Consider the following 221437-nt stretch of genomic DNA (forward strand, 5'->3'; position numbering starts at 1 on the left):
ATTTCTTTGCATACAGAGACAGTAATCATTCATATATTCAGGTCTGTACGATTACTATCCACATATTTAGCTGAGGCGTCAGCAGAGCCCAAACGACTGCATGGGCCCCCTGATCTTCTTTAGACAGGCAGCTGTTACATGGTGGTCTTTCCCCACCGCGCCTTGGCGGCAGCTGCCCCAAGCTTCAGCGATTCCCTCAACACGTAGTCCTGGACCTTGGAATGTGCCAGTCTGCAACACTCAGTCGGGGTCAACTCCTTCAGCTGGAAGATCAACAGGTTTCAGACCACCCAGAGAGCGTCCTTCACCGAGTTGATGATCGTCAGGCACAGTTGATGTTTGTCTCAGTGTGCGTCCCGGGGAACAGGCCGTAGAGCACGGAGTCCCGCATCACGGCGCTGCTCGGGACGAACCTCGACAAATACCACTGCATTCCTCGCCAGACTTCTTCTGCGTAGGCACATTCCAGAAGGAGGTGTGTGACAGTCTCGTGCCCCCCGCAGCCGCTTCGAGGGCAGCGTGCGGTGCAGCTGAGAGTCCGGATGTGTATAAAGGATCTCACAGGTAGAGCCCTTCTAACCACCAGCCAAGCCATGTCTTGGTGCTTGTTGGAAAGTTCTGGCGATGAGGCATTCTGCCAAATGACTTTGATAGTCTGCTCAGGGAACCGCTCGATAGGATCCGCCCTCTCCTTTTCCCGAAGGGTCTCGAGAACACTACGTGCTGACCACTTCCTGATGGACTTGTGGTCAAAGGTGTTTTTCTTCATAAACTTCCCCACGAAGGACAGGTGGTATGGAACGGTCCAACTACTAGGACCTGCTTGGGACAGGGTTTCATAGTCCCAGGGATTTACAAGGATGGTTGTATTTTTACAAAGTAAGGAATTGGATCCCTTTTTCGAACCCTGTTTGTGTAGCTGTGGGTTCTGTCAACAGTGCAGACTAAACTTGAACTGAGGGGTTGTTTAATGTGATTCTGTTCGCCTAGCTGGGAGTTTTTGTTGCAAACGTTTCGTCCCCTTTCTAGGTGACATCTTCAATGCTTGGGAGCCTCCTGTGAAGCGCTTCTGTGCTGATTCCTCCGGCATTTATACTGGTTTGAATCTGCCACTTCCGGTTGTCAGTTTCTGTCCGCTGCAGTGGTCGGTATATAGGGTCTAGGTCGATGTGTCTGTTGATAGAATTTGTGGATGAGTGCCATGCCTCTAGGAATTCCCTGGCTGTTCTCTGTTTGGCCTGCCCTATAATAGTGGTGTTGTCCCAATCAAATTCGTGTTGTTTGTCATCTGAGTGTATGGCTACTAGGGATAGCTGGTCGTGTCATTTCATGGCTAGTTGGTGTTCATGGATGCAGGTTGTTAGCTGTCTTCCTGTTTGTCCTATGTAGTGTTTTGTGCAGTCCTTGCATGGGATTTTGTACACTACGTTGGTTTTGCTCATGCTGGGTATCGGGTCCTTTGTCCTGGTGAGTTGTTGTCTGAGGGTGGCTGTTGGTTTGTGTGCCGTTATGAGTCCTAGTGGTCGCAGCAGTCTGGCTGTCAGTTCAGAAATGCTCCTGATATATGGGAGTGTGGCCAGTCCTTTGGGTTGTGGCATGTCCTCATTTCGTTGTCTTTCCTTAAGGCATCTGTTGATGAAATTGCGCGGGTATCCGTTCTTGGTGAATAACTTGTATAGGTGCTCTTCTTCCTCTTTTTGTAGTTCAGGTGTGCTGCAGTGTGTTGTGGCCCTTCTGAATAATGTCCTGATGCAACTTCGTTTGTGTGTGTTGGGGTGGTTGCTTTCATAGTTCAGGACTTGGTCTGTGTGTGTGGCTTTTCTGTATACCTTCGTGGTGAATTCTCCGTTCGGTATTCTATGTACCATCACGTCTAGGAATGGGAGCTGGTTGTCCTTTTCTTCCTCTCTCGTGAATCGGATTCCTGTGAATGTGGCGTTGATGATCCGGTGTGTTCATGTGTATGTGTGTGTGTATGTGTGAGTGTGTGTGTGTCTGTGTGTGTGTGTCTGTGTGTGTGTGTGTGTCTGTGTGTGTGCAAGTGTGTGCATGTATGTACTGTTGCTATCTTAACATTGCATCAATGTCTATCTGCCTTTCGCTGTAATTCCTCCTTCTTCCTATCCACCCATTGGATCCCTCTGTCTGCCTGAAATGTGGGTCAAATACTCAGGTCACATTATGATCTGGAATCACCATCCCCTGAGCTACCTGACACTGCCAATGGAGACCAGGTGGTTAAACAAGATCCTGACACTGAAGTCCACCTAAAAGCTGAGCTACCAGCTATCGATGCTTTGATCATGAATCACGGTGACAATGTTCAGCTCATGTGGTTCCAGTGTCTGAGGATCCAATCCTGAAGATGGTCTTTTCTGTACATTTTGAGATAAGCAGTAAGATTATAAGGTTTGTTTTAAAGAGTCACTGGAGAGAGTTTCACAGAGACAGAGTGCAGCAATGACTGAGGACACTAACTGGGAGAAAACTCACCAAGATGAATAATAAAGACAACACAGCTAAAGCTGCAAAGACCTATGGGACATTTAATTTAAATGTTGCCTGTTTTCTGTTGAGATGTTGAACTGAGATCCTGTCTGTTCTCAGGAATTTGTGTAAAATATCAAGAGAAACTGTTTTGAAGAAGAGCTGGTGATTTCTCCCGCAATCATCGAGAACACTTGTCCTTCAAATCCCACTGAAAACAGGGTGAGTGAGTGGATCTTGAAGACTGTGGGTGAAGGCAAGGATGAGAAAGTGGAGAGTGAAGGATTGGAGGGAGAGGGACTGGAGAGTATGACGATGCTGCCTCTTTGACAAGGTTATTTTGTCCTCGGCTTTTTTCAAGACGGGTTGTAAAGGCAGAGGTGCCAATATGTCTGCAAATGGTTACTATAAACAATGACAGGGGAGTAGCCAGTTCTCCCAGCTCAGGTCATTTTCTAGTTTGGTTTGTTTTCAGCAGGCAGTCAGAACTTGCTGGTAGCAGAGAAGCTGCTACAATTAAAAAAAAGGTTCCATGCTTCAACAGATATTTCTTGCCTGACTCTTCTCTCTGCAATCTCTCCTGCCTGTAAGAACCTGGGTTTGAAATTCCTTTTTGCCAAGAGATATGTTTGTGGAGCATCACAGGGACTGGAACAGCTCCTTAGTTAAGTTGCTATCTCAGGTCAGATGGGTTTTCAAATCGCTGTTATTCCGAATTCTGTTTTATTTTGTTCATGTTTCAACTGTAGGGTGTAAATAAGTTGTGTTTTGCTTCAAGCTGAGTGGTTTGACCAGCTGCATCACTCCTGGAATATTCACTTCACATCTGCCTTTAAAACAGGAAAATGTTAGGGTCTGGGTGACCTTCTTAAAGTGTTTTGTGGGGCCTGGCCTGGTCCAGAACACTGATTGAAAGATTGTGCCATGAATTGCTGCCTGGCAATTGTCCTTTGAATATTACTGACATGATAATTAACTATAACTCCATTCACCATTGCAACCTTTGTTACAACAGAAAAATCTTCAGTGCCAGAAATTGCTGGAACAGTAACCGGGGGGCACCCAGTCTATCACTAACCTGGAACAGTAACCAGGGCACACCTGGTCTATCACTAACTTGGAATGGTAAACTGGGACACACCCGGTCTATCATTAACCTGTGGCAGTAACCTGGCAACACACAGTCTATCACGAAACTGGAACAGTAACCAGCGATACACCTGGTCTAACACTAACCTGGAACAGTAACCTGGGACACAATCAGTCTATCACTAACCTGGAGCAGTAACCGAGGATACACCTGGTCTATCACTAACCTGGAAGAGTAACCTGGGAACACACAGTCTATCACTAACCTGGAGCAGTAACCTAAGACACACCTATTTTATTACTAACCTGGAATAATAATCGGGGACAGATCTGGTCTATCACTAACCTAAATAGATCTCTTCATGCTGTTACTAATCAAGGACAATCTGCCACTTTTCACATGGACCTTACGTTATTAGAATACATCAATGAATTTTAACCCATTCACCGAATCCCTGTGATGTTTGACACACCCAGTCTATCACTAACCTGGAACAATAACCAGGGGGAACCCGGTCAATCACTAACCTGGAACAGTAATAAGGGACACACTCAATCTATCACCAACCTGAAATAGTAACCAGGGCACACCCAGTCTATCACTAACCTGGTACAGTAACCTGGGACACACCTGGTCTATCTCTAACCTAAATCGATCTCCCACAGAAGGCAGTTTAAGAAAAACAGTTGATTTAATCCAATGCATTCAGGCTGCTTGGCTCAGACATGCCAGCAGAACAAACAGGACACAAACAGAGGAGAAAAGCTTCAAACAAATGGGCATGTCCCAGAGGCAGAGAGAAAAATCAGTCAGGACAGTGAAACACTAACACTCTCCCGGGAATGATGCTCAGCCCAGAGAAAATGACTCCTTTCCCATGGGAAACCCAGTCCTGCCAGCCTAAGACCTTCCCCAGGGGCAGTAAAGAGATAGGATGTTCCAGTCCATGAGGTTAGATGCCCCATTAAAACAGGATTAAAGACAGAGGAGTTAGCCATCTGTTTACCTTTCCCCCAGCCCAGCCTATCCCACTTCCTGGGCAGTACCCTGGTGTTAACCTAGAACCTGGGTAAGTTGGTTTTTTTTTCCCCTATAAAGGCGTGCAGCTTCAAGGCCTCGGCCTCACTCTCTCAGCAGAGCAGGTAAGGGCTGTTTGGCAGTGCTGCTTGAAGGCTCGGTGACGTTTGTTTAACGGTTTAAATTTGAATTTTTTTTAAAAAAGCACGGAGTGGACCCGGAAGCTGGTGTAGCGCAAGCTTACCTGGGTAAGTTGTTTCCCTATAAAGGCGCGCAGGAGAGGAACCCGAGGTAGTGCCTCCCACCCGCTCTCCTCCTCTCACCTAATAATAAGCCCCGTTGTGGTAAGAAGGTAAGTGCTACATTTTGCTTTTTCTAGTGTTTAGACCGAGTTTTTTTTTAAAGGTTACTTTTAGAGGGATGGCAGTGAAGGCAGTGCAATGTTCCTCTTGCAACATGTTTGAGGTGAGGGATGCCATGGTCGTCCCTGCTGATTACACTTGCAGGAAGTGCACCCATCTCCAGCTCCTCCAAGACCGTGTTAGGGATCTGGAGCTGGAGTTGGATGAACTTAGGATCATTCGGGAGGCAGAAGGGGGTCATAGGTCAGAGCTTTAGGGAAGTAGTAACTCCAAAGATTGCAGACAGATGGGTGACAGTGAGGGGGACTGGGAGGAAGCAGCCAGTGCAGGGACCCCTTGCAGCCGTTCCCCTCAAGAACAAGTACCGTTTTGGATTCTTGTGGGGGGGGATGACTTACAAGGGGTAAGTTGTCTATTGGAACCATTTCCCATTTGCTCTGAGCTTCTCTGATCTCAGGGTTTCTGCATTTTGGAGAATGGGGTTAAGCCGCTGTCCCTGTTCCAATCAGAGACTGGGAGGAAGGGGAGTTGGCACCAACTGGTGTTGAGAGTCTGGAAGGACAAACCACCTTCTCCCCCACCAGTCCATGTCAATGCTGAGCTGCAGGTCATTTCCTGAGCTTCAAGCTGCAGAAGCAGAGAGTCAGTGATTGGTCCTAGTCTCAGTAAAATACCCAATAAAGAGATGAACAGATTTCTGTCACCAGTTCCCAGGAGGGTCACACTCAGACAGGTTGAGTTACTCACTTTAGTGCATGGATAAGCCGAGAGGGAAAAGGGAGAAAGAGAGAGATTTTGAACTTCAGAAGTTGGTACTGAAAAATGAAAGACAATTTAAAATGGTGGGTGTAGAGGTGAAAGGTGGGATTAGTGATGGGAATAGTGATGGCCAGTAAACCCAGTGTAGCCAAAGGCCTGGTGGGATCTGTTTATCTCTGTCCAAGCCTTGGCTAGGTTTGGCAAGAACTATGTGGAAGCCCTTTTTAATTCATTTGTGAAAGTGGCTAAACAAATGGAATCTGCGAGGAGAAAGTGAGGGCTGCAGATGCTGGAGATCAGCGCTGAAAATGTGTTGCTGGTAAAGCGCAGCAGGTCAGGCAGCATCCAAGGAGAAGGAGAATCGACGTTTCAGGCATGATCCCTTCTTCAGGAAGAAGGGCTCATGCCCGAAACCTCGATTTTCCTGCTCTTTGGATGCTGGCCTGACCTGCTGCGCTTTTCCAGCAACACATTTTTCAGCTCTAAACAAATGGAATGGCTAGTGATCATTGAGGGCATTATTAATGCAAACAGAGGTAGTAGATAAAGCTGGTGAAGTGTTTGAATCACTATCAGAGGAGGTACCTGAGGAATATGAGAAGGTAAACAAAACCAAATATGCAGATGAACTAGTGCCAGAGGTCAACAGCTAATGTTTTGAAATCTAAAGAAGGTACCTCATCAGGCTACTTTGAGTTTGAAAGAATCAAACAAGGTAACTTTAAGAGGTGAATAGGGGCATTAAAATAGATCAGACATATGACACTTCTAGGGGGAACTGTTATTTTGGAGGATTTGAAAATTAATTCCCTGATTTAGCGTGAACACATATGGAAGAGCTCAGAGATTAGCAGCAGAATTGGCTGATGATTATTTCAATCTGTGAGGGACAGAATTTGGGCAGAGCTATCCTCAGGTGGTAAAGGAAAGGGTTGAAGACAATAAAGACAGTTTACCACAAATTAAAAAGGAAACCCAAGAAGGGGGAAGAGAAATTTTCAAAACTCAGACATTTTCACTGTCATAAGGAAGGAGACATGAGTTGCAATGTTGGCAGTTGAGGAAAAGCACTGGGAAGAAGGATATGGTAAAACAGGAGAAGCCAGTGGGGTTTGTTAAAGCAGTGAAGGAGATTGATCACAGTAGAAGCTAAAAAGCTGCAGGAGGAATGTACAGCCTGGTCAGGGGTTGGTTGAGAAGAAAGAGCCAGATCTCTTTAAGGAACGTTCCTGTGCAGGAGGAAGCGCATGGAAACAGGAAACATCAATCTTTGATGCTGAGGAATGAGGGAATATGTCATTCAAAAGGAGGACAGGGGCGACCCCAGTATCCATGGAATTGTTTTCTGTGGTTTCAGTTACTGCCGCCCGAACACATGAAAGGGAATGTTCCGGAACCAGGGACCAGGAGGCTGCCGGGAAGGTACATTTCCCATGTAAATGAATGGGCTCGCTCCTATCCACCATTTCAAGTTTCCGCAGATAGGTCCTGGAACGTATCCCCCCTGGGTACGGGGGAGACTACTGTATTGACAGAAATTTGGGAATATGTTGCATTCAAATTCAAAGTGAGGTTGGAGAGTCCGGTGAAAAGTGGTGGAAGGTCAATAGGAATATGAGAGAAATTCCCTGTTCAGGAAATACAGTTTATCCTTGGAAAGGAGGCAGCTGGATTACGGGTGGGAGTGATACCTACTGTGTTTGGAAAACCAGTTGAAAACCCAACAATTGAGGTGTCACAGGAAATATATCCTGGGATTTTTCCTGATTGTGTGGGTAGATGCCAGTGTTGTAACTGTACTGGAACAGTTTGGATATAGCACAAGCCTGCACCACCTGCTGCAGACCCAGTCTAGCAGCTATATCCTTTAGTACAAGTCTGATGTTGGTCATCAAATCCATCTCACACACTCACATCCTCAGGGAATATCGATGAAATGGAAGCGATGTCCAGAATCTCCATCAGGTTCTGACACAATCTCCATTCCCTCACATTTGTGTGTTCCCATCTCTGGGAATGGACTTTCCCTGATTGTGTTGACAGGTACGGAATTATCATTTGGATTTTACAATAGAGGCAGATGGATATTGGTCAGTTTGTAAAGGTGATCATATTAAAGAGGTCAGAAAGTCATTTAAAACAGGTGATCATTGTGCATCAATTCTCATATAGCAAACAAACAGAATCCCTTGGGTGTGAATGAATTAAGACTTGTCACTGCTGAGTTCATGCCAAACTGGGAAAAGAGAGAAAGGTCAATAGTTTCGTTTTGACTTCAGGACAGAAGGTTAAAGGTCTCAGTTCAGGGGTGAGAACAGTTTTCTCCTTGTAAGAAAATGACATTTTCAGTTCAATCCAGGAAAACCAGAGACCCGAGCCAGAGGGCTGCAGTTTCTGGAACTTCTCAACTGGGAGAGTTTGGATCAAAGTCAGTTGTTGGAACTGGAAAGATTGAAACAATCCGAATTGTGAAAGGTTCATTCCAGCAGATTTGGGAAGGAGTCATGAATCTGTCTCAGCGTTCCAAGGATAAGGAACTAGGGAAAGCCAGTAAAATAAATACTGACAGAATTGACCTTTTAGTGAATATCTGTAACCGTGTTGTGGAACAGATTGAACCCGTTTTCTTATTTGCACAAAGATCTTTCTGACTGCGGATATATACTGTATATAAAATACACAGCTTTGGTTGTTTCTTTTCCTTTCTTGTGTCAACATAGACTCCCTTGTAAAAGAACATCAGCAGCTTCATGTGAATATGTTTCAGTGACTAACCTGCATGGTAACCCCATCTACAAATATTCCACCTCGAACCCAGGTTTCATTCCAGGATTGGACTGTCCCTGGTGACCGAATATCATTCAAACTGACGGGAATTTTGTTCCTGCAGATGGAACGAGTGTGACACAGACTTGCAGCAAGTGACTGAGGGAACAGAGAGTCAGGAATAAAATCCATTTTCATTTTATTCACATTTCTTACATTCTCATTATTCAAGCACTGTATCATTTTTCAAACCGGAATTACATTGTACCAAAAGATAGCTGACATCGTTTAAAAGATTCTGACAGGATTGATCAGGAGCAATGACTTTTTTTTTATCAAGAGTTATCACCTCAGTATAATCATTAACATGTCCAATTGGAGGATAGACTTGAAGCTGAAATCTTATTCCTGGAGAGTGGACAGGACAGGGGCCACTTTACAATTCTTTCCTGATAACGTCTCAAGGATTGTATGGGTCATTCAGCTGGTGAGCCTGCCCTTTCCTCCCTCCAATAGCTGCTGGGTCACCAGTCAGTGAAGTATTCCTGATTCTCAGCAGCTGCCTGGCCCTCTCTTCACACTCCCCTCCACACCCCCTCTCCCTCTGGGGAATGAACACTCCCAGACATGATCAACCATCCAGCTCTGAAACACACATATGAAATAAACCTCAGTCTGTGCTTCCTGGTTAGTTTGGGGAAGGCTTGTTGGGGAGTTGGATGGTCTTAACTCCCCCAGTTCACATTGAAGTGAAGCTCAACATCTGCTGATTCCAAGAGCCACAAGCTGCTGCTGTGTAAATGAATATAATCGTTCTTGTGGAATCATTAATAAAAACATCAAAATCAATAAGACAATAAATAACTTCTAGCGATTACAAATGACACATATTGGTGATTGTAGTTAAACAATGGTGATAAATAGTGACAGATTTAAGTATTCAACAATAAATCAGATTTAGAGTATTTATATAGACATTTATCTAAGAATTAGAATGTGTAAAACTGATATGTATGTACAGAGCTTACATAACATGTGAAGTTTGTTAATGTCAGATACAAAACCAATTTCCTTCAATATAAAAACTGTCCCTGAGTTCCCTCAGGACATTGCTTCATTTCAGGTCAATCAGTGACACATTGAAGACAGTGAGGATGAGAAAGTGTGAGGGAGGAACCATCCGTGAGGATCCCTCTGATGGTGACACTGCACACATTTCTGGGACGGGATGGAAACACGACTTGAGAAGGTCTCACTTGAAGAACCAGGATTCAAACTTGTGGATCTGGGATTCACTGCTCAATCTGTGGAAACACATTCTCTGAAAAATTGATCTCAGTCCTGAAGGAATTGAGTGTGAGCAATGAGCTGTAATTCTGTGTGTCTGCTGTGATATGGAAGGATGGACAATGGTGTCCATGTTCACACTGGAACTGGAGAATCCCGTTATTCCGCAATGAGGCTCCAGGAATGTCCTGTAGCGGGGCCCAGGAAACCCCAAGGTGAGGAATGGAGAGACACAAGGCAATCACTTCAGGGTGGGGAAGGGAGGGGAATTAGTCTGACAGGATTAACAGTGACTGGGAGGGTGGGACAGGGTCAGGAGGGGAGAGGAGTTAGTCTGACAGGGTTTATCAGTGTCTGAGAGGGTGGGACAGGGTCAGGAGGGGAGGGGAATTAGTCTGACAGGGTATAACAGTGTCTGAGAGGGTGGGACAGGGTCAGGAGGGGAGGGGAATTAGTCTGACAGGGTATAACAGTGTCTGGGAGGGTGGGACAGGGTCAGGAGGGGAGGGGAATTAGTCTGACAGGGTTTCACAGTGTCTGAGAGGGTGGGACAGGGTCAGGAGGGATGTGAAAATGTTACAAATAAATCTAGAGAATCTAAATCTAAATAAATTGAAGTCAGAGAAAAGTTGACATGTCACTTACTGAATCATGAAGAAGCTGCACCAGAGACTTCAAAAGCTGAGAAAATAAAAACAGAACATGAGAAATTATATCAAATATAAAATAAGACAGTGTGAGATATTCTCTATCACTCACTGGACCCAGGATTTAATCGCCCTCAGCATTAACTAACCAGACTCTCCGAGCCCCCCCCAGTGGGAATTAAGGGTGAGTGAGTGGAGGGAGGGGCTGTGGGGGAAGGGAATGGAGGGTGACAATTCGAAGGAGAGACACTGGGGACATGGAGTAGAGAAACAGGACGATAAGAGAGTGTTGGCTGAGAAACAGGATTGTGAGGAGACGGACCCGTCACCCTGAGCAACACCCTGGCAAATATAACTCTACACTCTAATAGGGGCAGCACAGTGGCTTAGTGGTTAGCACTGTTGCCTCACAGCACCAGGGACCCGGGTACAATTCCCACCTCGGGTATCTGTCTGTGTGGAGTTTGCACATTCTCCCCGTGTCTGTGTGGGTTTCCTCCGGGTGCTCCGGTTTTCCACAATCCAAAGATGTGCAGGTCAGGTGAATTGGCCATGTTACATTGCCCATGGTGTTAGGTGTGTTAGTCAGGGGTAAATATAGGGTAGGGGAACGGGTCTGGGTGGGTTACTCTTCAGAGAGTTGGACTGAAAGGCCTGTTTCCATTCTGCAGGTGATTTGATCTACACCTCCCATTACCTTATCCATCTTTCCCAACACTCTGTCCCCTCAGTCACTTACTGGGAGCTGTTGTGTAGGTCCCACTTGGGGAACCTGCAGAAACAAAATAACCATCCATTAGGATGGGGAATAACCCATTCTCAGAGAGTGAGAACAGATGTTCAAAATTTATCAAGGTGATGGCACACAGACAAGGCAGTAAGGAAGGTTTTACAGAGATTGTGTCAGAAATCCTCATTCCCATACTCCCCTCCCCTGCATCCCCACCAGATGCAGAAAACCCCTTCCATTCCATTAATATTCACTCAGTGAGGATCTGATTGGGTGCAGTGGGTTTAATGATAAATATTAGACCTGGTCTGGGCTGATCAGATAGTGAATGAGACGTGTTTATACGTGTGTATCTGTGTGTGGGGATTCAATCAGTTCCACTCCCCACAGTGCCCTGTACTCCCAGTACTGGAGATTCCCCCACACTCACTCTGTCCCCTCAGTTTCACATTCCCCTCTCTCTGATTCTTACCTCTCCGTGGCCATTTCCAGATGATTATTCCGACTATCCCGAAAATAACAGCCAATGGAATGACTATTTTAATGAGACTTCCAAGATGGGAATGCGGCCAATTGCTTTTCTGATTTTCTGAAACACATTGGAAATATATCAGGATTCTCTCTGTTCCTGGATTTATTTCTAGCTCTGTGTTGATTGGGAACAATTTTAACTGCTCCAGGCTGTTGGGAATTGTTGGGATTGGTTGAAATGCTGGTTTGACCCTCACCCGATTTCACTCTCCAGTGAAGTCACCAAGGATCCCATCGATAGGGGTATAAACATCGTGTTGTACCTGTCCTGGGGGTTACCTCCCCAGACAGTTCAGTTCCCATTCTCCCCGATATCTCTGTGTCCTGTCCTTACTCATGCTGGTGGGGTAGATCGGCCTTGGTTGAGGTGAAGGAGTGAGTGAATGGTTGGAGGGGTGTAGTTAGGTGTCCCAGAAAGGCACTTCCTCAGTGGTTGGGCAAGGGGCAGTTTTGGGAACTCACTGGTGAGTGTCAGGGATGTTGAGTACCAATGGAATGGTGTTTGGGTGCCACAGTGGGCTGGGTGATGGGGCCTTGTTAGGCGTCCAGTTGTGGAGTTCTGTGTTGTGTCCCAGTTGTCTGTCCAGGGTGACGCACTGCGAGTCTGACAGACGTCAGGAGGCGGTGAGCTGGTGTTGGTGCTGGGGAGAGGTCAATTGTTGGTTGCAGAATGTCCGGTCATGGGTTTGAGGGGATGGGGTCAAAGAGTTAAAGAGTCACACAACAAGTGTGCGTGTTCAGTCCAACTAGCCCACGTTGACCAGATATCCTCATCAGTGGGTGAATGGAGGGATCAGCAGTACGTTTGGCGATATTCGGTTTTCTAGTTCTCTGGTGTCAGGGACCAGACCAGGCCCCCTCAAAATATTTGAATAAGGTAGCCTCGATCTGAACTGCTTTTTATTTTAAAGCTAGATGGGAAATGCTGTGTTCCAGATACAATGCAAGTGGTCAAACAACTCGATGTTAAGCAAAACACAATTTACATAAATGCTGTAATTATAATACAAACAAAAGAAACAGAAATTTAGAATAACTTAATTGAAAAATGCAACCGAATACAGTACCTATTACTAATTAACTGCTGTAATATTGTAACATCCTATAAACACCTTGGCAAAAAGGTAAATTCAGACACAGATTCTTCCATGCAGTTCTCCAATCCATGAGGAAATAATATCAAGAAAAAAATGCAAACAGTAGTAGGCAGGTGACACTCACTGAAGCTGCCAACTTGTTTGAGACCCCAAAGGCTTCTGATGTAACTGAAAAAACCAAACTGAGAAATCTGGATCTGTGAGAGCTGGCCATGCCCATTCAGACTGCTTCTATTGTTCCAACTTAAAAAAACACCCAGAGGCCTCACAACTGGTTTAGCTCAGTCATCATCACCAGGGAGTTTGGTGCCTCTGCCTTACAACCTCTCTTCAAAACAAAAACTAAGACACAAACAACCTTTTAAAGTGACAGCATCATCACATTAGGAGTTAATGAAGCTTCCAATCCCTAACTTCAGAACTTGAGGTCTTTCCAGAGGATTCTAGATGCGAGGTAATTGTCCATCGGAAGTTGAAACTTCCCGGACAAATCCCATTCAGTGAGTCAGGAATTCTGAGGGGTCCAGACCCTCCTCTCTCAGGGTGTGGTGTCCAGTCTCTGACTGTCTGGCTACTGGACAATCTGGGCCCATGCCTGGTGCTGAAGCCTGGAATACAAGGGAATCTTCTTGTAATTCTGGTGAGATTATTCTGGAGTGAAATCGATGAGTACTTCACCAATAACAGGGCTTTGGGAATCTGCAATCCCCAGAAGGCTTTGGAAGCTTGGGATTCAGAGACTCTTTCAAACTTAGAATTGAAATCTTTAACTCAGTGAGACCAACATTGACAGATCAACACAGGGAACAAGGTGGGTAGTTGCAAACAAGGAAGTGAAAAAGTGTCCTCGAAATGGTTTCATCTGTCACATGTATATATACACGGAGACACATACACAGACTCTACACACACACACAGACACACAAACACACATACACACACACGTACAAACACACAGATACACACAGACACACAAACACAACACAAACACACACACACAGATACATACATACACACACAAACACACACACAGACACACACACATGTACAAACACACACACACACAGACACACAAACACACACACAGACACATACATACACACAAACACACAGACACACACACACAGACACACACAACACACAGACACACACACACACACACACTCTCTCTCCAGTCCCTTACCCCACTGATAGAGCTTGCCCTCTGCCAGGCTGCTGTGTTCAATTTGACAGGAGTATTGATCCTCATCCCCAGCATTGATCTCAATCTCTTTCTGGATCTGATGGGTCCCATCGTGGTTCGGTCGAACCCCCGAGGATTGGGTCTCAGACATGACCTCTCCATTCCTTAGCCAGGTCACCTCGATGTCTACAGGATAAAACCCAGTGACCAGGCAGGAGAGAGTGAGCGGCTTGTCCTGACCATTGGGCTCCCTCCTGGAGATGAACACTTCAGGCTGAACTGTGATGGGAAAGGGGGAAAACACAAACAACAGACAGACACTGAATGGAATGGGAGAACGGTTTCATAGATCAGTGAGGTTAGATCAGAACATGGAACAAAACTGAAATACACACCTTTCCTTGTGAAATATTCCTTTCCAGCTTTTAGATAGCTCTTTAAAGATTTAACATATCCTTTTTCCAGATGTATTTTCCAGTAGTTGTTCCAGGAATTATCAGAATCCCATTTCTCTTTAGTCATCACTGCAATAGGATTGGATGCGATCCATCTCATTCTGTCTTGTTCTAAACTGATAAAGTCCTTTCCATCAAATCAAAATCTCATCGATCTCTTAATGCTGCCGTCATCACTGACCTCAACAGCAATTATCTGTTGAAAAATGTGAACTCCTGTTGGTGATCAAACAGTCATAGATAATTAATAATAAATTTTACCAGAGGAACAATCTGATCAAAGGGGAATGGGGATCCTCTATCAGGCACCAGGGAGAGGGGGTTACACACGGTGCTAATCCCCAGGGCCTGTGCTCTCAGAGGGTCTCAGACTCAGGCAGTACTGCCCCTTTCTCCAGTGGCTGCCTCACACCTCAACCTGAAGCAGGTAAGGACGGGTTTTCTGATCCAGGTCAGAATTCCAGCGCTCACATCCCCACTGTCTGGGAATGACAGGCCCATTCCTTGTGGTCATGTGTTTTTATCACAGGCTGCATTCTGGGGGATATAGTCTGTGATTGTCCGTGACCACTCTGTCAGCCTCCCACAGGCACTGGCCCACGATCGGACTCGGTATCATATTTACAAGGACACTTTCCCTGTATGGGGCTGTGAAATCTAGGTGTGGTGGAACTGAGATGAAGGTAGAATATAGAATATAAATATTACTGCGCAGTACAGTCCCTTCAGCCCTCAATGTTATGCCAAGCTGTGAAACCAATCTGAAGCCCACCTAACCAACACAATTCCGTTCTCGTACATATGTCTCTCCCCTGACCATTTAAATGCGCTTAAAGTTGGCGAGTCTACTACTATTCCACGTCCCTACTACTCTCTGAGTAAAGAAACTACGTATGATATCCATCCTATATTTGTCACCCCTTCTGTTAGCCATCACCAACTGAGGAAAAAGGCTCTCATTGTCCAGTCTATTTAACTCTCTGATTACTTGGATATCTCAATTAAGTCGCCTGTCAATCCTCTTCTCTCCAATGAAAACAGCCTCAGTTCCCTCAGCCTTTCCTTGTAAGACCTTCCCTCCATAACAAGCAACATCCTCGTAAATTTCCTCTGAAACCTTTCCAAGTTTCCACATCCTTCCTATAATGCGGTGACCAGAACTGTACACAATCCTCCAACTGCAGCCACACCAGAGTTTTGTACAGCTGCAGCATGACTTCATGGTTCTAAAACTCAATCCCACTACTAATAAAAGCTAACACACCGTATGCTTTCTTAACAACCTTATCCAACCTGGGTGACAACTTTCAGGGACCTATGCACATGGATACCGAGATCTGGCTGCTCGTCTATATTACCAAGAAGCCTTCCATTTGCCCAGAACTCTGCATTCCTGCTGCTCCTTCCAAAGTGAATCACCTCACACTTTTCCGCATTAAACTCCATTTGCCACCTCTCAGCCCAGCCCTGCATCTTATCTATAGTCCCTCTGTAACCTGCAACATCCTTCTGCACTATCCACACCTCTACCGGTGAGCGTACTCCACATATTTACTAACCCATCCTTCTATTTATTAAAATGACAAACAGCAGTGGACCCAAAACAAATCCTTGCTGTATACCACTAGTAACTGAACTCTAGGGTGAACGTTTCCCATCAACCACCACCCTCTGTCTTCTTTAGCTAGCCAATTTCAGTTCCAAATTGCTAAATCACCCTCAATTCTATGCCACCAGATTTTGTGCAATACCATACTGTGGGGAACCGTATCAAACCCCTTACTGAAATCCATATACTCCACATCAACCACTTTACCCTCATCCACCTGTTTGGTCACTTTCTCAAAGAACCCAAAAAGGTTTGTGAGGCACGAACTACCCTTCACAAAACCGTGTTGAATATCCCTAATCAACTTATTCCTTTCAAGATAATTATCTCTTATAACACTTTCCAACACTTTACCCACAACAGAAGTAAGGCTCACTGGTCTATAATTACCAGGGCTGTCTCTGTTCCCCTTCTTGAATAAGGGGGACAACATTTGCAATTCTTCAGTCTTCTGGCACTATTCCTGTAGACAATGATGACATAAAGATCAAAGCCAAAGACTCGGCAATCTCCTCCCTGGCTTCCCAGAGAATCCTATGATAAATCCTATCTCACCCATGAAGCTTATAGAGTTTTACACTTCCCAGAATTACAACACCTCCTCCTTGTGAACCTCAATCCCATCTAGTCTAGTAGCCTTTATCTCAGTATTCTCCACGACAACATTGTCTTTTTCTTGTGTGAATACTGACAAAAAATATTCATTTAGCACTTTCCCTATCTCTTCTGACTCCACGCACAACTTCCCATTACTCTCCTTGACTGGTCCTGATCTTACTTGAGTGTCATTCTTTTATTCCTGATATACTGATTGAAAACTTTAGGGTTTCCGGGATCCTATCTGCCAATGACTTCTCATGTTCCCTCCTGGCTTTTCTTAACTCTTTCTGTATGTCTTTCCTGGCTAACTTGTAATTCTCAAGTGTCTTAACGGAGCCTTCAAGTCTCATCCTAACATAAGCCTTCTTCTTCCTCTTGCCAAGAGATTCAACTTCTTCTGTAAACCACAGCTCCTACGTTCAACAAGTTCCTCCCTGCCTGGCAGGTACATACTTACCAAGGACCTGCAGTAGCTGTTCCTTGAATATTTCAATTGTGCCCAACCCCTGCAGTTTCCTTCCTTATCTTTTGCATCCAAAATCTTGCCCAATTGCATTATAATTGCCCTTTCCCCAGCTATAACTCTTGCTCTTCGGTGTGTACCTATCTCGTTCCATCAATAAAGTAAACATAACTGAATTGTGGTCACTATCATCTGGTTGGGTTCATTACCCAGTACCAAATCTAATGTGGCCATGCCCCTTGTTGCCCTGTCGACATAATGTGTCAGGAAGCCCTCTTGCACACATTGGACACAAAATGACCCATTTAACGTGCTTATTGTTGTATTCCAAGCCAATATTTGGAAAGTTAAATGTCCCCATAACAACTACACTCGCTCCTATTGAGAATCATTATCCTTTCCTCTACATCTCTGGAACTATTCAGAGGCCTATAGAAAACAGCGTGACCACTCCTCAGTACTACCTCAGTAGACGGGTCTTCAAACATCCTTTCTGCTGCCACAATACTGTCCTTGACTAACAATGCCACACTTGCCCCTCTTTACCATCTTCACTGTTCTTACTGAAACATCAAAATCCCAGAACTGTAACACCCATTCCTCTCCCTGCTTTAGCCATGTCTCTGAAATGGCCACGACATCGAAGTTCCAGGTACCAACCCATGCTGCAAGGTCACCCACCATATTCCGTATGATGCTGGTGTTGAAGTAGTCACACTTCAAACCAACTTCTTGTTTGCTGATGCCCTCTTCAAACCTTAGTTCAGATCTCACGACTCTCAAACTCCTGTATACTCGAACTACAATTTGAGTTCACATCCCCCTCCTGAATTAGTTTAAACCCTCCCAAAGAGCATTAGCAAATTTTCACCCCCCCCCCCCCCACCATGATACTGGTACCCCTCTGGTTCAGGTGAAGAGAATCCTGTTTGTAGAGGTCGCACTACCCCAGAAAGAACCCCAATTATCCAGGTGTAGGAAACGCTCCCTCCTGTGCACCATCCCTATAGCCATGTGTTCAACCCCTGTCTCTCTCCCTATTTCTCACCTCGCTAGTACGTGGCACAGGCAACTAACCAGAGATAACAACTCTGTCCAATCTCTAAGCTTGCACCCTAACTCCCTGAATTTCTTCCTTAAATTCCCATCTCTCTTCCTACCTATGTCATTTGGTGCCTATGTGGACCACAACTTGGGGATGCTCCACCTCATCCTCAAGGATCCTGAAAACACAATCTGAGACGGCATGAACCCTGGCACCTGGGAGGCAATATACCAACTGCGAGTCTCTCTCACTCCCACAAAACCTCCTGTTTGTCCCCCTAACTACAGAGTGTCCAATGACTAATGGTCTGCTCCTTGTCCCCCTTCCCTTTCTGAGCAATAGGGACAGACTCTTTGCCAGAGATCTGTGCCCCATTGCTTACCCCTGGTATGATTTGGATGTGCAAATAGGTGGGAATGGTTAGTAATGTTTCGTTTGCAGATGACACCAAAACAGGAAATGTAGTGGGCAGTGAAGAAGGTTGTCTCAGAGTACAAGGACCTTGATCAGATGGGCTGAGGAGTGGCAGATGGAGATTAATTTAGATAAAAGTGAGGTGTTGCATTTTGGGTAAATCATAGCAGCATTTATACAGTTAATGGTAGGGTGCTGGGGAGTGTTACCAAACAAACAGACCTTGGAGTGTAGAGTCATAGTTCCTGAAGGTGGAGTTACAGATTGACAGGATAGTGAAGAAGGTGTTTGGTCTACTTGCCTTTATTGGTCAGTGGATTGAGAACAGGAGTTGGGCTATCATGTTGCAGCTGTACAGGACATTAATTCAGTCATTTTCCGAATGCTATGTTAAATTCTGAACTTACTGCTGTAGGAATCATGAAAGGGTTCAGAAAAGATTTACAAGGTTTGGAGCTATAGGGAGAGACTGAATAGGCTGGGGCTATTTTTCCTGAAGTGTTGAAGGCTGAGGGATGACCTTTTAGAAGTTTATAAAACCATCCTATCTGTTGTGAACCTTGAAAGGGTTCAGAAAAGATTTACATGGATGTTGCCAGGCTTGGAGGATCTGAGCTACAGGGAGAGGCTGAACAGGCTGGGGCTGTTTTCCCTGGAGCGTCGGAGGCTGAGAGGTAACCTTATAGATGTTTACAAAATTATGAGGGGCATGGATAGGATAAATAGGCAAAATCTGTTCCCTGGGGTAGGGGAGTCCAGAACTAGAGGGCATAGGTTGAGGGTGAGAGGGGAAAGATATAAAAGAGACCTAAGGGGCAACTTTTTCGTGCAGAGGATAGTGCACGTATGGAATGAGCTGCCAGAGGAAGTGACAGAGGCTGGTACAATTGCAACATTTAAGAGGCATTTGGATGGGTATATGAATAGGAAGGATTTGGAGGGATATGGGCCGGGTGCTGTCAAGTGGAACTAGACTGGGTTGGGATTAGTGGTCGGCATGGAACGATTGGACCGAAGGATCTGTTTCTGTGCTGTACCTCTCTATGACTCTATGAGGGGCATAGATAAAGTGAATAGCCAAGTTCTTTTTCCCAGAGTAGGGGAGTCTGAAACTAAAGGGCAGAGATTGAATGTGAGAGGGAAAAGATTTAAAAGGGAACTAAGAGGCAACTTTTTCGTGCAGAGGATAGTGCATGTATGGAATGAGCTGCCACAGGAAGTGACAGAGGCTGGTACAATTACAGCATTTAAAAGGCATCAGGATGGGCTTATAATAGGATGGGTTAAGAAGGATGTGGGCTCAATGCTGGCAAATGGGACTTCGATCAGTTTAGGGTTTCTGGTCTTCGTAGACAAGTTGGACTAAGGGTCTGTTTCTCCACTGTACAACTCTATGAATCTACCTTCTGTCCAATTTCCTCTAATTATTGTAATGTTTTTAACATTGATCTAATTGTTTAATTGATTCCTCACAAATTAAGCAGAATGAGTTGCCCTCTTTTGAGGCAGTTGTGGTTTTAATGACAACAAGTAATATATTCCAGTGCTACACTTGGTAAGCTGCTTTCAAACACATTCCCAGTTAATTCTAGTCACATGGGAGTTCAGAGGGAGAGTGGGCAAGTCAGCCCTTTGAGTCCACTCCACCATTTAACATGATCATGACTGATTTTATCCTGGTCTCACCTCCACCTTCCTGCCTGCTCCCATCCCCCTTTATCCTGCTTTCCATCAGAAACATAGCCATTTCTTTCCTGAATTTGTTGATTGGTTCTGCCCCACTCTGGGTCAGTGAGTTCCACAGATTCACAACCCTCTGAAAGAGGGAGTTTCTTCTCATCTCAGTATTGAACCGGCCTCCTCTCTCTACATCTATGACCTCTTGTTCGAGACTGTCCCACAAGGGGAATGTCCAATAAACATCAATCTTATCAATCCCCTTTAGCATTTTATATTCCTCAATTAGATCCTCCTTCATTCCTCTGATCTCCAGTGAGTCCAGGCCCAAGCTATTCAATTGTTTCTCGTACAATAACCCTTTCATCCCTGGAACCAGCCTGGTGAACCTCCTCTGAACTGCCTGCAATGTCACCACATCCTCCCTTAGGTAAGGAGACCACAACTGGACATCATTCTTCAGGTGTGGACTCACCAATGCCTTATATAACTGTAACAACACTTCTTTGCAATAAATGCCAGTATTCCATTTGCCTTTCTTATTATATGCTGCACTTGCTTATCCACTTTCTGCAATTCATGTCCCAAGACACCCAGATCCCTCTGCACTGAAACACTGTGAATCTGCTTCCCACTGAAATAACAATTTGTCTTTTCAGTATCCAGCCAAATGAACAACCCCACACTTATTCACATTAAACTCCACCTGTCAGAGTCTAGCCCATTCTCCTAGCCAATATCCATCTGGAAACTTATTATCTCCTCATCATAGCCTGGTTTCCCACCAATATTAGTATTATCCATGAGTTTGACTATGATACACTCTATCCCTGCTTGCTGATCATTTATACAGATTGTAATTAATTGAAGTCTGAGAACTGAACCATGCAGCACAAGATTAGTTACAGTTCATCACCCAGAGAAGGACCCATTTTTCCTGATCCCCTGTTTTCTGTAAGTTGGCCAATCCTTTATCTAAATCAATCCGCTCCCTTATAACTCCCATAGGACCTGACCATCAGGATTAGTCTTTTATTTGGCACCTTGTCAAATGTCTTCTGGAAGTCTAGATAAACCACATCCACTGGGCATCGGTGAATCGAGCTTCATTTATCTCAATGTTCAGTTATCTCCTCCCTTATGATTGGCTTCAGCAGCTTCCCCACGACAAAGTTCAAACTAACTGGTCTACAGTTTCCCACTTTGTGCCTATCTCCTATTTGAATAAGGGTATCACGTTAACATATTTCCAAGTCACTGGTATCTTTCCAGAATTCCAGGGATTTTTGGAATATCTCAACTAATGCATCCGTTATCTCTGTTGACAAATCCTTTTATACCTCTGGGTGCAGGCCATCAGACCCTGGGGAATTATCTGCCTTTAATCCCATCAGTTTATGTAATACCTTCTCCCCAGTTACAGCAATTGCACCAAGTTCCTTGATAGTAACTGCAGTTTTTGGGAGGACAGTGCTACCTTACACTGTGACAACAGAGACATTTCTGTTATTCCTGAATACCTGTCGCAAAGTTTTTACTACAGTTGTTATGGGGGATTTCAACATGCAGGTAGACTGGGAGAATCAGAATCATCCTGGACCCCAAGAAAGAGAGTTTGTGGAGTACCTCCGAGATGGATTCTTAGAACAGCTTGTACTGGAACCTACAAGGGAAAAGGCAATTCTGGATCTGGTTTTGTGAAATGAACCGGATTTGATCAGGGACCTCGAAGTGAAGGAATTATAAGGAAGTAGTGACCATAATATGATAAGTTTTAATCTGCAATTTGAGAGGGAGAAGGGAGAATTGGACGTTTCAGTATTACAGTTGAACAAAGGGAACTATGGAGCTCTGAGGGAGGAGCTGGCCAAAGTTCAATGGCTCAATACTCTAGCAGGGATAGCAGTGGAACAACAATGGCAGGTACTTCTTGCAGAAAGTGCAGGATCAGTTCATTCCAAAAAGGAAGGAAGATCCTAAGGGGAGGCAGAGAGGGCCATGGCTGACGAGGGAAGTTAAGGGAAGATAAAAGAGAAGAAGTATAACATAGCAAAGATGAACAGGAAGCTGGAGGACTGGGAAATGTTTAAAAAGCAACTGAGGATAACTAAAAACGCAATACGCGGAGAAAAAAATGAGGGATGAAGGCAAACTGGCCAAAAATATAAAGGAGGATAGTAAAAGCTTTTTTAGGTATGTGGAAGAAAAAAAATGGTTAAGATTAACATTTGGCCCTTAAAGACAGAAATGGGTGAATTCATTATGGGGAACAAGGAAATGGCAGAAGAGTTGAATGGTACTTTGGATCTGTCCTCACTGGGGAAGACACAAGCAATGTCCCAGATGTAATAGTGGCTGAAGGACCGAGGGTAATGGATGAACTGAAGGGAATTTATATTGGGCAGGAAATTGTGTTGGAGAGACTGTTAGGTCTGAAGGCTGATAAGTCCCCGGGACCTGATGGTCTGCATCCCAGGGTACTTAAGGAGGTGGCTCTAGAAATCATGGACGCATTGGTAATCATTTTCCAATGTTCTATAGATTTAGGATCAGTTCCTGCAGATTGGAGGGTGGCTAATGTCGTCCCACTTTTCAAGAAAGGAGGGAGAGAGAAAACAGGGAATTATAGACTGGTTAGCCTGATGTCAGTGGTAGGAAAGATGCTGGAGTCAATTATAAAAGATGAAATTATGACTCATTTGGATAGCAGTGACAGGATAGGTCAGAGACAGCATGGATTTACGAAGGGGAAATTGTGCTTGACTAATTTTCTGGAATTTTTTGAGGATGTAACCATGAAGATGGACAAGGGAGAGCCAGTGGATGTAGTGTACCTGAACTTTCAGAAAGCCTTTGATAAAGTCCCACATAGGAGATTAATGAGCAAAATTAGGGCACATGATACTGGGGGCAAAATACTGACTTGGATTGAAAATTGGCTGGCTGACAAGAAGCAAAGAGTAATGATAAACGGGTCCCTTTCGGAATGGCAGGCGATGACCAGTGGGGTACCACAAGGTTCAGTGCTGAGACTGCTGCTGTTTACGATATACATTAATAATATAGATGAAGGCACTAATATTAGCAATTTTGCTGATGACACAAAGCTGGGTGGCAGGGTGAAATGTGAGGAGGATGTTAGGAGAATACAGGGTGACTTGGACAGGCTAGGTGAGTGGACAGATGCATGGCAGATGCAGTTTAATGTGGATAAATGTGTGGTTATCCACCTTGGTGGCAAGAACAGGAAGGCAGATTACTATCTAAATGGAGTCAAGTTAGGTAAAGGGGCAGTACAATGAGATCTGGGAGTTCTTGTGTATCAGTCAATGAAATCAAGCATGCAGGTACAGCCGGCAACAATGAAGAAAGCTACTGGCATGCTGGCCTTCATAACAAGAGGAATTGAGTACAGGAGCAGAGAGGTCCTTCTGCAGCTGTACAAGGCCCTGGTGAGACTAAACCTGGAGAATTGCGTGCAGTTTTGGTCTCCAAATTTGAGCAAGAACATTCTGGCTATTGAGGGAGTGCAGCGTAGGTTCACGAGGTCAATTCCCAGAATGGCTGGACTATCTCATGTTGAAAGATTGGAGTGACTGGGCTTGTATACACTTGATGGTGAGAGAAGGTATACAAGAAGGATGAGAGGGGATCTGATTGAGATGTGTAAGATTATTAAAGGATTGGTCACTCTGGAGGCAGGAAGCATCTTTCAGCTGATAGGTGAGTCCAGAGCCAGAGGGCAAAGTTTAAAAATAAGGGGTAGGTCATTTAGAACAGAGTTGAGGAGAAACTTCTTCACCCAGAGAGTGGTGGGTGTATGGAATGCCCTCCCCCAGAGGGCAGTGGAGGCCAAGTCTCTGGATACTTTCAAGAAAGAGATGGATAGAGAGATAGACAGTGGAATCAAGGGATATGGGGATAAGGCAGGAACAGGATACTGATTGTGGATGATCAGCCATGATCACAATGAATGGTGGTGCTGGCCTGAAGAATAAAATGCCCTACTCCAGCACTCATGTCTATTGATTATTGTCTATTGTCTATTGATTATTGTCTATTGACCCTGCTTCAGAACGTGCAGATCTTGAACCTGAAGCATTAACTCTCTTAACCAGTCTCTTTGTGGTTATGGGTCTGCTCGCTGAGCTGGGAAGTTGATTTGCAGACGGTTTGTCCCCTGTCTAGGTGACATCTTCAATGGTCTGGAGACTCTTGTGAAGTGTTGCTGTACTGTGCCTTCTGGAATTTATTTGGTTCCTTTCCTGTTGCTTCTGGTTGCCAGTTCCGGTTGTTCATTATAGTGACCGGTATATTGGGTCTGGGTCAATGTCTAGTCTCTGGCTGTCCCCTGTTTAGCTTGTCCTATGATCTCAGTGTTAATTCAGTCGAATTTGTGGTCCCTGTCATCAGTGAGTGTGGTTATCATGGACAGTTGATCGTGGTGTTTAGTGGTTAGTTGGTGTTTATGGATGCTGATTGCTAGTTGTCTGCCTGTTTGTCCAATATAGTGTTTTGTACAGCCTTTGCATGGAATCCTGTAAATTACCTTAGTCTAGCACATGATGGGCGTGGGGTCTTTTGTCCTGATGAGTGATGTCTGAGTGTGCCTGTCAGTTTATGGACAGTAATGGATCCCAGTGGGTGGGGAAATCTGGCTGTCAGTCTGAGACGTTTTTTATATCAGGTAGGGCAGTTAGTGTGTTGGGTTGTGGCATGTCCTGGTCACATGGTTTGTCTGTTAGGCATCTGCGGATGAAGTTGCGGGGATATTCATTCTTGGTGAAGACTCTGCAGAGATGTTCTTCTTCTTCTTCCCTTCGTAGGCCGGGAGAGCTGCAGTGTCTTGTAGTTCTTTTGAACAGGGTCCTCATGCAACTTCTCTTGTGTGTGTTTGGGTGGTTGCTGTTGTAGTTCAGGACCTGGTCCATGTGTGAGGCTTTTCTGTACACTGTTGTGGTACATTCACCGCTCTGTATTCCTTCTACCGTCACATCCAGGAATGGGAGTTGGCTGTTGGTTTCCTCCTCTCCAGTACATTTGATCCCTATAACTCGGAGGTGCCGGTTTTGGACTGGGGTAGATAAAGTTAAAAAGCACACCACAACATGTTAGAGCCGAACAAATTCATTGGGAAGCACTAGCTTTCGAAAAGCTGCTTCTTCATCAGGTGGTTGAAGGAGCCCGATAAAGGAGCAGCGTTTCGAAAGCTCGTGCTTCCAAATAAACCTGTTGGACGATAACCTGGTGTTGTGTGATTTTTACCTTAATCCCTATGACCAGAGTCAATAATATAGTATGTGTTCTCTATATCTGTTCTCTTAATAACTACAAAAATGTTGTCAATGTATCTGATTCAGAGTTTGGGTTGAATTTATAGGAGAGCTGTTTGTTCCAGTTTTTGCATCACAGCTTGTGCTCTGAGCCCGGAGATGGGTGAGCCCATAGGTGTCCCATTGACCTGTTCATGTATTTGTTGTTGAATGGGAAGTGTGTCCTCAAGCACAGGTCTAGTAGTGTGACCCTGCAGTCCTTGTTGGGAGGTTCCCTGTCGTGTTGCCTGTTCTGTTTGTCCTGGAGGTTAGCTATTATCTCTCTGGCTAGGGTTTTGTCAATTACATTGAACCATGTTGTTCCATTGAATGAGACCATTGCTTCATCCTTATCCATGTTTATGTTCTTAATGTTGTCTAGGAATCCCTGTGATGATTGTATGGAGTGTTTGGATCTGCTGAGAAGATGTTTCTGTTTTTGTTGGAGTTCTTTGGTGACACACAGAAAGGGAAAGGCGCTCCAAAACAAAATGACTAACCAACAGCAGAGAAGACAACATGACAGTTACCTGGGTGAGATTCATACGAAGACTGTATGAAACACTATATCAGACAAACAGGCAGACAGCTAGCAATCCACATCCATGAACACCAACTAACCACTCAACACCACAACCAGCTGTCCCTGGTAGCCACACACACCAATGACAGGGACCACAAATTCAACTGGGACAACAACGATCATAGGACAAGCTAAACAGAGGACAGCCAGAGAAATTCTGGAAGCTTGGCACTCATTCACAGACTCAATCAACAAACACCTAGACCCTATACCGATCACGACAACGAACAACCGGAACCAGCAGGAATGGAATCAAAAAAATTCCAGAGGACACAGTACAGCAGCGCTTCACAGGAGGCTCCAAAACACTGAAGATGTCAATGAGACAGGGGACAAAACATCTGCACATCAACGTCCCAGCTCGGCGAACATACCCATAACCACAGCAACCTGCACCCGAGCTATAAATCTTTACACAACCCTTGATTGACTCTCTTTCTCTCTCTTGATGGATGCTTCCTGGCCAGCTTTGAATTTCCAGCATTTTCAGTTTAAATTTCAGATTTCCAGCATCTGCGATACTTTCCTACCCTGTGATATGCTGAAGTGACATGTCTACTTTCGGGGTGCCTTAAGATTTACAAGGATGTTGCCAGGGTTGGAGGATCTGAGCTACAGGGAGAGGCTGAACAGGCTGGGGCTGTTTTCCCTGGAGCGTCGGAGGCTGAGGGGTAACCTAATAGAGGTTTACAAAATTATGAGGGGCATGGATAGGATAAAGAGACAAAGTCTGGGGTCGGGGAGTCTAGAACTAGAGGGCATAGGTTGAGGGTGAGAGGGGAAAGATATAAAAGAGACTTAAGGGGCAACTTTTGCAACAGAGGGTGGTACAGGTATGGAGTGAGTTGCCAGAGGATGTGGTGGAGGCTGGTACAATTGCAACATTTAAGAGGCATTTGGATGGGTATTTGAATAGGAAGGGTTTGGAGGGATATGGGCCGGGTGCTGGCAGGTGGGACTAGATTGGATTGGGGTATCTGGTCGGCATGGACGGATTGGACCAAAGGGTCTGTTTCTGTGTTGTACATCTCTAAGACTCTATGACTCTATGTTACTGCATAGGGCCAGGTTTGAAGAAACAGCGATACTTAGATAATAGGAAGAACCAAGTTGCGTGACATTGTCTGGTGTTAGGGCTCCCATGACTGAGTGGCACAAAATGGCTGCTGGCTGCCCATGGTTAATACAGGAGAACATGGCTGACAGTAGTTACAGCACTTTGGACAATGTTTGCTTCACGTAGCCTTCACATGTAGGACAATAGTAACTCTGTATAATCAAGGTTACTGACTGAGAGAGAATGAGCAGCTGCAGTTGCTTTCTTAGATAAGAACATTTCACACTAATTAGTTGTCTCTCTTGAATCATTTAATCAATCTGTTACAACAGAAACATCAATCAGCCAGATCTTACCAGACGTCTGGTTTGACCTCTTCATTATTGTACTCAGAATTTCCTTCACCTTGTTTGCATGTATGTTCACCCGCTCTGTGATATAATCCCAGAAATTCACATCGAAGAATTCTGCCATGAACTGCTGCCTGGGGATGCACCGTTGGGTTTTACTGTCACATGAACCGATTATAACTCCATTGACTGTTGCACTGTTTGTAACCTCAGGAAAACCCTTCAATCCAGCAACAATTGTGTAAATCACAGTGAATGCGTTAGTCTCTATAAAACAAACAATAAAAGCAGGGAGTTACTCAACACCAACATAAACATCAAATTAATGTACCTGGGCTACAAAACTAGAGTCGCATCACAGACATCAGGGACATCACTAATGTGAGAGACTGCCCGCAAAATCACTTTCAACGTATTATATCTGTAAAGATCAGGCTGAAAACAATTGCACAGACTTCCAGCTGGTCAAAGTGAGGCCCATCCACACAGTGACAATCTCCAATAATCCACCAAATTATAACACTGTCAGAATCTTGTCTGATATAATCAACAGAATAAGATTCAACTGGGACAGAATTAGCTGCTGCACCCTCTCAGAACAGGGAGTAAACACAGAACAGACTCACTCAGATACTCGATGGTGTCAGTGTGGGACACAATCCAAGGATTGGAATATTAAACAGAAGATCACTAACCTGGAACAGTAACCTGGGACACACCCGGTCTATTACTAACCTGGTACAGTAACCTGGGACACACCGGGTCTATTACTAACCTGGAACACATGCAGTTTGTCAGCAGCCTGGAATAGTGATGTGGGATACACCTAGTGCATTCCTAAGGGAAGGTGATGGAAGTGGTAATATTGCTAATCCAGAAACTCAGCTAGTCTGAGAACCCTGTTTCAAATTCTGCAATGGCAGTTGATAAAACTTGAATTTAAAAAAACTGGAATTAACTGGAATCGACTGATGACCATGAAACCATTTTTGGTTGTTTGGAACAATCCATCTGGTTCATTAATGCCCTTCAAGAAAGGAACTCTGCCATCCTCACCTGGTCTAAAGTACACACACCTCCAGACTCCCTCTGAAATGTCCTAGCAAGCCATTTAGTCATTTCAATCACGACAAATTCTCAACAAAGAAATGAAACTGGACAGACCACAAGGCATTGTCCTCAGCACTATAAATGGCAATGGCAAACACAGCAATGATGACCCTACAAATTCCTCCTCACTAACATCTGGGAGCTACTGCCAAAATTGAGAGAGCTGTCTCAGAGACTAGTCAAACAACAGCCAGACAGAGTCATTCTTATGGAATCATACTTTAGAGACAATGTCCCAGACACTATCATTACCATCACTGGATATGTCGTGTCTCACTGACTGGAGAGATTCAACAGAGGTTTACAGTTGTAGAGTCATAGAGATGTACAGCACAGAAACAGACCATTCAGTCAACTCGTTCATGCTGACAAGATATCCTAAATTACATCAGTCCCATTTGCCAGCATTTAGCCATTATCCCTCTAAACCCTCCCTATTCCTATACCCAACCAGATGCCTTTAAATGTTGCCATTGTACAAACCTCCACCACTTCCTCTGGCAGCTCATTCCATACACGTACCACCCTCTGAGTGAAAAAGATACCTGTTAGGGGCCTTTTAAAATCTTTCTCCTCTCACCCTAAACTAATGTCCTCTAGCTCTTCACTCAATCACCCCAGGGAAAAGACCTTGCCTATCTACCCTATCAAGCCCCTCATGATTTTATAAACCTCCATAATGTCACGTCTCAGCCTCCAACACTCCAGGGATACAGCCCCAGCCTATTCAACCTCTCGCTATAGCCCAAATCCTCCAAACCTGGTAACATGCTTCTAAATTGTTTCTGAACCCTTTCAAATTTCATAACATCCTTCCTATTGGAGGGGCTAGGATTGCCCACAATATTCCAAGATTGGCCTAACCAATGTCCTATATAGCAGCAACGTGACCTCCCAACCCATATGCTCAATGTTCTGACCAATAAAGGAAAGCGTACGTGACAGGGAGTTGCATGGGAGTCCTCAATATTGACTCTGGATCCTATGAAGTTTCATGGTTTAAAGTTAAATACAGGAAAGGAAACCTCCTGCTGATTAACACCATCCCTACCTCCCTCATCTGATGAATCCATACTCCTTCACATTGAACAATGTAGAATAAACACTGAGATGTACATAATTTCTTCTGGGTGGGGGATTTCAATGACCATCACCAAGTGTAGCTGATTGAGCTGGTTAAGGTCCCAAAGGAGATAGCTAATAGGCAGGTGATAAGGAAACAAACAAGAGGGAAAAACATACTTGACCTTAATCTGCCAGCCGTACATGCACCTGTCCTTGAATGTATTGGTAAGGGTGACCACTGCAGAGTCCTTGTGGAGACGTCATGTTGAGAATAACCTCCATCATGTTGTGTGGCAATATCCCCACGCTAAATGGGACAGAGTTCAAACTGGGCATCCAGGGGACACTGAGCCATCAACAGCAGCAGAATCGTATTCCACACCTGCTCAGAATTTGCAGCCTCTTTGGTCTGTCACACCACCATCAAGCTAGGGCATCAACCCTAGTTCAATGGAGAGTGCAGTAGGGTATGCCAGGAGCAGCACCAGACATTTCTAAAAATAAAGGTGTCAACCTGGTGAAGCTACCAAACAGGTCTCCTTGCATGTCAAATAGCATGAGCAGCAAGTGATCAGCAGAGCTAAGTGATCCACAATGAACAGTCACAATGCATTCATGCCACATCCAGTTGTGAATGATGGTGGACAATTATACAACTCACCGGAGGAGGACGCTGCACAAATATCCCTATCCTCAATGATGGAAGAGCCCAGCACATCAGTGCGAAAGGTAAGGCTGAAGCTCTCACAGCAATCTTCAGCAATAAATACCAAGTGGATGTTCCATCTCGCCACCTCCAGTCGTCCCCAGCATTGCAGACTTTAACCAATTTGATTTACTTCATGTGATAATAAGAAATGATCGGAGGCACTGGATACTGCAAAGGCTATGACAACATGCCAGCAATAGTAATGAAGTCGTGTGCTCCCCTAGCCAAGTTGTTCCAGTACATCAACAATACAGGCACCTATCGACAATATGAAAAACTGCCAAGGTATGTCCGACACCCAAAAATCAGAGTGAACACAAATCCAACCTGGCCAATAACCGTTCCATCAGCCTACTCTCAATCATCAGTAAAGTGAAGGAAGGGGTCATCAACAGTGCTATCAAGCAGCACCTACTCAGCAATAACCTGCTCAGTGACACCCAGTTTGGGTTCCGTCAGGGTCACTCAGCTCCTGACATCTTTCAGCCTTGGATCAAACATGAACTAAAGAGCTGAATTCCAGAGGAGAGGTGAGAGTGACAAACCTGTCACTAAACTGAGTGTGGGATCAAGGAGCCCTAGCAAAACTGGAATCAATGTGTATCAGGCGGCATTGAGTGGGTTGGATCAGACCTGGCACACAGGAATATTGCTATGGTTGTTGATGGTCAGTCATCTCAGATCCAGGACATCTCTGCAGGAGTTCCTCAGGGTCGTGTCCCAGGGGCAACCATCTTCAGCTGCTTCATCAACGGCCTGCCCCCCATCATAAGGTCATAAGTGGGGATGTTCACAGCTAATTACGCTTTTGTTCATCAGTCAGTGTTCAAGTGCCACAAGATCTAGACAATATCCAGGCTTGAGCTGACAAGTGGCAAGTAACATTCACACCACACATATGCCAGGCAATGACCATCTCCAATAAGATACAAATCTAAACACGATTCTTTGAGATTCAATAATGTTAGCATCACCTGAATATTCCACATCAACATCCTGGGACTTTTCATTGACCAGAACCACATAAACACAGTGGCTACAAGTTCAGGTCAAAGGCAAGGTATACTTCAGTGACTCCCCTAAGCCGGTCCATCATCTATAGGGCACAAGCCAGGAATATGATGGAATACTCCCCACTTGTTTGGATGAGTGCAGTTCCAAGGACACTCAAGAAGCTTGATACCATTATGATGACACTATGGTTTTAAGAGGTTATTAGATTAGATTACTTACAGTGTGGAAACAGGCCCTTCGGCCCAACAAGTCCACACCGACCCGCTGAAGCGAAACCCACCCATACCCCTACATTTAGCATAGTCAATTCGCCTGACCCGCACATCTTTGGACTGTGGGAGGAAACCGGAGCTCCCGGAGGAAACCCACGCAGAAACGGGGAGAACGTGCAAACTCCACACAGTCAGTCGCCTGAGTCAGGAATTGAACCCAGGTCTCTGGCGCTGTGAGGCAGCAGTGCTAACCACTGTGCCACCGTGCCGCCCCAAATTTTGCCCTTTTATTTGAAGAGAGGCTTTAGGGCACAGGTACCAAGCTGGCTAGTGAAGATCCGTAAACTAAACAACTTGGGATGCCTTGGGGTTTTTAAAAGTTGGAACAATAGAAGCAGCCTGGCTGGGTGTGGCTAGCTGTCACAGACCAATATTGCTAGTTTTTTTTAGCTTTTAGATTTGACAGAGGCTGGTGGAGTTTTGAAGAAGTAGCAGATATCTTTTCTGTCTCTCAGTTACAGCTGAAATCTGGGGTTGCTCTCTGCTGCTGAGTTATCTGGGAGACAGGTAATTTGCCTTTTTGCCAAGGGGTATGTGTATGGGATGCTGCTACACTGCAACAGTTAATTAGTAATAGTTACTGTATCTATTATTCTGTGAAGTTTTCCAATAGAGTTGTTACTCTAAATTCATCTTTCTTTTGTCGTATTTTAACCAAAGCCTTTTGCTTAACATTGAGTTGTGTGATCAATGAAGTTTCATCTGGAACACAGCATGTCATATTTTCATTTAAAATAAGAAAAGGCTGGGGTCTAGGATACCTTCTTAAAATATTTTGAGGGGATTTGGTTTGGTCCATAACCCCATCCAAAGCAGCTGCTTGATTGGCACTACATCCACAACATTCTAAGCAAGATGGCGGCAGAGTAGGATACCTCAGCCGGAGCTTCCTCTGTCCCTTTTCTTTTTTTCACCTTTAGCCTTTTCTTTCCTCCTCTCCTCTTGTCTTGGCCTTGTACCTCACAGCGTCAGAACTCCAGACCACCATTTTTCCCTCTGGATGCACATGTCGGACAGGAAGTGGGAATGGGAATTGAAATGGGCAATGACCTGGAGGTCAGGCTGGTCCTTATGGGCCCAGCTGAGATGCTCGGTGAATTGTGCTGTTAGTTTACGTTTGGTCTTGCCAATGTATAGAAGATCACATCAGGAGCACTCCTTACAGTAAACTAGGTTGGAGGAGAGGTAGGTGAATCCCTGTCTCACGCCAAAGGACTGGATGAAGATGAGCGAAGTAGTGTACTGGCAGGTTTTGCTTCTTGTACGGTTGCAGGGGAAGGTATGGGGCGGTGAGGTTAGGGAGTTGGTAGGGAGAGAAGTCGTGGGAACCAAGGAGTGACAGAGGAAATGGTCCTTACGGAAGACAGAGAGGGGTGGGGAGAGGAAGATATTCTTGGTGGTTGGGTCTCTCAACCAGGCCTGTAAAGGCCGAACTGACTTCCCAGTCACTGCCCATTTCAGTTCCACCTCCCACTCCCTCTCCAACATGTCTACCCTTGGCCTCCTCCATTGCCACAGTGAATCAGACCACAAACTGGAGGAACAACACTTCCATTGGGACAGCCCACAGCCAAGGATGACTCAACAACCTTAGCCTTCCTTCCAGTTACGAACCGGATTCATCCCTCCCATTGACCAACCAGGTCATACCCACCATCTGTATTCACTTCACCATTCTGCCCCTCTCCCTACCCATAGCCCTCCCTCCTGTACCTGCAGCTCCCCTCGTCCCTATCTCCATTCCTGAAGAACGATTACCCCCGAAACGTCCACTTGTGTCCCTCCGGATGTTGCCTGGCTTGCTGGGTTCTTCCAGCCTCATGTAAGTAAAAAATGAGGTCTGCAGATGCTGGAGATCACAGCTGAAAATGTGTTGCTGGTTAAAGCACAGCAGGTCAGGCAGCATCTCAGGAATAGGAAATTCGACGTTTCGAGCATAAGCCCTTCTTCAGGAATGGGAGAGAGTTTGCCAAGCAGGCTAAGATAAAAGGTAGGGAGGAGGGACTTGGGGGAGGGGCGATGGAGGTGGGATAGGTGGAAGGAGGTCAAGGTGAGGGTGATAGGCCGGAGTGGGTTGGGGGCGGAGAGGTCAGGAAGGAGGTTGCAGGTTGGGAGGGCGGTGCTGAGTTGAGGGAACTGACTGAGACAAGGTGGGGGGAGGGGAAATGAGGAAACTGGAGAAATCTGAATTCATTCCTTGTGGTTGGAGGGTTCCCAGGCGGAAGATGAGGCGCTCCTCCTCCAGCCGTCGTGTTGTTATGTTCTGCCGGTGGAGGAGTCCACGGACCTGCATGTCCTCAGTGGAGTGGGAGGGAGAGTTAAAGTGTTGAGCCACGGGGTGGTTGGGTTGGTTGGTCCGGGCGGCCCGGAGGTGTTCTCTGAAGCGTTCTGCAAGTAAGCGGCCTGTCTCCCCAATGTAGAGGAGGCCACATCGGGTGCAGCGGATGCAATAGATGATGTGTGTGGAGGTACAGGTGAACTTGTGGCGGATATGGAAGGATCCCTTGGGGCCTTGGAGGGAAGTGAGTGTGGAGGTGTGGGCGCAAGTTTTACATTTCCTGCAGTTGCAGGGGAAGGTGCCGGGAGTGGAGGTTGGGTTGGTGGGGGGTGTGGATCTGACGAGGGAGGCACGGAGGGAGTGGTCCTTGCGGAACGCTGATAGGGGAGGGGAGGGAAATATGTCCTTGGTGGTGGGGTCATTTTGGAGGTGGCGGAAATGACTCCTTGGTGGTCCCACAGCTACCTGGACTACACTTCCTCCCACTCTACCCCCTGTAAAAACTCCATCCCATATTCCCAATTCCTTCGTCTCCGCCGCATCTGCTCCCAGGAGGACCAGTTCCAACACCGCACAGCCCAGATGGCCTCCTTCTTCAAGGACCGCAGATTCCCCCCAGACGTGATCGACGATGCCCTCCACCGCATCTCCTCCACTTCCCGGTCCTCCGCCCTTGAGCCCCGCTCCTCCAACCGCCACCAAGACAGAACCCCACTGGTTCTCACCTACCACCCCACCAACCTCCGCATACAACGTATCATCCGCCGTCATTTCCGCCACCTCCAAACGGACCCCACCACCAAGGATATATTTCCCTCCCCTCCCCTATCAGCGTTCCGCAAGGACCACTCCCTCCGTGCCTCCCTCGTCAGATCCACACCCCCCACCAACCCAACCTCCACTCCCGGCACCTTCCCCTGCAACTGCAGGAAATGTAAAACTTGCGCCCACACCTCCACACTCACTTCCCTCCAAGGCCCCAAGGGATCCTTCCATATCCGCCACAAGTTCACCTGTACCTCCACACACATCATCTTTTGCATCCGCTGCACCCGATGTGGCCTCCTCTACATTGGGGAGACAGGCCGCTTACTTGCAGAACGCTTCAGAGAACACCTCCGGGCCGCCTGGACCAACCAACCCAACCACCCCGTGGCTCAACACTTTAACTCTCCCTCCCACTCCACTGAGGACATGCAGGTCCGTGGACTCCTCCACCGGCAGAACATAACAACACGACGGCTGGAGGAGGAGCGCCTCATCTTCCGCCTGGGAACCCTCCAACCACAAGGAATGAATTCAGATTTCTCCAGTTTCCTCATTTCCCCTCCCCCCACCTTGTCTCAGTCAGTTCCCTCAACTCAGCACCGCCCTCCCAACCTGCAACCTCCTTCCTGACCTCTCCGCCCCCAACCCACTCCGGCCTATCACCCTCACCTTGACCTCCTTCCACCTATCCCACCTCCATCGCCCCTCCCCCAAGTCCCTCCTCCCTATCTTTTATCTTAGCCTGCTTGGCAAACTCTCTCCCATTCCTGAAGAAGGGCTTATGCTCGAAACGTCGAATTTCCTATTCCTGAGATGCTGCCTGACCTGCTGTGCTTTAACCAGCAACACATTTTCAGCTGTCTTCCAGCCTCCTGGTGGTCTGAAAGATCAGGCTGGCTGTGTAACAGGCGGCTGATCAAACATCCCCCATTTCAAACTCTCCCCAAGAGACTCACATTCACCCCAGACACACACACAGAGAGAGAGAGGGAGAATGGAAAGCTGAATTCTGTACTTACCGGGAGAAGCCCGGGAAAAACACAGGGAGATGGAGAGAAGGATCAGCAACATTCTGGGAATCTAGTGACCTTGTTTCCTAAACAGGGAATTGATTACTCCGAGGAGAAATAGCTCAACAAAATCATCAAAGACAACTTTCTCGAAGCAGCATTTCATGTTGATCCTCGATCATTTCCTGATTGCAGAAGCAGAGATCTGGTTAGTCTCAGAGGAACATCCAATTAAAGAGATAAGCAGTCACTCGTCACCAGTTTCTGGGAAAATGTCTCTCAGTCAGGTTACAGTCCGAAACAACTTCACACATCGATACTGTCCCCTTCAGGCAGTGCTAAACATCTCCTGTCTCTTCAAGGAGTATTTTACCGAACAGAGAATGTTACCAAGCCACATTTTCTCATTCCCCACCCTCCGTGTTGCTGAGGGGTAGCCACAGGATGGGCAGGGTCCCTGATTCCTCCCGGGGGAAAGGCTGCAGTGCTCTGACATTGCCTTCTGCAGGATGTCCTCACTGTGAAGGGTTCCCCTCTCTCACAGACTGCCATCAGGCGGATTGGGAAGATTGATGGGCTGAGAAACAACCGGTTTGGGCAGGTTACGAGAGTGGGATCAACAAAAGGTGAAATTGCTGGAGAAACTCGACAGGTCTGGCAACATCTTTGGAGAGAGAACAATGTTTAGGTTATGTGTGCAATGACCCTTTTTCAGAACGAGCTTATGAAAGACAGATGGAAAGGTGTAGGTAGGGAGTTGGTGAGAGCCCAGCTAACTGAAGGTACAGCACCCAATGTGGGCTGATGTTGATGTGGGTGGCTCAGTGGCGAGCACAGCTGCCTCATAGAGCCAGGGACCTGAGTTTAATCTCAGCCTCGGGTGACTGTCTGTGTGGAGTTTGCACATTCTCCCTGTGTCTGTGTGGGTTTCCTCCGATTTCCTCCCACAGTCCAAAGATGTGCAGGTTAGGTGAATTGGTCATGTAAAATTGACCCCTTGTGTTCAGGGATGTGTAGGTGTGTTAGTCAGTAACAGGATAGGGGCTGTGTAGGCTACTTTTTAGAGGGTAGGGATGGACTTGTTGGGCCCATTGGCCTTGTCTCCATTCAACAGGATGATGGATAATCTGCCATTTCCTCATAACATTTGACTCCTGAGCTAATCACAACACTATCTATCTCAGACTTGAACTTAAAAGGGAGAAGAACAGACAAAGGAAGCACATGGTGCAGACATTGCAGGAGAGAGAGAGAGAACCTGCACAGTTACTGCCTTTGATGTTTGAATTTGTGTATCGCTGGATATCAAAGTGCATCTGGGAAAATGATCAAACAGTGAAATTCACAACTAATCTTGGAGGAACTGTTGAGCGAAGTTTACAGCACAGAACCAGATAAGTTAATCGTTGTTTTAAGTGTGGCCGACAGAGAATCTGCAGTGGTGAGTAGAATGGGTTCTTTCTTGATTATTTGTTTTTGGAGATATGTCTCTTGATTAAACTTAAAATATAAGCCTTAGCTATTAATTTAACCCGGGCAGTGTTTGTAGGGGAATATGTCGGTGTTATTTTCTGTGTCTGTAGATTGTGAATGAGCAAAAATGGCCTTTAATAGAGTGATAAGTACTTCTTGTCAGATGTGGGAATATAAAGAGAGTTTAAGGGTTATTGCAGAGTATATCTGCCATAAATGCTGTTGGCTGTGAATCTTATCAGATCGAATGGATCAGTTGGAGAAACGGTTTGAAGCAATAAGGAATTTGGAACAGCAACAGTATGTGATGGATGGCAGTTATAGGAAGGAGGGAACGTTTCAGATGCAATCACATAGATAGGTTAACTCCAGGAAAGGTAAGAGAGGTAGGCACCTAGTGCAGGAGTCTTTTGTGGATATACCCATTTCAAACAGGTATGCTGTTTTGGAAAATGTAGGGGGTGATGGCTTCTCAGGGGAACGTAGCACGAACAGCCAAGTTTCTGGTATTGAGACTGGCTCTAATGCAACGAGGGGTATGTCGGCTTCCAAGAGATCAATTGTGTCAGGGGATTCTGTAGTCCGAGGTACAGACAGACGTTTCTGTGGCCAGCAGCAAAAAATCAAAATGGTGTGTTGTTTCCCTGGTGTCAGGATTAAGGATGTCCCAGAGAGGGTGCAGAATGTTCTCATGGGGGACAGGGGTCCAGCAAGAGATCATTGTCCACATTGGAACCAATGACATAGGAAGGGAATGGTTGCAATTCTGAAGGGAGATTACAGAGAATTAGGCAGAAATTTAAAAAGGAGGTCCTCGAGAGTAGTTATATCTGGAATACTCCGGGTGCTACGAGCTAGTGACGGCAGGAGTAGGAGGATACAGCAGATGAATGCATGGCTGAGGAGCTGGTGTATGCGAGAAGGATTCACATTTTTGGATCATTGGAATCTCTTTTGGGGTAGAAGTGACTTGTACAAGGACAGGTTGCATCTGAATTGGAAAAGGACTAATATACTGGCAGGGAAATTTGCTAGAGCTGCTCGAGAGAATTTAAACAAGTACAATTGGGGGAGGGGGGTGGTGGGGCCCAGAGAGATAGTGAGGAAAGAGATCAATCTGAGTCTGGTACAGTTGAGAACAGAAGTGAGTCAAACAGTCAGGGCTGACAAAGACAAGGTAGGACTAATAAATTAAACTGCATTTATTTCAATGCAAGGGGCCTAACAGGGAAGGCTGATGAACTCAGGGCATGATTAGGAACATGGGACTGGGATATCATAGTAATTACAGAAACATGGCTCAGGGATGGGCAGGACTGGCAGCTTAATGTTCCAGAATATAAATGCTACTGGAAGGATAGAAAGGGAGGCAAGAGAGGAGGGGGAGTGGCATTTTTGATAAAGGATAGCATTACAGCTGTGCTGAGTAAGAATATTCCGGGAAATACATCCAGAGAAGTTATTTGGGTGGAATTGAGAAATAAGAAAGGGATGATAACCTTTTTGGAATTGTATTACAGACCCCCTAATAGTCAGAGGGAAATTGAGAAACAAACTTGTAAGGAGATCTCAGCTATCTGTAAGAAATATAGGGTGGTTGTGGTAGGGGATTTTAACTTTCCAAACATCGACTGGGACTGCCATAGTGTTAAGGGTCCGTGAAGAGGACTTTATTCAGTGTGTACAAGACAATTTTCTGATTCAGTATGTGGATGTACCTACTAGAGAAGGTGCAAAACTTGACTTACTCTTGGGAAATAAGGCTGGGCAGGTGACTAGGGTGTCAGTGGGGAGCACTTTGGGGCCAGCGACCATAATTTTATTAGATTTAAAATCGTGATGGAAAAGGACAGACCAGATCTAAAAGTTGAAGTTCTAAATTGGAGAAAGACCAATTTTGACGGTATTAGGCAAGAACTTTCAAAAGCTGATTGGGGGCAGATGTTCGCAGGTAAAGGGACGGCTGGAAAATGGGAAGCCTTCAGAAATAAGATAATGAGAATCCAGAGAAAGTATATTCCTGTCAGGGTGAAAGGGAAGGCTGGTAGGTATAGGGAATGCTGGATGACTAAAGAAATTGAGGGTTTGGTTCAGAAAGAGAAAGAAACATGTGTCAGGTACAGACAGGATAGATTGGGTGAATCCTTAGAAGAGTATAAAGGCAGTAGGAGTATACTTAAGAGGGAAATCAGGAGGGCAAAAAGGGGACATGAGATAGCTTTCGCAAATAGAATTAAGGAGAATCCAATGGGTATTTTGAAATACATTAAGGACCAAAGGGTAACTAGGGAGAGAATAGTACCCCTCAAAGATCAGCAAGGCGGCCTTTGTGTGGAGCCACAGAAAATGGGGGAGATACTAAATGAGTATTTTTGCATCAGTATTTACTGTGGAAAAGGATATGGAAGATACAGACTACAGGGAAATAGATGGTGACATCTTGCAAAATGTCCAGATTACACAGGAGGAAGTGCTGGCTGTCTTGAAACGGTTAAAGGTGGATAAATCCCCAGGACCTGATCAGGTGTCCCCGAGAGCTCTGTGGGAAACTGGAGAAGCAATTGCTGGGCCTCTTACTGAGGTACTTGTATCATCGATAGTCACAGGTGATGTGCCGGAAGACTGGAGGTTGGCTAATGTGGTGCCACTGTTTAAGAAGGGTGGTAAGGACAAGCCAGAGAACTATAGACCGGTGAGCCTGACCTCGGTGGTGGGAAAGTTGTTGGAGGGAATCCTGAAGGACAGGATGTACATGCATTTGGAAAGGCAAGGACTGATTCGGGATAGTCAACATGACTTTGTGCGTGAGAAATCATATTTCACAAACTTGATTGAGTTTTTTGAGGAAGTATCAAAGAAGATTGATGAGGGCAAAGCGGTAGATGTAATCAGTAAGGCGTTCGACAAGGTTCCCTACAGGAGACTGGTGAGCAGGGTTAGATCTCACCGAATACAGGGAGAACTAGCATTTGGATACAGAACTGGCCCAAAGATTCTCTGTACCAGACTCTCACCATCAACTCCCATACTGGATCCTCTGGAACTAAACGTCCCACACCACTCTCTGTCATTAATCCACTCCATGAAGCCCCCACACCACACTCTTCATTTCTCTCTCTGCACTCCCCTCCCTCCCCCAGGGTCTGAGTGTCTCCCCTGTGACTGCGTCTTGAATTAGACTCAGTACCAGGAAGAACACCAGGGTCCGTGGGATTCCCAGCCAGCCCAGGGTTAGCAGTGACTGATACTGACCTGTGACCCATGAATGGCCTTAACTCTCCCAGGTCACATTGAACTGACCCTCAACAACTGCTGATACGAGGACCCACAAGCTGCTGAGGGAATGAATTCAACCTTTCTTGGGGAATCATGAAAAATGAACTCAGTCAACAACGGACAATTATTTATTGATGACCAATTACAATTAACAGGGTTTATAGTCAGTTTAATGATATATACAGGAAAAGATTATTTTCCCAATTCTATATTAGCTTTCTAAAAATTATGAAAAATTCCGTATTGGATCCAATTTACATGATGCATCCTTTCAGTGCAGTCTGCGGCTCTCTGAGCTGCCTCACTACATTTATAATTGTCGGTTATATTTTACAATATACACATCATGTTAATCAGACAGCCCCAACATGACCTCCCAACTCCTGTACTCTGACCAATAAAGGAAAGCGTACCAAACGCCTTCTTTACTTTCCTATCTACCTGCAACTCTACTTTCAAGAAGCTATGAACCTGCACTCCAAGGTCTCTTTGTTCAGCAACACTCCCTAGGACTTTACCATTCAGGTATAAGTCCTGCTAAGATTTGCTTTCCCAAAATGCAGTACCTCACATTTCTCTGAATTAAACTCCATCTGCTACTCCTCAGCCCTCTTTTTGTCAATTGTATGGAAAGCTCCCCATTACCCTTTCCTTTCACAGTTTATGGGGCCATCTGTCCAATGATCTGCCTGAAGAACATGACTTGGGTTTTTGTGATCTCACTGTTCACCAGGTTTAACACCAAGCACGCCTTCTGAAGTTGATTGAATAATTCTGAGAGATACTCCAAATGATCCTTCCACATGTGTCTGAAAATGACAAGATCATCCAGTACCTGATGAAGGAGCGGCACTCCGAAAACGAGTGTGCTTTACACACTGTCCAGCCAACTCGCCCACTCTATTTAATTTCTCCCTAATATTTATCACGTTGTCCAAATATTTCATCTTTGAACTCTTGACTCTTCAATATTTCCTGAATTAATTTAAATGGTCCTCCCACCTCATGTCCGAATATTAATTGAAATGGACTGAATTGAGCTGATTTATTAGGTACATTCCAAATTGTAAAAAAATGTACAAATAGAATTCTGTTCTCTCAGTTGTGATGACACTGTGGCATTAAGTGGTGGATTTTACCCTGGTTTTTATTGAAGAGAGATTTGAAGGCAGAGGTACTGAGCAGTCCAGCTGAGCCGTGAGAGTAAACAGCTTGTGAGGCCTTGGGGGTTTTATAAGTTGGAATAATAGACACAGCCTGAATGACCCTGTGGGGTCAGGCTCCCACAGACCCAGGATGTTTTATATACATTTCAATAGTTGCTGTTGCGGTTTGAAGACGTGGAACCTCTTTATCCCTCTCTCAGTTACAGCCAAAAGCTGGGGGTTCCCTTCCTGTTATTGGAGTTGGATGTGAGATAGTCTGTTCTCTAAATTTACATTTTGCCATGGGTGCATTTATGAGATATCACTCCATTGGAACAGTTAATTAGTAATAGTTATTGCTTTAATTATCCTATTATATTTTCCAGTAGAGTTGATATTTTGTTGTATTTTAATTACAGTGGGTGAATAAAGTGTGTTCTGCTTTAAATCCGGTAGATGGACTAATAAAACTGAATCTGGAATGCAGCATCTCATGCTGAGTTTTACAATAAGAAAAAGTTAGTATCCAGACGATCTTCTGAATATGTTGAGGGGGTTTGGCCAGGTTCTTAACACAATCCCCTGAGTGGTCTTGACTGTCTGCCCCCCAACATAGTTTTTAAATCTCAGTGTTCCCCAACAGGAAACCCTGGATAACTCAGGATATACAGAACCTGCTAAAAACTGGGTGTGAGGCCTTCACATCAGGAGACCCACTCAAATATAAGGAATCCAATTATGACCCTCACAGAGCCATGAAGACAGCCAAGGACCAATACTGATCCAAACTAGAGACCCAGACAGACACCCGACAACTATGGCAAGAACTGAATGACATCACAGTGCAAGATAGCAGATGGTGACACATCCCTCCCAGATTGTCTCAACACCTTCTGTGCTCGCTTTGGGCAGAATTTCGGTGGAGAGGAAACACCTATTCCAACAAGTCCTGATGACCCTCTCCCAACAGTCATTGCATCAGAGGTCAGATCAGTTTTCCTTTGTGTGAATCCAAGGAAAACGATGGGACCAGACGAAGTACCAGGCCGTGCACTCAGAGCATGCACAGAACAACTGACTGAGGTCTTCTCGGACATCTACAACCTCTCCCTGGAGCAGGCCACTGTCCCTGCCGGTTTCAAGACGGCCAACATCATCCCTGTGCCTAAGAATACTCATGCTGCATGTGTCAATGACAACCGCCCAGTGGCCCTAACTTTGGTGGACATGAAGTGCTTTGAAAGGCTGGTCATGGCATTAATCAACTCCAGCCTTCCCACAATTCCTGACCCACTCCAATTTGCCTATCAGACCAACAGATCCACATCAGATGCCATATCACTTGCCCTTCACTCCTCCCAAGAACATCTTGACACCAAGAACAGCTACGTAAGAATCCTACTCATTGACTACAGTTCAGGCTTCAACACTAGCATCCCCTGATGACTAAACTTAGTGATATCAGACTGAGCCCCACTCTCTGCAACTGGATCCTCACTTTCCTGACCCACAGGCCACAATCAGTGAAGATTGGGAACAATATTTCATCCTCACTAACACTCAACACTGGAGTCTGTACTCAGTCCCCTACTGTATACCCATGACTGCGCCACCAAATACCAGGCTAATTCCATTTACAAGTCCGCTGATGACACCACCATAGTCGGCCAAATCTCAGATGGCAATGAAACAGACTACAAATGGGAAAGTGAAGACCTGGAAAATGGTGCACTGAGAACAACCGAGATCTCAATGCTGGCAATTGCCCCGCCCCAGCACCACATGCACATACATTAACAGCACAGAGGTGGAACGAGTGGAGAGTGTCAAGCTCCTGGGAGTGACCATCAACAACAAATTTTCTTGGACTCTTCATGTGGACACACTGGTTACAAAGGCCCAACAATGTCTCTTCTTCCTCAGACAGCTGAGGAAATTCAGCGTGATGTCCATCTTTTATAAGTGTACTAATCAAGAGCATTCTGTCTGGATGTATCACTACCTGGAATGGCAACTGTACCATTCAAGATTGGAGATGGTTACAGAGAGTGGTGAACTCAGCCCAGACAATCACAAAGGCCAATCTCCCATCTATAAAATCCATCTACCAGGCCCACTGTCAAGGAAAGGCTGCCAGCATTCTCAAAGATCCATCCCACCCTGGCAATGTTTTTCTATAACCTCCTCTACACCCTCTACCATCGGGGGGAAGGTAGAGAAGCCTGCACACAGGGACCAGCTGGTTACAAAACCGTTTCTACTCTACTGTTGTTAGAATACTGAATGGACTTACAAACTCTTAACATTCGTCTGTCCCTGTTTTTTCTGTTTTTGCCGCGTAAATGCCTATTATTTACTTATCTATGCTACTTAACTCTGTGATCTGCCTGTATTGCTCACAAGACAAAGCTTTTCACTGTGCCTCAGTACACATGACAATAAATTCAATTCAATTTAAAGTTTGATGTCACTGTTCTAATGCTCCCCCATTTTTGGATGGTACACAATTGATTTAAATTATTTAGATGTCTGAGCTCTTTCTAATTTCCTTGAATAACTTTAATGGAAAATTTGATCCTTGTTCCAATTGCATTTCTACGGGTTGTCTGTAACAATGGAAAAAATATTGAGTAATTCTTCTACACTCCTATCAGCCATGCTATCTCATTCTGGAATGGCCTCTGGAAATCTCAGAGACACATCCATTATGGTCAACAAATACTGATCCCCACTTTTTGTTTTAGGGCTGGATCTGATGCAATAATTAAAACTTTTGTAAAAGATTCATCAAATGCTGGAATAGGTATGAAAGGTGTTGGTTTGATTAATAAATGAGTTTTCCAATTCTCTGACATGTCTGACATGTCTGGCAAAATGCAATGACATCTTTCTGCAGTCCAGGTCAAGAAAAATAGACTTCTATTTTTGCTTGAGTTTTCCTTATTCCCAAATGACCTCCTGCTGGTAACTCTCATGGTGCTACCCACAACCCCTCCTTTATATCACACACCAGTAATACAGCCTGATGAGCTCCTGCCCATTTTTCACCCACTTGGTCTCCATTTCCTCATCAACACTTCGTTTTTAAGATAGTGACTTGTGGGATATGTGCAGATTTGCCTTTTTGGTTCCACTGCTTTCTCTTTCCACCTTTCAATTGTAACTTAGTGAACTTCTCTGAAGTAGAAAATGCCCACTTTGTTCTTCAACTGTACTTGCTTTTTCAAAACAACTTGAACAAATATAGTTTCCGATAATTGAATTTTAACTTCCTTATTTTTTCTCTTTGATCTCTCCTTCTGTTCTACCTGTGGTTTTGTGACCTTGTTATCACACATTCAGGAAAGATCCCAGGATAAACTGTTCTGGAACCGAGAATTTCTGTTACTCCTCCCAGCACTTTCCATCAGACCCTCTAACTTAGCCTTACAAGTAAGAACACTACGTTTCACACCATGAACTCCATCTATTCTAGCAATACTCTTTCAAATTACCCACCTCCTTATCTCTCCCTAACAAAGATTGATGTGCTTTCGTATCTCTGAAAATCTTATTTTTTTCCCCCACTCCTCTTGGTAAACATGAGGAAACTTTCCTCACACAAATGTTGCAAAGTTGAGGAGAATACTTGTGGATTGGAAGGCAGGAAGTTAGAATTTGGAGTTTGTAAAATGCTAGGGGTGGATGGGTGAATGCATTGCATGGTCCCTTTAAAAGATCGTGTGCTTTATCTATGCTTAGAGATTTAAAATGTATGTCCATGAGCAGCAGCTTGAAAGTTTGCACATACACAGACAACACCCAAACTGACACATTACATTGAAAGGCCATGCAGATAGCAGGCTAAACACCAGTTTTTTTTTCAATACAACAGGCTTTTGAATTTAGCCAATTAATTTGAGCAGCAACTTAGATACCAAAAATCTATAAGGTTTAAGGCTGATGATTTTAACAACAGAGAACCAATCCTATTGTGTGAAATATTGATATGTAATTAAGGGGATAAAGGAAGGGGGCAGTTGAATAAAGACCTCAGAGCTAACTGCCCTCCAGCACAGCCAACAGCCCTCAGCTCTCAAGAGAGAATCACTGGCTCTCACAGCCTCATCTGTGTCTTAGAAAACCACCATCAAAATAAAAATGGTGCAGCTAGTTAATATTCCTGACTGAAGAATTGTCAGAGCAGGCACAGAACATTCCAGAAGACACGTAACATGGCCGGAATTTTGAGGGACTAAATTTTTTTATCTATAAGTTGGACTGGTCTTTATTGGAAAAACATGCAATTTGAATCTTGCTGTAATTGGGAATAGTTAGAAGTTAATCGGGATTAATTCTGCTTGATCAGTTTCGTTAGTTTGTTCCCTGTTAGAGTTCGATAAATAGATGGTGACGAGTTGATTTTAAAGTGAGTGTCAGGGATTTATTTTATTGAACCAATTGAAGTTGCTGAGAAGCAGGTTACACCACTCGGCACACCCACTTTTACAGATTATGAGGTGAGGGGCTCCTCTTTGGGCATTTCGGTTTAGTTCACAGGGCGGGGGTCTCAACCTCCACTTTATAACACAAGGAAATTCTTCGCAGTTTTAACTCTCTGCTCTTCATCATGAGTTACCAATACTTCACAAAGGGAATTCTTGAACTCCAACAAAGTCGTCTCTCCAAGAGTGTGATATGGGTCTGATTTATTTCCATGGCCTTATCCACTTTGCAATGTTACTTTGTTTGATCTTTTCAAACTTTGACCAAGTTCTTCCGTTAGATTTTGAAATTGTTTTCTTTCAGCTTCTGGTACAAGTTCATATGAACATGAGACGGCTGTTTTTAGAATCATCGATTCATAGACTCCCTACAGTATGGGAACAGGCCATTTGGCCCAACAAGTCCACCCTGACCCGCCGAAGGGTATCCCACAAAGACCCCACACCCTGTGTCCTGCCAACGGGAGAAATGTCAGTTTTCCCTGTGTCTGTTTCACAGCGAGTAACTCAACCTGTCTGTGTCTGATCTCCCTGGGTACTGGTGACAGAAATCTGTTCATCTCTTTATTGGGTTTTTTACTGAGACTGGGACTGAGACTGGTTCGGCAGCTTCAAGTTCAGGAAATGATCAAATTACTTTGTCGATCAGGAAATGGCATCATGGTAGAAACAAACGTTTATTTTGGTTATTTTTCAGTTTGTGAACAGCAGATATTTTCCAATCACTGTTTTCTTCCCAGATCCTGATTGGAATAGGGAGAGTGGATTCCCAGAATGTTGCTGATCCTTCTCTCCATCTCCCTGTGCTTTTCCCGGGTCTCTCCCGGTAAGTACAGAATTCAGCTTTCCATTCTCTCCCTCTCTCTCTCTCTGTGTCTGGGGTGAATGTGAGTCTCTTGGGGAGAGTTTGAAATGGGGGATGTTTGATCAGCCGCCTGTTATACAGCCAGCCTGATCTTTTACACATTGAAGGCAGCACAGTCTGGGAGACTCTGATGGGATTTGTGTCCAGGTCTCCTGACAGCAGGATGTAGAAACCCCGAGATCAGAGAAGCTCCGAGCAAATGGGAAATGGTTCCAATGGAGAATTTTAATTTTCACATCGATTGGGAGAAGCCAAACAGCTTCATCATTCCTGGTCTAAAGTCTTGTAAACACTGCGGGGAGGAGAAGGAGACTCCATGTTTAACCCAGCCCAGGCCCAGCTGTGATGCCCTCATGGTTGAATAGGCCGGGTTATCTCAGACACCAACATCCTACTGGCCGTGTATAAAGGGCTGATTAAAAAGCTCAGTGAAGGACAGTGGGGATCCTGCTCGGGATTGTCCATCCCCCTGTTTGACAGAGAGACTGTTCACACAGTGACTGTCCCCCATGGTCTCACACTTCATCCTCCCAAATATTCCTGTTTCTCTTCATTTCAATCTGGATTCACTCACCCCACACCTTTCTTAGTTATGGATAAACCTGCCCTCGGATTATCCTGAATTCCTCACTCTAGATGGACCATGGGCAGGAAAGTCCCTTCAATATTTTTCTTCCATTTATGCCAAGTTCCTGTTCCAGGTTAGTGACTTTCTGTTTAATATCCAATCACTGGATTGTGTCGCAGCCTCTCCCTGTGTCCACACTGATTCCATCGAGTGTCTGAGTGACTCTGACTCTGTGTTTACTCCCTGTTCTGAGAGGCTGCAGCAGCTAATTCTGACCCAGTTGAATCTGATTCTGTTGATTATATCAGACAGGATTCTGACAGTGTTATAATTTGGTGGGTTATTGGAGATTGTCACTGTGTGGATGGGCCTCACTTTGACCAGCTGGAAGTGTGTGTAATTATTTTCAACCTGACCTTTACAGATATAACATGTTGAAAGTGATTTTGAGGGCAATCTCTCACATTAGTGATGTCCCTGATGTCTGTGATGGGATTCTCGTTTTGTAGCCCAGGTATATTAATATGATGTTTATGTTGGTGTTGAGTAATTCCCTGCTTTTATTGTTTGTTTTACAGAGACTAATGTATACAGTGGAATGTATACAATTGTTTCTGGAATTAATGACTTTCCTGAGTTTATAAACAGTGCAACAGTCAATGGAGTTATAATAGCTTCTCGTGACAATAAATCCCAGCGGAACATCCCCAAGCAGCAGTTCATGGCAGAATTCTTCAATGAGAATTTCTGGGATTATGTCACAGAGATAGTGAACAGACATGCAAACATGGCAAGGGAAACAATGAGTGCAGTAATGAAGAGGACAAACCAGACATCTGGTAAGATGTGGCTGATTGAATTTCCCTGTTGGTTGTTCCCTTTCATCATAAAACCTCATTCATTTCCCAACACTGACATTTTGGTCCAGGATTGGGAGAGACATGATAGGCCTCAATGCTTCCCCTATTTCTGTGAGCCTTTTCTACTCCAGCATTCAGCCCATCTCTTCATACCTTTTGAGGGAAAATAGGGAAGTGTAAACACAATGTGGTCAAAATGTTTTACATAGGTTCAACAAAACATCTTAGATTTTATAGTCCATTCCTCTGTTTGCAAAGCCCATTGAAATCTCAGCTTTCAGTGTGACCCACCTTCCAACCATTGCTTTCTCAGATGTTAGACTTTATCTGTGAGAGTCTGAGTCACGGAGCAGAGTCAGGTAACCTTTAATGTGATCGACAGCTTCAGTTACAGCATTGCAAAAAGGCACACTAAAAGCTTCAGAATGTCTGAACTTATACAGTTTAAGCTTAGAGTATGCGCCCCCTCCAACTCATCAAATATCAATGACTCAAATCTGTTCTCTGAATGTAAAGACTGTATGTATCTGAATAGCATCATCACCTGTACATGTCCCAAAGATTTATTTGAATAAAGTAGATTTTTGAAATTAAAAAATAAATTAGCCATGGGCAGCCAGCAGCCATTTTGTGCCGCTCAGTCATGGGAGCCCTAACACCGGACAATGACACACAACTTGGTTCTTCCTATTATGTAAGTATCTCTGTTTCTTCAAACCTGGTACAATGCAGTAACATCTTACAGGCACCCCGAAAGTAGACATGTCACTGCAGCATATCACAGGATAGGAAAGTATCGCAGATGCTGGAAATCTGAAATTTAAACAGAAAATGCTGGAAATTCAAAGCTGACCAGGCAACATCCATAGAGAGAGAAAGAGAGTCGATCAAGGGTTGTGTAAAGATTTGTAGCTCGGGTACAGGTTGCTGTGGTTATGGGTATGTTCACTGAGCTGGGAAGTTGATGTGCAGATGTTTTGTCCCCTGCCTCGGTAACATCTTCTTCAGTGTTTCAGAGCCTCCTGTGAAACGCTGCTGTACTGTGTCCTCTGAAATTTATTTGGTTCCATTCCTGCTGCTTCCGGTTACTTGTTCCGGTTGTTCGTTGGAGTGGTCGGTATATTGGGTCTAGGTCAATGTGCTTGTTGATAGAGTCCCTGGATGAGTGCCAAGCTTCTAGAAATTCTCTGGCTGTCCTCTGATCAGTTTGTCCTACAATCGTTGTGCGAGTTTCCCTTCTTGAGATTCTTACACGCTTGATGCAACTGCAATCCGCCAACTTCTGTGAACAGCCACAACTTATTTAAGCAAGTACAAGCTTTTTGGAGAATTACTTAATACTGTTCACGATGCTTGCAGAGCATGTCAAGTGAGGGTCACTGAATAAGGGAACAGTCCTCTCTTTATACACAGTCAGTCATGCTTGTGAGACACAACCCCCTGTCACTCTGCCATAGTCACACACCTAGGAACAGGCATAGTATATGCCACCAAAAACATTTAAAGTGATTGCTTTCAGAAATAATCTAATGTGTGATTAGATTATTCCTTATTTTTCTACTGCCATCTGCAATAGTTTAGCATTTGTAGAGTCTGATTGATTAGATTATCACACTTTGCCTGCAAGACAGAAAAACAACACCCCCAACAACCTCCCAGAGTTGTTTAGCATTTAATTTCTAACATGTTAGTAGAACAAATTAACCATTTAACATCTTAGTTGTGTCAACAAGTTAAATTGGTCTTTGCCATCCCTACCAGGAACAGCTGGTCGTGGTGTTGAGTGGTTAGTTGGTGTTCATGGATGTCGATTGCTAGTTGTTTGCCTGTTTGTCCGATATAGTGTTTCGTACAGTCTTCGTATGAATCTCACCCAGGTAACTGTTGTGTTGTCTTCTCTGCTGTTGGTTAGTCATTTTGTTTTGGAGTGCCGTTCTCTTTCTGTGTGTCGCAAAAGAACTCTAACAAAAACTGAAACATCTTCTCAGCAGATCCAAACACTCCATACAATCATCACAGGAATTCCTAGACAACATTAAGAACATAAACATGGATAAGGATGAAGCAATGGTTTCATTCAATGTAATAACACTGTTCACTTCAATTGACAAAACTCTAGCCAGAGAGACAACAGCCAACCTCCAGGACAAACAGAACAGGTGACGTGACAGGGAACCTCCCAACAAGGTCTGCAGACTCACATTACTAGACCTGTGCTTGAGGACACACTTCCCATTCAACAACCAAATACATGAACAGATCAATGGGCCACCTATGGGCTCACCCATCTCCGGGCTCAGAGCACAAGCAGTGATGCAGAAACTGGAACAAACAGCCCTCCTATAAATCCAACCCAAACTCTGAATCAGATACTTGGTCAACATCTTTGTAGTTATTAAGAGAACAGATATAGAGAATACATATTATATTATTGATTCTGGTCATAGGGATCAGACTTACGAGAGGGGAGGAAACCAACAGTCAACTCCCATTCTGGATGTGACGGTAGAAAGAACACAGAGCGGTGAATGTACCACAACAGTGTACAGAAAAGCCACACACATGGACCAGGTCCTGAACTACAACAGCAACCACCCGAACACACACAAGAGAATCTGCATGAGGACCCTGTTCAAAAGGGCTACACCACACTGCAGCTCTCCCGACCTATGAAGGGAAGAAGAAGAACACCTCTACAGAGTCTTCACCAAGAAGGGATATCCCCACAACTTCATCCGCAGATGCCTAACAGACAAACCATGTGACCAAGAGATGCCACAACCCAACACACTAACTGCCCTCCCTGATATAAAAACGTCTCAGACTGACAGCCAGATTTCTCCACCCACTGGGATCCATGACAGTCCATAAACTGACAGGCACGCTCAGATATCACTCACCAGGACAAAAGACCCCACGCCCATCATGTGCTAGACTAACATAATTTACAGGATTCCATACGAAGACTGTATGAAACACTATATCGGACAAACAGGCAGACAACTGGCAATCTGTATCCATGAACACCAACTAACCACTCAACACCACGACCAGCTGTCCCTGATAGCCACACACAGCAACGACAAAGACCACAAATTCAACTGAGTCAACACAACGATCATAGTGTAAGCCAAACAGAGGACAACCAGACAATTTCTATGGCATGGCACTCATCCACAAACTCAATCAACAAGCACAATGACCTAGACCGACAAAGAACAATCGGAAGCAGCAGGAATGGAGCCAAATAAATTCCAGAGGATACAGTACCGCAGCACTTCACAGGAGGCTCCGAAACACTGAAGATGTCACAAGTCAGGGGACAAAACATCTGCACATCAACTTCCCAGCTCAGGGAACATACCCACAACTACAGCAAAGAGAGTCAATGCTTCAGGTTCAAGATCTGCCCATTCTGAAGCAGGGTCACTGGCCCTTGTTTCTGTCTGCACTGATACTGCCAGACATGCTGTGGATTGTGAACAAGTCTCATTTCTATTGGAAAAAAATAGCCTTTTTTGCCATCAATCCCACCCAAATCCCCCCCCCCCCCTCACCCAGCCTCCCCACAAGAAAGCAACCCGACGGCTTGTGAGCTCTCCTTCCCACACTAAGAAACCCAGAGGCAGCTGCTGGAGATCACACTTGGCACAACATTAAATATTAATTTCACCCCATATTGATGTATGAAGAAAACACGAGCAGCTTGCTCAGCAATCCAAACTGTCAAAGCAATAAACTAATAACTTTTTAAACAACATATAGCAAAAATAACAAAACATAAATTGCAAAGTGGAAAGATAATTAGGAAAATCTGTTTTCTGTTTTTAAGAAGCAGAGCGAGAAAGAGACGGGGAGGTCACAGTCTGGGTCATGGTGAAAGGGAGGGAATTGGGTTGGCTTTGGGAGTTGGGTTGAACTCCCACCAAGAGCTTCCATTCTCCTCTGGTGGTGCAGACGATGAGCTGGTCTTGATGGAATTCATACAAATGAGGGGCTGAAAGGGAATTTCCTTCCAGCCTGGGTTTCCCTCTTCTCCGGGTCCAGTGTGTCCACAGGTTATTCCACGGGATGAGATGGGGGACAAGAAAGAGAGTGAGTGAGTGAGTGTGTGTGTGTCACACTGTGTGGATCCAGTTAGATCAGAAGAACAAAATAATTCTGAGTATGAACCTTGCACAACGTAAGCCCTGATACCAGAAGCTTTTATAAACTGTATAAAAAGGAAGAGAATAGTGAAAGTAAATGTTGGTCCTTTACAGGACAGAGCTGAAAATGTGTTGCTGGAAAAGTGCAGCAGGTCAGGCAGCATCCAAGGAAGCTGACCTGCTGCCTGACCTGAGCTTTTCCAGCAACACATTTTCAGCTCTGATCTCCAGCATCTGCAGTCCTCACTTTCTCCTTTACAGGACAGAAACAGTGAGGTAATAATGGGGTATTCAGGGATAGCAGAAATGTCTCTGTTGTCACAGTGTAAGGTAGCACTGTCCTCCCAAAAACTGCAGTTACTATCAAGGAACTTGGTGCAATTGCTGTAACTGGGGAGAAGGTATTACATAAACTGATGGGATTAAAGGCAGATAATTCCCCCAGGGTCTGATGGCCTGCACCCAGAGGTATAAAAGGATTTGTCAACAGAGATAGCGGATGCATTAGTTGAGATATTCCAAAATTCCCTGGATTCTGGAAAGGTACCTGTGAATTGGAGCATGCTAATGTGATACCCTTATTCAAAAAGGAGTTAGGCACAAAGTGGGAAACTGTAGACCAGTTAGCTTGACCTTTGCCGTGGGGAAGCTGCTGAAGCCAATCATAAGGGAGGAGATAACTAAACATTTAGATAAATGAAGCTCAATTCATCAGTGCCCAGTGGATATGGTTGATCTAGACTTCCAGAAGGCATTTGACAAGATGCCACATAAAAGACTGATCCTGATGGTCAGATCCTTGGGGGTTAAAGGTAGAGTATTGGTTTGGATAAAGGATTGGCTAATTGACAGAAAACAGGAGATCAGGAAAAATGGGTCTTTCTCTGGGTGGTGAACTGTAAATAATCTTGTGCTGCATGGTTCAGTTCTCAGACTTCAATTAATTACAATCTGTATAAATGATCAGCTAGCAGGGTCAGAGTGTATCATAGTTAAACTCATGGATAATACTAATATTGGTGGGAAACCAGACTATGATGAGGAGATAATAAGTTTCCAGATGGATATTAGTGAGGAAAATGGGCCAGACTCTGATAGGTGGACTAGGGGAAAGTGAGGATTGCAGATGCTGGAGATTAGAGTTGAGAGTGTGGTGCTGGAAAAGCACAGCAGGTCAGGTAGCATCTGAGGAGCAGGAGAATCGACATTTCAGCATTCCTGATGAAGGGCATTTGCCCAAAACATCAATTTTCCTGCGACTGTGACAGGTGGAGTGAATAAGTGTGGCTTGTCCATATTGGCTAGAAAATAAGGAGGCAAATTTTAATTCACTGGCAAGTAGATTCACAGTGTGTCAGTGCAGAGGGATCTGGGTGTTTTTGAGCATGAATTGCAGAAAGTAGATATACAGGTGCAGCATCTCATAAGAAAGGCAAATGGAATACTGGTATTTATTGCAAAGAAGTGTTGTTACAGTTATATAAGGCATTGGTGAGTCCACACCTGAAGAATGATGTCCGGTTGTGGTCTCCTTACCTAAGGGAGGATGTGGTGGCATTGCAGGCAGTTCAGAGGAGGTTCACCAGGCTGGTTCCAGGGATGAAAGGGTTATTGTACGAGAATCAATTGAATAGCTTGGGCCTGGACTCACTGGAGATCAGAGGAATGAAGGAGGATCTGATTGAGGAATATATAATGCTAAAGGGGATTGATAAGATTGATGTGTAGCAGACGTTCCCCTTGTGGGACAGTCTCGAACAAGAGGTCATAGACATAGAGAGAGGAGGTCGGTTCAAAACTGAGATGAGAAGAAACTCCCTCTTTCAGAGGGTTGTGAATCTGTGGAACTCACTGACCCAGAGTGGGGCAGAACCAATCAACAAATTCAGGAAAGAAATGGCTATGTTCCTGATGGAAAGCAGGATAAAGGGGGATGGGAGCAGGCAGGAAGGTGGAGGTGAGACCAGGATAAGATCAGCCATGATCATGTTAAATGGTGGAGTGGACTCAAAGGGCTGACTTGCCCACTCTCCCTCTGAACTCCCATGTTACTAGAATTAACTGGGAATGTGTTTGAAAGCAGCATATCAAGTGTAACACTGGAATATATTACTTGTTGTCATTAAAACAGAGAAAAAAAAATTGTAAAGTAAATAAAGCTAGGGAGGAAGAAATATTTTTAACAAATAAAGAAATTGATGGAATGATCATTAACATTATTCATATTTAGTTATGAGCCAATCAGCAAACAGTGGGATAACGAATGAATTGAGAACCGGAGGGACATGAAAGAGAATATTTGACTGTCACGGTCCATTCAGGATCTGGAGATATTTTTGAATCACGTTGTGCAGATACATTGTGACCCCTTTGGGCCAGCTGGGACTTGGAACAGGGCATTCTGGGAAACTGCCTCAAAAGAGGCCAACTCATTCTGTTTAATTTGTGAGGAATGGATTAAACAACAAGAACAAAATTGAAAGAACTGCAATAATTAGAGGAAATTGGACATAGAGTTGTACAGCTCAGAACCACACCCTTTAGTCCAACTCATCCATGCAGACCAGAAATCCTAAACTGATCGAAGTCCCATTTGCCAGCATTTAACCCATATCCTTCTAAACACTTTTTATGCATAAACCCATATCGATGTTGATTAAATGTTGATACTGTACCAGCCTCTATCACTCCCCCTGGCATCTCATTCCATAATTACACCATCCTCTGCATGAAAAAGTTGCCACTTAGGTCCCTTTTACATCTTTTCCCTCTCACCTTATACCTATGCTCTTTAGTTTCGGACTCCCCTACCCTGGGAAAAATAACTTGGCTATTCACCTTATCCATGCCCCTCATGATTTTATAAACTTCTAAAGATGACCCCTAAGCCGCCAACACTGAAGGGAAAATAACTCCAGCCTATTCAATTTCTCACTCTATTTCAAACTTTGTAAATCTCTTCTGAACTCTTTCCTATCACAGGAAGTCCAAAAATTAGCATAGCACTCAAAACGTGGCTGAATCAGTGGACAGCGCACGGTGGCACAGTGGTTAGCACTGCTGCCTCACAGCGCCTGTAGACCCGGGTTCAATTCCCGACTCAGGCGACTGACTGTGTGGAGTTTGCACGTTCTCCCCGTGTCTGCGTGGGTTTCCTCCGGGTGCTCCGGTTTCCTCCCACAGTCCAAAGATGTGCGGGTCAGGTGAATTGGCCAAGCTAAATTGCCCGTAGTGTTAGGTAAGGGGTAAATGTAGGGGTATGGGTGGGTTGCGCTTCGGCGGGTCGGTGTGGACTTGTTGGGCCGAAGGGCCTGTTTCCACACTGTAAGTCTAATCTATGATAGTTCAACTCCTGTACTCAATCCACTGACCAATAAAGGCAAGTAGACCAAACACCTTCTTCACTATCCTGTCAATCTGTAACTCCACCTTCAGGAACTATGACTCTACACCCCAAGGTCTGTTTGTTTGGTAACACTCCCCAGCACCATATCATTAACTGTAGAAGTGCGACTATGATTTATCCAAAATTTACCTAAATTAATCTCCATCTGCTACTCCTCAGCCCATCTGATCAAGGTCCCATTGTAAAGATGATGAAGGGCTTATGCCCAAAACGTTGAATTTCCTGTTCCTTGGATGCTGCCTGACCTGCTGCGCTTTAACCAGCAACACATTTTCAGCAAGGTCCCATTGTACTCTGAGATAATCTTCTTCACTGCACGCTACATTTCCTATTTTGGTGTCATTTGCAAACGAACCATTACTAACCATTCCTCCTATTTGCACATCCAAATCATTTATAAAACTGACAGAAAGCAGTGGACACAGGGTCATGAGTAGCTTAAAGAGATTGATCCTCATCTCCATTCAGCCAGGCTCAGGGGAAGAGATTTCACAGCCCCACGCAGGGAGAGGGTCCTTGTAAATAACACACAGAGTCCGATCGTGGGTCAGTGCCTGTGGGAGGCTGACGGAGTGGTCACAGTCAGACATGGACTACATCCCCCAGAATGCAGCCTGTGATCGAAAGAAACGATCAGAAGGACTGGGCCTGTCATTCCAGGACAGTGGGAATGTGAGCGCTGGAATTCTGACCTGGATCGGAGAGCACATTGCTGATTTGCTCCAGGTTGAGGAGTGAGACAGCAGCTGGAGAAAGGGGCAGTGCTGCCTGAGTCTGGGACCCTCTGACAGCACAGGCCTTGGGGATTAGCCCCATGTGTAACCGCCTCTCCCTGGGCCTGATATAGGATCCCCATTCCCCTTAAATGAGATTGTTCCTCTGGTTATTAATTATTAATTATCGATGACTGATCGCTGGCAGGATTTCACATTTTTCAACGGATAGCTACTGTTGAGATCAGTGATGATGGCAGCATTAAGACATCGATGAGATTTGGCTTTGATGGAGAAGACTTTATCAGTTTAGACCCAAACAGAATGAAATGGATCGCATCCAATTCCATCGCAGTGATGACTAAAGAGAAATGGGATTCTGATGATTCCTGGAACAACTACTGGAAAAGACACCTGGAAGAAGAAGATGTTGAACATTTAAAGAGATATTTGGAAGCTGGAAAGGAATATTTCACAAGGAAAAGTATGTATTTCTGTTTTGCTCCATGTTCTGATCTAACCTCACTGATCTATGAAACCGTTCTCCCATTCCATTCAGTGTCTGTCTATTGTTTGTATTTTCACCCTTTCCCATCACAGTTCAGCCTGAAGTGTTCATCTCCAGGAGGGAGCCCAATGGTCAGGACAAGCCGCTCACTCTCTCCTGCCTGGTCACTGGGTTTTATCCTGTAGACATCGAGGTGACCTGGCTAAGGAATGGAAAGGTCATGTCTGGGATATATTCCTCGGGGGTTCGACCGAACCACGATGAGACCCATCAGATCCAGAAAGAGATTGAGATCAGTGCTGGGGATGAGGATCAATACTCCTGTCAAATTGAACACAGCAGCCTGGTAGAGGCCCAGCTCTATCAGTTGGGTAAGGGACTGCAGTATGTGTGAGTGTATGTGTGTGTGTGTGTGCGTCCTGTCTGTTCCACCATTCATTGAGGTTGCTCTGATCTGTCCCTCACTCCCTTTACCCATTCCTGCTCCATGTCTTTTGCTGCTCTTCCCCAACAAAACCCTCCTGATCTCAGGCTGGAAATATTCAATTGATCCTCAGTGCTCACAGCAATTTGGTTAGAAAACTCCAGATTTCCATCAGTGAATTTCCGAGGTATTGTTTCTTGATTTCTCTCCTAAATGGTTTCACTCTCATTTGAAGATGGTTCTCCCTTGTCCTGGATTCCTACACCAGATTATTCCTGTAGTGATTATACCAAGGTCAGCCAGCTGCACCCCGTCAATAGGAGGTCCCTGATTGGGCTGTTAACCTAATCCAATCAGGGAGTCCTGACTGACATTAAAAAAAGGGTGTGTCAGAGGTATTGAGGGTTTGGCAGCTGACTCTGAATGAGGTGCTTCTAAAGTCTAGGAATGTTCATGTGTAAATAACGAGTGGCTTGGTGAGTGAATACGAGCTTCTGTAGGGTTATTTCAGGGGCAATGAGGTAAAGCACGATCCTGAAGAAACTTGCTCACAACAGGCACCTTTCAGTCAGGGAAGCATTTGTTTGGGCAACTTGACTCATCAATCCTGCGATCAAGGACTGGGCCCAGTTTCTGAAAATAATGCGGCATATTGTCTGGGCAACATCATTGTGGCAGCTGAAAAGGAACAAGTAATTCTCCTGACAGCCTGTGGAGCCACAGCTTATTGTGTTATTGGGACCTTAGCTTTTTCTGAGGCACGAGATACTAAAACCTTTCAAGAATTAATGAAGATAATTCAGGAATATTATAAGCAAAAGCTTCCTCTAATTCTGAGACACAATTGTTTTTATTTGGTAATTCAAGAACCAGGGATATCCACATCAGGATTCCTGACGAGGTTAAGAAGACTGACAGAAGCATGTGAATTTGGCTTAACCTTTAATGAGATGCATAGAGAATTATATGTGGAATTACTGATGTAACTGTGATGTTATTAATGATGTCACTATGTTGCAATTAATTATGCAACTATGCAAAAACACCTACTGGCTGAATCCCAACTGCACTTCAGGCAGCTACTACAACTGGCTTTATCATTGGAAAATGCAGCAAGTGGAGCTCATGAATTACAGCGTATTCGAATGGAAGTGGACACCCTCGACAATCCGACTGAACTTGGGGAACACCACCTGAGTGCAGGCAATTACATAGCCTCAGTCAGGACATATCGATCAGAGGGACTCGAGGTTGGCTCACAGCAAACCCCCAAACCAAGCCCCGGCAAATGGTTAGAATTTTCTTCAAGATCCTGGCCATCAAGCCATTGTGTTTCTGTTGGGAACATGGAATTGAGACAGCAAAAGAGCCCCACTGGGCTTAAACTGAGTGAGATAACTTATAGGCTGGTATCCTGGAGGGTAACCTGAAAAATCAGTCCATATCTGGTTTGGAACAGTCAAATTGCTTCCTGACATCAAAATCAGAACCAACCAATTTAAACGTCTGGTTAACTGGTCATTCTGTTCTGATGGAGGTCGATCCGAGTGCAGCTGTATCAGTGATCACAGAACCAACCTTTAACAAGATTCACTCTGAACTCCAACCCTTAACTTTGCACAAGATCTTGGCCAGACTGAGAACCTCAACTGAGGAAGCTTCAGAGATCAGGGGTACAACTTCAGTTCCGCTCTTTCACGGAAGGCAGCAGGTTCAGTTACCAATGATTGTGCTAAAAGCTTCAAATCCGAGCTTATGGGGAGAAATCAGTTGTGAGAGATTCACCCCGAATGGCTCAATATATTTCAATTAGAAACTGGCTGCTTGAGTGAAATTCAATTTAATTACCTGTAGATCATCCAGGAAGATCTAGGGGTTATCAGAGGAGCCAAACTACCTTGCATGTTGACCAGGAATCAATCCCATGATGCTGTAAGGCCTGCCCAGTGCCATTGGCCTGACAGGCAAAAGTCAAGGCAGAAATTAGAAGGCTGGAAAGTGAAGGAATGATCAAACCAGTCCAGTTTGTGGAATAGGCAGCAGTGATTGGAATGGTACTGAAGCCCAGTGGGTCGGTTTGCCTTTGTGGGGATTTTAAACAAAGTGTAAACTGCTTTTGACAGCAGAATAGATCGCCAGACCCTCAGGATTTGTGCCCAACGTTGGTGCAGGATGGGAGTTCTCCTTCACACAGCTGGACATGAGCCACACTTCCTTGCAATTGTGATCAGACCAGGTTCCCAGATGTATGCTACAATTAATATCCATCAGGGATTGTACCAAGATACAAGACTGCCATTTGAGGTATTGTCAGCCTGTTCGATCTTTCAGTGGACAATAGAGAACATCTTGCATGGTCTACCCCAGGTCGCCATTTACTTAGATGGTAAATTAGTCAATAACAGGGAAAACTAATAAGGAGCAGTCAGAGAACTGGATATAGTCCGAAGGTGGTTTTCCAAGGCAGGCATTTGCCTAAGAAGGGGAAATGTGTATCCCAAATGGTCTACTTGGGATACAGATTCGACAACTCTGGGTTATACCTGTTGGAAGATAAAGTGAGGGAGATCAAAGGTGCTCTGGTTCCTACGTCTGTCCAGGAACTTACGTCATATCTTGGGCTGGTAAATTATTTTGGAACGTTTGTACATAACCTGGCCTCCGTCCTGGCACCATGACATCAACTCGTGACAGAAAGGATCAGCCTGGGAAATGGTTGCAAACATAAGACCGAGCTTTCAATGAAGGAACGATACAACTGTCATCCTCTAAGGATTGGCACTCTGTGATCCCAAGAAAGACCGAGTATTGACATGCAATGTCTCCCCGCACAGCATTGGAGTCGTATTAGCTCATGGTGGATCAGTGGAGAGGAACATCCAAGAGCATATACGTCTAGGACTTTGGCCAATGCAGCACGTAAATACACCCAGATACAGAAGGAAGGATTGATGGTCATATCTGGGGTCAGGACATTCCACCAATACCTTTATGAATTAAAATTTGTGATAATCATGGACTACTTGGTGTGCTTAAAGAGACAAGGCAGGGCCACCCTGTAATTTTGGGCCACCTTCAATGGTGGGTTCTAATACTAAGTGCTTACAATTGCAAGCCAGAACACTGCCTGGGAGGCTGAGTAGTGAATGTGGATGTATTGAGCTGCCTACCATTAGCAAATATACCACTGGTAGCGCCCCCCCAGTGGAAAGGTCTGTAATGGCATTAAACTTTCTGGACAAGCTCCTAATCAGAGCTGACTATCAGGCTTGGGACACAGAAAGATCCAATCCCTTCAAACCGGAAATAACTTGTATTTATGGGGGGAACCAAAAGGCACTTGAAATCCTTTGAATTGAAAAATGTTTGGACCCAGAGATACCAGCTCACGGCAGAGGATGGAATATTGTTAGAACTTGTTAGAGAAAGTGTGATTATCCTGAGTAAAGGCTGCTGCCAAACTCCAGCTGAACTCCACCAGGGATCTCTACAATGAAATGTGTGGGGAGACATCGCATGTCAACACTAGATCTTTCTTGGGATCACAGAGTGCCAATCCTTAGACAATGACAGTTGTTTCATTACTTCATTGAAATCTCGGGCTTATGTTTGCAAGCAAGTTAAAGCGTTCAGCCATCTCTGACACACACACCACCCTGTGGCTGAACACTTTAACTCCCCCTCTCACTCTAACAAGGACATGCACGTCCCTGGGCCTCCTCCACCGCCAAACCCTAACCACCCGATACCTGGAGGAAGAACGCCTCATCTTCCACCTTGGGACCATCCAACCACACGGGATCTTTGTGGATTTCACCAGTTTCCTCATTTTCCCTCCCCACACCTTAATCCCAGAAGAAACCTTCCAACTCAGCACCGCCCTCTTCAACTGTCCCACCTTTCCATCTTCCTTTCCACCTAACCACTTCACCCTCCTCTTCGACCTATCATCTTTACCCCCACCATCTACCTATTGCATTCCCAGCTGCCTTCCCCTCACGCAACCTCCCCCCAACCCCTCCCATTTATCTTGGGCCACAAGCCTCATTCCTGATGAAGAGCTTACGCTCGAAACATCGATTCTCCTGCACCTCAGATGCTGCCTGTCTGGCTGTGCTTTTCCAGTGCCACACTCTGACCCTGACCAATGAAGGCAAGATGCCATACGCCTTCTTTACCACCGTATCTACTTGGGTGATCACTTTCAGGGAGTTATAGATTTGAAACTGAAGATTCTTCTGTCTATCAATGCTGTTCAGAGTCCTGCCACTAACTGTATCCTTTTCCTTAACATGTGATATCCCAAAGCACAGCACCTCACAATTACCTGGATTAAACTCCATCGATCATTTTTCGGCCCATATCTGCAACTGAGTTATATAAATGATGAAAAGCAATGGAGCCAGCACCGATCCTTGTGGCACACCACTGGTCACAGGCTTCCACTCCAAAAAGCAACCCTCTTAGACCAACCTTTGTTTCCCACCTTGAAGCCAAGTTTTATATTCAGTTAGCTAGCTTCCTCTGGGTCCCATGTGATCTAACCTTACTAACCAGTCTACATGCAGAACTTGGTCAAACACTTTGCTGAAGTCCATATGGACAACATCTACCCCTCTGCCTTCACCAATCTTCATTGATACCTCTTCAAAAAACATTGTTAAGTTACAGAGACACAATTTCCCACACACAAAGCCATGTTGACTATCCCTAATCAGTCCTTGCTTTCCAAATGCATGTGAGTCCTATTCCTCAGAATCTCCTCCAACAATGTACCCACCACTGATGTATGGCTCATTGGTCTATAGTTCCCTAGCATTTCATTACAGCCTTTCTTAAATAGTGCCACCACATTAGCCAACCTCCAGCCTTCTGGCATCCCTCCCTTGGCTATTGGTGATCCAAACATCTGAGCTAGGTACGCAGCAACCTCTTCCCTAGCTTCCCACAGAATTCTGGGTAACACCTGATCAGGTCCTGGGGATTTATCTACCATTGTGCATTTTAATCTTCAGTACCTCCTCTTCTGTAATGTGCACTGTTTTCAAGCCATCACTATTTATTTTCCCAAGTTCCCGAGCTTCCATGTCCTTCTCCATGATACATACTGACACAAAATATGTGATTAGTATCTGACTGATCTCTTATGGTTCCACACATAGACAGCCACATTGATCTTTGAGGTGCCCTATTCTCTAACTATTTACTCTTTTGCCGAAATGTGCTTTTAGAGTCTCTTCGGATTCTCCTTAACTGCATTTGTGAAAGCTGTCTCATGTTCCCTTTTTGTCCTCCTGATTTCCCTCTTAAGGATACTCCAAATGCACTTATACATTTCTTGGGATTTACTCAATCCCTGCTGTCTATACCTGACAAATGCCTCTTTCTTTTTCTTTATCAGAACCTCAATTTCTCAAGTCTTCCAGCATTCCCTACATCTACCAGCCTTGTCCTTCTATTATCATGCAGTGGTCAAACCCCTCTGTTATGTAAAAAGAATAACTCTAATAGTGAACATGACACAACACAGAACACCACAACTGGATACCTAACAAGGCCCCATCATCCAGCCCACTGTGGCACCCAAACACCATTCCATTGGTACTCAGCATCCCCGACACTCACCAGTGAGATCCCAAACTGCTCCTTGCCCAACCACTGAGGAAGTGCCTTTCTGGGACACCTAACTACACCCCTCCAACCCTTCACTCACTCCTTCACCTCACCCAAGGCCGATCTACCCCACCAGCATGAGCAAGGACAGGACACAGAGATATTGGTGAGAATGGGAAGTGAAATGTCTGGGGAGGTCACCCCCAGGACAGGTACAACACGATGTTTATACCCCTATCAATGGGATCCTTGGTGACTTCACTGGAGAGTGAAATCGGGTGCGGGTCAAACCAGCATTTCAACCAATCCCAACAATTCCCAACAGCCCGGAGGGTTATAATTGTTCCCAATCAACACAGAGTTAGAAATAAATCCAGGGACAGAGAGAATCCTGATATATTTCCAATGTGTTTCAGAAAATCTGAAAAGCAATTGGCTGCATTCCCATCTTGGAAGTCTCATTGCATCAATGGTCATTCTATTGGCTGTTATTGTCGGGATATTCGGAATAATCATCTGGAAAATATCACGGAGAGGTAAGAATCAGAGAGAGGGGAATGTAGAACTGAGGGGACAGAGTGAGTGTGGGGGAATCTCCGATACTGAGAGTACAGGGCACTATGGGGAACGGAACTGATTGAATTCCCACACATGGATACACACGTATAAACACATCTCGTTCCCTGTCTGATCTTCCTTTATGTGATTGGCCCAGACCAGGTCTAATATTGATCATTAAACCCACTGCACCCAATCAGATCCTCACTGACTGAATATTAATGGAATGGAAGGGATTTTCTGCATCTGGTGGGGATGCAGCGGAGGGGAGTATGCGAATGAGGATTTCTGACACAATCTCTGTAAAACCTTGCTGACTGCCTTGTTTGTGTGCCATCACCTTGATAAAGTTTGAACATCTGTTTACAGTCTCTGAGAATGGATTATTCCCTATCCTAATGGATGTTTATTTTATTTCTGCAGGTTCACCAAGTGGGACCTACACAACAGCTCCCAGTAAGTGACTGAGGGGACAGAGTGTTGGGAATGATGGATAAGGTAATCGGAGAGGTAGAGTAGATTCTTACAGTGTGGAAACAGGCCCTTCAGCCCAACCCTCCGAAGAGTAACCTACTCCCCTATTCCCTATTCCCCTATCCTATATTTACCCCTGACTAACACACCTAACACCATGGGCAATGTAGCATGGCCAACTCACCTTTGGATTGTGGAAAACTGGACCACCCGGAGAAAACCCACACAGACACGGGGAGAATGTGCAAACTCCGCACAGTCACGCAAGATGGGAATTGTACCCGGGTCCCTGGTGCTGTGAGACAACAGTGCTAACCACTGAGCCACCGTGCTGCCCCTATTAGAGTGTAGAGTTATATTTGCCAGGGTGTTGCTCAGGGTGACGGGTCTGTCTCCTCACAGTGCTGTTTCTCAGCCAACACTCTCTTATCGTCCTGTTTCTCTACTCCATGTCCCCAGTGTCTCTCCTTCGAACTGTCACCCTCCATTCCCTTCCCCCACTGCCCCTCCCTCCACTCACTCACCCTTAATTCCCACTGGGGGGGGGGGGGCTCGGAGAGTCCGGTTAGTTAATGCTGAGGGGGATTAAATCCTGGGTCCAATGAGTGATAGAGAATATCTCACACTGTCTCATTTTATATTTGAGAGAACTTCACATGTTCGGTTTTTATTTTCTCAGCTTCTGATATCTCTGGTGCAGCTTCTTCATGATTCAGTAAGTGACATGGCAACTTAACATTTTTACATCCCTCCTGACCCTGTCCCACCCTCCCAGACACTGTTAAACCCTGTCAGACTGATTCCCCTCCCCTCCTGACCCTGTCCCACCCTCCCAGACACTGTTAAACCCTGTCAGACTAATTCCCCTCCCCTCCTGACCCTGTCCCACCCTCCCAGACACTGTTAAACCCTGTCAGACTAATTCCCCTCCCCTCCTGACCCTGTCCCACCCTCCCAGACACTGATAAACCCTGTCAGAGTAATTCCCCTCCCCTCCTGACCCTGTCCCACCCTCCCAGACACTGTTAAACCCTGTCATACTAATTCCTCTCCCCTCCTGACCCTGTCACACCCTCCCAGACAGTGTTAAACCCTGTCAGACTAATTCCCCTCCCCTCCTGACCCTGTCCCACCCTCCCAGACACTGATAAACCCTGTCAGAGTAATTCCCCTCCCCTCCTGACCCTGTCCCACCCTCCCAGACACTGTTAAACCCTGTCATACTAATTCCTCTCCCCTCCTGACCCTGTCACACCCTCCCAGACAGTGTTAAACCCTGACAGACTAATTCCCCTCCCCTCCTGACCCTGTCCCACCCTCCCAGTCACTGTTAAATCCTGTCAGACTAATTCCCCTCCCCTCCTGACCCTGTCCCACCTTCCCAGTCACTGTTAAACCCTGTCAGGCTAATTCCCCTCCCCTCCTGACCCTGTCCCACCCTCCCAGACACTGTTAAACCCTGTCATACTAATTCCTCTCCCCTCCTGACCCTGTCACACCCTCCCAGACACTGTTAAACCCTGACAGACTAATTCCCCTCCCCTCCTGACCCTGTCCCACCCTCCCAATCACTGTTAAACCCTGTCAAATTAATTCCTCTCCCCTTCTCACCCTGTCCAACCCTCCCAGTCACTGTTAAACCCTGTCAGACTAACTCCCCTCCCCTCCCCACCCTGAAGTGATTGCCTTGTGTCTGTCCATTCCTAACCTTGTGGGTTTCCTGGGCCCCACTGCAGGATATTCCTGGAGCCTCATTGTGGAATAACGGGACTCTCCTGTTCCAATGTGAACATGGACACCATTATCTATCCTTCCTTATCACAGCAGACACACAGCATTACGGCTCATTGCTCACACCCAATTCCTTCAGGACTGAGATCAATTTTTCTGGGAATGTATTTCCACAGATTGAACAGTGAATCCCAGATCCCCAGGTTTGGATCTTGGTTCTTCAAGTGAGATCTTCTCAAGTCATGTTTCCATCCCGTCTCAATGTGAGCAGTGTCACCGTCAGAGGGATCTTCACGGATGGTTCCTCCCTCACAGATTCTCATCCTCACTGTCTTCAGTGGGTCAGTGATTGACCTGAAATGAAGCAACGTCCTGAAGGAACTCAGAGACAGTTCTTATATTGAAAGAAATTGATTTTGCATCTGACGTTAACAAATTTCAAATGTTATGCAAATCTCTGTACATAAATATCAGTTTTACATATTCTAATTCTGAGATAAATATATAAATATTATAAATCTGAGTTATTGTTGAATACTAAGTTTGATCACTACTTATCGCCATTGTTTAAATACAATCACCAATATGTGTCATTTGTAATCATTAAAAGTTATTTATTGACTTATTGATTTTGATAATTTTTTAAATGATTTCACAAGAATGATTATATTCATTTACACAGCAGCAGCTTGTGGCAGTTGCTGTGTTCAATTTGGGCAGCACGGTGGCACAGTGGTTAGCACTGCTGCCTCACAGTGTCAGAGACCCGGGTTCAATTCCCGCCTCAGGCGACTGTCTGTGCAGAGATTGCACATTGTCCCTGTGTCTGCGTGGGTTTCCTCCCAAAGTCCAAAAATGTGCAGGTTAGGTGAATTGGCCATACTAAAGTGCCCGTAGTGTTCGGTGGAGGGGTAAATGTAGGGGAATGCGTGTGGATGGGTGGCGGGTCGGTGTGGACTTGTTGGGCCGAAGGGCCTGTTGCCACAGTGTGATTAGATTACATTAACATGACTTAATGTGAACTGGGGGAGTTAAGACCATATCCATCTGCCTCTATTGTAAAATCCAAATCCCAGATGATAACTCCATACCTGTCAACACAATCAGGGAAAGTCCATTCCCAGAGAGTGGGAACACACAAGTGTGAGGGAATGGAGATTGTGTCAGAACCTGATGGAGATTCTGGAGATCGCTTCCATTCCATCGATATTCCCTGAGGATGTGAGTGTGTGTCTGGTGGGTTTGATGATCAAAATCACACTTGTACTAAAGGACATAGCTGCTAGGCTGGGTCTGCAGCAGGTGGTGAGGGAACCAACCTGAGGGAAAAACATACTTGATTCCACCTTTCCAATCTGCCAGCTGCAGGTACAAATGTCCATGACAGTCTCAGTGAGAGGGACCTTCGCACTGTCCTTGTGGAGGCAAAGTCCCACTGTCACATTGGGAATAACCTCCATCGTATTGTGTGGCACTATCACTGTGTTAAATGGAACAGACTTGGATCAGATCCAGCAGCTCAAGCCTGGGTATCCATGAGGCACTGTGGGCCATCAACAGCAGCAGAACCGTACTCCAGCACAATCTGTAACCTCATGGCCTGGCATAGCCCCCACTGAACCATTAACACCGAGCCAGGGGATCAACCCTGGTTCAATGGGGAGTGCAGGAGGGCATGCCAGGAGCAGCACCAGACGTACCTGAAGATGAGGTGCCAACCTGGTGAAGCCACCAAACAGGCGACTTGCATGTCACATAACATAAGCAGCAAGTGATAGACAGAGCTTAGCAATCTCACAACCAATGGATCCGATCTAAGCTCTGCAGTCCTGCCACATCCAGCCAACTCACTGGAGGCTCCACAAATATTCCCACTCTCACTGATGGAAGAGCCTATTACTCCTGATAGGCCTGAAGGTTTCACAGCAATCTTCAGTCAGAAGTGTCGACTGAATGATTCATCTCAGCCTCCTCCAGTGGTCCCCAGCATTACAGATACCAGTCTTCAGCCAATTCAATTCACTCCACGTGATATCAAGGAACAGTTGAAGACACTGGGTACTGCAAAGGCTTCAGGCCCTGACAACATTCAGGCAATAGTACTGAAGGCATGTGCCTAGAACTTGCCACTCCCCTGTCCAAACTGTTCCAGTCCAGTTATAACACTGGCATCTACCCGACAATGTAGAAAGTTGCCCAGGTATATGATAGACACAAAAAGCAGGACAAACCCAATCTGCCCCATCAGCCGACCCTCGATCATCAGTAAAGGGATGGAAGGGGTCATTAACAGTGCGATCAAGCAGCACCTGCTCAGCAATAACCTGCTCAGTGACGCCCAGTTTGGGTTCTGTCAGGGTCACTCAGCTCCTGACCTCAATACAGCCTTGGTTAAATCATGGACAAAAGAGCTGAATTCCAGAGGGGAGGTGGGAGGGACAGCCCCTGACATCAAGGCTGCATTCGACCGAGTGTGGCATCATGGAACTCGAGCAGAACTAGAATCAATGGGTATTGGGGGAAATCTCTCCAGTGGATAGAGTCATACCTGACACATAGGAAGATGGTCTTGGTTGTTGGAGGTCAGTCATCTCAGCTCCAGGAAAGCTCTGCAGGAGTCCCTCAGCGTGGTGTCCTAGGCCCAACCATCTTCAGCTGCTTCATCAATGACCTTCCCTCCATCATAAGGTCAGAAATGGGGATGTTTGCCAGTGATTGCACAATGTTCAGCACTATTTGCATCTTCTCAGACACTGAAGGAGTCCATGTTCAAATGCAACAAGGTCTGGACAATATCCAGGCTTGGGCTGACAAGCGGCAAGTAACATTTGCGCCACACAAATGCCAAGATATAACCATCACCAACAAGAGACAATCTCACCACCACCCCTTGGCATTCAATGGTGTTACCATCACTGAATCCCCCCCACTGTCAACAGCCTGTGAGTTATCATTGATCAGAAACTCAGTTGGACTCACCACATAAATGCAGTGTCTACAAGAGCAGGTCAGAGGCTGGGGATACTGTAGTGAGTAACTCGTCTCCTGATTTCCCAAAGCCTGTCCACCAACGACAAGACACAAGTCAGGAATATGATGGAATACTCCCTGCTTGCCTGGATGAGTACAGCCATCTCAACACTGAAGAAGCCTGACACCATCCAGGACCTAGCAACCCAACTGATAGGCACTGCATCCACCAACATCCAGTCCCTCCATCACTGACACTCAGTTACAGCAGTGTTTGCCATCTACAGAAATTCATCAAAGATCCTTAAACAGAGCCTTCCAAACCCACAACCACCTCCATCTGGAAGGTCAAGGTCAGCAGATATATGGGAACACCACCACCTTCATGTTCCCCTCCAAGCCACTCACCATCCTGACTCGGAAATATATCACCATTCCTTCACTGTCGCTGGTCAAAATCCTGGATTTCCCTCCCTAATGGCATTGTGGGTCAACCCACAGGAGGTAGTCTGCAGCAATTCAAGAAGGCAGATCACCACCACCTTCTCAAGGGCAACTAGGGACGGGTAATAAATGCTGGCCAGTCAGAGACACCCACATCCCACAAAAACTGAATCAATACAAAAACTGGGGGAGGTGTGATACATGGTTATTGTCTCTGGAGCAGGAATCCAGTGAACAAAGTATCACTCCAGAATGAGAAGCCTCTTTCTCCTCCAGGGAGTTGTTCAATTTTCACACCTGGATGTGACAGGACAGCAGAGCTTCGATCTTATCTATCGATTGTGGAATCACTAAGTTCTGACTCTGCTCCCTCTGCTGTTTACTGCACGATCAGTACTGATCTGTCACTTCACTGACCAACACCATCACTTACAAGTTCCCTCCAAGCAACTCACCATCCTGACTTGGGAATATATTGCACTTTCTTCACTGTCACTGGGTCAAAATCCTGGAATTCCCTCCCTAATGACATTGTGGGTCTCCCACCACCACATGAACCTTACAGACTCTAACCTTCTCAAGGACAGCTCGGGATGGGAAATAAATTCCAGCAGCCAGTGATTCCCACGACTCTCCAGTGAATAAAAAAGACATCATTTTTCATCTCTGCCTGGTCCTGCTCCTGTGATCCCTCCCACATTCCTCATTGAACCGGGGTTGGTCCCCTGGCTTGGTGGTAATGAGAGACTGGGGGTTGGGTTGAGCCATGAGGTGACAGTTTGTATTGGATGGCAGTTCTGCTGGTGTTGATGACCCACAGGACCTCATGGACACACAGTCTTCATCTGCTCGACCTGTTCACATCCTACAGGAGGGGAGGGGGGTGGGGTGTGCCATGAGATTTAATGGGGAAATGTGTTCTCACAAGATGGTTATTGGTGGGAGCAGGGTGCATGTGAACAGGCTGTATCCCCCACACACTGGGTTCTCTGTACCTGACTCCCACCACCACCCCCCTCCCGCCCCCCCCCCCCCCCCCCCACACCCCCCCCCCCCCCCAACATACACACACACACACACTGGGATCTCTGTACCTGACTCTCATCATCAATCCCCCCCGCCGCCCGACCTCTCCCCCCTGGGTTCTCTGTACCTGTACCAACCGGACTCACTGTAATTAAAAGTTTGAATCAATTCTGAAATAATTCCTTTTCACAATAGCCCTCCGCCCAACCTGACTCTCTGTAATTAATCCACTCCATGTTCCCTCACATTAATCTCTCTGTCAGGTTTAGCTCATTGATCACTGACTGGGTGAAGAATCTCTCTCACTGTAACTGTATCCTCCTGTTCTGAATCTCTGGGTTTAGTTTAAAACCAATCTCAGGTTTCCCTTTTCCAGACTGTTTAATGTTTTATAAATCCCATCAGGTGCTTCCTTTCCTGGTAGAATAGCCCAATTCTCTTTGCCACATGACCCAGAACCTTGACCCTGGGGGTGAGCCTGGGTGTTTCTCTCTCTGCACTCTCCCCTTCCACACTCCCCTCCCCCAGGGTCGGAGTGTCTCCCCTGTGACTGTGTCCTCAATTAGACTAGTACCAGGAAGAACACCAGGGTCCATGGGATTCCCAGCCAGCCGAGGGTTAGCAGTGACTGATGCTGACCTGTGACCCATGACCCAGGGTGACACCATGCCTCAGTGCTTAGCACTGCTGCCTCGCAGCACCAAGGACCTGAGTTTGATTCCAGTCTTGGGTGACTGTCTGTGTGGAGTTTCCCTGAGTCTGCATGGGGTTCCTCCGGGTGCTCCAGTTTCCTGTCACAGTCGAACAGGTGCACCTTGGGTAGATTAGCCGTACTCAGTTGCCCAGTGTCCAGGGTTTATTTTTTGGCTGATGTGTCCAGGGATGTGTATGTTGGGTGGATTAGCTGTAGGGATTCTATGATTCATGAATGGCCTTTAATCTCCCAGTTCCCAGAGAGAGAATGGAAAGCTGAATTCTGTACTCATCGGGAGACACTCAGGAAAAACACAGGGAGGGAAAGGAAAGGATCACAACATTCTGGGAATACACTGTCTCTATTCCAATCAGGGACTGGGAATTAAACACACTGAGGGGAAACAGCTTCTGTTTACAAACTGGAAAAACCAGTAATACAACAATCTTTGGAGACTGCCCCCTATTCGTTGAGAAATTTGATCCATTGTTTGATGTGAAGCTGCAGAAGCAGGAAAATGGAACAAGTGTTAAGTGATCACCCGGTCAGGTAATCGCCAACCAGGTCAAGTCTGCTCTGGGGTCGGTGATTCACCCTGACCAAACCTGTGCTGTGCCGGGCAGGAAGTTTCGCTGACAGTCTCGCACTCCTCAGGGATACGATCGCCTACGTGCAGGACAGAGGGTTGGATGCCTGCCTGATCAGCCTGGACAGGAGAAAGCCTTTGACAGGATATCACACAGGTATATGAGAGATGTTCTCTCCAAAATTGGCTTTGGGGAGGGAATCTGCAATTGGATCAGACTGCTGTACACCAACATCATCAGTGCAGTCTCAATCAATGGGTGGGAATCAGATAGTTTCCCAGTCAGATCTGGAGTCAGGCAGGGCTGCCCTCTCGCTCCTGCCTTGTTTGTGTGCTGCATAGAGCCATTTGCCGAGTCCATCAGGAAGGATGCGAGCTTGAAAGGGGTGACTATTCCTGGCAGCGGGGGTCTGCAAGTTAAGGCCTCCCTGTACATGGATGACGTCGCCGTTTTCTGCTCGGATCTGCTGTCTGTGCACAGACTCAGGTGCATATGTGACCAGTTCGGGGGGGCTGGGGCGTGTGCCAAGTCTTGGGAGGAGCGTATCGGCAAAGTGAGGCAGAAACTGGGCAGATGGAAGCTACGGTCGCTCTCCATTGTGGTAAAAAACCTGGTCATCAGGTGTGAGGCACTGTCATTGCTGTTATATGTGGCACAGGTCTGGCCTATTCCCAGAACCTGTGTCGCTGCAGTCACCCGGGACATCTTCCAGTTTATATGGAGGTCAAAGATGGATCGGGTCCGTAGGGACTCGCTGTACAAAGATCTGGGCAACGGGGGAAAAAATACACCCAATGCCACCCTCACCCTGATGGCCACCTTTGTGTGTGGCTGCATCAAGCTGTGCGTGGATCCCCGGTACGCAAACACCAAGTGTCACTATGTACTGAGGTTCTACCTGTCCCCGGTGTTGTGAAGGATGGGCCTGCCCTCGCTGCTGCGGAATGCTCCGAGTAGTTGGACCGTTCCGTACCACCTGTCCTTCGTGGAGAAGTTTATGAAGAAAAACACCTTTGACCACAAGTCCATCAGGAAGTGGTCAGCACGTAGTGTCCTTGAGACCTTTGGGAAAAGGAGAGGGCGGATCTAATCGAGCGGTTTCCTGAGCAAACTGTCAAAGCTATTTGGCAGAATGCCTCATCACCAGAACTTTCCAACAAGCACCAAGACATGGCTTGGCTGGTGATGAGAAGGGCTCTGCCTGTGAGATCCTTTATGCACGCCTGGACTCTCGAAGCGGCTGCGGGGGGACGAGACTGTCACACACCTCCTTCTGGAATGTGCTTATGCAGAGGAAGTCTGGAGAGGAATGCAGTGGTGTTTGTTGAGGTTCGTCCCGAGCAGCACCGTGACGCGGGACTCCGTGCTCTACGGCCTGTTCCCCGGGATGCACACCGAGACGAACATCAACTGCGCCTGGAGGATCATCAACTCGGTGAAGGACGCTCTCTGGGTGGTCCGAAACCTGTTGATCTTCCAGCTGAAGGAGTTGACCCCGACTGAGTGTTGCAGACTGGCACATTCCAAGGTCCAGGACTGCGTGTTGAGGGACGCGCTGAAGCTTGGGACAGTGTCAGGAAGAGAATGAAAAGGTTACAAATACATCAAGGAAAGGAAAAGTCAAAATGTCACTTACTGACTCCTGAAGGAGCTGGAATAGAGATATCAGAGGTTGGGAAAATAAAAGCAGAATGTGAGAGTTGAGTTTGTATCACAGATTGAAACTGGCAGCTACGATATTGTGGGGATCAGAAAGAAGTAGCTGTGAGGGAATCAGGCCTGGGAGCTAAATATCCAAGATCCACATCCTGTCAAACGGACAGGCAGAGGGAGCGGGTTTGTCTTGTTTGTCAGAAATGAAATGGAATCAACAGCAGGAAGTGATGTCAAGTCAGAAGGCCGACAATCCGAGTGGATGGAGTTGAGGAACCGCAAAGGGGAGAAAAACCCAGAAGGGAGTTGTGTAAGGCCTCCTAGCGGAAGTCAGGATGTTGGGCAGAATGTTATGGACTAGACCCCCTCAAAATATATCAAGGAAAAAGCCGAGTCCTAACCTTTTGTTTTATTAAAGTCAAATCTGAGGTGCAGGGGGTCAAAAGTGATGTGATTGGTCCACCACAGGTCTTTAATCTAAACAGGAGAATGGGATAGAGAAATGTATCAGCCATTGAATGGGGGAGCAGACTCAATGGGCTGATTGGCCTAATTTCTGCTTTTTTTTTAAGGTCTGATGGTCTATTCTTACAACACAGTTAAAATACAAACAACAAAAATGAATTGGTATAACACAAACTCGATTGAAATATTTAACAATATTGTTTAAGTCCTAATCACCAACTCCTCATCATTCACTGTTCCAATATGGCGGCATCCCATAAACACAACCTTAGCAAAGACAGATCCAGCCAAACCGATGTGTTCCTCACGTGCTGGCTCCTCTCCAGTTTCAGTGAAAGGAACACCAAAAGCAGCAGAGAACCCGAGAATGTCTTCCAGCAGCGAGCTCACACCAACTCAACTAAACCTAAACTAAAACACAAACATGGCTCCACTCACTCATGGTTCTTTTGTCTTAAGTTTAAAAAAAACACCAAGCTACTTCCAAATCAGCTGCTGGAAACAGACAGCTCAGTATCAGAGTAACAATACCCCTCTACAAGAGAATTAGGACAGAATACATCTTTGAAAGGTACAGTATTGTTACATCTATCCCTTTTAAAAAATGTGCCATTATTATGAGAGATGGCTTTATTTTCAAAGCTTTTGGTCTCACTCTGTTAGCACTCTACATTGTACACGCACTGTATTAAATCTCAGCACGTAACCATTCCATGCTTCAATCCATTTCAGTCCGGTCCTTCCACCCCAGAACACCATCAGCTTCCTTCAGTGAAGCTGTTACAAAGTGTCAGCAATTACATTCTCTCACCCTGCCAGATGGTTAATTTTTAAATTGATGGTAGTAACAATAATCTCCATCTGAATAGTCTGGCATTTTTATCTTTCATTTTCCCCAAAACCTTTAAGGGGTTGTTATCAGTGTATACAATCTCCTCAGATACATTAGTGGCAACATTAATGTGAAATGGTTGCATCACCAACACCAAACTCGAGGTTTCTTTCACAATGATGGACTTGTTTTTGCTGAACTTTCAAAATTTGTGAAAAATATCCAATTGACCTTTGTATCCTCTCGAGGAATGTGAGGTGTGCAGATGCTGGAGATTAGAGTCGAGAGTGTGGTGCTGGTCAGGCAGCATCCGAGGAGCAGGAAAATCGATGTTTCGGGCTGGAACCCTTCATCAGGAATGAGGCTGGGAGCCTCGTGTGTGGAAAGAAAAATGGGAGGATTGAGGCAGGGAATAGGGGTGGAAGGTATCTGAGAGTGCAATAGGTGGATGGTGACAGGTCAGAGGAGAGGATGGAGTGGATAGGTGGGAAGGAAGATGGATGGGTGGGACAGGTCATGATGGCGGTGCAGAGCTGGAAGGTCAGAACTGGGGTAAGGTGGAGGCAAGGGAAATGAGGAAACTGGTGAAGTCCACATTGATGCCGTGGGGTTGGACGGTTCCAAGGCAGAGGATAAGGCATTCTTCTTCCAGGCATCAGGTGGTTAGGGAATGGCGCTGGAGGAGGCCCAGGACCTGCATGTCCTTGGCGGAGTGGGAGAGGGAGTTGAAGTGTTTGACAATGGGACAGTAGGGTTGGTTGGTGCGGGTGTCCCAGAGATATTCTCTGAAGTGTTCCTTTCCATCCTCTCGTTGCCTTATTGTAACAATACAATAATGACACCCACATCACTCACATCAATAACCACATCAAATGGCTTTGGGTAATTGGGTGTCGTTTCAGGCTGTTAAATGCCTTCCCATACATTTTTATCCACTGATATTTTCTGCATGTCTTCTATAGCTCAGTCAGTGGAGTAACCATACTGCTCAAAATTCAATCCAAATCTTTGATTAAAACTAGTCATGGAGTCACAGAGTGATAGAGATGTACAGCACAGAAACAGATTGTTTGGTCCAACACATCCATGTTGACCAGATATCACAACCTAATTCAGTCCCACCTGCCAGCATCCAGCCCATATCCCTCCAAACCCTTCCTGTTCATATACCCATCCAGATACCTTTCAAATGCAACTGTAGCAGCCCCCACCACTTCCTCTGGCAGCTCATTCCATACACGTAACACACTCCACATGAAAAGGTTGCCCTTGTGGCCCCTTTTATATCTTTCTTCTCTCACCTTAAACCTATCTCATCTAGCTCTGGACTCCCCAACTCCAGGGAAATGACTTTGTCTATTTATCCTATCCATGACCCTCATGATTTTGTAAACCTCTATAAGGTCACCCCCCAGCCTCCAACGCTCCAGGGAAAACAGCCCCAGCCTGTTCAGCCTCTCACCATAGCTCAAATCCTCCAAATCTGGTAACATCCTTGTAAATCTTTTCTAAACCCTTTCAAGTTTCACAACATCCTTCCGATAGAAAGGAGACCAGAATTGTACACAATATTCCAACAGTGGCCTAACCAATGCCCTGTACATCCGCAACATGACCTCCCAACTCCTGTACTCAATACTCTGACCGATAAAGGAAAGTATACCAAACACCTTCACTGTCCTATCTACCTGCGACTCCACTTTCAAGGAACTATGAACCTGCACTCCAAGGTCTCTTTGTTCAGCAACACTCCCTAGGACCTTACCACTCAGTGTTTAAGTCCTGCTAAGATTTGCTTTCCCAAAATGCAGGACCTCACATTTCTCTGAATTAAACTCCATCTGCTACTCCTCAGCCCTCTTTTTGTCGATTGTATGGAAAGCTCCCCATTACCCTTTCCTTTCACAGTTTATGGGGCCATCTGTCCAATGATATGCCTGAAGAACATGACATGGATTTTTGTGATCTCACTGTTCACCAGGTTTAACATCAAGCACGCCTTCTGAAGTTGATTGAATAATTCTGAGAGATACTCCAAATGATCCTTCCACATGTGTCTGAAAATGACAAGATCATCCACGTTCACCACACAACGGAACAATCCCAAAATGGCCTTCTTTGTTAGTCTTCGAAATATGGCATTTTTCGTACCAAAAGGCATAACTTTGAACTGGTAACGGCTGCTTGCTGTCATATAAGCCAAAATTTCCTTCACTCTTTTTTTGTGAAGAGAGATTTGAAGGCAGAGGGACTGAGCAGTCCAGCTGAGCCGTGAGAGTAAACAGCTTGTGAGGCCTTGGGGGTTTTATAAGTTGGAATAATAGACGCAGCCTGAATGACCCTGTGGGATCAGGCTCCCACAGAACCAGGATGTTTTATATACGTTTCAATAGTTGCTGTTGCGGTGTGAAGATGTGGAACCTATTTATCCCTCTCTCAGTTACAGCCAAAAGCTGGGGGTCCTCTTCCTGTTACTGGAGTTGGATGTGAGACAGTCTGTTTCCTGGCCTTCCATTTTGCCATGGGTGTATTAATGGGATATTACTCTATTGGAACAGTTAATTAGAAATAGTTACCACTTCAATTATTCTGTTATGTTTTCAATAGAGTTGTTATTTTGCTGTATTTTGACGACAGTGGATGAATAATGTGTGTTCTGCTTTAAACCCGGTAGACTGACCAATCAAATTGCATCTGGAATGCAGCATCTCATGTTTAACTTTAAAATTAGAAAAAGTTAGAGTCGAGACTATCTTCTGAATATTTTGAAGGGGTTTGGTCTGGTTCATAACACAATCCTCTGGATAGTTTTAACTGTAGTCCCTCAATGTAGTGTTTCAATCATAGTGTTCCCCAACAGGAAACCCTGGATGAATCAGGACAATCAAAATCTGCTAAAAACCAGGCGTGAGGCCTTCACATCAGGAGACCCACTCAAATATAAGGAACCCAGGTGTGACCTTTGCAGAGCCATGAAGACAGCCAAGGACCAATACGGATCCAAACCAGAGACCCAGACAGACACCCGACAACTATGGCAAAGACTGAATGACATCACAGGATCGAAAAAGAGACAGTGCAAGATAGCAGACGGTGACACATCCCTCCCAGATCGTCTCAATGCCTTCTCTGCTCGCTTTGAGCAGAATTTCAGCAGAGAGGTAACACCTGCCCTGACAAGTCCTGACCAACTAATCCCAACAGTCACTGCATCGCCAAATACCAGACTAATGCCATTTACAAGTTCGTTGATAACACCACCATAGTCAGTCAAATCCCAGATGGCAACAAAACAGAGTACAGACGGGAGGTGGGAGGCCTGGAAAATGGCGCACTGAGAACAACTGAGCTCTCAATGCTAGCAAAACCAAAGAACTCATTATTGACTTTCGGCGGAATGTTACTCATGCCCCCCTGCACATTAACAGCACAATAACAGGAACAAGTGGAGAGGGTCAAGCTCCTGGGAGTGGTGTCAGCAACAAGCTTCCTTGGACTCTTCATGCGGACACACTGGTTACAAAGGCCCAGCAACGTCTCTTCCTCCTCAGGCAGCTGAGGGAATTTGGCATGCCGCTCTGCCAACTTTTATAGGTACACCATCGAGAGCATTCTGTCTGGGTGTATCACTACCTGGTATGGCAACGGTACCATTCAAGATCGGAGACTGTTACAGAGAGTGGTGAACTCAGCCCAGACAATCACAAAGGCCAACCTCCCATCTATAGAATCCATCTACCAGGCCCACTGTCAAGGAAAGGTCACCAGCATTCTCAAAGCTCCATCCCACCCTGGCAATGTTTTTCTATACCCTCTACCATCAGGGAGAAGGTACAGAAGCCTGAACACATCCACCAGCTGGTTTTGGAGCCGTTTCTACCTGACTGTTGTTAGAATACTGAATGGACTCACAAACTCTTAATATTCGCCTGTACCTGTGTTTTTGTTTTTACCGCTATTCACCTATTATTTACTTACCGTGCTATTTAACTGTGTGATCTGCCTGTATTGCTCGCAAAACAAAACTTTTCACTGTGTCTCTGTATATGTGACAATAAATTCAATTAAATTGCTGTAATGCTCTCCACATTTCTGGGTGGTACACAATTGATTTAAATTATTTGGATTTCTAAGCTCTTTCTAATTTCCTTGAATAACTTTGATGAAAAATTTGATCCTTGTTCCAATTGCATTTCTACGGGTTGTCTGTAACGAGGGAAAAATATTGAGTAATTCTTCTACACTCCTTTCAGCCATGCTATATCATTCTGGAATGGCCTCTGGAAATCTCAGAGACACATCCATTATGGTCAACAAATACTGATCCCCACTTTTTGTTTTAGGTCTGGATCTGATGCAATAATTAAAACTTTTGCAAAAGATTCATCAAATGCTGGAATAGGTATGAAAGGTGTTGGTTTTATTAATAAATGAGTTTTCCAATTATCTGACATGTCTGGGAAAATGCAAGAACATCTTTCTGCAGTCCAGGCCAATAAAAATAAACTTCTATTTTCCTTATTCCCAAATGACCTCCTGCTGGTAACTCTCATGGTGCTACCCACAACCCCTCCTTTATATCACACACCAGTAATACAGCCTGATAAGCTCCTGCCCATTTTTCACCCACTTGAATATGTGATGGTCTCCATTTCTTCATCAACACTTCGTTTTTAAGATACTGACATTGTGGGATATGTGCAGATTCACCTTTTCAGTACGACTGCTTTATTTTTCCACCTTTCTGTTGTATTTTAGCTAATGTCTCTGAGCTAGAAAGCATCTGCTTTGTTCTTGAACTGTTTTTGCTTTTTCTCCAGAACTTGATCAAATATAGCTTATGATACCTGAATTTTAACTCCCTTATCTCGCCTGTTTGAGTTCTCTTTCTGTTCAACCTGTGGCTTTGTGACCTTGTTATCACACATTCAGGAAAGATCCCAGAGTGAACTGTTCTGGAACTGAGAATTTCTCTGTTACTCCATCCACCACGTTTCATCAGACCCTCTAACTTCGCCTTCCGTGAAAGAATACGACTTTTCTCACCATGGACTCCGTGTGTTCTAGTAATACTCTTTCTAATTACACATCTCCTTATCTCTCCCAAACAATGATTGACTTGCTCCTGTATCTCCGAAAATCATAATTTCTTTTCCTACTCCTCCTGGTAAACGTGGGGAAACTTTACTCGCTCAAGTGTTGCAAAGTTGAGGAGAGTACGTGTGGATTGGAAAGCATGAAGTTAGAATTTGGTGTTTGTAAAATACGTGTGGTAGGTGGAGGAAAGAATCGCATGGTCCCTTGAAAAGATCATGTGCTTTTTCCACACTTAGAGATTTACAATGGATGTCTGTGAACAGCAGCTTGCAAGTTTGCAAGTACACAGAGAGCACCCAAACTAACACATTATATTGAAAGGTCATGCAGTTAGCAGGCAAAATGCCAGCTGTTTTTTCAATCCAACAGGTTTTTGAATTTAGCCAATTAATTTGAACAGGTACTTAGCTACCAAAAATGTATTAAATTTAAATCTGATGATTTTAACAACATAGGACCAGCCCTATCATGTGAAATATTGATATGTCATCAAGGGGATAAAGGAAGGGGCCAGTTGGATGAAGACCCCAGAGCTAACTCCCCTCCAGCAGAGCCAACAGCCCTCAGCTCTCAAGAGAGAATCGCTGGCTCTCGAGTTGGATAAATAAATGGTGATGAGTTGATTTTAAAGTGAGTGTCAGGGATTTATTTTATTGAACCACTTGAAGTTGCTGAGAAACAGGTTACACCACTCGGCACTCCCCCTTTTACAGATTATGAGGTGAGGTGCCCCTATTTGCTATTTCTGTTTAGTTCTTGGAGATGGAGGGGTCAACCTCCACTTTATAACACAAGGAAATTCTTCACAGTTTTAACTCTCTGCTCCTCCACATGAGTTCTCATTACTTCACAAAGTGAATTCTTGAACTCAAACAAAGTTGTCTCTCCAAGAGTATGATAAGAGTCTGATTTATTTGCATCCACTTCACAATGTTACTTTGTTTGATCTTTTCTAACTTTGACCAAGTTCTTCCGTTAGATTTTGAAATTGTTTTCTTTCAGCTTCTGGTACAAGTTCATATGAACATGAGATGGCTGTTTTTAGAATCATAGATTCATTGACTCCCTACAGTATGGGGACAGGCCATTTGGCCCAACAAGTCCAACCCGACCCACCGAAAGGTATCCCACAAAGACCCCACATCCTGTGTCCAGCCAACGGGAGAAAGGTCAGTTTTCCCTGTGTCTGTTTCACAGCGAGTAACTCAACCTGTCTGTGTCTGATCTCCCTGGGAACTGGTGACTGAATCTGTTCATCTCTTTATTGGGTTTTTTACTGAGACTGGTTCGGCAGCTTCAAGTTCAGGAAATGATCAAATTACTTTGTCGATCGGGAAATGGCATCATGGTAGAAACAAACGTTTATCTTATTTATTTTTCAGTTTGTGAACAGCAGATATTTTCCAATCACTGTTTTATTCCCAGTCCCTGATTGGAATAGGGAGAGTGGATTCCCAGAATGCTGCTGATTCTTCTCTCCATCTCCCTGTGTTTTTCCCGGGTCTCTCCCGGTAAGTACAGAATTCAGCTTTCCATTCTCTCTTTCTCTCTCACTCTCTCTCTCTTTGTGTCTCTGGGGTGAATGTGAGTCTCTTGGGGAGAGTTTGAAATGGGGGATGTTTGATCAGCCGCCTGTTATACAGCCAGCCTGATCTTTTACACATTGAAGGCAGCACAGTCTGGGAGACTCTGATGGGATCTGTGCCCAGGTTCCTAATCTAAAACTTCCTTAACAGTGCAAGGTTTGTGAAGGTTTGTAGCTCAGGTTGAGGTTTAGGGTGTAGGTTTGCTCACTGAGCTGTAGGTTTGATATCCAGATGTCTCATTACCTGGCTCAGTAACATCATCAGTGGCAACCTCCAAGTGAAGGAAGCTGTTGTCTCCTGCTTTCTATTTATATCTTTCTCCTGGATGGGGTTCCTGGGGTTTGTGGTGATGTCATTTCCTGTCCGCTTTCTGAGGGATTGATAGGTGGTATCTAGATCTATGTGTTTGTTATGGCGTTGTGGTTGGAGTACCAGGCCTCCAGGAATTCTCTGTTATGTCTTTGCTTAGCCTATCCCAGGATAGATGTGTTGTCCAGTCGAATTGGTGGGGTTTTTCATCCGTGTGTAGGGCTATGAGGGAGAGAGGATCATGTCTTTTTGTGGCTAGCTGGTGTTCGTGTATCCTGGTGGCTAACTTTCTTCCTCTTTGTCAATGTAGTGTTTGTCGCAGTCCTTACATGGAATTTTGGAGATGACGTTGGTTTTGTCCATGGGTTGTACTGGGTCTTTTAAGTTTGTTAGTTTTTGTTTGAGAATGTTGGTGGGTTTGTGTGCTACTAGGATTCCAAGGGGTCTTAGTAGTCTGGCTGTCATTTCTGAAACTTCTTTGACGTATGGTAAGGTGGTTAGGGTTTCTGGCTGTATTTCCCGAAGCTCGTCTGTGCCGCAGTGTGTGGTGGCTCGTTGGAATAGTGTTCTGATACAGCTTTGTTTGTGTATGTTGGGATGGTTGCTGGTGTAGTTAAGTATTTGGGCAGTGTTTGTCGGTTTTCTGTATACGTAGATTGGTTTGTGGCCTCATGGCCAGTTGTAATGACAGAGGTCCTGTGCCCGCCAACAGCAAGGTGATTGGTTGTCAGGGAACTGAACAGCTCAGGGCTGACAGCAAAATTGAACTGAATTTATTGCCACGTACACCGATTCACAACCCTTTGGGAGAAGTAGCTTCTCCTCAACTCTGTTTGAAATTTGCTCCCTCTCATCCTACAACCTCTCGTCCGAGAATGCCCCACAAGGGGAAGCAGCCATTCCCCATCTATTTTATCCATAGCTTTTTATTAACTTGACAACCTCAATTTGATCTCCACACATTCTTCGAAATTCCAGACAGTATCGGCCTACACTGGTCAATCTCTCTTCATGTGACAAACCCCTTATCTCTGGGATCAATCTCATGAACCCTCCTGGGAACTGCCTCCAATGCCATTGCATCTTTCCTCAAATAAGGGGACCAGAACTGTGCACAATACTCCAGGTGCGGTCTCACCAATGCCTTGGATAGCTGCATCAATACGGCCTTCCCTTTATATTCTATTCCCTGAGCTAGGAAAGACAACATTCCATTCACTTGCTTTACTATCTGCTGGACCTGCATGCTAGCTTTCTGTACCTCATGAATGAGGACACCCACCTCCCTCTGTACCTCAGCATCACAAGTCTCTGCCCATGTAGATAAAAGGTCACCTTCCCATCGCTCGACCCCAAAGCATGACCTCACACGTATCTGTGTTAAACGCCATCTGCCACATTTTGGATGAGTCCCCACCCTATCTGTTGTAAGGTTCCTGTTTCCTCATTACAATTTACTCTCCTGCCTATTTTGGGCAACCGGGCCTTCTCTCCCTGTATCCAAGTTGTGAACGTAGATTGTCAATGACTGGGGCCCAAGGACCAAACCCTGTAACACCCCAATCATAACGATTTATCCCGACTCTCTGTCTTCTGTCCATTAGCCAGTCATCTGCACAAGATAATAAATTACTCATAATCCCATATGATCCAACTTTGTGTATTATCCTTTTGTGCGGCACCTGATCAAATACCTGCCAAAAGTCCCGATACATTACACCTAAAGGATCCCCATTACCCACTTTGCTTCTCACATCTTCAAAGCCATCCAGCAAATGAGTCAAACATGATTCGCCCTCCATCAACCCATGCTGACTCTGATGGACCACAGTCTGACTGGCCACCTGTCCTGATATTGCTTCCTTAATCATTGGTTCTAACACTTTCCCAACATCTGATATTCAAAAATTACAGACCAGTTAGTTTAATTAGATTAGTATTTTTCCGATGCACGGGAGCTTTTCCCACGTAGAGGGAATTTTGGAATATTGTAATGAATGGATCCGTTATCTCCACTGTCACTTCCTTTAATACCCTCGACTCTCGGCCATCCCAACAATCTCTCTCTCTTCCTTCCCACTGTTCTCTCTCTCTCTTTCCCCTCCCCAGTCTATCTCTCTCTCTCTCTCTCTCTTTCTGTTCCTCCTGAGTCTCTCCACCTCCTCCCAGCTCTTATCCCCTCCCTCACCATAAGCCTTTTCCCATCTCCTCCCCATTCTTTTATCCAACCTTCCCCAGAGTCTCATTTCCCTCCCTGGTCTCAACCCCTCCACCCCACTCCCCATCCCAGTTTCTTTCTGTCCTGTGTAATCTCTCTCTTCCCCCTCCTTCACAGTCTTTATCCCCTCATCAGTCCCTTTGCTCCTCCCAATCCCTTTCCTTCCCCTGCAATATCTTTACCTTCTGCGCCTGCCTCTCGCCCTTCTCGATCTGTAACCCCTCCCATTCTTTTCCTCCAGGTCCCAGTCTCTTTTGTCCTCATCCCAATGCTGTCTCTTCACCTCTAACCTTCCTTATCTCATTTCTAAACCCTCCACATTCTCTCCTCACTCCTCAGTGTCCCTCCTCCATGCTGTACAGTCTCTCTTCCCCATTTCCCAGTTCCTCCGCAGTGTGTCTCTCTCTCCCCCATCCCCAGTATTTATTTTCTAATGCAAGTCTCCATCCCACCCCAATTTCTGTCTCTCCCCAATCACTGTCCCTCCCCAATCTCTGTCCCTCCCCAGTCTCTGCCCCTCCCCAATATCTGTCCCTCCCCAGTCTTCCTCTCTTCATCCCCGAAGTCTCTCTTCCTCCCCACTACCAGTCACATTCTGTCTTGTTTGCTAGTTCCTCTCCCTCCCAGTTTCCCTTCCAGTGCTTGTTCTGCAGTTTGATAACCAGCTCCTCGAACTGTTTATATTACAGAAACTAACTCACCAACTTTGAAATATACAATTGTCTCAGGAGCACAAGATTTCCCTGAAGTCATTGTTGTTGCGATGGTCAATGGAATACAGACAGGTTACTTTGACAGTGATACCCATCGCTGTGTCCCCAGGCAGCAGTTCCTGACTGAATCACTCGGTGTGAAATTCTGGGACGATGCTACAGATCAGGCAATCACACACACCGGGCTGGCAAAGGAGAATCTGAAATCGATCATGAAAAGGACAAACCAGACTTCAGGTAAAATCTCACCGTCAATTGTCCACATTATCCCCAAGGCACTCCACTCAGTCCATCTCCCAGCACTGACCCCTGGGTCACTCCACTCAGTCCATCCCCCAGCACTGATCCCTGGGTCACTCCACTCAGTCCATCTCCCAGCACTGACCCCTGGGTCACTCCACTCAGTCCATCTCCCAGCACTGACCCCTGGGTCACTCCACTCAGTCCATCCACCAGCACTGACCCCTGGGTCACTCCACTCAGTCCATCTCCCAGCACTGACCCCTGGGTCACTCCACTCAGTCCATCCCCCGGCACTGACCCCTGGGTCACTTCACTCAGTCCATCCCCCAGCACTGACCCCTGGGTCACTTCACTCAGTCCATCCCCCAGCACTGACCCCTGGGTCACTCCACTCAGTCCACCCCCCAGCACTGACCCCTGGGTCACCCCACTCAGTCCATCCCCCAGCACTGACCCCTGGGTCACTCCACTCAGTCCATCCCCCAGCACTGACCCCTGGGTCACTTCACTCAGTCCATCCCCCAGCACTGACCCCTGGGTCACTCCACTCAGTCCATCCCCCAGCACTGACCTTGGAATGAAAAGTGAAATGAGGACTGTCAACTAATTCTGCAACTTTAACTTGAGATTGGAACCCTTTCCCCTCTGATCAGACTGTGACCCTCATCCCCGATTTCCATCTGATATTTGATCCCCTTTCCCTCTGATCAGACAGTGTGTGATTATCTATTGTTTATTGATGATTGATCCCTGTCTGGTCACTGACAGGAATTCACACTCTCCAATGGATACATTCTGTTGAGGTCAGTGAAGATGGTTCTGTGAAGAGATCAATGAGATTTGGATTTGATGGAAAGGACCACATTAGTTTAGAGCCAGACAGAATGAGATGGGTTGCCGCAAATCACTTTGCAGTGATCAATAAAGAGAAATGGAATTCGGATCAATCCTGGAACTACTATTGAGAATCTTATCTGCAAAAAACATCTGTTGAACATTTAAACAGATATCTGGAAGTTGGAAAGGATTATGTAGTTCAGTTTTGTTCCATGTTCTAATCTAACCTCACTGATCTATGAAACTGTTCTCCCATTCCATTCAGTGTCTGTCTATTGTTTGTGTTTTCCCCCTTTCCCATCACAGTTCAGCCTGAAGTGTTCATCTCCAGGAGGGAGCCCAATGGTCAGGACAAGCCGCTCACTCTCTCCTGCCTGGTCACTGGGTTTTATCCTGTAGACATCGAGGTGACCTGGCTAAGGAATGGAGAGGTCATGTCTGAGACCCAATCCTCGGGGGTTCGACCGAACCACGATGGGACCCATCAGATCCAGAAAGAGATTGAGATCAATGCTGGGGATGAGGATCAATACTCCTGTCAAATTGAACACAGCAGCCTGGCAGAGGGCAAGCTCTATCAGTGGGGTAAGGGACTGGAGTGTGTGTGTGTGTATGTGTGTGTGGAAATATTCAATTGATCCTCAGCGCTCACAGCAATTTGGTTAGAAAACTCCAGATTTCCATTTGCATCAATAGGAGGCCTCTGATTGGTCCGGTAACCTGATCCAATCAGGGAGTCCTGACTGACATTAAAAAAAGGGTGTGTCAGAGGTATTGAGGGTCTGGCAGCTGAATCTGAATGAGGTACCACTAAAGTCTAGGACTGTTCTTGTGTAAATGAAGGGTGACTTGGTGAGTGAATGCTAGCTTCTGTAGGGCTATTCCAGTGGCAATGGGAGTAAAGCATGATCGTGAAGAAACTTGCTCACAACAGGCACCTTTCAGCCAGGGGAGCATTTGGTACATCATGCCTTTGTTTGGGAAACTTGACTCGTTCGATCCTGCCATCGAGGACTGGGCCCAGTGTGTGAAAATAAGGTGGCATATTTTCTGGGCAAATGGCATTGTGGCAGGTGAAAAGCAACAAGTAATTCTCCTGACAGCTTGTGGAGCTGCAGCTTTTTCTGTTATTAGGATTCTAGCTTTCCCTGTGGCACCAGGTACTAAAACCTTTCAAGCATTGATAGGAATAATTAAGGAATATTATGAGCAAAAGCCTCCTCTAATTCTGAGATGCTCTCATTTTTATTTGGCAATTCAAGAACCAGGAAAATCCACACTGGGATATCTGACTAGGTTAAGAAGACTGGCAAAAGTATGTGAAATCGGTTTAACCCTTAATGAGATGCTTAGAGAATGGTAGGTGAAATTACTGCTGTAACTATGATGTAATACTGATATAACTGTGATGTAATGAATGATGTAACTATGCAAAAACACCTACTGGCTGAATCTCAACTGCACTTCAGGCAGCTACTACAACTGGCTTTATCATTGGAAAATGCAGCAAATGGAGCTCATGAATTACAGGGTATTCCAATGGAAGTGGACACCCTCGACAGTCCGACTGAGCTTGGAGGACACCATCTGGATGCATGCAATTGCATAGCCTCAGTCAGGACATATCGATCAGAGGGACTTGAGGTTGGCTCACCATAAAACACTAAACCAAGCCTCAACAAACAGTTAAAATGTTGATCAGGATCCTGGCCATTAAGGCATTGCAGTTTCTGTCGGTGGGTGGAATTGAGACAGCAAAAGTGTCCTAGTCGACTTAAATTGAGCGAGATAAATTATAGCCCCATATCCAGGTGGGTATCCTGAAAAATCCATCCATATCTGGTTTGGAACAGTTAAATTGCATCGCGACATCAAAATCAGAACCAACCAATTAAAACGTCTGGTTAACTGGTCATTCTGTTCTGATGGAGGTCGATCCGAGTGCAGCTGTATCAGTGATCACAGAACCAACCTTTAACAAGATTCACTCTGAACTCCAACCCTTAACTTTGCAGAAGATCTTGGCCAGACTGAGAACCTCAACTGAGGAAGCTTCAGAGAATAGGGGTACAACTTCAGTTCCGCTCTTTCATGGAAGGCAGCTGGTTCAGTTACCAGTGATTGTGCTAAAAGCTTCAAATCCGAGCTTAATGGGGAGAAATCAGTTGTGAGAGATTCACCCCAAATGGCTCAAGATGTTTCACTTAGAAAATGGCTGCTTGAGTGAAATTCAATTTAATTACCTGCAGATCTAGGGGTTATCAGAGGAGCCAAACCACCTTGCATGTTGACCAGGAATCAATCCCATGATGCTGTAAGGCCTGCCCAGTGCCATTGGCCTTATGGGCAAAAGTCAAGGCAGAAATTAGAAGGCTGGAAAGTGAAGGAATGATCAAACCAGTCCAGTTTGTGAAATAGGCAGCAGTGATTGGAATGGTACTGAAGCCCAGTGGGTCGGTTTGCCTTTGTGGGGATTTTAAACAAAGTGTAAACTGCTTTTGACAACAGAATAGATAGGCATCCCCTCAGGATTTGTGCCCAACGTTGGTGCAGGATGGGAGTTCTCCTTCACACAGCTGGACATGAGCCACACTTACTTGCAATTGTGATCAGACCAGGTTCCCAGACGTATGCTACAATTAATATCCATCAGGGATTGTACCAAGATACAAGACTGCCATTTGAGGTATTGTCAGCCTGTTCGATCTTTCAGTGGACAATAGAGAACATCTTGCATGGTCTACCCCAGGTCGCCATTTACTTAGATGGTAAATTAGCCAATAACAGGGAAAACGAATAAGGAGCAGAGAACTGGATATAGTCCAAAAGTGGTTTTCCAAGGCAGGCATTTGCCTAAGAAGGGAAAATGTGTATCCCAAATGATCTACTTGGGATACAGATTCGACAACTCTGGGTTACACCTGTTGGAAGATAAAGTGAGGGAGATCAAAGGTGCTCTGGTTCCTACGTCTGTCCAGGAACTTATGTCATATCTTGGGCTGGTAAATTATTTTGGAAAGTTTGTACATAACCTGGCCTCCGTCCTGGCACCATTACATCAACTCGTGACAGAAAGGATCAGCCTGGGAAATGGTTGCAAACATAAGACCGAGCTTTCAATGAAGGAACGATACAACTGTCATCCTCTAAGGATTGGCACTCTGTGATCCCAAGAAAGACCGAGTATTGACATGCAATGTCTCCCAGCACAGCATTGGGGTCGTATTAGCTGATGATGGCTCAGTGGAGAGGAACATCCAACAGCATATACGTCTAGGGCTTTGGCCAATGCAGCACGTAAATACACCCAGATACAGAAGGAAGGATTGATGGTCATATCTGGGGTCAGGACATTCCACCAATACCTTTATGAATTAAAATTTGTGATAATCATGGACTACTTGGTGTGTTTAAAGAGGACAAGGCAGGGCCACCCTGTAATTTTGGGCCACCTTCAATGGTGGGTTCTAATACTAAGTGCTTACAATTGCAAGCCAGAACACTGCCTGGGAGGCTGAGTAGTGAATGTGGATGTATTGAGCCGCCTACCATTAGCAAATACACCACTGGTAGCGCCCCCCAGTGGAACGGTCTGTAATGGCATTAAACTTTCTGGACAAGCTCCTAATCAGAGCTGGCTATCAGGCTTTGGACACAGAAAGATCCAATCCCTTCAAACTGGAAATAACTTGTATTTATGAGGGAAACCAAAAGGCACTTGAAATCCTTTGAATTGAAAATGTTTGGACCCAGAGATACCAGCTCACGGCAGAGGATGGAATATTGTTAGAAGCTGTTAGAGAAAGTGTGATTATCCTGAGTAAAGGCTGCAGCCAAACTCCAGCTGAACTCCGCCAGGGATCTCTACAATGAAATGTGTGGGGAGACATCGCATGTCAATACTAGATCTTTCTTGGGATCACAGAGTGCCAATCCTTAGACAATGACAGTTGTTTCATTACTTCATTGAAATCTCGGGCTTATGTTTGCAAGCAAGTTAAAGTGTTCAGCCATCTCTCTCACACACACACACACACAAACACACCTCAGATGCTGCCTGACTCGCTGTGCTTTTCCAGTGCCACACTCTTTGACCCTGACCAATGAAGGCAAGATGCCATACGCCTTCTTTGCCACCCGATCTACTTGGGTGATCACTTTCAGGGAGCTATAGACTTGAACCTGAAGGTCCTTCTGCCCATCAATGCTGTTCAGAGTCCTTCCATTAACTGTATCCTGTTCCTTAACATGTGATCTCCCAAAGCACAGCACCTCACAATTACCTGGATTAAACTCCATCGACCATTTTTCCGCCCATATCTGCAACTGATTTATATAAATGATGAAAAGCAATGGAGCCAGCACCGATCCTTGTGGCACACCACTGGTCACAGGCTTCCGCTCCAAAAAGCAACCCTCTTAGACCAACCTTTGTTTCCCACCTTGAAGCCAAGTTTTATATTCAGTTAGCTAGCTTCCTCTGGGTCCCATGTGATCTAACCTTACTAACCAGTCTACATGCAGAACTTGGTCAAACACTTTGCTGAAGTCCATATGGACAACATCTACCCCTCTACCTTCACCAATCTTCTTTGTTACCTTTTCAAAAAACTCAGTCAAGTTACAGAGACACAATTTCCCACGCACAAAGCCATGTTGACTATCCCTAATCAGTCCTTGCTTTCCAAATGCATGTGAGTCCTATTCCTCAGAATCTCCTCCAACTGTGTACCCACCACTGACGTATGGCTCATTGGTCTATAGTTCCCTAGCTTTTCATTACAGCCTTTCTAAAATAGTGCCACCACATTAGCCACCCTCCAGTCTTCTGGCACCTCTCCCTTGGCTATGGATGATCCAAACATCTGAGCTCGGAACGGAGCAACCTTTTCCCTAGCTTCCCACAGAATTCTGGGTAACACCTGATCAGGTCCTGAGGATTTATCTACCATTGTGCATTTTAATCTTCAGTACCTCCTCTTCTGTAATGTGTACTGTTTTCAAGACATCACTTTTTATTTTCCCAAGTTGCCGAGCTTCCATGCCCTTCCCCACGATACGTACTGACACAAAATATGTGATTCGTATCTGACTAATCTCTTATGGTTCCACACATAGACAGCCACATTGATCTTTAAGGTGCCCTATTCTCTAACTATTTACTCTTTTGCTGAAATGTACGTTTAGAGTCTCTTTGGATTCTACTTAACTGCATTTACTAAAGCTGTCTCATGTTCCCTTTTTGTCCTCCTGATTTCCCTCTTAAGGATACTCCAACTGCCCTTATACACTTCTTGGGAGTTACTCAATCCCTGCTGTCTATACCTGATAAATGCCTCTTTCTTTTTCTTTACCAGAACCTCAATTTCTCAAGTCTTCCAGCATTCCCTACATCTACCAGCCTTGTCCTTCTATTATCATGCAGAGGTCAAACCCATCTGTTATGTAAAAAGAATGACTCTAATAGTGAACATTAAACCAAAAACAAATCACATATCCAAACCCCTCCCCCCACCTCCCCCCCCACCCCCTGCGCATCGCTTAATTTCTTACGATCTGACCCCAACTCTACAAAAAAAAAGCTATTCCAATAACACATTTATTAAACATTACATTAACTTAATCTCAAGACCACATACCCTCTATCTTCTTCGGTGTCTTCAATCTTCCCCCTGCTAATCTCCCTGGGGGTTGTTTCCTTTCTTTGTTACTGCGAGGATGTTTCACATGCAAAGGTACCTTTGATAGAGACTGTTTCTAATTTCTTTGAGAGCAAGATGTCAGATGGGTAGTTGCTCAGTGGATCGATGGCAGTTGCTTTCTGACCAAATGTCAAAACTCCCATGTTTTATAGCCTCCATGACACAGTAAATTCTTATAATTTGATTGGTTTCCAGGTGTCAAAACAATAAACTCAAACTCAGTTGGGTTTTTAGTATCCTCGGCACAATTTAAACTGATCAGTTAAATTCGCGTTGGTATCAAAACAGCAGCAAAACTCAGGGTAGACAGGCAGGAGGCTGGAAGAACACAGCAGGCCAGGCAGCATCAGGAGGTGGAGAAGCCAACACTTCAGGTGTAACCCTTCTTCAGGTCTGGGGCTGGGTGTAAGGGAAGCTGCAGGTATCTATTTCACAGCCAGTTGCTTCATGTATCTATTTTGGAACAGCTCGTCTCCCAGTCTTTCCATTCAGGCAGCTGAGCCTGCACTTGAAGTTTACTTCAAACTTCAGAAAACACTTTCTACTTTAAAGTGAACAGACAGGCTTTTGACTTTGTAACACTTCACACGAACAGGAACATACTGACTCTGGACCCTCATTATCTTCTTCTTAAAGGCCTCCCACTTCCCATTCATCCCTTTACCTGCAAATAGCCTCCCTCCAATTATCTTTTGCAAGTTCCTGTCTGATACTGTCCAAATCAGCCTTACTCCAATTTAGAACTTTACCTTTTTGATCCGTTCTATCCTTTTCCATCACTATTTTAAAACTAATAGAGTTATGATCACTTGCACCACCATGCTCGCCCCCGGACACCTCATTCACTTGCCCTACAATTGTTCCCAACAGAAGTTAAAGTATTACTCCTTCTCCAGTCGGTCCATCCACATATTGAAGAAGAACGTTTTCTTGGACATACTTAACAATTTCCTCCCAATCCAAGCCCTTAACACAATGACAGCCCTAGTCTATGTTTGGAAATTAAAATCTACTGTTACCATCCGAATATTCTTACAGATATGAGATCTCCTTAAACATTTGGTTTTCAATTTCCTGCTGCCTACTGGGGGCTATAATACAATCTCAACCAGGTGATCATCTCCTCCTTATTTCTCAGTTCCACCAATATAACTTCACTGGTCACTCTCCCAATATATGCCTCCCTAAGTACAGCTGTAATGTTATCCTGAACGAAAATCTTGTCCTCCTCTCTTGCCCCCCCCGCCCCTTTCTATCCTTCCGATAGCATCTATACCTTGGAACATTGAGATACCAGTCCAGTCCATCCCTGAGCTATGTCTCTGTAATAGCGGTGACACCCTAGTCCCATGTTCCCAACCATACCCTAAGTTCATCTGCCTTCCCTGACATACCTCTTACATTGCAGTAAATGCAGTTTATCATTCTGACCTTGGTCACTGCCAAGCTCTTGCCTGTTTTGACGATTTGAGCTGTTCCCTTCAGAGCTGTACCAGCCTCAGCCCTTTCTCTTTACTCACTGTTACTTTGATTTGAGTCATCCCCTTACTAGTTTAAAGCCTCTGGAGTAGCACGATAAAGCCTCCCAGGTAGCACAAGGAACGGACCACAATTTACAAACCAGAAATTTTGTCATGTTTTTAAAATGGTTTGAGATTCTTCAGGTAAGGACAGCTTCATACCACCCAACATTGACTGGCCTGGCAGAAAAAGCAGTCCAAACTTTAAATTTGGCTTGAAAAACAGCCTACCCTCTTGATAGTTACCAAGGTATCATGGTTCTTATTTGATTATGGGATCACCCCACATGCAACAGCAGAGTTGGGACCAGCAGAATTGCTGATGAGTAGAAGACTCTGCACCAGGTTGAATCTGATCTTCCCAGACCTGTGGGGGTCGGGTGTAATGGCCTCAGGAACACCAATGCTGGACACAAGTCTCCACCAAACAAGAGAAACTGTTTAATACAGGGAATTAAGGATCAGACCAGACCCCTGCAAAATATTTTAAGAAGGCAGCCTGGGGCCTAACTTTATCTTATTTTAAAGGCAAATGTAAAGTGCTGTGTTCCAAATGCAATTTGATTGGTCACACTACTCAGCTTTAGGCAAAACACACTTTATCGAAACACTAGAGCTAAAATATAACTAAAGAAAGTGGAATTTAGAATACCATAAATCTATCAGAAAAATTAACAAATCAATAGACACAGTACTGCTTACTAACTAATGATTCAATTTAGTAACATCCCATAAACACACCCCTTGGCAAAGTTCAGAATATAGATTTGTCTCACAGGTAACTGCAGCAAGCCAGAAGGAAAAGCTTCAAGAGAAATCTCAGAGAGAGGAGCAGCAAGGAGACATTTACTGTAATTCCGAGCCTGTTGAGACTCCAACAGTAACTGATGCTGAATCGCAAAGCTAAAAAACTACAAATTAGAAATCTAGGTCCGAGAGCTGGCCCCACCCATCCAGGCTGCTTCTATTGTTCCTGCTTTAAAAAACCCAAGGCCTTGTAAGCCAGTTACTTCATTGGCTTTCCAACCAGACAGCTTGACACCTCTGCCTTACAACCTCTCTTTAAAAAGAAACAGGACAAAATAACCCTTTAAAGTTGCAGTATCATCACAGTAAGGGGAGGAGGTTTGGTGTAAGAATGATGGAAATGGCCCTGTATGGGAAAGAGGCATTCTCCATGTGAGATCGGGACCAGTGATGTGGAAAGGTCAGGCAGGTGCGATGCTCCTGAACCAGCACAAGGTCCGTTTGAAAGTTGTAAATTTGTAAACAATGCAGGAGCAAAACATACCCTGCCCCTCTGAGCAGTCAGAAAGGTTGCCAGAACCCAGGGGTTCACTATTTCTGTCAAGCATTGTTGAGAGTTTAGAATCTGAGATGGACATGACGGAAGGAGCCAAATCGATGCCTCTGCCACTAGAAGAAGAAAATAAAATCCTGCCAAGGCATTCCTGGCACAAGTGGCGAGCTCCTGTGCAGTCGATGCTGCCGTTATTACCTGCTGAACATGGAGGAAGCTGTCCCAGTGTTAAACCGCCCCAGGATGCTCTCCAAGGAAAATGGCTGGCCTATGTTCTCAGACTCAGGGGGAGGGAAGTTGTGATTGTAACGAGGCTAGCCAGCAGGACCTCAGGGAATATGAGTTCCCTGATTGATCCACCCCCAATCAGGGAGCCCTGGCTGACAAATAAAAAGGGAAGTGTCAGAGATGATGACACTCTGCTACCTGACTCTGAAAGAGTCAGTCCTAAAGTCAAGGACTGTTCATATGTAAATAAAGGGTGACTCGGTGATGGATACCATCCTCTGTGCAGTTATTACATCGATCCCATCAATGAGATCTGGAATGCAAAATTTATTGAACCAAGTCCATCAATTCCCAATGGGTGGGTTAAACTAAAACTGTCCCCAATCAACACAGACCGAGAGTGGATCCAGGAACAGAGATAATCCTGATATTATTCCAATGTGTTTCAGAAATCCCAGAAAACAGTATGGTACGTTCCCATCTTATACCTTTGATTGGATTAATCGCTGCAATGGCTGCAATATTTGGAATAATCACCTGGAAAAGGCCCTGGAGAGGTAAGATTCAGAGAGAGGGGAATGTGGAAGTGAGGGGACAGAGTGAGTGTGGGGGAATCTCCAGTACTGGGAGTACAGGGCACTGTGGGGAATGGAACTGATTGAATTCCAGCACAGATACACACGTATAAACCCGTCTCGTTCCCTGTCTGATCATCCTTTGGCCTAGATCAGGTCTAACATTGATCAATAAACCCATCACACACACTTACATCCTCACTGACTGAATATCAATGGGATGGGAGGGATCTCCAGAATCTCCATAAGGTGTAAGGATGGAGGGGAGTGTGGGAATGAGGATTTATAGAACATAGAACATAGAAGGATACAGCGCAGTACAGGCCCTTCGGCCCTCGATGTTGCGCCGACCGAATCCTACCTAACCTATACTAGCCCAATAACTTCCAAATGCCTATCCAATGCCCGCTTAAATGACCATAAAGAAGGAGAGTTCACCACTGATACGGGCAGGGCATTCCATGAACTCACAACCCGCTGTGTGAAGAATCTACCCCTAACATCTGTCCTATACCTACCACCCCTTAATTTAAAGCTATGTCCCCTAGTAACACCTGACTCCATTAGCGGTAAAAGGTTCTTAGTATCTACCCTATCTAAACCCCTAATCATCTTATACACTTCTATCAGATCTCCCCTAAACCTTCTCTTCTCCAATGAGAACAGCCCCAAGTGCCTCAGCCTTTCCTCATAAGATTTTCCTACCATTCCAGGCAACATCCTGGTAAACCTCCTCTGCACTCGTTCTAAAGCTTCCACATCCTTCCTATAGTATGGCGACCAAAACTGCACACAATACTCCAGATGAGGCCTCACCAGAGTCTTATACAACTGCAACATGACCTCAGGACTCCGGAACTCAATTCCTCTGCCAATAAAGCCCAGTACACCATATGCCTTCCTCACAGCACTATTTACCTGGGTGGCAACTTTCAGAGATCTGTGTACATAGACACCAAGATCCCTCTGCTCATCCACACTACCAAGTAGCCTACCATTAGCCCAGTAATCCATCATCTTGTTATTCCTACCAAAGTGAACGACTTCGCACTTAGCTACATTGAATTCCATTTGCCACATTTCCGCCCAGCTCTGCAACTTATCTATATCCCGCTGTAACCTACCACTTCCTTCCTCACTATCCACAACTCCACCGAATTTCTGACACAATCTCCATCCCCTCACAGTTGTTGTGTTCTCACTCTCTGAGAATGGATTATTCCCCATTCTAATGGACATTTATTTTGTTTCTGCAGGTTCACCAAGTGGGACCTACACAACAGCTCCCAGTAAGTGACTGAGGGGACAGAGTGTTGGGAATGATGGGAGAGGGATTGGAAGGTGTAGAGTTACATTCTCCTGGATGGGACATTCATCAGTTTCCTCATGGTTCAGTTCTTCGTGACTCTCTCATCCTTCTCTTCCTCAACTCCAACCCCCACAACCTCTCCATCGAATCCTCACCCCCTATTTTCCCATTCCGTACTCCCTCTCCCTTCGCTCCTTCACCCTTAATTCCTTCTGCACTGTGCTGTGTGAATGTGGTTAGTCAGTGCTGAGGGTGATTAAATCCGGGGTCCAGTGAGTGAGAGAGAATATTTCAGAGTATGTAACTTTATATTTCATTCCATTCCAAACATTCTCTTTTATTTTCTCAGCTTTGGACGTCTCTATTCCAGCTTCTTCATAACTTAGTCAATGAGATGTCAATTTCTGTCCGTAGACCTATTTGGAAATTTTTCACTCTCCTGAACCTGTCCCACCCTCCCAGAAACTGTTAAACCCTGTCAGACTCATTTCACTCCCATCGTGACCCTGTCCCACCCTCCCAGTCACTGTTAAACCCTGTCAGACTAATTCCCCTCCCCTCCTGACCCTGTCCCACCCTCCCAGACACTGTTAAACCCTGTCAGACTTATTCCCCTCCCCCCGACCCTGCCTCACCCTCCCAGACACTGTTAAACCGTCAGACTAATTCCCCTCCCCTCCTGACCCTGTCCCACCCTCTCAGACACTGTTAAACCCTGTCAAACTAATTCCCCTCCCCTCCTGACCCTGTCCCACCCTCTCAGACACTGTTAAACCCTGTCAGACTAATTCCCCTCCCCTCCTGACTCTGTCCCACCCTCCCAGACTCTGTTAAACCCTGTCAGATTAATTCCCCTCCCCTCCTGACTCACCCTCCCAGACACTGTTAAACCCTGTCAAACTAATTTCACTCCCCTCCCCATCCTGAAGAGATTGCCTTGTGTCTGTCCATTTCTGACCTTGTGGGTTTCCTGAGCTCCACTACAGGTCATTCCCGGAGCTTCATTGCGGAATAATGGGATCCTCCTGTTCCAGTGTAAACATGGACATCAATGTCCATCCTTCCATATCACAGCAGACACACAGAATTACAGCTCATTGCTCACACCCAGTCGATTCAGGATTGAGATTGACTTTTCCTGAAAATGTGTTTCCACAGGTTGAACAGTGGATCCCAGATCCGCACGTGGATCCTGATTCTGCAAGTGGGACCCTCTCAAGTCGTGTTTCCATCCCGTCTCAGAAATGTGAGCAGTGTCACCGTCAGAGGGATCTTCACGGATGGTTCCTCCCTCACACTTTCTCATCCTCACTGTCTTCAGTGTCTTGACCTGAAATGTAGCAATGTCCTGAACTCCCTCTGAGCGAGGTTTTGTACTGTAGGACGTGAATCATTTCTGCACTTTATGCAACAACATTTTAACTTTTATGTGAAAGTCTTTATGAATTTTGTTACGGTCTTATTGTTAGATTGATATCTCTCTCTCATTATTTAACTTCTACTCTTCTATTTTTATTCTCATCTGTTTTAAGCTGAACTGATCTGTTTTGCACTTTACGTAAACAGCGTGATCAAATGTGAACTTTTATGTAAACTTCCTTTATTTTATTTGTTCACAATCATGTATTTATTGCAGCAAACATCTGTCATTATTTATCATCAACAATTAACTGCAGATACTGATCATTGCAGTTGTTAATCAATAAATTATTGCTGATCATTGATTTGTCTGAATTCTTCATTAATGATTTCACAGGAAAGGGTTAATTCATTCACTCTGCAGATTGTGAATCTTGGAATCAGCAGTGTTTGAGCTTCAGTTCAGTATGAACTGGGAGGGGGTTATGACTATGTAACTCCCCAGGAAGCCTTTCCTAAACCAAGCAGGATGTACACAGTAAAAACCGACAGCACTGTACATGCTGTAAATCAGAAACAACAATGGAAATGGCTGGAAAAGCTCAGCAGGTCTGGCAGCATCTATGCAGAGAAATCAGAGTTACCGTTTCAGGTCGGGTGACCCTTCCTCAGAACTGGTCTGATTTCTTTGATTTCTCTTGACAGATGCTGCCAGACCTGCTGAGCTTTTCCAGCAAACTCTGTTTTTGTTCAGGATGCACAGTGTGATGTTTATTTAATGTGTGTGTTTCAGAGTTGGATGGTTGATAATGTCTGGGAGTGTTCATTCCCTGGGGTGGGGGAGCGGGGAATGTCCGTTCGGAAGGATCTGAATGAGTGTGAAGAGAGGGCCAGGCAGCTGCTGGGAATCAGGAATACTTCACTGACTGGTGACCCAGCAGCTATTGGAGGGAGGAAAGGGCAGGCTCACCAGCTGAATGTTTCACCCAGGGCTGAGCACACAAGCTTCTGGTCTGGGACAGATGGAGAGGAACCTTCATTGTCAATGTTTCTTTCTGACAGGTGCTGCCTTTGGACACACCGCCTGGATGGGGAGGGGGGGGGGAAGGGAGAGTCTGTGTCAGCAGCTGAGACTCTGTCTTACTCCCCTCTGTGACCCAGGGCTCGGTGCCCCTCCAGGTCCCCTGCCTACTCCCTTGGCTGCTGTCACACCCACCACACCCCACTAGACACACACACACACACACACACACACACACACACACACACACAATCACACACATAGAGGCACATATTCAGCGACACACACACATACACCGAGAGACCATATATCCAACGCTAATATCTGTCAGAAAAAACATTGACAACAAATACTCACACCTCAGTGAGTGATGTTTGTGTCATGCAGTGGGTTTTGAGTTTTATTGGCGAAACTCTTCAAAAAAAAAAGTGGTCCTGTGATGATGGAAAGTCAGTGTTTACAATATAAAATTTGCATTTCACAAATGATATCTCTTTTTGTTTAAAATACATTAAATGTGTCAACTATCATCTGCAGTTAACACTTAATTACTAGATACAGTTCACAAAAAATATTCCTCAACAAAACTCTTCCTTGCAGTCTGTCCCACTTTCCCCTGAAGCCGTCCCACCTGGTGTGGGCACAAGTTGGTGATCCTGGTTGTTTGAGTGAAAGCTGCTTCTTGTTCCTGCCCCAGTACCACTGGCCCTCCTCAGGACTGAGCTTGGACATTGGTTCACAGTCTCATGACAAATTAGACAAGAACTTTCCGGTGTGGTTTATGTGACCAACACAACACTGCACACTTCTCACATCTGTCCATCCCCATGTCTTTGTTACAGCTCTCACCTTGTCAGGATCAGGGTGAAGTCCTCTCACTATCGAACATTTCCTGTGCACTCGACTTCAGTTTCCTTCACCTTTTCCTTTTTCAGCTTCCGATTCATCTGTCAGGACCCCTCCGCAGTCACATTATATTTTAATCAGAAACTGTGCAATGGCTTCTTTCACTGTCTTTCACATCTATATATGAGCAGCTAATCCACAATAATATCCACTGTCAGAAGATCCCTGATGTTCTCATGCTGCCTGCTTTGATGCTGTTCTGGAACAATCATTGAAATCCTTTGGATCGATGCAGACTCTCAGATTTCCAGGTGTTTTTTTCCCCATGGCCGCGATGCTGCAAATGCATTCTGTGGGAGTTGTCCCTTTCTTGATAACTCCCTGTTTTTTCCCAGCTCGACTATCTTTCCTTTCAGGTTGGACAGGAGGGCAGCTGGATCTCTCCTCAGCAAATGCTGCACTGGTCTCACACTCTCATCCTCTTTGAGATGATATGTGTTGCCAATCTAAGCTTTAGACTTGCTTCAGCTGGGATGAATGGATTGTTACTCGATGTCTACGATCTGGATCTGCTGGTCTTTATTGTGACAATCACATTGGTTTCTCAGCTTCATTTGTCCTCTTGGGAAGAGTGAGGTTTCATTAGGTGGTCTCAAATTTACCTTTGATGGATTCATTTTCAAGTCATCAAATCGAGCCACTTCACACGTGTCTGTGAAGATTATGATGTTGCATGAATCACTGGCGCCTGTCTGACAGTTCACATTCACCTGATGCTCTCCTTCTGCAGTCATCATTCTAACAATAACAGACCATTTGTTACCTTGAGACCCAGTGATGCTGACAGGTTATATGGTTTAGAATGACCCGTTTAGAATCACCATCTGACACGTCTCCAGCAATAATCAGTTTGGGCCTGCTTTTCCTCTTTTCAGCTGAAGACTTGTGTTTAAAGTGAATCCGATTCTTGCAGGTTGACCATAAATTCCCCAACACTTGATGTCCTTCCTTTTCTTTGCTGTGTTGTCCTCTACAACATTTACATCCTGTACACTGGGGTTTGATGTTTCTGCTGGCCCTTCAGCAAATGTTTCTTCTTGTTTTTCCCATTATGCTGTTCTTGTTTACCGGGACAGAGTCTCAGCATTATGCAAAACCTTGTCTTTGTCCGTTAATCCTCTCCAGCTTTGATTGACAACCTCAGAGCTTCTGCACACGGCAATAGATTTCTCGAGCAAGTTTCTCCTCTCTCAGAAGCTGCGCTGTCATGGTGGGACCTCTCAAACGACATTCTTATCTCCAACAAGATTAGCTTCTATTATCCAGACTCTGAGATTCCAGCCAGATACCTCAATGCCATCACCGTACTGATCCATATTCTTTGTCTCCTTCAGGGATCTGATGTCCAGCACAGCTCCGTTCTGTGTAATCACTAATGGAGTGCTCAAAAAATAGCTTCAAGGCTTTCAAAATGTCTCCAGCCTGATGTTTCTGTCCCCAGTGAGGTCTAGAATGTAGACCAGCTTGTAGCTGTAGCTTGGGCCTGATGGGATGCATCCCAGCGTATTCAAGGAAGTAGCCACAGAGATAGTGGATGCATTGAATCTTCTGGAAATTATCCGATTCTGGAAAAATCCCAGAGGATTCGAAAACTGCCACTTTTACTTAAAAAAGAAAGGAAACAAAAAATGATAACTTTTGGCTAGTCAGCTCAATACCTATTGTTGGGATATAAAGAGGGTGACTGAATGGGCCAACACTTGGCAGATAGAATGTACTGTGGGAAAATGTAGGTTATGAACTTTGTCAGGACAAACACAGGGACTGAATATCATTCAAATGGAGAAAGCCACAGGAAAGAGGGATTTCAGGGTCTTCAGCCTTGAATCACAAAAAGCCAGTGTTCAGGTTCAGCCGGAAGGCAAATGGAACGTTGGCCTTGACTTCAAAAGGATGGAGTGTAAAAGTAAGGAGGTTTTGTAAAAACTATAGATGGCACTGGTCAGACCCAGTGGGAAGACGGTGACCAGGTTTGGGCCCTTTATCTAAGGAAGGATATCCTGGTAGCGAGGGCAGTCTGAAGAAGGTTCACTCGGCTGCTCCCAGATATGGAGGTTCAGTCTGATGGGGAGAGCTGGAGTAGATTAGCCTGCACTCATTGGAACATAGAAACATGAGAGGTGGCCTTTCCCCAGAGGAGGGGAATCCAAAACTAGAGGATAGTAGGATAAGAGGGGAAAGATTTAAAGGGAGCTGAGGGGCCAGTTTTTCACACAAGGAGTGGTGAGTATATGGAACCAGCTGCCAGAGGATGTGATAGAGGTGAGTACAATTACAATATTCAAAAGACATTTGGACAGGTATATGGACAGGAAAGGTCGAGGGGAATACAGGACAAACACAGACAAATGGGATTCATCTAGTTTAGGACCCCTGGTGCTGGGCATGGGCGAGTTGGGCTGAAGGGTCGGTTTCCATGCTATATGTTTCTACAACTCTCTCTGACTCTAGGCCTTTTTTTTATTTTTTTATTTCAAAAATATACTTTATTCATAAAATATTTTGATAATCTGTACAATTGGTTATGCCATACATACGTAAACTTTCCATTTCTTGGCATACAGAGACAGTAATCATTCGTACATACAGGACGGTACGACTACTATCCACATATTTAGGCGTGGGCCCCCTGTTCTTCTTTAGGCAGGCAGATGTTACACGGTGGTCTTTCCCCACCGCGCCTTGGCGGCAGCTGCCCCGAGCTTCAGCGCGTCCCTCAACACGTAGTCCTGGACCTTGGAATGTGCCAGTCTGCAACACTCAGTCGGGGTCAACTCCTTCAGCTGGAAGATCAACAGGTTTCGGACCGCCCAGAGAGCGTCCTTCACCGAGTTGATGATCGTCCAGGCACAGTTGATGTTCGTCTCGGTGTGCGTCCCGGGGAACAGGCCGTAGAGCATGGAGTCCTGCGTCACGGCACTGCTCGGGACGAACCTCGACAAACACCACTGCATTCCTCTCCAGACTTCTTCTGCATAGGCACATTCCAGAAGGAGGTGTGTGACAGTCTCGTCCCCCCCGCAGCCGCTTCGAGGGCAGCGTGCGGTGCGGCTGAGAGTCCGGACGTGCATGAAGGATCTCACAGGCAGAACCCTTCTCACCACCAGCCAAGCCATGTCTTGGTGCTTGTTGGAAAGTTCTGGCGATGAGGCATTCTGCCAAATGGCTTCAACAGTCTGCTCAGGGAACCGCTCGATAGGATCCGCCCTCTCCTTTTCCCGAAGGGTCACAAGGATACTACGTGCTGACCACTTCCTGATGGACTTATGGTCAAAGGTGTTTTTCTTCATACACTTCTCTACGAAGGACAGGTGATACGGAACAGTCCAACTACTCGGAGCATTCTGCGGCAGTGAGGCCAGGCCCATCCTTCACAACACCGGGGACAGGTAGAACCTCAGTACGTAGTGACACTTGGTGTTTGCGTACCGGGGATCCATGCACAGCTTGATGCAGCCACACACAAAGGTGGCCATCAGGGTGAGGGTGGCATTGGCTGTGTTTTTTCCCCCATTGCCCAGATCTTTGTACAGCGAGTCCCTTCAGACCCGGTCCATCTTTGATCTCCATCTAAGTTGGAAAATGGCCCGGGTGACTGCAGCGGCACAGGTTCTGGGAATAGGCCAGACCTGTGCCATGTATAATAGCAATGACAGTGCCTCACACCTGATGACCAGGACTTTTCCCGCGATGGAGAGCGACTGTAGCTTCCATCTGCCCAGTTTCTGCCTCACTTTGCTAATACACTCCTCCCATGACTTGGCGCACGCCCCAGACCCACACCGCCACCCGAACCAAATACCCAGCACCTTCAGGTGTTCGGGCCTGATGGTGAAGGGGATCGAGGATTGGTCGGCCCAGTTCCCGAAGAGCATGGCCTCGCTCTTGCCTCGGTTTACCTTGGCCCCTGAGGCCCGTTCGAACTGGTCACATATGCACATGAGTCTGCTGCCAGGAATAGTCACCCCTCTCAGGCTCGCATCCTTCCTGATGGACTCAGCAAATGGCAAGGCAGGAGAGAGAGGGCAGGCCTGCCTGACTCCAGATCTGACTGGGAAGCTATCTGATTCCCGCCCATTGACTGAGACTGCACTGACTCTAGGCCTGCACTAGAAGTAACTCTCAGACCATGGGCCCTTCAGGACCTCACTCTGGAGCTCAGGGACACCTGGTACTGCCTTACATCAGCCAGGTCACTGTGTGCAGGGATAAACAGTATCTTCCATACCCAGACAGACTGACCTTAATACATAACGCTGGATACAAGGGGAAATGTACAAGTTTAAACGGACGTAAAGAGGGATGTATCCACCCGGATAGAGATGAGAGTTCAGGGTCTCACATGGCCAGCTTTTATAATTGGATAGGGATCACTGTCCTTTCTAATGAAGAGTGGGAGCGGGGCTGTCGGATGGAGAATGAGGATTTCCCTCCCATTTCAGCTGCAGCACACGGTCTGTGCTTTCACCTCCTGGAGCGATCCCCGTTCCTGATGTGGGCAGCGTCTCAAACCTGCAGCTCTTGGTGTCAAACCCCTGTGTGTCTGCCTTTCAGTCTCCCGGTAACTGGTGACACTCTCACGGTTTCACATTTAATTGGGTGTTTTTTTCTGATACGAACCAATCATTCCCCTCTCTGTTTGAGTTGGAGGAAGTGATCAAATTTCCATCCAACTTGGAGAATGGACTCACTACAGACGTTTTTCTTTGTCATTTCCAGTCCGTTATCAGCAGCTTTTACCCCAATCCGTTTTTGATGGGAATAGGGAGAGTGGATTCCCAGAATGTTGCTGATCCTTCTCTCCATCTCCCTGTGTTTTTCCCGGGTCTCTCCCGGTAAGTACAGAATTCAGCTTTCCATTCTCTCTCTCTCTCTGTGTCTGGGGTGAATGTGAGTCTCTTGGGGAGAGTTTGAAATGGGGGATGTTTGATCAGCCGCCTGTTATACAGCCAGCCTGATCTTTTACACATTGAAGGCAGCACAGTCTGGGAGACTCTGATGGGATTTGTGTCCAGGTCTCCTGACAGCAGGGTGTAGAAACCCCGAGATCAGAGAAACTCCGAGCAAATGGGAAATGGTTCCAATGGAGAATTTTAATTTTCACATCGATTGGGAGAAGCCAAACAGCTTCATCATTCCTGGTCTAAAGTCTTGTAAATACTGCGGGGAGGAGAAGGAGACTCCATGTCTAACCCAGCCCAGGCCCAGCTGTGATGTCCTCATGTTAGGAGTGAGTGTTGTGGATGGGCTAACAATGAAGCAGGCCGTGAGTCAGCAGTTACTCACTGCAGAATTCCCAACACCTGACCTGCTCTTGCATACAGTATACATGTGGTGCATCCAATTCAGTTTCTGGACAATTCAGTGATTACAACACCATTGAATATCAAAGGGAGATAGTCACATTCTCACCGGTTTCAGTTGGTCAGGACAGGAGGCCTGTGTGTGCTGCCAGTATAACTTGCCACTTACCAGCCGAAGCCTGAATATTGTCACAAGTGTGGCACTGGAAAAGCACAGCAGGTCAGGCAGCATCCGAGAGGCAGAAAAGTTAACGTTTCAAGCATAATATTCTTCCTGAAAATTGCCCAGGTGTTGCTGCATTTGGAAATGGATGGTTTCAGTACCTGAGGAATCACAAACAATGCTGAACATGGTGCAATCATCAGTGACTATCCCTATTTCTGACCTTATACTGGAGAGAAAGTCCCTGAGGAGCTCTTGTACTGATGTCCTGGAGCTGAGATGCCTGACCTCCAACAACTACAACCATCTTCTCCTGTGCCAGGTATGACTCCAACCGGCAGAAAGTTTTCCCCCTTTTTCCCACTGATTCCAGGGCTCCTTGATGCCACACATGGTCAAACGTGGCCTTGATACCCGGCCTTGATACCCAGGGCTGCCACTCTTGCCTCCCCTCTGGAATCAGCTTTTGTCCATGTTTGAACCAAGTCTATAATGAGGTCAGGAACTCAGTGGCCCCAGGAGAAGCTAAACTGGGTGTCACTGAGCAGGTTATTGCTGCTTGATGACACTGTTAGTGACACTTTCCATCAGTTTACTGATGATCGAGAGTAGGCTGATGGGGCAGTTAATTCACTGGGTTGGATTTGTCCTGCTTTTTTGTGCACAGGTCATACCTGAGCAATTTTCCACATTGTCACGTTGAGGCTGGTGTTGGAGCTGTACTGGAACATCTTGGTTAGGTGTGTAGGAATTTCTGGGGCATATGTCTTCAGCAGTGTGTAAATGTTTATTAACCCCTTCTTTAACTGATATTTGCAGACACCCACTCACTGACTGTGATCTACACGGCAGTCTCTGGCATTAAGGATTTTCCGGAGGTGACTAACATTGCGATAGTCAATGGAGTTCAACTCAATTACCATGACACTAATGTTCGTCGGATGGTCCCCAGACAGCAGTTCATGGTGGACTATTTTGATGCAGAATACTGGCAATATCTCACAGGTCTCGGGAATACACGATCAGACATGGCAAAGGAGAATCTGAATACAATGATGCAAAGTACTAACCAGACATCTGGTAAGATCAGTGATGGGGTATTTCTGAAGGGTAATGTTGACTGTGGTAGAGGTGGTGTCCCTCTGGGTTCTGCATCAGAAGGTTGTAGGTACAAAGCCCCACCCCAGGGCATAAACACAGCAATTACACTGAACATGCCAGTTCAGGCTGTACAGAATGCTGTGCTGTTGAAGTTGCTGTCTGTCAGATGAGATGCTGAACAGACTCTCCGTTGGCTTTATGTTGATGAATCTTTGAGGAAGAGCAGGGAGGTTATCCTCAACACCCTGGTCAGTATCAAACTTCAACTTTCATCATTTGCAAGTTTGTAGGAGCCTTCCTGTGTGTAAATTATCTCCCACATTGCCTCCTTTTAAACCAATTACTAAAGGTAATGAATTACATCACACTTCAGCATTCCTAGAGATCAAAAAACTTGCTTTTTAAAAACAAGTTTAATTTTATTTGTTCTTTCCAATGAGTGACAGGCAGGTACAGAGCCTGAGTTATACTGTTCCCTGTAACACTTGTACATTCCACATGAGACACCGTGTGAGCCAGAGGTATGCAGAGTGAGACTCTGTTCCTTCTGCATTTATCAATTGTGTCATACTGATGAAGATCAGGAGATGGTTTACGATTGAGTGAGTGGGAATCTGGTAAGATGGGTGTGATCCTCCAGGAACAAGCAGATTGTTGGAGAATTCCTGTCATCTCACTGGGTCTCAATGTCTGTTCATACATAAGGTGGGCGAGGGGGCATTGATTTTCTCCCATATTACAGAATGGACAATGTGAATCCAGCAGGCAGTGTGAGAGGCCAATGAGAAGCTCTGTAGGAAATATCTGAGAGAGATAAGGCAGTGGAGATAATCAAGTCCATTCCCCAGCACTCACCTTTTTTCACTCCACTCAGTCCATCCCCCAGCACTGACCCCTGGGTCATCCCACTCAGTCCATCTTCCAGCAGTGACCTCTGGGTCACCCCACTCAGTCCATTCCCCAGCACTGACCCCTGGGTCACTCCACTCAGTCCATTCCCCAGCACTGACCCCTGGGTCACTCCACTCAGTCCGTCCCCCAGCACTGACCCCTGTTTCACTCCATTCAGTCCATCCCCCAGCACTGACCCCTGGGTCACTCCTCTCAGTCAATCCCCCAGCACTGACCCCTGGGTCACTCCTCTCAGTCCATCCCCCAGCACTGATCCATGGGTCACTCCACTCAGTCCATCCCCTAGTACTGACCCCTAGGTCATCCCACTCAGTCCGTCTCCCAGCACTAATCCCCTGATATCATTCATTACTAGACTATAATTTCCAATTCTATTTGATACTAGATTACCCTCCCCTCAGATCAGGCAGGTTGCCATGTATTTGCAAAAAATTAAATACTATTTCCTGTTTGATCACCGATAGGAATTCACACGTTTCAATGGATAACAATTGTTGAAATCACTGATGACGGCTCTATTAAGAGATCGATGCGAGTTGGATTTGATGGAAAGGATTACCTCAGCTTAGATTCAGATAGAATGAGATGGATCGCAACCAATCACAATGCAGTAAAGACTAAAGAGAAATGGAATGCTGATGAATCCTGGAACAAATATTGGGAAACACATCTTGAGCAAGGGTTTGTTCAGGATTTAAAGAGATATTTGCAAGCTGGAAAGCAGTATTTTGGAAGGAAAGGTATGTATTTCAGTTTTGCTCCATGTTCTGATCTATGAAACCGTTCTCCCATTCCATTCAGTGTCTGTCTGTTGTTTGTGTTTTCACCCTTTCCCATCACAGTTCAGCCTGAAGTGTTCATCTCCAGGAGGGAGCCCAATGGTCAAGACAAGCCGCTCACTCTCTCCTGCCTGGTCACTGGGTTTTATCCTGTAGACATCGAGGTGACCTGGCTAAGGAATGGAGAGGTCATGTCTGAGACCCAATCCTCAGGGGTTCGACCGAACCACGATGGGACCCATCAGATCCAGAAAGAGATTGAGATCAATGCTGGGGATGAGGATCAGTACTCCTGTCAAATTGAACACAGCAGCCTGGCAGTGGGCAAGCTCTATCAGTGGGGTAAGGGACTGGAGAGTGTGTGTGTGTGTCCATTTTTTTTATTATAACACCTAAACTTTTAAAACTATGAACATACTTTGATAGCTCTTTCTGAGATTGACCTTAGATTTTCTGAGACTCACACTTCCCCAGACTGGGTACAATGATGGTGGGTGGAATTCCCTCTTTTAGTGAGGAGGGGAGGTGATGACGAGGTGGTATTACCACAAGACTATTAATCCAAAGACCTGAATAACATTCTGGTGACCTGAGTTTGTATTCAATATGTTAGATGGTGGAAGTTGATTTGAATGAAAATCTGGAATTAAGAGTTTAATAATGACAATGAAACCATTGTTGTGTAAACCTGTTTGGTTCATGAATTCCCGTTTGGGTGGAAATCAGCCGTTCTCACCTCCATGTGACTCCAGACATACAGCAGTGTGGGTAACTCTCAACTGCCCTCTGACCAATTAGGATTGATTTATAAATGCTAGACCAGACAGTAACACTGCTGTTTATGATTTATAGAAATTACGTAAAGTTAAATGTTCGAGGGTTATTCAGTAAGTTCTCAGATGATATGAAATGAGTGGTGGGACATAGTGAAGAGGATAGCCTTCGATTACAGGAAGATATAGAAGTTCTGGTCAGGTGGGCTGATCAGTGCCAAATGGAATTCACTCTGAATAAGGCGAAGATGATGCACTGGGGCAAGACAACCAAGGCAAGGGAATACATGACGGATCCTGGGAAGCACCGAGAATCAGAGGGCCGTTGATGTGCCTGGTCACTGGTCCCTTAAGGTATTAGGACAGGGAGATGAAGTGGTTAAGAAGGCATGTGTTACACTTGCCTTTTATTAGCTGCGTCATAGATTTGAAGATAAAGGAAGTTACACCGGACATGGATCAAAACTTGGTTATATCACAGCGAGATTATTGTATACAGTTCTGGAATCCATATTACGGCACGGTGGCTCAGTGGTTAGCACTGCTGCCTCACAGTTCCAGGGACCCAAGTTCGATTCCCAAGTCGGTGGCCTGTCTGTGTGGAGTTTACACTTTCTCCCTATTTCTGTGTGGGTTTCCTCTGGGTGCTCCAGTTTCCTGCCACAGTCCAAAGATGTGCAGGTTAGGGTGAATTGGCCATGCTAAATTGCCCATAGTGTTAGGTGCATTAGTCAGAGGGAAATGTAGGGAAATGAACAAAGAACAAAGAAAATTTACATCACAGGAACCGGCCCTTCGGCCCCCCAAGTCTAAAACTGTTGCTCAATTCTTCAGCATCTGTATCCCTCTGCTCCCCACCTACCCATACATCTGTCCAGACACACCTTAAATAAATCTATCGTGCCTGCCTCTACCACCTCTCCTGGCAACGCATTCCAGGCACCTACCACCCTCTGTGTGAAGTATTTGCCGCATGTATCCCCCTTAAACTTTTCACCTCTCACCTTGAATGTGTGACCTCTCGTTATTGAATCCTTCACCCTGGGAAAAAGCTTATTCATATCCACCGTGTGTATACCCTTCATGATTTTGTAGACCTCAATCAGGTCCCCCCTCAATCTCCTTTTTTCTAATGAAAACAATTCTAACCTACTCAACCCCGCTTTATAGTTAGCACCCTCCATACCAGGTAACATCCTCATAAACCTTCTCTGCACCCTCTCCAAAGCTGAAAATGTGTTGTTGGAAAAGCGGAGCAGGTCAGGCAGCATCCAAGGAGCAGGAGAATCGACATTTCAGGCATGAGCCCTTCTTCAGCTCTGATCTCCAGCATCTGCAGTCCTCACTTTCACCCTCTCCAAAGCGTCCACATCCTTTTGGTAATGTGGCGACCAGAACTGTATACAGTATTCTAAATGCGACCGAATCAATGTCATGTACAATGTTAACATGACCTGCCAGCTCTTATACTCAATACCCCGTCCGATGAAGGCATGCCTTCTTGACCACTCTATCCACCTGTGCAGCAACCTTCAGGGTACACTGGACCTGCACTCCCAGATCTCTCTGCTCATCAACCTTTCCCAAGACTGTTCCGTTTACAGTATATTTCGCTCTAGAATTAGACTTCCCAAAATGCATCACCTCACCTTTGTCTGGATTGAACTCCATCTGCCACTTCTCCGCCCAACTCTCCAGTCTATCCATATCCTCCTGTATTCTTTGACAGTCCCCTATGCTTTCTGCTACCTCACCATTCTTTGTACCTTCTGCAAAATTACTGATCAGACCAACTATGTCCTCTTCCAGATCGTTTATGTATATCACAAACAACAGTGACCCCAGCACTAACCCCTGTGGAACACCACCGGTCACCTTTCTCCATTTGGAGCAACTCCCTTCAACTGCTACTCTCTGTCTCCTGTTGCTCAACCAGTTCTTTATCCACCAAGCTAGAACACCCTGCACACCATGTGACTTCACTTTCTCCATTGGTTTACTGCGGGGAACCCTATCAAATGCCTTACTAAAGTCCATGTATATGACATCTACAGCCCTTCCTTCATCTATCAACTTGGTCACTTCCTCAAAGAACTCTATTCAGTTCGTAAGGCACGATCTCCCCCACACAAAACCATGTGGCCCTATCACTGATAAGCCCATTCTTTACTAAATATAAGTAGATTTTATCCTTCAGTACCTTCTCCAGCAAGTTTTGCACCACTAACGTCAGGCTCACTGGTCTGTCATGACCTGGAATATCCCTACTACCCTCCTTGTACAGGGGAACAACATGAGCAACCCTCCAGTCCTCCAGCAGCTCACCTGTGTTTAAGGACGCTGCAAAGATATCTGTCAGGGCCCCAACTATTTCCTCTCTCGCCTCCCTCAGTAACCTGGGTTAGATCCTATCAAGTCCTGGAGATTTGTCCACCTTAATATCCTTTCGCCTATCCAACACATCTTGCCTCTTTATGTCAACGTGATCCAGAGTAAACAAACTTCTCTCTCTAATCTCATGTCCCTCTCCTCAGTGAACACTGATGCAAAGTAATCATTGAGAATCTCACCCACTTTCTCAGGTTCAACACACAACCTTCCTTCCTTATCCTTTAGTGGACCAACCCTTTCTCTAGTTATCTTCTTGCTTCTTCTATATGAATAAAAGGCTTTGGGATTCTCCTTATTTCATGACCCCTTTTAGCCGCTTGATTACTTGTTTAAGATTGGTCTGACTCTCCCTCCAAGGCCCATTCTGTTCTAAGCTGCCTGGACCTTATGTACGATTCCCTTTTCCTCTTGGCAAGTTGCATAATTTCTCCGATCGTCCACGGTTCATGAATCTTGCCTTTCCTATCCCTTGCCTTTAACGGGTCATGCCTATCTTCAACCTGTCTTTGAAAGTCTCCCACATCTCAAATGTGGACTTCCCTTCAAATATCTGTGTCCAATCCACATTTCCCAGCTCCTGCCTAATTTTGATATAATTGGCCTTGACCCAGTTTAGTACTCTTCCCTTAGGACCACTCTCACCTTTATCTACGAGTATTCTAAAACTTACAGAATTGTGGTCACTATTCCCAAAGAAAACCCCCCACTGCAATTTCTACCACCTGGCCTGGTTCATTCCCCAACACCAGATCCAATATGGCTGCTTCCCTCGTCAGACTATTGACATACTGCTCCAGAAAACTTTCCTGGATGCTCCTTACAAAATCTGCCCCATCCAGACCTCTGACACTAAATGTATTCCAGTCAATGTTGGGAAAATTAAAATCTCCCATCATCACCACCTTGTTGCCTTTATATCTTTGCATAATCTGTTCACCTATTTGTTCTTCTACCTCATGCTCACTGTTGGGAGGCCTGTAATACAGCCCCAACAATGTAACTGAGCCCTTCTTATTTCTCCAACCCACCAATAATGCCTCACTACCCAAACCCTCCATAGTGTCCTCCTTTAGCACAGCCATGATATCATCGCCGACCAGCAATGCAGCTCCTCCCCCGCTTTTACTTCCCTCCCTGTCCTGTCTGTAGCAGCTATATCCTGGAACATTTAGTTGCCAATCATGCCCTTCCTTCAACCAAGCCTCTGTGATCTCAATAATGCCATACTCCCAGGCACCAATCCAAGCCCTAAGTCCCTCTGCCTTACCCACAAAACGTCATGCATTAAAGTATATGCGCTTCAGGCTGCCAGTTCTTTTGTGTTCATCTGCTGTCTGCCTACTCTTCCCCTTGGTAATACTAACTTCATGATCCTTTCAGTCTCAGTTTCCAACTCACTGTCTACTAGTTGTCTCTTCTGGTTCCCAGCCCCCTGTCGCATTAGTTTAAACCTTCCCCAACAGCAGTAGCAAAACCTCCCCCAAGGACATTAGTTCCAGTCTGGTTCAGATGTAGACCGACAATTTGTAATAGTCCCACCTTCCCCAGAACTGGTCCCAATGTCCCACAAATCTACACCATCCCTCAAGCCCCATGTTCATCCTGCCTATTCTTTCATTTCTCCCCTGGCTAGCACGTGGCGCTGGGAGTAATCCGAGGTCACTACCTTTGAGCTCCTCCACTTTAACTTCATCTCAATCATTTACTGATATCGTTGGTGCCCATATGGGAGTCCCGTTTTCAGCCACAGAACCGCCGATCTAATCTCCTTACACTTGGAAGAAGTGTGTCCAGCTGCAGCTCTTGTTTGACCGTGTGGTGGCTCTGGAAGTGCGGTTGGACTCACTGTGGGGCATCCGAGACACTGAGGAGGTCGTGGGTAGCACGTTTAGTGAACTGGTCACACCGCAGGTTAGAACTGCTGAGGGAGACAGTGAATGGGTGACCAAAAGGCAGAAAAAGAGCAAGAAGGCAGTGCAGGTGTCCCCTGCGGTCATCTCCCTCCAAAACAGGTATACCGCTTTGGATACTGTTGGGGGAGATGGCTCACCAGGGGAGGGCAGCAGTTTCCAGTATCATGGCACCGTGGTGGGCACTGCTGTTCAGAAGGGCGGGAAAAAGACTCGCAGGGCCATAGTCAGAGGGGATTCTATTGTAAGGGGAATAGGTTCATGGGTTCATATTCCTCGGAGGATCAGTGTGAACATGTTGGGCATAGAACCTGTTTCTACACAGTTGGGATTCTATTTTTAAAAAACCAAAAAAACGAGAGTTAAAGTTTCAAGAGAGTCCATGAGTCCTGAGACAACTCATCATCGATGATGCTGCACCACTATCCCTCTCCCACTGCCTCGCCCACTCTCTACACTGGACCCAACCAACGTTGAAGCTGCCACTCTTCAGGCGCCATCTTGTATGTCTGGGCCAATTCTCCTCTGCCACCACCTTGCTGCCACCCGCACCGGATCCACCAACATCAGAGTCTCATCTCTCACCATTTAGCCAACCTCATCAATGTCACTGTGAGGCCCTCCCACCACTGTATCTCCATCACTAGAGCTGGGTCCAACCAATGATGAAGTTACTGATCCTCAGGTGCCACCTTTCGTTGCTGGGCCGACCCCACCAACATCGCCCCCGCTGGGTAGCAGCTGCCAATTCTGATGCCAGCTCCCCATGCTCGGCCCTGGTAAAGTAAGTAAGCAAGGCTCACTTACCACCATCACAAGGTCCACACTAGGCCCAGTCGAGTCCACACTGGGATACCTTGCTGCTGCTGATGCTGTCCAAACTCAGGAAAAGAGGTGAGTACAAACAGAAAGACCAAAAAAATGGAAAAGCATTCAGAGGAGACGTGGAGCTATACTCTACCGCCATCTTGATGAGACATCATGCCTGTAATTTCTTTTTGATTACATTAGATTCCCAATCGTGTGGAAACAGGCCCTTCAGCCCAACAGGTCCACACCAACCCTCCGAAGAGTATCCACCCAGACCCATTTTTTTGTCTTTATCTTCCTGTCCGGGAGCAGTGGGAGACAGAGTGGAGGTGATGTTGGAGACCATGAACCCATTCCCCATTACTCTACATTTACCCCTGACTAATGCACCTCACCCACATTCTCGAACACAATAGGCAATTTAACATGGCCACTTTACCTGACCTGCACATCTTTGAATTGGGGGAGGAAACCCATGCAGACAAGGGGAGAATGTGCAAACTCCACACAGACAGTCGCCTGAGGCTGGAATCGAACCTGGGTGCCTGGCACTGGGAGGCAGCAGTGCTAACCACTGAGTCACTGTGCCATCCCCTTGTTCTTAAAACTAATCAAAATGGCGTCAGATTGTGGTGACAGTGAAAAATCTTCTCACTGTATTTTACTGTTTTCTCACTGTAAAATACACATGACAATGAAATCATTAGTTCATTCACGTGATAGGACTGGAGAGGGTGTAGAGGAGATTTACCAGGATATGCCTGGTCTAGAGACCGGGGAATAGATATTATATAAGTCTGAGAACATCCACATTAATACTGAGAACGTTCCGAGGAGCTGTGAGGAAAAGTGGGTCATGGGAATCTGGAACTCACTATCTGTTAGGATGTTGGGGCAGAAACCCTCATTAGCATTTAAGGAGTATTTAGATGTGCCCTTGTGATTCCAAGGCTGACAAGGCTATGGCCAAATGCTTGAAAATGGGATGAGAACAGTTATTGGTTGTTGTTAACATGATGCGCTGAAGGGTCTCTCTCTGTGCTGCAGGCATCTCTGTCTCTGTGACCCCCACATCCCAGGAGCAGGTTAATGAGGTTAATGTGACCAGTGCTTATCGTTCACTCAACTGAATCTCCACTATACCCCCCTCCAAGAACAGTCTGTCTGATGTGAGGTTTGATGTTCAGGTCACAATGTCATTCTCTGGATAGAGTCTGACCGAAGGTGCACTTTGCCACTTTATATTGTAACCCCCTTGAGATAAAGGCCAACACTCTATTAACTTTCTGTGTTTTTTAATGAAACATGCATGAGATTTTTAATGATGTTTATACATGGCCTTGTTAAATGCATTATATTTAACCTCACAACATAATCTCACAACAGCAGGAAAGGGTTCAGATTTGTCTTCCTCAGATCTAAAGTGGCTGATTGCACACTTCCCCACATTGGATAAAACGGAAGCAGATGGAATTCACTCATTTACTCTGTTACTGTCCCTTGAGTCCGTCTCTTAACCTAGCGCCTTCTGTAAACATGGATATTATCCCCCTAGATTGGGACAACACGGTGTTTACACCCCCTTCAATAGGACCTTTAGGGACTTCACTGGAGAGTGAAACTGGGTGATGGTCAAACCAATGTTAAACCAATCCCATCAAGTCCCAACGGACACGTTCTTTTCAATTGTCTCGAATTAACACGAATTGGGGACGGATCCAGGAACAGAGATAATCCTGATGTTATTCAAATGTATTTCAGAAGTCCTGAAAAACAGTGCAGGATATGCTCATCTTGGAATTGTGATTGGATTAGTCGCTGCAATGGCTGCAATATTCGGAAAAATCATCTGGAAAAAACCCTGGAGAGGTAAGAATCAGAGGGAGGGGAATGTGGAACTGAGGGGACAGGGTGAGTGTGGGGGAATCTCCAGTACTGGGAGTACAGGGCACTGTGGGGAGTGGAACTGAATAAACCCCGACACACGCATACACACGTATACACACGTCCTGTCCCCTGTCTGACTTTCCTTCAGGTGATCAGCCCAGTCCAGGTCCAATATTGATCATTAAACCCTTCACTCACTCTCACCTCCTCACTGACTGAATATCAATGGGATGGGAGAGATCTCCAGCATCTCCATAAAAGGTTAGGATGGAAAGGAATGTGGGACCTAGGATTTCTTACAGAACCTCAATTCCCTCACACTGTGTTGTCATCCTTTGAGAATGGAGTATTCCCCATTCTAATGGGCATTTATTTTGTTTCTGCAGGTTCACCAGGTGGGACCTACACAACAGCTCCCAGTAAGTGACTGAGGGGACAGAATGTTGGGAATGATGGAGAGGGATTTGCAAGTACAGAGTTACATTGCACTGAGTGTTCCTCAGGCTGACACATCTGCCACCCTCCTCACTCTGAAGACCCTCAAACTCTCGTCTCTTATCCCACTTCTTCCTCATTCTCACACCTTCTTCCCCCCTCATTCGTCTCCATCCAATTCTTTGCTCTTTCATCCGTTATCCCCATCCATCACCAGTCAGTTCCTGTTCCCTCAGGCCCCAGTGTCCCACTGCCTCACCCTTCACTTCCCCATCCCCCACACTGCACTCCCTCAACCCCACCATCCACTCTCTCCCTCCAATCCCTCTTCCTCCACTCCCTTTGTGCTGTGCCCCCTGGGTCTGGTTTGTTCATGCTGAGGGGAATTGAATCCTGGGACCTGTGACTGAGCGACAATAACTCAAAATGGTCACGTTTATATTTTGTTCCATTTCTCACAGTCTGTTTTTATTTTCTCAGCTTCTGATATCTCTGTTCCAGCTCCTTCATGATTCGGTGAGTGACATTTTAACGTAGCTCCAGTGATATGTAACATTTTCACGCCCCACCTGACCCTGTCCCACCCTCCCTGTCCCACCCTCCCAGTCACTGTTAAACTCTGTAAGACTAATTCCCCTCCCCCCACACCCTGTCCCACCCTCCCAAACACTGTCAAACCCTGTCAGACTGATTCCCCTCTCCTCCTCACCCTGTCCCACCCTCCCAGACCCTGTTAAACCCTGTCAGAATAATTCCCCTCCCCTCCTGACCCTGTCCCACCCTCCCAGACACTGTTAAATCCTTTCAGACTAATACCCCTCCCCTCCTGACACTGTCCCACCCTCCCAGACACTGTTAAACCCTGTCAGACTAATTCCCCTCGCTCCCTGACCCTGTCTCACCCTCCCAGACACTGTTAAACCCTGTCAAACTAATTTGCTTCCCCTCCTGACACTGTCCCACCCTCCCAGACACTGTTAAACCCTGTCAGACTCATGCCTCTCCCCTCCTGACCCTGTCCCATCCTCCCAGACAGTGTTAAACCCTGTCAGATTGATGCCCCTCCCCTCCTGACCCTGTCCCACCCTCCCAGACCCTGTTAAACCCTGTCAGAATAATTCCCCTCCTGACCCTGTCCCGCCTTCCCAAACACTGTTAAGCCCTGTCAGACTAATTCTCCTCCCCTCCTGACCATGTCCCACCCTTCCAGTCAGTGTTAAACCCTACCAGACTAATTTCCCTGACCCTGACCCACCCTCCCAGACACTGTTAAACCCTGCCAGACTAATTCCCCATCCCTCCTCACCCTATCTCACCCTCCCAGACACTGTTGTCTCTCTCGGCGGACCAAGTAACGGCTGTGTGGTGGTGTTTTTGAAGTCGCGGGGTAAGTCCAGTTCGTGTTTTTTTTTAAACAGCTAAAAGTTTTAAAGTTTTTTTTTAAAGTGCCTGGCGGACCCGGAAGCTGGTGCCGCGCTAGGTTACCTGGGTAGGGTTTTTTTCTTATATAAGCGCGCAGGCGAGGAACCCGAGGCACTACAGGGGTAGAGCCTTCCACCCGCCCTCCTCCTCTAACCTAATAATAAGACCCGTTGTGGCAAGCAGGTAAGTGCTGCATTTTGCTTGTTTGTTTCTTTAGATTTAGTTTTAAAGCTTACTTTTTAGAGGGATGGCAGTGCAGGCAGTGCAATGTTCCTCTTGCAACATGTATGAGGTGAGGGAAGTCATTAGCATCCCTGCTGATTACACTTGCAAGAAGTGCATCCATCTCCAGCTCTTCCAAGACCGCGTTAGGGAACTGGAGCTGGAGTTGGATGAACTGCGGATCATTCGGGAGGCAGAAGGGGGTCATAGATCAGAGCTTTAGGGAAGTAGTTACACCGAAAGTTATAGACAGATGGGTGACAGTGAGGGGGAGTGGGAGGAACCAGCCAGTGCAGGGACCCCCTGCGGTCATTCCCCTCAAGAACAAGTATACCGTTTTGGATACTTGTGGGGGGGATGACTTATCAGGGGTAAGCAACGAGGTTCAGGCCTCTGGCACGGAGCCTGTCCCCGTTGCTCAGAAGGGAAGGGTGGAGAAAGGTAGAGCTATAGTTCTTGGGGACTCAATAGTGAGGGTACAGATAGGCGGTTTTGTGGGGGCGACAGAGACTCACGATTGGTATGTTGCCTCCCAGGTGCAAGGGTACGTGATGTCTCTGATCGTGTTTTCCGGGTCCTGAAGGGGGAGGGGGAGCAGTCCCAGATCGTAGTCCACGTTGGCACCAACGACATAGGTAGGAAGAGGGGTGAGGATGTCAGGCAGGCTTTCAGGGAGCTAGGTTGGAAGCTCAGAGCTAGAACAAACAGAGTTGTAGTCTCTGGTTTGTTACCCGTGCCACGTGATAGAGAGTCGAGGAATAGGGAGAGAGAGCAGTTAAATGCGTGGCTACAGGGATGGTGCAGGAGGGAGGGATTCCGGTTTCTGGACAACTGGGGTTCTTTCTGGGGAAGGTGGGACCTCTATAAACAGGATGGTCTACACCTGAACCTGAGGGGCACCAGTATCCTTGGGGGGAGGTTTGCTAGTGCTCTTTGGGAGGGTTTAAACTAACTCCGCAGGGGCATCGGAACCTGGACTGTAGCTTTAGGGTACAGGACCTTGAGTGTAGGGAGGTTAGGAACAAGGCATCGATCTCGAAGGAGGGTGCCTGTAAACAGGAAGGTGGCTTGAAGTGTGTATACTTCAATGCCAGAAGTATAAGAAATAAGGTAGGTGAACTTGCAGCGTGGGTTTGTACCTGGGACTTCGATGTTGTGGCCATTACAGAGACGTGGGTAGAACAGGGACAGGAATGGCTGTTGCAGGTTCCAGGGTTTAAATGTTTTAGGAGGGTCAGAGATGGGGGTAAAAGAGGGGGAGGTATGGCATTACTAGTCAAAGATAGTATTACAGCGGTGGAAAGGACGATGGAGGAAGACTTGCCATCTGAGGTAGTTTGGGCTGAGGTTAGAAATAGGAAAGGTGAGGTCACCCTGTTAGGTGTTTTCTACAGGCCTCCTAATAGTCCGAGAGAAGTAGAGGATAGTATTGCGAGGATGATTCAGGAGACGAGTGAAAGTAGCAGGGTGGTTGTTATGGGGGACTTTAACTTCCCAGATATTGACTGGGAAAGCTGTAGCTCGAGTTCGTTAGATGGGTCGGTGTTTGTCCAATGTGTGCAGGAGGGTTTCCTGACACAATATGTAGACAGGCCAACAAGAGGTGAGGCAACACTGGATTTGGTTCTAGGTAATGAACCAGTCCAGGTGTTAGACTTGGAGGTAGGTGAGCACTTCGGGGACAGTGACCACAACTCGGTGACTTTTACTTTAGTGATGGAGAGGGATAAGTGTGCACTGCAGGGCAAGAGTTATAGCTGGGGGCAGGGAAATTATGATGCGGTGAGGCATGACTTAGGATGCATGGATTGGAAAAACAGGCTTCAAGATAAGAACACTAATGATATGTGGAGATTGTTCAAGGAACAGCTATTGAGTGTCCTTGATAAGTATGTACCAGTCAGGCAGGGAGTAAAGGGTCTTATGAGGGAGCCGTGGTTTAATAAGGAATTGGAATCCCTTGTAAAAGGGAAGAGGGCAGCCTATGTAAGGATGAGGCGTGAAGGTTCAGTTGGGGCGATTGAGAGTTATAAGGTAGCCAGGAAGGATCTAAAGAGAGAGCTAAGAGCAGCGAGAAGGGGACATGAAAAGTCCTTAGTTGGTAGGATTAGGGAAAACCCAAAAGCTTTCTATAGGTATGTCAGGAATAAAAGGATGACTAGGGTAGGTATCAGTCCAGTCAAGGATAGTAGTGGGAAGTTGTGCGTGGAGGCGGAGGAGATTGGAGAGACACTAAATCAATACTTTTCGTCAGTATTCACTCAGGAACAGGACACTGTTGCTGGTGTGAATATTGAGTCACAAGTATTAGAATGGATGGCCTTGAAGTATGTAGGGAAGAGGTTTTGGGAATACTGGAAAGGATGAAAATAGATAAGTCTCCTGGGCCTGATGGCATTTACCCTAGGATCCTCTGGGAAGCTAGGGAGGAGATAGCAGAGCCATTGGTCTTGATTTTTATGTCGTCATTGTCAACGGGAATAGTACCAGAAGACTGGAGGATAGCGAATGTGGTCCCCTTGTTCAAGAAGGGGAGTAGGGATAGCCCGAGTAACTATAGGCCAGTGAGTCTCACTTCTGTGGTGGGCAAAGTCTTAGAGAGAATTGTAAGGGATAAGATTTATGAACATCTGGATAGGAATAATGTGATCAAGGATAGTCAGCATGGTTTTGTGACGGGCAGGTCGTGCCTCACAAACCTTATTGAGTTCTTTGAGAAGGTGACTAAGGAGGTGGACGAGGGTAAAGCAGTAGATGTGGTGTATATGGATTTTAGCAAGGCTTTCGATAAGGTACCCCATGGTAGGCTAATGCAAAAACTACGGAGGTATGGCATTGAGGGTGCATTAGAGGTTTGGATTAGGAATTGGCTGGCTGGAAGGAGACAGAGGGTAGTAGTTGATGGACTAGGTTCATCTTGGAGTGCAGTTACTAGCGGTGTACCACAAGGATCTGTTTTGGGACCATTGCTGTTTGTTATCTTTATAAATGATCTAGAGGAGGGGCTTGAAAGCTGGGTGAGCAAGTTTGCGGATGATACGAAAGTCGGTGGAGTTGTGGACAGTGAAGAAGGATGTGGCAGGTTACAGCGGGATATAGACAAGTTGCAGAGCTGGGCAGAAAGGTGGCAAATGGAATTCAATGTAGCTAAGTGTGAAGTCATTCACTTTGGTAGGAGTAACAAGAAGATGGATTACTGGGCTAATGGTAGGCTACTTGGTAGTGTGGATGAGCAGAGGGATCTTGGTGTCCATGTACACAGATCTCTGAAAGTTGCCACCCAGGTAAATAGTGCTGTGAGGAAGGCATATGGTGTACTGGGCTTTATTGGTAGAGGAATTGAGTTCCGGAGTCCTGAGGTCATGTTGCAGTTGTATAAGACTCTGGTGCGGCCTCATCTGGAGTATTGTGTGCAGTTTTGCTTGCCATACTATAGGAAGGATGTGGAGGCATTGGAACGAGTGCAGAGGAGGTTTACCAGGATGTTGCCTGGCATGGTAGGAAGATCGTATGAGGAAAGACTGAGGCACTTGGGGCTGTTCTCATTGGAGAAAAGAAGGTTTAGGAGAGATTTGATAGAGGTGTATAAGATGGTTAGGGGTTTAGATAGGGTAGACACTGAGAACCTTTTACCGCTAATGGAGTCAGCTGTTACTAGGGGACACAGCTTTAAATTAAGGGGTGGTAGGTATAGGACAGATGTTAGGGGTAGATTTTTTACTCAGCGGGTTGTGAGTTCATGGAATGCCCTGCCAGTAGCAGTGGTGAACTCTCCCTCTTTATGGTCATTTAAGCGGGCATTGGATAAGCACATAGAAGTTATTGGGCTAGTGTAGGTTAGGTAGGATTTGGTCGGTGCAACATCGAGGGCCGAAGGGCCTGTACTGCACTGTATTTTTCTATGTTCTAAAATGAACCTAGATTTCAGTGGGCTGAGTATTCTAACTAATCATTTCCTAGCTTTGATTTGATTTCATTTGATTTATTTGTTGTGATGTGTTTTTTGTTACAAAATACAGTAAAAAGTGTTGTATGGTGTTACCATTCACTGGCATCATCTTAAAACACACACAAAAACCCAAAGCATTGAATATACAGGCAGCAAAATAAAGGAAACCATGTTCAACTTGACAGTCCCTCTTGTTCACTGCCTCCCCCATGGACCTGGGGATGAGGTATGAGGCCCCCTTTGCCAAGCTGCTGCTGGCACGGAAGTGTCTACCCTTCAGCATGGTCTTGCCCACCCCCCCACTGAGACCCTCACCATGTTCTACTGGGTGGGGGCTGCTTCCAGATTCCCGAGATAAGTGATGACAAAGTGCAAGTGAATTCTATCATCACTGACCTTTCATCATCATCATCATCAACTGGAATGGCGGAGGGGATGGTCCATCTTGGTTTCATTTTGACAAACCCATTTTCAGAAATGTCTATTTTCAACTGTAAAATAAAAACATCAAACCCTGGAACAGCTCAATGACACAGTGGCTCAGGGGTTAGCACTGCTGCCTCACAGCACCAGAGACCGCGGTTCGATTCCAGTCCCAGACAACTGTTTTCGTGGCGTTGGCATGTCCTCCCAGTGTCTGCGTGGGTTTCCTCCCACAGCCCAATGATGTGCAGGTTCGGTTAATTGTCCATTCTGTTTAGGGATGTGAAGGTTAGGTTCATTCGTCAGGGCAAATGTACAGCAATTGATTGGAGGGGAGGTGGGTTACCCTTCAGAGGGTCGAAAGACCTGTTCTCACAGTGTCGGGGTTCGATAATCTGGCAGCATCAATGGAAACAGAGCAAACAGTTTGAGGCTGATTTGACTTTTCAGAACTGGTTCAGAAGAAGCCTCATATCAAACTTGAAACATTACCTCTGTTCCGCGTGCTGCCAGACTTGGAGTTTCTCCATCAATTTTTTGTTTTTATTTCAGATTTCCAGCATTGGTAACATTTTGCTTTTGGAATTTTCAGATAATCTGACTCCACATTATATCAATAAATGTCACTGTCCACAGTCAGGGTTGTATCTCAGCGACAGTCCTGGAGCGTCAAGTTCTGGATCTAACTCTCCTCCCTACCAAGCGAGAACACTGTTATCTAGCTGAGAATTACCCAGCTATGTCCTGCTGCACAAATGTTTCACCAACTCAAGCTGTCCAATAGCAATTTCCAGACAATTATGAAATTAATGATGTATTCAGTATTTAATATTTAAAATGCAAAATGCATACAGTTCCCAACTTTGAAATCCACTATAATCACCCAGTTTTAGTCCCTCAATTTAAATCCAAAATTAGTTTTCTTCAGTAGTCCTGACCAATCATTGCTCAATTACAATGTTATAGGTCGTGAAATAATCAGAGCTGCCTTAAAAGGATTTGTCTGTTCAAGTTAAAAAACTTCTACTGCATGAACAATGGCTGAATCCAAGGTCACCGATATTAACCAGAGGATTTTTTTATTACAATCTAATGTTGAACTGAAACTTCACCTGTCCTCCATGAATCGCTTTTATGTAAGGATAAAAGGGATTAGTTAGACACTGATAGTAAGGCAGTCATGACCTGTAAAAAGAACAGGAGTTAACATTTTATTTCATAATCACTGTAAAATCCTTAACCTTAAAAGAAATCATGTTAAATTTCCATAATAGAAATCAGATTCAAAACAGTCCCAGATCTCAAGCTCCTGGGAACAAAGTACAAACACTCCATTACCAACAAACAAATGTGCATTCAAACTGAATCACAAAGGGTTAAACTTTCTACCAGGTGTACAGCTCTTTTCTCTCTCTCTTTCTCACACACAGTCACACACACACACACACACACTATCTCACAGACATTTTCTGAGCTTCCCACAACAGCACCTCTAGGTGCTCCTCGCTTCCCCCCTCTATCTTTTGAATATCTTTCTGGATGTCTGGCCATGAGTTAGTTACAAGGTGTACCCTCAGTAGCCCTTCAGCTACTAGCCCTCCGACTTGAAGCAGAATCTGATCCCTCCTGACTGAAAGGCTGTTTTCCATTGACATATAGATTCAATCATTTACAACCCCAGTCTTTGTCAGACCCATCCTTTGGCCAGAAGACGGTGGGACATAGAATGGATTCCTTAGTCCACACAAAGCAACAATATTTCATCATCTTTTTCCTATCTTTTCCCCTTGTCCAATTTTTCAACATCCATCCCAAGTGTGGACTTTCTGGAGGGATGTCTTCTGGGAATTCTTCCCCCTTTATCCCAGGCGCCTCATTTTTACTTCCTTTGCCTCCCATCGTGGTCAACCCATCAGTCCCTTAGTTTGACAGGGATCACACTCCCAGTCCCCAAGGCAATTCTAACTCAAACCCCAATCAAACCCAGGGGACTCTAACCTCAATCAAACTTCGGGGACCATCCCTCCCAAAGGACTTTCTGGAGGTATGTTGTCAGGGACCCTGCCTCCATTCCCATTTCCTTTTTTATCCTCAGAGGCTCTGTCCTTACCCTCGGTGCAGCCTATATTGAGTTTCTTTGTTAGTCCCTGATTAACTACTAGAAATCAATCCCAGCCACCAAGGCAGTTCTTAAAAGTCAATGTTCCTGCCTTGGTCTGTGCACGGAGTTGCCTGGCCGTTCTCCGCATTCAGAGCTGGCTTTACTCTCCTCACTACGTGGTTCTGAAGTCTCCTTTCAAAGATTCTTACCACCAACCCAAGGCAAGAGACTGCTCCTCAACCGGGAACAGGACGCATCTTCTCAGTGTCCAGGGACAGCCTCTCCCTCCCAGCGATGGAAGATATCCCAGACCAGCCCCAATTGTGGGAAATAGAATCCACTCACTTCAATAATTTCAGTCTGAGACAAGATCTGAAGCAGCAGTATTTCACTCTCGTGGTCTATTTTTAGCGTATATCCTCCCTCACTGCCAGCTGCTTCCTTGCTTGCTAAAGCGATATTTCCTTTCAGTCTTTGCCCATCCTGAGCGTTATGACCTCCTGATTGTGGTCTGGTTTGTTTTTGCAGAAGCGGGAACCAGATGCTTGTACCTGTTTGGACAGACATATCGAGTTTAACCTACACCCCCTCCCCGCACAGCACATTATCTAATTGTCTATAACATCTACCAATGTTTACAGGCACATTTCATTCTTGTATGTACATTTTAGCTAATACAAAAACAATTATACATTTCCTTCACATAGTTTTCATTCTTGTTAACTCAGCCCTTGGCTGAAACAATTATACACCGGTGTGAGTTCATTGACCTTGCATAAGTAATTATGGTTGCATAAGTAACACTGCTTTACCTCTCTCCCATACATTCCTGGTTCAATGTTGCTTGGGGACAATTGTAACTGATCCCACTTGTTGGGAATTGATCCCTGCAGTACAGGGACAGGGACAAAACCTCCACACCATCTCTCCAACAAGCATCCCACCCAGACTGACTGTATAACCCTGCATTTCCCATGGCCAATCCACCTAACCTGCACACCTTTAGACTGTGGGAGGAAACTGGAGCACCCACAGGAAACCCACACAGACACAAGGATAACGTGCAAACTCCACACACACAGTTCCGAGAGGCTGGAATTGAGCCCGGATCCCTGGTACTGTGAGGCAGCAGAACTAACCACTGAGCCACTGCAACAACAGGTTGATGTCTGAAGGATTGTGTGGGTCTGGTGCACATTGTACAAGGTTCCCCTGCAGGAAGCACTGAGCCTTCAGCCCACAGACCAGATGGGGCCAGAAACCGATGAAATGGAGACTCCCAGCATGGATGTGACTGGAGCTAGGCCTTGTGGAGCAGCTGAGGAAACCCCGCCTGCAGCTGCCAGGGCAGCTCGAGAGCAGCTGGGGGCTGATGGATTTGGACATTGAGAAGGAGAACATCCCTCTCCCTCCCCCAGGAAATCAGAGAGAAGAGCATTGGAGATGGAGGGAAACAAGGGACATTTTAGTTCAGCAGCAAATAGACTTTGCAGGATGTTTGTGGGAGATATTGTTGAACAATGTCAATTTCATCTGCTCAGGTCAAAACCTTTCAGATCATTTATATTAACGAGCAGTTTCTCTACTTTGTAAACTGTTGCAATGACATGTCATTTAAAATTGTTTTGTACAATTTGAAATTATTCCAGGCCAATCTATAAATAAAAAAGGACTCCAACAGAACAGGTATATTTAGTAATATATCACTCCTTAAATAAAACATTTCTCCAAAGTGAAACAGTAAAAATTCACCTTCTCATCAGTGCCTGACAATGACTCTCACAGGGGCAGGAGGGGGGGCAGGTAAAGCCGACTTGCCCAGTTAGAGCTGCCACCCTCATGCCTCCTGTATCTCCCCCTGTGCCCATGTCCTGCCCCCCTCCTGTCCCAGAGACATGCCCAGCAGCTGAGAACTCCTCCCTGGGGAGCTGCTGGCCAGAAGCTGCATCCATGAGAGCTCCAGCTGCTGTCCCGTGGGCCTGCCCTGTTTCTGTACTCGGAGCTGGCAGGAGGCCTTCTATTGGGCTGCTTTGTATTCCTGCCCGAGCAGCTGTCTCCAACTGCTGGGTTTGTATTGGCCTCTGGTTAGGGGGCCTTGCAGCATCCTCCATGTGGCCAGAAGGATTGAGATGGGTCTGCTTTGGACCAGGCAATGCATCAGGAATGCTTTTTCTCCAAAGGCCCAGCTGCTGAGTAGCCCTTGTCTGAAGCCCTCCCCCATCTCCTGTGTGGAAATCATTTTGTCACCTACTAATTGTGTGGAAACCATGTTATCACATAACTCAGCGCCACAACCTGAAGAAGGCCTTTTTTACCTCTGTCAAGGAATCCTCAGCAGCAGGACACAGGGAGCAGCTGGGCTTTAACTCTGGGGCAAGTCACAGTGTGGGATTAGAATGGGAAAGCAGGATGGTCACACAGACCATTCACTTTGATGCAGTAAAAGGTTGGGTTGCTGCAGAATTCAGCAGCAGGGCAACCGAATGTGGAACAGATCCTGTGCATGGATACTCCAGCACATAACTGTGGAAGGAATCCCATGGAACGGGGATTGTCTTGGTATGGAAGGGACATGAATTCATCTGCCTTTTACATAGTGTGTGTGTGTGTGTGTGTGTGTGTGTCTGTCTGTGTGTGTGTCTGTCTGTGTGTGTGTGTGTGTCTGTGTGTGTGAGATGCAAGCTTGATTTGATTTATTATTGTCACATGTATCTAAGTTGGCTCGTGTAGACTCATACCGTTCCCCTGCTCTCTCTCCATGGGTGCTGTCTGACCTGGATTAGTTGTTTTCAGTCCAGGTCCCAGCATCTGCAGGAATTTGCTGACAGTGGAAAGTGTTGGTTTGTGTGCAGTCCAGGCAGATGATACCATACAAAGACCATGTGGTGATTGAACAGGTCTCATGTCCCCCTCCTTACAAAACATGTGATCACTCAGGCAACTTTCATCCATCACCAAGGTGAGTGTTTTCCAGGTTCCTGGGTGATCTGTGAGTGATCACAATTCTCACAATATCATAGAATCGCACAGAATAGGACAAGAGCCCAGTGGGGTCTCTCTCAGACGTTTTGGTGATAACTATCATCCCGGCTGCAGGTGGCTTACAGGGTTTACAGAAACTATTCTTCATGAACAAATCACACAAATCACACAACATCAGGTTATAGTCCAACAGGTATATTAGGAAGTACTAGCTTTCAGAGCGCTGCTCCTTCTGTGGTAGCTGTGGAACAGGATCATAAGACACAGAATTTACAGCAAATGATCTGAGTGTCATGCAACAGAAACGATATTTTGAACAAACTTAATTTGTTGTTGAGTCTTTCATCTTTTCAATTGGAACGGGCCACATCGTATTCCAGAATCTGGTTTCCAGCATCTGCAGTCATTGTTTTTACCTCATTGATTTTAACCCTACTCCGAATCCTCTTGCAAGGATGCCTGCCTTAGAACATAGAACATAGAACAATACAGCACAGAACAGGCCCTTTGGCCCACGATGTTGTGCCGAACATCTATCCTAGATTAAGCACCCATCCATGTACCTATCCAATTGCTGCTTAAAGGTCATCAATGATTCTGACTCTACCACTCCCACGGGCAGCGCATTCCATGCCCCCACCACTCTCTGGGTAAAGAACCCACCCCTGACATCTCCCCTATACCTTCCACCCTTCACCTTAAATTGATGGCCCTTGTAAGACTCTTGTATGCGGGGAAAAAGTTTCTGTCTACTCTATCTATTCCTCTGATCATCTTATAAACCTCTATCAAGTCACCCCTCATCCTTCGCCGTTCCAACGAGAAAAGGCCGAGAACTCTCAACCTGTCCTCGTACGTCCTATTCTCCATTCTAGGCAACATCCTGGTAAATCTTCTCTGCACCCTCTCCAAAGCTTCCACATCTTTCCTAAAGTGAGGCGACCAGAACTGCACACAGTACTCCAAATGTGGCCTAACCAGAGTCCTGTACAGCTGCAACATCACTTCACGACTCCTGAATTCAATCCCTCTGCTAATGAATGCTAATACACCATAGACCTTCTTACAAACTCTATCCACCTGAGTGGCAACTTTCAAAGATCTATGTAAATAGACCCCAAGATCTCTTTGTTCCTCCACCTGACTAAGAACCCTACCGTTAACCCTGTATTCCGCATTCTTATTTGTTCTTCCAAAATGTACAACCTCGAAGAGCCTTGAAGAAGTTTTCCTCTTCTCTCTACAAGAATCTCAGGGAGTCTCTCTCCCACTGCAACTCCCAGGTCATTTCCTCTGCCCTGAAGCTCTTCAACTATGTCCTGAAACAAACTCGCTACCACAGCCACATTTGCTTCCCTCACCACCAGACGCCTGGAGGAAGAACACATCATCTTCCGCCTCGGAACACTTCAACCCCAGGGCATCAATGTGGACTGCAACAGTTTCCTCATTTCCCCTTCCCCCACCTCACCCGAGTTCCTAACTTCCAGCTCAGCACTGTCCCCATGACTTGTCCGGACTTGTCCTAACTGCCTATCTTCTTTTCCACCTATCCACTCCACCCTCTCCTCCCTGACCTATCACTTTCATCCTCTTCCCCACTCACCCATTGTACTCTATACTACTTTCGCCCCACCCCACCCTCCTCTAGCTTATCTCTCCACCCTTCAGGCTCTCTGCCTTTATTCCTGATGAAGCGCTTTTGCCCAAAACGTTGATTTCGCTGCTCCTTGGATGCTGCCCGAACTGCTGTGCTCTTCCAGCACCACTGATCCAGAATCTGGTTTCCAGCATCTGCAGTCATTGTTTTTACCACATCGTATTCTTGATGGAGCAACACCACCACCTTGTGGCCGACGTCGGTACTCTACAAATTTGTTCTTTTCCTGCATTACCAGCTCTGGGCAGTTGGTGGTGCTATTGTCCGTCTTCCACATTCAAGCCACCGCATTGCCATCGTTTATTATGAAGTTATTTCTCGAAATACAATTTGTCAGATAAAGAACTTCCCTATTCTACAGGCATGACCCTGAACTTCTAGCCACATGGTTTTAATTGACTCAATCTCATTCCAACTTATATATTTTGTTCGTACACCTACACTCTTCCGATGAATAATTACAATAACTAGAGAGACAACAATATCTCATCTTTCTATTTGTAACCTTCCAGACTCAACATCAAATTCAACAATTTTACTTCCAAATTGCCGACACCATTGTTTTTGGGTGATGTGTTTTGGGTGATGTTGCTGTGATTCCTATCAACATGCCATTGAAATACACCTTTACATGTCCCACTGCTATTTCCTCCTGCCTTGCTCTCACCATCACTTCACCATTTCGCCTTCCGCTCTCTGCCCTGTCTTCTTTCTGCATTGCCTCCTGTTCTTATCGCACCACCGCATTTTTCCCTGCGTCTCCACAAACATAGAATCTGCAACATCTTTGGCCTTTTCCCAGTTCTGATCAAAGTTCACAGAACTGAAACGTTTTGATTTTGTGAAAGTGCGATCCATTGGATGTGATCAACACTGAATGAATGCCGCAGTTCCGTTTGTCGCCAGGAGGTGGCAGACCTCTACCATCAGCGGCAACTGCGGGATAATTTTTTGCTTGCAGTACCAGATACCACCAGCAGGTGGACATATTGCACCGACTGGGACAAAACTGTTCAGATCCATTCAATGTGACAGGAGGCACAGAGGGGAAAATTGTCTAGAAATACCTCCCCTTAAAATCCAATGGTGTTACCGTCCCTGAATCCACCAGGACCAACATCCTTGGGGTTACCATTGACCAGAAACACCACTGCACTCAGCACATACACACGGTGGCTACAAGAACAGTCAGAGACTCGGAATACTGCGGTGAGTAAGTCACCTCCTGACTCTCCAACACCTGTCCATTACCTACAAGGCACAAGCCAGGAGCCCTCTTACCTGGATAGGTGCAGCTCCAACAACACTCAAGGAGCTTGACACCTTCCAAACCCACAGCCACTTCCATCGGGAAGGAGATGGGCAGCAGATATACAGGAACACCACCACCCTCAAATTCCCCTCCAAGCCATTCACCATCCTGATTTGGAAATATATCACTGTTCCGTCACTGTCACTGGGAGAACATTCTGGAATTCCCACCCTCAGGGCACTCACCCCATTTGGATGATGTTTTGATCTCTGCCCTTGGTCTCCCTGCCCATAAATTCTGTTTCCTGTGCTTCCGTCTCACTCCACCTGACCAAGGGCTGATGCTCCAAACACCAGTGATTCCGAATGAACCAATTGGACTCTAACCTGGTGTCATGGGAATTCTGACAGTAACCTGGGACACACCCGGTCTATCACTAACCAGGGTCAGTAACCTGGGACACAACCGGTCTATCACTAACCAGGGTCAGTAACCTGGGACATACCCGGTCTATCATTAGCCTGGGTCAGTAACCTGGGACACAACCGGTCTATCACTAACCCGTATCATAACCTGGGATACACCCGGTCTATCATTAGCCTGGATCATAACCTGGGACACACCTGGTCTATCACTAACCAGGGTCAGTAACCTGGGACAGACCCAGTCTATCACTAACCAGGGTCAGTAACCTGGGACAGACCTGAGAGCTGGAGTGGAGCAGACTGAAGACTTGGAGCAGAGCGAAAGCAGTAATTGGACTGGAGGTGGTTGTGGAGCTGGGGGAAGCTTGCTGTGAAGGTGATAGGTACATGCAAGTGGGTGGGGGTTGGGGAGCATCGATGGGGATAGGTCAGTGTGGAGTGTGGAGTGGATAGGTGGGAATGAAAATGGACAGGTGGGACAAGTCAAGTGGAGGGTGGGGTCTGAGATGAGGTGAGGCGTGGAAGTTGAGGAAACGGGTGAAGTCAACATTGATGCTGTATGGTTGGAGGGTCCGAAGGCGGAAGATGAGGCATTGCTCCCCCCAGGCGTGAGGTGGGCTGGATTGTGCACTTTGTAGCTCAGGGTGTTGATGCCCTTGCTTGATAGGTTGGCGAAGAAGCAAATGGTGGTAAGACATGGAGCAGATGGTGACTGAGAGCAGTTAAGAGGGAAGGTGTTTAAGCAGCATGTTGAGAGATATAGTGAGGAAATAGAGGGAAATGGTCGCATATGCAGCAGAGATTTGGTGGGCTTAACGGTTTTAAAGTTAGGACTGCTCCTGCTTGGAGAGGGAAGAAAGGTATACCAAAGACTGCCCGAGCAAACTTGGGCGCTTACGTAGCAGCAAGAAGGCAAAGTTGCAGTATAACAGCACTGCCTACAGAGAACGTGCAACTCAGATTCTGTCATTGGCTTGTAAATCAGGGGAGAGCGCGAACGCAGTCCCCCACTACCACAAATTTTGCAGTCGAGTATCCCGCATGTGGGGACATCGCAGGCGTCAGCACACCCAAAGTGCAATGGGATAGCCTCATCCTGGGAGCGCCACCGCATTGATCATGGTATCTCCCCTGCCAGGTAAGTATGCTCAGCACTCACACTCGCTCACACCCCACAACAGCCGCTCCCTCTCACTCTCACACTCACTCACTTTTGCAACATCGAACATTCACTGACTCAACCTGCCCTGCCTGTCGATCAGCTTCATTCTTCAAATGGATCACCGAATCTCTCCAGGACTCCCGTTTTACTCAAATACCACCCACGGCTGCCCCTGCACTGCTTATCTGCATGGAGCCCTTCAAAGGACGCGCCCCGCCCCTGTTTCCTTCAGGCTGCCTCCTGATTCGCCGAAAAACAGGAGGGAAACTTCCAACTTTGTTTTCAAACACTCGTCCGAATTTGATGTCAACGCCAGTAAAAGCAACTTACAATCTTTGATTGTGAAACTAAAAGCATTTTTTAAAAACAATTTACCTCGACTTTCTACAATGTTTAGCTGCAGCTTTGCAAATCTCTCTTCAACCAGATTAGTGACTTCAGGTTGAAATCACATACAAGGTTAAGGGTGCCGGGGAAACATATTTCTCAACATTATGTTGGATGAGACACCAAACTGAGACCACCACCTCGTCTGGCTGCACATTCTGAGCACTCACCGCCCTCTGTCTAAAATAAACTGGCCTGTGAGTCGAATGTAATCGTCCTTTTCTTCCGTGTCTGATTTACCTGCTGCTTTCCCTGGGGTAAACGATTCCAAATTTCGAGGGCATATGTTTAGGGTGAGAAGAGAAAGACTTCAAAGGGATCTGGGGGCAACTATTTCACACAGAGGGTGCTGCGTGGACGCAATGAGCTGCCAGATGAAGTGATGGAGGTTGGTACAATTACAACATGCGAAAGGCATCTGAATGGCTATTTGGATAGGAAGGGGTCAGAGGGATAAGGGTCAAGTGTTGGCAAATGGGACAAAATTAAATTAGGATAAATGGATTAGTGCGGGGCAGCTGTGCTGCAGAACAAAGTGGGCTGAAGACCTGGATCAGTGCGGGGCAGCTGTGAGCTAGCACACAGTGGACTGGAGGCCAAGTGTGGTGTGGTGAGGCTGAGAGGCAGAACAGAGTGGGCTGGAGGCCTGGATTAGTGTGGAGCAGTTGTGAGAAAGAACAGAGGCCTGGATCAGTGCAGAGCAGCTGACAGCTGCAGAGGAGCCGATAGAGAGCTGCAACATTCTCGAATGTCTGAGAGCTGGATAGGGGCGGATTAGAGGCCTGTGTCAGTACAGAATTGCTGAGAGCTGGATGAGGCAGGATTAGAGGCCTGTGTCAGTACAGAATGGCTGAGAGCTGGATGGGGCAGGTTTGGGGCCTGTATCAGTACAGAATGACTGAGAGCTGGATGGAGCAGGATTAGAGGCCTGTATCAGTACAGAATGGCTGAGAGCTGGATGGGGGCGGATTAGAGGCCTGTGTCAGTACAGAAAGGCTGAGAGCTGGATGGGGCAGGATTAGAGGCCTGTATCAGTACAGAATGACTGAGAGCTGGATGTGGCAGGATTAGAGGCCTGTGTCAGTACAGAAAGGCTGAGAGCTGGATGGGGCAGGATTAGAGACCTGTATCAGTACAGAATGGCTGAGAGCTGGATGGGGGCATATTAGAGGCCTGTGTCAGTACAGAAAGGCTGAGAGCTGGATGGGGCAGGATTAGAGGCCTGTGTCAGTACAGAATGGCTGAGGCCTGGATGGGGGCGGATTAGAGGCCTGTGTCAGGACAAGATGGCTGAGGCCTGGATGGCAGCAGATTGTGGCCTGGATCCGTACAGAATGGCTGAGAGCTGGATTGGAGCAGACTGGAGACTTGGAGCAGAGCGAAAGCGGTAATTGGACTGGAGGTGGTTGTGGAGCTGGGGGAAGCTTGCTGTGAAGGTGATAGGTACATGCAAGTGGGTGGGGGTTGGGGAGCATCGATGGGGATAGGTCAGTGTGGAGTGTGGAGTGGATAGGTGGGAATGAAAATGGACAGGTGGGACAAGTCAAGTGGAGGGTGGGGTCTGAGATGAGGTGAGGCGTGGAAATTGAGGAAACGGGTGAAGTCAACGTTGATGCTGTATGGTTGGAAGGTCCGAAGGTGGAAGATGAGGCATTGCTCCCCCCAGGCGTGAGGTGGGCTGGATTGTGCACTTTGTAGCTCAGGGTGTTGATGCCCTTGCTTGATAGGTTGGCGGAGAAGCAAATGGTGGTAAGACATGGAGCAGATGGTGACTGAGAGCAGTTAAGAGGGAAGGTGTTTAAGCAGCATGTTGAGAGATATAGTGAGGAAATAGAGGGAAATGGTCGCATATGCAGCAGAGATTTGGTGGGCTTAACGGTTTTAAAGTTAGGACTGCTCCTGCTTGGAGAGGGAAGAAAGGTATACCAAAGACTGCCCGAGCAAACTTGGGCGCTTACGTAGCAGCAAGAAGGCAAAGTTGCAGTATAACAGCACTGCCTACAGAAAACGTGCAACTCAGATTCTGTCATTGGCTTGTAAATCAGGGGAGAGCGCGAACGCAGTCCCCCACTACCACAAATTTTGCAGTCGAGTATCCCGCATGTGGGGACATCGCAGGCGTCAGCACACCCAAAGTGCAATGGGATAGCCTCATCCTGGGAGCGCCACCGCATTGATCATGGTATCTCCCCTGCCAGGTAAGTATGCTCAGCACTCACACTCGCTCACACCCCACAACAGCCGCTCCCTCTCACTCTCACACTCACTCACTTTTGCAACATCGAACATTCACTTACTCAACCTGCCCTGCCTGTCGATCAGCTTCATTCTTCAAATGGATCACCGAATCTCTCCAGGACTCCCGTTTTACTCAAATACCACCCACGGCTGCCCCTGCACTGCTTATCTGCATGGAGCCCTTCAAAGGACGCGCCCCGCCCCTGTTTCCTTCAGGCTGCCTCCTGATTCGCCGAAAAACAGGAGGGAAACTTCCAACTTTGTTTTCAAACACTCGTCCGAATTTGATGTCAACGCCAGTAAAAGCAACTTACAATCTTTGATTGTGAAACTAAAAGCATTTTTTAAAAACAATTTACCTCGACTTTCTACAATGTTTAGCTGCAGCTTTGCAAATCTCTCTTCAACCAGATTAGTGACTTCAGGTTGAAATCACATACAAGGTTAAGGGTGCCGGGGAAACATATTTCTCAACATTATGTTGGATGAGACACCAAACTGAGACCACCACCTCGTCTGGCTGCACATTCTGAGCACTCACCACCCTCTGTCTAAAATAAACTGGCCTGTGAGTCGAATGTAATCGTCCTTTTCTTCCGTGTCTGATTTACCTGCTGCTTTCCCTGGGGTAAACGATTCCAAATTTCGAGGGCATATGTTTAGGGTGAGAAGAGAAAGACTTCAAAGGGATCTGGGGGCAACTATTTCACACAGAGGGTGCTGCGTGGACGCAATGAGCTGCCAGATGAAGTGATGGAGGTTGGTACAATTACAACATGCGAAAGGCATCTGAATGGCTATTTGGATAGGAAGGGGTCAGAGGGATAAGGGTCAAGTGTTGGCAAATGGGACAAAATTAAATTAGGATAAATGGATTAGTGCGGGGCAGCTGTGCTGCAGAACAAAGTGGGCTGAAGACCTGGATCAGTGCGGGGCAGCTGTGAGCTAGCACACAGTGGACTGGAGGCCAAGTGTGGTGTGGTGAGGCTGAGAGGCAGAACAGAGTGGGCTGGAGGCCTGGATTAGTGTGGAGCAGTTGTGAGAAAGAACAGAGGCCTGGATCAGTGCAGAGCAGCTGACAGCTGCAGAGGAGCCGATAGAGAGCTGCAACATTCTCGAATGTCTGAGAGCTGGATAGGGGCGGATTAGAGGCCTGTGTCAGTACAGAATTGCTGAGAGCTGGATGAGGCAGGATTAGAGGCCTGTGTCAGTACAGAATGGCTGAGAGCTGGATGGGGCAGGTTTGGGGCCTGTATCAGTACAGAATGACTGAGAGCTGGATGGAGCAGGATTAGAGGCCTGTATCAGTACAGAATGGCTGAGAGCTGGATGGGGGCGGATTAGAGGCCTGTGTCAGTACAGAAAGGCTGAGAGCTGGATGGGGCAGGATTAGAGGCCTGTATCAGTACAGAATGACTGAGAGCTGGATGTGGCAGGATTAGAGGCCTGTGTCAGTACAGAAAGGCTGAGAGCTGGATGGGGCAGGATTAGAGACCTGTATCAGTACAGAATGGCTGAGAGCTGGATGGGGGCATATTAGAGGCCTGTGTCAGTACAGAAAGGCTGAGAGCTGGATGGGGCAGGATTAGAGGCCTGTGTCAGTACAGAATGGCTGAGGCCTGGATGGGGGCGGATTAGAGGCCTGTGTCAGGACAAGATGGCTGAGGCCTGGATGGCAGCAGATTGTGGCCTGGATCCGTACAGAATGGCTGAGAGCTGGATTGGAGCAGACTGGAGACTTGGAGCAGAGCGAAAGCGGTAATTGGACTGGAGGTGGTTGTGGAGCTGGGGGAAGCTTGCTGTGAAGGTGATAGGTACATGCAAGTGGGTGGGGGTTGGGGAGCATCGATGGGGATAGGTCAGTGTGGAGTGTGGAGTGGATAGGTGGGAATGAAAATGGACAGGTGGGACAAGTCAAGTGGAGGGTGGGGTCTGAGATGAGGTGAGGCGTGGAAATTGAGGAAACGGGTGAAGTCAACGTTGATGCTGTATGGTTGGAAGGTCCGAAGGTGGAAGATGAGGCATTGCTCCCCCCAGGCGTGAGGTGGGCTGGATTGTGCACTTTGTAGCTCAGGGTGTTGATGCCCTTGCTTGATAGGTTGGCGGAGAAGCAAATGGTGGTAAGACATGGAGCAGATGGTGACTGAGAGCAGTTAAGAGGGAAGGTGTTTAAGCAGCATGTTGAGAGATATAGTGAGGAAATAGAGGGAAATGGTCGCATATGCAGCAGAGATTTGGTGGGCTTAACGGTTTTAAAGTTAGGACTGCTTCTGCTTGGAGAGGGAAGAAAGGTATACCAAAGACTGCCCGAGCAAACTTGGGCGCTTACGTAGCAGCAAGAAGGCAAAGTTGCAGTATAACAGCACTGCCTACAGCGAACGTGCAACTCAGATTCTGTCATTGGCTTGTAAATCAGGGGAGAGCGCGAACGCAGTCCCCCACTACCACAAATTTTGCAGTCGAGTATCCCGCATGTGGGGACATCACAGGCGTCAGCACACCCAAAGTGCAATGGGATAGCCTCATCCTGGGAGCGCCACCGCATTGATCATGGTATCTCCCCTGCCAGGTAAGTATGCTCAGCACTCACACTCGCTCACACCCCACAACAGCCGCTCCCTCTCACTCTCACACTCACTCACTTTTGCAACATCGAACATTCACTGACTCAACCTGCCCTGCCTGTCGATCAGCTTCATTCTTCAAATGGATCACCGAATCTCTCCAGGACTCCCGTTTTACTCAAATACCACCCACGGCTGCCCCTGCACTGCTTATCTGCATGGAGCCCTTCAAAGGACGCGCCCCGCCCCTGTTTCCTTCAGGCTGCCTCCTGATTCGCCGAAAAACAGGAGGGAAACTTCCAACTTTGTTTTCAAACACTCGTCCGAATTTGATGTCAACGCCAGTAAAAGCAACTTACAATCTTTGATTGTGAAACTAAAAGCATTTTTTAAAAACAATTTACCTCGACTTTCTACAATGTTTAGCTGCAGCTTTGCAAATCTCTCTTCAAGTAAAAAATGAGGTCTGCAGATGCTGGAGATCACAGCTGCAAATGTGTTGCTGGTCAAAGCACAGCAGGTTAGGCAGCATCTCAGGAATAGAGAATTCGACGTTTCGAGCATAAGCCCTTCATCAGGAATAAGAGAGAGAGAGCCAAGCCGGCTGAGATAAAAGGTAGGGAGGAGGGACTAGGGGGAGGGGCGATGGAGGTGGGATAGGTGGAAGGAGGTCAAGGTGAGGGTGATAGGCCGGAGTGGGGTGGGGGCGGAGAGGTCAGGAAGAGGATTGCAGGTTAGGAGGGCGGTGCTGAGTTGAGGGAACCGACTGAGACAAGGTGGGGGGAGGGGAAATGAGGAAGCTGGAGAAATCTGAATTAATACCTTGTGGTTGGAGGGTTCCCAGGCGGAAGATGAGGCGCTCCTCCTCCAGCCGTCGTGTAGTTGTGTTCTGCCGGTGGAGGAGTCCAAGGACCTGCATGTCCTCGGTGGAGTGGGAGGGGGAGTTAAAGTGTTGAGCCACGGGGTGATTGGGTTGGTTGGTTCGGGCGGCCCAGAGGTGTTCTCTGAAGCGTTCCGCAAGTAAGCGGCCTGTCTCACCAATATAGAGGAGGCCACATCGGGTGCAGCGGATGCAATAGATGATGTGTGTGGAGGTACAGGTGAACTTGTGGCGGATATGGAAGGATCCCTTGGGGCCTTGGAGGGAAGTGAGTGTGGAGGTGTGGGCGCAAGTTTTACATTTCCTGCGGTTGCAGGGGAAGGTGCCGGGGGTGGAGGTTGGGTTGGTGGGGGGTGTGGATCTGACAAGGGAGTCACGAAGGGAGTGGTCCTTGCGGAACGCTGATAGGGGAGGGGAGGGAAATATATCCTTGGTGGTGGGGTCCGTTTGGAGGTGGCGGAAATGGCGGCGGATAATACGTTGTATGCGCAGGTTGGTGGGGTGGTAGGTGAGAACCAGTGGGGTTCTGTCTTGGTGGCGGTTGGAGGAGCGGGGCTCAAGGGCGGAGGAGCGGGCCAGATTAGTGACTTCAGGTTGAAATCACATACAAGGTTAAGGGTGCCGGGGAAACATATTTCTCAACATTATGTTGGATGAGACACCAAACTGAGACCACCACCTCGTCTGGCTGCACATTCTGAGCACTCACCGCCCTCTGTCTAAAATAAACTGGCCTGTGATTCAAATGTAATCGTCCTTTTCTTCCGTGTCTGATTTACCTGCTGCTTTCCCTGGGGTAAACGATTCCAAATTTCGAGGGCATATGTTTAGGGTGAGAAGAGAAAGACTTCAAAGGGATCTGGGGGCAACTATTTCACACAGAGGGTGCTGCGTGGACGCAATGAGCTGCCAGATGAAGTGATGGAGGTTGGTACAATTACAACATGCGAAAGGCATCTGAATGGCTATTTGGATAGGAAGGGTTCAGAGGGATCAGGGCCAAGTGTTGGCAAATGGGACTAAATTAAATTAGGATAAATGGATTAGTGCGGGGCAGCTGTGCTGCAGAACAAAGTGGGCTGAAGACCTGGATCAGTGCGGGGCAGCTGTGAGCCAGCACACAGTGGACTGGAGGCCAAGTGTGGTGTGGTGAGGCTGAGAGGCAGAACAGAGTGGGCTGGAGGCCTGGATTAGTGTGGAGCAGTTGTGAGAAAGAACAGAGGCCTGGATCAGTGCAGAGCAGCTGACAGCTGCAGAGGAGCCGATAGAGAGCTGCAACATTCTCGAATGTCTGAGAGCTGGATAGGGGCGGATTAGAGGCCTGTGTCAGTACAGAATTGCTGAGAGCTGGATGAGGCAGGATTAGAGGCCTGTGTCAGTACAGAATGGCTGAGAGCTGGATGGGGCAGGTTTGGGGCCTGTATCAGTACAGAATGACTGAGAGCTGGATGGAGCAGGATTAGAGGCCTGTATCAGTACAGAATGGCTGAGAGCTGGATGGGGGCGGATTAGAGGCCTGTGTCAGTACAGAAAGGCTGAGAGCTGGATGGGGCAGGATTAGAGGCCTGTATCAGTACAGAATGACTGAGAGCTGGATGTGGCAGGATTAGAGGCCTGTGTCAGTACAGAAAGGCTGAGAGCTGGATGGGGCAGGATTAGAGACCTGTATCAGTACAGAATGGCTGAGAGCTGGATGGGGGCATATTAGAGGCCTGTGTCAGTACAGAAAGGCTGAGAGCTGGATGGGGCAGGATTAGAGGCCTGTGTCAGTACAGAATGGCTGAGTCCTGGATGCGGGCGTATTAGAGGCCTGTGTCAGTACAGAATGGCTGAGGCCTGGATGGGGGCGGATTAGAGGCCTGTGTCAGGACAAGATGGCTGAGGCCTGGATGGCAGCAGATTGTGGCCTGGATCCGTACAGAATGGCTGAGAGCTGGATTGGAGCAGACTGGAGACTTGGAGCAGAGCGAAAGCGGTAATTGGACTGGAGGTGTTTGTGGAGCTGGGGGAAGCTTGCTGTGAAGGTGATAGGTACATGCAAGTGGGTGGGGGTTGGGGAGCATCGATGGGGATAGGTCAGTGTGGAGTGTGGAGTGGATAGGTGGGAATGAAAATGGACAGGTGGGACAAGTCAAGTGGAGGGTGGGGTCTGAGATGAGGTGAGGCGTGGAAATTGAGGAAACGGGTGAAGTCAACATTGATGCTGTATGGTTGGAAGGTCCGAAGGTGGAAGATGAGGCATTGCTCCCCCCAGGCGTGAGGTGGGCTGGATTGTGCACTTTGTAGCTCAGGGTGTTGATGCCCTTGCTTGATAGGTTGGCGGAGAAGCAAATGGTGGTAAGACATGGAGCAGATGGTGACTGAGAGCAGTTAAGAGGGAAGGTGTTTAAGCAGCATGTTGAGAGATCTCGTGAGGAAATAGAGGGAAATGGTCGCATATGCAGCAGAGATTTGGTGGGCTTAACGGTTTTAAAGTTAGGGCTGCTCTTGCTTGGAGAGGGAAGAAAGGTATACCAAAGACTGCCCGAGCAAACTTGGGCGCTTACGTAGCAGCGAGAAGGCAAAGTTGCAGTATAACAGCACTGCCTACAGAAAACGTGCAACTCAGATTCTGTCATTGGCTTGTAAATCAGGGGAGAGCGCGAACGCAGTCCCCCACTACCACAAATTTTGCAGTCGAGTATCCCGCATGTGGGGACATCGCAGGCGTCAGCACACCCAAAGTGCAATGGGATAGCCTCATCCTGGGAGCGCCACCGCATTGATCATGGTATCTCCCCTGCCAGGTAAGTATGCTCAGCACTCACACTCGCTCACACCCCACAACAGCCGCTCCCTCTCACTCTCACACTCACTCACTTTTGCAACATCGAACATTCACTTACTCAACCTGCCCTGCCTGTCGATCAGCTTCATTCTTCAAATGGATCACCGAATCTCTCCAGGACTCCCGTTTTACTCAAATACCACCCACGGCTGCCCCTGCACTGCTTATCTGCATGGAGCCCTTCAAAGGACGCGCCCCGCCCCTGTTTCCTTCAGGCTGCCTCCTGATTCGCCGAAAAACAGGAGGGAAACTTCCAACTTTGTTTTCAAACACTCGTCCGAATTTGATGTCAACGCCAGTAAAAGCAACTTACAATCTTTGATTGTGAAACTAAAAGCATTTTTTAAAAACAATTTACCTCGACTTTCTACAATGTTTAGCTGCAGCTTTGCAAATCTCTCTTCAACCAGATTAGTGACTTCAGGTTGAAATCACATACAAGGTTAAGGGTGCCGGGGAAACATATTTCTCAACATTATGTTGGATGAGACACCAAACTGAGACCACCACCTCGTCTGGCTGCACATTCTGAGCACTCACCGCCCTCTGTCTAAAATAAACTGGCCTGTGAGTCGAATGTAATCGTCCTTTTCTTCCGTGTCTGATTTACCTGCTGCTTTCCCTGGGGTAAACGATTCCAAATTTCGAGGGCATATGTTTAGGGTGAGAAGAGAAAGACTTCAAAGGGATCTGGGGGCAACTATTTCACACAGAGGGTGCTGCGTGGACGCAATGAGCTGCCAGATGAAGTGATGGAGGTTGGTACAATTACAACATGCGAAAGGCATCTGAATGGCTATTTGGATAGGAAGGGGTCAGAGGGATAAGGGTCAAGTGTTGGCAAATGGGACAAAATTAAATTAGGATAAATGGATTAGTGCGGGGCAGCTGTGCTGCAGAACAAAGTGGGCTGAAGACCTGGATCAGTGCGGGGCAGCTGTGAGCTAGCACACAGTGGACTGGAGGCCAAGTGTGGTGTGGTGAGGCTGAGAGGCAGAACAGAGTGGGCTGGAGGCCTGGATTAGTGTGGAGCAGTTGTGAGAAAGAACAGAGGCCTGGATCAGTGCAGAGCAGCTGACAGCTGCAGAGGAGCCGATAGAGAGCTGCAACATTCTCGAATGTCTGAGAGCTGGATAGGGGCGGATTAGAGGCCTGTGTCAGTACAGAATTGCTGAGAGCTGGATGAGGCAGGATTAGAGGCCTGTGTCAGTACAGAATGGCTGAGAGCTGGATGGGGCAGGTTTGGGGCCTGTATCAGTACAGAATGACTGAGAGCTGGATGGAGCAGGATTAGAGGCCTGTATCAGTACAGAATGGCTGAGAGCTGGATGGGGGCGGATTAGAGGCCTGTGTCAGTACAGAAAGGCTGAGAGCTGGATGGGGCAGGATTAGAGGCCTGTATCAGTACAGAATGACTGAGAGCTGGATGTGGCAGGATTAGAGGCCTGTGTCAGTACAGAAAGGCTGAGAGCTGGATGGGGCAGGATTAGAGACCTGTATCAGTACAGAATGGCTGAGAGCTGGATGGGGGCATATTAGAGGCCTGTGTCAGTACAGAAAGGCTGAGAGCTGGATGGGGCAGGATTAGAGGCCTGTGTCAGTACAGAATGGCTGAGGCCTGGATGGGGGCGGATTAGAGGCCTGTGTCAGGACAAGATGGCTGAGGCCTGGATGGCAGCAGATTGTGGCCTGGATCCGTACAGAATGGCTGAGAGCTGGATTGGAGCAGACTGGAGACTTGGAGCAGAGCGAAAGCGGTAATTGGACTGGAGGTGGTTGTGGAGCTGGGGGAAGCTTGCTGTGAAGGTGATAGGTACATGCAAGTGGGTGGGGGTTGGGGAGCATCGATGGGGATAGGTCAGTGTGGAGTGTGGAGTGGATAGGTGGGAATGAAAATGGACAGGTGGGACAAGTCAAGTGGAGGGTGGGGTCTGAGATGAGGTGAGGCGTGGAAATTGAGGAAACGGGTGAAGTCAACGTTGATGCTGTATGGTTGGAAGGTCCGAAGGTGGAAGATGAGGCATTGCTCCCCCCAGGCGTGAGGTGGGCTGGATTGTGCACTTTGTAGCTCAGGGTGTTGATGCCCTTGCTTGATAGGTTGGCGGAGAAGCAAATGGTGGTAAGACATGGAGCAGATGGTGACTGAGAGCAGTTAAGAGGGAAGGTGTTTAAGCAGCATGTTGAGAGATATAGTGAGGAAATAGAGGGAAATGGTCGCATATGCAGCAGAGATTTGGTGGGCTTAACGGTTTTAAAGTTAGGACTGCTTCTGCTTGGAGAGGGAAGAAAGGTATACCAAAGACTGCCCGAGCAAACTTGGGCGCTTACGTAGCAGCAAGAAGGCAAAGTTGCAGTATAACAGCACTGCCTACAGCGAACGTGCAACTCAGATTCTGTCATTGGCTTGTAAATCAGGGGAGAGCGCGAACGCAGTCCCCCACTACCACAAATTTTGCAGTCGAGTATCCCGCATGTGGGGACATCGCAGGCGTCAGCACACCCAAAGTGCAATGGGATAGCCTCATCCTGGGAGCGCCACCGCATTGATCATGGTATCTCCCCTGCCAGGTAAGTATGCTCAGCACTCACACTCGCTCACACCCCACAACAGCCGCTCCCTCTCACTCTCACACTCACTCACTTTTGCAACATCGAACATTCACTTACTCAACCTGCCCTGCCTGTCGATCAGCTTCATTCTTCAAATGGATCACCGAATCTCTCCAGGACTCCCGTTTTACTCAAATACCACCCACGGCTGCCCCTGCACTGCTTATCTGCATGGAGCCCTTCAAAGGACGCGCCCCGCCCCTGTTTCCTTCAGGCTGCCTCCTGATTCGCCGAAAAACAGGAGGGAAACTTCCAACTTTGTTTTCAAACACTCGTCCGAATTTGATGTCAACGCCAGTAAAAGCAACTTACAATCTTTGATTGTGAAACTAAAAGCATTTTTTAAAAACAATTTACCTCGACTTTCTACAATGTTTAGCTGCAGCTTTGCAAATCTCTCTTCAACCAGATTAGTGACTTCAGGTTGAAATCACATACAAGGTTAAGGGTGCCGGGGAAACATATTTCTCAACATTATGTTGGATGAGACACCAAACTGAGACCACCACCTCGTCTGGCTGCACATTCTGAGCACTCACCGCCCTCTGTCTAAAATAAACTGGCCTGTGAGTCGAATGTAATCGTCCTTTTCTTCCGTGTCTGATTTACCTGCTGCTTTCCCTGGGGTAAACGATTCCAAATTTCGAGGGCATATGTTTAGGGTGAGAAGAGAAAGACTTCAAAGGGATCTGGGGGCAACTATTTCACACAGAGGGTGCTGCGTGGACGCAATGAGCTGCCAGATGAAGTGATGGAGGTTGGTACAATTACAACATGCGAAAGGCATCTGAATGGCTATTTGGATAGGAAGGGGTCAGAGGGATAAGGGTCAAGTGTTGGCAAATGGGACAAAATTAAATTAGGATAAATGGATTAGTGCGGGGCAGCTGTGCTGCAGAACAAAGTGGGCTGAAGACCTGGATCAGTGCGGGGCAGCTGTGAGCTAGCACACAGTGGACTGGAGGCCAAGTGTGGTGTGGTGAGGCTGAGAGGCAGAACAGAGTGGGCTGGAGGCCTGGATTAGTGTGGAGCAGTTGTGAGAAAGAACAGAGGCCTGGATCAGTGCAGAGCAGCTGACAGCTGCAGAGGAGCCGATAGAGAGCTGCAACATTCTCGAATGTCTGAGAGCTGGATAGGGGCGGATTAGAGGCCTGTGTCAGTACAGAATTGCTGAGAGCTGGATGAGGCAGGATTAGAGGCCTGTGTCAGTACAGAATGGCTGAGAGCTGGATGGGGCAGGTTTGGGGCCTGTATCAGTACAGAATGACTGAGAGCTGGATGGAGCAGGATTAGAGGCCTGTATCAGTACAGAATGGCTGAGAGCTGGATGGGGGCGGATTAGAGGCCTGTGTCAGTACAGAAAGGCTGAGAGCTGGATGGGGCAGGATTAGAGGCCTGTATCAGTACAGAATGACTGAGAGCTGGATGTGGCAGGATTAGAGGCCTGTGTCAGTACAGAAAGGCTGAGAGCTGGATGGGGCAGGATTAGAGACCTGTATCAGTACAGAATGGCTGAGAGCTGGATGGGGGCATATTAGAGGCCTGTGTCAGTACAGAAAGGCTGAGAGCTGGATGGGGCAGGATTAGAGGCCTGTGTCAGTACAGAATGGCTGAGGCCTGGATGGGGGCGGATTAGAGGCCTGTGTCAGGACAAGATGGCTGAGGCCTGGATGGCAGCAGATTGTGGCCTGGATCCGTACAGAATGGCTGAGAGCTGGATTGGAGCAGACTGGAGACTTGGAGCAGAGCGAAAGCGGTAATTGGACTGGAGGTGGTTGTGGAGCTGGGGGAAGCTTGCTGTGAAGGTGATAGGTACATGCAAGTGGGTGGGGGTTGGGGAGCATCGATGGGGATAGGTCAGTGTGGAGTGTGGAGTGGATAGGTGGGAATGAAAATGGACAGGTGGGACAAGTCAAGTGGAGGGTGGGGTCTGAGATGAGGTGAGGCGTGGAAATTGAGGAAACGGGTGAAGTCAACATTGATGCTGTATGGTTGGAAGGTCCGAAGGTGGAAGATGAGGCATTGCTCCCCCCAGGCGTGAGGTGGGCTGGATTGTGCACTTTGTAGCTCAGGGTGTTGATGCCCTTGCTTGATAGGTTGGCGGAGAAGCAAATGGTGGTAAGACATGGAGCAGATGGTGACTGAGAGCAGTTAAGAGGGAAGGTGTTTAAGCAGCATGTTGAGAGATCTCGTGAGGAAATAGAGGGAAATGGTCGCATATGCAGCAGAGATTTGGTGGGCTTAACGGTTTTAAAGTTAGGACTGCTCCTGCTTGGAGAGGGAAGAAAGGTATACCAAAGACTGCCCGAGCAAACTTGGGTGCTTACGTAGCAGCAAGAAGGCAAAGTTGCAGTATAACAGCACTGCCTACAGAAAACGTGCAACTCAGATTCTGTCATTGGCTTGTAAATCAGGGGAGAGCGCGAACGCAGTCCCCCACTACCACAAATTTTGCAGTCGAGTATCCCGCATGTGGGGACATCACAGGCGTCAGCACACCCAAAGTGCAATGGGATAGCCTCATCCTGGGAGCGCCACCGCATTGATCATGGTATCTCCCCTGCCAGGTAAGTATGCTCAGCACTCACACTCGCTCACACCCCACAACAGCCGCTCCCTCTCACTCTCACACTCACTCACTTTTGCAACATCGAACATTCACTTACTCAACCTGCCCTGCCTGTCGATCAGCTTCATTCTTCAAATGGATCACCGAATCTCTCCAGGACTCCCGTTTTACTCAAATACCACCCACGGCTGCCCCTGCACTGCTTATCTGCATGTAGCCCTTCAAAGGACGCGCCCCGCCCCTGTTTCCTTCAGGCTGCCTCCTGATTCGCCGAAAAACAGGAGGGAAACTTCCAACTTTGTTTTCAAACACTCGTCCGAATTTGATGTCAACGCCAGTAAAAGCAACTTACAATCTTTGATTGTGAAACTAAAAGCATTTTTTAAAAACAATTTACCTCGACTTTCTACAATGTTTAGCTGCAGCTTTGCAAATCTCTCTTCAAGTAAAAAATGAGGTCTGCAGATGCTGGAGATCACAGCTGCAAATGTGTTGCTGGTCAAAGCACAGCAGGTTAGGCAGCATCTCAGGAATAGAGAATTCGACGTTTCGAGCATAAGCCCTTCATCAGGAATAAGAGAGAGAGAGCCAAGCCGGCTGAGATAAAAGGTAGGGAGGAGGGACTAGGGGGAGGGGCGATGGAGGTGGGATAGGTGGAAGGAGGTCAAGGTGAGGGTGATAGGCCGGAGTGGGGTGGGGGCGGAGAGGTCAGGAAGAGGATTGCAGGTTAGGAGGGCGGTGCTGAGTTGAGGGAACCGACTGAGACAAGGTGGGGGGAGGGGAAATGAGGAAGCTGGAGAAATCTGAATTAATACCTTGTGGTTGGAGGGTTCCCAGGCGGAAGATGAGGCGCTCCTCCTCCAGCCGTCGTGTAGTTGTGTTCTGCCGGTGGAGGAGTCCAAGGACCTGCATGTCCTCGGTGGAGTGGGAGGGGGAGTTAAAGTGTTGAGCCACGGGGTGATTGGGTTGGTTGGTTCGGGCGGCCCAGAGGTGTTCTCTGAAGCGTTCCGCAAGTAAGCGGCCTGTCTCACCAATATAGAGGAGGCCACATCGGGTGCAGCGGATGCAATAGATGATGTGTGTGGAGGTACAGGTGAACTTGTGGCGGATATGGAAGGATCCCTTGGGGCCTTGGAGGGAAGTGAGTGTGGAGGTGTGGGCGCAAGTTTTACATTTCCTGCGGTTGCAGGGGAAGGTGCCGGGGGTGGAGGTTGGGTTGGTGGGGGGTGTGGATCTGACAAGGGAGTCACGAAGGGAGTGGTCCTTGCGGAACGCTGATAGGGGAGGGGAGGGAAATATATCCTTGGTGGTGGGGTCCGTTTGGAGGTGGCGGAAATGGCGGCGGATAATACGTTGTATGCGCAGGTTGGTGGGGTGGTAGGTGAGAACCAGTGGGGTTCTGTCTTGGTGGCGGTTGGAGGAGCGGGGCTCAAGGGCGGAGGAGCGGGCCAGATTAGTGACTTCAGGTTGAAATCACATACAAGGTTAAGGGTGCCGGGGAAACATATTTCTCAACATTATGTTGGATGAGACACCAAACTGAGACCACCACCTCGTCTGGCTGCACATTCTGAGCACTCACCGCCCTCTGTCTAAAATAAACTGGCCTGTGATTCAAATGTAATCGTCCTTTTCTTCCGTGTCTGATTTACCTGCTGCTTTCCCTGGGGTAAACGATTCCAAATTTCGAGGGCATATGTTTAGGGTGAGAAGAGAAAGACTTCAAAGGGATCTGGGGGCAACTATTTCACACAGAGGGTGCTGCGTGGACGCAATGAGCTGCCAGATGAAGTGATGGAGGTTGGTACAATTACAACATGCGAAAGGCATCTGAATGGCTATTTGGATAGGAAGGGTTCAGAGGGATCAGGGCCAAGTGTTGGCAAATGGGACTAAATTAAATTAGGATAAATGGATTAGTGCGGGGCAGCTGTGCTGCAGAACAAAGTGGGCTGAAGACCTGGATCAGTGCGGGGCAGCTGTGAGCCAGCACACAGTGGACTGGAGGCCAAGTGTGGTGTGGTGAGGCTGAGAGGCAGAACAGAGTGGGCTGGAGGCCTGGATTAGTGTGGAGCAGTTGTGAGAAAGAACAGAGGCCTGGATCAGTGCAGAGCAGCTGACAGCTGCAGAGGAGCCGATAGAGAGCTGCAACATTCTCGAATGTCTGAGAGCTGGATAGGGGCGGATTAGAGGCCTGTGTCAGTACAGAATTGCTGAGAGCTGGATGAGGCAGGATTAGAGGCCTGTGTCAGTACAGAATGGCTGAGAGCTGGATGGGGCAGGTTTGGGGCCTGTATCAGTACAGAATGACTGAGAGCTGGATGGAGCAGGATTAGAGGCCTGTATCAGTACAGAATGGCTGAGAGCTGGATGGGGGCGGATTAGAGGCCTGTGTCAGTACAGAAAGGCTGAGAGCTGGATGGGGCAGGATTAGAGGCCTGTATCAGTACAGAATGACTGAGAGCTGGATGTGGCAGGATTAGAGGCCTGTGTCAGTACAGAAAGGCTGAGAGCTGGATGGGGCAGGATTAGAGACCTGTATCAGTACAGAATGGCTGAGAGCTGGATGGGGGCATATTAGAGGCCTGTGTCAGTACAGAAAGGCTGAGAGCTGGATGGGGCAGGATTAGAGGCCTGTGTCAGTACAGAATGGCTGAGTCCTGGATGCGGGCGTATTAGAGGCCTGTGTCAGTACAGAATGGCTGAGGCCTGGATGGGGGCGGATTAGAGGCCTGTGTCAGGACAAGATGGCTGAGGCCTGGATGGCAGCAGATTGTGGCCTGGATCCGTACAGAATGGCTGAGAGCTGGATTGGAGCAGACTGGAGACTTGGAGCAGAGCGAAAGCGGTAATTGGACTGGAGGTGGTTGTGGAGCTGGGGGAAGCTTGCTGTGAAGGTGATAGGTACATGCAAGTGGGTGGGGGTTGGGGAGCATCGATGGGGATAGGTCAGTGTGGAGTGTGGAGTGGATAGGTGGGAATGAAAATGGACAGGTGGGACAAGTCAAGTGGAGGGTGGGGTCTGAGATGAGGTGAGGCGTGGAAATTGAGGAAACGGGTGAAGTCAACATTGATGCTGTATGGTTGGAAGGTCCGAAGGTGGAAGATGAGGCATTGCTCCCCCCAGGCGTGAGGTGGGCTGGATTGTGCACTTTGTAGCTCAGGGTGTTGATGCCCTTGCTTGATAGGTTGGCGGAGAAGCAAATGGTGGTAAGACATGGAGCAGATGGTGACTGAGAGCAGTTAAGAGGGAAGGTGTTTAAGCAGCATGTTGAGAGATCTCGTGAGGAAATAGAGGGAAATGGTCACATATGCAGCAGAGATTTGGTGGGCTTAACGGTTTTAAAGTTAGGACTGCTCTTGCTTGGAGAGGGAAGAAAGGTATACCAAAGACTGCCCGAGCAAACTTGGGCGCTTACGTAGCAGCGAGAAGGCAAAGTTGCAGTATAACAGCACTGCCTACAGAAAACGTGCAACTCAGATTCTGTCATTGGCTTGTAAATCAGGGGAGAGCGCGAACGCAGTCCCCCACTACCACAAATTTTGCAGTCGAGTATCCCGCATGTGGGGACATCGCAGGCGTCAGCACACCCAAAGTGCAATGGGATAGCCTCATCCTGGGAGCGCCACCGCATTGATCATGGTATCTCCCCTGCCAGGTAAGTATGCTCAGCACTCACACTCGCTCACACCCCACAACAGCCGCTCCCTCTCACTCTCACACTCACTCACTTTTGCAACATCGAACATTCACTTACTCAACCTGCCCTGCCTGTCGATCAGCTTCATTCTTCAAATGGATCACCGAATCTCTCCAGGACTCCCGTTTTACTCAAATACCACCCACGGCTGCCCCTGCACTGCTTATCTGCATGGAGCCCTTCAAAGGACGCGCCCCGCCCCTGTTTCCTTCAGGCTGCCTCCTGATTCGCCGAAAAACAGGAGGGAAACTTCCAACTTTGTTTTCAAACACTCGTCCGAATTTGATGTCAACGCCAGTAAAAGCAACTTACAATCTTTGATTGTGAAACTAAAAGCATTTTTTAAAAACAATTTACCTCGACTTTCTACAATGTTTAGCTGCAGCTTTGCAAATCTCTCTTCAACCAGATTAGTGACTTCAGGTTGAAATCACATACAAGGTTAAGGGTGCCGGGGAAACATATTTCTCAACATTATGTTGGATGAGACACCAAACTGAGACCACCACCTCGTCTGGCTGCACATTCTGAGCACTCACCGCCCTCTGTCTAAAATAAACTGGCCTGTGAGTCGAATGTAATCGTCCTTTTCTTCCGTGTCTGATTTACCTGCTGCTTTCCCTGGGGTAAACGATTCCAAATTTCGAGGGCATATGTTTAGGGTGAGAAGAGAAAGACTTCAAAGGGATCTGGGGGCAACTATTTCACACAGAGGGTGCTGCGTGGACGCAATGAGCTGCCAGATGAAGTGATGGAGGTTGGTACAATTACAACATGCGAAAGGCATCTGAATGGCTATTTGGATAGGAAGGGGTCAGAGGGATAAGGGTCAAGTGTTGGCAAATGGGACAAAATTAAATTAGGATAAATGGATTAGTGCGGGGCAGCTGTGCTGCAGAACAAAGTGGGCTGAAGACCTGGATCAGTGCGGGGCAGCTGTGAGCTAGCACACAGTGGACTGGAGGCCAAGTGTGGTGTGGTGAGGCTGAGAGGCAGAACAGAGTGGGCTGGAGGCCTGGATTAGTGTGGAGCAGTTGTGAGAAAGAACAGAGGCCTGGATCAGTGCAGAGCAGCTGACAGCTGCAGAGGAGCCGATAGAGAGCTGCAACATTCTCGAATGTCTGAGAGCTGGATAGGGGCGGATTAGAGGCCTGTGTCAGTACAGAATTGCTGAGAGCTGGATGAGGCAGGATTAGAGGCCTGTGTCAGTACAGAATGGCTGAGAGCTGGATGGGGCAGGTTTGGGGCCTGTATCAGTACAGAATGACTGAGAGCTGGATGGAGCAGGATTAGAGGCCTGTATCAGTACAGAATGGCTGAGAGCTGGATGGGGGCGGATTAGAGGCCTGTGTCAGTACAGAAAGGCTGAGAGCTGGATGGGGCAGGATTAGAGGCCTGTATCAGTACAGAATGACTGAGAGCTGGATGTGGCAGGATTAGAGGCCTGTGTCAGTACAGAAAGGCTGAGAGCTGGATGGGGCAGGATTAGAGACCTGTATCAGTACAGAATGGCTGAGAGCTGGATGGGGGCATATTAGAGGCCTGTGTCAGTACAGAAAGGCTGAGAGCTGGATGGGGCAGGATTAGAGGCCTGTGTCAGTACAGAATGGCTGAGGCCTGGATGGGGGCGGATTAGAGGCCTGTGTCAGGACAAGATGGCTGAGGCCTGGATGGCAGCAGATTGTGGCCTGGATCCGTACAGAATGGCTGAGAGCTGGATTGGAGCAGACTGGAGACTTGGAGCAGAGCGAAAGCGGTAATTGGACTGGAGGTGGTTGTGGAGCTGGGGGAAGCTTGCTGTGAAGGTGATAGGTACATGCAAGTGGGTGGGGGTTGGAGAGCATCGATGGGGATAGGTCAGTGTGGAGTGTGGAGTGGATAGGTGGGAATGAAAATGGACAGGTGGGACAAGTCAAGTGGAGGGTGGGGTCTGAGATGAGGTGAGGCGTGGAAATTGAGGAAACGGGTGAAGTCAACGTTGATGCTGTATGGTTGGAAGGTCCGAAGGTGGAAGATGAGGCATTGCTCCCCCCAGGCGTGAGGTGGGCTGGATTGTGCACTTTGTAGCTCAGGGTGTTGATGCCCTTGCTTGATAGGTTGGCGGAGAAGCAAATGGTGGTAAGACATGGAGCAGATGGTGACTGAGAGCAGTTAAGAGGGAAGGTGTTTAAGCAGCATGTTGAGAGATATAGTGAGGAAATAGAGGGAAATGGTCGCATATGCAGCAGAGATTTGGTGGGCTTAACGGTTTTAAAGTTAGGACTGCTCCTGCTTGGAGAGGGAAGAAAGGTATACCAAAGACTGCCCGAGCAAACTTGGGTGCTTACGTAGCAGCAAGAAGGCAAAGTTGCAGTATAACAGCACTGCCTACAGAAAACGTGCAACTCAGATTCTGTCATTGGCTTGTAAATCAGAGAAAAGCGCGAACGCAGTCCCCCACTACCACAAATTTTGCAGTCGAGTATCCCGCATGTGGGGACATCGCAGGCGTCAGCACACCCAAAGTGCAATGGGATAGCCTCATCCTGGGAGCGCCACCGCATTGATCATGGTATCTCCCCTGCCAGGTAAGTATGCTCAGCACTCACACTCGCTCACACCCCACAACAGCCGCTCCCTCTCACTCTCACACTCACTCACTTTTGCAACATCGAACATTCACTTACTCAACCTGCCCTGCCTGTCGATCAGCTTCATTCTTCAAATGGATCACCGAATCTCTCCAGGACTCCCGTTTTACTCAAATACCACCCACGGCTGCCCCTGCACTGCTTATCTGCATGGAGCCCTTCAAAGGACGCGCCCCGCCCCTGTTTCCTTCAGGCTGCCTCCTGATTCGCCGAAAAACAGGAGGGAAACTTCCAACTTTGTTTTCAAACACTCGTCCGAATTTGATGTCAACGCCAGTAAAAGCAACTTACAATCTTTGATTGTGAAACTAAAAGCATTTTTTAAAAACAATTTACCTCGACTTTCTACAATGTTTAGCTGCAGCTTTGCAAATCTCTCTTCAACCAGATTAGTGACTTCAGGTTGAAATCACATACAAGGTTAAGGGTGCCGGGGAAACATATTTCTCAACATTATGTTGGATGAGACACCAAACTGAGACCACCACCTCGTCTGGCTGCACATTCTGAGCACTCACCGCCCTCTGTCTAAAATAAACTGGCCTGTGAGTCGAATGTAATCGTCCTTTTCTTCCGTGTCTGATTTACCTGCTGCTTTCCCTGGGGTAAACGATTCCAAATTTCGAGGGCATATGTTTAGGGTGAGAAGAGAAAGACTTCAAAGGGATCTGGGGGCAACTATTTCACACAGAGGGTGCTGCGTGGACGCAATGAGCTGCCAGATGAAGTGATGGAGGTTGGTACAATTACAACATGCGAAAGGCATCTGAATGGCTATTTGGATAGGAAGGGGTCAGAGGGATAAGGGTCAAGTGTTGGCAAATGGGACAAAATTAAATTAGGATAAATGGATTAGTGCGGGGCAGCTGTGCTGCAGAACAAAGTGGGCTGAAGACCTGGATCAGTGCGGGGCAGCTGTGAGCTAGCACACAGTGGACTGGAGGCCAAGTGTGGTGTGGTGAGGCTGAGAGGCAGAACAGAGTGGGCTGGAGGCCTGGATTAGTGTGGAGCAGTTGTGAGAAAGAACAGAGGCCTGGATCAGTGCAGAGCAGCTGACAGCTGCAGAGGAGCCGATAGAGAGCTGCAACATTCTCGAATGTCTGAGAGCTGGATAGGGGCGGATTAGAGGCCTGTGTCAGTACAGAATTGCTGAGAGCTGGATGAGGCAGGATTAGAGGCCTGTGTCAGTACAGAATGGCTGAGAGCTGGATGGGGCAGGTTTGGGGCCTGTATCAGTACAGAATGACTGAGAGCTGGATGGAGCAGGATTAGAGGCCTGTATCAGTACAGAATGGCTGAGAGCTGGATGGGGGCGGATTAGAGGCCTGTGTCAGTACAGAAAGGCTGAGAGCTGGATGGGGCAGGATTAGAGGCCTGTATCAGTACAGAATGACTGAGAGCTGGATGTGGCAGGATTAGAGGCCTGTGTCAGTACAGAAAGGCTGAGAGCTGGATGGGGCAGGATTAGAGACCTGTATCAGTACAGAATGGCTGAGAGCTGGATGGGGGCATATTAGAGGCCTGTGTCAGTACAGAAAGGCTGAGAGCTGGATGGGGCAGGATTAGAGGCCTGTGTCAGTACAGAATGGCTGAGGCCTGGATGGGGGCGGATTAGAGGCCTGTGTCAGGACAAGATGGCTGAGGCCTGGATGGCAGCAGATTGTGGCCTGGATCCGTACAGAATGGCTGAGAGCTGGATTGGAGCAGACTGGAGACTTGGAGCAGAGCGAAACCGGTAATTGGACTGGAGGTGGTTGTGGAGCTGGGGGAAGCTTGCTGTGAAGGTGATAGGTACATGCAAGTGGGTGGGGGTTGGGGAGCATCGATGGGGATAGGTCAGTGTGGAGTGTGGAGTGGATAGGTGGGAATGAAAATGGACAGGTGGGACAAGTCAAGTGGAGGGTGGGGTCTGAGATGAGGTGAGGCGTGGAAATTGAGGAAACGGGTGAAGTCAACATTGATGCTGTATGGTTGGAAGGTCCGAAGGTGGAAGATGAGGCATTGCTCCCCCCAGGCGTGAGGTGGGCTGGATTGTGCACTTTGTAGCTCAGGGTGTTGATGCCCTTGCTTGATAGGTTGGCGGAGAAGCAAATGGTGGTAAGACATGGAGCAGATGGTGACTGAGAGCAGTTAAGAGGGAAGGTGTTTAAGCAGCATGTTGAGAGATCTCGTGAGAAAATAGAGGGAAATGGTCGCATATGCAGCAGAGATTTGGTGGGCTTAACGGTTTTAAAGTTAGGACTGCTCCTGCTTGGAGAGGGAAGAAAGGTATACCAAAGACTGCCCGAGCAAACTTGGGTGCTTACGTAGCAGCAAGAAGGCAAAGTTGCAGTATAACAGCACTGCCTACAGAAAACGTGCAACTCAGATTCTGTCATTGGCTTGTAAATCAGGGGAGAGCGCGAACGCAGTCCCCCACTACCACAAATTTTGCAGTCGAGTATCCCGCATGTAGGGACACCACAGGCGTCAGCACACCCAAAGTGCAATGGGATAGCCTCATCCTGGGAGCGCCACCGCATTGATCATGGTATCTCCCCTGCCAGGTAAGTATGCTCAGCACTCACACTCGCTCACACCCCACAACAGCCGCTCCCTCTCACTCTCACACTCACTCACTTTTGCAACATCGAACATTCACTTACTCAACCTGCCCTGCCTGTCGATCAGCTTCATTCTTCAAATGGATCACCGAATCTCTCCAGGACTCCCGTTTTACTCAAATACCACCCACGGCTGCCCCTGCACTGCTTATCTGCATGGAGCCCTTCAAAGGACGCGCCCCGCCCCTGTTTCCTTCAGGCTGCCTCCTGATTCGCCGAAAAACAGGAGGGAAACTTCCAACTTTGTTTTCAAACACTCGTCCGAATTTGATGTCAACGCCAGTAAAAGCAACTTACAATCTTTGATTGTGAAACTAAAAGCATTTTTTAAAAACAATTTACCTCGACTTTCTACAATGTTTAGCTGCAGCTTTGCAAATCTCTCTTCAACCAGATTAGTGACTTCAGGTTGAAATCACATACAAGGTTAAGGGTGCCGGGGAAACATATTTCTCAACATTATGTTGGATGAGACACCAAACTGAGACCACCACCTCGTCTGGCTGCACATTCTGAGCACTCACCGCCCTCTGTCTAAAATAAACTGGCCTGTGAGTCGAATGTAATCGTCCTTTTCTTCCGTGTCTGATTTACCTGCTGCTTTCCCTGGGGTAAACGATTCCAAATTTCGAGGGCATATGTTTAGGGTGAGAAGAGAAAGACTTCAAAGGGATCTGGGGGCAACTATTTCACACAGAGGGTGCTGCGTGGACGCAATGAGCTGCCAGATGAAGTGATGGAGGTTGGTACAATTACAACATGCGAAAGGCATCTGAATGGCTATTTGGATAGGAAGGGGTCAGAGGGATAAGGGTCAAGTGTTGGCAAATGGGACAAAATTAAATTAGGATAAATGGATTAGTGCGGGGCAGCTGTGCTGCAGAACAAAGTGGGCTGAAGACCTGGATCAGTGCGGGGCAGCTGTGAGCTAGCACACAGTGGACTGGAGGCCAAGTGTGGTGTGGTGAGGCTGAGAGGCAGAACAGAGTGGGCTGGAGGCCTGGATTAGTGTGGAGCAGTTGTGAGAAAGAACAGAGGCCTGGATCAGTGCAGAGCAGCTGACAGCTGCAGAGGAGCCGATAGAGAGCTGCAACATTCTCGAATGTCTGAGAGCTGGATAGGGGCGGATTAGAGGCCTGTGTCAGTACAGAATTGCTGAGAGCTGGATGAGGCAGGATTAGAGGCCTGTGTCAGTACAGAATGGCTGAGAGCTGGATGGGGCAGGTTTGGGGCCTGTATCAGTACAGAATGACTGAGAGCTGGATGGAGCAGGATTAGAGGCCTGTATCAGTACAGAATGGCTGAGAGCTGGATGGGGGCGGATTAGAGGCCTGTGTCAGTACAGAAAGGCTGAGAGCTGGATGGGGCAGGATTAGAGGCCTGTATCAGTACAGAATGACTGAGAGCTGGATGTGGCAGGATTAGAGGCCTGTGTCAGTACAGAAAGGCTGAGAGCTGGATGGGGCAGGATTAGAGACCTGTATCAGTACAGAATGGCTGAGAGCTGGATGGGGGCATATTAGAGGCCTGTGTCAGTACAGAAAGGCTGAGAGCTGGATGGGGCAGGATTAGAGGCCTGTGTCAGTACAGAATGGCTGAGGCCTGGATGGGGGCGGATTAGAGGCCTGTGTCAGGACAAGATGGCTGAGGCCTGGATGGCAGCAGATTGTGGCCTGGATCCGTACAGAATGGCTGAGAGCTGGATTGGAGCAGACTGGAGACTTGGAGCAGAGCGAAAGCGGTAATTGGACTGGAGGTGGTTGTGGAGCTGGGGGAAGCTTGCTGTGAAGGTGATAGGTACATGCAAGTGGGTGGGGGTTGGGGAGCATCGATGGGGATAGGTCAGTGTGGAGTGTGGAGTGGATAGGTGGGAATGAAAATGGACAGGTGGGACAAGTCAAGTGGAGGGTGGGGTCTGAGATGAGGTGAGGCGTGGAAATTGAGGAAACGGGTGAAGTCAACATTGATGCTGTATGGTTGGAAGGTCCGAAGGTGGAAGATGAGGCATTGCTCCCCCCAGGCGTGAGGTGGGCTGGATTGTGCACTTTGTAGCTCAGGGTGTTGATGCCCTTGCTTGATAGGTTGGCGGAGAAGCAAATGGTGGTAAGACATGGAGCAGATGGTGACTGAGAGCAGTTAAGAGGGAAGGTGTTTAAGCAGCATGTTGAGAGATATAGTGAGGAAATAGAGGGAAATGGTCGCATATGCAGCAGAGATTTGGTGGGCTTAACGGTTTTAAAGTTAGGACTGCTCCTGCTTGGAGAGGGAAGAAAGGTATACCAAAGACTGCCCGAGCAAACTTGGGTGCTTACGTAGCAGCAAGAAGGCAAAGTTGCAGTATAACAGCACTGCCTACAGAAAACGTGCAACTCAGATTCTGTCATTGGCTTGTAAATCAGAGAAAAGCGCGAACGCAGTCCCCCACTACCACAAATTTTGCAGTCGAGTATCCCGCATGTGGGGACATCGCAGGCGTCAGCACACCCAAAGTGCAATGGGATAGCCTCATCCTGGGAGCGCCACCGCATTGATCATGGTATCTCCCCTGCCAGGTAAGTATGCTCAGCACTCACACTCGCTCACACCCCACAACAGCCGCTCCCTCTCACTCTCACACTCACTCACTTTTGCAACATCGAACATTCACTTACTCAACCTGCCCTGCCTGTCGATCAGCTTCATTCTTCAAATGGATCACCGAATCTCTCCAGGACTCCCGTTTTACTCAAATACCACCCACGGCTGCCCCTGCACTGCTTATCTGCATGGAGCCCTTCAAAGGACGCGCCCCGCCCCTGTTTCCTTCAGGCTGCCTCCTGATTCGCCGAAAAACAGGAGGGAAACTTCCAACTTTGTTTTCAAACACTCGTCCGAATTTGATGTCAACGCCAGTAAAAGCAACTTACAATCTTTGATTGTGAAACTAAAAGCATTTTTTAAAAACAATTTACCTCGACTTTCTACAATGTTTAGCTGCAGCTTTGCAAATCTCTCTTCAACCAGATTAGTGACTTCAGGTTGAAATCACATACAAGGTTAAGGGTGCCGGGGAAACATATTTCTCAACATTATGTTGGATGAGACACCAAACTGAGACCACCACCTCGTCTGGCTGCACATTCTGAGCACTCACCGCCCTCTGTCTAAAATAAACTGGCCTGTGAGTCGAATGTAATCGTCCTTTTCTTCCGTGTCTGATTTACCTGCTGCTTTCCCTGGGGTAAACGATTCCAAATTTCGAGGGCATATGTTTAGGGTGAGAAGAGAAAGACTTCAAAGGGATCTGGGGGCAACTATTTCACACAGAGGGTGCTGCGTGGACGCAATGAGCTGCCAGATGAAGTGATGGAGGTTGGTACAATTACAACATGCGAAAGGCATCTGAATGGCTATTTGGATAGGAAGGGGTCAGAGGGATAAGGGTCAAGTGTTGGCAAATGGGACTAAATTAAATTAGGATAAATGGATTAGTGCGGGGCAGCTGTGCTGCAGAACAAAGTGGGCTGAAGACCTGGATCAGTGCGGGGCAGCTGTGAGCTAGCACACAGTGGACTGGAGGCCAAGTGTGGTGTGGTGAGGCTGAGAGGCAGAACAGAGTGGGCTGGAGGCCTGGATTAGTGTGGAGCAGTTGTGAGAAAGAACAGAGGCCTGGATCAGTGCAGAGCAGCTGACAGCTGCAGAGGAGCCGATAGAGAGCTGCAACATTCTCGAATGTCTGAGAGCTGGATAGGGGCGGATTAGAGGCCTGTGTCAGTACAGAATTGCTGAGAGCTGGATGAGGCAGGATTAGAGGCCTGTGTCAGTACAGAATGGCTGAGAGCTGGATGGGGCAGGTTTGGGGCCTGTATCAGTACAGAATGACTGAGAGCTGGATGGAGCAGGATTAGAGGCCTGTATCAGTACAGAATGGCTGAGAGCTGGATGGGGGCGGATTAGAGGCCTGTGTCAGTACAGAAAGGCTGAGAGCTGGATGGGGCAGGATTAGAGGCCTGTATCAGTACAGAATGACTGAGAGCTGGATGTGGCAGGATTAGAGGCCTGTGTCAGTACAGAAAGGCTGAGAGCTGGATGGGGCAGGATTAGAGACCTGTATCAGTACAGAATGGCTGAGAGCTGGATGGGGGCATATTAGAGGCCTGTGTCAGTACAGAAAGGCTGAGAGCTGGATGGGGCAGGATTAGAGGCCTGTGTCAGTACAGAATGGCTGAGGCCTGGATGGGGGCGGATTAGAGGCCTGTGTCAGGACAAGATGGCTGAGGCCTGGATGGCAGCAGATTGTGGCCTGGATCCGTACAGAATGGCTGAGAGCTGGATTGGAGCAGACTGGAGACTTGGAGCAGAGCGAAACCGGTAATTGGACTGGAGGTGGTTGTGGAGCTGGGGGAAGCTTGCTGTGAAGGTGATAGGTACATGCAAGTGGGTGGGGGTTGGGGAGCATCGATGGGGATAGGTCAGTGTGGAGTGTGGAGTGGATAGGTGGGAATGAAAATGGACAGGTGGGACAAGTCAAGTGGAGGGTGGGGTCTGAGATGAGGTGAGGCGTGGAAATTGAGGAAACGGGTGAAGTCAACATTGATGCTGTATGGTTGGAAGGTCCGAAGGTGGAAGATGAGGCATTGCTCCCCCCAGGCGTGAGGTGGGCTGGATTGTGCACTTTGTAGCTCAGGGTGTTGATGCCCTTGCTTGATAGGTTGGCGGAGAAGCAAATGGTGGTAAGACATGGAGCAGATGGTGACTGAGAGCAGTTAAGAGGGAAGGTGTTTAAGCAGCATGTTGAGAGATCTCGTGAGGAAATAGAGGGAAATGGTCGCATATGCAGCAGAGATTTGGTGGGCTTAACGGTTTTAAAGTTAGGACTGCTCTTGCTTGGAGAGGGAAGAAAGGTATACCAAAGACTGCCCGAGCAAACTTGGGTGCTTACGTAGCAGCAAGAAGGCAAAGTTGCAGTATAACAGCACTGCCTACAGAAAACGTGCAACTCAGATTCTGTCATTGGCTTGTAAATCAGGGGAGAGCGCGAACGCAGTCCCCCACTACCACAAATTTTGCAGTCGAGTATCCCGCATGTGGGGACATCGCAGGCGTCAGCACACCCAAAGTGCAATGGGATAGCCTCATCCTGGGAGCGCCACCGCATTGATCATGGTATCTCCCCTGCCAGGTAAGTATGCTCAGCACTCACACTCGCTCACACCCCACAACAGCCGCTCCCTCTCACTCTCACACTCACTCACTTTTGCAACATCGAACATTCACTTACTCAACCTGCCCTGCCTGTCGATCAGCTTCATTCTTCAAATGGATCACCGAATCTCTCCAGGACTCCCGTTTTACTCAAATACCACCCACGGCTGCCCCTGCACTGCTTATCTGCATGTAGCCCTTCAAAGGACGCGCCCCGCCCCTGTTTCCTTCAGGCTGCCTCCTGATTCGCCGAAAAACAGGAGGGAAACTTCCAACTTTGTTTTCAAACACTCGTCCGAATTTGATGTCAACGCCAGTAAAAGCAACTTACAATCTTTGATTGTGAAACTAAAAGCATTTTTTAAAAACAATTTACCTCGACTTTCTACAATGTTTAGCTGCAGCTTTGCAAATCTCTCTTCAACCAGATTAGTGACTTCAGGTTGAAATCACATACAAGGTTAAGGGTGCCGGGGAAACATATTTCTCAACATTATGTTGGATGAGACACCAAACTGAGACCACCACCTCGTCTGGCTGCACATTCTGAGCACTCACCGCCCTCTGTCTAAAATAAACTGGCCTGTGAGTCGAATGTAATCGTCCTTTTCTTCCGTGTCTGATTTACCTGCTGCTTTCCCTGGGGTAAACGATTCCAAATTTCGAGGGCATATGTTTAGGGTGAGAAGAGAAAGACTTCAAAGGGATCTGGGGGCAACTATTTCACACAGAGGGTGCTGCGTGGACGCAATGAGCTGCCAGATGAAGTGATGGAGGTTGGTACAATTACAACATGCGAAAGGCATCTGAATGGCTATTTGGATAGGAAGGGGTCAGAGGGATAAGGGTCAAGTGTTGGCAAATGGGACTAAATTAAATTAGGATAAATGGATTAGTGCGGGGCAGCTGTGCTGCAGAACAAAGTGGGCTGAAGACCTGGATCAGTGCGGGGCAGCTGTGAGCTAGCACACAGTGGACTGGAGGCCAAGTGTGGTGTGGTGAGGCTGAGAGGCAGAACAGAGTGGGCTGGAGGCCTGGATTAGTGTGGAGCAGTTGTGAGAAAGAACAGAGGCCTGGATCAGTGCAGAGCAGCTGACAGCTGCAGAGGAGCCGATAGAGAGCTGCAACATTCTCGAATGTCTGAGAGCTGGATAGGGGCGGATTAGAGGCCTGTGTCAGTACAGAATTGCTGAGAGCTGGATGAGGCAGGATTAGAGGCCTGTGTCAGTACAGAATGGCTGAGAGCTGGATGGGGCAGGTTTGGGGCCTGTATCAGTACAGAATGACTGAGAGCTGGATGGAGCAGGATTAGAGGCCTGTATCAGTACAGAATGGCTGAGAGCTGGATGGGGGCGGATTAGAGGCCTGTGTCAGTACAGAAAGGCTGAGAGCTGGATGGGGCAGGATTAGAGGCCTGTATCAGTACAGAATGACTGAGAGCTGGATGTGGCAGGATTAGAGGCCTGTGTCAGTACAGAAAGGCTGAGAGCTGGATGGGGCAGGATTAGAGACCTGTATCAGTACAGAATGGCTGAGAGCTGGATGGGGGCATATTAGAGGCCTGTGTCAGTACAGAAAGGCTGAGAGCTGGATGGGGCAGGATTAGAGGCCTGTGTCAGTACAGAATGGCTGAGGCCTGGATGGGGGCGGATTAGAGGCCTGTGTCAGGACAAGATGGCTGAGGCCTGGATGGCAGCAGATTGTGGCCTGGATCCGTACAGAATGGCTGAGAGCTGGATTGGAGCAGACTGGAGACTTGGAGCAGAGCGAAACCGGTAATTGGACTGGAGGTGGTTGTGGAGCTGGGGGAAGCTTGCTGTGAAGGTGATAGGTACATGCAAGTGGGTGGGGGTTGGGGAGCATCGATGGGGATAGGTCAGTGTGGAGTGTGGAGTGGATAGGTGGGAATGAAAATGGACAGGTGGGACAAGTCAAGTGGAGGGTGGGGTCTGAGATGAGGTGAGGCGTGGAAATTGAGGAAACGGGTGAAGTCAACATTGATGCTGTATGGTTGGAAGGTCCGAAGGTGGAAGATGAGGCATTGCTCCCCCCAGGCGTGAGGTGGGCTGGATTGTGCACTTTGTAGCTCAGGGTGTTGATGCCCTTGCTTGATAGGTTGGCGGAGAAGCAAATGGTGGTAAGACATGGAGCAGATGGTGACTGAGAGCAGTTAAGAGGGAAGGTGTTTAAGCAGCATGTTGAGAGATCTAGTGAGGAAATAGAGGGAAATGGTCGCATATGCAGCAGAGATTTGGTGGGCTTAACGGTTTTAAAGTTAGGACTGCTCCTGCTTGGAGAGGGAAGAAAGGTATACCAAAGACTGCCCGAGCAAACTTGGGTGCTTACGTAGCAGCAAGAAGGCAAAGTTGCAGTATAACAGCACTGCCTACAGAAAACGTGCAACTCAGATTCTGTCATTGGCTTGTAAATCAGGGGAGAGCGCGAACGCAGTCCCCCACTACCACAAATTTTGCAGTCGAGTATCCCGCATGTGGGGACATCGCAGGCGTCAGCACACCCAAAGTGCAATGGGATAGCCTCATCCTGGGAGCGCCACCGCATTGATCATGGTATCTCCCCTGCCAGGTAAGTATGCTCAGCACTCACACTCGCTCACACCCCACAACAGCCGCTCCCTCTCACTCTCACACTCACTCACTTTTGCAACATCGAACATTCACTTACTCAACCTGCCCTGCCTGTCGATCAGCTTCATTCTTCAAATGGATCACCGAATCTCTCCAGGACTCCCGTTTTACTCAAATACCACCCACGGCTGCCCCTGCACTGCTTATCTGCATGGAGCCCTTCAAAGGACGCGCCCCGCCCCTGTTTCCTTCAGGCTGCCTCCTGATTCGCCGAAAAACAGGAGGGAAACTTCCAACTTTGTTTTCAAACACTCGTCCGAATTTGATGTCAACGCCAGTAAAAGCAACTTACAATCTTTGATTGTGAAACTAAAAGCATTTTTTAAAAACAATTTACCTCGACTTTCTACAATGTTTAGCTGCAGCTTTGCAAATCTCTCTTCAACCAGATTAGTGACTTCAGGTTGAAATCACATACAAGGTTAAGGGTGCCGGGGAAACATATTTCTCAACATTATGTTGGATGAGACACCAAACTGAGACCACCACCTCGTCTGGCTGCACATTCTGAGCACTCACCGCCCTCTGTCTAAAATAAACTGGCCTGTGAGTCGAATGTAATCGTCCTTTTCTTCCGTGTCTGATTTACCTGCTGCTTTCCCTGGGGTAAACGATTCCAAATTTCGAGGGCATATGTTTAGGGTGAGAAGAGAAAGACTTCAAAGGGATCTGGGGGCAACTATTTCACACAGAGGGTGCTGCGTGGACGCAATGAGCTGCCAGATGAAGTGATGGAGGTTGGTACAATTACAACATGCGAAAGGCATCTGAATGGCTATTTGGATAGGAAGGGGTCAGAGGGATAAGGGTCAAGTGTTGGCAAATGGGACTAAATTAAATTAGGATAAATGGATTAGTGCGGGGCAGCTGTGCTGCAGAACAAAGTGGGCTGAAGACCTGGATCAGTGCGGGGCAGCTGTGAGCTAGCACACAGTGGACTGGAGGCCAAGTGTGGTGTGGTGAGGCTGAGAGGCAGAACAGAGTGGGCTGGAGGCCTGGATTAGTGTGGAGCAGTTGTGAGAAAGAACAGAGGCCTGGATCAGTGCAGAGCAGCTGACAGCTGCAGAGGAGCCGATAGAGAGCTGCAACATTCTCGAATGTCTGAGAGCTGGATAGGGGCGGATTAGAGGCCTGTGTCAGTACAGAATTGCTGAGAGCTGGATGAGGCAGGATTAGAGGCCTGTGTCAGTACAGAATGGCTGAGAGCTGGATGGGGCAGGTTTGGGGCCTGTATCAGTACAGAATGACTGAGAGCTGGATGGAGCAGGATTAGAGGCCTGTATCAGTACAGAATGGCTGAGAGCTGGATGGGGGCGGATTAGAGGCCTGCGTCAGTACAGAAAGGCTGAGAGCTGGATGGGGCAGGATTAGAGGCCTGTATCAGTACAGAATGACTGAGAGCTGGATGTGGCAGGATTAGAGGCCTGTGTCAGTACAGAAAGGCTGAGAGCTGGATGGGGCAGGATTAGAGACCTGTATCAGTACAGAATGGCTGAGAGCTGGATGGGGGCATATTAGAGGCCTGTGTCAGTACAGAAAGGCTGAGAGCTGGATGGGGCAGGATTAGAGGCCTGTGTCAGTACAGAATGGCTGAGGCCTGGATGGGGGCGGATTAGAGGCCTGTGTCAGGACAAGATGGCTGAGGCCTGGATGGCAGCAGATTGTGGCCTGGATCCGTACAGAATGGCTGAGAGCTGGATTGGAGCAGACTGGAGACTTGGAGCAGAGCGAAAGCGGTAATTGGACTGGAGGTGGTTGTGGAGCTGGGGGAAGCTTGCTGTGAAGGTGATAGGTACATGCAAGTGGGTGGGGGTTGGGGAGCATCGATGGGGATAGGTCAGTGTGGAGTGTGGAGTGGATAGGTGGGAATGAAAATGGACAGGTGGGACAAGTCAAGTGGAGGGTGGGGTCTGAGATGAGGTGAGGCGTGGAAATTGAGGAAACGGGTGAAGTCAACATTGATGCTGTATGGTTGGAAGGTCCGAAGGTGGAAGATGAGGCATTGCTCCCCCCAGGCGTGAGGTGGGCTGGATTGTGCACTTTGTAGCTCAGGGTGTTGATGCCCTTGCTTGATAGGTTGGCGGAGAAGCAAATGGTGGTAAGACATGGAGCAGATGGTGACTGAGAGCAGTTAAGAGGGAAGGTGTTTAAGCAGCATGTTGAGAGATCTCGTGAGGAAATAGAGGGAAATGGTCGCATATGCAGCAGAGATTTGGTGGGCTTAACGGTTTTAAAGTTAGGACTGCTCCTGCTTGGAGAGGGAAGAAAGGTATACCAAAGACTGCCCGAGCAAACTTGGGTGCTTACGTAGCAGCAAGAAGGCAAAGTTGCAGTATAACAGCACTGCCTACAGAAAACGTGCAACTCAGATTCTGTCATTGGCTTGTAAATCAGGGGAGAGCGCGAACGCAGTCCCCCACTACCACAAATTTTGCAGTCGAGTATCCCGCATGTGGGGACATCGCAGGCGTCAGCACACCCAAAGTGCAATGGGATAGCCTCATCCTGGGAGCGCCACCGCATTGATCATGGTATCTCCCCTGCCAGGTAAGTATGCTCAGCACTCACACTCGCTCACACCCCACAACAGCCGCTCCCTCTCACTCTCACACTCACTCACTTTTGCAACATCGAACATTCACTTACTCAACCTGCCCTGCCTGTCGATCAGCTTCATTCTTCAAATGGATCACCGAATCTCTCCAGGACTCCCGTTTTACTCAAATACCACCCACGGCTGCCCCTGCACTGCTTATCTGCATGGAGCCCTTCAAAGGACGCGCCCCGCCCCTGTTTCCTTCAGGCTGCCTCCTGATTCGCCGAAAAACAGGAGGGAAACTTCCAACTTTGTTTTCAAACACTCGTCCGAATTTGATGTCAACGCCAGTAAAAGCAACTTACAATCTTTGATTGTGAAACTAAAAGCATTTTTTAAAAACAATTTACCTCGACTTTCTACAATGTTTAGCTGCAGCTTTGCAAATCTCTCTTCAACCAGATTAGTGACTTCAGGTTGAAATCACATACAAGGTTAAGGGTGCCGGGGAAACATATTTCTCAACATTATGTTGGATGAGACACCAAACTGAGACCACCACCTCGTCTGGCTGCACATTCTGAGCACTCACCGCCCTCTGTCTAAAATAAACTGGCCTGTGAGTCGAATGTAATCGTCCTTTTCTTCCGTGTCTGATTTACCTGCTGCTTTCCCTGGGGTAAACGATTCCAAATTTCGAGGGCATATGTTTAGGGTGAGAAGAGAAAGACTTCAAAGGGATCTGGGGGCAACTATTTCACACAGAGGGTGCTGCGTGGACGCAATGAGCTGCCAGATGAAGTGATGGAGGTTGGTACAATTACAACATGCGAAAGGCATCTGAATGGCTATTTGGATAGGAAGGGGTCAGAGGGATAAGGGTCAAGTGTTGGCAAATGGGACTAAATTAAATTAGGATAAATGGATTAGTGCGGGGCAGCTGTGCTGCAGAACAAAGTGGGCTGAAGACCTGGATCAGTGCGGGGCAGCTGTGAGCTAGCACACAGTGGACTGGAGGCCAAGTGTGGTGTGGTGAGGCTGAGAGGCAGAACAGAGTGGGCTGGAGGCCTGGATTAGTGTGGAGCAGTTGTGAGAAAGAACAGAGGCCTGGATCAGTGCAGAGCAGCTGACAGCTGCAGAGGAGCCGATAGAGAGCTGCAACATTCTCGAATGTCTGAGAGCTGGATAGGGGCGGATTAGAGGCCTGTGTCAGTACAGAATTGCTGAGAGCTGGATGAGGCAGGATTAGAGGCCTGTGTCAGTACAGAATGGCTGAGAGCTGGATGGGGCAGGTTTGGGGCCTGTATCAGTACAGAATGACTGAGAGCTGGATGGAGCAGGATTAGAGGCCTGTATCAGTACAGAATGGCTGAGAGCTGGATGGGGGCGGATTAGAGGCCTGCGTCAGTACAGAAAGGCTGAGAGCTGGATGGGGCAGGATTAGAGGCCTGTATCAGTACAGAATGACTGAGAGCTGGATGTGGCAGGATTAGAGGCCTGTGTCAGTACAGAAAGGCTGAGAGCTGGATGGGGCAGGATTAGAGACCTGTATCAGTACAGAATGGCTGAGAGCTGGATGGGGGCATATTAGAGGCCTGTGTCAGTACAGAAAGGCTGAGAGCTGGATGGAGCAGGATTAGAGGCCTGTGTCAGTACAGAATGGCTGAGGCCTGGATGGGGGCGGATTAGAGGCCTGTGTCAGGACAAGATGGCTGAGGCCTGGATGGCAGCAGATTGTGGCCTGGATCCGTACAGAATGGCTGAGAGCTGGATTGGAGCAGACTGGAGACTTGGAGCAGAGCGAAAGCGGTAATTGGACTGGAGGTGGTTGTGGAGCTGGGGGAAGCTTGCTGTGAAGGTGATAGGTACATGCAAGTGGGTGGGGGTTGGGGAGCATCGATGGGGATAGGTCAGTGTGGAGTGTGGAGTGGATAGGTGGGAATGAAAATGGACAGGTGGGACAAGTCAAGTGGAGGGTGGGGTCTGAGATGAGGTGAGGCGTGGAAATTGAGGAAACGGGTGAAGTCAACATTGATGCTGTATGGTTGGAAGGTCCGAAGGTGGAAGATGAGGCATTGCTCCCCCCAGGCGTGAGGTGGGCTGGATTGTGCACTTTGTAGCTCAGGGTGTTGATGCCCTTGCTTGATAGGTTGGCGGAGAAGCAAATGGTGGTAAGACATGGAGCAGATGGTGACTGAGAGCAGTTAAGAGGGAAGGTGTTTAAGCAGCATGTTGAGAGATCTCGTGAGGAAATAGAGGGAAATGGTCGCATATGCAGCAGAGATTTGGTGGGCTTAACGGTTTTAAAGTTAGGACTGCTCTTGCTTGGAGAGGGAAGAAAGGTATACCAAAGACTGCCCGAGCAAACTTGGGCGCTTACGTAGCAGCAAGAAGGCAAAGTTGCAGTATAACAGCACTGCCTACAGAAAACGTGCAACTCAGATTCTGTCATTGGCTTGTAAATCAGGGGAGAGCGCGAACGCAGTCCCCCACTACCACAAATTTTGCAGTCGAGTATCCCGCATGTGGGGACATCGCAGGCGTCAGCACACCCAAAGTGCAATGGGATAGCCTCATCCTGGGAGCGCCACCGCATTGATCATGGTATCTCCCCTGCCAGGTAAGTATGCTCAGCACTCACACTCGCTCACACCCCACAACAGCCGCTCCCTCTCACTCTCACACTCACTCACTTTTGCAACATCGAACATTCACTTACTCAACCTGCCCTGCCTGTCGATCAGCTTCATTCTTCAAATGGATCACCGAATCTCTCCAGGACTCCCGTTTTACTCAAATACCACCCACGGCTGCCCCTGCACTGCTTATCTGCATGGAGCCCTTCAAAGGACGCGCCCCGCCCCTGTTTCCTTCAGGCTGCCTCCTGATTCGCCGAAAAACAGGAGGGAAACTTCCAACTTTGTTTTCAAACACTCGTCCGAATTTGATGTCAACGCCAGTAAAAGCAACTTACAATCTTTGATTGTGAAACTAAAAGCATTTTTTAAAAACAATTTACCTCGACTTTCTACAATGTTTAGCTGCAGCTTTGCAAATCTCTCTTCAACCAGATTAGTGACTTCAGGTTGAAATCACATACAAGGTTAAGGGTGCCGGGGAAACATATTTCTCAACATTATGTTGGATGAGACACCAAACTGAGACCACCACCTCGTCTGGCTGCACATTCTGAGCACTCACCGCCCTCTGTCTAAAATAAACTGGCCTGTGAGTCGAATGTAATCGTCCTTTTCTTCCGTGTCTGATTTACCTGCTGCTTTCCCTGGGGTAAACGATTCCAAATTTCGAGGGCATATGTTTAGGGTGAGAAGAGAAAGACTTCAAAGGGATCTGGGGGCAACTATTTCACACAGAGGGTGCTGCGTGGACGCAATGAGCTGCCAGATGAAGTGATGGAGGTTGGTACAATTACAACATGCGAAAGGCATCTGAATGGCTATTTGGATAGGAAGGGGTCAGAGGGATAAGGGTCAAGTGTTGGCAAATGGGACTAAATTAAATTAGGATAAATGGATTAGTGCGGGGCAGCTGTGCTGCAGAACAAAGTGGGCTGAAGACCTGGATCAGTGCGGGGCAGCTGTGAGCTAGCACACAGTGGACTGGAGGCCAAGTGTGGTGTGGTGAGGCTGAGAGGCAGAACAGAGTGGGCTGGAGGCCTGGATTAGTGTGGAGCAGTTGTGAGAAAGAACAGAGGCCTGGATCAGTGCAGAGCAGCTGACAGCTGCAGAGGAGCCGATAGAGAGCTGCAACATTCTCGAATGTCTGAGAGCTGGATAGGGGCGGATTAGAGGCCTGTGTCAGTACAGAATTGCTGAGAGCTGGATGAGGCAGGATTAGAGGCCTGTGTCAGTACAGAATGGCTGAGAGCTGGATGGGGCAGGTTTGGGGCCTGTATCAGTACAGAATGGCTGAGGCCTGGATGGGGGCGTATTAGAGGCCTGTGTCAGTACAGAATGGCTGAGGCCTGGATGGGGGCGGATTAGAGGCCTGTGTCAGGACAAAATGGCTGAGGCCTGGATGGCAGCAGATTGTGGCCTGGATCCGTACAGAATGGCTGAGAGCTGGATTGGAGCAGACTGGAGACTTGGAGCAGAGCGAAACCGGTAATTGGACTGGAGGTGGTTGTGGAGCTGGGGGAAGCTTGCTGTGAAGGTGATAGGTACATGCAAGTGGGTGGGGGTTGGGGAGCATCGATGGGGATAGGTCAGTGTGGAGTGTGGAGTGGATAGGTGGGAATGAAAATGGACAGGTGGGACAAGTCAAGTGGAGGGTGGGGTCTGAGATGAGGCGAGGCGTGGAAATTGAGGAAACGGGTGAAGTCAACATTGATGCTGTATGGTTGGAAGGTCCGAAGGTGGAAGATGAGGCATTGCTCCCCCCAGGCGTGAGGTGGGCTGGATTGTGCACTTTGTAGCTCAGGGTGTTGATGCCCTTGCTTGATAGGTTGGCGAAGAAGCAAATGGTGGTAAGACATGGAGCAGATGGTGACTGAGAGCAGTTAAGAGGGAAGGTGTTTAAGCAGCATGTTGAGAGATCTCGTGAGGAAATAGAGGGAAATGGTCACATATGCAGCAGAGATTTGGTGGGCTTAACGGTTTTAAAGTTAGGACTGCTCCTGCTTGGAGAGGGAAGAAAGGTATACCAAAGACTGCCCGAGCAAACTTGGGTGCTTACGTAGCAGCAAGAAGGCAAAGTTGCAGTATAACAGCACTGCCTACAGAAAACGTGCAACTCAGATTCTGTCATTGGCTTGTAAATCAGGGGAGAGCGCGAACGCAGTCCCCCACTACCACAAATTTTGCAGTCGAGTATCCCGCATGTGGGGACATCGCAGGCGTCAGCACACCCAAAGTGCAATGGGATAGCCTCATCCTGGGAGCGCCACCGCATTGATCATGGTATCTCCCCTGCCAGGTAAGTATGCTCAGCACTCACACTCGCTCACACCCCACAACAGCCGCTCCCTCTCACTCTCACACTCACTCACTTTTGCAACATCGAACATTCACTTACTCAACCTGCCCTGCCTGTCGATCAGCTTCATTCTTCAAATGGATCACCGAATCTCTCCAGGACTCCCGTTTTACTCAAATACCACCCACGGCTGCCCCTGCACTGCTTATCTGCATGTAGCCCTTCAAAGGACGCGCCCCGCCCCTGTTTCCTTCAGGCTGCCTCCTGATTCGCCGAAAAACAGGAGGGAAACTTCCAACTTTGTTTTCAAACACTCGTCCGAATTTGATGTCAACGCCAGTAAAAGCAACTTACAATCTTTGATTGTGAAACTAAAAGCATTTTTTAAAAACAATTTACCTCGACTTTCTACAATGTTTAGCTGCAGCTTTGCAAATCTCTCTTCAACCAGATTAGTGACTTCAGGTTGAAATCACATACAAGGTTAAGGGTGCCGGGGAAACATATTTCTCAACATTATGTTGGATGAGACACCAAACTGAGACCACCACCTCGTCTGGCTGCACATTCTGAGCACTCACCGCCCTCTGTCTAAAATAAACTGGCCTGTGATTCAAATGTAATCGTCCTTTTCTTCCGTGTCTGATTTACCTGCTGCTTTCCCTGGGGTAAACGATTCCAAATTTCGAGGGCATATGTTTAGGGTGAGAAGAGAAAGACTTCAAAGGGATCTGGGGGCAACTATTTCACACAGAGGGTGCTGCGTGGACGCAATGAGCTGCCAGATGAAGTGATGGAGGTTGGTACAATTACAACATGCGAAAGGCATCTGAATGGCTATTTGGATAGGAAGGGTTCAGAGGGATCAGGGCCAAGTGTTGGCAAATGGGACTAAATTAAATTAGGATAAATGGATTAGTGCGGGGCAGCTGTGCTGCAGAACAAAGTGGGCTGAAGACCTGGATCAGTGCGGGGCAGCTGTGAGCCAGCACACAGTGGACTGGAGGCCAAGTGTGGTGTGGTGAGGCTGAGAGGCAGAACAGAGTGGGCTGGAGGCCTGGATTAGTGTGGAGCAGTTGTGAGAAAGAACAGAGGCCTGGATCAGTGCAGAGCAGCTGACAGCTGCAGAGGAGCCGATAGAGAGCTGCAACATTCTCGAATGTCTGAGAGCTGGATAGGGGCGGATTAGAGGCCAGTGTCAGTACAGAATTGCTGAGAGCTGGATGAGGCAGGATTAGAGGCCTGTGTCAGTACAGAATGGCTGAGAGCTGGATGGGGCAGGTTTGGGGCCTGTATCAGTACAGAATGACTGAGAGCTGGATGGAGCAGGATTAGAGGCCTGTATCAGTACAGAATGGCTGAGAGCTGGATGGGGGCGGATTAGAGGCCTGTGTCAGTACAGAAAGGATGAGAGCTGGATGGGGCAGGATTAGAGACCTGTATCAGTACAGAATGACTGAGAGCTGGATGGGGCAGGATTAGAGGCCTGTGTCAGTACAGAATGGCTGAGGCCTGGATGGGGGCGTATTAGAGGCCTGTGTCAGTACAGAATGGCTGAGGCCTGGATGGGGGCGGATTAGAGGCCTGTGTCAGGACAAGATGGCTGAGGCCTGGATGGCAGCAGATTGTGGCCTGGATCCGTACAGAATGGCTGAGAGCTGGATTGGAGCAGACTGGAGACTTGGAGCAGAGCGAAAGCGGTAATTGGACTGGAGGTGGTTGTGGAGCTGGGGGAAGCTTGCTGTGAAGGTGATAGGTACATGCAAGTGGGTGGGGGTTGGGGAGCATCGATGGGGATAGGTCAGTGTGGAGTGTGGAGTGGATAGGTGGGAATGAAAATGGACGGGTGGGACAAGTCAAGTGGAGGGTGGGGTCTGAGATGAGGCGAGGCGTGGAAATTGAGGAAACGGGTGAAGTCAACATTGATGCTGTATGGTTGGAAGGTCCGAAGGTGGAAGATGAGGCATTGCTCCCCCCAGGCGTGAGGTGGGCTGGATTGTGCACTTTGTAGCTCAGGGTGTTGATGCCCTTGCTTGATAGGTTGGCGAAGAAGCAAATGGTGGTAAGACATGGAGCAGATGGTGACTGAGAGCAGTTAAGAGGGAAGGTGTTTAAGCAGCATGTTGAGAGATCTCGTGAGGAAATAGAGGGAAATGGTCGCATATGCAGCAGAGATTTGGTGGGCTTAACGGTTTTAAAGTTAGGACTGCTCCTGCTTGGAGAGGGAAGAAAGGTATACCAAAGATTGCCCGAGCAAACTTGGGTGCTTACGTAGCAGCAAGAAGGCAAAGTTGCAGTATAACAGCACTGCCTACAGAAAACGTGCAACTCAGATTCTGTCATTGGCTTGTAAATCAGGGGAGAGCGCGAACGCAGTCCCCCACTACCACAAATTTTGCAGTCGAGTATCCCGCATGTGGGGACATCGCAGGCGTCAGCACACCCAAAGTGCAATGGGATAGCCTCATCCTGGGAGCGCCACCGCATTGATCATGGTATCTCCCCTGCCAGGTAAGTATGCTCAGCACTCACACTCGCTCACACCCCACAACAGCCGCTCCCTCTCACTCTCACACTCACTCACTTTTGCAACATCGAACATTCACTTACTCAACCTGCCCTGCCTGTCGATCAGCTTCATTCTTCAAATGGATCACCGAATCTCTCCAGGACTCCCGTTTTACTCAAATACCACCCACGGCTGCCCCTGCACTGCTTATCTGCATGGAGCCCTTCAAAGGACGCGCCCCGCCCCTGTTTCCTTCAGGCTGCCTCCTGATTCGCCGAAAAACAGGAGGGAAACTTCCAACTTTGTTTTCAAACACTCGTCCGAATTTGATGTCAACGCCAGTAAAAGCAACTTACAATCTTTGATTGTGAAACTAAAAGCATTTTTTAAAAACAATTTACCTCGACTTTCTACAATGTTTAGCTGCAGCTTTGCAAATCTCTCTTCAACCAGATTAGTGACTTCAGGTTGAAATCACATACAAGGTTAAGGGTGCCGGGGAAACATATTTCTCAACATTATGTTGGATGAGACACCAAACTGAGACCACCACCTCGTCTGGCTGCACATTCTGAGCACTCACCGCCCTCTGTCTAAAATAAACTGGCCTGTGATTCAAATGTAATCGTCCTTTTCTTCCGTGTCTGATTTACCTGCTGCTTTCCCTGGGGTAAACGATTCCAAATTTCGAGGGCATATGTTTAGGGTGAGAAGAGAAAGACTTCAAAGGGATCTGGGGGCAACTATTTCACACAGAGGGTGCTGCGTGGACGCAATGAGCTGCCAGATGAAGTGATGGAGGTTGGTACAATTACAACATGCGAAAGGCATCTGAATGGCTATTTGGATAGGAAGGGTTCAGAGGGATCAGGGCCAAGTGTTGGCAAATGGGACTAAATTAAATTAGGATAAATGGATTAGTGCGGGGCAGCTGTGCTGCAGAACAAAGTGGGCTGAAGACCTGGATCAGTGCGGGGCAGCTGTGAGCCAGCACACAGTGGACTGGAGGCCAAGTGTGGTGTGGTGAGGCTGAGAGGCAGAACAGAGTGGGCTGGAGGCCTGGATTAGTGTGGAGCAGTTGTGAGAAAGAACAGAGGCCTGGATCAGTGCAGAGCAGCTGACAGCTGCAGAGGAGCCGATAGAGAGCTGCAACATTCTCGAATGTCTGAGAGCTGGATAGGGGCGGATTAGAGGCCTGTGTCAGTACAGAATTGCTGAGAGCTGGATGAGGCAGGATTAGAGGCCTGTGTCAGTACAGAATGGCTGAGAGCTGGATGGGGCAGGTTTGGGGCCTGTATCAGTACAGAATGACTGAGAGCTGGATGGAGCAGGATTAGAGGCCTGTATCAGTACAGAATGGCTGAGAGCTGGATGGGGGCGGATTAGAGGCCTGTGTCAGTACAGAAAGGATGAGAGCTGGATGGGGCAGGATTAGAGACCTGTATCAGTACAGAATGACTGAGAGCTGGATGGGGCAGGATTAGAGGCCTGTGTCAGTACAGAATGGCTGAGGCCTGGATGGGGGCGTATTAGAGGCCTGTGTCAGTACAGAATGGCTGAGGCCTGGATGGGGGCGGATTAGAGGCCTGTGTCAGGACAAGATGGCTGAGGCCTGGATGGCAGCAGATTGTGGCCTGGATCCGTACAGAATGGCTGAGAGCTGGATTGGAGCAGACTGGAGACTTGGAGCAGAGCGAAAGCGGTAATTGGACTGGAGGTGGTTGTGGAGCTGGGGGAAGCTTGCTGTGAAGGTGATAGGTACATGCAAGTGGGTGGGGGTTGGGGAGCATCGATGGGGATAGGTCAGTGTGGAGTGTGGAGTGGATAGGTGGGAATGAAAATGGACGGGTGGGACAAGTCAAGTGGAGGGTGGGGTCTGAGATGAGGCGAGGCGTGGAAATTGAGGAAACGGGTGAAGTCAACATTGATGCTGTATGGTTGGAAGGTCCGAAGGTGGAAGATGAGGCATTGCTCCCCCCAGGCGTGAGGTGGGCTGGATTGTGCACTTTGTAGCTCAGGGTGTTGATGCCCTTGCTTGATAGGTTGGCGAAGAAGCAAATGGTGGTAAGACATGGAGCAGATGGTGACTGAGAGCAGTTAAGAGGGAAGGTGTTTAAGCAGCATGTTGAGAGATCTCGTGAGGAAATAGAGGGAAATGGTCGCATATGCAGCAGAGATTTGGTGGGCTTAACGGTTTTAAAGTTAGGACTGCTCCTGCTTGGAGAGGGAAGAAAGGTATACCAAAGATTGCCCGAGCAAACTTGGGTGCTTACGTAGCAGCAAGAAGGCAAAGTTGCAGTATAACAGCACTGCCTACAGAAAACGTGCAACTCAGATTCTGTCATTGGCTTGTAAATCAGGGGAGAGCGCGAACGCAGTCCCCCACTACCACAAATTTTGCAGTCGAGTATCCCGCATGTGGGGACATCGCAGGCGTCAGCACACCCAAAGTGCAATGGGATAGCCTCATCCTGGGAGCGCCACCGCATTGATCATGGTATCTCCCCTGCCAGGTAAGTATGCTCAGCACTCACACTCGCTCACACCCCACAACAGCCGCTCCCTCTCACTCTCACACTCACTCACTTTTGCAACATCGAACATTCACTTACTCAACCTGCCCTGCCTGTCGATCAGCTTCATTCTTCAAATGGATCACCGAATCTCTCCAGGACTCCCGTTTTACTCAAATACCACCCACGGCTGCCCCTGCACTGCTTATCTGCATGGAGCCCTTCAAAGGACGCGCCCCGCCCCTGTTTCCTTCAGGCTGCCTCCTGATTCGCCGAAAAACAGGAGGGAAACTTCCAACTTTGTTTTCAAACACTCGTCCGAATTTGATGTCAACGCCAGTAAAAGCAACTTACAATCTTTGATTGTGAAACTAAAAGCATTTTTTAAAAACAATTTACCTCGACTTTCTACAATGTTTAGCTGCAGCTTTGCAAATCTCTCTTCAACCAGATTAGTGACTTCAGGTTGAAATCACATACAAGGTTAAGGGTGCCGGGGAAACATATTTCTCAACATTATGTTGGATGAGACACCAAACTGAGACCACCACCTCGTCTGGCTGCACATTCTGAGCACTCACCGCCCTCTGTCTAAAATAAACTGGCCTGTGATTCAAATGTAATCGTCCTTTTCTTCCGTGTCTGATTTACCTGCTGCTTTCCCTGGGGTAAACGATTCCAAATTTCGAGGGCATATGTTTAGGGTGAGAAGAGAAAGACTTCAAAGGGATCTGGGGGCAACTATTTCACACAGAGGGTGCTGCGTGGACGCAATGAGCTGCCAGATGAAGTGATGGAGGTTGGTACAATTACAACATGCGAAAGGCATCTGAATGGCTATTTGGATAGGAAGGGTTCAGAGGGATCAGGGCCAAGTGTTGGCAAATGGGACTAAATTAAATTAGGATAAATGGATTAGTGCGGGGCAGCTGTGCTGCAGAACAAAGTGGGCTGAAGACCTGGATCAGTGCGGGGCAGCTGTGAGCCAGCACACAGTGGACTGGAGGCCAAGTGTGGTGTGGTGAGGCTGAGAGGCAGAACAGAGTGGGCTGGAGGCCTGGATTAGTGTGGAGCAGTTGTGAGAAAGAACAGAGGCCTGGATCAGTGCAGAGCAGCTGACAGCTGCAGAGGAGCCGATAGAGAGCTGCAACATTCTCGAATGTCTGAGAGCTGGATAGGGGCGGATTAGAGGCCTGTGTCAGTACAGAATTGCTGAGAGCTGGATGAGGCAGGATTAGAGGCCTGTGTCAGTACAGAATGGCTGAGAGCTGGATGGGGCAGGTTTGGGGCCTGTATCAGTACAGAATGACTGAGAGCTGGATGGAGCAGGATTAGAGGCCTGTATCAGTACAGAATGGCTGAGAGCTGGATGGGGGCGGATTAGAGGCCTGTGTCAGTACAGAAAGGATGAGAGCTGGATGGGGCAGGATTAGAGACCTGTATCAGTACAGAATGACTGAGAGCTGGATGGGGCAGGATTAGAGGCCTGTGTCAGTACAGAATGGCTGAGGCCTGGATGGGGGCGTATTAGAGGCCTGTGTCAGTACAGAATGGCTGAGGCCTGGATGGGGGCGGATTAGAGGCCTGTGTCAGGACAAGATGGCTGAGGCCTGGATGGCAGCAGATTGTGGCCTGGATCCGTACAGAATGGCTGAGAGCTGGATTGGAGCAGACTGGAGACTTGGAGCAGAGCGAAAGCGGTAATTGGACTGGAGGTGGTTGTGGAGCTGGGGGAAGCTTGCTGTGAAGGTGATAGGTACATGCAAGTGGGTGGGGGTTGGGGAGCATCGATGGGGATAGGTCAGTGTGGAGTGTGGAGTGGATAGGTGGGAATGAAAATGGACGGGTGGGACAAGTCAAGTGGAGGGTGGGGTCTGAGATGAGGCGAGGCGTGGAAATTGAGGAAACGGGTGAAGTCAACATTGATGCTGTATGGTTGGAAGGTCCGAAGGTGGAAGATGAGGCATTGCTCCCCCCAGGCGTGAGGTGGGCTGGATTGTGCACTTTGTAGCTCAGGGTGTTGATGCCCTTGCTTGATAGGTTGGCGAAGAAGCAAATGGTGGTAAGACATGGAGCAGATGGTGACTGAGAGCAGTTAAGAGGGAAGGTGTTTAAGCAGCATGTTGAGAGATCTCGTGAGGAAATAGAGGGAAATGGTCGCATATGCAGCAGAGATTTGGTGGGCTTAACGGTTTTAAAGTTAGGACTGCTCCTGCTTGGAGAGGGAAGAAAGGTATACCAAAGATTGCCCGAGCAAACTTGGGTGCTTACGTAGCAGCAAGAAGGCAAAGTTGCAGTATAACAGCACTGCCTACAGAAAACGTGCAACTCAGATTCTGTCATTGGCTTGTAAATCAGGGGAGAGCGCGAACGCAGTCCCCCACTACCACAAATTTTGCAGTCGAGTATCCCGCATGTGGGGACATCGCAGGCGTCAGCACACCCAAAGTGCAATGGGATAGCCTCATCCTGGGAGCGCCACCGCATTGATCATGGTATCTCCCCTGCCAGGTAAGTATGCTCAGCACTCACACTCGCTCACACCCCACAACAGCCGCTCCCTCTCACTCTCACACTCACTCACTTTTGCAACATCGAACATTCACTTACTCAACCTGCCCTGCCTGTCGATCAGCTTCATTCTTCAAATGGATCACCGAATCTCTCCAGGACTCCCGTTTTACTCAAATACCACCCACGGCTGCCCCTGCACTGCTTATCTGCATGGAGCCCTTCAAAGGACGCGCCCCGCCCCTGTTTCCTTCAGGCTGCCTCCTGATTCGCCGAAAAACAGGAGGGAAACTTCCAACTTTGTTTTCAAACACTCGTCCGAATTTGATGTCAACGCCAGTAAAAGCAACTTACAATCTTTGATTGTGAAACTAAAAGCATTTTTTAAAAACAATTTACCTCGACTTTCTACAATGTTTAGCTGCAGCTTTGCAAATCTCTCTTCAACCAGATTAGTGACTTCAGGTTGAAATCACATACAAGGTTAAGGGTGCCGGGGAAACATATTTCTCAACATTATGTTGGATGAGACACCAAACTGAGACCACCACCTCGTCTGGCTGCACATTCTGAGCACTCACCGCCCTCTGTCTAAAATAAACTGGCCTGTGATTCAAATGTAATCGTCCTTTTCTTCCGTGTCTGATTTACCTGCTGCTTTCCCTGGGGTAAACGATTCCAAATTTCGAGGGCATATGTTTAGGGTGAGAAGAGAAAGACTTCAAAGGGATCTGGGGGCAACTATTTCACACAGAGGGTGCTGCGTGGACGCAATGAGCTGCCAGATGAAGTGATGGAGGTTGGTACAATTACAACATGCGAAAGGCATCTGAATGGCTATTTGGATAGGAAGGGTTCAGAGGGATCAGGGCCAAGTGTTGGCAAATGGGACTAAATTAAATTAGGATAAATGGATTAGTGCGGGGCAGCTGTGCTGCAGAACAAAGTGGGCTGAAGACCTGGATCAGTGCGGGGCAGCTGTGAGCCAGCACACAGTGGACTGGAGGCCAAGTGTGGTGTGGTGAGGCTGAGAGGCAGAACAGAGTGGGCTGGAGGCCTGGATTAGTGTGGAGCAGTTGTGAGAAAGAACAGAGGCCTGGATCAGTGCAGAGCAGCTGACAGCTGCAGAGGAGCCGATAGAGAGCTGCAACATTCTCGAATGTCTGAGAGCTGGATAGGGGCGGATTAGAGGCCTGTGTCAGTACAGAATTGCTGAGAGCTGGATGAGGCAGGATTAGAGGCCTGTGTCAGTACAGAATGGCTGAGAGCTGGATGGGGCAGGTTTGGGGCCTGTATCAGTACAGAATGACTGAGAGCTGGATGGAGCAGGATTAGAGGCCTGTATCAGTACAGAATGGCTGAGAGCTGGATGGGGGCGGATTAGAGGCCTGTGTCAGTACAGAAAGGATGAGAGCTGGATGGGGCAGGATTAGAGACCTGTATCAGTACAGAATGACTGAGAGCTGGATGGGGCAGGATTAGAGGCCTGTGTCAGTACAGAATGGCTGAGGCCTGGATGGGGGCGTATTAGAGGCCTGTGTCAGTACAGAATGGCTGAGGCCTGGATGGGGGCGGATTAGAGGCCTGTGTCAGGACAAGATGGCTGAGGCCTGGATGGCAGCAGATTGTGGCCTGGATCCGTACAGAATGGCTGAGAGCTGGATTGGAGCAGACTGGAGACTTGGAGCAGAGCGAAAGCGGTAATTGGACTGGAGGTGGTTGTGGAGCTGGGGGAAGCTTGCTGTGAAGGTGATAGGTACATGCAAGTGGGTGGGGGTTGGGGAGCATCGATGGGGATAGGTCAGTGTGGAGTGTGGAGTGGATAGGTGGGAATGAAAATGGACGGGTGGGACAAGTCAAGTGGAGGGTGGGGTCTGAGATGAGGCGAGGCGTGGAAATTGAGGAAACGGGTGAAGTCAACATTGATGCTGTATGGTTGGAAGGTCCGAAGGTGGAAGATGAGGCATTGCTCCCCCCAGGCGTGAGGTGGGCTGGATTGTGCACTTTGTAGCTCAGGGTGTTGATGCCCTTGCTTGATAGGTTGGCGAAGAAGCAAATGGTGGTAAGACATGGAGCAGATGGTGACTGAGAGCAGTTAAGAGGGAAGGTGTTTAAGCAGCATGTTGAGAGATCTCGTGAGGAAATAGAGGGAAATGGTCGCATATGCAGCAGAGATTTGGTGGGCTTAACGGTTTTAAAGTTAGGACTGCTCCTGCTTGGAGAGGGAAGAAAGGTATACCAAAGACTGCCCGAGCAAACTTGGGTGCTTACGTAGCAGCAAGAAGGCAAAGTTGCAGTATAACAGCACTGCCTACAGAAAACGTGCAACTCAGATTCTGTCATTGGCTTGTAAATCAGGGGAGAGCGCGAACGCAGTCCCCCACTACCACAAATTTTGCAGTCGAGTATCCCGCATGTGGGGACATCGCAGGCGTCAGCACACCCAAAGTGCAATGGGATAGCCTCATCCTGGGAACGCCACCGCATTGATCATGGTATCTCCCCTGCCAGGTAAGTATGCTCAGCACTCACACTCGCTCACACCCCACAACAGCCGCTCCCTCTCACTCTCACACTCACTCACTTTTGCAACATCGAACATTCACTTACTCAACCTGCCCTGCCTGTCGATCAGCTTCATTCTTCAAATGGATCACCGAATCTCTCCAGGACTCCCGTTTTACTCAAATACCACCCACGGCTGCCCCTGCACTGCTTATCTGCATGTAGCCCTTCAAAGGACGCGCCCCGCCCCTGTTTCCTTCAGGCTGCCTCCTGATTCGCCGAAAAACAGGAGGGAAACTTCCAACTTTGTTTTCAAACACTCGTCCGAATTTGATGTCAACGCCAGTAAAAGCAACTTACAATCTTTGATTGTGAAACTAAAAGCATTTTTTAAAAACAATTTACCTCGACTTTCTACAATGTTTAGCTGCAGCTTTGCAAATCTCTCTTCAACCAGATTAGTGACTTCAGGTTGAAATCACATACAAGGTTAAGGGTGCCGGGGAAACATATTTCTCAACATTATGTTGGATGAGACACCAAACTGAGACCACCACCTCGTCTGGCTGCACATTCTGAGCACTCACCGCCCTCTGTCTAAAATAAACTGGCCTGTGATTCAAATGTAATCGTCCTTTTCTTCCGTGTCTGATTTACCTGCTGCTTTCCCTGGGGTAAACGATTCCAAATTTCGAGGGCATATGTTTAGGGTGAGAAGAGAAAGACTTCAAAGGGATCTGGGGGCAACTATTTCACACAGAGGGTGCTGCGTGGACGCAATGAGCTGCCAGATGAAGTGATGGAGGTTGGTACAATTACAACATGCGAAAGGCATCTGAATGGCTATTTGGATAGGAAGGGTTCAGAGGGATCAGGGCCAAGTGTTGGCAAATGGGACTAAATTAAATTAGGATAAATGGATTAGTGCGGGGCAGCTGTGCTGCAGAACAAAGTGGGCTGAAGACCTGGATCAGTGCGGGGCAGCTGTGAGCCAGCACACAGTGGACTGGAGGCCAAGTGTGGTGTGGTGAGGCTGAGAGGCAGAACAGAGTGGGCTGGAGGCCTGGATTAGTGTGGAGCAGTTGTGAGAAAGAACAGAGGCCTGGATCAGTGCAGAGCAGCTGACAGCTGCAGAGGAGCCGATAGAGAGCTGCAACATTCTCGAATGTCTGAGAGCTGGATAGGGGCGGATTAGAGGCCTGTGTCAGTACAGAATTGCTGAGAGCTGGATGAGGCAGGATTAGAGGCCTGTGTCAGTACAGAATGGCTGAGAGCTGGATGGGGCAGGTTTGGGGCCTGTATCAGTACAGAATGACTGAGAGCTGGATGGAGCAGGATTAGAGGCCTGTATCAGTACAGAATGGCTGAGAGCTGGATGGGGGCGGATTAGAGGCCTGTGTCAGTACAGAAAGGCTGAGAGCTGGATGGGGCAGGATTAGAGGCCTGTATCAGTACAGAATGACTGAGAGCTGGATGTGGCAGGATTAGAGGCCTGTGTCAGTACAGAAAGGCTGAGAGCTGGATGGGGCAGGATTAGAGACCTGTATCAGTACAGAATGGCTGAGAGCTGGATGGGGGCATATTAGAGGCCTGTGTCAGTACAGAAAGGCTGAGAGCTGGATGGGGCAGGATTAGAGGCCTGTGTCAGTACAGAATGGCTGAGTCCTGGATGGGGGCGTATTAGAGGCCTGTGTCAGTACAGAATGGCTGAGGCCTGGATGGGGGCGGATTAGAGGCCTGTGTCAGGACAAGATGGCTGAGGCCTGGATGGCAGCAGATTGTGGCCTGGATCCGTACAGAATGGCTGAGAGCTGGATTGGAGCAGACTGGAGACTTGGAGCAGAGCGAAAGCGGTAATTGGACTGGAGGTGGTTGTGGAGCTGGGGGAAGCTTGCTGTGAAGGTGATAGGTACATGCAAGTGGGTGGGGGTTGGGGAGCATCGATGGGGATAGGTCAGTGTGGAGTGTGGAGTGGATAGGTGGGAATGAAAATGGACAGGTGGGACAAGTCAAGTGGAGGGTGGGGTCTGAGATGAGGCGAGGCGTGGAAATTGAGGAAACGGGTGAAGTCAACATTGATGCTGTATGGTTGGAAGGTCCGAAGGTGGAAGATGAGGCATTGCTCCCCCCAGGCGTGAGGTGGGCTGGATTGTGCACTTTGTAGCTCAGGGTGTTGATGCCCTTGCTTGATAGGTTGGCGAAGAAGCAAATGGTGGTAAGACATGGAGCAGATGGTGACTGAGAGCAGTTAAGAGGGAAGGTGTTTAAGCAGCATGTTGAGAGATCTCGTGAGGAAATAGAGGGAAATGGTCGCATATGCAGCAGAGATTTGGTGGGCTTAACGGTTTTAAAGTTAGGACTGCTCCTGCTTGGAGAGGGAAGAAAGGTATACCAAAGACTGCCCGAGCAAACTTGGGTGCTTACGTAGCAGCAAGAAGGCAAAGTTGCAGTATAACAGCACTGCCTACAGAAAACGTGCAACTCAGATTCTGTCATTGGCTTGTAAATCAGGGGAGAGCGCGAACGCAGTCCCCCACAACCACAAATTTTGCAGTCGAGTATCCCGCATGTGGGGACATCGCAGGCGTCAGCACACCCAAAGTGCAATGGGATAGCCTCATCCTGGGAGCGCCACCGCATTGATCATGGTATCTCCCCTGCCAGGTAAGTATGCTCAGCACTCACACTCGCTCACACCCCACAACAGCCGCTCCCTCTCACTCTCACACTCACTCACTTTTGCAACATCGAACATTCACTTACTCAACCTGCCCTGCCTGTCGATCAGCTTCATTCTTCAAATGGATCACCGAATCTCTCCAGGACTCCCGTTTTACTCAAATACCACCCACGGCTGCCCCTGCACTGCTTATCTGCATGTAGCCCTTCAAAGGACGCGCCCCGCCCCTGTTTCCTTCAGGCTGCCTCCTGATTCGCCGAAAAACAGGAGGGAAACTTCCAACTTTGTTTTCAAACACTCGTCCGAATTTGATGTCAACGCCAGTAAAAGCAACTTACAATCTTTGATTGTGAAACTAAAAGCATTTTTTAAAAACAATTTACCTCGACTTTCTACAATGTTTAGCTGCAGCTTTGCAAATCTCTCTTCAACCAGATTAGTGACTTCAGGTTGAAATCACATACAAGGTTAAGGGTGCCGGGGAAACATATTTCTCAACATTATGTTGGATGAGACACCAAACTGAGACCACCACCTCGTCTGGCTGCACATTCTGAGCACTCACCGCCCTCTGTCTAAAATAAACTGGCCTGTGATTCAAATGTAATCGTCCTTTTCTTCCGTGTCTGATTTACCTGCTGCTTTCCCTGGGGTAAACGATTCCAAATTTCGAGGGCATATGTTTAGGGTGAGAAGAGAAAGACTTCAAAGGGATCTGGGGGCAACTATTTCACACAGAGGGTGCTGCGTGGACGCAATGAGCTGCCAGATGAAGTGATGGAGGTTGGTACAATTACAACATGCGAAAGGCATCTGAATGGCTATTTGGATAGGAAGGGTTCAGAGGGATCAGGGCCAAGTGTTGGCAAATGGGACTAAATTAAATTAGGATAAATGGATTAGTGCGGGGCAGCTGTGCTGCAGAACAAAGTGGGCTGAAGACCTGGATCAGTGCGGGGCAGCTGTGAGCCAGCACACAGTGGACTGGAGGCCAAGTGTGGTGTGGTGAGGCTGAGAGGCAGAACAGAGTGGGCTGGAGGCCTGGATTAGTGTGGAGCAGTTGTGAGAAAGAACAGAGGCCTGGATCAGTGCAGAGCAGCTGACAGCTGCAGAGGAGCCGATAGAGAGCTGCAACATTCTCGAATGTCTGAGAGCTGGATAGGGGCGGATTAGAGGCCTGTGTCAGTACAGAATTGCTGAGAGCTGGATGAGGCAGGATTAGAGGCCTGTGTCAGTACAGAATGGCTGAGAGCTGGATGGGGCAGGTTTGGGGCCTGTATCAGTACAGAATGACTGAGAGCTGGATGGAGCAGGATTAGAGGCCTGTATCAGTACAGAATGGCTGAGAGCTGGATGGGGGCGGATTAGAGGCCTGTGTCAGTACAGAAAGGCTGAGAGCTGGATGGGGCAGGATTAGAGGCCTGTATCAGTACAGAATGACTGAGAGCTGGATGTGGCAGGATTAGAGGCCTGTGTCAGTACAGAAAGGCTGAGAGCTGGATGGGGCAGGATTAGAGACCTGTATCAGTACAGAATGGCTGAGAGCTGGATGGGGGCATATTAGAGGCCTGTGTCAGTACAGAATGGCTGAGAGCTGGATGGGGGCGGATTAGAGGCCTGTGTCAGTACAGAATGACTGAGAGCTGGATGGGGCAGGATTAGAGGCCTGTGTCAGTACAGAATGGCTGAGGCCTGGATGGGGGCGTATTAGAGGCCTGTGTCAGTACAGAATGGCTGAGGCCTGGATGGGGGCGGATTAGAGGCCTGTGTCAGGACAAGATGGCTGAGGCCTGGATGGCAGCAGATTGTGGCCTGGATCCGTACAGAATGGCTGAGAGCTGGATTGGAGCAGACTGGAGACTTGGAGCAGAGCGAAAGCGGTAATTGGACTGGAGGTGGTTGTGGAGCTGGGGGAAGCTTGCTGTGAAGGTGATAGGTACATGCAAGTGGGTGGGGGTTGGGGAGCATCGATGGGGATAGGTCAGTGTGGAGTGTGGAGTGGATAGGTGGGAATGAAAATGGACAGGTGGGACAAGTCAAGTGGAGGGTGGGGTCTGAGATGAGGCGAGGCGTGGAAATTGAGGAAACGGGTGAAGTCAACATTGATGCTGTATGGTTGGAAGGTCCGAAGGTGGAAGATGAGGCATTGCTCCCCCCAGGCGTGAGGTGGGCTGGATTGTGCACTTTGTAGCTCAGGGTGTTGATGCCCTTGCTTGATAGGTTGGCGAAGAAGCAAATGGTGGTAAGACATGGAGCAGATGGTGACTGAGAGCAGTTAAGAGGGAAGGTGTTTAAGCAGCATGTTGAGAGATCTCGTGAGGAAATAGAGGGAAATGGTCGCATATGCAGCAGAGATTTGGTGGGCTTAACGGTTTTAAAGTTAGGACTGCTCCTGCTTGGAGAGGGAAGAAAGGTATACCAAAGACTGCCCGAGCAAACTTGGGTGCTTACGTAGCAGCAAGAAGGCAAAGTTGCAGTATAACAGCACTGCCTACAGAAAACGTGCAACTCAGATTCTGTCATTGGCTTGTAAATCAGGGGAGAGCGCGAACGCAGTCCCCCACAACCACAAATTTTGCAGTCGAGTATCCCGCATGTGGGGACATCGCAGGCGTCAGCACACCCAAAGTGCAATGGGATAGCCTCATCCTGGGAGCGCCACCGCATTGATCATGGTATCTCCCCTGACAGGTAAGTATGCTCAGCACTCACACTCGCTCACACCCCACAACAGCCGCTCCCTCTCACTCTCACACTCACTCACTTTTGCAACATCGAACATTCACTTACTCAACCTGCCCTGCCTGTCGATCAGCTTCATTCTTCAAATGGATCACCGAATCTCTCCAGGACTCCCGTTTTACTCAAATACCACCCACGGCTGCCCCTGCACTGCTTATCTGCATGTAGCCCTTCAAAGGACGCGCCCCGCCCCTGTTTCCTTCAGGCTGCCTCCTGATTCGCCGAAAAACAGGAGGGAAACTTCCAACTTTGTTTTCAAACACTCGTCCGAATTTGATGTCAACGCCAGTAAAAGCAACTTACAATCTTTGATTGTGAAACTAAAAGCATTTTTTAAAAACAATTTACCTCGACTTTCTACAATGTTTAGCTGCAGCTTTGCAAATCTCTCTTCAACCAGATTAGTGACTTCAGGTTGAAATCACATACAAGGTTAAGGGTGCCGGGGAAACATATTTCTCAACATTATGTTGGATGAGACACCAAACTGAGACCACCACCTCGTCTGGCTGCACATTCTGAGCACTCACCGCCCTCTGTCTAAAATAAACTGGCCTGTGATTCAAATGTAATCGTCCTTTTCTTCCGTGTCTGATTTACCTGCTGCTTTCCCTGGGGTAAACGATTCCAAATTTCGAGGGCATATGTTTAGGGTGAGAAGAGAAAGACTTCAAAGGGATCTGGGGGCAACTATTTCACACAGAGGGTGCTGCGTGGACGCAATGAGCTGCCAGATGAAGTGATGGAGGTTGGTACAATTACAACATGCGAAAGGCATCTGAATGGCTATTTGGATAGGAAGGGTTCAGAGAGATCAGGGCCAAGTGTTGGCAAATGGGACTAAATTAAATTAGGATAAATGGATTAGTGCGGGGCAGCTGTGCTGCAGAACAAAGTGGGCTGAAGACCTGGATCAGTGCGGGGCAGCTGTGAGCCAGCACACAGTGGACTGGAGGCCAAGTGTGGTGTGGTGAGGCTGAGAGGCAGAACAGAGTGGGCTGGAGGCCTGGATTAGTGTGGAGCAGTTGTGAGAAAGAACAGAGGCCTGGATCAGTGCAGAGCAGCTGACAGCTGCAGAGGAGCCGATAGAGAGCTGCAACATTCTCGAATGTCTGAGAGCTGGATAGGGGCGGATTAGAGGCCTGTGTCAGTACAGAATTGCTGAGAGCTGGATGAGGCAGGATTAGAGGCCTGTGTCAGTACAGAATGGCTGAGAGCTGGATGGGGCAGGTTTGGGGCCTGTATCAGTACAGAATGACTGAGAGCTGGATGGAGCAGGATTAGAGGCCTGTATCAGTACAGAAAGGATGAGAGCTGGATGGGGCAGGATTAGAGACCTGTATCAGTACAGAATGACTGAGAGCTGGATGGGGCAGGATTAGAGGCCTGTGTCAGTACAGAATGGCTGAGTCCTGGATGGGGGCGTATTAGAGGCCTGTGTCAGTACAGAATGGCTGAGGCCTGGATGGGGGCGGATTAGAGGCCTGTGTCAGGACAAGATGGCTGAGGCCTGGATGGCAGCAGATTGTGGCCTGGATCCGTACAGAATGGCTGAGAGCTGGATTGGAGCAGACTGGAGACTTGGAGCAGAGCGAAAGCGGTAATTGGACTGGAGGTGGTTGTGGAGCTGGGGGAAGCTTGCTGTGAAGGTGATAGGTACATGCAAGTGGGTGGGGGTTGGGGAGCATCGATGGGGATAGGTCAGTGTGGAGTGTGGAGTGGATAGGTGGGAATGAAAATGGACAGGTGGGACAAGTCAAGTGGAGGGTGGGGTCTGAGATGAGGCGAGGCGTGGAAATTGAGGAAACGGGTGAAGTCAACATTGATGCTGTATGGTTGGAAGGTCCGAAGGTGGAAGATGAGGCATTGCTCCCCCCAGGCGTGAGGTGGGCTGGATTGTGCACTTTGTAGCTCAGGGTGTTGATGCCCTTGCTTGATAGGTTGGCGAAGAAGCAAATGGTGGTAAGACATGGAGCAGATGGTGACTGAGAGCAGTTAAGAGGGAAGGTGTTTAAGCAGCATGTTGAGAGATCTCGTGAGGAAATAGAGGGAAATGGTCGCATATGCAGCAGAGATTTGGTGGGCTTAACGGTTTTAAAGTTAGGACTGCTCCTGCTTGGAGAGGGAAGAAAGGTATACCAAAGACTGCCCGAGCAAACTTGGGTGCTTACGTAGCAGCGAGAAGGCAAAGTTGCAGTATAACAGCACTGCCTACAGAAAACGTGCAACTCAGATTCTGTCATTGGCTTGTAAATCAGGGGAGAGCGCGAACGCAGTCCCCCACAACCACAAATTTTGCAGTCGAGTATCCCGCATGTGGGGACATCGCAGGCGTCAGCACACCCAAAGTGCAATGGGATAGCCTCATCCTGGGAGCGCCACCGCATTGATCATGGTATCTCCCCTGCCAGGTAAGTATGCTCAGCACTCACACTCGCTCACACCCCACAACAGCCGCTCCCTCTCACTCTCACACTCACTCACTTTTGCAACATCGAACATTCACTTACTCAACCTGCCCTGCCTGTCGATCAGCTTCATTCTTCAAATGGATCACCGAATCTCTCCAGGACTCCCGTTTTACTCAAATACCACCCACGGCTGCCCCTGCACTGCTTATCTGCATGTAGCCCTTCAAAGGACGCGCCCCGCCCCTGTTTCCTTCAGGCTGCCTCCTGATTCGCCGAAAAACAGGAGGGAAACTTCCAACTTTGTTTTCAAACACTCGTCCGAATTTGATGTCAACGCCAGTAAAAGCAACTTACAATCTTTGATTGTGAAACTAAAAGCATTTTTTAAAAACAATTTACCTCGACTTTCTACAATGTTTAGCTGCAGCTTTGCAAATCTCTCTTCAACCAGATTAGTGACTTCAGGTTGAAATCACATACAAGGTTAAGGGTGCCGGGGAAACATATTTCTCAACATTATGTTGGATGAGACACCAAACTGAGACCACCACCTCGTCTGGCTGCACATTCTGAGCACTCACCGCCCTCTGTCTAAAATAAACTGGCCTGTGATTCAAATGTAATCGTCCTTTTCTTCCGTGTCTGATTTACCTGCTGCTTTCCCTGGGGTAAACGATTCCAAATTTCGAGGGCATATGTTTAGGGTGAGAAGAGAAAGACTTCAAAGGGATCTGGGGGCAACTATTTCACACAGAGGGTGCTGCGTGGACGCAATGAGCTGCCAGATGAAGTGATGGAGGTTGGTACAATTACAACATGCGAAAGGCATCTGAATGGCTATTTGGATAGGAAGGGTTCAGAGAGATCAGGGCCAAGTGTTGGCAAATGGGACTAAATTAAATTAGGATAAATGGATTAGTGCGGGGCAGCTGTGCTGCAGAACAAAGTGGGCTGAAGACCTGGATCAGTGCGGGGCAGCTGTGAGCCAGCACACAGTGGACTGGAGGCCAAGTGTGGTGTGGTGAGGCTGAGAGGCAGAACAGAGTGGGCTGGAGGCCTGGATTAGTGTGGAGCAGTTGTGAGAAAGAACAGAGGCCTGGATCAGTGCAGAGCAGCTGACAGCTGCAGAGGAGCCGATAGAGAGCTGCAACATTCTCGAATGTCTGAGAGCTGGATAGGGGCGGATTAGAGGCCTGTGTCAGTACAGAATTGCTGAGAGCTGGATGAGGCAGGATTAGAGGCCTGTGTCAGTACAGAATGGCTGAGAGCTGGATGGGGCAGGTTTGGGGCCTGTATCAGTACAGAATGACTGAGAGCTGGATGGAGCAGGATTAGAGGCCTGTATCAGTACAGAATGGCTGAGAGCTGGATGGGGGCGGATTAGAGGCCTGTGTCAGTACAGAAAGGCTGAGAGCTGGATGGGGCAGGATTAGAGGCCTGTATCAGTACAGAATGACTGAGAGCTGGATGTGGCAGGATTAGAGGCCTGTGTCAGTACAGAAAGGCTGAGAGCTGGATGGGGCAGGATTAGAGACCTGTATCAGTACAGAATGGCTGAGAGCTGGATGGGGGCATATTAGAGGCCTGTGTCAGTACAGAATGGCTGAGAGCTGGATGGGGGCGGATTAGAGGCCTGTGTCAGTACAGAATGACTGAGAGCTGGATGGGGCAGGATTAGAGGCCTGTGTCAGTACAGAATGGCTGAGGCCTGGATGGGGGCGTATTAGAGGCCTGTGTCAGTACAGAATGGCTGAGGCCTGGATGGGGGCGGATTAGAGGCCTGTGTCAGGACAAGATGGCTGAGGCCTGGATGGCAGCAGATTGTGGCCTGGATCCGTACAGAATGGCTGAGAGCTGGATTGGAGCAGACTGGAGACTTGGAGCAGAGCGAAAGCGGTAATTGGACTGGAGGTGGTTGTGGAGCTGGGGGAAGCTTGCTGTGAAGGTGATAGGTACATGCAAGTGGGTGGGGGTTGGGGAGCATCGATGGGGATAGGTCAGTGTGGAGTGTGGAGTGGATAGGTGGGAATGAAAATGGACAGGTGGGACAAGTCAAGTGGAGGGTGGGGTCTGAGATGAGGCGAGGCGTGGAAATTGAGGAAACGGGTGAAGTCAACATTGATGCTGTATGGTTGGAAGGTCCGAAGGTGGAAGATGAGGCATTGCTCCCCCCAGGCGTGAGGTGGGCTGGATTGTGCACTTTGTAGCTCAGGGTGTTGATGCCCTTGCTTGATAGGTTGGCGAAGAAGCAAATGGTGGTAAGACATGGAGCAGATGGTAACTGAGAGCAGTTAAGAGGGAAGGTGTTTAAGCAGCATGTTGAGAGATCTCGTGAGAAAATAGAGGGAAATGGTCGCATATGCAGCAGAGATTTGGTGGGCTTAACGGTTTTAAAGTTAGGACTGCTCCTGCTTGGAGAGGGAAGAAAGGTATACCAAAGACTGCCCGAGCAAACTTGGGTGCTTACGTAGCAGCAAGAAGGCAAAGTTGCAGTATAACAGCACTGCCTACAGAAAACGTGCAACTCAGATTCTGTCATTGGCTTGTAAATCAGGGGAGAGCGCGAACGCAGTCCCCCACAACCACAAATTTTGCAGTCGAGTATCCCGCATGTGGGGACATCGCAGGCGTCAGTACACCCAAAGTGCAATGGGATAGCCTCATCCTGGGAGCGCCACCGCATTGATCATGGTATCTCCCCTGACAGGTAAGTATGCTCAGCACTCACACTCGCTCACACCCCACAACAGCCGCTCCCTCTCACTCTCACACTCACTCACTTTTGCAACATCGAACATTCACTTACTCAACCTGCCCTGCCTGTCGATCAGCTTCATTCTTCAAATGGATCACCGAATCTCTCCAGGACTCCCGTTTTACTCAAATACCACCCACGGCTGCCCCTGCACTGCTTATCTGCATGTAGCCCTTCAAAGGACGCGCCCCGCCCCTGTTTCCTTCAGGCTGCCTCCTGATTCGCCGAAAAACAGGAGGGAAACTTCCAACTTTGTTTTCAAACACTCGTCCGAATTTGATGTCAACGCCAGTAAAAGCAACTTACAATCTTTGATTGTGAAACTAAAAGCATTTTTTAAAAACAATTTACCTCGACTTTCTACAATGTTTAGCTGCAGCTTTGCAAATCTCTCTTCAACCAGATTAGTGACTTCAGGTTGAAATCACATACAAGGTTAAGGGTGCCGGGGAAACATATTTCTCAACATTATGTTGGATGAGACACCAAACTGAGACCACCACCTCGTCTGGCTGCACATTCTGAGCACTCACCGCCCTCTGTCTAAAATAAACTGGCCTGTGATTCAAATGTAATCGTCCTTTTCTTCCGTGTCTGATTTACCTGCTGCTTTCCCTGGGGTAAACGATTCCAAATTTCGAGGGCATATGTTTAGGGTGAGAAGAGAAAGACTTCAAAGGGATCTGGGGGCAACTATTTCACACAGAGGGTGCTGCGTGGACGCAATGAGCTGCCAGATGAAGTGATGGAGGTTGGTACAATTACAACATGCGAAAGGCATCTGAATGGCTATTTGGATAGGAAGGGTTCAGAGAGATCAGGGCCAAGTGTTGGCAAATGGGACTAAATTAAATTAGGATAAATGGATTAGTGCGGGGCAGCTGTGCTGCAGAACAAAGTGGGCTGAAGACCTGGATCAGTGCGGGGCAGCTGTGAGCCAGCACACAGTGGACTGGAGGCCAAGTGTGGTGTGGTGAGGCTGAGAGGCAGAACAGAGTGGGCTGGAGGCCTGGATTAGTGTGGAGCAGTTGTGAGAAAGAACAGAGGCCTGGATCAGTGCAGAGCAGCTGACAGCTGCAGAGGAGCCGATAGAGAGCTGCAACATTCTCGAATGTCTGAGAGCTGGATAGGGGCGGATTAGAGGCCTGTGTCAGTACAGAATTGCTGAGAGCTGGATGAGGCAGGATTAGAGGCCTGTGTCAGTACAGAATGGCTGAGAGCTGGATGGGGCAGGTTTGGGGCCTGTATCAGTACAGAATGACTGAGAGCTGGATGGAGCAGGATTAGAGGCCTGTATCAGTACAGAAAGGATGAGAGCTGGATGGGGCAGGATTAGAGACCTGTATCAGTACAGAATGACTGAGAGCTGGATGGGGCAGGATTAGAGGCCTGTGTCAGTACAGAATGGCTGAGTCCTGGATGGGGGCGTATTAGAGGCCTGTGTCAGTACAGAATGGCTGAGGCCTGGATGGGGGCGGATTAGAGGCCTGTGTCAGGACAAGATGGCTGAGGCCTGGATGGCAGCAGATTGTGGCCTGGATCCGTACAGAATGGCTGAGAGCTGGATTGGAGCAGACTGGAGACTTGGAGCAGAGCGAAAGCGGTAATTGGACTGGAGGTGGTTGTGGAGCTGGGGGAAGCTTGCTGTGAAGGTGATAGGTACATGCAAGTGGGTGGGGGTTGGGGAGCATCGATGGGGATAGGTCAGTGTGGAGTGTGGAGTGGATAGGTGGGAATGAAAATGGACAGGTGGGACAAGTCAAGTGGAGGGTGGGGTCTGAGATGAGGCGAGGCGTGGAAATTGAGGAAACGGGTGAAGTCAACATTGATGCTGTATGGTTGGAAGGTCCGAAGGTGGAAGATGAGGCATTGCTCCCCCCAGGCGTGAGGTGGGCTGGATTGTGCACTTTGTAGCTCAGGGTGTTGATGCCCTTGCTTGATAGGTTGGCGAAGAAGCAAATGGTGGTAAGACATGGAGCAGATGGTGACTGAGAGCAGTTAAGAGGGAAGGTGTTTAAGCAGCATGTTGAGAGATCTCGTGAGGAAATAGAGGGAAATGGTCGCATATGCAGCAGAGATTTGGTGGGCTTAACGGTTTTAAAGTTAGGACTGCTCCTGCTTGGAGAGGGAAGAAAGGTATACCAAAGACTGCCCGAGCAAACTTGGGTGCTTACGTAGCAGCAAGAAGGCAAAGTTGCAGTATAACAGCACTGCCTACAGAAAACGTGCAACTCAGATTCTGTCATTGGCTTGTAAATCAGGGGAGAGCGCGAACGCAGTCCCCCACAACCACAAATTTTGCAGTCGAGTATCCCGCATGTGGGGACATCGCAGGCGTCAGCACACCCAAAGTGCAATGGGATAGCCTCATCCTGGGAGCGCCACCGCATTGATCATGGTATCTCCCCTGCCAGGTAAGTATGCTCAGCACTCACACTCGCTCACACCCCACAACAGCCGCTCCCTCTCACTCTCACACTCACTCACTTTTGCAACATCGAACATTCACTTACTCAACCTGCCCTGCCTGTCGATCAGCTTCATTCTTCAAATGGATCACCGAATCTCTCCAGGACTCCCGTTTTACTCAAATACCACCCACGGCTGCCCCTGCACTGCTTATCTGCATGTAGCCCTTCAAAGGACGCGCCCCGCCCCTGTTTCCTTCAGGCTGCCTCCTGATTCGCCGAAAAACAGGAGGGAAACTTCCAACTTTGTTTTCAAACACTCGTCCGAATTTGATGTCAACGCCAGTAAAAGCAACTTACAATCTTTGATTGTGAAACTAAAAGCATTTTTTTAAAAACAATTTACCTCGACTTTCTACAATGTTTAGCTGCAGCTTTGCAAATCTCTCTTCAACCAGATTAGTGACTTCAGGTTGAAATCACATACAAGGTTAAGGGTGCCGGGGAAACATATTTCTCAACATTATGTTGGATGAGACACCAAACTGAGACCACCACCTCGTCTGGCTGCACATTCTGAGCACTCACCGCCCTCTGTCTAAAATAAACTGGCCTGTGATTCAAATGTAATCGTCCTTTTCTTCCGTGTCTGATTTACCTGCTGCTTTCCCTGGGGTAAACGATTCCAAATTTCGAGGGCATATGTTTAGGGTGAGAAGAGAAAGACTTCAAAGGGATCTGGGGGCAACTATTTCACACAGAGGGTGCTGCGTGGACGCAATGAGCTGCCAGATGAAGTGATGGAGGTTGGTACAATTACAACATGCGAAAGGCATCTGAATGGCTATTTGGATAGGAAGGGTTCAGAGAGATCAGGGCCAAGTGTTGGCAAATGGGACTAAATTAAATTAGGATAAATGGATTAGTGCGGGGCAGCTGTGCTGCAGAACAAAGTGGGCTGAAGACCTGGATCAGTGCGGGGCAGCTGTGAGCCAGCACACAGTGGACTGGAGGCCAAGTGTGGTGTGGTGAGGCTGAGAGGCAGAACAGAGTGGGCTGGAGGCCTGGATTAGTGTGGAGCAGTTGTGAGAAAGAACAGAGGCCTGGATCAGTGCAGAGCAGCTGACAGCTGCAGAGGAGCCGATAGAGAGCTGCAACATTCTCGAATGTCTGAGAGCTGGATAGGGGCGGATTAGAGGCCTGTGTCAGTACAGAATTGCTGAGAGCTGGATGAGGCAGGATTAGAGGCCTGTGTCAGTACAGAATGGCTGAGAGCTGGATGGGGCAGGTTTGGGGCCTGTATCAGTACAGAATGACTGAGAGCTGGATGGAGCAGGATTAGAGGCCTGTATCAGTACAGAATGGCTGAGAGCTGGATGGGGGCGGATTAGAGGCCTGTGTCAGTACAGAATGACTGAGAGCTGGATGGGGCAGGATTAGAGGCCTGTGTCAGTACAGAATGGCTGAGGCCTGGATGGGGGCGTATTAGAGGCCTGTGTCAGTACAGAATGGCTGAGGCCTGGATGGGGGCGGATTAGAGGCCTGTGTCAGGACAAGATGGCTGAGGCCTGGATGGCAGCAGATTGTGGCCTGGATCCGTACAGAATGGCTGAGAGCTGGATTGGAGCAGACTGGAGACTTGGAGCAGAGCGAAAGCGGTAATTGGACTGGAGGTGGTTGTGGAGCTGGGGGAAGCTTGCTGTGAAGGTGATAGGTACATGCAAGTGGGTGGGGGTTGGGGAGCATCGATGGGGATAGGTCAGTGTGGAGTGTGGAGTGGATAGGTGGGAATGAAAATGGACAGGTGGGACAAGTCAAGTGGAGGGTGGGGTCTGAGATGAGGCGAGGCGTGGAAATTGAGGAAACGGGTGAAGTCAACATTGATGCTGTATGGTTGGAAGGTCCGAAGGTGGAAGATGAGGCATTGCTCCCCCCAGGCGTGAGGTGGGCTGGATTGTGCACTTTGTAGCTCAGGGTGTTGATGCCCTTGCTTGATAGGTTGGCGAAGAAGCAAATGGTGGTAAGACATGGAGCAGATGGTAACTGAGAGCAGTTAAGAGGGAAGGTGTTTAAGCAGCATGTTGAGAGATCTCGTGAGAAAATAGAGGGAAATGGTCGCATATGCAGCAGAGATTTGGTGGGCTTAACGGTTTTAAAGTTAGGACTGCTCCTGCTTGGAGAGGGAAGAAAGGTATACCAAAGACTGCCCGAGAAAACTTGGGTGCTTACGTAGCAGCAAGAAGGCAAAGTTGCAGTATAACAGCACTGCCTACAGAAAACGTGCAACTCAGATTCTGTCATTGGCTTGTAAATCAGGGGAGAGCGCGAACGCAGTCCCCCACAACCACAAATTTTGCAGTCGAGTATTCCGCATGTGGGGACATCGCAGGCGTCAGCACACCCAAAGTGCAATGGGATAGCCTCATCCTGGGAGCGCCACCGCATTGATCATGGTATCTCCCCTGACAGGTAAGTATGCTCAGCACTCACACTCGCTCACACCCCACAACAGCCGCTCCCTCTCACTCTCACACTCACTCACTTTTGCAACATCGAACATTCACTTACTCAACCTGCCCTGCCTGTCGATCAGCTTCATTCTTCAAATGGATCACCGAATCTCTCCAGGACTCCCGTTTTACTCAAATACCACCCACGGCTGCCCCTGCACTGCTTATCTGCATGTAGCCCTTCAAAGGACGCGCCCCGCCCCTGTTTCCTTCAGGCTGCCTCCTGATTCGCCGAAAAACAGGAGGGAAACTTCCAACTTTGTTTTCAAACACTCGTCCGAATTTGATGTCAACGCCAGTAAAAGCAACTTACAATCTTTGATTGTGAAACTAAAAGCATTTTTTTAAAAACAATTTACCTCGACTTTCTACAATGTTTAGCTGCAGCTTTGCAAATCTCTCTTCAACCAGATTAGTGACTTCAGGTTGAAATCACATACAAGGTTAAGGGTGCCGGGGAAACATATTTCTCAACATTATGTTGGATGAGACACCAAACTGAGACCACCACCTCGTCTGGCTGCACATTCTGAGCACTCACCGCCCTCTGTCTAAAATAAACTGGCCTGTGATTCAAATGTAATCGTCCTTTTCTTCCGTGTCTGATTTACCTGCTGCTTTCCCTGGGGTAAACGATTCCAAATTTCGAGGGCATATGTTTAGGGTGAGAAGAGAAAGACTTCAAAGGGATCTGGGGGCAACTATTTCACACAGAGGGTGCTGCGTGGACGCAATGAGCTGCCAGATGAAGTGATGGAGGTTGGTACAATTACAACATGCGAAAGGCATCTGAATGGCTATTTGGATAGGAAGGGTTCAGAGAGATCAGGGCCAAGTGTTGGCAAATGGGACTAAATTAAATTAGGATAAATGGATTAGTGCGGGGCAGCTGTGCTGCAGAACAAAGTGGGCTGAAGACCTGGATCAGTGCGGGGCAGCTGTGAGCCAGCACACAGTGGACTGGAGGCCAAGTGTGGTGTGGTGAGGCTGAGAGGCAGAACAGAGTGGGCTGGAGGCCTGGATTAGTGTGGAGCAGTTGTGAGAAAGAACAGAGGCCTGGATCAGTGCAGAGCAGCTGACAGCTGCAGAGGAGCCGATAGAGAGCTGCAACATTCTCGAATGTCTGAGAGCTGGATAGGGGCGGATTAGAGGCCTGTGTCAGTACAGAATTGCTGAGAGCTGGATGAGGCAGGATTAGAGGCCTGTGTCAGTACAGAATGGCTGAGAGCTGGATGGGGCAGGTTTGGGGCCTGTATCAGTACAGAATGACTGAGAGCTGGATGGAGCAGGATTAGAGGCCTGTATCAGTACAGAATGGCTGAGAGCTGGATGGGGGCGGATTAGAGGCCTGTGTCAGTACAGAATGACTGAGAGCTGGATGGGGCAGGATTAGAGGCCTGTGTCAGTACAGAATGGCTGAGGCCTGGATGGGGGCGTATTAGAGGCCTGTGTCAGTACAGAATGGCTGAGGCCTGGATGGGGGCGGATTAGAGGCCTGTGTCAGGACAAGATGGCTGACGCCTGGATGGCAGCAGATTGTGGCCTGGATCCGTACAGAATGGCTGAGAGCTGGATTGGAGCAGACTGGAGACTTGGAGCAGAGCGAAAGCGGTAATTGGACTGGAGGTGGTTGTGGAGCTGGGGGAAGCTTGCTGTGAAGGTGATAGGTACATGCAAGTGGGTGGGGGTTGGGGAGCATCGATGGGGATAGGTCAGTGTGGAGTGTGGAGTGGATAGGTGGGAATGAAAATGGACAGGTGGGACAAGTCAAGTGGAGGGTGGGGTCTGAGATGAGGCGAGGCGTGGAAATTGAGGAAACGGGTGAAGTCAACATTGATGCTGTATGGTTGGAAGGTCCGAAGGTGGAAGATGAGGCATTGCTCCCCCCAGGCGTGAGGTGGGCTGGATTGTGCACTTTGTAGCTCAGGGTGTTGATGCCCTTGCTTGATAGGTTGGCGAAGAAGCAAATGGTGGTAAGACATGGAGCAGATGGTAACTGAGAGCAGTTAAGAGGGAAGGTGTTTAAGCAGCATGTTGAGAGATCTCGTGAGAAAATAGAGGGAAATGGTCGCATATGCAGCAGAGATTTGGTGGGCTTAACGGTTTTAAAGTTAGGACTGCTCCTGCTTGGAGAGGGAAGAAAGGTATACCAAAGACTGCCCGAGAAAACTTGGGTGCTTACGTAGCAGCAAGAAGGCAAAGTTGCAGTATAACAGCACTGCCTACAGAAAACGTGCAACTCAGATTCTGTCATTGGCTTGTAAATCAGGGGAGAGCGCGAACGCAGTCCCCCACAACCACAAATTTTGCAGTCGAGTATTCCGCATGTGGGGACATCGCAGGCGTCAGCACACCCAAAGTGCAATGGGATAGCCTCATCCTGGGAGCGCCACCGCATTGATCATGGTATCTCCCCTGCCAGGTAAGTATGCTCAGCACTCACACTCGCTCACACCCCACAACAGCCGCTCCCTCTCACTCTCACACTCACTCACTTTTGCAACATCGAACATTCACTTACTCAACCTGCCCTGCCTGTCGATCAGCTTCATTCTTCAAATGGATCACCGAATCTCTCCAGGACTCCCGTTTTACTCAAATACCACCCACGGCTGCCCCTGCACTGCTTATCTGCATGTAGCCCTTCAAAGGACGCGCCCCGCCCCTGTTTCCTTCAGGCTGCCTCCTGATTCGCCGAAAAACAGGAGGGAAACTTCCAACTTTGTTTTCAAACACTCGTCCGAATTTGATGTCAACGCCAGTAAAAGCAACTTACAATCTTTGATTGTGAAACTAAAAGCATTTTTTTAAAAACAATTTACCTCGACTTTCTACAATGTTTAGCTGCAGCTTTGCAAATCTCTCTTCAACCAGATTAGTGACTTCAGGTTGAAATCACATACAAGGTTAAGGGTGCCGGGGAAACATATTTCTCAACATTATGTTGGATGAGACACCAAACTGAGACCACCACCTCGTCTGGCTGCACATTCTGAGCACTCACCGCCCTCTGTCTAAAATAAACTGGCCTGTGATTCAAATGTAATCGTCCTTTTCTTCCGTGTCTGATTTACCTGCTGCTTTCCCTGGGGTAAACGATTCCAAATTTCGAGGGCATATGTTTAGGGTGAGAAGAGAAAGACTTCAAAGGGATCTGGGGGCAACTATTTCACACAGAGGGTGCTGCGTGGACGCAATGAGCTGCCAGATGAAGTGATGGAGGTTGGTACAATTACAACATGCGAAAGGCATCTGAATGGCTATTTGGATAGGAAGGGTTCAGAGAGATCAGGGCCAAGTGTTGGCAAATGGGACTAAATTAAATTAGGATAAATGGATTAGTGCGGGGCAGCTGTGCTGCAGAACAAAGTGGGCTGAAGACCTGGATCAGTGCGGGGCAGCTGTGAGCCAGCACACAGTGGACTGGAGGCCAAGTGTGGTGTGGTGAGGCTGAGAGGCAGAACAGAGTGGGCTGGAGGCCTGGATTAGTGTGGAGCAGTTGTGAGAAAGAACAGAGGCCTGGATCAGTGCAGAGCAGCTGACAGCTGCAGAGGAGCCGATAGAGAGCTGCAACATTCTCGAATGTCTGAGAGCTGGATAGGGGCGGATTAGAGGCCTGTGTCAGTACAGAATTGCTGAGAGCTGGATGAGGCAGGATTAGAGGCCTGTGTCAGTACAGAATGGCTGAGAGCTGGATGGGGCAGGTTTGGGGCCTGTATCAGTACAGAATGACTGAGAGCTGGATGGAGCAGGATTAGAGGCCTGTATCAGTACAGAAAGGATGAGAGCTGGATGGGGCAGGATTAGAGACCTGTATCAGTACAGAATGACTGAGAGCTGGATGGGGCAGGATTAGAGGCCTGTGTCAGTACAGAATGGCTGAGTCCTGGATGGGGGCGTATTAGAGGCCTGTGTCAGTACAGAATGGCTGAGGCCTGGATGGGGGCGGATTAGAGGCCTGTGTCAGGACAAGATGGCTGAGGCCTGGATGGCAGCAGATTGTGGCCTGGATCCGTACAGAATGGCTGAGAGCTGGATTGGAGCAGACTGGAGACTTGGAGCAGAGCGAAAGCGGTAATTGGACTGGAGGTGGTTGTGGAGCTGGGGGAAGCTTGCTGTGAAGGTGATAGGTACATGCAAGTGGGTGGGGGTTGGGGAGCATCGATGGGGATAGGTCAGTGTGGAGTGTGGAGTGGATAGGTGGGAATGAAAATGGACAGGTGGGACAAGTCAAGTGGAGGGTGGGGTCTGAGATGAGGCGAGGCGTGGAAATTGAGGAAACGGGTGAAGTCAACATTGATGCTGTATGGTTGGAAGGTCCGAAGGTGGAAGATGAGGCATTGCTCCCCCCAGGCGTGAGGTGGGCTGGATTGTGCACTTTGTAGCTCAGGGTGTTGATGCCCTTGCTTGATAGGTTGGCGAAGAAGCAAATGGTGGTAAGACATGGAGCAGATGGTGACTGAGAGCAGTTAAGAGGGAAGGTGTTTAAGCAGCATGTTGAGAGATCTCGTGAGGAAATAGAGGGAAATGGTCGCATATGCAGCAGAGATTTGGTGGGCTTAACGGTTTTAAAGTTAGGACTGCTCCTGCTTGGAGAGGGAAGAAAGGTATACCAAAGACTGCCCGAGCAAACTTGGGTGCTTACGTAGCAGCAAGAAGGCAAAGTTGTAGTATAACAGCACTGCCTACAGAAAACGTGCAACTCAGATTCTGTCATTGGCTTGTAAATCAGGGGAGAGCGCGAACGCAGTCCCCCACAACCACAAATTTTGCAGTCGAGTATCCCGCATGTGGGGACATCGCAGGCGTCAGCACACCCAAAGTGCAATGGGATAGCCTCATCCTGGGAGCGCCACCGCATTGATCATGGTATCTCCCCTGCCAGGTAAGTATGCTCAGCACTCACACTCGCTCACACCCCACAACAGCCGCTCCCTCTCACTCTCACACTCACTCACTTTTGCAACATCGAACATTCACTTACTCAACCTGCCCTGCCTGTCGATCAGCTTCATTCTTCAAATGGATCACCGAATCTCTCCAGGACTCCCGTTTTACTCAAATACCACCCACGGCTGCCCCTGCACTGCTTATCTGCATGGAGCCCTTCAAAGGACGCGCCCCGCCCCTGTTTCCTTCAGGCTGCCTCCTGATTCGCCGAAAAACAGGAGGGAAACTTCCAACTTTGTTTTCAAACACTCGTCCGAATTTGATGTCAACGCCAGTAAAAGCAACTTACAATCTTTGATTGTGAAACTAAAAGCATTTTTTAAAAACAATTTACCTCGACTTTCTACAATGTTTAGCTGCAGCTTTGCAAATCTCTCTTCAACCAGATTAGTGACTTCAGGTTGAAATCACATACAAGGTTAAGGGTGCCGGGGAAACATATTTCTCAACATTATGTTGGATGAGACACCAAACTGAGACCACCACCTCGTCTGGCTGCACATTCTGAGCACTCACCGCCCTCTGTCTAAAATAAACTGGCCTGTGATTCAAATGTAATCGTCCTTTTCTTCCGTGTCTGATTTACCTGCTGCTTTCCCTGGGGTAAACGATTCCAAATTTCGAGGGCATATGTTTAGGGTGAGAAGAGAAAGACTTCAAAGGGATCTGGGGGCAACTATTTCACACAGAGGGTGCTGCGTGGACGCAATGAGCTGCCAGATGAAGTGATGGAGGTTGGTACAATTACAACATGCGAAAGGCATCTGAATGGCTATTTGGATAGGAAGGGTTCAGAGAGATCAGGGCCAAGTGTTGGCAAATGGGACTAAATTAAATTAGGATAAATGGATTAGTGCGGGGCAGCTGTGCTGCAGAACAAAGTGGGCTGAAGACCTGGATCAGTGCGGGGCAGCTGTGAGCCAGCACACAGTGGACTGGAGGCCAAGTGTGGTGTGGTGAGGCTGAGAGGCAGAACAGAGTGGGCTGGAGGCCTGGATTAGTGTGGAGCAGTTGTGAGAAAGAACAGAGGCCTGGATCAGTGCAGAGCAGCTGACAGCTGCAGAGGAGCCGATAGAGAGCTGCAACATTCTCGAATGTCTGAGAGCTGGATAGGGGCGGATTAGAGGCCTGTGTCAGTACAGAATTGCTGAGAGCTGGATGAGGCAGGATTAGAGGCCTGTGTCAGTACAGAATGGCTGAGAGCTGGATGGGGCAGGTTTGGGGCCTGTATCAGTACAGAATGACTGAGAGCTGGATGGAGCAGGATTAGAGGCCTGTATCAGTACAGAAAGGATGAGAGCTGGATGGGGCAGGATTAGAGACCTGTATCAGTACAGAATGACTGAGAGCTGGATGGGGCAGGATTAGAGGCCTGTGTCAGTACAGAATGGCTGAGTCCTGGATGGGGGCGTATTAGAGGCCTGTGTCAGTACAGAATGGCTGAGGCCTGGATGGGGGCGGATTAGAGGCCTGTGTCAGGACAAGATGGCTGAGGCCTGGATGGCAGCAGATTGTGGCCTGGATCCGTACAGAATGGCTGAGAGCTGGATTGGAGCAGACTGGAGACTTGGAGCAGAGCGAAAGCGGTAATTGGACTGGAGGTGGTTGTGGAGCTGGGGGAAGCTTGCTGTGAAGGTGATAGGTACATGCAAGTGGGTGGGGGTTGGGGAGCATCGATGGGGATAGGTCAGTGTGGAGTGTGGAGTGGATAGGTGGGAATGAAAATGGACAGGTGGGACAAGTCAAGTGGAGGGTGGGGTCTGAGATGAGGCGAGGCGTGGAAATTGAGGAAACGGGTGAAGTCAACATTGATGCTGTATGGTTGGAAGGTCCGAAGGTGGAAGATGGGGCATTGCTCCCCCCAGGCGTGAGGTGGGCTGGATTGTGCACTTTGTAGCTCAGGGTGTTGATGCCCTTGCTTGATAGGTTGGCGAAGAAGCAAATGGTGGTAAGACATGGAGCAGATGGTGACTGAGAGCAGTTAAGAGGGAAGGTGTTTAAGCAGCATGTTGAGAGATCTCGTGAGGAAATAGAGGGAAATGGTCGCATATGCAGCAGAGATTTGGTGGGCTTAACGGTTTTAAAGTTAGGACTGCTCCTGCTTGGAGAGGGAAGAAAGGTATACCAAAGACTGCCCGAGCAAACTTGGGTGCTTATGTAGCAGCGAGAAGGCAAAGTTGCAGTATAACAGCACTGCCTACAGAAAACGTGCAACTCAGATTCTGTCATTGGCTTGTAAATCAGGGGAGAGCGCGAACGCAGTCCCCAACAACCACAAATTTTGCAGTCGAGTATCCCGCATGTGGGGACATCGCAGGCGTCAGCACACCCAAAGTGCAATGGGATAGCCTCATCCTGGGAGCGCCACCGCATTGATCATGGTATCTCCCCTGCCAGGTAAGTATGCTCAGCACTCACACTCGCTCACACCCCACAACAGCCGCTCCCTCTCACTCTCACACTCACTCACTTTTGCAACATCGAACATTCACTTACTCAACCTGCCCTGCCTGTCGATCAGCTTCATTCTTCAAATGGATCACCGAATCTCTCCAGGACTCCCGTTTTACTCAAATACCACCCACGGCTGCCCCTGCACTGCTTATCTGCATGGAGCCCTTCAAAGGACGCGCCCCGCCCCTGTTTCCTTCAGGCTGCCTCCTGATTCGCCGAAAAACAGGAGGGAAACTTCCAACTTTGTTTTCAAACACTCGTCCGAATTTGATGTCAACGCCAGTAAAAGCAACTTACAATCTTTGATTGTGAAACTAAAAGCATTTTTTAAAAACAATTTACCTCGACTTTCTACAATGTTTAGCTGCAGCTTTGCAAATCTCTCTTCAACCAGATTAGTGACTTCAGGTTGAAATCACATACAAGGTTAAGGGTGCCGGGGAAACATATTTCTCAACATTATGTTGGATGAGACACCAAACTGAGACCACCACCTCGTCTGGCTGCACATTCTGAGCACTCACCGCCCTCTGTCTAAAATAAACTGGCCTGTGAGTCGAATGTAATCGTCCTTTTCTTCCGTGTCTGATTTACCTGCTGCTTTCCCTGGGGTAAACGATTCCAAATTTCGAGGGCATATGTTTAGGGTGAGAAGAGAAAGACTTCAAAGGGATCTGGGGGCAACTATTTCACACAGAGGGTGCTGCGTGGACGCAATGAGCTGCCAGATGAAGTGATGGAGGTTGGTACAATTACAACATGCGAAAGGCATCTGAATGGCTATTTGGATAGGAAGGGTTCAGAGGGATCAGGGCCAAGTGTTGGCAAATGGGACTAAATTAAATTAGGATAAATGGATTAGTGCGGGGCAGCTGTGCTGCAGAACAAAGTGGGCTGAAGACCTGGATCAGTGCGGGGCAGCTGTGAGCCAGCACACAGTGGACTGGAGGCCAAGTGTGGTGTGGTGAGGCTGAGAGGCAGAACAGAGTGGGCTGGAGGCCTGGATTAGTGTGGAGCAGTTGTGAGAAAGAACAGAGGCCTGGATCAGTGCAGAGCAGCTGACAGCTGCAGAGGAGCCGATAGAGAGCTGCAACATTCTCGAATGTCTGAGAGCTGGATAGGGGCGGATTAGAGGCCTGTGTCAGTACAGAATTGCTGAGAGCTGGATGAGGCAGGATTAGAGGCCTGTGTCAGTACAGAATGGCTGAGAGCTGGATGGGGCAGGTTTGGGGCCTGTATCAGTACAGAATGACTGAGAGCTGGATGGAGCAGGATTAGAGGCCTGTATCAGTACAGAATGGCTGAGAGCTGGATGGCGGCATATTTGAGGCCTGTGTCAGTACAGAAAGGCTGAGAGCTGGATGGGGCAGGATTAGAGGCCTGTGTCAGTACAGAATGGCTGAGAGCTGGATGGGGCAGGATTAGAGGCCTGTGTCAGGACAAGATGGCTGAGGCCTGGATGGCAGCAGATTGTGGCCTGGATCCGTACAGAATGGCTGAGAGCTGGATTGGAGCAGACTGGAGACTTGGAGCAGAGTGAAAGCGGTAATTGGACTGGAGGTGGTTGTGGAGCTGGGGGAAGCTTGCTGTGAAGGTGATAGGTACATGCAAGTGGGTGGGGGTTGGGGAGCATCGATGGGGATAGGTCAGTGTGGAGTGTGGAGTGGATAGGTGGGAATGAAAATGGACAGGTGGGACAAGTCAAGTGGAGGGTGGGGTCTGAGATGAGGTGAGGCGTGGAAATTGAGGAAACGGGTGAAGTCAACATTGATGCTGTATGGTTGGAAGGTCCGAAGGTGGAAGATGAGGCATTGCTCCCCCCAGGCGTGAGGTGGGCTGGATTGTGCACTTTGTAGCTCAGGGTGTTGATGCCCTTGCTTGATAGGTTGGCGGAGAAGCAAATGGTGGTAAGACATGGAGCAGATGGTGACTGAGAGCAGTTAAGAGGGAAGGTGTTTAGGAACCCTCCAACCACAAGGTACCTCAACTCAGCACCGCCCTCCTAACCTGCAATCCTCTTCCTGACCTCTCCGCCCCCACCCCACTCCGGCCTATCACCCTCACCTTGACCTCCTTCCACCTATCCCACCTCCATCGCCCCTCCCCCTAGTCCCTCCTCCCTACCTTTTATCTCAGCCGGCTTGGCTCTCTCTCTCTTATTCCTGATGAAGGGCTTATGCTCGAAACGTCGAATTCTCTATTCCTGAGATGCTGCCTAACCTGCTGTGCTTTGACCAGCAACACATTTGCAGCAAGGTGTTTAAGCAGCATGTTGAGAGATCTCGTGAGGAAATAGAGGGAAATGGTCGCATATGCAGCAGAGATTTGGTGGGCTTAACGGTTTTAAAGTTAGGACTGCTCCTGCTTGGAGAGGGAAGAAAGGTATACCAAAGACTGCCCGAGCAAACTTGGGTGCTTACGTAGCAGCAAGAAGGCAAAGTTGCAGTATAACAGCACTGCCTACAGAAAACGTGCAACTCAGATTCTGTCATTGGCTTGTAAATCAGGGGAGAGCGCGAACGCAGTCCCCCACTACCACAAATTTTGCAGTCGAGTATCCCGCATGTGGGGACATCGCAGGCGTCAGCACACCCAAAGTGCAATGGGATAGCCTCATCCTGGGAGCGCCACTTTTTTTTTTATTTCAAAAATATACTTTATTCATAAAATATGCATAGAATAATTTGATACACTGTACATTAGGTAATGCCATTCATATTTCCACATTTACATACACAGCTCCGAATTATCATTATTCCATACAGATCAGTGCATTTCTCACTCATATATTGAGCTGAGGTGTCAGCAGAGCCCAAATGACTGCATGGACCCCCTGCTTTTCTTTAGACAGGCAGATGTTAAACGGTGGTCTTTCCCCACCGCGCCTTGGCGGCAGCTGCCCCAAGCTTCAGCGCGTCCCTCAACACGTAGTCCTGGACCTTGGAATGTGCCAGTCTGCAACACTCAGTCGGGGTCAACTCCTTCAGCTGGAAGATCAACAGGTTTCGGACCGCCCAGAGAGCGTCCTTCACCGAGTTGATGATCCTCCAGGCGCAGTTGATGTTCGTCTCGGTATGCGTCCCGGGGAACAGGCCGTAGAGCACGGACTCCCGCGTCACGGCGCTGCTCGGGACGAACCTCGACAAATACCACTGCATTCCTCTCCAGACTTCCTCTGCATAGGCACATTCCAGAAGGAGGTGTGTGACAGTCTCGTCCCCCCCCGCAGCCGCTTCGAGGGCAGCGTGCGGTGCGGCTGAGAGTCCGGGCGTGCATAAAGGATCTCACAGGCAGAGCCCTTCTCACCACCAGCCAAGCCATGTCTTGGTGCTTGTTGGAAAGTTCTGGCGATGAGGCATTCTGCCAAATTGCTTTGACAGTCTGCTCAGGGAACCACTCAACAGGATCCGCCCTCTCCTTTTCCCGAAGGGTCTCGAGGACGCTACGTGCTGACCACTTCCTGATGGACTTGTGGTCAAAAGTGTTTTTCTTCAGAAATTTCTCCACGAAGGACAGGTGGTACGGAACGGTCCAACTACTCGGAGCGTTCCGCGGCAGCGAGGCCAGGCCCATCCTTCGCAACACCGGGGACAGGTAGAACCTCAGTACGTAGTGACACTTGGTGTTTGTGTACCGGGGATCCACACACAGCTTGATGCAGCCACACACAAAGGTGGCCATCAGGGTGAGGGTGGCATTGGGTGTATTTTTTCCCCCGTTGCCCAGATCTTTGTACAGCGAGTCCCTTCGGACCCGGTCCATCTTTGAACTCCATATGAACTGGAAGATGGCCCGGGCGACTGCAGCGGCGCAGGTTCTGGGAATAGGCCAGACCTGTGCCACGTACAACAGCAATGACAGTGCCTCACACCTGATGACCAGGTTTTTTCCCGTGATGGAGAGCGACCGTAGCCTCCATCTGCCCAGTTTCTGCCTCACTTTACTGATACGCTCCTCCCAAGACTTGGCGCACGCCCCAGCCCCCCCCGAACCAAATACCCAGCACCTTCAGGTGATCGGTCCTGACCGTGAAGGGGATCGAGGATTGGTCGGCCCAGTTCCCGAAGAGCATGGCCTCGCTCTTGCCTCGGTTTACCTTGGCCCCCGAGGCCCGTTCGAACTGGTCACATATGCACATGAGTCTGCGCACGGACAGCGGATCCGAGCAGAAAACGGCGACGTCATCCATGTACAGGGAGGCCTTAACCTGCAGGCCCCCGCTGCCCGGAATAGTCACCCCTCTCAGGCTCGCATCCTTCCTGATGGACTCGGCAAATGGCTCTATGCAGCACACAAACAAGGCAGGAGAGAGAGGGCAGCCCTGCCTGACTCCAGATCTGACTGGGAAGCTATCTGATTCCCACCCATTGATTGAGACTGCACTGACGATGTTGGTGTAGAGCAGTCTGATCCAATTGCAGATTCCCTCCCCAAAGCCCATTTTGGAGAGAACATCTCTCATATACCTGTGTGATATCCTGTCAAAGGCTTTCTCCTGGTCCAGGCTGATCAGGCAGGCGTCCAACCCTCTGTCCTGCACGTAGGCGATCGTATTCCTGAGGAGTGCGAGACTCTCAGCGATCTTCCTGCCTGGCACAGCACAGGTTTGGTCAGGGTGAATCACCGACCCCAGAGCAGACCTGACCCGGTTGGCAATTACCTTTGACAGGATTTTGTAATCTGCATTCAACAGTGTGATCGGTCTCCAATTTTTGAGTTCCTCCCTCTCCCCCTTCCGCTTATAGATGAGGGTGATGATGCCTTTCCTCATGGATTCGCTCATGGTACCTGCCCGAAGCATACTGACATACACCTCCAGCAGGTCCTGGCCAATCAAGTCCCACAGAGCGGAATAGAGCTCGACCGGTAAGCCATCGCTTCCGGGAGTTTTATTCTTTTCGAAGGAGTCGAGGGCCTTGGTCAGCTCGTCCAGAGATAGCGGCTGGTCCAGCCTCTCGCGTGTTCTGTCGTCTAAGACCTCCGTGATAGACGACAGGAACGACTGGGAGGCCGCGCTGTCGGTCGGCTTCGCGTCATACAGACTGGCATAGAAGGATTTACTGATCCTCATGACGTCAGCCTGAGATGACGTTGTCGAGCCGTCTTCTTCCTTCAGGCTGCTGAGCACAGAGCTCTCTTTGTGCACCTTCTGGAAGAAGAAACGTGAGCACGTCTCGTCCTGCTCCACCGAGCGGACCCTGGACCGGAAGATTATCTTGGAGGCCTCTGAGGCAAAGAGCGAGGCTTGCTGGCCCTTCACCTCCTTGAGGTCCTCTGTGACATCGACCCCCATCGTCTGCAGCAGGAGTAGGTTCTGCATACTTTCCTGGAGCTGGGACAGTTTTCCCCGCCTCTCTCTCGCCTCCTGAACACCTTTGAGGATGAAGAACCTCTTGATGTTCCCTTTAACTGTTTCCCACCACTCTGCTGGAGACTCAAAGAGGGGCATCACGGTTCTCCAACCTGCGTAGTCCCTCTTGAGCTCCTCAATGTTTCCCGGGGTCAACAGCTTTGTGTTCAGCTTCCACGTTCCCTTACCCGCCCGCTGCTCGTCCTGTAGGTGACAGTCGGCCAGCAGGAGGCAGTGGTCAGAGAAGAACACCGGCTTGACGTCAGTGGATCTGACCGAGAGCGTTCGGGACACAAACAGGTAATCTATCCTTGAGCGGATAGACCCGTCTGCCCGTGACCAGGTGTATCTACGCTGTATAACTACATAACTTTGTTGGGACAACCAAAAATCAATATTCTTTTGTATTTCCTGTGATGAGAAATGTGAAAGATTCCTGAAATAAGTATCCAGTAACTTGGCAGTTAACATGGTGCAGCTGGGAGGTGTCACTGGAATACAGTATCTATTGTGAAAAACCTCAAGAAGAAAGATAAGAAAGGCTGGGTAAACATCATGAAGGACTAGGGTTGGACTACAAACCTGACCATCTCTTACACTGAGTTAAGCTTGAACTGTGTAAGATGCTGTACAGAGAGCCAATTACAGAGGGATAACTCAGCGTCATTGACAAATTGTAATTGGTGGGTGAGTGGGGTCCTGCACACTCTCTGCTTAAACTTCAGACATTCTGAAACTTTTTGTGTGCCTTTTTGCAATGCTGTAACTGAAGCTCTTGATCACATTAAATGTTACCTGACTCTGCCCCATGACTCAGACTCACAGGTAAAAACAATGACTGCAGATGCTGGAAACCAGATTCTGGATCAGTGGTGCTGGAAGAGCACAGCATTTCAGGCAGCTTCCAAGGAGCAGTGAAATCAACGTTTCGGGCAAAAGCCCTTCATCAGGAATACAGGCAGAGAGGCTGAAGCGTGGAGAGATAAGCTAGAGGAGGGTGGGGGTGGGGAGAGAGTAGCATAGAGTACAATAGGTGAGTGGGGGAGGGGATGAAGGTGATAGGTCAGGGAGGTGAGGGTGGAGTGGCTAGGTGGAAAAGGAGCTAGGCAGGTAGGACAAGTCCGGACAAATCATGGGGACAGTGCTGAGCTGCAAGTTTGGAAGTAGGGTTAGGTGGGGGAAGGGGAAATGAGGAAACTGTCCACATTGATGCCCTGGGGTTGAAGTGTTCTGAGGCAGAAGATGAGGCGTTCTTCCTCCAGGCGTCTGGTGGTGAGGGAGCGGTGGTGAAGGAGGCCCAGGACCTCCATATCCTCGGCAGAGTGGGAGGGGGAGTTGAAATGTTGGGCCATGGGGCGGTGTGGTTGATTGATGCGGTTGTCTCGGAGATGTTCCCTAAAGCGCTCTGCTAGGAGGTGCCCAGTCTCCCCAATGTAGAGGAGACTGCATCGGGAGCAACGGATATAATAAATGATATTAGTGGATGTGCAGGTAAAACTTTGATGGATGTGGAAGGCTCCTTTAGGGCCTTGGATAGAGGTGGGGGAGGAGGTGTGGGCGCAGGTTTTACAGTTCCTGGGGTGGCAGGGGAAGGTGCCAGGATGGGAGGGTGGGTTGTAGGGGGTCGTGGACCTGACCAGGTAGCCACGGAGGGAATGGTCTTTGCGAAAGGTGGAAAGGGGTGGGGAGGGAATATATATCCCTGGTGGTGGGGTCTTTTTGGAGGTGGCGGAAATGTCGGTGGATGATTTGGTTTATGCGAAGGTTGGTAGGGTGGAAGGTGAGCACCAGGGCGTTCTGTCCTTGTTACGGTTGGAGGGGTGGGGTCTGAGGACGGAGGTGCGGGATGTGGACGAGATGCGTTGGAGGGCATCTTTAACCATGTGGGAAGTGAAATTGTGGTCTCTAAAGAAGGAGGCCATCTGGTGTGTTCTGTGTTGGAACCGCAGATACGGCGGAGGCGGAGGAATTGGGAATAAAGGATGGCATTTTTGCAGCAGGTAGGGTGGGAAGAGGTGTAATCCAGGTAGCTGTGGTAATTGGTGGGTTTGTAAAAAATGTCAGTGTCAAGTCGGTCGTCATTAATGGAGATGGAGAGGTCCAGGAAGGGGAGGGAGATGTCAGAGATGGTCCAGGTAAATTTAAGGTTGGGGTGGAATGTGTTGGTGAAGATGATGAATTGCTCAACCTAATCGCGGGAGCACGAGATGGTACCAATGCAGTCATCAACGTAATGGAGGAAGAGGTGGGGAGTGGTGCCGGTGTAATTACGGAAGATCAACTGTTCTACGTAGCCAACAAAGAGACAGGCATAGCTGGGGCCCATGCATGTGCCCATGGCTACCCCTTTGATCTGGAGGAAGTGGAAGGTTTCGAAGGAGAAACTGTTAAGGGTGAGGACCAGTTTGGCCAAACGAATGAGAGTGTCGGTGGAAGGGTACTGTTGGGGACGTCTGGAGAGGAAGAAATGGATGGCTTGAAGGCCCTGGTCATGGCAGATGGAGGTGTAGAGGGATTGGATATCCATGGTGAAGACTCACACAGATAAAATCTAACATCTGAGAAAGCAATGGTTGGAAGGTGGGTCACACTGAAAGCTGAGATTTCAATGGGCTTTGCAAACAGAGGAATGGATACAAAATCTAAGAGTCTCCTTTTGGCTCGGAATATGTGCAGTTCCTGAGGTCCAGAGGAAGAGATTCTGCTCGAGAGCTGCAGGTTCGATTCTCCATCAGGAAGTGGTCAGCACGTAGTGTCCTTGAGACCCTTCAGGAAAAGGAGAGGGTGGATCCTATCGAGCGGTTCCCTGAACAGACTGTTGAAGCCATTTGGCAGAATGCCTCATCGCCAGAACTTTCCAACAAGCACCAAGGCATGGCTTGGCTGGTGGTGAGAAGGGCTCTGCCTGTGAAATCCTTTATGCACGCCCGGACTCTCAGCCGCACCGCATGCTGCCCTCGAAGCGGCTGCGGGGGCGACGAGACTGTCACACACCTCCTTCTGGAATGTGCCTACACAGAAGAAGTCTGGAGAGGAACGCAGTCGTGTTTGTCGAGGTTCATCCCGAGCAGCGCTGTGACGCGGGACTCCATGCTCTACGGTCTGTTCCCCAGGACACACACCGAGACGAACATCAACTGTGCCTGGAGGATCATCAACTCGGTGAAGGACGCTCTCTGGGCGGTCCGAAACCTGGTGATCTTCCAGCTGAAGGTGTTGACCCCGACTGAGTGTTGCAGACTGCCATATTCCAAGGTCCAGGACTACGTGTTGAGGGACGCGCTGAAGCTTGGGGCAGCTTCCGCCAAGGCGTGGTGGGGAAAGACCACCGTGTAACATCTGCCTGCCTAAGCACAGGGGGCCCATGCAGTCATTTGGGCTCTGCTGATCCCCCTGTTAAATATGTGAATAGTAATCGTATCGACCTGTATATATGAATTATTACTCTGTTTCGGTATGCAAAAAAATGGAATGTTTACGGATATATGGCATGACCAATTGCACAGATCATCAAAATATTTGGTGAATAAAGTATATTTTTGAAATAAAAAACACTGGTCTGTGATTCAAACCTAAACGTCGTTTTCGTGTGGATCTGATTTACTTATCGACATGAGACGTGGTTTATTATCGTTGATGCCAGTTTTTTCTTCTAACTTCCTGAGTAACTTTACAGTTCCTAAAAAACCTCACACTCGTTTACAATTTGCTTTGGAAGCACAACATATTTTTTACTTAAAAATATAATTTATTCGTCTTTGTGTATGTACATTGTCGTAAATGCAGTTCAGTTCTGTACAGTAGCGTATGAAGTAAATAAAGAAAACATTTGAGTTTGACTCTATCCCAACAAACCAAAGGCATCCTGTACACACCCAAGACTATATTTGTTTGCATTGAGACACCAGGAGGATCCAATCGTTAATAAAAAGGTTGATAGTAACCTGATTGAAGCTGGTCCAATTGGAGTTGACGTTGTTCTTCCTGATGTTGCTGTTTCTTGGTGCCAATATTCTCGGGAGTGTGTGAGGCCCCTCTGATTTGAAGATGTTTTTAAAATTACTTATGCAGGTCATTTCTGAGTACAGTCGCTTAGCAGTAGCTTAATGTCACAATGTAATTAGCATAATTTAGTCACTTGATGTTTCTGTCTCAGGAAGAGAGTTACAAAAGACAGAGTTGGATATTGTCATTTCCCTATCGGTTGAACTGAGCTGTCTCAAAAACAGTTTTCCTGAAACTCAGAACTATTGGTCCACCCAAAATCTTGCAGCATTGGCAAGGATCACACGGTGACACAGTGGTTAGCACTGCTGCCTCACAGTGCCAGAGATCTGGGTTCAATTCCTGCCTCAGGCGACTGACTGTGTGGAGTTTGCACATTCTCCCTGTGTCTGTGTGGGTTTCCTCCCATGGTCCAATACTGTGCAGGTCAGGTGAATGTGCTGAATTGCCTGTAGTGTTAGGTGCAGGTATGAATGTAGGGGAATGGTTCTGGGTGGGTCGGTGTGGACTTGTTGGGCCGAAGGGCCTGTTTCCACACTAATCTAATCTAATGGAGTACTATGCCCAGTTCTGGTCTCCCGATTACAGGAAAGACATTATTAAGCTGGAGAGCATTCAACAGGATGTTTCCAGTAATGGAGGGTTGGAGTGATAAGGAACGGCTGGATAGGCTGGGACTTTTTTCACTGGAGTGTAGAAGGTTCAGAGGTGACCTTAAAGAGGTTTATAAAATAATGAGGGGTATAGATAAGTGTCTTTTCCCGAGGGTGGGGGATTTCAAGATGAGGGGGCATATTTTTAAGGTGAGAGGAGAAAGATTTTACAAAAGACAATGAAGCCTTTTTTTAACACAGGGAACAGTTCGGGTGTGGGAAGAACTGTCAGAGGAAGTGGTGGATGTGGTACCTTTACAATGTTTAAAAGACATTTGGATAAGTTCATGAATCAGAAATGTTTGGAGGAATATGGGCCAGGAGCAGGCAGTAGGGACTAGTTTAGTTTGGGATTATGGTTGGCATGGACTGGTTGGACTGAAGGGTCTGTTTCCATGTTGTATGACTGTGTGACTCATGTACATTCAGAATATACCCTCAGCTAATGGACTGCACACCTTTCATTGCTTATCTTCAAATATACCTATACAAAGGAACACCATCGGGTCATTTGAAAGTTTCCTCCATTTACATCAGCATTGCATTATAGTTTGATCATTTTTAAGGAACATTAACTTCCATCTTTACGCTGCTAGTAAAGGTACAGTGTTGAAACATGTGGTGCTGGAAAAGCACAGCAGGTCAGGCAGCATCCGAGGAGCAGGAGAGTCAACGTTTCAGACGTAAGTCCTTCATCAGGAATGGGTATGGTGGGGCGGGGAGGGGGGAAAGGGGGCTGAAAGATATATAGGAGGGTGGTGGGTTAGGCCTATGGGGGAGGTATCTGGGAAGGTAATAAGTGGATACAAGTTGGGGGAGATGGTGATAAGTCAGAGGGGAGAGTGCAACAGATAAATGGAAGGAAGATGGACAGGTTAGGACGTTCAAGAGGGCGGTGCTGAGTAAAGGGTACAGTCTGGGTTTAAGAGTCTGAATGACAAATGTGATGATAGTTACTCACATTTTCCCTCAATTGCACAGCTTCCAAAGATTGGCTAACTGAGAAGTGGTACTTCATTGGGATATAAAAGCTTTGTTTCTAGGTTAGAATTTCCAATTTGACATAACTATCAGTCTGCAGTGATAGTTGGACAATGGTGACTTATTGTCAATGGCAGAGACTTTCTGTCTGCCAACAACAATGTGATTGGCTCTCAGACAGCTGAATGGCTGATGGGTGGGAATGATTGGGCAGAAGTTACCAGACGTTGGGTAAGGAAAGAGCAGTATAATAAAACCACGAGCCTGAGGAAAACCAGTTTACTAATCCGCATCAGTTGCTGGAAACTGTGCTCTTAAACAATAAAGCAGAGACTTTAAACCGTAGGTGGCTTGATGGTTAGTGTTACTGTTTCACAGCACCAAGGACATGGGTTTGATTCCAGCCTCGGGCAACTGCCTGTGTAGAGTTGCCACATTCTCCCTGTGTTTGTGTGGATTTCCTTCGGGTACTCCGGTTTCCTCTCACAGTCCAAAGATGTGCAGGTTAGGGTGGGGTGCTAAATTGCTGGAAAAGCACAGCAGATCAGGCAGCTTCCTCGGGTGCTTGCCTGACCGGCTGTGCTTTTCCAGCACCACACTCTCGACTCTGATCACCAGCATCTGCAGTCCTTCACTTTCTCCAGGCTAAATTGCTCCATAGTGTCCAGGGATGTGCAGGCTGGGTGGATCAGCCATGGGACATGCAGGGTGACAGGGAGAGGGGTTTTATCTCCTCCAGTTATACATTAGTGGTGCATAACTGTATGTCTATAGTTAGAATTTAGTTATTTTAATTAGATAATACCTCTTGTTAAGCACAGAAACTAGGTCATGTTTCCTATCGAACTGGTTCTAAAAAAAACAGATAATTTGGGGAATTTTACCTGCTTTTATAAAATCTATGATGTGCCGGGGAATAACCGCTTAATTTCCAGCATGCTACTTCAAAAGATGTCATAATTCCTAAAGGTTGAGCACTTGGCATCAGCTAATTCAGTTAACACAACACTTTTCCAGAAAAGAATTTAAGGTACAGTAGACCTCATGGAAGCAGAGATTCACTGAGCAACTTGTGGATTTCTGTGTTCAGTTGCACATGTGTAGTGGTCACAGCTCACCATTGGCTTTACAAAAGTAATGACGTCGAACGCTGACACTTCCTCCGTGGTAACAACACCAGAAAGCATCTCTTCAAAATCATAGGGGTGGGGGTACGGTGGCTCAGTGGTTAGCACGACTGCCTCACAGTGCCTGGGACCCAGGTTCGATTCCAGCCTTGGGTAACTGTGTGTGTAGAGTTTGCATGTTCTCCCTGTGTCTGCGTTGGTTTCCTCTGGGTGCTCTAGTTTCCTCCCACAGTCCAAATACGTGCAGATTTGGTGGCGTGGCCATGCTAAAGTGCTCATAGTGTTCAGGGATGTATAGCTTAGGTGCATTAGTCAGGGTAAATGTAGAGTAATGGGGAAATGGATTTGGGTGGAATACTCTTCAGAGGGTCGATGTGGACTTGTTGGGCCAAATGGTCTGTTTCCACACTGTAGAGATTCAATGATTCTTCAATGTGGATAGGAAGTGAGGGAAGAAATTGTGGGGCCATTAGCTGGGATATTTGTATCGTCTACAGCCACGGGTGAGGTATTGGAGGGTGGCTAATGTTGTGCCTTTATTTCAGAAAAGCTGTAAGAAGAATCCTGGGAACTATAAATCCGTGAGTTTGACATCAGTGGTGGGTAAGTTATTGGAGGGAATCCTGAGGGATTGGATTTATGTGCATTTGGAAAGGCAAGGACTGATTCAGGATAGTCAACATGGTTTTGCACATCAGAAATTGTGACTCATAAACTTGATTGAGTTTTTTTGAGAATGTGATCAAGAATATAGATGAGGGCAGAGCAGTCGAGTCTAAGTCGACATTAGCAAGGCCTTTGACAAGGGTTGCGTGTGGTGGACTAATTAGTAAAGTTCGATCACATGGGATTCAGGGAGAGCTTATCAACTGGATGTAAAATTGGCGTGGGAGTAGGAGACAGAGGGTGGTGTTGGAAGGTTGTTTTTCAGACTGGAGGCCTGTGACCAGCGGTGTTCTGCAGGGCTCGATGCAGGGTCCACTGTTTTTTGTCCTTTATAGAAATGATTTGGATGAGAATTTAAGAAGCATGGTTAGTAAGTTTGTGGATGACACCAGAAGTGGCAGATGCAGTGCCATTTGGATAAAGGTGAGGTATTGCATTTCAGTAAAACAAACAAGCACTGATTATGCAGTTAATGGTAGAGTCCTGGGTAGTGTTGTTGAACAGAGTGCCCTAGGGGTTCAGGTACATGGTTCTTTGAAAGTTACGTCATAAAAAGCTAAGGTGGTTGAGAAGGAATTTAGCGTGTTTGCCTTCAGTGCTCAGGCCACTGGGGAAAGGAGGGATGTCATGTTACAGTTATACAGGATGTTGGTGAGACCACTTTTGGAATACTGTGTCTGATTCTGGCACCTTGTATCGGAAGCTTGTTATTAAATTGGACAGGGGTCAGAAAATATTTACAAAGATGTTACTGAGACTGGACGGTTTGAGTTACAGGGAGAGGCTGGATCAGCTGGGACTTTCTTCACTGGAGTGTACGGGTTAAGGGTGACCTTACAGAGATTTATAAAATCATGAAGGGTATAAATAAGGTGAATAGCGAAGGTCTTTTCCCTCGGGTGGGGGAGTTCTAAACTAGGGGGCATATTTTTAAGGTGAGAGGAGAAAGATTTAAAAGAGAGTTGAGGGGTAACTTTTTAAGACTGAGGATGGTTGGTATGTGGAGTGAACAGAGGCAGTGGTACAATTACAAAATTTCAAAGACATTTGGACAGATACATGAATAGGGAAGGTTTAAAAGGATATGGGTCAAAGACTGACAAATGGGACTAGTGCAGTTTGGAGAAACTTGGTCAGCATGCACGAGTTAGGCCGAAGGGTCTGTTTCTGTGCTTTCTGACTCTATGAAATAGGTTGAAAGTAAAAGGGGGTGTGAGAGACAACGGTGTTAAGTGCCTGGAATGTGCTGCTCAAGGAAATGGAAAAGGCTGATGCTGTTGCAATATTTAAGAGGCACCTTGATGGATATACAATCAGGCAGGATTACAGGGTTATGGACCACCTTGAGGCAAAGATGGTTCGTTTAGAAATGTGTCCTGTGTCGCCTGAACTTGGTGGGGCTGAGGGCCTGTTCCTGTACTGTTCTTTATTGAGCATAGTATTTATTGCAGGATGGAACAAAATAAAAGGTGGACTAAGCATCCATGGCGTGGGGGGTAGAATTTAAGCGATGCACAGAGAGCAGCTGCTGGTCATGAACTGCAGTCATATGCACATTGTGATAACAGCCCATCTGCTGGATATGTGCAAATACAATCTGTTATTAGTTTGTAATCCAGGGGAGAGCGTGAACACAGGCCCCCATTATCACAAATTTCACAGGCAAGGATCCCACATTCTGAGACATCGGAGTAGGAATCCGTACACCTGAGGTGCAATGGGATAGCCTCATCCTGGGAGAACCACTGTTTTTTTTAAAATTGTAAACAAATACTTTATTCAGAAAAATTACCCGAATCTACATAAACTGGTACTAAAGCAGTTCTGTACAAGCTTCGAATATCAAATCTTCAATCTGGCATTCCCTGTGGTTGTAAGGCCGAAGGTATTTCTTACCTTCGCAGGAGACTATTTACACACATTTGCCGCAAAAGTGAACAGATCCCCTTTGTACTTCAGTAGGAAGATCCCAGATGGTGGTCTTTCCTCCTCAGCTGCCCCAAGCTTCAGTGTGTCCCTCAGCACTTGGTCCTGGACCTTGGGATGTGCCAGTCTGCAACGCCCGGTCAGGGTCAACTCCTTGCCCTGGAAGACCGGCAGGTTTCGGGCAGAACAAAGAGCGTCTTTCACCAAGGTGATGGTCCTCCAAGCACAGTTGACATTTGTCTCGGTGTGTGTCCGGGGTAACAGCCTGGAGAACATGGAGTCACGGAGCTTCTCGGGGCGAACCTCAACATAAACCACTGCATCTCCCTCCAGACTCCCTTTACAAAGGCACACTCCAGAAGGAGATGTGTGACAGTCACAGCAGCACACACAAACGCATTCACGTGGACAGCAGCTTCCAAACCCATACCTTCTGCCATCTTGAAGGACAACACCACCACCTTCAAGTTCCCTTCCAAGCCACTCAATCATTCCGACTTGGAAAAATACCGCTGTCCATCAAGTGTCACAGTGCCCCTCCCTAACTGCACAGAAGGATCCTGGGTAATCCAAGATGGAGGATGGGAAACATTTGTGGCTGTAAGACCTGCTCCTTTTTTTTTGAGGTATTTTAGGTGTTGGAGGTGATTTCCTCGAATTCCGTGAGCAGCAAATACTGTTTTATATGCTGTTCCATTGTTTTGGAACTTTGGGGAGAAAAGATCAAAACAACGGCACTTTTAAAAGGAGGAAGACAGACAAAGGCAGTGACCATGTGTTCAGTGAGGGAGAGAGAGAAAGAAACCTACACTGCTGCCTGACACAGCAGTCAATCTGCACAGTTCCTGTCTTTGCTGGCTGAATTCATGTATCTCTGGACATCAGAGTGCATCTAGGAAAAATTAACCAACAGTGAGATTCACAGTTGATCTTGGGGGAACCGGTGTTGGAGAGGTCACAGCACAGGAACAGATAAGTGTATGGTTTTTGCATGTAACCTTGCTGGGGATCTAGAGTAATGACCAGAGTGGGTTATTTCTTGATTATATGTTTTACTGAGTTCTGTCTTTTGATTAACTTTTAAAAATATCAACCATAAGTACAAAATTAGCCTGGAGATGTATTTTTAAGAACAATAAGGCGGTATTACTTTCGGGGTCTGTGGATTATGAAGGAGCAAAGATGGACAAAAGTAGAGTGACGTGCTCTTCCTGTTGGATGTGGGAGTTTAGGGGGAGTTTCCATGTTACTGATGATTATATCTGCAGGAAGTGTCTTTGGTTGCAAATCCTATCAGATCACATGGATTGGTTAGAGTCCACCTATCCCACCTCCATCGCCCCTCCCCCTAGTCCCTCCTCCCTACCTTTTATCTCAGCCGGCTTGGCTCTCTCTCTCTTATTCCTGATGAAGGGCTTATGCTCGAAACGTCGAATTCTCTATTCCTGAGATGCTGCCTAACCTGCTGTGCTTTGACCAGCAACACATTTGCAGCTGTGATCTCCAGCATCTGCAGACCTCATTTTTTACTCGTAGAGTTTAGTGGGAGGCAATGAGGAATTTACAAGAGCAAGCGGGTGTGATGGATGGCAGTTATAGGAAGGGAGGAAAGCTGCAGATGCAGTCATATAGATGGGTTAAAACCAGGAAAGGTAGAAGGGATGGGCAAGTAGTTCAGGACTCTCCTGTGACTATCCCCATCTCAAACAAGTATGATGTTTTGGAAAATGTAGGGGGTGATGGACTCTCAAGGGAATGTAGCATGAACAGCCAAGTTTCTGGTACTGAGAACAGCTGGAATGTAATGTGGGGTATGTCAGGTTCCAAGTGATTGATTGTGGTAACACAGAGAGACGTTTCTGCTGCCAGCAGTGAAAACCAGAATGGTGTGTTGCCTCCCTGGTGCCAAGATCAAGGATGTCTCAGAGAGGATGCAGAATGATCTGAAAGGGGAGAGGGACCAGCAGGGGGTCATTGCACATATTGGAACTGGTTAGCATTCTACTGCAAAGCACCAGGGTCCCAGGTTCGATTCCAGCCTCAGGCAACTGTCTGTGTGAAGTTTGCACATTCTTCCCATGTCTGCATGGGTTTCCTCCGGGTGCTCCGGTTTCCTCCCACAGTCTAAAGATGTGCAGGTCAGGTCAATTGGCCATGCTAAATTGCCCTTGGTGTGAGGTGCATTAGTCAGAGAGAAATGGGTTTGGGTGGGTTGCTCTTTGGAGGGTCAGTGTGGACTGGTTGGGCTGAAGGGCCTGTTTCCACACTGTAGAGAATCTCATCTAATCTAAAACTAACGATACAGGAAGGGAAAAGGATAAAATTCTGAAGGGAGAATACTGACGGTTAGGCAGGAATTGAAAAAGTATGTCCTTGGGGATAGTAATATCTGGTTTACTCCTGGTGCTATGAGCTAGTGAGGATAGGAATAGAAGGATAGAGCAGATGAATGATGGGTTGAGGAGCTGGTGCAGGGATGAAGAGTTCACATTTTTGGATTGTCGGAATCTCTTCTGGGTTAACGTGAGCTGGACAAGAAGGACGGATTGCACCTAAACTGACAGGAAGATTTGCGAGAGCTGCTTGGGAGGATTTAAACTAGTAAGGTGGGGGTGGAGGGGGCCGGGGGGGTGTGTGGTGGTGGTGGGGGGGGGTGGGGGGGGTGTGGATGTGGTGGTGATTGGAACCCAGGGAGAGAGTGAGGAAAGACATCAATCTGAGATTGATATAGTTGAGAGAAGAAACAGGTCAAACAGTCAGGGCAGGCAGGGATAAAGTAGAGAACAAGGTAGGACTGATAAACTAAACTGCATTCATTTCAATGCAAGGGGCCTAACAGGGAAGGCAGATGAACTCAGGGCATGGTTAGGAACATGGGACTGGGATATCATAGCAATTACAGAAACATGGCTCAGGGATGGACAGGACTGGCAGCTTAATGTTCCAGGATACAAATGCTACAGGAAGGACAGAAAGGGAGGCAAAAGAGGACGGAGAGTGGTGTTTTCGATAAGGGATCCCATGACTACTGGACTAAGGGAGGATATTCCTGGGAATACATCAAAGGAAGTTATTTGGGTGGAACTGAGGAATAAGAAAGAGGTGATCACCTTATTGGGATTGCATTATAGATCCCGTCATAGTCAGAGGGAAATTGAGAAACAAATTTGTAAGGAGATCTCAGTTATCTATAAAAATAAAAGGGTGGTTATAGTAGAAGATTTTAAATTTCCAAACATAGACTGGGACTGCCGTAGTGTTAAGGGTTTAGATTGAGAGGAATTTTTAAAATAGTGATGGGAAAGGATAGACCACATCTAAAAGTTGAATTTCTCAGTCGGAGGAAGGTCAATTTTGATGGCATTAGGCAAAAACTTTCAAAAGCTGATTGGGAACAGATGTTCGCAGGTAAAGAGACAGCTGGAAAACCGGAAGCCTTCAAAAATGAGAAATTGAAAGTCCAGAGAAAATGTACTGCATTCCTATTCAGATGAAAGGGAAGAGGAGAAAGTGAGGACTGCAGATGCTGGAGATCAGAGCTGAAAATGTGTTGCTGGAAAAGCGCAGCAGGCCAGGCAGCATCCAAAGAGCAGGAGAATCGACGTTTCGGGCATGAGCCCTTCTTCAGGCTCATTTTCAGCAGATGAAAGGGAAGGCTGATAGCTGGAGGGAATGCTGGATGATGAGAGAAATTGAGGTTTTAGTAAAAAGAAGGAAGCATATGCCAGGTATCGACAGCAGAGATTGAGTGAATCCTTGGAAGAGTATAAAGGCAGTAGGAGTATACTTAAGAGAGAAATTAGGAGGGGAAAAAGGGGAC

General features: G+C 47.7%; 4 protein-coding genes, 28 non-coding genes and 1 pseudogene across 47 annotated transcripts; 3 read left to right on the forward strand and 30 right to left on the reverse strand.

Annotated features, from left to right (window-relative positions):
• Window positions 1-8697: 8697 nt before the first annotated feature.
• On the reverse strand, window positions 8698-35927 carry LOC132832414 (class I histocompatibility antigen, F10 alpha chain-like). 5 transcript variants are annotated; one of them, XM_060850377.1, is made up of 7 exons: window positions 35757-35927; window positions 14352-14607; window positions 13957-14235; window positions 11618-11734; window positions 11155-11187; window positions 10414-10449; window positions 8698-9785 (listed from the first exon to the last, which is right to left on the reverse strand). In XM_060850377.1, exons 2-6 carry the CDS (start codon window positions 14509-14511, stop codon window positions 10418-10420), a joined length of 621 nt encoding a protein of 206 aa, XP_060706360.1. In that variant the 5' UTR covers window positions 14512-14607; window positions 35757-35927; the 3' UTR covers window positions 8698-9785; window positions 10414-10417. The 5 variants fall into 5 exon arrangements, with proteins under 5 accessions (XP_060706360.1, XP_060706361.1, XP_060706362.1 ...); XM_060850378.1 differs by having other exon boundaries at window positions 8698-9956; XM_060850379.1 differs by lacking the exon at window positions 11155-11187.
• Window positions 35928-46751: 10824 nt separating this feature from the next.
• LOC132832680 (class I histocompatibility antigen, F10 alpha chain-like) lies at window positions 46752-66614 on the forward strand. Of its 6 annotated transcripts, none has more exons than XM_060850771.1 (8): window positions 46752-46951; window positions 48137-48397; window positions 56894-57169; window positions 57286-57564; window positions 63647-63766; window positions 64212-64244; window positions 64942-64977; window positions 66170-66614. In XM_060850771.1, the coding sequence occupies exons 1-7, from the start codon at window positions 46900-46902 to the stop codon at window positions 64971-64973; spliced, it is 1053 nt and encodes a 350-aa protein (XP_060706754.1). In that variant the 5' UTR covers window positions 46752-46899; the 3' UTR covers window positions 64974-64977; window positions 66170-66614. The 6 variants fall into 6 exon arrangements, 5 of the variants coding, with proteins under 5 accessions (XP_060706754.1, XP_060706756.1, XP_060706753.1 ...); XR_009646964.1 differs by lacking the exon at window positions 46752-46951 and adding an exon at window positions 47360-47691 and having other exon boundaries at window positions 64212-64286; XM_060850770.1 differs by lacking the exons at window positions 46752-46951; window positions 66170-66614 and adding exons at window positions 47361-47691; window positions 65999-66159.
• Window positions 66615-71621: 5007 nt separating this feature from the next.
• On the forward strand, window positions 71622-97942 carry LOC132832760 (H-2 class I histocompatibility antigen, alpha chain-like). Of its 2 annotated transcripts, XM_060850891.1 has the most exons (7): window positions 71622-71870; window positions 81144-81272; window positions 84564-84824; window positions 85974-86252; window positions 94867-94974; window positions 96249-96281; window positions 97460-97942. In XM_060850891.1, the coding sequence occupies exons 2-7, from the start codon at window positions 81221-81223 to the stop codon at window positions 97462-97464; spliced, it is 738 nt and encodes a 245-aa protein (XP_060706874.1). In that variant the 5' UTR covers window positions 71622-71870; window positions 81144-81220; the 3' UTR covers window positions 97465-97942. The 2 variants fall into 2 exon arrangements, with proteins under 2 accessions (XP_060706874.1, XP_060706875.1); XM_060850892.1 differs by lacking the exon at window positions 96249-96281.
• A 6332-nt stretch (window positions 97943-104274) lies between these two features.
• LOC132832446 (class I histocompatibility antigen, F10 alpha chain-like) lies at window positions 104275-127007 on the forward strand. 6 transcript variants are annotated; one of them, XM_060850444.1, is made up of 9 exons: window positions 104275-104422; window positions 105180-105375; window positions 105873-106133; window positions 107531-107806; window positions 107909-108187; window positions 115491-115598; window positions 116003-116035; window positions 116532-116567; window positions 124697-125811. In XM_060850444.1, exons 2-8 carry the CDS (start codon window positions 105333-105335, stop codon window positions 116561-116563), a joined length of 1032 nt encoding a protein of 343 aa, XP_060706427.1. In that variant the 5' UTR covers window positions 104275-104422; window positions 105180-105332; the 3' UTR covers window positions 116564-116567; window positions 124697-125811. The 6 variants fall into 6 exon arrangements, with proteins under 6 accessions (XP_060706427.1, XP_060706424.1, XP_060706422.1 ...); XM_060850441.1 differs by lacking the exons at window positions 105180-105375; window positions 124697-125811 and adding an exon at window positions 126952-127007; XM_060850439.1 differs by lacking the exon at window positions 105180-105375.
• Window positions 127008-131469: 4462 nt separating this feature from the next.
• LOC132833046 (U1 spliceosomal RNA) lies at window positions 131470-131633 on the reverse strand. The gene has a single exon (XR_009647038.1). It is a non-coding gene; the product is annotated as a U1 spliceosomal RNA (small nuclear RNA).
• Window positions 131634-134078: 2445 nt separating this feature from the next.
• On the reverse strand, window positions 134079-134242 carry LOC132833047 (U1 spliceosomal RNA). Its single transcript, XR_009647039.1, has one exon. It is a non-coding gene; the product is annotated as a U1 spliceosomal RNA (small nuclear RNA).
• A 2445-nt stretch (window positions 134243-136687) lies between these two features.
• On the reverse strand, window positions 136688-136851 carry LOC132833067 (U1 spliceosomal RNA). The gene has a single exon (XR_009647058.1). It is a non-coding gene; the product is annotated as a U1 spliceosomal RNA (small nuclear RNA).
• A 3497-nt stretch (window positions 136852-140348) lies between these two features.
• On the reverse strand, window positions 140349-140512 carry LOC132833048 (U1 spliceosomal RNA). Its single transcript, XR_009647040.1, has one exon. It is a non-coding gene; the product is annotated as a U1 spliceosomal RNA (small nuclear RNA).
• A 2445-nt stretch (window positions 140513-142957) lies between these two features.
• On the reverse strand, window positions 142958-143121 carry LOC132833049 (U1 spliceosomal RNA). Its single transcript, XR_009647041.1, has one exon. It is a non-coding gene; the product is annotated as a U1 spliceosomal RNA (small nuclear RNA).
• A 2445-nt stretch (window positions 143122-145566) lies between these two features.
• Window positions 145567-145730, reverse strand: LOC132833068 (U1 spliceosomal RNA). Its single transcript, XR_009647059.1, has one exon. It is a non-coding gene; the product is annotated as a U1 spliceosomal RNA (small nuclear RNA).
• Window positions 145731-149227: 3497 nt separating this feature from the next.
• LOC132833050 (U1 spliceosomal RNA) lies at window positions 149228-149391 on the reverse strand. Its single transcript, XR_009647042.1, has one exon. It is a non-coding gene; the product is annotated as a U1 spliceosomal RNA (small nuclear RNA).
• A 2445-nt stretch (window positions 149392-151836) lies between these two features.
• LOC132833072 (U1 spliceosomal RNA) lies at window positions 151837-152000 on the reverse strand. The gene has a single exon (XR_009647063.1). It is a non-coding gene; the product is annotated as a U1 spliceosomal RNA (small nuclear RNA).
• Window positions 152001-154445: 2445 nt separating this feature from the next.
• On the reverse strand, window positions 154446-154609 carry LOC132833075 (U1 spliceosomal RNA). Its single transcript, XR_009647066.1, has one exon. It is a non-coding gene; the product is annotated as a U1 spliceosomal RNA (small nuclear RNA).
• A 2445-nt stretch (window positions 154610-157054) lies between these two features.
• On the reverse strand, window positions 157055-157218 carry LOC132833073 (U1 spliceosomal RNA). The gene has a single exon (XR_009647064.1). It is a non-coding gene; the product is annotated as a U1 spliceosomal RNA (small nuclear RNA).
• Window positions 157219-159663: 2445 nt separating this feature from the next.
• On the reverse strand, window positions 159664-159827 carry LOC132833051 (U1 spliceosomal RNA). Its single transcript, XR_009647043.1, has one exon. It is a non-coding gene; the product is annotated as a U1 spliceosomal RNA (small nuclear RNA).
• A 2445-nt stretch (window positions 159828-162272) lies between these two features.
• On the reverse strand, window positions 162273-162436 carry LOC132833052 (U1 spliceosomal RNA). The gene has a single exon (XR_009647044.1). It is a non-coding gene; the product is annotated as a U1 spliceosomal RNA (small nuclear RNA).
• Window positions 162437-164881: 2445 nt separating this feature from the next.
• LOC132833053 (U1 spliceosomal RNA) lies at window positions 164882-165045 on the reverse strand. The gene has a single exon (XR_009647045.1). It is a non-coding gene; the product is annotated as a U1 spliceosomal RNA (small nuclear RNA).
• Window positions 165046-167490: 2445 nt separating this feature from the next.
• Window positions 167491-167654, reverse strand: LOC132833054 (U1 spliceosomal RNA). Its single transcript, XR_009647046.1, has one exon. It is a non-coding gene; the product is annotated as a U1 spliceosomal RNA (small nuclear RNA).
• A 2151-nt stretch (window positions 167655-169805) lies between these two features.
• LOC132833055 (U1 spliceosomal RNA) lies at window positions 169806-169969 on the reverse strand. The gene has a single exon (XR_009647047.1). It is a non-coding gene; the product is annotated as a U1 spliceosomal RNA (small nuclear RNA).
• Window positions 169970-172316: 2347 nt separating this feature from the next.
• Window positions 172317-172480, reverse strand: LOC132833056 (U1 spliceosomal RNA). The gene has a single exon (XR_009647048.1). It is a non-coding gene; the product is annotated as a U1 spliceosomal RNA (small nuclear RNA).
• Window positions 172481-174827: 2347 nt separating this feature from the next.
• On the reverse strand, window positions 174828-174991 carry LOC132833057 (U1 spliceosomal RNA). The gene has a single exon (XR_009647049.1). It is a non-coding gene; the product is annotated as a U1 spliceosomal RNA (small nuclear RNA).
• A 2347-nt stretch (window positions 174992-177338) lies between these two features.
• Window positions 177339-177502, reverse strand: LOC132833058 (U1 spliceosomal RNA). Its single transcript, XR_009647050.1, has one exon. It is a non-coding gene; the product is annotated as a U1 spliceosomal RNA (small nuclear RNA).
• Window positions 177503-179849: 2347 nt separating this feature from the next.
• On the reverse strand, window positions 179850-180013 carry LOC132833066 (U1 spliceosomal RNA). The gene has a single exon (XR_009647057.1). It is a non-coding gene; the product is annotated as a U1 spliceosomal RNA (small nuclear RNA).
• Window positions 180014-182507: 2494 nt separating this feature from the next.
• Window positions 182508-182671, reverse strand: LOC132833061 (U1 spliceosomal RNA). Its single transcript, XR_009647052.1, has one exon. It is a non-coding gene; the product is annotated as a U1 spliceosomal RNA (small nuclear RNA).
• Window positions 182672-185214: 2543 nt separating this feature from the next.
• Window positions 185215-185378, reverse strand: LOC132833003 (U1 spliceosomal RNA). Its single transcript, XR_009647010.1, has one exon. It is a non-coding gene; the product is annotated as a U1 spliceosomal RNA (small nuclear RNA).
• Window positions 185379-187676: 2298 nt separating this feature from the next.
• Window positions 187677-187840, reverse strand: LOC132833062 (U1 spliceosomal RNA). The gene has a single exon (XR_009647053.1). It is a non-coding gene; the product is annotated as a U1 spliceosomal RNA (small nuclear RNA).
• Window positions 187841-190383: 2543 nt separating this feature from the next.
• LOC132833005 (U1 spliceosomal RNA) lies at window positions 190384-190547 on the reverse strand. Its single transcript, XR_009647012.1, has one exon. It is a non-coding gene; the product is annotated as a U1 spliceosomal RNA (small nuclear RNA).
• A 2298-nt stretch (window positions 190548-192845) lies between these two features.
• On the reverse strand, window positions 192846-193009 carry LOC132833063 (U1 spliceosomal RNA). Its single transcript, XR_009647054.1, has one exon. It is a non-coding gene; the product is annotated as a U1 spliceosomal RNA (small nuclear RNA).
• A 2299-nt stretch (window positions 193010-195308) lies between these two features.
• On the reverse strand, window positions 195309-195472 carry LOC132833004 (U1 spliceosomal RNA). Its single transcript, XR_009647011.1, has one exon. It is a non-coding gene; the product is annotated as a U1 spliceosomal RNA (small nuclear RNA).
• A 2299-nt stretch (window positions 195473-197771) lies between these two features.
• On the reverse strand, window positions 197772-197935 carry LOC132833065 (U1 spliceosomal RNA). The gene has a single exon (XR_009647056.1). It is a non-coding gene; the product is annotated as a U1 spliceosomal RNA (small nuclear RNA).
• A 2299-nt stretch (window positions 197936-200234) lies between these two features.
• Window positions 200235-200398, reverse strand: LOC132833064 (U1 spliceosomal RNA). Its single transcript, XR_009647055.1, has one exon. It is a non-coding gene; the product is annotated as a U1 spliceosomal RNA (small nuclear RNA).
• Window positions 200399-202696: 2298 nt separating this feature from the next.
• LOC132833069 (U1 spliceosomal RNA) lies at window positions 202697-202860 on the reverse strand. The gene has a single exon (XR_009647060.1). It is a non-coding gene; the product is annotated as a U1 spliceosomal RNA (small nuclear RNA).
• A 2553-nt stretch (window positions 202861-205413) lies between these two features.
• LOC132833013 (U1 spliceosomal RNA) lies at window positions 205414-205548 on the reverse strand (annotated as a pseudogene).
• Between the last annotated feature and the right edge of the window lie 15889 nt (window positions 205549-221437).

Source organism: Hemiscyllium ocellatum, chromosome 35 (assembly GCF_020745735.1).
Source record: "Hemiscyllium ocellatum isolate sHemOce1 chromosome 35, sHemOce1.pat.X.cur, whole genome shotgun sequence".
In the NCBI taxonomy this organism is placed as follows: Eukaryota; Metazoa; Chordata; class Chondrichthyes; order Orectolobiformes; family Hemiscylliidae; genus Hemiscyllium; species Hemiscyllium ocellatum.

Coding starts and splice junctions, on each gene's coding strand:
- LOC132832414 (XM_060850377.1), bottom strand. CDS start 14,511: ATGAGATGGATCGCATCCAATCCTATTGCAGTGATGACTAAAGAGAAA. Junction 14,236..14,351: donor GGAATATTTCACAAGGAAAG/GTGTGTATTTCA, acceptor TTCCCATCACAG/TTCAGCCTGAAGTGTTCATC. Junction 11,735..13,956: donor GGGCAAGCTCTATCAGTGGG/GTAAGGGACTGG, acceptor AATGTGTTTCAG/AAAATCAGAAAAGCAATTGG.
- LOC132832446 (XM_060850441.1), top strand. CDS start 104,371: ATGTTGCTGATCCTTCTCTCCATCTCCCTGTGTTTTTCCCGGGTCTCT. Junction 106,134..107,530: donor AAGTACTAACCAGACATCTG/GTAAGATCAGTG, acceptor GATCACCGATAG/GAATTCACACGTTTCAATGG. Junction 107,807..107,908: donor GCAGTATTTTGGAAGGAAAG/GTATGTATTTCA, acceptor TTCCCATCACAG/TTCAGCCTGAAGTGTTCATC.
- LOC132832680 (XM_060850770.1), top strand. CDS start 47,634: ATGGGCAGGAAAGTCCCTTCAATATTTTTCTTCCATTTATGCCAAGTT. Junction 47,692..48,136: donor ATGCCAAGTTCCTGTTCCAG/GTTAGTGACTTT, acceptor TTTGTTTTACAG/AGACTAATGTATACAGTGGA. Junction 64,245..64,941: donor GACCTACACAACAGCTCCCA/GTAAGTGACTGA, acceptor TTATTTTCTCAG/CTTCTGATATCTCTGGTGCA.
- LOC132832760 (XM_060850891.1), top strand. CDS start 81,221: ATGCTGCTGATTCTTCTCTCCATCTCCCTGTGTTTTTCCCGGGTCTCT. Junction 84,825..85,973: donor AAGGACAAACCAGACTTCAG/GTAAAATCTCAC, acceptor TTCCCATCACAG/TTCAGCCTGAAGTGTTCATC. Junction 94,975..96,248: donor CTGGAAAAGGCCCTGGAGAG/GTAAGATTCAGA, acceptor TTGTTTCTGCAG/GTTCACCAAGTGGGACCTAC.